Source organism: Rattus rattus, chromosome 2, assembly GCF_011064425.1.
Source record: "Rattus rattus isolate New Zealand chromosome 2, Rrattus_CSIRO_v1, whole genome shotgun sequence".
Lineage (NCBI taxonomy): Eukaryota > Metazoa > Chordata > Mammalia > Rodentia > Muridae > Rattus > Rattus rattus.
This window is the reverse complement of record NC_046155.1, coordinates 120741783-121028298: the sequence shown is the minus strand read 5'-3', so window position 1 is coordinate 121028298 and position 286516 is coordinate 120741783. Positions and strand designations below refer to the sequence as shown.

Sequence of the window (286516 nt, the reverse complement as noted above, 5' to 3'; positions counted from 1 at the left end):
CAGCACCTCCCCCAACTCTGCAGAAAGAACCCAAGAGTCTGCACTGAGTTGTCCTCATGCTTACAGACACCCAGGCCAGGCTTCCTCTGTGTCTTAGCAAGTTCTGTCCCCACGGGATGTAGGGAAGCCTTGAACAGATCAAAGAGTTTGCCCAGCTGGGACTAAGTAGCCATACACAGTGATCTAACAACCTTTCCTCCTTCCCCGCCTCTGCCTTCTGTCCTCCATATGTACCCCTGGGCTGCTTTCCCTCTTTAAGACCAGCTTTGACTATGACATGTCCAATCTGTACTCCCACCCCCCAAAGAGTTTATTATTTTGAACTAGGGTCTCATGCATCCTGCGCTGGACCCAAACTCACCCTGTACCAGCGATGACTTTGAACTGTTGAACCCGCTGTTGTAGGTACCTCCTGAATGCTGTAGTTAAAATGTACAACCGTGCCTCCTTGGATTCGAGGCTGGAGATCAGGCCCGGGACTTCATGCCAGAAAACACTCTACTGCCAGAGCTGCATCCCCGGCCCACACATTTATCAACCAAAGGCCTATTGGCAACCTTTTCTGTCTCAAGAGCTACCTGTCTCTTATCTTTCATTCTTTCCACCTCCTCTCCCTCCCCTCTCTCTCTTTCTCTCTCCTTCCTTTTCATTCACTTCTACCAAAGTGAGAGAGGCACAAAGACCCAGGGGATTGGTATGGGAGAGGATGTTGAAGAATGGGGCAGGAGTTCTGAAAAGTCCCTGTCATGGAACGTGGAGTGGAGTGTGAGTTTGGAAGGTGCCCAGAAACGTCCAGCCTTCTCGGGAGACTGCTGGGTGGGATGTCAGCTGCTGCCACAGGGACCAGAGGTAGGAGGAGAATGGAGATAGAAAGGGGTTTGTTTGGGACGAATGTTAAATGTGTCTTGTAGATCCGAGAGACGCTGAATCAGGCAGAGGAGGTGGAAATTGGAATTTGAAGATGAAGAAATTCTAAAGGAAAGTCATGGGGTTGAATTAGGCTTCAGAACACTGGGTAGGGAAAAGCTGGGATTTTAACCTGGTCTCCCAGGAAGATCTGAATGAAGAGAGGGTTGTGGGCAGGAGGTTGGGGAGTTCAGTACTCAGGGATGAGCCAAGCAAGAGGCACCTAAGAGAAGGACAAAATAGCTATGATGCGGGGTTGGGGATTTAGCTCAGTGGTAGAGCGCTTGCCTAGCATGCGCAAGGCCCTGAGTTCGGTCCCCAGCTCCGAAAAAAAGAAAAAACAAACAAAATAGCTATGATGCCTGATGCATTTACAAAGCCAAGACGCCTGATACTGATTGGCATTCACAAATCTAAGGTCGCTGCTACCCATTTACAAAGCCCTGCCCCAAACCGTGCACGGCAGACAATCAAGGCCAAGAACAACAGTGCGGTCTGTGCTGGAGGTTGCAGAGAAAGGAGCGAGGAGAGACACTAGGAAGTGATAGAAGAAAACATCCCAGGGTAGAGGGAATGTGTTCTGCCTTCCTTCAGAAGGGTCCCGTGCTAAGCCAGAGACACACAGAGAAAGGAAATCACAGAACTCTGCAGCACTCGCTGACACCATAACACTCTCTGGATGATTATTTTTTTTAAATGCCTTGAAGTGGACCAGGCAGGTATGTTTTGGGGGAAAAGAAATCCCTGAAAGTTTCTGTTTTTGTACAGAGAACAAAATGTCATTTGTCAGACTAGAAAATCCAAGGAACATTAACTTTCCAACAATATTGAATTCTAAAATAAATAAATAAATAGATAATAAAAAAATTGTCAAAGCCATGCCTTCTGGGTTCTGTCAGAGTCTGATGACAAAATCATGTGTCAACGTGCTGGTGTTGGTGGGGCAGAATTCAAAGACGTGCTCTAACAAAATTCAAAGGGCATTTAGGAAAAGGGAACAGTGAAATCAAGTGAACGGCACAATGAAGGGCCCATTGGAAATTGGAATTTTCAGCACTGTCGGCAGATCCACTGCTGGCGCTTCCCCTGCAGCAGGAGGAGGTCAGGAAGCTGTGTGGGAAGTGTCCAAGAAGAGAGCAGACTGTAATCAGTAGAAAATGACTATGAAAAAGGATGATCATTGGCTTAGAAAAACTGGTGGCAACCAAAAACTCTAGGAAAAGCAAAAGGCTATACAAGAAAGTTATATTCTATACATAAAGCAAGGAGTTTTGAAAAGCAGATATATATTTGAGTTATACCGTGATGATTTATGCTCTGCCCAGGGAGTGGCACTATTAGAAGGTGTGGCCCTGTTGGAGTAGGTGTGGCCCTGTTGGAGTAGGTGTGGCCCTGTTGGAGTAGGTGTGGCCTTGTTGGAGTAGGCGTGGCCTTGTTGGAGTAGGTGTGTCACTGTGGGTGTGGGCTTTCAGACCCTCATCCTAGCTGCCTGGAAGCCAGTGTTCTGCTAGCAGTCTTCAGATGAAGATGTAGAACTCTCAGCTCCTTCTGAACCATGCCTGCCTGGATGCTGCCATGCTCCTGCCTTGATGATGATGGACTGAAGCTCTGAACCTGTAAGCCATCTGTCCTTATAAGAGTTGCCTTGGTCATGGTGTCTCTTCATATCAGTAAAACCTTAGACATGTACATATAAAAAATAGATGTTAAGTGTACGGATAATTTTTCAGAAATGCATACTTGTTAAGCATGTATCACTATCAAGGCAAACAGAATTACTGCTGGGGGTTGTTCTTGTGCACCGTGTATGCAGATGCCCAGGCACACGTCTGTCTACCACCCTCAGCATGGCCAATGATCTCCAGTCTCAGTGTTACCCAAAAATTGTTTTCTGATTGGTCAATAAAGAGCTGATTCAACCTATGGCTGTCGAAGGAGATAGGAAGGCTGGAGTTCTGATCCTAGGGGGCCAGGTAGAGAGAAGTAAGAGGCAGACCATGAGGACAGAAGGAGAAACCACCAAGGGAGAACAGGAGGGTGCCCCTGAGGTCAGTGATGAGAGAACAGCCATGAGCCACACACAGACCAGAGAGAGCCCGGGCAAAGCCAGATGCCAGTTAATGGGGCATTGTCTGGGTGCTGCAGCCTAGTTGGGTTAGAATAGCTCAGAACCTGCCCAGCCTAGGCTTGTAACTTGTTAATAAAAATACCAGGTCTCAGTGTCTTTATTAGGGAGCTAAGATGGGCTATAATGGGTGTAGGAATGCCTAGCAATTATCTGAGAACAAGGGGGTAGGGTGTAGAAAACCCCTAGAAAATCACTTCTACAAATTACTTCTCTTCAGAAAGTTCCTTCATGTCCTTCCTAGCCAATCTCCCTTACCCAAAAGCAATCACTGCTCCAAAACAAGCTAAATTTGAGAAACAGATTGTGTGACACAAGTGAAAGTCTACTGTCTCTGTTTTTCTCTGGCGTGGAGTACTGAAATCAAGGCTTCTAGCATGCTGGGCAAGTGCTCTACCACTGAGCTACACATCCCCAGCCCCCAGCTGACTCCTTCAGTCATCCTGCAGATGAGCAAACGTAAATAATTATGTCTAGTTCTTTACAGACCTGACCACAATTGTTTTGTCTTTTTTGCTGCTTTATTTGGTGTGTGTGTGTGTGTGTGTGTGTGTGTGTGTGTGTGTGTGTGTGTGTGTGTGTTGCATGCATACATACCACAGAACATGTTGGGAGGTTAAAGGACAGCCTTTGCAAGTCAGTTCTCTCCTTCCCCACTCTGTGGGTCCTGGGGATCGAACTCAGGTTATCAGACTTAGCAGTAGGTATCTTTACCAACTGGGAAAACTCCTGGTTATATATTTTATTTTTTATCCGTATATATTAATTATATACAACCTTCTTTCATATGGCATTTGCATGCATGCCAACCATGTGTTTTGTCCATTCTCATGTCAGTTACCTTCCACTGCCGTACGTGTTCTGCCCCACCCCCATGCTCTTTCCAACTAGTCCCTGCCTAGGAGGTAGTGATAAAGAGGAATGGATGGACTCTCGCAGTGCCTAAAGAGAGTGGCCAGGAGGATTTAGTCGGATTCTAGGAATGCAAAGTTGGTTTAACACTAAAATTCTGTCAGCAGAGTAACACATCATGTTAATATGATTTTTAAAAAAAGCACCAATTGTCTCAACAGCTGTAGAACAGACATGACAAACTCATTTAAAGAAAAGGAAAAAAAAAAACAAGAAAAAATACCATAACAAAGAGAAATCAAACTTTCTTGGGCAGGTTTATAGGTCTTGTGCTTGCCTAGCATGCCCAGGGTCCGCTTCAAGGTCTACAATAAACAAACAAACAAACAAATGCCAAAACAAAGGAAAAGGGCGAGGGGCAGATACAAAACCAACAGCTGCCAAGGTATGAACTGGAAAAGACGCACTGCACTGCCCTGCGCTAAGTCCAGAACCTTAGTGCTTCTATGCACCAGATTGGAGGCTCCCACCAGCAAGAAAGTGAAAGCATCGGATTGCAAAGGAAAAAGAGGTAAAACTCCCTACTCCCTGTTGATGCTATCATATACAAAGAAAAGTCTAAGTCCCTTCCCACCTCCCCACAGCTATAAACAAATGAGCTGACGAAGCAAGCTCAGCTGAGTAACATGGTCCGAGACCAGCACGCCACTCTCCACGGTAACGCAGACGTGTAATGTGTAATACACACCTGTAATGCTAGTGCAGGGGAGACAGAGATGGGTGGGCATCAGCACAAGTTCAAGGCCAGCCTGATCTACATAGGAAATACCAGTCAGGGCAGGTAGCAAGACCATGACCCCTCAAACTTTTGAAGATATTTATTTGTTTATTTATTTATTTATTTTATTTATAATTATTTATATGTGTGCTTGCCTTTGTGAGTTTGTGTGCCACCAAACATGTACATACATGTGTAGGAACCCTCAAAGGTCAGAAGACGGTGCTTTTTTTTTTTATCATATTAACATAATAGGTGGTTGTGAGCCACAGTGTGAGTACTAGAACCAAACTCAAAGCCCTCTGCTAGAGCAGCAAGCACTCTCGCCCTCTGAGCCATCTCTCCAATCTCTCCCCACCACACCATTTTTTTTAATTGACTGTGACAATTGACAATAGAAATTGCATAGCCCAAAATGAAATTAAGAAAACAATTTCATTTAGGGTAGCATCCAAAAAAAAAAATAGATTTTTTTCATGTTTTCATTATTTTATCTTTTTTTTTTTTTTCCGGAGCTGAGGACCGAACCAAGGGCCTTGTGCTTGCTAGGCAAGCACTCTACCACTGAGCTAAATCCCCAACCCCTCATGTTTTTAGATAAGGTCTCACTTCGTAATCCTGACTGGCCTGAAATGAACTATGTAAGGTTTGGACTCACTGGGACTATCCTGCCTCTGCTGCCAAAGTGCTGGAACAAGGTGTGTGCCACCGCAGTCAGGAGTTACTTTTAACAACAAAATGTAAAATGCTCTTGGAGCCAGGGACAAGGCTCAGAGAGTCAACATGTCTGCTGCCAAGCTTAAGGACCCGGGTTCAAGCCTTGGAATGTACATAAAGAAAGCCTTTTTAAAATGTGCCTTAAAAGACCAAGTATATGCAAAGATATCTTCGGTTCACAGATTGGAAGACTTCTTTGGGGAGCCAGTTTTGTTTGAGTTTGCTGTGGTGGTGATGGTGATGGTGGTAGTGGTGATGGTGGTGTTAATGAGTTTGTTATTGCTGCTGTTTTGTTAAAGTCCAAGTCTACCATTGTCTGGACAGCTCTCTTGAGCTCAGTGTAAAATGGAGGACTCCCTTTACCAGTAGTAATTCTCCTTCTCTGACCTTGTCTGGGGAGCTCTAACCCCCCACACCCTCTACCTTCGGACCATCGTGTTGACTTGGTGAGATTACAGGTTCAGTTTCCTTCTCCCAACAAGAACCTGTCACCTGGAATTCCTGGAATGCCTCTCCATGCAGACAAGGCATCATTCTGAACCCCAAACTGCAGCTAGCTAATGATATGAACCCACCCATCTAGAAATCTCTACCCCTTTTCCCCAAAGCTATATAACCCTTGATTCACCCCAATTGGAATTGAGCTGCCTCTCTGAAGCTGATCCTGGGAGCAGTCCTTTCTGTCGTCCTCACAGGTCGTCTGAAACCCTGAGAGGCAACTCTGCTCCCTTTGTCTTCTTGGGCCGGTGGAGAAGGGAGAAGGGAGGACTAACAGTTTTGCTGTTTTTGTTTTGGAATTTAGTCTTGTATGGCCCAGGAGAGCCTTGAACTCTTTCCCTAGCTGAGGATGACCTTGAACTTGTGATCCTCTTGTCTCTACCTCTTGAGCACTGAAATCACAGAATGCGCTACCACGAACAGTTTTATATGGTGCTGGGTATTAAATCCAGGACTTTAAGCAATGTGAACAAGTAATCTCTAATACCTGAGCTATACCCAAGCCCAAAGGTTTGCAATGGTAAGGTGCTAATGCTACTCAAATTAATATTCAAATTTAATATAACATGCCTCAGTTTACTTTGTGTTGCTACAACAAAATACCCGAGTCTGAGTAGTTTATAAGTTAAGAAACTTATTTTTCTCATAATTCCAATGTTGAAATTTCTCAAGAGTCTGTCACTGGGACCCAGGTAAGTGAACCATGGTTGCATCACAAGATGAGTGTATTAAAGTTTTCCTGTTATGAACAGACACATGACCAAGGCAAGTCTCATAAAGGGCAACATTTAATTGGGGCTGGCTTACAGGTTCAGAGGTTCAGTCCATTATCACCAAGGCAGAAACATGGCAGCATACAAGCAGGCATGGTGTAAGAGAAGCTGAGAGTTCTACATCTTCATCTGAAGGCTGCTAGGAAAATACTGACGTCCAGGCAGCAAGTATGAGAGTCTAATAGCCCACATCCGCAGTGACGCACTTACTCCAACAGGGCCACTCCTTCTAACAGCGCCACTCTCTGGTCAGAGAATATTCAAACCACCACAATGGGGAAGAATGGAAGTTGACCATTCAAGAGGAGAACAACCACGCAAGGCGGTTTTGCTTTATGACAGCTTGAGCTTCAGAGAGTTGAAGCCTAGTTCACTCCACAAGACCAGTGTGAGTTCACCCCACAAGACCAGTGTGAGTTCACCCCACAAGACCAGTGTGAGTTCACCCCACAAGACCAGTGTGAGTTCACTCCACAAGACCAGTGTGAGTTCACTCCACGAGACCAGTGTGAATTCACTCCACGAGACCAGTGTGAATTCACCCATTCAGCTGAAGCCCCCGTGGTCTGATTACCGCCCAGGAGACCATGGCACCTCTAAAGTCCCCAGTAACCTCTGCTACACCCCTCGAGTCTAGCACATGGGCATCTGAAGGGTACAGGCAAACCTTACAGGATTCCAGCTGCCTGCTCTAAGGAACTTGACAAACAGACACAAATGTTCACATGCCCACGTAAAAATAAGATCTAAAATAGTTAAAACAATTTTGGAAAAGAAGACGAAAGTGGAAGGGTGCATATTTTCTGATTTTTAAAATATATTACAAATCTACAAACTGGCCCAATGGCTCAGCAGGTAAAGGCATTTGCCTCCAGATCTGATAACGTGAGTTCCACAGGGACATTCAAGGAAGAAGGAAAGAGCCAGCTCCTGTACATTGTCATGTGACCTAATAGGGCCACTGTGAAATGCATGTATCCACACCACTATATTATATACAGTATATTATATATAGTGCATAGTATATATACACTGTATTATAAAAGAATACATTTTGAAAGTGGTGTTCTAAGGAACTGAAAAGACAATCCACAGAATAGATGAAAAATATCTTTACACCATGTGTCTAAAAAGAATCTAAAATTGTATAAAGAACTCATCGCTCAACAACATCAAAATAACTCTGTGTAAAAATGGACAAAGTGGGGCTGGAGAGATGGCTCAGTGGGTAAGAACACTGGCTAGTCTTACAGAGAACTGGGGTTCAATTCCCAACGCCCACACGTGGCTCAAAACTGCTTGCAGTTCCAATTCCAGGAGCTCCACCACCTTCTTCTGGCCTCTGTGAGTAAACATACATGCATGCAGGCAAAAACACTTACCCAAAATAAAGCAGTATGTTGTGATTTTTAAAGTGGACCCTGCATTCGAAAAGTTATTTCTCACAGAACAGTATGAAAACAGCAATACACACGCACATAGAAAAGAAGTCCCACATCAACCGCAGAGGAGAGAGGAGTCAGCCACACCCTGTGGATGGCTCTAAGCACAGAGATAGATGTCTTATTAGGGTTTCTCTGGGTATGATAAGGCACCATAACCAAAAACACCTCAGACAGGAAAGGGTTTGTCTCAGTTTACAGTTCCACACCACAGTCCATCACAGAGGGAAGGCAGGGCAGGAACTCAAACAAGAGCTGATGCAGAGGCCATGGAGGAGCCCTGCTGATTGCCTTGGTCCTCATGGCTTGCTCAGCCTGCTTTCTTATACCACCCAGACCATGAACCAGGGACAGCACTGCTCACAGTGAACTGGGCCCTTTCTCATTGACCATCAATTAAGAAAATGACCCACAGGATTGGCCACAGGTCAGTCTTGTGAAGGAGGGCATTTTCTCAATTGAGGTCCCCCTCTTTCAAAATGACTCTAACCTGTGTCAAGCTGACATAAAAACTAGTCAGTACAGCAGCTTTAGGAGCCTAGTGGCAGATTGCCCGCTCAGCATGCCCAAGGCCCTGGGTTCAGGCTCTAGTACCACTGCCCCTCCCCCCACCCAGAGAAAAAAGTCAACGAGAATATGGGGGAAGGGGTGAAACTGTCATATGCTGCTGGAATGTAAAACGATTCAGCCGTGTCAGAGAACAGTGTGTCAGTTTCTCAACAGATGAAACATAGAATTACATACAACCTAGCAATTTCCCTCGAGCATGATTTCACCTGGTGTAAGACGCATAGTTGGGATAGAGACTGTTGTGTCCTTGGTCCCCAGCTGGTGACCCGTTGGGAGGTGGTAGAAAGTTCGTGAGAGGGGACATGGTTGGTGGAAGAAGGTCCCTGAGGAAGTGCCCTTCATGGTGATCCGTGGATCCCAGGTCCTTTCCTGACTCTGCTTCCTGTCCAACACTGAAGCAAGCTTCTTTTCTCTACCAACCACGTGCCCTTGCTATCTAACTGTTCAGCCCACAGCAATAGAGCAAGAAGACTGTGGTCTAAAACTGCCGATACCCACGAACCAAAATAAGGGGTCCCGCTTTTGATTTGCTTTTTCTGGTATCTGTCACGGCCACGGGAGAGCTGACACAATGACCGAGGGAAACAAAAATGTACAACGGCATAAAAAGTACAATGTAGCACAACAGTCACAAGGGGCACGGTCAAGCCTCGACTGATGCGCTGACTGAGAATGTGGCGAATCCGCGCGATGGAATGCTCTCCACACAAGAAGGAATGGAGCGCCTACAAGCTACAACTCAGAGCCTCGGAAACACAAAACTAAGAGATAAAAGTCAGTCATGAGGGGCTGGGGATTTAGCTCAGTGGTAGAGCGCTTACCTAGGAAGCGCAAGGCCCTGGGTTCGGTCCCCAGCTCCGAAAAAAAGAACCAAAAAAAAAAAAAAGTCAGCCATGAAATGTGTCCTTACTAAATGATTATATTATTATGAAACCTCCAGAATAAGGAACCCATAGAGATAAAATAGATTAGTCTCAAAAATGAAAGAGAAGGCAGGGGGTGGGGGTTTCAGGAGCTATGGGAAGGGAAAAGGGAAGGAATGGTATGGATATAGGATCTCTTTGGGGGTGATAAAAACGGGGTGGAATTAGGTGGTAGCTATTGTTGCAGAACTCTACATATATTTTAAAACCTACCGTATTGCACATTTTTAAATGATGGGTTCTACGATGTGTGAGAAGAGGAAGAAGAAGGGAAGAGAAAGAATATGGAAAGTCTGGAGGGTAAAAAAAGAAATTAAGGGGCTGGAGAGATAGCTCAGTGGTTAAGAGCACTGGCTGCTCTTCTGGAGGTCCTGAGTTCAATTCCCAGCGACCACATGGTGGCTCACGACCATCTGTAATGGGATTCAATACCCTTCTTCTGGTGTGTCTGAAGACAGCTACAATGTATCGTATACCTAAAATAAGCAAATAATTCTTTTTAAAAAGAAAAGAAATTAAGGACTTGACTGGACTTTTTGCTTTCTCAGTGAGACAATCATTCATTCGCTCCATAGACACAGAGCCCGTTACATAGGACCAGCAAATGCTTCTTGACCGAGCTGTAGGCCAACCGGAGCTTGTTCAGTACAGGGCAAAGGTTTCTTTAGATGGAGAAGGACTTAAAAGGGGGAAATCGGGTCCAGGTGAAATGTCTCAGTGGACGAGGGCACTTGCTACCAAGCCTCGTGATCTGAGTCTCCAGGCCCCACATGTTGGCAGGAGAAAAACTGGCTCCTGTGAGTTGTCCTCAGACCTTCACATGGACACTGTGGCATGCCCAAGCCCCACCCCCCTCCATAAATAAAGATGTATAAAAAATTTCAAATAAATGAATGTATTAAAAGGAAGTTTTCACCGGGCGTGGTGATGTACGCCTTGGATCTCAGCATTTGGGAGGCAGAGGCAGGAGGATCTCTGTGAGCTTGAGGCCAGCCTGGTCTACAAAAAGAGTTCCAGGACAGCTAGGGATATTACACTGAAAAACCCTGTCTCAAACAAACAAACAAACAAACAAACAAGAGGAAGAAGGAACAAAAGAAGAAAGAAAGGGGGAAGAAGGAAGCTTCCATCGGTCCTCTACATGTGCCATGAGCTCTTTGTATGTTGCCATCCTGGGCCATGATGTGCAGCACAAAGACCTTAGGAGCAGGACTCCTTTTCTTGGCTGCTAAAGCCCATCCCTTTGCCAGTGACGTGCTTTCAGTTCCTAGGTAAAACATCTCCATGGTCTTGGCAAGTGCGCTTTCTCAGTAAACAACTCATTCTCTCAGAAGCAACTCCATGGGCACTTCCTGGACACCCACTCATGGGCAAGCACTGAGGTTGCTCTTGTCCAAAGATGCATCCTGCTGTGGGCAGAGCAGACAAGCAGCCTTCAGAAATGCCACAAGCACGCACCTAGATGTGAGCTTAGACAGCAGGGTTCTCAGAAGCCAAAAAATGGTGTCTGCCAGGGGTTAGGGACAGAGAAAGATTAGGGTTCTGATGGGCAAAGGCACGACATTTCAGTTAGGCTCCTAAATTCAGACATCTCGTTTTGTGACATACAGTGTTACCAAACTTGGGCACAACCTGTGTTCCAACAAACCAGTTAGGCTAGCACCCCCGTCTCCAGGAGCCAATTAAAATAGTCAAATTAATCGTGGAAAGCAGGTTTATTTAATGAGGCCACATTGAGAAGAGGGACAAAGGAATCAGCAATGTCCCCATCAACCCCAGTCTATCTTTGGGGTCCTGAAGTGTGGTAAAAAATTAAATAGAGAGCAGACGTACATGTGTCTGAGCAGTCCAGATTAAAGTGTAGCCCTGCCCCCGCCATTGATCCGTCATTGTCTGTAACGCATAAGTGTCTTTACAGGAGACAAGTCCCCTTTCCTCTCAGCGTGAAAATCCCAGGGAAGTTCCATTTCTTTGACGGTCATTGGGTCTGATTGAGAGACAAAATTGTCTCCTTGGAATAACTTCATTTCTACCAAGCCAAGAACAAGTATGAAGAAAATCCATCTTGCACTTGGAAATTGCTGAGAGATTTTGAGACTTCCCAAGACAAATAAAACCATGGGGTAATATGCTCAACTACTAGCCCGATTTAGCCACTCCACAACATATAGTGCTGATGGAAGCCCATTACAAAGAGAAAAAGTGAATGAGTTCTGACACCTCTTGCCACAAGGATCCCTCCTTAGTCTCTCCCCTTCGAACTTTTGTCACTGACAGAGAGAGAAAACAGGGAGGACACCTGGAAGATTGCACCAGGATTCGACAGGCTAACTAGGCCACCTATCAACACCCCCAGGAAAACTTGTCAGAAATGCACTCTAGCTTAACCCAACAAAGTTGGACCAATGAGCTGATGCCACCAGCACTCCCACATTTGCTGTTGAAAATGTCAAATCACCATGATGTATGCCAACTTTATTTGTGAAATAATACAACACACACACACACATACACACACATACACACACACACACACACACACACACACACACACACACACACACGTTGGTTATTTTAAAGAAACAGCTGTCTTTTTCTCCTTTCCTGCCTTCACATTATGTCGGGAGACTCTTCCTCAATTCAGAAGAATACAGATCTATCTCAGTGGTTGGAGAACCAGCCAGGACAGCCGTCCAATTTGGAACAGTTATGAAGATGCGTGTCCCTTGGACTACCACAGATGAGGAACTTCCCTGGCTTTTCCCAGAAGCGGAAGTCATGGGATGCCCAGAGTACCACGCAGGGTGGTGCACTTTGGTTCCCACTTAAACAGCACTGGCCGCTTGCCTTGGTCTCTATCAGTAAAGAGGGATGACAATGAGTGGCGCGCGCCCAACCTTGAGATTTCCTGCTCCCAGGGGCCCTCTAGCGGTCAGATTCATCCAGGCTCTTTGACCTCTCGTGGTATCCCCCTTAACTGTAGGTATCAAAACAGCTTGGGTTGGGCAAAGGAACCATCCTGCCTTTGCCAAACTTGGCCCAGATTTAATCTGGGAGCTGGGGATTTTATTATCGGGAACCTCTGACTTTTATTGGAGTTTTACTAAGTGCCCCAAGTTGGGCTGCTAACGTTTTTTTTTTAGACCCTCACTCTGCTCTATGATATGAAGAACCTTTGGGGAAGTTACGGCACTGAGAATATCTTACCTTCACACATTTCTCCCCTTTTTCTCCTGAAACATTCCTGGTAGTAAATGTGCCGTTAATAGATGCAGCTTGAGAAAATCGTTTTGAATTGTTGCATAAAGAGATAAAACAGTCTTTGCAGTGGGCTGACAACACCCTTGGGCTCACGTGTATGCGAGTGTGTGTCTCCCTATATGCCTGACTTCTTCAAAAAAGCTTCAAGACTTCCCAAGGGCCTTCAGTGTGGGCTCCTCTGGCCCCAGGCCACCTGGGCTCTAATGTTGAGCAGACAATTCTGACTGAATCCATGCTCAGTGTCCAGAGCTCCGAGCATTACGGAAAGTCCCAGATGTGCTGTCCTAGACTCTGAGACTCACTGAAATCCCTAGGGTAAGGTTCACGAGGAGTCATATGTATCTCAGTTTTCTTGACGGACCCCCCCCCTTCCTGGCAGAAGGATTTGTCAATCTCTAATTGGTACCCTCGTCTACACCATGTATAAGAATGTCTCAGTGAGCCAGCCTGGTAGCATAGGCCTGTAGTCCTAGCGTTCAGGAGACTGAGACAGGAAAAATGGGAATTGTCCGAACCTATGGTCTGCTGGAAATTGCAAAGGGAACCATAGCCGTAGGATCTCCATGACTCTGGGCAGCCGCAGGTAACTAAAAATCCTGATGAGGATCCAGTAGTGGTGGTGTGGTAGAAGCCAGAGGCCTCGAATCAGACCAATCACTCAGTTGCAATGAACCTTCGCAAATAAAGCTGTTTGGGCAAAAGGGTGTACTGTGGGACACACTGCAGACCCTGGCGCAACTATGTATGGGTCATGGGGGGTGGAAAAGACACAGGAGCGGAGTGGTACAAGTACATGGAGAAAGTACAGATCAATAGCTGTGATTGGTATGGTACGGCTGCAATCGATAGAGGTGCAAGTCATGGCCAGAGGGTAGACAAGATGGGTTGGTTGATTTGTTTTATTTCAAGTTTTCTCTTGAGGGAAGGTCACAAGGTTGGAGGATGGATATGGAAGGCCTGGGATGTAAGTGGGACTGGGGTGCATGATGTGAAATCTTCAAAGAATCAATAAAAACAATGCTGAAAAAAAGCCTTAGAATATTGTGAGGACCCTAAGAAATGAGGACCAAGAAGGAGATCGTAGTAAAACATAAAGAACGAAGTATGGAGCTGAGAGGTGACTCTGTGGGTAAAAATTCACTGTGTGGGGGTTGGGGATTTAGCTCAGTGGTAGAGCGCTTGCCTAGCAAGTGCAAGGCCCTGGGTTTGGTCCCCAGCTCCGGAAAAAAAAAAATTCACTGTGTGAACTCAGCTAGAGTTTCTACTGCTATGAAGAAGCACCATGGCCAAAGCAACTTGAGGAGGAAGGGTTTATTTGACTTACACTTCCACATTACTGCTCATTATCAAAAGAAGTCAGGACGGGATCTCAAACAGGACTGGAACCTGGAGACAGTCGCTGAGGCAGAGGCCTGGGGGTGGGGGAGCTGCTTACTGGTTTGTAACTCATGGCTTGCTCAGCCTGTTTTCTTATAGAACCCAGGACTGCCAGCCCAGGGATGGCACCACCCACAATGGGCCAGGTCCTCCACATCAATCACTAATTAAGAAAATGTCTTACAGGCTTGACCACAACCTGATCTTTTGGAGGCATTTTCTCAGTTGAGGGTCCCTCCTCTCATATGACTCTAACTTGTGTCAAGTTGACATAAAACTTGCCAGCACAATGTTTTCGTTACTGTTCTATTGCTGTGAAGAGACACCATGGCCAAAGCAACTCTTATAAAAGAAAGCATTTGATTGGGGCTGGCTTGTAATTATCATCATGGTGAGGAGCTCGGCAGACATGGTGCTAGAGAAGTAGCTAAGAGATATATCCTAAACCATAGGCAGAGAGGGGGAGGGAGAAGGGGAGTGAGGAGAAAGAGAAAGAGGGAAAGGAAGAGGAAGAGGGGAAAGGGAAGGGAGAGAAAGGGAGGAGGGGGAGACAGAGAGGGAGACACAGGGCTTAGCATGGGCCTTCAAAACCTCAAAGCTCAAACCCAATGACACACTTCATCCAACATGGCCCCACCTGCTCCAACAAGGCCACACCTTCTAATCTTTGTTCAAAGAGTTCTACTCCCTGGTGACCAAGCATTCAAACGTTTAAGCTTATAGGACCATTCTATCCAAACCACCACCCTGAAAAAGTATGAGGACCAAGTTCTGATCCCCAGACCATGTAAAAAGCTGGGTGTGGCTTCAAGCATCTGCAACCCTAGGGTTAGGGAGTGTAGTCCATAAGCTCCACTTTCTTTGAGAGACATTGTCTCAAGACTAATAACAAATGATGGTGATGGTGATGGTAGTGGTGATAATGGTGGTGATGATGGTGGTGGTGATGGTGGTAGTGATGATGGTAGTGGTGGTGGTGGATGGTGATGATGGTGGTGGTGGTAAGGGTAGTGGTGATGGTGGTGGTGATGATGATGGTGGTGGTGATGATGGTGATGGTGGTGGTGGTGATGATTGATGATGGTGGTGGGTGGTGGGGTGGGTGGTGGTGGTGGTGGGGTGGTGGTGGTGGTGGTGACGGTGGTGGTGGTGGGGGTGGTGGTGATGATGATGGTGGTGGTGATGATGGTGGTGATGATGATGGTGATGGTGGTGGTGGTGATGATTGATGATGGTGGTGGGTGGTGATGGTGGTGGGTGGTGGTGGTGGTAGTGGTGGTAGTGGTGATGATTTGGAGAGAAATAGAGGACATGTAATGTCAATCTCTGACTTGTATATGCATGTACATGCACAAGTACACATATCCTCATGGATTTATCTCTTAGCTACATTTGACACATACACAACACATACTCAATCCAAGGTTTAAGATTATGCCTCTCGTCTTTGTGGAAATCAGAATGAGTATCATTCCAGTGGATACTTCAATTCACTTCAGCAAATAGCCAAAGGAGGATGGAAAGTAGGCCCTCCTGTGGTGATCCCTATTCCTCAAGAGGCTAAGGCAGGAACACACACTCAAGACAAGCCTGGGCTATATAGTATGTTCAAAAGCAGGCTGGGCAACTTAATGAGGCCTTGTCTCAAAATAAAGAATAAGAAGAAAGCTTGGTATATGGATCAGTGGTACAGCGCCTGCCTAGCATGTCCAGAGTCCTGGATTGAATCCCTAGAACAACATTCACCCCACCACACACACACACACACACACGCACGCACACACACACACACACGCACGCACGCACGCACACACACACACACACACACACACGCACGCACGCACACATACACAAACACATACACACACACACACACACACACACACACACACACAAACACAATTAGTCATTGGTCCAAAGAGTAGACAGTTAAAGAGGGCCGATTTGAGCTGAATTTGAGTCTGCTTCAGAGCCGCCTACCACCAGGACCACAGTGACAGGAAGAGTGTCTCTCCCCTGAGCCTCCACCCAGTCTCTGCTCTTCCTTTGCCTATGGCCTTCCTTCTCAGCTACACAGAAGGGCTTTCTCCGCAGGGAAGAAAACATGACCTCAGGCAGTCTGGGCTGAAATTTCGGGCCCCCTGCCAAAGAGGAAGAGACATCTTCCCCATTCCACTGAAAACAAAGCAGAAGTGGGTTTAAAGTGCGCCCTCACCCCCAACTCACCCCTGTTCCCAACCGAGCCAGTCGGGGTACTTTGATTTGTCATCTATCTGGAGCCATTAGTTGAGACTGGGGAGTAGTGTCCTCCAGAAGAAGAAGGCTGAGGGGCAAGATGGAGAGCTGGTTCCACAGTTCAAATCACTCGCTGCAGGGCAGGGGATAGCTGGGTTCCCAGAGCCCGCGTGGATGGCAGCTGGGTTCCCAGAGCCCACGTGGATGACAGCTGGGTTCCCAGAGCCCGCGTGGATGGCAGCTGGGTTCCCAGAGCCCACGTGGATGACAGCTGGGTTTCCAGAGCCCGCGTGGATGACAGCTGGGTTCCCAGAGCCCGCGTGGATGGCAGCTGGGTTCCCAGAGCCCGCGTGGATGACAGCTGGGTTCCCAGAGCCCGCGTGGATGACAGCTGGGTTCTCCATGACAGCTGGGTTCTCAGACCCCGCGTGGATGACAGCTGGGTTCCCAGAGCCCGCGTGGATGGCAGCTGGGTTCCCAGAGCCCGCGTGGATGGTGTATAACAAGCCAGGCAGCCACAGAATCACACATTCTCTAGATTCAGAGTCTACAGTTCCCAACAATTACCAAAGGGACACACCCAAAAGCCTCATCTTGGAAGACACCTTGGCAACGTTCAGTTCAAAGCTCTCATTTTCCTGCTGTGGATGCTGTGAGCAGACAGTTTACGAGGTTTTCCTAAGGCCCACGAGACCCGGGTGGGACTTTGTATACTTGGGTGTCTCTCAGGGGAAGGGTCACGACCTGACCTGTAGTTCAGGGAAAGATGAGATTGAGGGGCTGTGACTGTTCTTGACACCCACATCCTCAGTACACAAAGAGCCAGGGGTTGGCCAACCTGGGTTACATAAGTGAGTTGAAGGCCAGCCTGGGCTATACAAAATAAGGGAAATGGCTGAGGACAACAGCTGTGCTGTTGTTTCAAAGTCCCACAGGTGTACTGACTTGTGGAGGAATCTCAAAAACTGAGTCTGACTCCACGTGACTGGAAATGAACAAACGTTGACTTGAGTTTCAAAAAAGGGGACAGGGAGGGGCTGGAGAGATGGCTCAGAGAGTAAGAGCACTGACTGCTCTTCCAGAGGTCCTGAGTTCAAATCCCAGCAACCACATGGTGGCTCACAACCATCTGTAATGGGATCAGATGCCCTCTACCAGTGTGTCATCGATAGTGTGTTCATATACATAAAATAAATAAATAAATCTTTGAAAAAAGGGGGGGGCAGGGAGTTTCTGAGAACTTCAGCCTGGGAGCAGGACTAGGATTCGGGCCTCACTGAGGACAGATCCTGCCAGACAGGCATCATTTCTTCTTTAGATAAATTTCAGAACCCGGCAAGTTGTCTGGGGAACACTCTCTCAGACCCCAGGGTTTCTGTCTTGTCAAGTCAGAGCTGAAAGTCAGGGATGAGGAGATGTGGACTGAGCACAGAGGGCTGAGCTGGTAGACTATGTCCTTGGGGAGTGGGCTCATTATCTCCACCACCAAACCAAACTAAACCAAACCAAACCCCAAGGATAGTAAACTTGCAGCCCTCCGACGAATTCAACCTTTAGACATTTTAAATCAGTGAGGGAAAAGGTTCATAGCTTGGTGATAGAGCAAGTGCCTAGCATTCACAAGGCCCTGGGTTCAATCCCCAGTACAGTAAAGAATGGAATAAAACAGTGCTAATTGTTGCCTGGAGACCAGCCTAGGCTGTGAAAGACATTGTCTTTTAAAAAAAAAATGGTGGTTCATGTCTTTAAATCCAGCAGATGGGAAGCAGAAGCAGGTGGATCTCCAAATTCGAGGCTAGCCTGGTCTATAGAGTGAGTTCTAGTACAGCCAGGGCTACATACATGATATATGAGACCATATATCAAAAACAAGTAAATGAAGACATTCTCCACAAAATTGCCTTCCTGGATTTCTGATGGTCCTTGCCTTCCCTCTGCCCAGCATGGCTACCCCTGCCCTCTATGGTTGAAGCAAACATATGCTACTCTAATTTGCCCATGTCAGGACACTCCCTACCACCACTCACAAGTTCTGCTATCTGCTACCTGTCTGTAACTATACTTTTGGCTACTTTATTGGGTTCTTTTCCCTACTGCCATTATCCCTTCTGAACCCCCAACACAAGGTAGGAGAGAAAGAAGGTTAGGGGGAAAGGAGGCATTGATATCGTTAGATTACTTCCTGCTGATTAGGGTCACTGAATTCCTTGGAGAAAGTCCAATATTTCTCGTCAAGGTATCTCCAGCCAGCAATCAAGAAAACAGCAGCAAGAACAGCAGCAGCAGCAGGGGGAACAGTAGCCCTCTCTCAGGAGCTTTGGCCTTTTTATAGCCTCTCAGGAGTCCCCAGAGTTCCAAACATAAACTATGTTCAGCTGGCAAACTCATATCCCTATCAGAGCAATGGACAAATCAGCTGCTGTAGACAGTCTGAAGCAGCCCCATATCCCACACCTGAGCACCCTGGTTCCCCGGTTGAGGAGGTTTGAAAACCCGGTGACCCTGAGGAACAGTAGGCGTTATGCCTGACTCCCGGGTTTCACTAACCCGCAGCCCTCCATAGATTTGTGGCCATCAGTCACATAAGGGCAATGCCCCAAGCCCCTCCACAAGTAGAGAATGTGACCTCGTCCTTCCGTCCTTCCGTTCTTCCGTCTTTCCATAGGCTCTGAGACATATCTCCATTACAATGAGGTATCTAAAGGCCTGGAGGCTTAGCCAATGAATTTCCCTTTCCAGACACTCCTCCCTGCAAAAGGTATTTAATCTCAGGCCCACTCTGAGAAGTGGGGTACAGTTTTACTCATACACTTTCTGCCATGACAATAAACGTCTTGTAACCATGGACTGTCTCTTTTCATCAAGATCCTCCATGGGGAGCCACAGAGAAGGCCCTTGCTCCTACAGAGCCAACATCTAATCTCCCAAAGAAAGCCTCCCTGTGTTCCCAGCCACCACCACTACCAAACCAAGTACACAGCCTGTCAAGCCAAGAACTATCCCCATGGGACCAGCCGGAGTTCCCACTCCGCCAGCTGCATGCCTACATTTGAGACAAAGTAATAAATGAAAACACAAGAAATTAAAAATAAGAAAAGTGTTTCTTCTTTCTTTCAAACTTGAAAGAAAGTGTATATGTTATATTGTTACATATGTTATATATGTTTTAAAAAAAAGTACTTTCCAGTAACCAAAATGATCGGAACATTTAAAATTGACACACTGATTAAAGTGCATTGGACAACTTTCAGGACACTTAGGGCTGACTAGGGTTCTACTCTAGACGGCACTGTCACACCCTGTAGCCACTATCACCAATTTGGAGGTCTTTTTCTTTTCGTACAGGCAGATGGGAGAGGCAGGCCTGGTCCTCCTTGTCGGTGATTCTAGATTCTTGGATTTAAGATGGGCAGCACAGTGATTTAAACCTCACCAACCTCTTAGCATCTTATCAAGATAAACAAATAAAACAAGCTAGACTTGCAGAAGGCAGTGTCGCTGATTCGCAGCTCCCTGGGATGGCCTGCTTGTTCTGCTTGGTTGTTTTTTTTCTGAAAGCCATGTTTTCCTCGTGCATCCTCTGCAATTTCAATTCAGCGCATTGTGGCATCTCTTCACCTCAGTTGTCTGGGAATGGCTGGAGGTCGCAGGGGAAACGGAACCAGGTGTGAGCAGCAGTCTCTCCTCTGTAAAGGTGGGCACTGCCAATGGGATGTATTCCCTAGGCAACACTCTAAAGGATTCTCCACCGCCTAATAAGTGGATAGAGTCGATAACGTGCAATTACAGGTTTTGCCTCAGTGAACAGCATCATGGAGAGCATCATGAAGCATCATAGGTGACTGTAGAATCACAAATGGGATACAACAGACTAAAGGCAAGTCTCAAAGATATACAATTTCTTCTAATCTGGGAAAACTAACTTGTAGCAACTTGAAAGAGACAATGAACTGCTTTCTCTGAAGTTAAAACTATGCTAGCAAACATTTAAAGTCATGCTCAAATGGAGTAGACACTGGAGGAGTTCCTGTGAAAGTAATAATATTCATCACACACACACACACACACACACACACGCACGCACGCACGCACGCACGCACGCACACACACGCACACACACACACACCAGAGGAGACAATGAGATTGAAGATGGTGCAAATCTCTGATTCTAGGCTGAGGCAGGAGGATTGTGAGTTCTAGGACAGCCTGGGCTGTGTAGTGCGGCCTGAAGAAGGAGGAGTGGGAGGGGACAAAAGGAGGGGGACAGGGTAGGGGACGGGGAGAGGGCAGGTGCTAGGGGGTAGGAAGGGAGAGAGGAGAGGGGAGAAGGAAGGGGTGCGGGAAAGAAGTAATAGCTTGGTGTTTTGTTTTGTTTTTGTTTTAAGTCAGAACAAAATTTAGAACTCTGGGTGACGTACAGTTGGCAGGGATGTGGCAGGGAGAGGACCATGATTATCTGTTGGTAGGAGTGAAGGCTAACTTGGGAGATAGGGGGAGTGTATGAAAATTCTAGATTGAATACTATCTATTCATTAGTTTTTGGTCTGCTGTAACAAAATGCCTGATAGAAGCTACTTGGGGGAAGAAAGGTTGATTTGGCTTACAGTTCCAGAGTCAGTCTTTCCTGGTGAGGAAGGCAAAGTAGATCAACTCCAGGGCAGTGGGAGCATGGGCAGGGGGAGCACATGGTAGCAGCTTGCTCTCTGGTAGCAGACCAGAAGGCAGAGAGATCAGGCCTGAAGCAGAGCAGTGACAATCCCCAATGTCTGGTCCCTTAGTCACCTACTTCTGCGAGGTCACATTTCCTACAGGCTCCACAGCCTTTGAACTAGATCCACAGTCTGAGGACCAAGTGTCCATAACACTCTTTGTGGGACACATTTCAGAGTCAAACCATAGCCATGCCCCTTAACCCTGAAGTTCTAGCCCTGTACTTATTTTTCGGAAACTCTTTTATATTTCTGGTGCGTACATGTAGGAGAATGAACGATGTGTTGAAGAGAAACAATCTGCGCCCCATCACCGTGGAAGATGGTAAATAGAAGTGGTCCCTGAGACAGCCAGAAGTCACAGATTTGGTGCACACTTGGCAGCATGGATAGTTTCTAAAAGCACAGCATTGGGGGTGGGGGAGGCATTCGGTGAGGTCTAAAGCAGAATGCGTCCACAAAACTCAATAGCATGTGCCCATAAATCAGCATCACACACTGGGCAAGGACACATGCAAACACAAGGATACACACCACCCAGCTCAGGATGGCCATTTCAGAGAGGGAGAGAAGGAGCATGGGGTGAGGAAGGGAAATAAAAGCAAAGCCAGGAGTCTTCTGAGGCTCACTCACTGGCTAGTCTCCTTCTTAAACCCATGGTGGGGGTGGGGTGGGGTGGGGTAATACTTCTCTGACTTCTACTGCATTGGGACAGAACATGGAATTAGAGCTGTGGATGGAAGTCGCACTGTAGACTAATGCTTTTGGTAAGAAAGTGCTTATATCGCAGACCAGAGCATTTAATTTGTGGAAGGTGGGCATCCAAGGTTTGGCCTACTACTGCTGACAGTCATGAAGACAAGAGTTAAGGAGAAACTTGTACCAACGTGTACCCCTGAGTGGATACAACGACCCTCCCCCAGTCTCCTTCCTGCTAACCCTATATTAAGACATATAATTTTGGAGACAAAGTCTTGTTTTAATATCCTGGGGTTGGAGACTGTTTGTTACTGCAGCACATCACTAACCTGCTCTGATTGATATAGGGAATGACTGACTAAATAAACCAAGAGAGGGATCTTTGAGAAACCGGTGATGTTGGTAAATACGATTGACTCAAATTTATGTGTCTCCACTCCCTTTGTCCCGACACCAAGTGAAATGGAGGAGGGAGAGGCAATCAACGCTATTAATTGCTTAAGTCCCACAGCCTGACAACAGCCCTCAAAAGGATGCACCAAGTTAAATCCTGCGCCTGCCTAGACTTTGGCAAAACCTGCACAGCATTTGTTCCCTTTGGGAGACTCACAGCTTTAGGAGTCTGGCTGTCTTAGTTAAGTATGGCATCTAAGTTAAGCACCATAACTCTGGGGAGAAAAGGGCTTATTTCGGCTTCTGATTCTCAGGCCACACTCCATCACTAAGGAAAGTCAGGGCACGGACACAAACAAGACAGGATCCCAGACACAGGAGTGGATGAGAGGCTGTGGAGGAGCATTGCTTACTGCCTTGCTCCCTGGCTTGCTCAGCCTGTTTTCTTTTTTTTTTTCTTTTTCTTTTTTTTGGAGCTGGGGACCGAACCCAGGGCCTTGCGCTTGCTAGGCAAGCGCTCTACCGCTGAGCTAAATCCCCAACCCCTTGTTTTCTTGTACAACCCAGGACCATCAGCCCAGAGATAGCTCTACCCGCAATGGGCTGGACCCTCCCTCATCAATCACTAATTAAGAAAATTCCCGACACTCTTGCCTATTGCCCAATCATATGGAGCCATTTTCTCAAGTGAGGCTCCTTCCTCTCTGATGACTCTAGGTCAGTGGTTCTCAACCTATGGGTCACAACCCCTTTCATGGTTAACAAACCTTTCACAGGGTCACATATCATATCTCCTACATGTCAGATATTTACATTATGAATCATAATAGCAGCAAAATTATAGTTATGAAGCAGCAACAAAAATCGTTTTATGGTTGGGGGTCACCACGACACGAAGAATTATATTCAAGGTTGTAGCATTAGGAAGGTTGAGAAGCACTGCTGTATCTGTTGTATCAAATTGACATAAAAACTAGCCGGCACACTGGCTATCCGCGTTAGTGCTGATGGAAGCCCATTACAAAGAGAAAAAGTGAATGAGTTCTGACACCTCTTGCCACAAGGATCCCTCCTTAGTCTCTCCCCTTCGAACTTTTGTCACTGACAGAGAGAGAAAACAGGGAGGACACCTGGAAGATTGCACCAGGATTCGCACAGGCTAACTAGGCCACCTATCAACACCCCCAGGAAAACTTGTCAGAAATGCACTCTAGCTTAACCCAACAAAGTTGGACCAATGAGCTGATGCCACCAGCACTCCCACATTTGCTGTTGAAAATGTCTTTTAATAGACTATAACTATGGGCCGGGCAAGATTGCTCAATGGGGAAAAAAGCACTTGCGGCCAAAAGCCCAGCCTAGGGTCTGAGTTCAATCTCAGGAATCCACATGGTGAAGGAAGAGAACCACACTCACAGTAGATAGATAGGTAGATAGGTAAACAGACAGACAGATGATAGATTCTATGGATAGATGGATGGATGGATGGATAGATAGATAGATATAGATGGATAGATAAATAAAGGTAGAAAGATATAGATGATAGAAATAGATGATAGATTAGATAGATAGATAGATAGATAGATAGATAGATAGATAGATGTAGATAGATGATATAAGTAGATATAGATAGATGGATAGATAAAGGTAGATAGATATAGATGATAGAAATAGATGATAGATTAGGTAGATAGATAGATAGATAGATAGATAGATAGATAGATAGAGGTAGATAGATAGATAGATAGATAGAGGTAGATAGATGATATAAGTAGATATAGATATAGATAGATGGATAGATAAATAAAGGTAGATAGATATAGATGATAGAAATAGATGATAGATTAGATAGATAGATAGATATATAGATAGATAGATAGATAGAAGGTAGATATTTAATAAATATTGTGCATTGATGTGGAAGGATCCAAAGCACCACCCTCAGAAGCAGCAGTGAGGTGTAAAGTTGGCATCAGTGAGGTGGACTCCTGCATTGTTGATTAAATCATCTCAATGCATGCCTGCTTGCAGGGTACTGTCAAGTGTTGTCCCAGCAGCATGGCTTCTCCAGCTGTTGTGTGCACACAATTCTCTGGGAACTACATAAAACTTCAGGTTCTAGTTCACTAAGTCTAGCCTGGGTCTAAGACTCTGGAACCCTGAGAAGGCTGATGCTACTCGCCCAAGCTGGGCCCAATTTGAAGACCCAAGAACGATGATACCCTAAGCAGATGAAGAGATTTTAGATGGTTAAATTCATGGCTTGCCCTTATCACACCAGACTGTGGGGAAAAATGCTTCTTAAGGCAAGTTTACTATGTAGCTGAGGATGACCTTGATCTCCTGATCCTCTGCTTCTGCCTCCAGAGTGCTAGGACTGCAGGCCTGTGCCACCATGCCTGGTAATGAAACGTAAGCACGGTGAGATAGGCTTATCTCAGAGATTAGAAGTGAGAAACAGTGAAGGACTGGTGTATTTACATGGTGTGGGATTATCACCATGGCACACATAGCAGAGTTAATTGGTAGGTTTTAAAAATAGGTCCTAGTGGCCCATACCTCTCATTCCACCACTTAGACGTAATGAGGGGCGGAAGCAGATGGATCTCTGTGAGTTTGACACTATACAGTAAGACCCTGTCTCAACATTTAAAAAAAAAGTAGACTTTTATTATTTTGAGACAGAGTCTCAGGTCGAGATTCTCCTGCCTCAGCCTCCCCTGCTGTGATGACTGGTGCACATAGAACAAACCCCGACTATCTTCTGACACTGGCCATCCTGTCCTTAGAGTCTTCATGCTCTTCCTTGAGGTCTCTACGAACCCTGAGTCCATATCACACCCTGTGCAGCTCATCAAAATGCAGCCCTGCTTCCCTCAGATGCCCCAGGCAGTCTTCATTGGCCCCTCCATTACCTAGAGAAAACCGGGCCAGCTCTGAAGGGGGGTGGGCACCAGCCAGGAGAAGGTGTGTGATTATGAATGAGTTCCAGAGCATCACCGGCGTCATGAGCGTCTCAGGCTCATCTAGTGATCCTCTAGGGTCTACTGCCTGCCGTTGTGCTGACTGGATGCAGAGATGGATGCCCCCGCACACGTTCTAGACCACTCGGAAGACAGCCTTTGCCTGAAGACAGCATGGCATCCGCAGGATGGCCCAGGCTGAGGAGGTTGGCAGCCTCTGATTGCCTCAACTGTTGGGCTTTGCTCAAGTTTATTTTTAACGCCTGTGTCCTAAGACAGATTTTTATGAGTCTTTAAAAAGGAGATGAGCTTCTTGTAAACCAGATGTCTGCCCCCTGCTGGGAGCCCAGGGGAACTTTCCACATCAAGAAAAGTCACAGTTTTAATTTTTTTTTTCCGTTTTATTTCATTTCTTTCTCTATTTGTCTCTGGGGGCTGACTCCAGAGCCGTCCGTGTGCTGGGTGTGCTCTGTCGCTGAGCTACACTGCCCTGCCCTGTTGTTGATGTTCTGGGCTCTGCAGACAGAATCCTAGGCCCTGTTAAAGATTACGGTTTCCAAGTTTGTGTTTTTATGGGACTTCTACATGTGTGAATGTGTGTGTCTCTGCATCTGCACGTGTTCCTTACACGTTTTCGTTGGCTCCTTTTCTTTCATTAGCGCTTTTTTCCTATTCTGGTCTGTTTCTTTTTATTTTTATCTTATTAGTTTAGATGCCTGTTTGTTTTCTAACAAGAGAAAGACAGGAAAAGGGGTGGGTTTGGGTGGGAGGGAAAGGTGAGATGGAACTGGGAGGAAATGGGGGGAGGGGAACCATAATCAGAATATATTGTATTTAAAAAAATCTTATTTTTAATTTTAAAAGTAGGGGGAAATCTTTCTTGTTTTAACAAAACTACTAGGAGAGGCTCAAGCACACAGTTACACGTATTGTGGGTTTTTATATTCTCTACCAGGAGTTTATATCAAGCACTGCTAGAGCATAAACAATAGAACAATTATTCCTTCCTAGAGATGGGAGCCAGGGCAGAAGTAACGGGGTCTTACGCAGCCCGGGCTGTCGATGAACTGGCCTGTAACTCAAGATGATCTTGAAGTCCTGATCCTGATGCTCCTGCCTCCAACTCCCAAGTGTGGGGGAGGGGAATGGAGGGAAGGACAGGACTTGGGACAGTGCCACCACACTCAGATTAGGGCTCCGAAAAGATAAGAGAGGTGCGCCCCACAGACAGGACTGTTACAAACGCACAATAAATAGGGGATAAGGATGTAGCTCAGTTGGAAGAGTTCACAAAACTCTGGGTTCAAATCCCAGTGTTGCATAAACCAGGCATGGTAGTGCCTACCTATGATCCCAGCCTTCCAGTGGTGGAGGCAGGAGAACCAGGAGTTCAAGGTCATTGTTAGCTGCACAGAGTTTGAGACCAGCCTGCGGTACACACATAAAACCTATCTCAAGCAAGCAACCAGCCAACAAATAACTGTAGCAAAGCAGAATCCAAGTCAAAACTTAGAAGAAAACGTGGCCCTCTGTCCCATGCAGACCACCCCAAAATTTACTTTCTAGAAGTTGTAGCCTTGACATTTGCTCAGGATCCTGCAATAGGAATAGGGTTCAGCAGAGACAGCAAGCTAGATTCCATCGCCCTTGGCATCAGCTGGGACTGCGTGCGCCATTGTCAGTGGAGACCCAATGCCCAGATGGCACCCTCTGTACCTGGGTATTGATACCAGCTATTGTCTAGAGGCTTAGGGGTCCTCGGATGGGACATCTCTCTCTAGCAGTGTGGAACCTGTGTAACACAGTAGCTGAGTTCCCAACACACGGGGGAGTCGGGGGTTGTGGGGAGGAGAGAGAGAGAAGCCCCGAGAGCATCTTCTTTCTAATACCTCATTGGCCAAAGCTTGGTACCCGCTGAGGACAGAGCTAATGGAGTTAAGTCCACAAGAGGTGAGTGCTGAGTGCTGGCTTCTTACCTCTGTCGTCTGTCAAGTATTTCATTCTCTGTGCCTTTTGTGCACTTGACATTCTTCCTCCCAGAACAACTCCTTCTGCAGCCGGGCTCCTTCCAGGTTCCTGTCCAGTCACATTACCTCATTCTCACAGCTATCACGTAAAGCCCACTCGGGTACTATGGTTTCCATGCTGCATCTGAGGTAGGGAGGGTCAGGGAGGCTGGGACCTGCTGAGGGTCTTCCTGTGCTAAACAGAAGGAGCAGGAGTTCTGCCCTATCATTATGGCTTCTGGGTCTACACAGGACCACTCTGGTACTGAGGAGGTCAGACCGCCTCTTCCACGGCACTCTGTTTACACGGCTTCCTCAGACATCATCCCTAAGGCAATGCTTAAGCTGGAACCCAAAAAGCTGCAAGGACAGTGAACGTAGCTCACCGGTAGATGTCTCTCATGCCCAAGCTCCCCACATTCCATCCCCAGCCCTAGATAAAACAATTAAGAGTGACAAGCAGTGTCTGCCTTTGGAGCTCAGCTCCTGAAGGCATCCTCTCTGCTACCTACCTCCCTCCCCTGCCACTTACCTCCCTCCCCTGCCACTCAAGGATCTTAGCACCCAGCGCCACTTCCTTCTTAAAGACTCCCTGCTGCTCATCTCCTGCCAACGAAACCCTGCTAGCCAGCACTGTTACCAAGCACTTAAGTCTACTGAGATCACTGAGAAGCCCAGGGTGCACAATCAGTTACTCCCCAAACCGAGCTGTGTGAACAGGAAGACTTGGAACATGACCATTGAGACAACAGATGATATAGTAGTCACCTCGGAAGGTGGCAGCCCACCCTGGCCCAGCTCATCCTGGGACCCTGAACAGATGAGTTTGTGGTTGGCAAAGGGGCCAGAATTGAAGGCAGCCTGTGAGAGATGTCCACATAGGCTAAATATTTCATGTTCATCTATGAATCCCCCTCCTCGTCCTTGTATTTTTCTCTTTTCCATTCCTCCAAACAGGAAGTAGAGCCCAATGCTAGCTGTCTTTGGGCAGGGCTTGTGACTGAGAAGAAAGAGCTGCCCACGAAATGTTAGCCATCTTCCTGGGTTGTTTCCTTAGGTCTGGCTTGTGGTCTTGAGTTGGCAAAGGCTTCCTGAGAATACCAAGGGAATTAGAGAAGAGCAGATACTGAGCAGAGTGCCCACTCCTCTGGAGCTAGGAGCACAGAGAGGCCATGAGTCTAGAACAGACAGGTCCTAGCTCCCTCGGGGTCTCCAAGAGTCACGCATATGACCTGGTGGATAGACAGATGGCAGCAGACAGGCTGGGTCAGGGTGGGGCCATCACTGGAACTTGCAGAGGCTTTGGGTGAGGGGACTGTGGGGCAGGGATTATGAATCCTCAGCAGGAGCCGTGTGAACATGTGGGTCAAGATAAAACAACCTGACACAGCCAAGCTTCAACAACCAGCATGCAGTCACGAGGCTGGAGGGGAGGCCCGCAGAACACACCCCTAGGCATTGGGGTTAATGTCCCCTAGTCTTGTAGACTAGCAGGTTTGTAAGAGCAAAACTGAGCCCCATGACACCTGATTTTGTGGGTGGGGATGTCTACCAGCTGCTTGTGTTCTGACACGGTGAGTCCTGGGGATCCAATCTGTTCCCTTTCATGTTGGAGCAGGAGAGCCAGCAAATGCACTGAGTCCCATCTGCTAGGTGAGAGGTGCTGAGAAGGCTGGCTTTCTCTCAGATGTCAGATGACTGCCCTGTAAGGCTAGTAATCCTGTCACCTGCCCAGTTCCCTGAGCCCTAGAGGGAGACAAAAGCACCTTCAGTAATAATCATAGGTCCAGGAGCTTGGGAGAATACACACAAGTGATCAGGGAGCTGAGGGACAGCTACTGCGGGCCAGGTCCTGATGTAGGTACTAGGGGACCCATTTCTAGAAGGTAAGTGAGAAAACACTGTTTCAGAGGCTGGCACATAGTAGGTGGTTTGTAAGTGCTGCATGAAGCACTTACATATATGAAGAATGCTTCATATTCTTCCTGCACATGAGGACAGTGAGAGTTTTGCCTGTAAGGGTCTTAAGTTCCTATAAGAGGTTGAAAATGTCACTACACGGTCTTCTGAAACCCAGGTAAAGCAAGACAGGCTCTGTAATCCAGCCCCAACCACCCAGGGCCTCAAGAAGCAGGGAGAGGGCATAGTGGTTAATTTTGCTGACAAGCTAGCAAGACTGAGGATCACCCAAAGACAAACCCCTGGGTCTGCGGACAGTCTGTAGATTGGGTTAAGTGAAACAGGAAGACGCACTTAAAGGGGCAGCATTTCATGGAGAAAGTGAGCTTCTCACCTACTCCATCTCTCTCTGCTTCCCGGCTGAGGAGAGGCTGTGACCAGATGACTCACATGGGCACGTCCATGCCTGCACCACCAAGATGAAGATACCTTCAAACCAGGAATCAAAATGAGTCCACCTTCCTTCCTAGATCGCTTTCATCTAGGAAGAATCACCGTGGGTGACAAAGATGGAAGACTCCTGTCTCCAGAGTAGAAGCAGCAGGTAAAGGCATGGTGGGAATGCAGCCGAGGGCGGGGCAAGCCACCCTTCAAGGACCAGGACCGTGGGAAAGCATCTGAAGACCCAACGCTGAGAGAACACAGTCTCGCGGCCGCTAAAGTCTGGACGGAAAGTTATGTACAAATCTGTTGCTAGGAATCTGGAATTCGGGTTTCCTTGGGAGCAAGGCCATAAATGGAGGCCGATTTCTCAGGCCAGAGGATGGAAACAGATTTGCCCAACATTCCTCAGTCAGATTACTCATGGTCACACCCTACCTCCTAGAGAACTGAGAGCGCTGCAGCATGACTCCTCCTTGTGGGTCAGCTATGCCATAGGCTGAGATCTGAATCGGGACCCACACAAATCTGACAAGTCATAAGCCTGGTTTCCGTTGTATTTAATAATAATAATAATAATAATAATAATAGTAATAGTAATAATAATAATATAAAAAAACTGTCCACTGACACACACATTTGCAATTACACAGTTGCACATTCAGTTTGCAGAAGATTAAGTTCTCAGTTATTACCAAATCAGCAGGCAGGGGATTTCACAGTGACTGAAGCAGTAGTGTTTGATGGAAATGTCTCCTCAACCTCTAACTCGTCATGTCGACAGCAAAAGGGGGCACTTTGGATGCATACACTGGAAGAAGGCCATGTGAAGTAGTGGGTGGAGATGGGGACTGGGGATGATGCTTCTATAATCCAAGGAACTCTACTGATTGCCAGCAAACCAGCCAGAGCTGGGCGGGGCCAGGGGGCGGGGCTTAGCTTCTGTCTCACAGCCCTCAAAAGGATCAACCCCTTTGATACTAAGACTTCTGGTCTCCAGAACCACGAGCCCTTAGAGAGCTGTTGTTGAAGCTACCCTGTCAGTTTTGACAGCAGAATAATGAAGGTATTGGAGCAGCAGTCAAAGATAACTGGCAGGCAAAAAGAGTCCCAACCCTTCCCCCTCCCCCCAGGCAATGGTGCGCTGCAACAGGGATCTTAACCAGATTCAAAGGTAGCCATCTGCAGGCTGGTCAGTAGTCGCTGACGTAATCTGATATTATAGTTCTGCACAACTGCTGCTCCTGAGAGTGGGAGTCCAGTGTTTTTGTTTGTTTGCCTGTTTGTTTTTATCAGAGTTGGGGAGGAGATGAAGAGAGTGCGAGACCCTCAGAGAAGGGTCCACGGGTTATAGTCAGAGGCAGAAGCATGGCCAGATTCTTAGAAGAGGGTCAGACGGAAGGTGATAATCAGACGCATGCGCACAGTGTAAGCGGCAAGGAGGATACACAAGGCTTACCGCAGTAAGAGAAGGATTGCGTGGAGATACTCTGGGGCCGGTGCCTGTTAAAGCAGGCCTGTCCCCACTCTACCCTCCCTGGTGCTTGGCATCCTCCCCATCCCTGTCAGGGAGCGTGTTTGAGCAGTTGTTTGTTTCTGCAATCCCAGAGAGCCTAACATTTCTACACGAGCAGTTCATGACCCCGTAGAAAATACAGATGAGGCAAACATGAAAATAAAGTCGGGACAGTGAGATGACACAGTGGGTGAGAAGGTTTGCCAGGCAAACATGGCTGCCTGAGGCCAATCCCTGAGACCCACAGAGACCCACGCGGGAAAGCTGACCCCTGACTGAACAGAGAGAGAGAGAGAGAGAGAGAGAGAGAGAGAGAGAGAGAGAGAGAGAGAGAGAGAGAGAGGAAGAGAGAATAGATAAGATAAAATTTGGGGGAAATGAGTCACCTGTAACCCCATCAATCTGAAGCACTTGCTGCTACCATCCGAATGTTTACCCCATCTCTGTCTTTTATTCTACACTGATACCTTTATTTAAAAGGCAGAAACAATTCTGCTGTTTTAGAACATGGCTCTTTTCTGAACAGTTTCCAATACAGTAAGCATTTTTCCACGTCATTTTTGGACAGTGCCAGGATTTGTATTCAGAGTTCTGATAGTGTGGGGTGTCCTCAGTCACTCTGTGGCTGGCTGTTTGTGCCCAGGGCTAATACACACATCCTTCAGTCTACCAATCCTGCTTGTAGGAGTTCAACCACAAAAGTAAAGCACTGGTTTCTGATAACTTACTTTTAATTTTTTTTTCTGGGATACTATTAATAGCAAGAGGTTGGCCATGCAATTCAGTGATTAAGAGCACTGGCTGCTCTTCCAGAGGACCCCAGGTTGATTCTCACAGGGCTGCTTACAATCATCTGAACTCTAGTTCCAGGGGAGCTAACACACTCTTCTGACACACTTTTTGTCCCAGCATTTAAAGGCAGAAGCAGGTAGAGCTTGAGTGTGAGGCCAGCCTGGTCTACAGAGCGAGTTCCAGGACAGCCAGGGGCTACACAGAGAAAACCCTGTCTCAATAAACAAATCTTTGGCAGGAACTTGAATGCTTAATGGCCCCATCTCCCAAGACTAAACAGAGCTATGAGCCCAGCAGTATGCCTTACTGCTGAGCGACCCAGAGTAAGTTATTTCCGTCCCCGGGCCTCAGTTTCCTTGTCTGTAAAATGGGAGTGAGAACAATCCTCCCATCTGCCAGAATTAGTACGTGGACAATGCCAGGAAATAAAGTAGACATTAACTTTTTTTCTACTCTGTAAATCCTATATGTAAGAGATACAATTTAAATAATATTACATGTAAGGGGGGCTGGGGATTTAGCTCAGTGGTAGAGCGCTTGCCTAGCAAGCACAAGGTCCTGGGTTCGGTCCCCAGCTCCGAAAAAAAGAAAAAAAAAATATTACATGTAAGGAAAGCATGGTGACATACTCCTGTAGTGTCAGCACTTGGGAAGCGCAGGAAAGAGGGTCAGGAATTCAAATTCATTCTTATCCATACAGTAACTTTGTGGACAACCTGGAGAACACGATACCCTCTCTAATTAAGTACTTATTAGTTAAAAGTAAGATGGCAATAAAGTGAGTTCTACCCTAGAGCTGCCCCCACCCACTCATCCCCACCCTCCCCCAGGTTAGTTCTCCTTAGCTGCTCAGAGCTAATTCACGTCTCTATATTATTTGGAAGGCACAGATTCTGGGAGTGGGTCAAGATGGAGGCTGGTTACGCTGGGGCTGCTGGGATTGGGGGCTGGACTCTGAAGGGGCTCTGAGGATTGGTCATTACTGTCAGCTTAGCAGCTGACATTTTGATTGGGAGCATCTGTAACGAAAATATATTTTTTGCATGAAGACTAAAAAATAGACCTCTAAATGTAGCCGGGGCCATGTGATCGCGCAGCTGCTCGACCTAAGCAGCAGGCTTTCTTTCCTGCCGCCATTGCCTCCCTGGCCTCAGGGTGGCGCTGCTCCCTCTCCAACGTCTCTGCTGCTCTGCCTGGGAGAACTGGGAAGTTTCCCTTTAGACTATCCTAAAAGCCAAGTGATAGAACAACAAGAACAACAGCAGTCGTATATTCTGAAAGCACCATAAATATAAAACATTGTTTATACAGCCTGAGTTGTTCCCTGCGGCTCTCAGTCCTCTCTTCTATCCACCAGGAATCCCACATCATGGACTCTCTCCCTTCCAAGCGTTAGGACAATGGTCAAGCCCTGGAGGAAAACCCAAATACTCAAGGATTCTGTGTCTACAGGTGTTTGTTATCAGTCAAGACAATCGGCTGCTAGGCGAAGAGTGTCCATCCTTCCATTATGACATTCATATTCTGGTGACCTCTATAATATGTTGAGCTCAGTGGAGTGACATACCTATGATGCTGAGGCAGGAGGATCGTGAGTTTCAGTCAGCCTGGGCTGTACCTCGTGACTCACTGTATAAAGTGGAGATGTAGCTCAGTGGTAGAGAGCTTGCCTAGGAAATACGAGGGCCTGGGTTTGATCCCAAACCTCTCTCTCTCTCTCTCTCTCTCTCTCTCTCTCTCTCTCTCTCTCTCTCTCTCTCACACACACACACACACACACACACACACACACACACACACCCTACACACACAGAGTGTTGAGATCTAGGTCTAGAAGGGTTTTTGGTTTGTTTTGTTGGTTGGTTGGTTTGTTCTTATTTTTGTTTTTTCAGTCTTCTTGGAGATCCATGTCACTGACCCTTGACTTCCCATCCCTGCCCTGCTCTACTTGTCCCAGACTGTGAGGAACCCCAGATAACACAAGAATACTCACACCTGAACACCTGAGCTTCTTCCACCAATACCCTTTACATCCCAAAATAATCACCCCATGGACCCAGGTCCATCTTGAGAAGATAAGCCCAGGGAAGATGTCTTTGTAGGCCCAGGAAGGACCTATCATTGAGGCAGAAATTCTGAATCTGGATTTCAAGTGAGTTCACACTCCCCTCCCCTCCCCACCAGAGACACCTGGGGACTTCCCTCACTCTAGCTTGGGGAATGGGGTCATAGAGAAGAGACACTCATCCCTCAAAATTTCCCCTAGACATCTGAACTGGAATTCTGTGAGGAGGGAGGCCACACCTGATCAACCCCCCTTACTTCTTTGGAGCCCCCTTCACATCCAGTAATTGGCACCAGACACAAGTCAATGCTTTGGCCAAGACCACAGCTGCCCTGGAAGCCTTTGTCGCTCAGTCCTCAACAAAATGTCCTCAAAACCCAACAGCCTTACTTTCCGCAGAGGCCCACAGTAAAATGCGGGTGGAGGTGTCCTTCTAAGGGCATAGAGTGTCATTTCTCTCTCAGGGGATAGATAATTCTGGTCTTAATGCAAGCCTTCGTCTGCGGAGTCTCCAGCTGATGGGAGGGCAGGCTCCTGAAGCCGCCCCAGTGAAAGATAAGAGCTTTTTGCCTGAAATGAAACATTCATGAGGGAAGGCTAGTGCTGGGCACTTGGGTAGTCTCCGAGCTGCTGTGCTTGGGGGATGTGCTGAGGATCCTGAAAAGCCAAATGGAAATTTTCCCTCCTCTCCAGTATCTCTCCTCCTGCTTCCCGCCCATGTGGCCTCCTCTCTTCTGCCCTTAGCTACACCTCTTCAGATTCACCAATGTCCATGTGCCAAGGCAGTCAGGAAGTAGGGTGGCCTGGCCACCCAGAGCAACTACACGGTACCCATCCAACATCCTCAACAACATAATCTTTGTACTTAGACAAGCTGGCACGACCCTGGTCACCTGCCACCCCAGACCTGGAAGGAAACCAAATAGACTACTGCCTGTGCCCCTGGAAGACACCTACATGAAATATCAGGAAAATATCATCCTGAGTGAGGTAACCCAATTTCCTAACCAAGAAATCTGATCAAAAGTCATGGGATTGATCAGATGGTCAAAACTCACAAGTTAAGAAAGAGACAGGCTTTATGGTCACCGTGTTCGGGAGACAGGATTGGATAAAGGTAAGGGGGAACAAGTAAATGTTAGAGAGTTGGGGATGGAGAGATGGTTCAGGGGTTACAAGCATTGGCTTTTCATCTTGAGTTCAAATCCCAGCACCGACATGATGGCTCACAACCATCTTAAAACGGGATCTAATCCTTCCTTCCTGCATGCAATTGTTTATACAGACACAAACTCATATACATAAATAATATTTTTTTTTAAAAAATCGTCTTTTAAATGGGATCTCATAAAACTGCAAAGCTTCTGTAAGGCAAAGGACACTGTGGTTAGGACAAAAGCGGCAACCAACAGATTGGGAAAAGATCTTTACCAATCCTACAACAGATAGAGGCCTTATATCCAAAATATACAAAGAACTCAAGAAGTTAGACCGGGGAGACAAATAACCCTATTAAAAAATGGGGTTCAGAGCTAAACAAAGGAATTCACGGGTTGCTGAGGAATGCCGAATGGCTGAGAAACACCTAAAGAAATGTTCAACATCTTTAGTCATAAGGGAAATGCAAATCAAAACAACCCTGAGATTTCACCTCACACCAGTGAGAATGGCTAAGATCAAAAACTTAGGTGACAGCAAATGCTGGCGAGGATGCGGAGAAAGAGGAACATTCCTCCATTGTTGGTGGGATTGCAGACTGGTACAACCATTCTGGAAATCTGTCTGGAGGTTCCTCAGAAAATTGGACATTGAACTGCCTGAGGATCCAGCTATACCTCTCTTGGGCATATACCCAAAAGATGCCCCAACATATAAAAAAGACACGTGCTCCACTATGTTCATAGCAGCCTTATTTATAATAGCCAGAAGCTGGAAAGAACCCAGATGCCCTTCAACAGAGGAATGGATACAGAAAATGTGGTACATCTACACAATGGAATATTACTCAGCTATCAAAAACAATGACTTTATGAAATTCAGGCAAATGGTTGGAACTGGAAAATATCATCCTGAGTGAGGTAACCCAATCACAGAAAAACACACATGGTATGCATTCATTGATAAGTGGCTATTAGCCCAAATGCTTGAATTACCCTAGATGCCTAGAACAAATGAAACTCAAGACGGATGATCAAAATGTGAATGCTTCACTCCTTCTTTAAAAGGGGAACAAGAAAAAAAAAAGGGGGAACAAGAATACCCTTGGCAGGGAATAGAGAGGCAAAGATTAAAACAGACACAGAAGGAACACCCATTCAGAGCCTGCCCCACATGTGTGGCCCATACATATACAGCCATCCAATTAGACAAGATGGATGAAGCAAAGAAGTGCAGGCCGACAGGAGCCGGATGTAGATTGCTCCTGAGAGACACAGCCAGAATACAGCAAATACAGAGGCGAATGTCAGCAGCAAACCACTGAACTGAGAATAGGACCCCCGTTGAAGGAATCAGAGAAAGAACTGGAAGAGCTTGAAGGGGCTCGAGACCCCTTATGAACAACAATGCCAAGCAACCAGAGCTTCCAGGGACTAAGCCACTACCTAAAGATTATACATGGACTGACCCTGGACTCTGACCTCATAGGTAGCAATGAATATTCTAGTAAGATCACCAGTGGAAGGGGAAGCCCTTGGTCCTGCTAAGACTGAACCCCCAGTGAATGTGATTGTTTGGGGGAGGGCGGCAAGGGGGAGGGTGGGGAGGGGAACACCCATAAAGAAGGGGAGGGGGAGGGATTAGGGGGATGTTTGCCCGGAAACCGGGAAAGGGAATAACAATCGAAATGTAAATAAGAAATACTCAAGTTAATAAAAAAAAAAAATCGTCTTTTAAAAAAATGGAGAGTTGAACTCTCACAATAGATGAGCTTAAGAAACCTGCTAGTTGGTGACACAAAATGGTACCATGGTGGCAGGAGTCATTCAGAGACAGTGAGTGCTAGGGCAGGAGCCAAGCCTGCCACAGGGGAAGTTCTCCACTCAGGGTTGGGGAAGCCTTCTGTTCTCTGCTTTGTGCCTCAAGGCAGAGGCAAACTTACTTCCGAGACAGAGGAGGCATAATAGAGTACATCTGGAATTCCAGAACTTTGGAGGTGAAATGGATCAAGAGTTCAGCTATGTGGTGAGTTCAAGGCCAGCCTTGGAGTACAAGACTCTGTTGTAAGCAAACTTCCCTTCACTGTCCCTATCTTAGGTCAGCTGGTGCCTTCAAGGATCAGCATCCTCCATGAGCTCGGCACCTGCCAAGGCCTTGGCAATTAGCTCTCAACTCAACTAGGGATTCACACAGTCTTTTCCACACAGTGAAGAACCTGGGTTCAGATGGCAGCTTCTTATTGAAGAGCTTGTCTCCACAGGCACAGTTGAGTGTGCCTTTCATCCTAGCAATGGAGAGATCAAACCAGGCAGAACTCTGTGAATTTGAGGCCATCCTGGTCTTCACAGTGAGTTCTAGGCCCTTGGGGTAACGTAGTGAGACTGTCCCAAAAGAAAAAGAAGAAAGGCTGGCCTTCCATCCGCTCCCTTTGAACCAGTCAAGACCCTTTCCGAACGCTAACTCCCCAATACAAAAGGTTTGAGTACCATTGCCTCTATGGTAGGCCTCTACCAGGGAGAGCAGGGTGTCAGAGAGCAGAGGCCACGTCACTCTCCACCCCAGCAGACATGGGCCTCTCACACTGTGACCAAGATAGAGCAGCTGGGCTTGCAGAAGGCACCTCAGTGGGTGTGGAAGCCTTGTGGTTAAGCAGGGCCCATGGTCGACTCTCTCAACCCATTGCTTTCTCTGTTGTGTGTGTGTAGAGTCTTTTAAGTTTCTGCCTTCCAGATATACACTCAGAAGGAGCGTTCGAAAAGTGCAAAGACGACAAAGACAAAGCAGGGAGAACCTCTCTCATCTCACAACCCAGGCGCAGACTTAGAATTTAGTATACATCTATCCATCTATGCCCTCTACTATTTCAAATGGTATCACATTGGATATAAATTTCGATCAAGGGTATTTTCAGTAATACCTCAAGGGTTAGCAATGTACGTTTGTTACGGATAGCCCTGTGGATGGTTTAGAACACTTGCTTAGCGTGCCTGAGGTTGTGAGTTCTTCCCCCAGCACCGCCAAACAGTAACATATTCTAACTATATCCTATCCACACTATGTAGAGACTTTGGTCTGTCTGGTAAATCATCTGCTCTGCGACATCTAGATGGCCTCTGTTGCTCTGAATTTAAACTATGCAATTAATAAATCTGTGTAAGTTTTTTCCCATCGGTTGAAGAGACCTCCTAAGAAGAGAGTCCTGGAGGTGGAATAATGACGTCAGATGTTCAGGGGGACGGGGTTCAGACTGACGAGTGGCTACCCAGCAAGGCTGCAGAGCCAGCAGGGTGCAGAGCAGCAGTGGCTACAAGATTCACCTCGACGTCCCAATAGTTGTGAAGCCAAAGCCACCCTGACGGGAAGTAAGAGAGTTTTTGGTGGGAACAGGCAGAGGTTATGGGCTCCATGTTCAGAGACTGCTAGAGTCAGATCCAGGGGCAGGTTTTTCTTTGCTTAAGACAGGGTCTCACATATCCCAAGCTGGCCAAGGATGACCTTGAACTGCTGATCCTCCTCCTGAACCACAGTGTTACAGATATGCTCCATCATGCCGTTTTATGTAGTGAGCTCGGAGCATTGTACACGCTAGGCAAGCACGCTGTCAGCCGACGCACATCCCCAGTTCCCTACGGGACATTTTTAGAGCATGAGTCCAGAGGCCCGCATACAAATGGAAAGGGAGAAGTCTTCTAAGCATCAAAGCTAAACATGTCTGGCTGGAGTCCTGAAGTCGGAGCAGAAGCATATGTAGGGAGGTGGGTATGTGAAGCCTCAAGGTTACTGTCCATTCAGGCATTCGAAGGGTCTTTGGGCTTTTGGAAGGAACGTGTATGGGATAAGGCTGGAGGGAGTCTTACCATGGGCTTTTAGGAAGGAAGGAGTGATGTGGGTCTAAGACTTTGAATAGACAACAGTGGGGAGAAGGCTGAAACGTAGCCCAGTTGGTAAAGTATTTGCCTAGCATGCACAAGGCTTTGTGCTTGGTCCCCAGCATCACAGAAACTGGGGATGGTGATGCACACCATAATCCCAACTCTCAGGAGCTGGAGGCAGGAGGATCACAAGTTGGAGGTGATTCTTAACTACAAGTTCAAGACCAGCCTGGGCTACAAAAGACCTTGGACCGTAACTTAGACATGGTTTTAATGTAAAGGTGTTAAAGATAACCCATCATTGATTCTGGTACTTGCTGACTTTTCTGCTTTTAATGGTGACTGATTTCTTATTTTTCGTCTTGATCATTTGACAATGCCAAGGTTGTTCTTCAGTCTCCCCTGCTGATCTCAATAGAAACCAGCGTCCTTCTGATTGCACTGGGCTTCACACATCCAGAATCCAGGCCCTCAGGAGGCTGAATGAGGAGGACAGGGGCTTCACGGTCAGCCTGGGGAGGAGGAGTGAATGAGAGAAGCCTACAGGCTACAGCCTGACCACTGAAGACCACTGTTTACAAACTAACTAAACCCTGTCAGGCTTTTTGTTTTGAGACTGGGTCTTGGGGGGGCTTCCAACTCATGGCCATGCCCTACCTCAGCTTCACGAGTGCCAGATTACACTATGCCTTGCTCAGACGTTTTCTTACATATAAGCCCTCCAGCTCTCTGTCCCCTCAACCACACAGGCACACATGCACACATACACAGAGAGAAAGGCAATCATAGCATACACACACACACACACACACACAGATACATAGTTTGGGGTCGGCTTGGTTCGGGGACAGTGACTGGGAATCAAACACAGAACATACAGGTAGCTGTGGCTGTCTCTGAGTGGCAGTGAGCACCCACGCTATCGTATAGCATCCATCTGTCCAGGCATCTCTGGCTGAGACCCCACATCCATCAAACGCTGGCTCCCTATTCGCTCCCAGTCCCCACAGACATTATTCGACTTTGTGTCTCCACGAGTCAGACTGCTCTAAGAGCTTTGTGTAAGTGGCCTCAAGTAGTGGGTGCCCCCCTGCCATTGGTTCACTTGGCAGAAGGAAAAGTCACTTAGCAGAGTCAAAATGTCCTTCCTTTTAAGTGCTCAATAGTGCTCCATCACAGGCAGATACCTCATCCTATTAATCCTCTCTTCCACCGAAGGGCACTTAGCGAAAGTGGACTTCTCGCCTTTTTTTCTTCTATCCTGAAGTCATCACTTCATAGCAAAGTAAAAGTACATTTTAAAAAGTGTTTTATTAGCACTTTAATTATATATAATGGGTTTCATTATGACATTTTAGTACATTCATATAAAACTTAACATCATAATGTGGTTTGACAGAATTCACGCCCATTATCCTTCCTGTTCCTTTTTCACAGATTCTTTCCCTTCACAGCTATTTTCTCTTCCATTTTCATGACTCTTTTCCTTCCTTCCTTCCCTCCCTCCCTCCTTCCTTCCTTCCTTCCTTCTTTCCTTCCTTTCCTTTCCTTTTCTCATTAGGCTCATCTTCAGGGACACAATAAAAGATTATTTATGAGAGCACAGCACCTTACCACGGCTATGCCACCAAGTAAAATGGCTACATTATTATTTAGGGATTTAAAAATTTGTTTAAGATTTATTATTATGTATATAAGTACACTGTAGCTGTCTTCAGACACACCAGAAGAGGGCATCAGATCCCATTACAGATGGTTGTGAACCACCATGTGGTTGCTGGGAATTGAACTCAGGACCTCTAGAAGAGCAGCAGTGCTCTTAACCGCTGTGCCACCTCTCCAGCCCTTCGTTTTCTTCCTTTAAAGACATTAGTCTTTGAATTGAAGGCCTGTGATCCCAAGCCAACATGACTGTATCTTAATTTGACATCAATTGCAATGGTTTTATCCCCCAAATGATCAAGATACGAACCTATTTTCTTTCTTTTCTTTTTTCCAGAGCTGGGGACCGAACCCAGGGCCTTGCGCTTGCTAGGCAAGCGCTCTACCGCTGAGCTAAATCCCCAATCCCCGAACCTATTTTCTTAAGGGATACAATTCAATCATGGGCATCCTTCTCTCTTAGCCCTCCTCCTGCTCCATCTCCTGGGGACGAGCAGGAGGATTGTCCCCTGCTCACAAACACATGGCAGGCACTAGGCTCTTCCCTAGCCAGAGAGTAAAGGCACATTGCTCAGCACATGGGCCTTGGCAGCGAAAGGAGCCACATGGTGATGGAGCCAAGCCGTGGGCCACCAGGGTGGCAGAGGCAGCCTGGGCTGAGACAGTTTGCTTTGGTGTCCTCAGCTGAGCCCTGAGCACACTGATATGATGGCCAAACTATATTAGTCATTGCTCCTCCAGATGCCACACTATTTAAGAAACATGGCTATATTCTGAGGTCACCGTGTTTACAGCAATTAGAGGGGGAATAAACAAAGAAGCAAAAAGGTTAGAGGCTCGTGACTTTCCACTCCAACACCGGAAGGTGGAGAATGGACGATGGTATCTTCACAGGGCCCTAGAGCAGCTGAGCCTAACACTGCCCCTAAAAGCCGCATCATTTAACTGTCCGATCTTTCCTGTCTGACCTCTGGGAGGTGGCACATCAAGCTCCAAACTGTAGAATAGAGGGATCTCAGAGTTCGTCTCTCCACACACACTCAGCAATTGTGTGATGAATGGAAGAATTCAACAAATGGATGGATACGTAAATGAAAGAGACAATCCTGTGGGATTCTTCACCCACAAACTCTGTGTGTGTGTGTGTGTGTGTGTGTGTGTGTGTGTGTTTGTGTGTGTGTGCATGTGCACGTGTGCTTGCATGTACATAGGAAGTCCATGACTTCAGATGGTCACATGTTTCTTAGAGAGGGTCTCATCATATATCCTAGGCTGTCCTGGAGCTTATGATCCTCCTGCCTCCACCTCCCAAGAGCTGGGATCACGTAGCAGCCCACTCTACCAAAGACTCTAACTTGGACTAACCAGAGAGCCTAAATCTTCATGGTGGGCTTCTTAGAGAACCACATGCACTTTTGGCTTATCATGTTCTACACGACTGCGGTTTGTCAGGTCAGGGACTCATCTTTGCAAGTCTACCCATGTGTGCCTGGGCACAGTTCAAACTGCCTTGATAACAAATTACATCAAACGTTGGTCCCATGAAAACCATTTGATGTGCTGAAGGGCTCAGGTCAGGAAGTCAGACAGGAACTACAAGGGGTGGCTAGCCCCAAGCCAAGGCTAACTCGGCAGCAGGGGGCTGCAGCCATCCACAGGCATCTTCACCCACGTGTCTGCTGGTTTGGCTGAAGCCTCAGCTGGGCTGTCAGCCCAAACACCTACTCCTAGCCTCTGCATGTGGCCTCTCCACATGGGCTGGTTTGGGTTTCTTTAACCAGCTGGTAGCTAGGAGTCAAGAAAACGTTTCCCACAAGCGTTAAGTGCAAGCTCCCAGAATTGTTACGATTGTGCCTGGGAAATCCCAGAGCAGCACACTATACCACACTGGGTGCCTCAAGGCAACCACACAGAGTGCCAGGTTCAGGGACTTGGGGTCTGGGCAAGGACATGTGGACACGTGTGTCTATCCCACCACTGGAGAGGTGGCCCAGTGGTTAAGAGCTCTTGCTGCGCTTGTAGAGGACCCCATTCAGTTTCCAGCAGGAACATCAAGCTGCTCCCAGCTGCCCTTACCTCCAGTGCTAGGAGATCCAACACCCTCTTGTGGCCTCCATGGGCACTGCATGCATGTAATGCACATACAGATTGCAGGCACACATATGTACAGGAAAATAAAATTTAAAAAAATTAACTTTTATTCACACAAAAGCAGTATATATAAAACACGCAGCGCAAAACTTCCCAGTTGTGCCTCCCTGGTATAAACACTTTCTCCTGAGTTCCTAAATAATATAGTTTAGACTTTTTATAGACTTCATAAAGATGGCATCAAGCAAAACGGGGGGCATCAAATAAAGCTGTCCATGGTGATCTGTAACTCTAGTCCTTAAGAAGTTGAAGCAGGAAGACAGTGAGTTTGAGCTTAGCCTAGAATTTTGTGACCTCGTTCACTTACTTTTGTATCAGGCAGGGAAGGCTTGGTTACGCCTCGGTAACAAGCACACCCAAGATCTCAGTAGCTCACCGCTCCAGTTATCTTCAATTCACAGAACACTCCTGTTGTGAGTCAGCTGTAACTCTGCTCTGGGATCCAAACTGAGGAAGAGCTGTTACTGGAGACGCGCCAGTCCCCAGATAGAAGAAAAGGTTGATGAATCACATGCTGGGTCTTGAGAGTCCTGCTTGGAAATAACATGTGTCCATTCCATTCCTGTTCCCTTAGTCAAGCAAGTCACATGACTAAGTCTAAGGTCAGTGGAGTTGCAAAGGTAATCCTCAGGAAGAGATACCCCAAAAAGGGTGACCCTAGAGTAGTGAGGAATGTCTGAGATAATAATTCAAACTACCATGATGTTTCTTTTGGTCATAACAATTTGCTTCCTTAAAGCAACTTATCTCAACATTCCTCCTTGGTGACGAATGTTTGCTTTTCTCTTGCAAAACAGCTCACCTTCCCCACAGGAGAGAACAGACATTCCCACTCAGTCAGAGAAACAAGACTCCGAGTCCAGAGTCTCACAACAGGTACAAAGGGTGGAGGTGTGGTGCGTCTGACTGCAGAGCTGAAACTAAGAGGGCAAGTGATTATGCAGGGAGGAACAGGGAAGCAAGGTGACAAGAAAGAATGGCAGACAGGGCTGGCCACTGAGATCTGAAATGTCACAGGACTGACGTTACAAAGTGCCTCTTTAAAAGAGTGTATTGCCTTTGTGTGTATGTGTTTGTGTGTGTGTGTGTGTGTGTGTCTATGTGTGTGCGTGTGCGTGTGCATGTGTGTATGTATGTGTGTCTCTCTATGTGTGTGTGTGTGTATGTATGTGTGTCTGTGTGTGTGTGTGTGTGTGTGTGTGTGTGTGTGTGTGTACAGGCGCACACATGCCGTGGCACACTCATAGAGTTCAAAGGTCAACTTGAGTCTTTTCTTCCAGCATGTAGGTTTGAGGAATCCAACTTAGTTCATCAGACTTGGCAACGAGAGCCTTTATCCACAGAGCCATCTCAGAGGCCCATATGGAGCCTCTTGTCCTGGAAGTGGGGCTGCCTCTTGATCAGGCCTTAGTTCTGTTCCTCCTGGTGGTGAAGGAATCCTTCAGCCTTGGCTGAAAAGACTTAAATGCTGAGTCCTCTTGGCTCTGCCTCTCAGAAAGTCCAGATACATCGTCCTAAAATGAGCATATGCACTCCTGGGGACCCCAAGGTTGTCCTACTTGCTTTCTGTAATAAATTCTATTGCTATTCGAAATATCCATTGTCCCCCTCCCAAACCCCCTGTCTACGGGTAATTTACTACCACAGGAATGGTTGGAAATGCTTGCCCCATTCACTGAAGTGAGATTGGTCACATGATATGCTTATGGTCAGTGAAATATAAATACATGTATGATGCCACTATTCTAAGGCACACGATTTATTCATTTGTTCAGTCATCAGTCTATGGTCTATCTATCTTATTTATGGTCAATGAAATGTGAGCTCGAGTATGATGCCCCTGGTCCAAGGCCAGGTGTCTCACATTTTAAGGCATGTGTGAAACACCATAGGATCTTGCCAAAACACCCTTTCTGATTCAGCAACTCTGCATTTCTAGAACCTAAAATAGAGGCCATAGATTTGTGGTTCACGCTAAGTAATGAGACTCAGGGTAGTGGTCTCAAGCTCGGCCCACATGGAGGACTTGTTGAACCGGATTTATAGGCGATCTCAGGCTTTCTGATTCGAAAGCCCTAGAAGAATCCAGTATTTCTGCTGCTGCTGCTCTGGAGACCCAACTTGGAGAAACTCCGTGGAAACAAGCAGGTGTCTTCGTAAGTCTACCCTAGCTCAGTGCTGACTCTGACGAACTCTCCCTGTTAGACTTCCTCTGGGGAATTTACAACACTTAGGCCCCTGTGTTCTGGCCCAGTTCCAGTTAAATCAGAAAAGCTGGGAGGGGCCCCGGAACTGTTATTTCAACAACTTCCTGGGTGTTTTATACTGTTATAGCCAAGTGCCAACCACAGAATCACACTGGGCTTCTCCTCAGCAAACGGCCAGTGGATTTCAAACAGACGTCCAGAGGATAGGCATGAGGCAAACCCTCAGGCCTGCAGTCCACTTACCTGCTGTCAACTGTTTTGTTTGCTTTTGTTCTTAATTTCCACAGAAGTGAGAACATTAAAAACAAAACAAAACAATAACCAAACAACAGCAGCAAGCAGCCATTTTGACAGGGTAGTATATCTCAGGGTTGTCAAGTAGCCATTTTGACAGGGTAAGTATAACTCAAGGTTGTCAAGTAGCCATTTTCACAGGGTAAGTATATCTCAGGGTTGTCCCCAGGCCTGAACGAGGCTCGCCTACAGCCTGCCTCTGGAGTCCTGAGGTCTGTCATTTTGCTCCTGCACCACTGTGAACTCTCATCAGAACCTTAGTTCCATCTCCTGCTGATATGTCTCTGTATTAGGAAATACTTGGGTGTAGTTCAATGGCAGGACACAGGCCCTGGCGGGGCAGAATACAGAATAACTGAAAAGGAAAAACAGCATCAGTCCTGCCGAACTCTCATCCTGCTGCTGTCCCATATCCTGCCTCTGCTCACTGATGAGTTTCTCAACCAAGTGACCTAGAACTGTGCTGAAGCCCCAGCAGAAATGCCTTACTTCTCTGGTCTTTTCACCCGACACTGCCACAGAGACTCAAAAACAAAACAAAACAAAACAAAACAAACATCAAGGGTGTTTGACCAAAGTCATTTTCTCAGCAATTGCTCTCTTTCAACTCGATTAAGAAAACATGGTTTGGGGGTTGGGGATTTAGCTCAGTGGTAGAGCGCTTGCCTAGGAAGTGCAAGGCCCTGGGTTCGGTCCCCAGCTCCGAAAAAAAGAACCAAAAACAAAACAAAAAAAAAAAAAAACCATGGTTTGTTGCCTCCTATCACTGAAGTACAAATATGAGTAATTGACCATCCTTGACCCGCCAGGGTAGATATTACATAAATGAGTCAATATTAATGGTGAGATTGGAACCATGACGTAAGGTCTGAATTATGTAGGTGCTTGCCCTTGACGCTCTGTCTCAGGACAGGGCCTCACAGATAAACGGCTTTAACTGAACAAGTGAGTATTGAGTATAGATTGAATGAGCAAAGTCCACCGGAAGGTGGGGGAGCCATCGCATGGAGGGATTCGGCAGCAGCATACGGAAGGACGAATAGCTGTCTGGGTGGAGAAGTGTGTCTAGTTAGCCAGCTTGCTCCAGGGAGCCTGCTTGTCTTTGCTTCCTGTACAGTAGTGGCACAGGCTGGCCACCATACCCGGCTACCATTTACGGGAGTCCTGGGAATCCAAGCTTGAGTCCTTGTGCTGGGGTAGCAAGCCTTTTAGCCACTGAGCCATCTTCTCAGCCCTCAGCAGCCATTTTAAAATCTTAGCCGTAGGGGCAGTGCAAAGCACTAGGGAAAAAATGAACCCTTTGGGAAAGGGGACAGGGGAGGTGGAGAGGAGGGGGAAGAGCAGAAGGCTAAAGACAGAACTGGGTGTAGACGGAGAAGACCCTCAGTAGACACCAAAGGGTGGCATGAGAAAACTGGGGTGGATCCCAACAGGAAGGCCTGGCAGCCAGAAACCAGGTCAAGGGGGACAGCAACCCAACAGCTATCTGTGGCAGAAGTGGAAGTCATGGTGACGTCCACCGGGCCAATGCAGTGGAGACAAAGATCGACTGCAGCCACAGGCACCCAGAGGCTCCGGCTCCTGACACGCCCTCCTCCTCCAGGTGTGACTGTGTGCTCCCTGTCTAATGTCTCCTTTAGAGGAAATGCAAATTTAAACACCTGAGGCCAGCCAGTGCGGTGGTGGTGGTGGTGGTGGTGGTGGTGGTGGTGGTGGTGGTGGTGGTGGTGGTGGTGGTGGTGGTGGTGGTGGTGGTGGTGGTGGCGGTGGTGGTGGTGGTGCGCTCCTCTAATCCCAGCCTCAGGAGGCAGAGGCTGGCCCATCTCGGTGAGTTCAAGGCTTCCCTGGGCTACATAGTGAGACTTTTTTTTTTTAAAAGAAGAAGGGTGGGGGCGAGGAGGAGGGAAAGGAAGAGGAAGAGGAGCAAGTATGAAGTCACCGGAGTCTACTCCTTTGCCAGCATTCTGGATATTAGTTCTTTTCTTCCTCTCCTCCTTCCTCTACAAAATCTTTATCAAGACGTTCGATCTCTATGTAAGCACCATCACACCAAACTCCAAGTAACCACCACACACGTCAACAACGTCCAACCTGTGGCCAATCCTGTTCCGTCTCAACTGCACATCATCATGATTTTGAAGCAAATTACTACAGTTTGATTCATGTCACCCACAATTATGTCAGCACATACCTCTAAAAGAAATTTAGGGCTGGAGAGATGGCTCAGAGGTAAGAGCACAGACTGCTCTTCCAGAGGCCCTGAGTTCAATTCCCAGCAACCACATGGTGACTCACAACCATCTATCTGTAATGGGATCTGATGCCCTCTTTGGGTGAGTCTGAAGTGACAGGAACAGTGTACTCATAGAAATAAAATAAATAAATCTTAAAAAAAACATTTATTACAGTTATTGTAAATAAACACCTCCATGTCAACCAAAACGGCTGTTGAGGAAGTTCACTCTTCTGAGTTTGCTTTGGTGCGGGCCTGGGATCAAACCCAGGCCTCCTACACACTTGTCAGCATCACTGAGCAGCAGCCTCCGACAGTGCTGCTTCCAGCTTGATTTAATAAAAACGCTAAAAGACCCACACGTGGCTTTCAGTGGCCCTGCCTCTTAAACTCATGTGTGCGATGTCAGTGTCCCTTCCACACTTTCCTTGGCTGAAGAGACACCTGCTGTCTTGATAGTCTGGTGACTAAGACATGTTTTTGTGCTGTTAAACTTCTCACTGGGGCATCACCTGCACACCTAGTGAACCTGAACTGAAGGTAGGCACACAGCTTGATGAAACTCCACAAACACCATGAGTTAATCTCAGCAACCCTCTCTCCCAATGTCTCCTACCCCAGAGAGGTCACCTGACTGCTTCATATCAGGGGTTCTTTTTGCCTCTTCTGAGCCTTCTGGAAATCAAATCAAATGGGTCTCTTCTGTGACAATGTGACAAGTTCTTTTGCTCAGCATTCCATCCACGTTGTACTTCAAGCAAGGGTCTGTTCTTTTTCAGTGCTGTATAGTAATCCACTAATATGGATATACCATGACTTGCTTCTCCATTGTGGTACTGAAGGACCTTTGGGCTGTTTATACTTAGAAGTGAGATTTATATATGCTCTTTTTTTTTTTTTTTTTTTTTTGATTACATTGTCCCTCTCTTCAGACATACCAGAAGAGAGCATTGGATCTCATTACAGATGATTGTGAGCCACCATGTGGTTGCTGGGAATTAAACTCAGGTACTCTGGAAGAACAGTCAGTGTTCCTAACCACTGAGCTATCTCTTCAGCTCCCTTTATATGCTCTTGAAAGCTGAATTTTCACCTATTTTTTAAAATCTTGATCTCATTGCACAGCACTTGTGCAACCTTAAGCACACAACTTACATAACTTCCACCATCTGGACAGTTTCATCTGGAAGTGAGGATTATTACATCAGTTCCATGGAGTTATGAGGGTTATGTAAAGGTCTTAGAGCCACGTTGGATTCAGAAAGTGCTTTGTGAGTAGCATCTGGTACACCGCCTTTCTTGTGCTACCTTCTTGATCTTCTGCATTGCTCTCCGCCTGTTTCCTAAAAGCTCCATTCTTCCAGGTTCAAGGGAGTCTGACTATGTTTCTAAAACTGGCCTACTCCGGTGAGTTCTGCTTTCTCGTACATGGATGAACTTGCAAAGTATTATGTTAAAATATACCTGCAAATCTCTTTATCTACAACCCTTGGTCTCTCTCCTACTGGCCAAACCTGCCTTTCTAGTCAAGACTCTATATTTATTCTTTCTCTTCCCTCCCTTTCCTTGGCCCTGAAACTTACAAGATAGATCAGGCTAACCTTGAACTTGCCTCTGCCTCCTGCAAAGTTACAGGTGTGTAACCTCATGATAGCCTCCTTCTCCTTTGCATATGCATAATCTCAACAGCCCCGGATCAGCTTGGCCTTCCTCTTCCATGCAGTTACCTTTGGACAAGCTTGGAATCACCTCTGACCCTTCTTTTCTCTTTGTGTCTCAGCTTTAGTTTGTGAGGGACTGTAGTCACATCACTGTTTGTGCTGTGTGTGCACGTGCATGTACATGTGTGTGTGCCCTTGTATTGTGTGTGCATGTGTGTGCATGTGCGTGCACATGCGTGTGCATTTGAGTGTGTTTTATGTGCCTGTTTCTGGGAATGAAACGCATATTAGTGGCAAGCATTCTGTCACTATGCCACACCTCCAGCTTAACACATCCTTTTTATTTCATGCTCCTTTTTCTTTAAAGATCTATTTTATTTATTATATATAAGTACGCTGTAGCTGTCTTCAGACACACCAGAAGAGGGCATCAGATCTTATTACAGATGGTTGTGAGCCACCATGTGGTTGCTGGGATTTGAACTCAGGACCTCTGGAAGAGCAATCGGAGCTCTTAACCACTGAGCCATCTCTCCAGCCCTTCCTGCTCATTTTTATTCCCATTGTCTTACTCAATCCCTTGTCACTTCATACCTAAACTAGCGTCAATAGCTTACCATTTCTTCTACCTGGCTCCAGGCTGTCCACTCAGCCAAGGGCACTTACTGACGTAGCTAAAACAGCAGTATTTTCAGAACAGGCAATCAGATATCTGGCTTCCCGAATGGTGGCTCTTACCCGTTCCTTGAACTCTCCCCCACTGAAACACGCACAGCAGACAAAGACTGTTTAAAACTCAGAATCACACCCTCTGCAAATTGTCCTAAGGGCATTCAGGGCATTTATTAACTTTGATGCAAGGAAATCTGTTAAATCCCAGGAAGAGGGGTGAGAGTCAGTAAACCAGAGCCAAACCACTTCCCCCAAGTTCCCCTCCAGTTCCAGGGGTTGGGGATGGTGAGAACAAGAACACAAGTGACCTCTTTTTCCAGCTCACTGCCAAGAGTAGCTTCTGTATGACCGTGGGAAGAGCATGTTGCAACGGCTCTGATGTAGACAGTGTAGGCTGAGTGGCCTAAGGCTCACTTCCTACTCCTGCCACCATGCATATTGGAAGTCTACTTTGGCCATGGATGGTGGAAGATTAGCTGGGGCTTTGGCCACCCAGGTCCCAGCTTGCTTATAGGGAAGAGACTCTATCCTGGAAGAGGCAAGCCAAGAAAACCAAGGCTATCACCCTGTCCAATGTCCTGCCCATTAAGCAGGGTTGTCACAGAGATAGGGTAGTGCCATTGTCCCTGCCCAAGCTCCCTGGGCTCTAGAGCAGCCTCCTCCAGGATTTGCTGAAGAAGCGGCTACCACAGCAGTCTGGGGCTTTCACGGCTGCCAGGCCTTTAGTTGGGGATGCTCCCAGAAACTCTAAAGAGCATGTCAGCAAGCAATCAAGAGGAGCTAGGTACCCCTCTATTAGAACGAGTTAAAGTAGGGGAGAGGGCATAGCTTAGAGGTGTAGCACTTTGCTAGTATGTGTAAGGCCTTGGGTTCAGCCCTTAGTACCACATACACAGAAGTCCAACTGCAGACCAAGTACAAGAGCATCAGAGAGAATCATGGGGTGCATCAGTCAACTCCCCTACCCCCAACCCCTGTGGAGCTGGACCCCAAAAAATTATATCTGCAAAAGGGACTAAAGTTGACTGGGCAAGACTGGAGCAATTTCTATACCAGGGCAGGATCAAAACCAACAGAACACAAAGCTACAGTGAAGGCGAATGAATGGCCTGTGTGATCCCACTGGCCAAGTTTAATAAAAAGGTAGAAAGACAAAAGAAGGCTTTTAAGACCTATGTGGGTGGGCCAGGCACCATGTTGTAGTCCTGTAGATCCAGGACTCAGGGAGACTGAAGCAGGAGGACAGTGAGTTCGAGGCCAGCTTATACATAGCAAGCTCCAACCAATAAGAACACACAATAAAATGTCAGGTGTGTGGGCACATGCTTGTAATCCCAGCACACAGGATGTTCAGGCTAAGGGTCCGTTGCTAATTTGAAGCTATCCTGAGCTAGATTCTGAATCAAAAACAAAAAGCGAAAGACCACTGTCATCCCAAAGTAACTGTACACATAGCCCACGTCTGCAGCCCCCCCCCCAAATGGCATCCAAATCCACCTGCTGTAAGAGAAAGAGACTTCGTTAGAATTATCCAGCTAAGTCACTCCACAGATAGAGTATGCAAACACAAGAGCAACAAGTCCAGCCAGGCTTGGTGGCCCATACATTTTATCCCTGCGACAGGATAAGGTGTGACAGGAGCAGGTGGATCTCTGAGAGTTCAAAGCCACCTTGGTCTACATAGGAAGTTCCGGGACAGCCAGGCTACATAGAAAGACTCTGTTTCAAAAACCAAAATGAAATAAAATCTAACGTTGTTATAATATATAACCTAAAATAATCTTCATGGGGTTCAGAGGAGGAGGAGGAGGAGGAGGAGGAGGAGGAGATAAATATCAGACTCGTTGAGTTTCCAGAGAACAGACTTACTAGCTAAAGACTCCAAGATAATGGTAAGATCAGACATCCTATCTCCTCCGCCAGGGCCTACTGTGTCTCCTTGACCTCCTTATCTTTCTCCTGACCGTCTGCAACCCACCAGATCTAGCCTGGGACCCACACAGTGCCCTGGCCTAGCCTGGCCTCCTCTGCCTGCATGGTGAAGGATCTCTAGACTTCTGCTAAGACCCTCTTTACCAATCCCCTAACCCACAACCCACTCCTACAACATAGTCAACCTTTCCACCCAGCCAGATCCATCCCTACACACAGACGTGTACCTAGAATATGCAAGGCTTCCCTCAACTCAACAGTGAAAACTATGTGCTACAATGTGAATAAACTTTGACAACGTGAAAGACAGCCACAAATGACAGACAGTATATTATTCCATTTATGTGAGCCTGTGAATACAGAGTGATTAATACGTGCAGGGATTGGGGGTAAGCATTCAGGAGAATGGGGAATAATCACTGACAAGCAAAGCTTTTCAAAAAATTGTTGTTGGTATTCATTTGTAATATGACAACTATTGATCTGTTTATCTATCTATCTATCTATCTATCTATCTACCTACCTACCTACCTACCTATCTAATCCATCCATCCATCCATCTATCTATGTAGTGGAGATTGGGGACAACTTGCAGGAGTCAGATCGCTCCTTTCACCATGTGGGCCTTGGGGCTTGAACTTACAATCTCAGGCTTAGCTGCAAGCACCTTTACCTGATGAGCCATTTCACCAGCCTGCAACAGGTTATTTTTAAAAGTAACTACAATGTTGTAGCATTGCTTGTAGTGCTGGTTGCACACTACGAATACTCTAAGAGCCACTGGACTGTATACATTAAGTAGGTGAATTGTATGCTATATGAATAAATAAAGCTGTTAAAAATAATCAGGAAAGGGGCTGGGGATAAAGCTCAGTCAGTAGAGTGCTTTCCCAAATCCGTGCCTAACATCATATAAAACAGAAGCGGTGGAAAATACCTCTGATTCCAGCACTCAGGAGACGGAGGCAGGCAGTCAGAAGGTCAAGATTGCCCTTGGCTTCCTAGGGAATCTGAGGCTAGATGAAACTCTGTCTCCAAAAAAGAAAAACAATCATAACAATAAAGGTTTCTCACCGACAGGCACTTACCCCACAGCAGGCACTATCCGCAGTATTTCATTGTCCTGTGTTATGACAGGGATCCTGTTTTGAGGAAGGAAGTGGGACTCACATGCTAACAGATACACACCATAGCCTAATGCTGATTTCAGATAGATCTTTCGCATATCAAGCTCGTGCTCTTCAACTGTGTCTTGTGTACTACAAGCTAAACCCGATTCCTTTTGGTTTTATTTAATACACATATTGACCACCTCATGTTCCTCACGCTGGTGACAGTGCTCGAGAGTCTCTTCAGTTAATATGTCACAGACCTCACCCTCATGCATTTTCCTAAGTGTACAGTTCACCGGTATTGAGAATATTTACCTCAGGAGCAACCATCTCCACCATGAAGCTGCAGAATGGTTTCAGTCTCCCGGGACTGAAACCCGGCATCCATTGATCCTAGCTCCTGCTACCTCTCCCCAATAGCTCTCCCCACTACCTCTCCTCCTGTCCTATAGGACTTCCTGTGTCTGAATCTGACACTGTGCCTCAGAGAAATAGAACGCTACAGTTTATTGCTATATTCTTATTGGTTTATTGCCCTTAACATAACAGCTTCAAGGATTGTAGTGTTGTAGGATGTGTCAGAATTTCACTTTTCTTACCTACTCCCCCACCCATAGACATTGTTTGTTTTTCATTTCAGGAGTTGTGAGCAATGCAGATACGAACATTGGCGTACACCACCTATGTGAATCAAGGTTAACTAAGGTAGCGTGTCTGCATTGAGGATGATACAACAGATGAGCTCAGGGTAGTACGTGGGAGAGTATCTCAAAATTTAATACTTCCATGGTTTTAATGAAACCGGAATAATTGTAACCAGCCATCAAGTCTGCAGGGTCACAGGTAATGCTTCTGTCCGCAGGGTTCCTCAGGCACAGCATTAACAACATTTGGGGCCAGGTAACCTCTGTGGTCAGGCGCTGATCTGGAAACTATAGCCACATCTCTGGTTCCTATCTACAGAATGCCAGCAGCGGCCTTCTAGATATGACAATCCAAAGTGTCTTTGGGAACAACACTGTTGACAGTTAAGAGCTGCATGACTAGGCTGAACGTGTGGCTTAGTGGTCTGGTGTTTGCCTAGGGTGTAAGAGATCCTGGATTCAATCCACAGTACCACCAGAGCAAACCAAAATGCTGACTTAGAGTGAGTCTAAGAAAACATTCCAGTTGAAAAGCAAAGGCAAGGCTGGGCATAGTGACATGCTCCTGTTATTCTATCACTTGAGAGGTAAAGGCAGGAGGGCCAGGAGTTCAAGGCCAACCTCTGCTACATAGCAAGTTTGAGACCCTGTTAAATGTGTGTGTGTGTGTGTGTGTGTGTGTGTGTGTGGAGAGAGAGAGAGAGAGAGAGAGAGAGAGAGAGAGAGAGAGAGAGAGAGAGAGAGAAAGTCAAAGCCAAAGCCAGGAATGATGGCGCACGCCTGTTATCCCCACACGTAGGTCACTGCAAGGAGGATCATGAGTTCAAGGCCAGCCTCTATTACCTAAAAATACCCTGTCTGAAAAGAGATTTTAAAAACTGAATCCACATAATGCATTCGTAAGTTACAAAGAAGAATACAGAGATAAGGACAGAACCATGAAGGAGACACGTGGATGCCTGGAGATGGGGGCAGCATACCCTGCAGGGTGTTAGGTAAAGCCATTAACTCAGGTGAAGGCCTTCACAGGCCTCCACACTGGCCCATCTGCTCATCGCTCCTGCCAATTCCCCACTCGGATTCCACCCGGACAAGCTGTCTTGAGTTCTCCCACCTAGAAGCCTCTGTAGCTGCTGCCTTTACCACGTGGAATGCCACCCACTGCCCATCCAAATCCGCCCTGGGGGACTCTGAGCACCAGCTCAAATCTCCATAAATCCAAACCAGAAGCAACTGTTCCCTCTCATGAATAGAGATTTTCAGCACAGACTGTACAGTGCTGCTTCCTGCTTGGTCTTTGGCGGTGTCTCTAGGACTCCCCCTTGTCCAATGTCTCCACCCGCACGGGGACAGGGCTTTACCTTATCACTCAGTCCGTCTCTCTAGCACTGAAAATAAGCTGTTCAGTAAAACTGTTTACTGTCTGGTTAACTAAAAATATGATAAAAAACAATATATGGGTCTCTAAAGGGATTTGAAGTAGCTTTAATGTGGCTTGATCGCGTGGATTTTGGTAGGAAAGGATTTGCAGTGTACTTATTTAATGCACGTTTTACTGACTTCTTTGGAATTAATAGTGGGAAGCAGTCGATTTTTATTACTGTAATTAAGGATGATGTCAAGAGAAATGTTTGGTGACTGAGACATCACCTATACCTGTCTGACACTTTTTTTTAATGTATCTGATAGTAAGTCTGGAACACCTTCAAGGGTGTGTGTGTGTGTGTACATGTGTGTGCATATGTGCATGTGTATGCACGTGTGTATACATGTGTGTGTAGTTGTGTGTATACATGTGTGTGTGGGTTTCATGAGTGTTTTCAATACCTGGTCTTATGTGTGAGTATCGCTGCAATATTTATCATCTAATTTGAGTCACCTCAACAAAAGTCACTATTACATTTTTCCCCAAAACTATCTATATCAAGAATTTTTATCATTTTTAGGAAATTCTTTTAAAATTTAATTTTTAGAAAGAGAGAGAGAGCGCGAGAGCAGAACATGTACATGATGGGGGGCACCATGTGGACGTCAGAAGACAATCTTGTGGTATCAGTTCTCTGCTCCACTTGACACAGGATCACACACTCAGGTTCACACAGTGGGTGCTTTACCCACTGAGCATGTCACCGCCAGGCCCCCACTTCAAAATCTCCTTAGAGACAACTTTACATGGGGATCAAGGAAACAGCACAAACCAAATCGTTTATTTTCCCACCACCACTTCCGGCCGGCTGGAAGCTGCTTCTAACATCAAAAGGAACCAGGTCCTTGAATTGCATCCTCTGCTCACTGGGCTTCATTGACTATTGACACTCTATGCCCGAGAGCTACTCAGCCAAGGTAATCAGTCCGATCAAGGAGAAGCAGGCCAGAAGGCACAGTGCATTCTGAACCTAAACCACCCATACACAGCACAGGCGGTGACAATAACTCAACAACCTTGCATTCCTTGGTCTGACTCACGTCGGACTGTCAGGAGAACCTAGAGTCAACATCCACACTGCAGCCTCATGCTCTCAGCCCCTCCCACTCCGCTCCCCCACTGCCCTCTCGGTGATTAAACTGATGAGGTCTAATCCTCTGACTTCAGATAATCCCCAGCAAAAGAGGGTGGGTGTGGCAGTGCTCTGGGAAGGCTGAGGGGGGGGGCACACGTTGGAGACCATTCTGGGTTCTACGAGGCCTTGTTTGTAAAAACCTGAATAGAATAAAGTTACATACACATGTTTGTTCATGCTTATGTGTATGCTGAAAATCGTTTGACCGCCAGGGAGACAACAGAAAATAGGTTAGACTTCGGAGAAAAGTTCTTCTGCAGCTCCTCTTATAACTATTACAAGTTTTCTTCAGGGCTTGGCATTTGCCAGGTCTGCTTGAAACACTGTCCATTACAAACTCATCTGCTTAGTCATAGGGCCCCAGGAGGGAAGCACATTACACTTGGCTCCATGTGATAAAGGAAAGGACAGCACGCAAAGCCACTGTGCCTGCCCAGGGCCACATAAGGAAGACAGAACCAGGGTTCAAGTGCCCACAGCAGAGATTCCAAAGCCAGTTAATCTCTGTCACTCCCTGAGACCCGAGAATGATTGACAAGGCTAGGAAACTGGTGGGCAGAGCCGAGTGTATATTACAGCTTCCTCCTCGTCCAGGGTGCCTTTTAGATTCTCTCAGTTCAAATCCTGTTGAGAGGTTCTGACTGAGGTTAGACCCAGTTCCACACGAGTGAAGTCCTGGAGCAACAGTCACCATAGAAAGTGAGCAGGGTCACCATGGAACACGAGTTGGGTCACGCTGTCACTATGTAATCTTGAACTTCCGATCCTACCTCCACCCCGAGTCCTGGAATTACAAATGTGCATGCATGACTACGTCATGTCTATCTTGTGCTGAGGATGGAGCCCAGGGCTCTGCGATCTGTAGGCAAGCACTGCCAGCTGAGCCACATCTCCCGTTCTCCTGCGTTCTCAAATCAGCTTTACAGACAGACATGTTCTGGCACCTGAGTATCTCAGGCCAAGGCTCACCAAGTCCTCAATCCTTGGAGGCTGCTAAACTTGAAGGCGGAAATGAGGCCATTACTTTTGTCCCCCAAATGACCTCCCACAGGGACGCTTTGTAAAGTGAAATAATATGATTAAACAGAATATGGCAGGAGCCCTGGAAGAGGGGCGGAAATAGAAACCGGAGACACACCAGGAAACAGTGCTTGGAGCTTATGATAATGAGTCCTTCTTGGAGCCTCCCAGTCACAAAGAAGAGACACCTGTCCTCCCAGTTCCCGCCTCTGCCTAGGATTTGCCTGCTCACTTTTTGAGCTTCAGTGACTCATTGTTTGAGACCTCCTAAGTGGACAGATGTCTTTTGCTAGCACTCTTGGCCGATCCTTGGTTCCTGCCACAAGGAGGGAAAAATCCCCACTTTTACCATGGTGAGCCATCGGCAATTCACTGCAATGGTCACCTTGGTGGCTGGGATTCAAACTAAGGAACTCATGTGAGATTCCCAGGAGTCACAGCAGATATCCCGAGGCCTGAGATGGTGTCTCAGCACTCACAGGCAGGGAGGAGGCCTGTTATCAGACTGAGTCGGCTTCTTCAGCACGTGTGCAGCCCTGTGTATAGCCACCAACCAGCTCTATTTAAAGGGAAGAATCAGAGAGCTGTAGCTCAGAACCAAGTGTGCGCTCCCACACACAAACGCCTGCACCCACAGCCATAAAGACAACTCTCTCGACTGGCAGCAAATCTATTTATACGCTCCCCACTTTTAAGACTTTTCTTTTAAACTGGCAGTTGTGCATACTTACACCACGCCCACCACGTGATGCTTTGGTACCTGTGTTATCAGTGAGGTGACCGCAGCAAGCTGGTTAACATCCTTATCTGGTGACAAATCCAGAGCTCATCTCTCAAGCTCTAAACCGTTTTGGCAGGAGAGAACTCGGGACCATGGGGGAGGTTGTTCCTCAGTAAAACCCTTAGCTACCAAAGCCTGGCCCCCTCTTTGTCAAGAGAGAACAGATTACAGAGGAATAAATAAATGTGGAGAAGAAACTTTACTGAGGTAACGGGACAACTGGGGGAAAACCGAAGAGCAATGGAATCTTCCCTCCTTCTCTCTGCTGTCCCACGGTTATGGGTGTTTTGAAAGGTCTGGGGTTCAATGCAGTTCCAAGAGTCTCTATTTCTGTCCACACTCTGGGGGCGTCCCATGGGAATGAGAAATAGGGGAGTCTGAAGGCTATTTTACAGAGGGATTTCTGGATCAGCACTGAGCAGCCTTCAAAGGGTGCTATTTGATCACGTTGTTTTGTTTGTTTGTGACAAGACCTCACTTCTGACCAGGCCTCATTTTGTAGCTTTGATTTACAGCAATCTCCCTGCCTCAGCTTCCTGCTGGAATAACAAACAAGAGAGGCGAGCTCGCTCCTACTCCTTGAGTTGGCTCATAATTTCCTTGTCACCGTCCTGAAATGTGTTGGAGAAAATTTAGCATTGCTACAAATCTGAATTCTTTCCTCTGGCTAGGTGGTTCTTCCACATCTCTGCCTCCTCTCTTGCAGCCATGCTACGTGCCTTGGCAGTGTGTCTGGGCTCCTTGGAGCTCTGTTTCCAGCCGTCAGTATTCTAACCTTAATGAAGCACATGCCTTTGCACGCGCAGTCTCAGGCTCACAGAATTGTAGAACCTGGCCTGGTAGCATGGATGGAGAGGGTGAGTGGTGAATAGTGAGTCTTCCATAAATGCCCGTGAAACACCACGCACTGTACTTATCTTCTATCAGCTACCATCACTCACCAAATGAAGTCAGAGAGAACTCTGAAAGGCTAAAAGGCACGGCCAAAGCCGAAGTCTGACTCCAAAGGTCACATTTTTCTAAGTGGCCTCCAACCACAAGGGTTGCTTAAAGGCTGAAAGAACAGAGGGACAGTAACAGGTCCATAAAGCCCCGCATGTTCCCGCCCACTTCCCTAGCTAAAAGAGGTCAAAGGCCGCTGCCTCCACCTCTTCATCGCCTCCACCTCTTCGTCGCGCTTTCTGGCTTGGTGACTCACCACCTCTGCTCTTCAAAGTTAGGACTCCACATTTCAATCATCTGAGTCCTGAGCTACAGGTTCGTCCTCCTGGGCACACCAGAGCTGAGAACCCCACAGCTGAGCTATCTCTTTCCCCAGTTCATCTCTATAAGACTCGAGATCTTTCCGACTCAGAACTCAGAAAGCCATCCCAGTAGGCCCTCTCCTCTACCCGATATCACCAACCATCAAACATAACCCATCCTTTAGCCGGTTCCCCTTATCCTGCCCCTCGGGGCGGGCCTTACCCAATAGCATCTAGGCCCACTGGCCAAAGACATAAAAAGTAACCAATTATAGAAGAATTGTCTGCTAAGAATCTCCGCCTCCACCCTGAGGAGCAGACGTACTGACCAATGGGCTACCAAGCAAACGCAACAACCGCGCTGAGCAAATAGAGTGGCGGCTGGGATATCCAATGAACACTGAGATAGCCTTGCTTGGGGGCGTAGCAGAGGCGGTCGTCAGGGGCGTGGCGGCAGTTGCCTGGGCGGGGCCGGTAGCGGCGGGAGCTGCGCTGGCCAGGGGTTCCGGCTGTATTTCTATGAGCGCAGCCGGCAGCTGCGGAGCTGCGGGAACCGGACTCCGGGCGGGCTGGACCGCGGGAGTCAACGAGCAAAGGTAAGACGTCGGCTGGGAGAGCTCCACCAAGCAGGGATCGCTCCCTGGAGGCGTAGGGCCAGAACCCGGAGTCCCGCGGTCCCCAGCGTGGCTTGGCCCATGGCACCGGAGCCCGAGTGCTCCGGATCCTTGGGGACTGTTCGGGGACTGTCACCTGGCACTGCGGGGATCCAGAGGGCTAGCTTGTCTAATGACGGGGCAGCCCAAACCACTGGTGGGATACGCCTTCCTAAAGGTCCTTTGTCCTCTCCTGCTCGAAGAACCGAGGTTGGGGACATGGCCGACGGAGGCCTCCTGGCTGCCATCCCCTGTTCTCATCAATGCTCAGTCTTGGTCCTGGGGAGGTATCTGCCCGGCCAGACTCAGGGTAGAGAGTGCAGGATGCTGGAAACCTGAAAGGGCCTGATTACAAGCCCGGATATTCGATGGGCCAATGCATTTTGGAATCCCGGGGCTCACCCACGACCGATGGGTTCAAGTTCTAGGGAAGCAATTTTTGACCTACTTGGAGGCGCACTTTATTGAGCTTGTGGGGCAACTGTTCTAGGTGCTTCGTGGGCTTTCCCCATAGCAAGATCTGTCCAACAGCGCCCTGGGCTACCTGCCAGGCCGAGCAGCCAGAGCGTCGACCTTGGAAGTGCCTAGCCAGAGGCCAGATGACAGCCACCTGTCTAGGATGCTTAGGAAGGGGAAGATTGTATGATCCATCTGTGAGGCCCTTCTCCATCCACCCATGCACTCTGGACAACATTTAATTACTATATCGAGGGTGGTACTTACCGGAGTCCACTAGATTCCAAGGGAGGTGTTGAATTCACCCATCATAATTTTTGAGGTCTTAGCTCTCAAGTGCACGTGTGCATGCCTGCATGCAAACGGAATAGGTTATATTGAATGACGAACTTAATCAAGTGGTTCGTCTTAAGTGCGCAGTTGGGGCCACTCTTTCTGGTTCCTCTTTTATGGCGCCTCCACCAGCTGGTGGAGTTTTACCTGGCCCAGAGGCAGGTTCCAAGAGCAGGCTTGGGAGAGATTGCAGGGTTGGCAGAGTCGACATGATCTGTGCCCAGAGCTTTTCAAGGACCATCGGGTTACAACCACATTAGGCAGAATGCGTCTCCCCCTCCTCATTGCCTCCCCTCATTTGCCTGGCTAGAAAGGACATAATCTTCTGAAGGTCAGGAAGCAGTAGAAATAATCGTAACCTGCCTTACCCATGCAAAGATAAATGAAGCTTCGGGTAGACAGGCGGAAAGCAGACCAGTGAGTGCGTGCTGCTGATGGTCAGCGTGAGCTTAGGCTATTTCGAAGCTAAAGTGCTGAAGCTCATCTAATTCGTCCTCCTTATTGTATGGATGAAGAAACTTAAGGCCTGGGATGGTCACAAGCTGGCTGGTCATCACAGGGTCACGAGTAAGAGTTGTCCGATCCCTCGAACCCTAGGTCTAGGCAGGGCATGACTTGAATTCTTCTCCCTGCCGAGTTTTTCATTCTTATTTAAGTTCTAGAGGAGCCCTGAGAGGGTAGAAGCACAGACTTTGGCATCTAAGTGCCTGGGTTTGAATCTTAGTCCTGCTTCTTCCTAGCTGTGTAACTTGGGGCAAGTTAGCCAACCTCTCTGTGCTGGTTCCCTGGCTGGAAAGGCAAGGAATGATGCTGGTGCTTAGGTTAAAAGGTTGGAGAAATATGAGCTATCATAGGGACCACTGGGTCAGTGCCTGGCAACATGGTTGCCATAGCAGATTGGCTCAATAGCATGTCGCTGCCTTTCCACGTGTCTTCCCTTCATCTCTGCCACCCAGGAGTTTTCACCCTTAAACATCGTCTAGATTCTCACACGTAGTACTTCTTAGGCACGTCACTTTCTTTTTTCTATTTTCCTTGTCTCCAATCGGATAATGTGGTCCCCCCCCCACACCTCCCCATTAGTTCCCACCTTGTACCACACCGCCCTGAGACACCAGTATTTCCCGGCATCCAAGGGATTAAAAGTGAGTCTCTCAAAGTGGTAGACCAAAGTGCCTACATGGCTTCTGCCTTTCCGACTTGAGTTCTTCCCACCCCACCTCCCTCCCCAGTTGTCAGTGTGATTCAAATGGATGAACTTTTTTTTTTTAGATTAAGATTTCATGAGCCACCGTATTAAGTGCTTTTCGGAAGTTAGGGGATCATGTGTCAGAGTGCATTTAAAGCAGGTCCCTTAGTCATTTGAGTAGGGGGCACGGCGGCGGCAGCCTGGGGTAAGACAGGAGCACAGGACAGATCGTTGCTTGCCTGTCTACTTGTCCGATCTTCTGTCTGCACCCCCCCCTCCTCCTCCCTCTTTTTACAGAGCTTGAAATAAAACAGATGGCCGTGCAGTGTGAGTCCTTTCTCCTCTCTAGCAGAAGTTCATTCAGCCCCTTTACTTTCTCTTTCATTTACACTACCTCTTTGAGGCCCTTTGATGCCACTAGGTCCCGAGGATATGTTGAATTCACCTGTCCTGCAGTGCGCACGGGGGTGGGGAGCAGCTTTCTGTAAATGAAAGCTTTCTGCCACCTTTGTTTCTGTATTGTTTTGAATTTAGCAGAAACCCAGTCCCCTGTGGTTTTCCCTTCTCTGGGTGTCACCAAAGGTGACTACTCTTCATTGATGGGCACCTAGGACTATGACCCTGTGTCTGGGGCGCTTGCCTGGGATCGTCAGCGCCCAGCCATTTTAGAAAAACATTGTCTTCTTCTTTGCTGTGTTCTTTGCCACACTCACCTCCAAGCACCCCAGCTGAATTCCAACAGAAGGATGGCTCCTTGTCAGTCATTCCCTCCTTCCTGAATTCACACCTTTCCCCTGGTCCTTTCTGACAGAGCCTATACTGTACTCTTGACCCACAGCTCCTGCCCTAGAGCCTGGCACAACCTCTGGCCCTGTCGTAGACAGGGGAAGAACTCTTCCCCCTAACCCCCTAAAATCTGGTTATGTGAAAACCCCGGCAGATGGACATTTCCAACATAATGGGATCCCATCTGGCAGAATTTCTGCCAGGGCCATAGCCTACAGTACCTGGATTTTTATTGGATGTAGGATTTGAACCACCATTGACCAGTTGAGTTAATGAGCCCAGGGTTGAGGTGTTGTAAGCCTTTCTGTTTCATCTTGCCTATCCCAGGAACAGATGCTGGAAGGGGTGGGAAACCTTTTAATGTGGTCAAGTGTTAGGATTATACCACAGCCTTTCGTGGCCCAGTATTTTGGCCAGTGCATCACTAAGATCTCTCTCCCCTCTGACCCCACTCTTCAGGGGTGGTGTTTGAGACAGAGTCCGTGTGCAATCTAGGCTTGACTTCTCAATGGACCTCCTAAGTCCTGGGATTTCAGGCAGCAGCCATGATGCCCAGTGATTACAGCCATGTTAAGTCCCTGTGCTTCTTTTCAGCACTGATAATATACATGCCCTTATTTTGCATGAGGACTGGTTTTTGTTTTGAGACAGTCTCCTGTATCCCAGACAGGCCTCAAATTCACTGAACATCCAAAGATGAGCTTGATCTCTCAATCGTCCTGCCTCTACCTCCCAAGTGCTGGGATTACAGGCATCATCAGCCACCACCCCATCTTCTTTTGAGGATCGTGCTTCTACCTACAGATTAAGTTTTACTGTCTTGGTTCCAGGGCATCATGTATGGGAATTAAACATTTTCAGTTTATAGAATGGCTGAGGTAGACTGATGAAGAACCTCACTATTACCAAAAAAGGTGTGTGTTCTGGACCAATCGGGCAAAACATATTACTCACAGAACCATTCTCTGATCTTTCATAGTCCTTAGGCAACAGTGAGATAAAGAATAGTCTAGAGTCTGAACATTGGTAGCACAGGTTTGCCCAGGTTCTGACTTTTTGTATGTAAGTGGAACCTGGATCACCTCACCTCTGAGGCTGGAGAGTGCTGGGCTCCAGGGTCTTTCCATTAGTATGTGGTGTATTGCATGGCAAGGATTCTGTCACCCAAGCCGCATCCCCAGCCAAAGGGAGGTTTGTTAGTCCAACAAATTCCCCACCTGATGTATGTCAGGAACACCACTAATCAGACCAACAAGTGAGTCTGCTCTGTTACTAAAAGCTATTTTGTTTTTAAAATTGGTTCTATTTACATTTTTAAAATATAATGTTCTTAATTCAAATTTTGGTGTTTTCTGAGACCGAGTCTCTCTTGGTCACTCTTGCTGGCCTAAAACTTGATGGGCAAACCAGGCTGGCCTCAAACATACAGACCTGTCTGCTTCTGCCTGGAATGCTGGGATTGAAAGTGTGAGCCGCCACGCCTGGCTTGCTTTTTGTTGCTATTGTCCTTTTTTTTTTTTTAATTTGCACATTTATTTCCTGTGTTTGTATTTATGCATGTGAGTGTGTTCATACCATCACGTGTGCATGTTACGATTAGATAACGTTGGGACTTTGTTCTCTTTCTCTTCTACCGTGTGGGTTCCTAGGACCCAACATAGATGGTCAGACCTATTGGTAGCTATTTATCTGCTGAGCCATGTTCCTGGCCATTGCAAACTCACTTGAAGCAAATACATATGTTGAAAGGTACGGGGGTTGGGGATTTAGCTCAGTGGTAGAGCGCTTGCCTAGCAAGCGCAAGGCCCTGGGTTCGGTCCTCAGCTCCGAAAAAAAGAAAAGAAAAAAAAATATTGAATCCGTATGAGAAACACCACTCGTGGAATGTGCAATTCTGGCTAGTTTTGGATTTTTTTTTGATGGGTAATAAATAACAAAGCCAAGTGTGGTAGCTGGCATTAACAATCTCAGCGTATGGGGCGCTGGGGCGGGAGGATTGCCGTTGAGTCCAATATCAGCCTGGGCTACATAGTGAATTCCAGGCCAGCCCTGGAATAGTGTGAGACTATATCTTGGTGTAGGGGCGGGGCACAGGGGGGTGATTCCACATTTATTGATGACTTTATTCGATATTGAAAAGTGCAAAGATTAGGAAGTAGACGCACCTCTGTCCCGATGCCTCCACCTAGCCTTACTCCTTAGAGACAGCCAACCAGTGTCAGTCATTTCTTCACCCTCCAGAGGTAAGCCCTCAACTCAGCATCTGCCATAGGCGGCACACCTCACCCTTTCTACAAAACTGCTCGCAACCTTGGTTTCCCTCATTTTTTCTTTCTTGGCAAGATGAAAAAAGTTTCCACGTCACCCTTTATGAAGGCCATCCTTTCTCGACCCCGATTTCTGCCCTAGAGGACGCTGAGAAGCCCTCTTGTTTAGGGTGGCAGCTTTGCATGGGCATCCTAAAGCATTTTGTGGCAGTTTGGAGACAGATGTTTTTCTTCTTTGTCCTACTCCACTGCCTAAGGGTCTTGATCTGGCTCATTTTCTCTACCAATTAAAGCATTAAAAAGCAGGGGGGAAACCTTAAGACACAGCCGGTAGCAACAGGCAGCAAACTTTATTAAAAGTGAATTAGCAGACACACATCACGAAGCGCACAGCAAGGCTCCTCACAAAATGGAGAGGGGGCATTCGGAAACCCAAACACACCCAGGGCTGGGAGCTGTGTCTCTGGGCCTGGGATGGGTCCCCTTCCCCTTATTTTGGACTGGTCCACTTAAACAAAGAAAGGGTAGCTGATACGGACCACCGCTTCAGATAAACATGTTCAGGACCAGCCTTGAATGCCTGACAGCCTGGACAGACAGATCAGTCAGAAGGGTAGCTACCCTTCTGGTGGCACAGAAAACCTGCCAGGCTTTTGTGTCGAGTTAGGAGGGCGAGGAAGAAGCCAGAAGTTTTCCCTGTGTGTCTACTCGTCAGGGGTCTGTCTGTCCTTTGTCCCTCACTAGGAAGGATTCCAAGCCTGAGAAAATGCCTGGAGAGGTAGAAGGCTTCTTCTCCTGGTTAGTGTGTGTAGTAGAGTGGGGGCAATGGAGAATAAGGACCACTTAGACCCTTGGGTTCCAACTGTGCCCTGCCCTCTGGGCGGAACACGCAGGCAATGCCAGATGCAGTTCCCTGTGTTCTCTGGTGTCTAGAGACTTTCATCTCCAGCTCCAGTTGTCTAGCCCTGTGTCTGCCCAGCAGCTTTCCCTGTGTTCTCACCTTTGAACCGCCTGCCCTTCCCCTCTGCACTTCCTGTTTGGGGAGCATTAATAAGGGCCGCACCCCTTTTCTCTTGCCTCAGAAGAACCCAGTCTTCCCACTTCCATTGTCCCCAAATCTATGCATGACCTTTGTGGATCCAGCTGGAAGGGCTTCCCAGGCCATCCGTCCATACTCCACTGAGCCAGCTTTGCCTGCTAAACCTTTCCCTGGGGCTAAGCAGAGGGTCTCCTGGTTCCTCGAATTTGAGTTTCTGTGTTTACCACACTGATCTAAACGCAGTCTTCTGGTCTTCTGTGGTTCCTGGATTTTGCCTATGGGTTTTGGGTTTTATCTGAATCTTCCTCAGCCTCTTTCTTGCTGTTATTTGCCCCTGATTATCTCTTGAGTCTGCCTTAGAGTCACCTTGGAAGTGACTGAACGTCCAAGATGTTAGTCAGTGCGGCCAGTCTTGAGTCATCACTTCCTGGTCTTTGCTCTCTGCTGGGCAGCATGGCATCCCTCCATTTGTGCCATGGGTACCTTGTGAGTTCAAGGAGAGGGGATATGGTTGTCAGTTATTCTTTTCTCCAATAAAAAAGGCAGAAACTCCCAACAAGTGTCCCCCCAGTTGTTCACCATCATGCTGGACAATTATTTACGTACTGAGTCATGCCAGTGAGGGCAGTGGAAAAAAGAAAAACAGGAAGTCCAGCACAGGCTCACCCAAATTCAAATTTTTTCAAATAAGGAAAACAAACCTAACATCGCTTACCACCTTCGTTTTATTTATGAATATGTCGACAAATATGTTAGCATCTGAGGAAGTCAATGTCTTAGAATACAGATTCCAGCCAGGCGGTGAGGGCGCACAGTTTTAGTCCCAGCATTCTGGAAGCAGAGGCAGGTAGAACTCTATGAGTTCAAGGCCAACCTGGCTTATAGAACTAGTTCCAGGACAGTCAGGGCTACCTTGTCTGGAAAAGAGGAGGAGGAGGAGGAGGAGGAGGAAGAGGAAGAAGATGATGATGATAATAATAATAATGAGACTCTTCTACGCAGGTCAAAAACCTGCCCAGATAGTTACTGGATCACGGCATTTGGAAGGGCCTAGATTTCCTGCAGAAGGTTCTAGTCATGATTTGCTCTCATGGTTTCCAGTGTCTTTGGCACAGACCCCGAGTTTCTAGCATGTTACTGAAGGATAAAACCGACAGAGGCTGTTGTCCTCCACCGACACCTTGGGGTCTGGATTCGTTCGTGTGTGAAGCGCCTCATTGGATTCCTTAAGCAGTGAAGGTGGGAAGGGGCTGAGGCATGGGCTTAGCAGCCTTAGGTAAGGGTTAGGATTAGGGAAGGCCCTCTGGCAATGTTTACCTGTGTGCTTTTCTGAAGCATGTGTGTAAGCCCATTAAGTTCCTGATGTAGCAGGTGAAGGGGTGACTTCTCGTCAGGTCTCGGGTCCCGCTTGCTCACTCTCGCAGCACCAGCTCTCTGACCTTGTGCTAAGGTTTCCCAGTCTGGGACCCAGGCTTTTTGTGATGTTTCCTTAGTTCTCATTAGATGAACCCACAGCACTCAGACTTCTTTGTTTATGTGAATGATGCTAGGAAACACTTGAAATGCCCACCCTGAAATGCTGGGATCACCAATAATGTTAGCTACCACACATAGAGCCTTGGCTACCCCTCATTTGTGTGTGTGAAGTCCTTATGAGTTGGAGCCAGGAAACCCTATTGTAGAGGAATACAGAGATGGACTTAGCACAGAAAAGAGACAGGAACTTTTCAAGTGAAGAAGTAATACGATAAACAATAACTGGATACAATAAATCATTTGCATCATCTAAACACTCAGTCCAAATGGCAGCATCCAGCATCCAGCTCATATGTCATGGCCACACATGAGCCCAGGAGCCTGAAGTTGACTGGAGCTGAAAGCTGGGGGTGAATGTGGAGCTCATTGGCTACCAAGGCTCGTGCTCGGTTCCTAAATAACCACTCCTTCATTTGTTAGCCTTTTACCGTGGATAGTTTAAGGATGCGCCAGAGATAGAATCCCGTATTGAGCCCCCATGGCCCTAGGGTCCACCACCCAGCTTATGAGGAATGGAGTTTCCTTTAGTCTTCTAGCTACTTTCCCCAAGCCACATTTATTCTAAAGACAATCCCACACATCATGTCTCATATGTAAATATTTCCGTGATAACTCCTCAAAATAGTCTTATTATACATCGTTAACATTTTTAAAAATTAGCAGTAATACTTTTAACTTTGCGTATGTAATCATTCACGAATGCAGTCAGCCTACAGCTATGCCACCCTGAAACTTGCCCGAGGTTGGCTGAGCCCCTGACTAGCTTCATTCTAGTTTGTTGTTCTCCCAATTATGACCCCGTTCCTTTGTGTCCTTGACTCTACGAGGTTGTTCTTTGGAACAAGGTCTCACTGTGTAGCCCAGGCTAGCCCAAAATGCACACAATGTTCCTGTCTTAGCTTCTCCAGTGCCAGAATTACATGTGCACCACCATGCCTGGCTTCTTTCCACATACTATGCTAGCATCTTACTTCTAAGCTTCATAGGTCCCCCTATCTTTTCTCCTTATCCCAGTCTGATAGAGAAACAAGGTATGTTGTGGTGTAGAAAGTTTTATCTGCTTTTGAATAGGCAATGCATTAACACAGTGCACATGGGCAGGTACATCGCAGTAAAGACTGAACTATGTTCTCGGAAGTAATGACCGTTATTAGTTCATATGTAGTTCAGATGTGTGTTATGTGTAGCCCAGCAGATGTGCTACATTAATATCCCTTTTCTTCCTTTTTGATATAGTCTATAACATATTGTCCGTGGTTCTCTTTTCCTTGCTTATGTTCAGGTAACATGGAATGACATATGTCACATATCATCAGGCAACCTATTGCTTTTCTCGTGTAACCATTTGTGAGATGGTTTATCCCTGGAAGTGGAGGGGAACTCAACCTTTCTAGGAGTTTGTGATATGACTGGAACCTTTGATGAAGGGGGGTGTTCACCGACTTCATGGGTTCAGCAAATGCTTGTGGAGCTTTTCCTCTTCTGAAGATGATACTGGGGGCCCTAGCACCTTTCCAGGGGACCCGGGCACCATGCGCCTCCCCAGTGGTTATAGCCTAATGTCGGAGATTCCTGTCCACACTCCGAGGGGCCTGAACTGTATTCATACCATAAACACCAGCTTCCTAGTGCTCTGGCTGCAGTTCCCTCTGTGTCTGAAATGTACATAGTGTTCACTCATTCCTGTCAATGCCATTGAAAAACTGTGGCCTGTACAGCAAGACCACGGAAAATGCCAAGGAAAGGCAGCCGGGGATATTTTTCCCATTTAGATAATAGTCTCTTCCCGCTGGCCTGTCATTAATACCACCCACTACAGGTCAGCCCCGCCCCCAGAGGAAGGTGGGTGTGGCACTGACATCATCACCATAGAGCTCCTAGGAGGAACGCAAATGTCTCCGTGTCCATCTTTGAATGGGAAAAGGCCTTCGAGAGCTCCTGTCAAGGGGACCAAAGGTGGGCTCCATCCAGCTCCAACATGGTGATTGTTCCCCCTCCTATATTCCTAGAGCCTTTTCCAGGGCCCAGCGCAAGGACGGTCCCTGGGCCTCAGTGTCCTTGCTAATATTCTAACACTGAAAGCTGTTGCAAGTACCAAATGAGGTAATGTCTGAGTGTACACTTTGTAAGTGGTAAATTATGAAGCTGGCCTCCATTGTCAACCCAAATGCATCTTGTGCCTCCTTTGAGAAGTAATCAAGGTCGTGCATGAACATTGCAAATGCTTACTAAATGGTGAGCTACCCAAGTAGAATACTTCCTATCACCAGTCTGTTCCTTCATTCACGGTAAGGATAATGATGTCAGAGCCAAAGGCGGTATTAGATCCCAGGACAAGCTGGAATTGGAATTGGGTGATGGAGAAGCTGGTTGTCTGCAGTGGTGGTGCATTGTGTACTGGAGTGTGTGTGTGTGTGTGTGTGTGTGTGTGTGTGTGTGTGTGTGTGTGTGTGGGGATGGGTGTATTTGTGTGTGGTGAGTGTGGGTTATGGGTGGTTTGGATGTTTGTATATGGGTGTATGTATGGTGTGTGTGTGTGTGTGTGTGTGTGTGTGTGTGTGTGTGAGAGAGAGAGAGAGAGAGAGAGAGAGAGAGAGAGAGAGAGAGAGATGGCTCACATGCAGATCAAACAGTAGACCAACCAAGCTGAAAAAGTTACCATTTGTTTCTGGTTGAGGTCCTCAGTCTTGGTGGATATACCAAGTCCCTTTTGGCCTTCTGTAGTGCCTAATTAGCATAATGTTTGTATCTTTAAACTCATACTAACAGGACGTTTGACCCTGGCTACCTCATTTAAGCATCTCAGTGACTCTTCAAGGAAGGTTCTATTATTCTTGTTTAATGAGGTGCCAAAAGGTTAAGAAACCTGCCCAAAGTCACACAAGTAGTGTGTAGCACAGCTACAATTCAGGCCAAGTTTGTCTTGGCCTGTGAGCAGCCCCTCTCCCCAGCCAGCACTATAGATCAGAGGAAGTCTCTCAGTAAGTGGAAACCTTGCAGACATCAATTGTTCTAAAGGATGCAGTCCTGTTTCCCTCAGATGCTAAAAAGGAAGCTTATTTTATAATCCAAATGGCCTCTTGGTCTAGATTAACACAGGATTAGTGCTATTCAAATGAGCTTATGTCCACTAGAAAAACTCGAGAGAATGTTGTGGCATTGACAATCTCAGCAGAGCTGCAGAAGGCTGTGCCTTATAAAGGTCTGCAGCATGTGTCGGCCCCTTCCAGTCCGTGGGATGGAGGTGGGGGGTTCCAGATCCATTCCCTTCCAGGCAACTGCTTGTCCCCACTGTGGCTTATCTATATTTTCGAGGCAGCCATATCTGAAGTAGATTTCTTAACTTTTTGGCTTACTGAGATATTCTTTAGTCATTGAAAATCTTCATCTTGGATGGAAAAATGGTTTTCTGGATCTTCAAGATAGTTTTTAAAATACCTAAAAGCTGCTGAGGTCACATTGAGCCCAGGTCACATTGAGCCCGGGTCACATTGAGCCCAGGTCACATTGAGCGTTCTCTCTCAGTGCACAGCGGTAAGGCAGCTGCCTACCTCTCAGCCTGATGGAATAATCTGGGAAGAAAAGATGATTAAAGGAATCACAGTGGTGGTGCTTAATCCTAATTGAGTCTGATGCCCACTGTGTGCTCAAAAGCATGGGTTTCCAAATGTGTAGAATGTCAAGTAGGAAGAGTTAATTCGAAAGGCATTGGCTGGAATCCCCAGCATGGAGAGTAAGGAGAGGTGGCGCGTCATTCTTATGACGAGATGGCACTAGCAAACTTCCTAGTCACGATTGGCATTTTCATGTGAAGGTAGGCCACTGCAGTCTTAGAATCTAGAGGAGCTAGGCCCGAGATACAGAAGTTCCTACAAGATGAGTTAGATGCCATCGAGGACTGTGGCTCCAGTGGTGAGTGACGATGCATGTCCCAACAGAGCTGATAGCATCCGTGTGGCACCAGCTTCCAGACTGACTCCTGGAATTCCCCTTGTGGAGGCATCATTCCACAGTGACTCATGGTTCTGCTCCAAACCTATCCCTCCGGTTCTATCTGCCTCACACTGCTCGGCTGTGACCTTGATGTCTGTGCACACCCCATTTCTGACTCTCTTCTGTTCCATCATTCCTCCAGGATCCCCAACTGCCACGCCAGATCCCTTTCCCTCTGCTTCCTGTTTGAATTCCTCCAGGGTTTGTTGTCAGCCCTGAAGGAGTCCGTTTTTACTCCAGTGGGTCGCCCAGCCTCCCACTTTACGGATATTGTGCATTCCACTTCTTGCACAGTGCCCACTGAAGACAGACTGAAGCTGAGGCCTTGGATACAGTGGGCTTTTGGTGAAATGGCAGAACAGGGTGTGGTCTGTAAAGCACCCCCTCCCTCACAGTTGGCATGACCGCCTCTCACAGTTGATACGAATGCCCCTCCAGGAGTCTCTGTCCTTTTCATTTGCAAAGCACTGCCTTGGCCACTTCAAGCAGGTGGATTCATTTTCGGTAAATGCTTCTGTCCTCTTCCTAGTTGTAGAGAAGGATTTATTCTACTTCTGTTGAAATCCCCTCCCTTGCTGGCAGCTTCTTACTTCCCGGGACACTCCTCCCAGGACACTGATGAAGTGGTGATTCTAACGTTTGAGGAAGGTGCTGCAGAGCGCCTGCTGCAGGGGCCTGCCTACCAGTTGTCAGTGCATCACCACCGAAGGCTGGGTAGGAACCTGGAGCAGGTGCTGCTGCTATGGACAAAACTGGATTTGAACAAAAGTCAAAAAAGGAAAGTCGCCAGCAGACTAAGGGTGGCGGTTGGGACTCACACTCAGACTTTAACAAGGCTGAGGAATTTTACTTCTAGAGTGGGAGGAGAGAGAGAGAGAGAGAGAGAGAGAGAGAGAGAGAGAGAGAGAGAGAGAGAGAGAGAGCCAGAACAACAAACAGTAGGGTGTTTGTATTGGAGGGATGGGGAGATGGGAACATTCGAGGGTGTGAACTTCTATTTCTTTATTTGGCAAAGCAATCCATTTAGCTCAAACCCCAAAATATACCAGCCCAGTGTGCTTCCTTTTGAATTTGTATTTTTCTAGATTGTTCATGCAAAGATCTGATAAAGCCAAGCTCAGGGCTGCCTGGAGACAGATGCCTGGCCACGTGTGTTAAAAGTCCCTTACTGTCACTTTCAAACTAACAGTTCTCTGACCCTGAATCATTAAGGTAGCTCTCCTTTAAGGAGTTCAGATATTTTGTGAGCCTTTCATGTCTGTAGATACTTTGTGATTCTAAAGCGACTTTAACCCACACAGTTTAACACACCAGCTTTTTCCCCTCTTTAACGTGTAAAGGAACTTATTCTCTCTCATTTTTAGAAGTACAGATTAACATGAATTGTTTTTAAAGATTTATTTTTTTTTTCTATGAGTACACTGCAGCTGTCTTCAGACACTAGAAGAGGGCATCAGATCTCATTACAGATGGTTGAGAGCCACCATGCGGTTGCTGGGAATTGAACTCAGGCCCTTCGGAAGAACAGTCAGTGCTCTTAACTGCTGAGCCGCCTCTCCAGCCCCCTAACATGAAGTTTATATGCTCTACCTAAGATTCCTTGGCAGAATCGGGGCTCAAACTCAGGGCCTCTGATTCTAAAACCTGTGTTTGGATAGCTCACTGTGCTCTCGAGCAGGAGACCTACCCAAAGCTGCACAGCACCGCATGCGCAAGGGAGAACAAATCTAGATGTCATTGGTAGAACTGTAGAGCGTGTAAATGAGGTTCTTTCCCCTCTGATATCCGGACTCCAGACCTTCTGGGTCTCACCACCTAGGTTGTACCCTCGACCTGTCAGTTCTCTGAATCCACGTGACTGTAGCAGAGGCTGACCCACACTAGTATCCAACCCACACTACCCTTCCTTCACTTTAGCCCAGGGACCTCAGTGTCAGTCAGTGGTTCATACTTATCCCTGTTGGCTGCTCACGCCTGTTGTCTGAGACGTGGACTCCATGGAGCCGCGTGACCTCCAGGCTGCTGCTGTGGCCTGGCAGAGGCTCTGGTTTCTACTCATAGCTTCCAAGGCACTTTTACAACGTGAAGAAAAGCGTGCCTTCCAATGCTGTGCACACCGCGTTCTCTTGCCCCGGGAGCTTCCGTCAGTCTTGGGAAAGATCTGGGAGCCGTCATTTCTGTCTATCCTTGTATCAAAGGGCCCAGTGGTATAGCCTTGAGGAGAGCTATTGCGCTCACAGCTGAAAGCCACAGAGCTGAGGGGGCAGGAGAAAATAAGCTCAGCTCTGACAGGCCTGGAGAAATGGGACGAGTCAGCTTTCCCTGTGGCCAGGTGAAGGGCTTGGCAAACTGGTCAGATCTCCATACAAATCTGCTGTTTGGTGCTTACCATGGTGAGATGCAAGGCTGTCCGCTTCCTAACCATGCTGACTCCCACCTGCACACACAGCCCCTGTTCCCTCCTTTCTAAAAGCTTCTCTGCAGGTCCGTGTGAAACATGCCCTGGGTTTCTTTTTGCTGTAGATCCAGACCTGTTCTCTTCACTTGTACCCGTCTCTGAAAATAAAAAAAAATCTAGTAGATGGGTCTGGGGAGTGAAGTTGAGTTGGTGGAATGTTTGCCTAGCATGCGTGAAGCTCTGAGTTTGGTCCCTACAATGTTCAACTGGGCAGGATGACTCATGCCTGGAATCGCAGCACCCAAGAGGTGGGGGCCAGGGGATCAGGAATTCAAGGTCTCCCTGGCTGCTCTGTAAGTTCTGGATCAGCCTGGAATGCATGAGACTCTGTCAAGAAAAAAAAGAGGAAAAGAAGGGAGGTGGGTGTAGGATATAGGAGTGGGGGTGGGGATGGAGGTGGGGGTGGGGAGTGGGGGGGTGAGGATGGAGGTGGGGGGAGGAAGTGGGGTGAGGATAGAGGTGGGGGAGGGAGTGGGGGTGAGGATGGAGGTGGGGGGGTGGGGAGTAGGGGGTGAGGGATGGAGGTGGGGGAGGAAGTGGGGGGTGAGGATGGAGGTGGGGGTGGGAGTAGGGGTGAGGATGGAGGTGGGGGGAGGAAGTGGGGGGTGAGGATGGAGGTGGGGTGGGAGTGGGGGTGAGGATGGATGTAGAGGTAGGGAGTGGGGGTGGTCTGTCCATGAAGCAAATGAGAAAGTGGAGTTTGTCCGGTTCTGGTAAAATGAGCATTTGCTTTGAGATTAGAGTTTAGTTTTGCATAGGTTTTTAAAAGGACAGTATTTGGAGCTATTACATCTCCTATTAAACTGTTTTCCTAGAAGTGTCCTAGAGGAACCTGCCAGCCTTTTGTTTTGTTTGTTGGTTCCATCTCAGCACGGGTTGGTTTCTCTGTGGTGGAGAATGTTTCTGGTTTGGGGATAGGCGCTTCTCCACCCTTCTCTGGGGCGCTGCATATTCTACTCCCAAGCGTTTTTGTTTTTTTTTTTTGCAAGGGAGAGGCCAGCTTCTCTTTAGCAGTTCCCTAAACGCACAAAGCCCAATTAAAAGCTCAGGGTGACTCAGCTGTCAGGTATTTTTAGTTCGTTTGGCGAGCCTTTTTTGTGAAAGCTGGTGGGTTACTCGCCATTCCTGACATTTCAATGTGAAGTCAGCATGTTCTTGCTTTTCTTTAAAAATTCCCTTTGAGCCATGCAGTGGTGGCGCACGACATTGATCCCAGCAGTAGGGAGGCAGAGGCAGGCAGATCTCTGAGTTGGAAGCCATTCTGGTCTACAGAATGAGTTCTAGGGCAGCCAAGGCTACACAGAGAAACTTTGTCTCTTGGGGAAAAAAATCCTTGAGGTTTATCTTATTTTCTGTGTGTGTTTGCCTGCATGTATGTGTGTGTACTTCGTGTATGCCCAGTACCCACCGAAGTGAGGAAGGCATCAGATGCCTTAGAACTGGATATTTGTGAGCCTCCATGTGGTTCTCGGAACTGAGCACCTCTTTTTTTTTTTTTTGAGCTGGGGACCGAACCCAGGGCCTTGCGCTTGCTAGGCAAGTGCTCTACCACTGAGCTAAATCCCCAACCCGGGGAACTGAGCATCTCTCCAGCCCCCGTTCTTGTTTGTGATTGGAAGCTCAGAAACTACCCTTGAAAACGTGAGCAGTTTATGACCTTATGACTTTGTAGAAGAATGTAGTTAAATAAAACTATTATCAGCTGTGCTAGTTTGCACACACGCACACACAACTACACACCCACACAAAGGATTTCAAGATCTGAATTTTTTTTTCTTTTTTTTTTTTTCGGGGCTGGGGACCGAACCCAGGACCTTGCGCTTCCTAGGCAAGCGCTCTACCACTGAGCCAAATCCCCAACCCCAAGATCTGAATTTTTAATGAAATGGATGCAACATCAACATAAATATATTCAATTATCTACCATTTTACTTAATCAAATTATATATGACCTTGTACAGTCCTTCATCTTGCAAGATCTAATTTGTAAGAGATGTCAGTCTGAGTAAGTGTGTGTGTCTGTGTCTGTGTGTGTCTGTGTGTGTGTGTGCCTGTGTGTGTATGTGTGTGTGCGTGTCTCTGTGTGTGTGTATGTGTGTGTGTCTCTGTGTGTGTGTCTCTGTGTGTGTGTCTGTGTGTGTGTGTCTGTATGTGTGTGTCTGTGTGTCTTTGTGTGTGTGTCTGTGTGTGTGTGTCTGTGTGTGCGTCTCTGTGTGTGTGCGTCTCTGTGTGTGTGTGTGTCTGTGTGTCTATGTCTGTGTCTCTGTGTGTGTGTGTCTGTGTGTGTGTGTGTGTGTGTGTGTGTCTGTGTCTGTGTGTCTGTGTGTGTGTGTGTGTGTGTGTGTGTCTGTGTGTCTGTGTCTGTGTGTGTGTGTGTGTGTCTGTGTCTGTGTGTGTCTGTGTGTGTCTGTGTCTGTGTCTGTGTGTGTCTCTGTGTGTGCGTGTGTGTGTGTCTGTGTCTGTGTGTCTGTGTCTGTGTGTGTGTGTCTGGGTCTGTGTGTGTGTGTTCTGGGCTTGCACGTGTGTCTCTGTGGCTGGCTAGTGAGGGATCTTCTTAGTTGAAGCTTTCAGCCTCTCTGCTCCAGCAATGTCAGCATGGGAAACCTGCGCTGATCTGCCTGGGTGGCCCCAGAGTCAGCAGCAGCAGCAGCAGCAGCAGCAGTTACCAGAGGAAAACAGCCAGTTACTCAGTGCTAAAGCAGGAAAATAAACGCCTCTTGGCATCTTGTGAAATCAGAATTGGCACAGTTGCCAGGGCTTCTCACGTAGGAATCTGTAGTAGCAGTGGTCCAGAAGGAGGGTGTTTCTCAGCCCTGAGCACACAAGTGACCACTCTATCCTCCAAACTCTGAGGGAGAAGATGTAGGTCATGTGGACCTGTTCTGTGAGCTGCTGGCTCAGATGTGTAACCACCAGGGGTATTAGAGCTCGCAGGAGTAGGGCCCAGGTTATCAGGGGTTGCCCAGTTCTCAGTAGATGAGGCCAAATCTTAGAACCTCTTGGACATTCCTCTGAACATCTCCCATCTATGGGAGTGTGATGGTTTGGATAGAAATATACCCCTACCCCCACAGGCTCAAATGTTTGAATATTTGGCTCAGTTAATGGCACTGTTTGGGAAGGTTTAGGAGGTGTGGCGTTGCTGGAGGAAAAGTGTCATTAGGAGTGGGCACTGAGGTTTTAAAGCCTGGAGCCAATCTCATTCTGTCTCTGCTTCCTGCTTGCTGTTCAAGATGTGAGTCCTCAGCTTCCTATTCCTTCCCCCCAACCCCCACATACACCTTTGCTCTACCATCATCGACACTAGCTTTCTAGAACAACGAACCCAAACTCCTTGCCCATGGCATTTTATCACAGTAATAGAGAAGTAACATATACAAGTAATGAATACCTCCAGGTACAAAGACATGTCTCAGAAGTGGACACTAGGCTTTCTCCTGGCCATCTCCTTCTGGACTTAGCACTTATTTCCTGTGGTGAATGGTAGCCCAGACTTCTCAGTGAAATGGCAGAAACTGGCTCTTTTCCTTCTCACTTTCTCTTCAAAGGTGTTGTGGTGCCCACAGTAGGGCTGATGAAATGGAGTGGACTTAGGCCATATTGTTGTGACAGAGTGTTGTTTGTTGACACCATAACACCTTCAGTTGCCAGAGGCCTTCTGTGTGCTAGCCTGGAGTTATGGGTCTGGTTGGGGAGACATAGGCTTTCCTGCAAGGGGAGGTGAGTATAGGGCGGGTTTGACTTCAGCGGAAGGGACCCTTTGCAGGACGTGGTAGGATATTGGAAAGAGGTTACCATAACACGAGGAGCATCGTAACTCGAAGCATCTCATTGTGTTCCAAACCAAGCTGGCCTGGTGTGTCCCCTTGTCCTGCTTCCATATCCTGAGTCATGGGACTCCGGGTATGTATCAGCATGCCCTGCTTCTTGGAACCCTTTGGGGAACTTTATGGTCACTGTCTATCATGGAGTGATAGCATTCCTCGGTGGAGGACTCGGGAAGAGAATGCCCTGGGATTGGTTTTAATCTTGTTAGAGGGAGTCCACGCAGGTAATCAGCTGTTTCACTGTTTGATGGGGCCCTTGTGCTCCTTGTCCTCTGTGTGATTTCTATGTGTCAGAGTACGTTTCCAGAGATGAAAGGGGAGAGAATTGAGCAGCGATGATGGTAATAGCAGATATTTTGAGACACTTACTGGAGTAAAATAATGGAGTTATTGGTATAAATGACACAGCTGAAAGTGTATAATTGATCTGAGGAATAAGCAGAGGCCTCAAGGTCTGAGGATTTTATTGTGTGTGGTCTGAGGCAGGAAGGCAGGGGCTGCTTTCTGTTACAAAGCACAGAGAGATTCCCCCCTTCCCCCGTGTGTTCTAACCAAGGACTGCAATCGTGTCGCCTGAGTCTCAAACTCAGAAGAGACCTTCAGTGTTTCCTACTTCTAATCCAAGCTTCTTGTTTTACAACTGAGACCCTTAGGGCCCCCCGAAAAGCTAAGTGACTTTTCCAAGGTGACCTGGCAGAACAGGTTCTAGGTCCCAGGGCTCAGGACCTCTGCCAGTGCAGGAGCCTCCACCCTAAGTGACCATGGAGAGCAGCGGGAAGCGTGGGTGGAAAGACCAGCCAAGCACGTCTTAGAGTCCAGCAGCAGGCAGCGAGCTCCCTTAATGACCGGATGCTGGGCATTTAGCAGCTCCTGCACTTGTTTTCTTTGGTGATTTGTAGATGACAAATGGGATCTAGTTACAGGACCTATATCTACTCATAAAATAGCAGGACTGGGCTATAGTAACCACAGAGGAAAGATCAACACGGGCATTCCAGCTTCCCGGAAGCAGGAGACGGAGACAGGCGGAGGTGGGAAAGGCCAGCTCACGTGCTTCACAGAGCCAGCCCACCGGCCCTTCTGGGGACATCCCCCACCTAAGACTGCTTAGGGCTTATTTCAGCTGGATTTCGTCTGCCCAGAGAAGGGAAGTGGGAGCCTTCCAAGTAGTTCAAGGCATTGAGTTTGGTCTGTCCTTCATCTGAGTAATGGCCAGGCATGACCTTGCTTCACTTCCAAGATCAGATGAAATCCAGCCCATTCAAGGTGGTATGGTAGATTCTAAGCTTGATATGTCCAGACAAAGTTCAGAATCTTTAATATTAAGTGGCAGGTCAGATTTGTAAAAAAGAAAAATGGAGAGAGTAATCACCATAAATAATATGTAAGATGAGTTAAAGGGGGTATGAAGAGCTTTCTGTTTTGAGATTGTCTGATAATTCCTAGTTCAATGCCTAAATAGAGTAGTGGCTAGGTAGGTCAGTAGATGTTTACTATACACACACTTCTGAAATGCTGGACTTGATGCTTTGAGGCCCAGTTCTGGATATAGTGGTCCCAGGTTCCTTGCTTAATGGTTCTCATCTCCAAGGCCCTAAGCTACATAGAACCTTAGCTTCTCTTCCCCCAGGTTTTTTGCAAATGGTACTTAACATGGTTCTGGTCATGCTAGGCACTCACTGAGTGGCTCACTACTTAAGCCTGCTAGGATTTAAGGGTGCACTCCCTAGGAACATGCAGAACTGGCTCAATGCCTAAGACCCTCAGATGCAAGCCTTGGGCCCAGGCTGTAAATTTAGGCCATAGTAATCATAAACTATCCATGGAATTGCCTGCCCTGGATTGAATTTTAAAACCCTGTCATTTTCCAAGGATTGAAGAAATTCATTCTTTGCTGCACATGCTATTTTTTTTAAAGTTGTAGGAGGACAGTCTGTCAATCTACGTCCCCTCTAGAAAGTCCTGCAACTCTTTAAAATAACTCTGTCAGAAAAGCCCTCCTTTCACTGAGTGTGTGTCAAGCATCTAAGGGATAAGACTGCTGCTCTGTTAGTAACTCTTTCCACTCTGAACCCCTGATCTGACTGGGTTTCTCCTTCTCCTCTGGTGGGCAGAAAACTCAGAGTCAATCTAGCTAGACCACACACATAACTGTTGTGTTTGTTGGTGTGTTTATTTTCCTTGTACTAGGTTTTAACTTTTTTTGTGTTTTGTTAGTTGCTGTCTTAAAGCCAGCCAGCCAGCCAGTTGCCTTCCTCCCTCTTCCCTCCCTCCCTCCTTCCTTCCCTCCTTCCCTCCCTCCCTCCCTCTCTCCTTCCTTCCTTCCTTCCTTCCTTCCATGTGGTACCAAGCATTGAATCCAATACCTTGCACTCTTTAGAAGTGTTCTACCACTGAGTTCTACCCCTAGCTCTTAAAGCTTTTTCTCTAGCAACAAAATGAGTTAAGTTGTTGTGAACTTCGAGAATACATTAAAACGCTCTGATAAGTAGCAATCGAAGCATCTTGCACCTAGCGGTTGACGCTTCTAGCCTCACAGAGATATAGGTGTACAGTATTCCCATATGTGTCATTGGACGTTGCACAGTAAAACATCTATAAACAACAGTGGTGTAAACTATTCTTTCACATAAAAGAATCCGGAGATAGGTGACCTAGGTCTCACCACCACCACCAAAGCCAGGGAAAGCTAACACCAGCTGTGGGCCGGCAGCTCAGATCGTGAGTCTGGGCTGAGCCCTTGTTTTCATTGTGCAGCTGAGCCTTTGGGGCTGGTGGGCTCAGGTGGCCTGTGATGTGGCTGGGGACACACTGCTCTGCAGTTCCCACCTCACTGTGCCCTGGCCCCTGGGGCTCATTCGGACTATGGCGAGGTCATACAGATTCGAGGTAGAGCAGGAGCTCCGTGAGGTTAGTTGAGCCTCTCTTTTACCAGCCTTTCATTTTCTTAAGTCACTGAAGTGTGATGAATCAGAAACAAATGGAGCTTGAACCCGGATCCGCCGGTACACCCGTCGCTCGGGACCAGCATCTGGAGTCTTCTGTTTGTCCTTCATACTTCATGTCTGTGTTTGCTCTTCTCTGTGTCTCTCTGGCTTTCAAGTCACACCGTATTGTGGCTAGGGAAGTCACTGGAGTCAGACATGAGCATTGGCCTTTTCTCCCTCCAGCCTTATGATGTTGGGATAACTTAATCTTTGTAGGCATCAGTTTCCCTACCTGTAAAATGGGCGATTGTGGTGTCTTTCTCCCGGGGCCTAGGAAGGAGTAAATGGATTAGTCTTTGTGAAGAGCGGAACTTCGTGCGTACTTGCTTGCAGTTCTTTCGTGATTTTGGAGCCTTGTTTTTGTGCTTCCTACTTTCCTTGGTTCCCGTGTTCCTGGCCATGGCTCTGTGTCTGGAAGAAAGGTCATGACCATTTGCTGTGCTGTCTCGCTCTAAAGCCTTCTCAGTTAGGTCATTGGTCATAGCAGTGACACCTGTCCTGTCAGCACTGCCCAAGAGCGTGTTGTGGGATAAAGGGTAAAAGCAACTTGAGTTGGCTGTAGTCAGAAGAAACCTGTCGTCGGTGCCAGTGAGAGCCCCGGGTCTGTGCCTCCCCACAGCCAGTTTGTGAGAACATCCAAGACCACGGATCATGGCAGACATGTTAATTAAAAAAATTGCCCTTTTCCCTAAAGACTTTAAGTGCAGAGAAGGAAAGCTGGACTGTTTTATGTTTCCATTAAAATAGATTCTTGTCCAGGCATGGCGGCACATGCCCTACTGCCAGCGCTTGGGAGGGTGCAGGTAAGAGGAGTGTTGTGAGTTCAACACCCGTCAGGGCTGCTGTGGAGACCCTGTCTCCAAACCACAAGAAGAAGGGGTTCTTTCTCCTCCTTTAAAACCTCACCTAAGTCCAATTCTTTTCAGCTTTTAGGTTACTTTGAATACAAGATCAGATCTGATTGGCCCACCTGTACACCTCTTCAAGGAAAGCCGGTCTTCTCCGTGAGAGGAGTCAGCGACATAGGTATGCACCACAGAGACTTATCTTGGCTTTGCCTCACTCCCAAGTATTAAAGCAAACAAGGCCTGGTCGCTGGGAGGGAAGGTGCTTTTGATGAGTTGCTAGACTTGAGCAGCAAGGAGACTGGGAAAACCAGCATGGCCAGCCTCGGTTCTCCCTCCCACAAGGACAGAGGAACAGTTTAAGGTTTCTTCCATTTCCCCAGCACAAAGCTAGTGAAGCTGTGGGTTCACTTCTGCCTTTTTTTTTTAAGACACGGTTTCAGGGACGGGCATGGTGACGCACACCATTAATCCCAGGCAGAGGCAGGTGGATCTCTGAGTCATCTTGGACTACAACGGGAGTTTTAGGACAGCAGGGACCATGCCTCAAAACAACAATAAAACCAAAAGAAACCCAAATTAGATCAGAGACGTCTTTTAAATCTATTATTATTATCATTATCATTATTATTATAGAGACTCATGTGTTCCAAGCTGGCCTTGAATGTGGGTGTCGTGGAGGAACAAACTTAACTTTTTAAGCTCGTTTAGAGCATTTCTTCTATGTGTGGCTGTGCTCATGGCATCTCATGAGTGAGAGCCAGGGGCCACTTTGCTGGTATTGGTCATTTTTTTTTTCCTTCCACCATGCGTGGAAGGATCAAACTCAGGTCATCAGACTTAGCAGCAAGCACCTTACCCACTGAACTATCTTGCTGGCCCTCTGAGAAGTTTACAGAAGGCCATGTAAGAGGCTGTGACCTTTGTTCTATTTCTCACCAAACTGGAGACCTTACCAGAGATTTCCCAAAATGTGTCTGGTCCTGTGTCTGTGTCAGTCAGAGGAGTCTCCAGGGCCCCTCTGGTTCCTTTAGGGCTCAGGAGGCTCCAGTCTATTATACACATTTTGGAGATTTTTTTTTTCACCCTACCCATTTTGTCTTCGTAATTGGCTACCAGGGTTCTCGTAACTGCTTTTAGCAGCGGCTACTTGAAATCATTCCAGAGAAAGCAGTTACCATAGTTACTGGAGCTATGAGAATTGCATTTTCTCTTTTTGTTAGTTTTGTGCTCACCTTCCCCCATTTCACTGTGAGACAGGGAGGGCATCATATGCCTCAGTGTGGCCTCGAACTCCTGATCCAGGCATATCACCATGCCTGGCTAGTTAGCCTAATTCTTAAGGCCACCGCTGATGTTCTGCTGTTGTGTAGAGCAGCAAAGAAAATACTAGATAATGTTGATGATGTTTGGTTTTATGTGTCTGAAGTGAATGCTTTGTATACAAGAGAATGCTTACCTCAAAATGTGAAATATGAAGACAGTTTGAGGGAAATTAGATATATGTATATATTTTCTGTAAAATGTTGGCCCAGTGGTTGAATTTGGTCTGTCCTTGGCCCAATTTCTGACCGATAGCTGCATTCTGGTACCTCCTGGAAGGAAGATAAAAGGTTGTTTTAATTGATTAGCTCCATTTCACATTGCCTCAAAGCCTTGGGAGCCAGGGCTGCTATGACCCGAGCCAAGGCTGAGAGGAACCTCAGAGCCTTGGACTCCGTGGAACAAACGGATGAGTGCGGCCAAGGCAGCTTTCTCTCGCCCCACTCCGAAAATAGAGATGTGGGCCCAGCACGCAGTACAGCTTTACTGATGGCCCCCATGGTCCCACGTGGCTGTCCAAGGCTGGAAACAACACTTAACACACCTGGTGCTCCAGGTGCCATTAAGTCTACAGGGACTTAAGTGGCTTGTTCAGAGGCATCAGAGCACTACACCCAGCCCTCCCTAACTTCCTTGCTTTCCCCCACTCTCAAAAAGACTCTCTTATTGCACATGTTCCGGTTTGTTCTGAACTGCTCATGGGATTACAGGAAGAACATAGTACCTCCTGAGTCAGCACTTTAGGACCGGTTTCCTAGTGATGGGTACTGGCTGTGCGAAAGTGCCGGTCGCCGGTGGTGGGAGTCTGTGGAGTCTGTAGGTGTGTGGGGGGCCTTGCAGAGTGGGTCATGCCTGTGCAGTGAGATGGGCCCCGCCCTTCGTGCCCCAGCCTTGTTTGTGAACCCAGGCCTGTGCCCTTGCTTCCTAGAATCAAGATGAATGCCATGTTGGAGACCCCCGAGCTCCCCGCCGTGTTTGACGGGGTGAAGCTGGCTGCCGTAGCTGCCGTTCTCTACGTCATCGTGCGGTGTTTGAACCTGAAGAGCCCTACTGCCCCTCCTGACCTCTACTTCCAGGACTCCGGGCTCTCACGTTTCCTGCTCAAATCCTGTCCTCTTCTGACCAAAGAGTGAGTTCACTGCTCTGCCTGTCCCCACCTGCTGTTTGACAGTGGCTTTGTGTGGCATTCAAAGAACCTTCTCGGCCTAGGGTTATCGCTGAGGGGGGGAGGGGTCGCTTGGCATCCATGGTTCTAGTCTCAGCAGTGCAGAACGAGCAAGCAAGCAAGCAAACAAAATGGATCTCATATTGTATCTGTAAGGCATAGATGAGAAATGGCCACTTTGGTGTTAAAAACAGTCTGGGTAGCCGGCTAGTGTTTAAATAATGAACGGTGGAAGAAAGAATCATATCCTTGTAGCTTGGAAACATTCTGTTCTTCACAGCATGGTGTCATCATCATCATCATCCATGACAAGGACTTTGCAGAAAACAGTAGACATTTTTAGGTAGATACAAAACCTTGGAGGATATTTTAACTCTTATCACTCTGAGGACAGATGCCATCCTCATCCAGAGCTATTAGTGAGAACCACAAAGGCTTTGTCATGGGGTCTTGTTTATCCCCTAAAAAGTGTCTAGAGTACTAACCAAAAGAACACATTTGAAGGGGGTGCCCCCTCTGATCCGTGGGCCACACCTGCATTTTGGAGGCGGGTGGCATGCCTCTGAGAGGAGAAAGCAGGAGACGTAGAAAAACTGTGATCGATCCATCAGGACTCATAGCCTGTCTCCAGGAGAGGCAGTGTTAAATTTCCTACCCACTCAGGTTAACTGGGTCTTCCTTTGGGAAGCATTCCATGCCCTCTTTTTAGTCGATCAACTCCCGGTATCCCTTTGTGTGTCTCAGAACTTGCTCCATTCACCCCACTGAGCCCCAAGGGCTATGACTGTGCAGGGAGGTGTCCTCCTTAAACTGTCTCCCGAGCATGTGTCTAGCAAGTCTCTAGCACTTGGTTGGGAAGAGCAGAAACCTCCCGGTCCACTCTCTTTTGGGAAGTCAGTGACTTTGAGCACATGATTGTCTCCTAGAGCAGACAGAGCAGAAGAGGGGTCTGAGAGTCGAGTGTTTGATTTGTTCATTCCGGTCATTTGGTTAATTTTTCAGAGGCCAGTAGCCAAGGCAGAGGACCTTCCACGTGGTCCTTGGGTGTTAGGGGTGGTCCAGCACAGGGTCTTATAGCCATGGTTATGATGGTGTGGCTTTAGATCTAGAGGGATGCTGCTTAATAGTCATTCAGAGGTGTGCATAACATAAATGTCATCCTATTTGTGTTTAAAACTACCCTGTCCATCACACCAGGTACCATCACTAAGGATATGGTGTTCTTATTACACGATCTTTGCGGTTGAAGTCTACTCTGTAAAGGGAATGCACAGGAACTGTGTTCTGAAAATTGTCCAACATTTCATGTGCTTTGAATCTTTCTCCTAGGTTTCATTTGAGTAACTCACTAGTTTAGACTAGCTGGTGACATTTACACATACTTTCAGACACAGCGCCTCAATCATCTCATTTGTGGAGAGCTTTTGAAAACCAAATTTATGCTGGCAGGTAGTGGCCCATGCCTTTGATCCCCAAGGTCAGCCTGGTCTACAGAGTAAGTTCCAAGGACAGCCAGGGCTACACAGAGAAACTCTTGTCTTAAGGGGTGAGGTGGGGAAGGAAGGAAGGAAGGAAGGAAGGAAGGAAGGAAGGAAGGAAGGAAGGAAGGCAGGCAGGCAGGCAGGCAGGCAGGCAGGCAGTCCGGCCAAATTTATTAGTTAAATTTCTGATCACCAATACTTGACTGGAAGGAACTTAGGGAAGGAGTTTACTTGGCCCTACAGTTGAGAGGGTCCAGTCCATCCTGGTGAGGACGGCCCTGGGGGTGGGAACAGCTTAAGGCTGGAGCAGTAGTTTGAGGTGCCTGGTGTCTGCAGTCAGGAAGCCAGAGCCAGGACCCAGACTGCCCCAGCAGCCCTATGTCTGCTATCTAGACCTCATGTCCAGAAGGTTCCACACCCAGCCAGAAGAGCACCACTCCCGACTGTCTAAATAAATGAGTCTGGGAGGGGGAGTCTCTTCTCTTTCAAAACCATAACACCAAAGTATTTAAAACCCTATCAATTTATATGAGTACAAATATGTGTTTGTGCTCAGCACTGATGCCTGAGGAGTTAGACCCGTGGCTCTCAACCTTTCCAGTGCTGTGGGCCTTTGATACAGTTCACCATGTTGTGGTGACCCCAACCATAAAATTATTTCATTTGTACTTCAAAACTGTGATTTTGCTACTGTTACGAATCATAGTGTAAATATTTTTAGAGATTGAGGCTTACCAAAGGGGTTGTGACCACAGGTTGGGAATGGTTAGATTAGCGGGAAGAGCCATGGGAGCTTTGCCCTTCCTTGCTCAGGCTCCAGAAAGATACTACCAAGGATTGATTTTGTCCTGTTTGTGCAAGGCATAAATAAAGCTGCTTCTGACAGGTCTTACCTCCTTATCTTACTTTTCTTTTAAAATTAACCCAAGCGATTGAGGTCCTTCCATCTCCCTTGACTTCCTTCATTTCCTGGTTCACATCCCTGCAGGAGCCTGCGGTGTTGACCTTGGGACTGCAGGAGCCTGTGGTGTTGACCTTGGGACAGCTGTTGAGGGATTGCCTCCTGGTGTGGTAGAAGGGGCCCTGGTCTGTTCTTACGGGGCATCAGCCTGAGCTCATGGCATCAGCACAGAGCTCCCTATTACTGACCAGTGTCCAGACCGTCTGCCAGCACAGACTGCTTTAGGAGGGTGCAGGATGCCTAGGTTAAAGGCAGGGCCGATATTTGTCTAGGAGTTAGCCTTGACTTGAAAAGGTAGACGGGAAAGACAAGTTCTCCAGGAAGCACCTACGTCCAAGACCTTTCTCTTGGTTACAGAAGCATCCCCTTCCAGAGTAGGTTGGAACATTGTTTAAGGAGTGTAATTCTGAACACACAAACTCCCTCTAACTTGAATGTGACAAATGATTTGGGACCAAGGAATTCAGTTCCCCTTAGGTTTTGGGTTTTTGTTGTTGTTGTTTTGTTTTGTTTTTTAACCAGTGTCTTCCTTCTGATTGCATTCTGGTCTGTGTTCATGCCATTTTAGCCAACTGATCTCACACAGATTTGTCCATGTGTGGCATTCAGCACCTCTCAGATGTGTCCTGCCATCAGACCCTCTCAATGACATGGAGGACAAACTCATTTTTCCTGTCATCTTTAAGGACTGGGAAGCTGGGCATGAGACTAAGCCAGGCTAACAGTTGAGAGTGGGTCCCTTCTTGTCCCTGGGGAGAAGTGGAGAAGGAGTGTTCTCAGGGTAAAGGGGAGAGCAGAACAGCAGGAGGCTAGCCCAGGGGAGGGTTGGGGTTGTTAGCAGAGTCCCCCCACCAGTGGCCTTCAGTTCCTGCGTGTCTATTTCTAATCTTTCTGGTGGAAGCTGCCATCCTCTGATGATCTTTCCCTGAGGCACATTTCCGGAATGGCTTCACTTGTGTTTGAAGCCGAGGGTGGGTAGGAAATGGCTATTGTGGGTAAAAAACTTCTCCTGGGACTTTGAAGATTTTTTTCATAGGAGGAAGCCATCCCCAGGCTCCACAAACAGTCGCCTCTGCTGGAAGGTGCAGGTAGCTCGTTCACAGTGCCAGCATCGCCCAGTAGCCGACTCTGGCAGCTGCTTAGGACTATCCCGCACATCCAAACAGAGCCTCTTACCCAGATAGGCAAGGAGCAGATGAAAGGCGGGCATTCAAAGTAAAGAGTCAGAGGGTTTCTCCTCCTCTTAGCATTAGAGTCAGCTTCTAAGTCTGATTTAAATAATTGACCTGAAGGTACATCACAGAGGCTCCTGTGATGTTTGGAGGAGGGCTGCTAGCCGGGATGATGCATCTCCTATTCACTTAGCAACGTGTGGTCAATATTTACCTAGCAATTCAAGTAGTGTTTGCTTTTAGTGAAACAAGCAGGCCAAAGCTCAGTGAGGAGCAATGAGAAGACTCTGGAGGGTGATGGAGATCTCCATTTTCCTCAGAATAAAAAATTCAGAGAACAAAGCACACAAAAACATCCATAATTCTTCTAATCTAATTGCTGTTTGAATGAGCGTCTCTGGGCTCTTGTGTATATTTGCCCTCAACTAAATCAGGATGATATAATTTCTCTGTCAGTCTGTCCATCTGTTTCTCCCTTCCTCGCCCACCCACAGTGTGTGTGTGTGTGTGTGTGTGTGTGTGTGTGTGTGTGTGTGTGTGCACATGTGTGTGTGTGCGCGCACGTGCGCGGGCATGTTGCGGTGGAATTGACCTCTATGTGCTAGGCAAGTCCTTTACCACTGAGCCAGAGACATACATCGTGGTCCCAAATGGTAACTTGTTTAAACTGTGGCACTGCCATGCTGTTACCTACCCTCTGGCTTGTGGGTAAGTTTTCTTGTCTATCATTAAGCTAAATCCTTGGTTTATGAGCCTGGGTCTGATACTACCAGCTCACGCTGGCCTTGAACCTAACGTGTACCCCCGTGTTCACTATCTCGCACCATCCTTCCAAGTGCTCAGATTATAAGGATATAAAGAAATGTAAACTAGGGTTCAAGCCTCGGTCCAGGGACCCCAGACAAAGTGTAGCCCCTCTCAGCGTACTTCCTTCTACTCCCAGGGACCAGGCAGACCTCCTCTCTCTCTCACTCCTTAGCATGAACCTCCTGTGGTCCTGGCACCCCTGCTCTCAGTCCCCAGAAAACAGAATATGCCGGAGACAGAGGACAGCCCTGTGTCCAAGGGGAATAGGGAAGCTAGGCAAAGTTTCTTAGACTCTGGTGCAGTTTAAGATTTTGTTATGAGTTATTTTAGTGGGCTGGGGAGAATGTAGCACAAGGAAATATGCTAAGCAGGGGGAGGAGGAGGCTTCATCTGTCTGTCTGTCCTCTCTGACCCCTGCTGTGGAGCAAGCAGACACTGTTTCTCCTTTTAGTACTTTAGGGGTAACCGTTTGCATGTAGTAAAGTATACAGACCCTGAGTCTACAGCGCAGTACCCTCGTGTTCGGCTTATAAGCACCACTCCCTTGAGCTTTTATGAGAGTGTCCCACATTGCCTCCCTGCCTCTGACCCACCCAGTTGTCATAATAGTACTCGGGTTGGCTTCCTCAAGCCGGTCATCACTCAAGCCCAAACTTACTTGTCCATCCTCATCTCTCACAACACTCTCGCAACACTCTCGTAGCCCAGGAAGGGCCTGCCCACAAGACTGTCATCCACCATCTTGGGATGAGTGTGTGTGAAAGGTGTGTGTGTCTGTGGGTGTGTGTGTGTCTGTGTGTCTGTGTGTGTGTCTGTGGGTGTGTGTGTGTCTGTGTGTGTGTATGTGTGTGTGTGTGTGCACGTGTGTGCGCACGAACGTGCTTATACTCTTGCTTCTCTGTGCATATGGAGGCCAAATGTCAATATCCAGTGTCTTCCTTGGTCACTCTCCACCTTTATTTTTTGAGACTGATGTCTTGCTGAATCTGGAGTTTTATCAATTTAGCTAGGCTGCTTGACCAACAATCACTAGAATCAACTGGTCCTGGTCCCTCACTGCATGCCCCACCCCAACCCCAACCCCACCCCTACCCCTAATGGGTTATGGCCGCTTCCATGATTTGGCTTTTATGTGGATGTAGGGAATCCAAACTGAAGTCCTTAGGCTTGTACGACAGGCTCTTTACCCACTGAGTCGCCTCCCTATTATATATTATAACTATATAATATATTAACTAAATAACTATTATTATAACTATTTATAACTAAATAAACCAAAATAACTCTTATAACAAAATCATAAACTGTATCAGAGTCCAAAAAAGAAAGCCCGTTCTTATCTTACCCACTCCCTTTTTAGCCAGAATGAGCCCTTCCCCTGTCCAGCAGACAGCTTCTGTCTCCATTGGGTGCCTCTCATCTGCTTTGTGAGAATTTGCAGAGCCTTCATCTCTCTGCTGGAGGCTATGCACCCCAGATAGAGTGCTACATGCCTGACAAGACAGAGCCGGACTCCTGGGGTTTCTCAGCCTTAAGTCTGGTTCATTCTGTCTTTCATTTTACCCATAAGCAAGTGTAGGTGAGAGATGTTTAGATTTTGGCAAATGCCATCTGTGTTAGCCAAGAGAAGCCAACAAACTTCATTAGCTCCAGTCGGTTCAGCGACCCCCGGTGGGGTCAGTTGTCCCTTTAGCACTGACAAAGCTGTTTGTCAAGAACGCCCTGACCTGTCTCTGGAAGATGTGTTTTGTTAAATGAGTTCTCTGGTCTTAAATTAGTCGGGGAAACCCCAGATGCCTAATTGTTCCCAGGCTCTCCCTGGGGCCCTGGCTGGTCTCTGCTGGCAGGTGCTGTTGGAAAGTGAACAGGGGCAGCAGGTGGCACTTATTGTTACAATGTGTACCTTTCCCTGTGGGAAGCCAGGCTGTGCCTTCTCACTTACTGGCGGGCATGTCTGTGCGTGCGTGTTCTAGCTGAAGATGAAGGGATTTAGGGGAAGCATGCCAGACAGACAGACAAGCGTGCAATAGAGCTGCTCTCTCCACTGGATGTAAGAGACAGCGAGGTTCCCCTTTCAGATCTAGTAAGGGAAGGCAATGTGACCAAGTCCTAGCCATGTGTATGGCTTCCTCAGAGACAAAAATAGAATGGCTTTCTCCTGCCACCAGCTGTCACCTGTGCTACCTAGAACTGAGTGTTATTATTCACAGTGGGTTTGAGAAATGCCCAAAACTTGACGTGATGTTCACACCCATTCTAACACCATGCCAAGCACAACAGTTGGCTGTCCTGCACCCTCATGTCCTCTCGGAACACTGCTTCGGGGAAGCCACATCACAGTCACAAGCCGACAGCCGAGGCCTGGTGGTTCTTCAGGAGATCACCTTGGGTCACCACTGGTTTTCCCCATTGCTCTCCCTCAGCAGAGCTCAGGCCCTGAGCAGCCAGGCTCCCACTGAATCATTCTCAGCCCTAGTTAGCCTGTGGTTTTAGTTCCTTGCCATGGTCATCTCGTTGCTGACTCTAAACATTAGAGGATCTCCTTCTTCGGACTTAGCTGTTGGCTGGGGATAGGGGGTGGGGGGCTCTTAAGTCAGTAAAGATGTTTACATTGTAGACATTTTGTAGAGGCACTTTTGAAAATTGATTTCATTGTCACTAGGACTGTGGCTACTCTCCTCCTACACACTCTCTTCATCAATATTCCTGATGAGGCAGAGAAAAACTGCTTTTCATTTTTCTCTCAAACAATATTGATTCTTAGTGGAGATTTCATTATCTGTGTCTGTCTGTCTGTCTGTCTACGTGAAGGTATGGTGGTCATGTACAAGTACCCAACAGAGGCCAAAAGAGGCCACCAGAGCCGTTAGAGCTGAAGTTACAGGCGCCTGAAAGCCTCCTCGGGGATGGTGCTGGGAACTGGACCTATGGAAGAACAGCGGGTGTTTACCACTCCAGCACCCTCGAGCCCTCAACCCCCTTTCTGTATTGTCATTTACATCTCCTCCTAAAAGAAAACAGCTCTTTTCCTTTACCCACCACAAAAAAAACCCTAGTTCTATATTATATATTTACTGTGTTTGATAGAAATATGCAAGATAAAGGCATTTTTGCCCTAGTGTGCCAAGGAACTTTTAAATAACTAGAAATACCTTACCAGAGCCCTGCACACACACACTGATTCAGATGTTCCTGATAGAGCACATGAAGTTCTTGTCTCTATCAAAAGAATGGAGGACTCTACTCTCTTGCAGTTTTCCTCCTGCCTGTTTTATAAGACCCTTTCTTTGCATTGCCAGTGCCAAAGCCAGGGCTAGCCTGCCGTCCCCTGTGCCAGCCTGCTACCCCTGGACTAGCCTGCCACCCCTATGCCAGCCTGTAAACCCTGGGCTAGTTACTCCTAGGTAAAGTTCTGCCACCAGCATAACTCATTTATGGGGTGTTAAAGCTGGAAAGAATTTCATTATCTTGGGCTTAAATTCCACTTAGTTCCCTCTTGTTCACCCACATTCCAGATCAGATTTAAATCCTTCCATCCTCTACTGAACACTAAAGCTTTGTCCTTTTCAGGGGATAAACTAATTGCCAGGAGTCTTTATTTCGTTGACCTGATTTTATCCATTCTAAGAGCTGTACAAATATTTCCATAGATGCTCTAAGAGGCTCTTCGGCGTCCCGATGTGCTTATTACTTAGCCCTTCAGAGCATTGTACCTAGAAAACTTGAAGATGAGACACTCAAGCCGTCTTTCTTGGCATTGAATGCTGATGGGCAGCCTTAGTTGAGGCTGCTTCACCTGAACATTGCTTCTACTCGCAGTTCAAAGAATTGTTATCACAACCATACTGTCAAGGCAAACAAAACAAACAAACAAACAAATTGACCCTGGCATATAGGCCATTGTTACAAGGCCAACCAGATGTCCTAGCTTGCCCAGGGTTGGCAGGTGTATAGCAGACATGGGCCTTTTATTTGAGATAGACTCACACTATGTAGCTTTGGTTGGCCTAGAACTTACTATGTAGACCAGGCTCGTCTTGACCTCACAGAGATCTACCTGCCTCTGGTTCCTTAGTGCTGGGACTAAAGGTGTGCACCAGAATGCCCAGTGACATGGGACTTCCTATGCTAATACTGAGGGAGTCTCAGACAAGCAGGATGTGTTGACCACACCATTTCTCACCGTCTGCGTCTGCCATATAGCGAGGCTGTTTGTTTTCTGAGTGAGTGAGTGAGTGAGTGAGTGAGTGAGTATGCATTTGAAGTTGATAATTACTTTGCCAGTAACTAGCTCATATTTTACTCTTGGATATTCATCCTCCTTCTCTATGTGTACCCTAATGTAGATATTTACCCCAGGAACAGGCTGGCCATGACAGGAAGGAGAGCACCACTATCCTTGAAGCATCTTACCTTGCTTGAGTCAATGAAGGAGCCTGCTGCAGAATTCACCTGTGTTCTCTACCTGAGATCCAGATCATAGCTTCTTGTAAAGATTCTATTCCTCCTTTCAGAAATTGCTGAAGCACAAAATATATAAAAAGGTTCAGAACTCAGAATTGGTCCCTCCATTTTATTTAAATAGGGGCCATGTCATTCATGCCAAAGCAACCAATGCCAGCTTTCCAAATGCATCCCTCTCCTACTTAATCCCTCCTCCTGATACCCTGTTCATCAAGCCTGAGTATGTATGTCAGGACTCCTCATACCTGAATGTGCACTTGGGAGGTAGAGGCAAGAGGATCAGGAGCTCAGGGTCAGCCACAGCCACATGAGCTCCTGCCTCAAAAGGGGGGAAATCAAAAGAAACATCTGCTACAGTGGATGCCTTTACTCTGTCAAACCCAATGCCAGGATGGGCCGGAGGGTCCTGCTCCTGCTGTAGGTTCCATTGCTAGGTTACCCTTCTCTCCCAGTCTTCCCAAGTGCTAGCCTCTATCTTGGATTCCTGGTCGTCCTTAACTCTCCTTTATTTACAGTGCTTTCTTTAAGCTTCATTTACAAGTCTTGCCTAGGACCACATCTACTTTTCTGGTCCTTTTCAATATGCATTTGCCTGAAAATTGCTCTGGTATCCAGAAGCAGACACAGGCCAGCTTTCTAGGAAGCCCTAAATTGCTAAACATAGACCTCTTCCACCAGCGACTTGTGTTCGATTGATGCCATGAATTTAGTAGTTACCAATTTTTATCTCCGTCTGTTCTCAGCGTCTCTCTCCTCGCTACAGTGGGTACTCTACTTCATACCACAAACTGCGTATAAGCAAGACAGACATCAACTCTGATAACATGTCCTAGAGGGTAAATAAGTATGATTTCCATATCTCCTGCCAGCATGTCATCGGTGATGATGAGGCTGAGCGTGCTCCCTTCAGTGTTTGCATTTTGAAGCCACAGAGAATGAAGTGGCCGGCATGGACCCCCGTGTCTTCTGCGATGGAAACCGCTTTCCTGTACACAGAGCCTTGGGGCAGGGATGGCTTTGAAATCTAAAGGTGGTGTAGTAACCACTCAGGGGATCTGTTCTCTATGGTTTGCAGGGAAATCCGTCCCTCCTCTAAACTCTGTCAAGTTTCTACTCACGTAGAGCATTTATACTCTCCAGGTTTGGATGAGGTATACCTAGGGACAGGTTACTGCTGGGTTAAGAAGGTTTTGTTCTTGTTTGTTTGTTTGTTTGTTTGTTGTTGTTGTTGTGGCCACTGAGTCTCCTCAGAGCTCTTCAGTTACCTATGGTGGCACCCTGCTGTGTCACAATTAAGTCATGGAGATGGGAGAGTCAGGCTTGTGAAACACCCTCACTCTCCACCCTGGCGAAGGGCTCTGGCTACTTAACTCCTGGGGATACCCATTCTGAAAGGTCGTGATCTGAAACATTTGGGGAACCTCTCCCAAGGTCGTGGCTGATGGGGAACCATCTATGGCTCCCCAGGAAGGAAGAGATTTCCTAACCACCTTGACTTCCTGTGACAAGCAACACTAAAATGACGTTCCAGCAGGCCCCTGGACTACTGTGCTCAGTTGAATCATACAAATTTGCTCGATGATTTCATACTATATGAAATGAAAGACTTCTAGTAAGCCTTTTATTTATATGTTCATTGAGTTTGTGTGTGTGTGTATGCACGCGTGTATGTATACATGTATGCACACATGCAAGTGCACACATACCATAGCACTCTTGTAAAGGTCAGAAGACAACTTACAGAAATCAGCTCTCTTATTCCACCGTGTCAGTTCCAGGGATTGAACTCGGGCTGCCAGGCTTGGCAGCAAGCACCTTTACCTCCTGAGCCATTTTGGTAGCCCCAAGTCTTTATTTTGTTTTTATTTGAAATTATCAGGCCATAATAGTGTGGGCTTTTCCTTCCTTGGTATCTATCCGGTAATCTACTCTTATGATCTGTCCACTCCACCTACACACCTCTGTTACATAATTCACTGAGGATGTTCCTTAGATCTACCTTCACAGTCCATCAGAGGTCCCTGCATCCCCTGAATCCCCTGCATTCCCTGCATTCCCTGCATCCCCTGCTTCCCCTGCATCCCCTGCATCCCCTGCTTCCCCTGCTTGCCCTGCATCCCCTGCATCCCCTGCTTGCCCTGCATCCCCTGCATCCCCTGCATTCCCTGCATCCCCTGCTTCCCTGGATCATCCCCTGGGATGATAGCCTCTATAGCCTCTGCGCTCTCTTTCGTCACCCCCACTCCCACTTCCTCTATATCTGACTCTTCTTTCCCCTGCTCCCTGCTACTGCTCTTATCTCTGGCCCTTCTCTAAGGGAAGGATGTAACAATACCTCTCTGAATGTGTCTTTTTCATCTCCAACTGTATTCTTTTTCTTCTGTTTGAAACAGTGTTTCACTATGGAGCCCAGACTGCCCTAGGACTCACTATGTGGCACAAACTGCCCTTGAACTTGGGGCAATCCTCCTGCCCCAGGCTCCGGAGCAGCTGGGATTGAGCCACTCTTTTTTTCAGAGATTTGAGAACAAAGACCGTCTTAGGGAGTCTGTGTTCCACACAGCTGTTCCTTTGCACAGAATCAATTCATGCTGATGTTCGTAGATTTTGGAAGGAACACAAACTATCAGCATGAGTAATTTCAGGCCAGGGATAAAGGATTCAAGGGGGAGGAGGGACCTCGGTACCATGGCGTCTTGGATGAAGGGCTTTGAGTGATCTGCAGGCTAGCTCTGCTTCAGATAGACAGGAAGGTATTGGAGCATGCACGGGGGTCAGTGAGGACAGGAACCAGTGTAAACAGTACTCTTGCAATAACTGGCTTTGTCTTCCAGCCATGCATTTCACCTATCCAGATTTGTCCTGTGCCTCCAGCCAGCATCCAGGCTAAGAAAGGTGACTGCCCTGCTGCGACCTCACAGGCCCTCATGCCCCTGTTTCCCAGCGCCGTGGCTGGTCTTTGACCATTCCTGTAATTCTCAAAGATGAACTTCACACTGTTTATATAGCGTTTGCACCTGCCACATAGTCTGCCCCTTGTCCGTTGTGCCCCTTGGTTTTGTTTGTTAATGAGCTTCTAATCCCAGTGCTCTGATCTCCACCATTGCTTGCTGGCCAGCTTCTGGCCAGGTCGGTCACATGCATGGACTGGTGACAACAGCTGTCTGATGACACCCACAAGTCCCATGTCTGTAGGGGAAGAAAAGGAGGTCAGATGACATGAATTGCTGCTCTCCCAGAAAGGACATTGAGCCCATTCCTCCTGGTGGTGAGGAAGGGAAGCATGGACCTTGACTCTAGAAGGAACGGTATCTGTGGACACTGGAATAGCCTGGGCACTAGAGGGAAAAGCCAGTGTCAAGAGCCTAGAACAGTTGAGAAAGAAAGGCAGAGTTGTTGGCCATTGGTGGCAGTGTTTTCCTCTGCTTTGGGAGAGGGCTGAGCGGCAGCCATCCTCCACAGTGGCCTCTTTCAACTGCACTGAAAGCCCCAGCTGCAGCTTTTCCACCTCCGATTGGCGACTCACCCTGCACTGAGAGCAGCGACTGTTCTCTCAGTCTCCTCTGTATGTCTCGCTTCCCATGGGCTTTTTCGTTCATCTTTTCACCTTTAAAAACAAGACAAGGGGTTGGGGATTTAGCTCAGTGGTAGAGCTAAAGGCCCTGGGTTCGGTCCCCAGCTCCGGGGAAAAAAAAAAAAGGGAAGAAAGACAAAAAAAAAAAAAAAAAAAAAACCAAAAAAAAAAACAAGACAAAACAGGGTCCCAATACTGGCCTGGCATCTGCAGTCCTCCTGCCTCAGCCTCCCAAGCACTGGGACCACACAGACCTGCCCCCATCCCTCGCCCCTCCCCCCGCCACACACACGCCCAGCTCGTTCCATTCTCTCTTCCCAGGTTTAAAGGAGTTTTCTCTAGGACTGTGTTAGCTGCTAAGCAGTCCTCAAACAGTTCGCCCATCGTCTCCTTACAAATGTTGCCCTTCTTCTGCTTTGCCAGTGCTGCAGTGCATCACTTAGTATTTACACATGCTGGTGTCAGATAAACTAGAAACGGACTTGTGGGGTCGAAAGGGACTTCTCTGGGAAAATTTACCAGTGGCTGCCTCCCACCAGCACCATGTGAGGAGGCCAGCTATGCCCAAACACAGAGCACTGAGGACTCTGGGTCTTGTATTTGCCAAGGGAGCGGGTGAAACATATTCTCTCTCTGTGGTTTTCATTTGTACTCTTTGGAAGGAGCATTTTAATAATGCATTTAAGAGCTTCTTTCTGCATCCCTTCCTGCTGGTAGCCTCCGGCCAAGGCCTTAATGGTCATTGGCCAGTTCTGATCATTTACAAGAGCTCCAGATAGATCAGGGAAATTAGGCCTGTGCATGGGAGTTGCAAATATTTGTTCCTGGTTTGTCCTTTGCCTTTAGACTTTACATGTGGCATTTGCCATGCAGAATTTTGTAATGTGTGCATAGTCAAATTTTTCAATAGCTTCTTTTGCACCTTGTAGACTTTCTGTTTTTCCTAGAAGGGTAATCCTTCCTAAGAAAGAAATCCTGTGCTGCAGATTATTTTTTTTTAATTTGAATTTCTTTTAGAACATGCATGGTTTTATTTTACTTTAAAATGCTTGGTCCTTCTGATTTCCTCTTGCCGTGAGGTGCGACTCCAGCTTATGTTGTTCTAGGTGGCTGTCCTCCTTCACCCAGCAGCGTTTAGTGAACAGCCGGCCTTTATCTCATTTATTCAGGACTGTCTTTCTCTCCCCTAGACTTCCTGTACTTAGGAGCAGTCGGTGATCCTGAGCCCACAGTGTCTGTAGGCTGGAGTTTAACTGTGTTTTCCTGTGGGGATGGGGGCAGTGCCAGAATGACCTCTCTGTTACACTTCTTTTGCCTAATTTTACTGGCTCCTCGGTGGGGCATTTCCTCAAATGAGCATACAAATACAAAAATCCTATTGTTTTGCTCGTGCATCTGTTCAGTGTGCAGATGATTTGGTGAGGAACAGCACGCTTGTGGTGCAGATGTCTCCAGTGCAGACTCCTTTGCCCAGGCCCCTTGAGCCCTAGAGAGTATTCAGAGTCTGCCTTCCTAATCTCCGTCTCATGATGTGAACTCCCTAGGAGCAAGAAGAGAGTCAGGTTCTGCATGGCTTCTTAATAATGATCTATATAATTACTGACAAAAGCATGATTTTTTTTATTCAATACTGTAAGAGCATGTCTTTTGTCTAACTAACATGTCATTCTTTCAGGTTTTATTTTTCTGTACACTGAAGGAAGGCACCATGCAGCACCAAGTACTGATGGCAACTATTAAAATTTAATTCTTGCAAGCATCTTTTAACTCCCCCCCCTTGTTTCTATTTTATGTGTAAAATAGAAATATCTTGTCTGCCTGTGTATCAGTATGTGTATGTGCACCTTACATGTGCAGTACCCCAAAATGCCAGAATGGGGTGCCAGATTACTGGGACTGGAGCTACATTCCATTGTGAGCCACTGAGTGCATGCTAGGAATCGAACCTGGGTCATCTGGAAGAGCAGCCAGTGCTTTTAGCTGCTGAGCCATCTCTCCAGCCCCATCTCAAAGTCATCTTATAATTGAAGTGCTGGTAAAAAGAGCAGTCTGTAGATAACCCAGCAGTTTCACGTGTAGGTGTCCCAGTTGACCCAACTCAGAATAATGGCAGAGGGGATGGGACTGTCCACTTCCTATTTCCTTCTCTTCAAAGCCTGGCACAGACGTGGTATTGGGCTGGGAAGCAGCCAAAGGCAACACTGAATTGCACAGAGACTAAGCCATGCCACTTTGTGTGTGTCCTCCAGAAAGGAAGTCATCGGAGAACATGAGGACACAGCAAAGGTGTGCTGTGTCAGCATGTGCCCTGTTTGGCCAGGACAGGCAGGTTAACTTTTTGTTTTGTTTTGTTTTTTTCCAGAGCTGGGGACCGAACCCAGGGCCTTGCACTTGCTAGGCAAGCGCTCTACCACTGAGCTAAATCCCCAACCCCTTTTGTTTTGTTTTTAATCCATAATTTTTCAGTGAAAAGGTTTGCCATGGTGGTGATGTTTTCCATGTGAAGACTGAGCACACTGAATCTGGGGGCCTGTTCTTGGCACTTGGGCTGCTGTGTACCTGGAGCTGCAAGGCTCTGCCCAAGGTTAGGCCAGCATCTGTGACTCCCGTTCACAGGCCTGGTTCCTTAGGGGATGGAAGCCTTTTGTCCAACCCTGGAGCCTGTTAGCAACACCCCCTCTGCTGCCACCCTTAACGGTCAAAAACCAAAGAGACACATCCAAGAGACACACAGGATTGTGGGGCTCTGGAGCGAGCCAGGAAATGCATCTTGTGGGATCAGATACATTTAACACGTGAATACAATCCCAAGGGTTTGAAAGCTTTTTTTCTTTGAACTTAGTGCAGAAAAATGCAGATGGTTTCATTTTAAGTGGTTTAACTGTCGTTCGTGGGTCTGTTCTCCCCAACATTCCTGCTTTAAAGCTTGCCTGTGGCACACAAGGGATCCACAGATGTGCCAGCTCTGCCCGGTGGCCCCTTGCTGGGCTTAGAAGCCAGTTGCAAGGACAGATGATGATGTCTATCTTCCCCTCTCTAGCTCCTCCTCTTTTCAGGCGGAATCGTTTCTGGGTTGGAATTTTCCTGTGCTGAATCCAGCAAATCCGGAATAGAACATTTAGCAAAGTCTGGGGAGAGGGTAATGAGCAGCAGCTGCCAAGGTCTGCCTTAAGTGGAGCCATGCTGCACCGGGATCACACTCTGAAGTCCTGGAGATAAGTGTGAGCCATGCTGTACCAGGAGCACTCTCTGAGGTCCCGGGGATGAGTGTGAGCCATGCTGCACTGGGAGCACTCTCTGAGGTCCCGGGGATGAGTGTGAACCATGCTGCACTGGGAGCACACTCTGAGGTCCTGGGGAGGAGTGTTTGGAAAGCTCCTCAGAGGTAGAGGGCCAAGACTTTGTTCTAAAACTCAGGACAGACTGTGTCCTCATACCAGCTGCTCTGCCCTGGAGGCCTGGAGAGATGTGCCCCCAGGGCCTCCTGAAAAGGAAGGGCTTCTGGCGGCCTGTCTGTGACTCTAAAGACCTAATATTGACCTGATCAAGCTGGGAAAGAGAAGCCCAGAGAAGGAATCTGGATTTAGATTCAACCAGAGTCCTGGGTTTCAGACTTGGGTAACTAGAAAGGGGAGACTCTGGTCTGGTAAAAATCCCTAAGTGTGTGTGTGCCACATACACAGAGACAGACAGACAGACAGACAGACAGTTCAGCTTTGCCACCTCAACCAAGCATTGTTACTGTGTGCCCCACCCCAGCCAGCAATAAAATAGTGCTTCCCCAAAGCAGACACCTGCCACTTTTCTGGAAGTGCCTCTGTCTGTCTCTCCCATTACTTTCTGAGGTCTCATTATCTTTGGAGAGAGATCCAGTATGATTTTATTAACATTCTGCCCTCATTTCAAATATCACCAAATGTGAATATTGAAATAATTACCATGCCAACTACACTGCCATTCAAAAGACAATTTTAGTGTAGAAAACATGAGACCAAAGAAATGACTTTCTGTTGACTGCACGGGCAAACACCAAAGAGAGCCCCAGCAAACTCAATTAGCACTTTGGAGACACATGGTTTCAAAATGCATCTTGACAGTTGATTAATGGCTTGTTGCTAATTTAACTTCCAGTTGGGGGTGGGGGTGGGGTTAGTGAGTCTTAAAGGTGTAAAGTAACAGGAAGAGCTGTAGCTTAAGTCACCTGCCCGTACTCCCTCCCCATCTATAAAACTGGACGATATCGCCGTTCATAATTGTGGGGAAGCCTAAATGCTGAGCATGCTTTGTCCAGGCTGTGGCAGGATGCTCAGGTGTCCTGACTCCAGACTCCATCTTGAACTGGTGACTCCTTACCCACAAGGCCACACGCTACAAGGCTACATGCCGTCATGCCTGCCTCTGGGACCCTAGTGCCCACCGTTCTTTCTCTATGACAGCAGCTTCTTGGCACTCCTTGAGTGCCGAGCTCCGTCTCAGGCCCCACAGGGTAGGCACTGTACCTCGCTTTCTCTGTGGGCTTTGTAGAGCCCACATTTGTTAAGCTTTATTGGGCTAACACAGTCAATAATCCTGGCTTTGACTTAGTCCCAGCTGCCGACAGTGCATTCTTAGATAAGGATCCCACGTGTCACTGACCTTTAGTCAGAATATTTACCTCCTCTGGGGTCACCTGGTTTTTTTTTCCCCCAGAGGCGGAAAATTTGGTTTTCTTCACCTGAATGTGTACACAGAGCAGAGTGGACGCCTGCTGAGGCAACATTCTCTTTGGAAACCAAGTGGACATTAGAGCTTGTTTACCCTGACAGTCCCAACCAACCCCTGACTGGAACCCTCCCTGTCTGGTGTCCCCGCTTCCAGCCAGGGAGAAATGTTGGCATCCCTGGAGAATTAGATTGTCAGGAGAGGAATGAAAAAGCCATGTGAGGGCTGAAGAGGACTCTGCTTGAGAGAGTTTGCTGCTCTTGCTTAGGGCCCCATGGTCGACATGGTGGCTCACAACCATCCATAACTCCAGCTGGATCCAACGGCCTCTGAGGGAACTAGGTATGCATGGTACCCAGACATACACGTAGGCCAAATATACACATAAAGTAAAAATAAATACATCTTAAATGAATAAACAACAAAGCAATAGATACAATGGAGAGATCCTTTTTCATGATCTCCCCTGCTCTGTGAGTCATGTGGACTTGAGCTCTGTGGGAGAAGGAAGCCCGTGGGCCAGTGTAGAGTGACAGAGATGTGTTTGTGGAACTGAACAAAGTCAGGGCCTGTGGTCTCTGGACACTTCCTGGGAGGGGCTGTGGTTACAGACACTTCCTCTCAGGACCTGCCCAGAGACGCGAGGTGCTGGCACTGGTGCTGACAGTCTCCTAAAGAAGATAGCCATCCATTTTGCATGCTGACCTTTCAAATCAACCTCAAGGATGAATTCCAGAGGCAGCTCTGGGTGCCTGACGGTCCTGCAGACGCTCAATGATGGGTGTCCCTCCTTCCACCCTTAGGCCTTTGAGATACAGCAGGGGGTAAATTAAAGATGAATTTCTTACTTCTGAGGAAAATCACAGTATTTAGCTGTTCCTCGATGTGCTTTATAGTACACAGTGTGTGTGTGTGTGTGTGTGTGTGTGTGTGTGTGTGTGTGTGTGGGGGGGTGTTTCATGTACATGTGACTTAAGCAAATTCAATTCCATCATGAAAGAGAAGGTTGGGGCTATCGCTCGGTGCTAGAGCGCTTCCTTCCCTGCCACCTCGGGTCCTAGGTTGTATCCCAGGCTCTGCAAAACCAGAAAAATGAGAGACTGCACGCCGACGGCTTCATTCTGGGCCCTTCTGCTGGCTTCTCCGTGTAGAGGAGTGTGTGTCTACATTGCATGTGCGTTCCAAACCTCTGGCAGTGCCGGGCCCATGTCCTCCCCACAGAACATCTTGTAGCTCCCTCCGATTTAAAGACTGGTTTCTGTGTTTTCATTTGTTGCACAACATGATCCCGACCTGAAGCCATAAAGCCATCTGTGCTTAGCTCCAGATACAGCCATCTGCCCAGCACTGGAGAACGGTCTGGGCTGCACTTGGAGAAAGAGTGAGTCTGGTTGTGGTAGCACATGCCTATAACCCTAACGCTAGGGAGGCTGAGGCAGGAGGATCGAGATGCTATCAGAGAGGAGATCTCAGGATGTTGCTGGGTTATGGCTGATAGTTCACCTTCCAATTGGATCCCCACGCTGCAACTGAGTGGTGAACCCTTCTTAAATGCAGAGGGAACACAGGCAGAGAAAACTGAAGTGAAAGTGGGAGGGAGTCACTCTGCAGTGAGTCCCCTGTCTGGGGACTTGCTGAAGACCAGAACTTGAGTGGAGCACATCCTTTCTCCATGACATGGCCAGTTCTGGCTTACATAGCCTCTTTTACCAGGTCCTCATTAGCTGATGTCTTGGGGAGGAAGTAACTGCTCTGATCATCTTGTGTTTCTGAGAAGGAGATAGCTTTAAAAAGTCTAGGAAATGCATGCGCTGGTTTGTTTGTTTGGGTTTTTGGTGGTGGTTGTTCTTTGTGGGGTGCTGCTGCTGTTGCTGCTGCAATGCTGGGGTGTATACCCAGAGCCTTGCGTACGATAGGGAAGGCCTCTGAATTATAGCCCAGTCTCACAGGCCACTTTACAGAGGTTTTAAACTAGAGGCTGCTGACCGCGCTGACTATGACAAACCACATTTACACCGGTGTTTACCGCTACTGTTGTTACAGGACGATTAGTGGACTCTCTGAAGAGAAAGTATCCCCCCACCCCAATACCAAGTCGCCATCCACATAAGCACTGCACAGTGCCAGGGCCTCAGGTGAACTCTCCGTTCTACTGTTGCCGTGCAGTCTGGCTGTCCAGGCATTTAACTCTCAGCCTCAGGGTCCCCATGGGAAAGCAGGCAGTCCATTTCACAAAAGTGACATCAAAACCAAATGAGATCATGCTCAAAGGGACTTTGAAAACCTGCAAGGAGCTATAGAAAAACAAACAGCTTTACTTACATGTTCTCTGTTCAGAGAGGAAGGCAAATAAACTCGGGGTTACAGAGCCATAAATAGCATCTCAGACATCTCTGGCTTCCTTTGTTAAGAGGCTCTTTGTTGAGAAAAATCCTTAATGTGTTTTAAGTCACTAAGAGAGAGAGACCCCAGGTCTTGGTCCAGTGACACCATTTCTTTGATGTAAGATTCTGGTGGCTTTTTCTTGGCGTGAGTCTTGTTCTTGCAGGTGACTAGAGTGTGATCAGTATTTTCCTTTATGTGTTTCAGACTGACCTCAAACTCACAGCAATCCTCCTGTCCCAGCCTTCCAGGTACTGGGTTTACATGTGCCCTGCTCAATGATCTTTTTTTTTTTTTTGATCCATCACACATATTAGGACCGTAACTCCTAGTGTAGTAAGTTCTCCTGTGGCTGTTAGTCCCCCACATCTAATTCCTATGTTCAACTGTGGAAGTCAAAATGTTCCTGTGAACACTAAGATTCTTATACCAATTTTTAGACAACACTAAATCGTGCCACATGCAGTCTTAATTGATTCCGTCGCGGTGGTTCTTTTTTTCCCCAGTCATAGCCGCTATGAGATGAATAAGGGACTGATATTTATCCACTATTCATTTTTTAAAAATAGAGACAGAGACTGAGGGTAGGAAAGAGTCAGAATGGTAGGGCGTTTGACATCAATAGCCGCAAAGGAAAGTACATCAAGACGGGAATGAGAGTCACTTCACACCCGTTAGGAAGGCTCAATCTTGTTGCTTCCAATATTGGAGTGGAGTCCAAAACCTCACACGGCTAGACAAGGGATCCACTACACAGTTATACGCCCCCAGCCCTTTTATCCCACAAAACTGCTCAGACTGGTCTTGAACTTAGATTTTATTCTAAGGTGTGTGTGTGTGTGTGTGTGTGTGTGTGTGTGTGTGTGTGTGTGTGTACATGAGTGTAGGAGGCTACACAGACCAGAGCTGTCAGATCCCCCTAGCCACCCAGGAATCATACTCAAGTCCTCTGAAAGAATGGTGCATGCTCTTAACCACTGAGCCGTATCTCCAGCCCCTACAAGGTGATGTTTTTAATGGAACTCGACAAATGCTGGTGAGAAGGCAGAGACATTGAAGCCCTTGAACGTTGCTGCTAGCAATAGAAAATGGTGTAGCTGCTATGGAGAACGGCTTGGTTCTCAGGCAGTTAAGCAGCGATTCCATTTCCAGGTACAGGCCTCAAAGAACTAAAAAGAGGCCTTCAAACAGAAGCTTGTCCACAAATGCTTACAGCAACGCAACTCAGAGCGGTCAAAAGGCATGAATTACCCGTGCCAGTGAATGACGGATGTGCAAATAAACGTGATATAGCCAGACATCCCTCCTTGGGTTTCTTTCCCTGTCTCCCTTCCTTCCTTCTATCCTTCCTTCCTTCCTTCCTTGGCAGAGTCTCAAGGCAGATGTCTTGCACTGCCCCTGGCATGCATTCCTTTCTTGATGTAGCTTACTCAGAGCCAGGTTCCAGAGACTGGAAAAATGACTTCTCTCCCAGAGGACCTGAGTTTGGTTCCCAACCCCATGTGAGTGGCTCGTACCTACCTGTAACTCCAGCTTCAGGGGGTCTCTTTCTGACCTCCACAGGGACTTGAATACACGTGGTATACACTCTCTCTCTCTCTCTCTCTCTCTCTCTCTCTCTCTCTCTCTCTCTCTCACACACACACACACACACACACGTATATGTAAACAAAAATTAGTAAAAAATGCCCTATATGATGTGCATCTACAATACCCAGGGGTACCTGCTAATGAGCTTTTGGTTCCCTGGAAAGGACTAGCCAGGGCTTAGGGATTGGGGGACTCAGTGTCGGGTGGTCGGGTGGTATATCCAGAACACATGAGTACATCAGTGCAGTACACGTACTGCACATCAAATCCTGATCATTAGAGGTACAAGAGAGTCAAAGGAAATGACAAGTACACAGTGGAATAGTTTACAACCAACAGACCCAGGTGCCAGGGAAAAAATTGGTTACACCCTGGGTTAAGGCAAACATAAGCAATCAGTCAACTTTATTTTTCTCAACTCTTTCTTTAAAAGTTGTAACTATTTGCTTGCTCAAACTGCCTAAAGACTGTGTGCGTGTGCATGGGTGCGGGTGGGTGCGTGTGCGTGAGTGCAGTGTGCATGCCTGGGGGCATGAGGGCTGGCGGGAAGATTCAGGTTTTTCCCTCGAAGTCCGTCCCGTTGGGCAGTTTTGTTAGGAAAGCCAGATGTTGATCTGATAAGGACAGGCTGGCCTCTATTTGGTGGTTTGTTTCTTAGTAACGAGCCTTTATTAAGCACAGGCCTCAGCAGGACAGTGGACAGAGCAGCGAGTAGATTAGAAAAGGAGGAGGAAACATTATTCCTGCTTTGTTAGAGATAAACATGACCATATGCTCCAGTTCTTGAGCACATGCAAAGCAGCGTAATCAAACTGCACGCTCTAAACCAGGGAGAAAGCGGCAAGGCTTCATTGTGGGCTGTAGAGGAGATGCGCCATGTTCTAGATGGGACAAGTCGGTGCAAAGGTGTCTGTTAACACCGAGGTGATACATGCCTGATGTTTTCAATCAAATCTTCTCAAAGTTTCCCAGGAACTAAACGAGCCCATCATATTATTTACCTGGAAAGAAAGAAAGAATCTGCTGGGGAAATTTTGCAAAAGAATAGTGAAGGTAACCAGAACTTTTATCTCTCAAAGTATCCCATAAGCTGTATTGATTAAAACAGCCATACTGGCAAATGACTAGACAGACAGACGAACCCAAATAGAGATGGAGAAGCATATGTAACCGGGATATGTAACCGGGACCGTGGTGTATATTACAGGTAATGGTGGAAGTCAGTCAGATGAATGGAGCATTTATTATTGTCCAAGAATAACGACCTCATCTGTTAGGAGGAGATGAGCTGCGTCTTCGTACCACTTAGAGAAATAAGTGCATTTAAGGGGAATACGGTTCTTTAAAAACTAACTGTAGGAATAAGAGGGAATAGCTGGTATAAAAAATATGTAAAAGTCAAATTAAACTTTCCTGAGCATCACGGTACATACCTGCTGTCCTAGCACTCAAGAGACTGAGGAAGGAGGATTGCCAGTTCGGGGCCAGCCTGGGCTATGTATTGAGTCCCTGTCTCAAAAACCAATGAAAAATGTGAAATTAAACATACAATAATATAATTAATAAGAAAACAATTCCAACATACAAATGATAATGTTTAATAATATAGCGCTAATAAAAATACAAATTAACAGGGAAAAGTAAAAATATAATAGAAAATAAACAGCATAAACAGAATTCACAGAAGAAAATAAATGCAAATAGTAGGAAACATGAGTCAGGAAAACACAAATTGAAATGAGAAACACTTTTATGCACCTCCATGCACACCTGTGGGGGTCAGAGGGCAACTTGGAGTAGCCATGTATGTCCTGGGGATTGAAGTGGGGTCATCAGGCTTGGCCAAAAAAAAAAGCCTTTAACCTCCAAGGCCACTTGGCATCCCGATGAACATTTTTTAAAAGCATAAATGGATCAGCCTTAAACATATTGAAATAAGGTGCCCATTAAAGTGGCCAGAATGTAAAAGATTAATGCCAACTATTGATGAGGGTAAAGAAGCCAAACAAGTGCTCTCATGTATTAGTGGTAGGGATATAAATTGATCCATCGTCTTCGGAAGGCAATTTGGCTTTATCCATAGAATTGAAACTGCATTTATCCTCAAGGTGTGCCTCGTACTTCTCACCTGCTGGGCAGTCGGGCTTCCAGGGACCAACACACAGCCTACGCAGGCTCAAGAGACAGGCTAGGGCTGTCCTCCACTACACTCTGCCCACCCAACCTGTCCCGGACTGGCCTAGGTCTGAGAATGACCTTCAGACACAGGGTCAAGTGAGCTGATGATTACTATTTTTTCAGACAACCAGTGATGGGTGATGGAATAATCATCTTCTCACAGACCGTGTCAGCAGCGTTTGTGTGCGTTGTCTAGATAAACTCCAAAGTATTTTATCCTTCGGGTCTGTATTTCTCCCCTAACCTGGACCATTCTGAACACTGTTTTTGATTTTTTTTCCTTGTAGTTTTTTGATAAGTTATATAAATATTTTTTAATGCAGTTAGAAATCCACTACACTAAACTTACTTCAAAATCACATCGTTGTAAGTCCTGCTGCGTGTTATTGTGAAGTTAATTAAAAATGGTGTTTTATCAGTAGGTGGCATTGTCATACAATTAAAGATTGTGAGACTTATGCTGTGCACAGTTGACCTCGCACTGTGAGTCTAAGACAGTTGAGCACGCGCGTGTGAGTGTGCGCGCGCACACACACACACACACACACACACACACACACACACACACACACTTTGAAGATTTTATTCTGCCGGCTCTAAGAATGTCTGTCTCCAAATGCCAGTCAGATGAGAGCTAGACTCCTGTTGTCATGATGCATACTATCTTTTTTTTTTTTTTTTTCTTTTTTTCTTTTTTTCAGAGCTGGGAACCGAACCCAGGGCCTTGCACTTGCTAGGCAAGCGCTCTACCACTGAGCTAAATCCCCAACCCCACTATCTTTTAAAGATATTTTAAAACCTAAGATTTACTAAGTGGGTTGTTTCTGCCGTTTCAGCAAATTCTCTCTTGGTGCTTTATGTGGGTGCCAGGGCATAGACCTTCAGGTAAATGTGGTAGATGTGCCTAGATAGAACCTCCTAACCCATGTAGCTCTCTGGGTGCTAGGACAGAGCAATGCACTGGAATGGGACAGTGCCCCAGTAGCCAACCTGATAGGGAGCGACTCCCAAAGACAAGAAAGGCCCAGAGACCGGGAGGGACTAGTATGCAAGCTAGACATCTGGAATAGACACTGTCCCCCAGAGTATCCATTTGAGATGAAGCTGAGATACTGGGTTAGTTCTGGAGTTTATGCAGAGTTAGGGAAGCACAGGGTGTAACCACCATAGGCCAAGCTGCAGACCTGTGCATTGGAGAGCTGTAGACCTGTGCATTGGAGAGCTGCAGACCTGTGCATTGGAGAGCTGCAGACCTGTGCATTGGAGAGCTGCAGACCTGTGCATTGGAGAGCTGCAGACCTGTGCATTGGAGAGCTGCAACCAGATTTGTGTGTTGAGATTCTCTCTCCATTGGCAAGGCGGACAACTGAACAGTGCAGCGGGTGGGGAACAGGACAAGCAGTTAGGAGGCCACCAGGGTAGGGGAGCTAAGATTCAGAGGAGACCATGTGTCATGGGATGGGAGATGTGTGTGTGTGTGTGTGTGTGTGTGTGTGTGTGTGTGTGTGTGTGTGATCATTAAACATCTACTAGGACAATTCTGATATGCAAAATCTGCAAGTAGCCAAAAGGAGATTTGGCTGTAATTTTTTTGTCATACGTTCTAAGATTAAATCATATTCTAAGCAAAATTTAAAAGTAGCATAGGAAATATACTTGTTTTGGCTTTGGTTGGTTTTTTGTTTTGTTTTTGAGACAAGGCTTTTCTGTGTAGCCCTGGCTGTCCTAGAACTCAGTCTGTAGACCAGGCTAGCCTTGAATTCGGAGATCCACCTGCCTTCTGTTCCTATATTCTTAACCCCAGTATATTTATCTTTTTTATTATTATTCATATTGTAAGGAAAATGCCCCCCTAATTTTCCTGAGGAGTTTGGTTTCCTGGTTCTCCCTTCTCTCTCTACACAGCCCAGCGGCAGTCTGAGGGATTCTGTCAACTATGTGGCCGAGTCTTACATGGTATTCAGTTGTCCAGGTGACATTACTTTTATAAGGCTGCTTTCCATAAACGTACCCTACTGTGCTTTCCAAATCCAGCCGTTTATTTCTAGGGGATTTTTGTACCTGCTAGCAAGGGTCCCATGTCCTGTCACTTAAACACCCTTCTCCCATCTCTCCAGCCCCAAAGAAGCAGTCTGCCTGGGGACACACTCAGGGTGGGGCTTTACTTCTTTACTTCATGTGTATTTAATAGCACACACACAGGGAATAAGTAGAAAAGGAGCTTCTAGAACCATCTGGTGCTGAGGAAAATGATAGCTGAATGAACAAATAGGTTGAGATAAGTCACTAATAAAACACCCCAGGACGTTATACAGAGCTGCAAGATTGACGCCACCGCTGTGTTCCACTAGGACATTCTAGTTCAAGTAAAACACACTTCATGCCTAGCCACTGAGCTTAGATAAAAAGCTGCAAGATAAACCGGTATCATTTTCAGTAAATGGGATCATCTTATACCAGGGCCACGAACCATCCTCAGTTCTTAATTGGAGCAATCTCTTTCCCAGGAATTAATGAGTTTTTAGTTCTTGCATTTTGTTCCAAGGCCACTGTTGTCTTTGCAGAGGACAGTTGTAAGGGAGGCGTCATGTCTTGCTTAGGCAAAGAAGCTGTTAGTCTTCATTAATCCATCGAAAATACTGCTCGACCTTCTAGCACATTCTCTGAGGCTCATTGTAGTGCTCTCTCTATATCCCTAGGCACTTGGAGGCTCTGAGGAGAGTCTGCAACTCTTGACGGTGCAGCCAGGAGCAGAATTCTTGTTAATGGCGGAACTGCAGCAGCTCTGTCAGAAGTGACCACTTACTGAGCAGAGGTGCTGTGTAAGCCGCTCTATACATCGGCTCATTTGGCAATAATGAGGCCAATCTTGTCACACAGGATGTATTTAAAGGATATTATTTGCTTTCTTTTCCCTCAATTATAGAAATAGCCCACGTTGAATTGCTTGATGCTCTAAATTTGAAACCAGGGCTGGTGTAGGAGGCACTAATGAACGGAGCATGGGTCTGGGGTGGTTAAAAATGTTCAGCTCGTGGTGCAATGCTCGGTATGCATGTGGCCCTGCATCACAAAAAAGAACCCATTGTGTTTATGGTTAGTATACAGAATAATGTGTTAAGAAAAGCTTTAAGAACTAGGGTACCTTTGTTCAAGAAATACGGAGGAAACTGACTGCTCCTATTTTTCTTCCTCTCCTTTCTCAGATACATTCCACCACTAATCTGGGGAAAGAGCGGACATATCCAGACAGCCTTGTATGGGAAGATGGGGAGGGTGAGGTCGCCACACCCTTACGGGCACCGCAAGTTCATCACCATGTCAGATGGTGCCACTTCTACATTCGACCTCTTCGAGCCCCTGGCTGAGCACTGTGTTGGAGGTGAGCTACTTCAGGTCCTGGTGTTGGGCCGCCTAGAGAGAGGAGCAGACGTCAGTGGGGAGCAGTGTGTAAAACGCCTACGTTATCTCACTGCACTCAGAGGCCAGGTCATCAGGATTAACTCCAGCCTATGCATGTTAGCTCCTATGAGCCGCAATCAGTAGGGAATTAGGATCCCCTTGTGAAGTACAGAAGCCAGTTTTAAAGGAAGAACGTGGAGCCCAGAGCCCCTGGGACCCAGTCAGTGTCAGCAACAATTCCTAAGTGCCTACTGTTATCTCCCCACGCCCTGTGAGGTGGGCGATGCTATCTCCCTTGACCGTGGGAAGCTGGTGCTTGGAAAAGCAATCTAGGATGGGTTTATTTGCTGGGCAGCAGGGTGTAAAGGCTCTTGGGTGCCTGGTGTATAAATCTCCTTGGACAAAAGGACACATTAAAGCCACACTTCCTTTTCATGAGTCAGGGACACCTCATCCAAGAAATAACTCCAATTTCCGTTGCCGCTAGGGTTTGGCAGTGTGCTTCCCCAGGTACCCAATAAACAGCGATTACAGAGGCTTCATAATGAAGCCTTCAGAGGAAGTGCAGTGGGATGCCAGTGTCCTTTTGAATGCAGTCCCTACCGGAAGAAAACACGGTTTTTGTTTATTCACCCAGACACCTAGTTCGATACAGGAGCGTAGTCATCATTTATGGGTAAATCGAGGCAAATGTGCACCAACTCTTTTATCCCAAGTAACTGGATCTCTGAGTAGCTTTTCTCCCCAGACCCTCACGTCACCCTCCTTGTCATTCAGGTCTCAGATGTCACCTCACCGAGGCTACAGTTCCTTTCTCTTGACCCATGGTGCCTCCCTGCCTTAGTCCCTCATGGCACCTGCCAATCCAGCTACTTCTGTAGCGGTTTAGGGCCCTTCTGCTCCAGTGCAGGAATCCCCGGAGCCCAGGAGAGAGTGCTCTCAGCAAACGGTCACAAAAGGAATGAGTACATGGCCAGGGAAGGAGCTCCTGCTATGTTTGCAAGTATTGTAGGACCCTCTACCTCTCTCTACCTCTACCACAGTTAGTTAAATGCTTTCTTTCTCCTATTTCTAATCATTGGACTTCTGGCAGTTAAACATAACAGTTTAAGCTAAGTGTGATGGCTCATACCTGAAATCCAAACATTCAAGAGATGGACACTTGAGGATCAGAAATTCAAGGCCAGCGTAGGCTACGTGAGACCACGACAGGAATGGGAACAAAGTAGCATGAGATTTAGCTTGAGCAGTCAGTTCCTGGTGGTGCTCAGTGTGAGGGTTGGAAAGGGAAAACCAACTCTCAGTTTCTTATCCACGACTTCCCATCAGCCCAGCTCCCTGCAAAGATCATTGCTTGTATCTGCACCCAAGAATACTCTTAGGAAATGAACTGTGTTATTTCTTTCATGATTTATTTTCCTGCCTGTGGGAGAAATAAATCTTCCTTTTGGCAAACAGATAAACAGAAGCATTTAAAAATTAAAAATAGACCAGATTGAAAATGAAAAAGAACAGACTAGGTATGGTGGCGAAGACCTTTCGTTCCAGCACTAGAGAGACAGTGGCAGGTAGATCTATGTGAGTTCCAGCCAGGGCTACTAGGAGAGACTCTCAAGAAAGAGAGGAAGAAAGGAAGGAAGGAGGGAGAGAGGGAGGGAGAGAGAATTATCCAGAATCCCACCATCCCAGCATCTGTTAATGTCAGTGTTTATGTCTTAAGTGGATACATAAGGATCTCTTTCTCCACCCTGTAGATGACGTCACCATGGTCATCTGTCCTGGAATTGCCAATCACAGCGAGAAGCAGTATATCCGAACCTTCGTTGACTATGCCCAGAAAAATGGCTACCGGTGTGCAGTGCTAAACCACCTGGGGGCCCTCCCCAACATTGAGCTGACCTCCCCACGCATGTTCACCTATGGTAAGCTTGGGGCGTGGCCAAATGGAACCTCCCTCTCACCCCTTTTTCTATTCTCATGGGAAGTGTGCAGCCCCCCCAGCCTTCTGCCGTGTGTCTAAGCGTAGAATTTGTGAACATCCACAAGAGCTGATGGGGCTCACCTCGTACAGCCGCCAGCTCACACTGGCATTTGTCATGCTGTGCCTGAGCACCACCCATCCCAGCTCCTCGAGGCTCATAGGGGAAGGTCTTGCTCATGGGCTGGACTGGTCAGAGCGTGCCACTGGATCTAGGGAGATCATATTCATAGCTGGACTTAGAGCATTCACTATGCTATCCCGACATCTGTTCCTCCAGGTTCTACCAGACAAGTAGAGGTGCAGTGGGGTATATTAGTGTCAGTGGGAAGGCATCTGCACACCAGCAGCTTGCTGGATTCTCAAGTTCCTTGAAGACGGGAATACGCAGGCTGTCAACTTTACATGGATGCTTCTTAACTTTAAAGGAAGCCCTGCCACCCGGAGTTCTCACTTCTGAACTGTCTCTTCTTATTTTTGTTTGTGTTTTTGTTTTTGAGACAAGGTCCTACTTGGTAGCACAGGCAATTCTAGAATTCACGGTATCATCCAGGCTGGCATTGAACCTGCAGTGATCTTCCTGCCTCTGCCTCCTAAATACTGGGAATATAGGTGTGCACCACCGTGCCCCAGCCCTGAACTGTTCACTCTTGACTCCCGTTGGCACCCCTTCTGATTATATATGCACACATAAATAATAAACACATAAAAGATGCATCTATGTGAGCAAACAAATTATATCTGTAATGGGAAACAGCCAGAATTATATCTATAATCCCACCATATAGCAGTTTATGATTCTTTACTCTCCCCTTCCTTCCTTATTCATATTTACATTTTCTTATTTAGTGAAGATGTAGTTATATTCTAATAGTTTATATACAACCATAACTTTATAGTCACATTAAAGCGATGTGGTCATTATATTGAATCTTTGAGAGCCTCCTCGCTGTTCAGTTATAGTCATAAGGCATACATTTTTTTCAGTATTTTAAAAAATACTGCTATAAATACCTTGTTCATGGATTTGTTTCTTCTCTCTTAAGTACGGGAGACTTAAGGCTGAACCGACAGTCTCTTCCAAGATACGCAAGCAAATGTCACCGAACTATGACTGTAGCCCTTCAGATTTTTATTTTGAGACAGGGCTCACCAAGTTACCCTTGATCAGTAGCCAAGTGACTTGGCCTTGAATGTGTGTGTGTCATTCCCATTAATGACATCTTCAAAGTAGATTTACAGCAGAATTATGCAGTTGGCATTCCTACATATTTGTACATGTTGTCAGATCTTCTATGGGGTCATATATGTTGCCATTGGTAACCGGTAAGAGTCCACTCTCACTCCTGCAGCTCAGACGCCCCTTTCACAGACGCTTCTGGTCAGTCTGGTCAGTGGCTTGAGAAATAGATGAAAATCCAGGTGCATGAGGACGTGTGATGGGTGGAGGAAGACTTGGCTCTGAATAACCGAACCAGACAACATCGAACACAGATGAAAACAAAAGGAAGGGACTCTAAGGTCCTGGATTAGACAGAAAGCCATCTGGACACGTAGAAGATAATGACATGTGCCTTGGCTGCAAGGCCCAGCAGAGGCTTTAGAAGCTCCATCTAATAGCGAGTGCACCACACAAATTAGAAATGCCGGTGAGGGGCCTGGGAGCACAGCTCACTTAGAACAGTGTTTACCTTGCAGGCCCAAAGCACTGGGCTCAACCCTCAACTGTGCATAAACCAGTATGGCCGTACATGACTATCTGGAGATAAAGGCGGGTGGATCAGACGTGCAAGGTCATCCTTGACTATATAGAGGTTGAGACAGTCAAGAAGAGTTGAAGCCCCTGCCACTGCCACTAGTGATGTCACCTTCACCTAGGATATGAGCTAGCCTCAAGCACAGCAAACCTTCAGACAAAGTTCAGATGAAGAAACTGAAGCTCAGGGAGGAGCCGTGTCTTCAGGGGTATCAGCCAGTAAGCAGAAGAGCTGACACAGGAGCCCAGATCCCGCTGTTCCAACCTTCAGAGTCATCGCACAGCTGGTTGGAGCTTCTGAGTCTCTAAGAACCAGGCACCTCATCCCACGAGGGTCCTGGGCAGCAGACAGGGGAGACAGAAGGCATTACAGACTGGGGAGCAAGGTAGGAAGGTGGAGTGGAGGCTCCGGGTGGACTGCGCTCTCAGAGCAGAGCCAGGCAGGAGAAGGACTCTGGGTTTCTGGACACTGCAGCCCACCCGCAGCTGGCAAAGTGGCCATGCTGAGTCTCAGTTCCAGGTTCTTCTGCAGCAGCAGACTTGTTAGACTGCAGTCATTTTCCAGAAGGACAGGTGGGCTAGAGGGACACGGACGGCTTCTGTGACTACGCTGTTGTTCTGCTCTGCGCCGGCACATTGGTTAGCAGCTGCTGTGCATGTTAGTAGGATGAAGTCAAACAAACTTGACTTTCAAAAGCTATAAAAGTCTGGAATTTAGAGAGCTTACTGGAGTCTAACACGTCAGTGGTAACTTACAAGATGCTAGAGAGAGAGCCTTTCTCGGCTGCTGTTTTAGCTAAAATTAATTGATTTTTAACGAGTGGCTCCCTGGACTGGTGAGCAAGGAGCACTCTTTTAATAAAAGTGGGCTGATACATTAGAGCAAAGCCTAGGCTTGTTACTCTCAGCAGGTAAACTGAGGCAACCTAACGGTTAATCACACGTTAAATTCCTCCATTCATTAGCTACCTCTCATGGCTCTGCCCAAATACGTCTGTGGGGTTTCATATCTGTCGTCAGCCATCTGCTGTTTATGTTCAATCACTGTTGCCCTTGACATAGCCTGGTACCTGGTGTCGCTAACCCAGACTTGCCGGCCCCTCAGGGTGTGTGTTTGCGTTTCTCATCCACGCTTTGCTGTCTCTCAGCTGGACTCGAGAATCACTTGGTTAAATTCTGTGTTGAATTTCTGTATCAGACAAGACAGACCAGCTGGTGCATGTCCCCAAAGCCCAGCAGTTCAAAGGCAGGGATGTATTTCTGCTCGATCCTCATGTTCACAGCATAGCCTGGGGCCCTGGGGCTCCGTCCTTACTTACTGTCTCCATGAAAAGGCCCAGGTTTGAAGAGCAGCCATCAGCTGGAACATGGCCAGTCTCGCTCACAGTGGGTAAAGAGAGCCTGGTTCTAGAAGCTACTACCCAGAAATGATAGAGATCACTCCAGGCCATAATTTATGGCCAAAGTACAGCGTGCTACCCAGCTTAACTTAAGAAGAGTGGGTACTGCCAGCTCTCTCTTAGCACAGCTTATCACAACTTTTAATTGGATTGTAATTTATAAATTAACGTGGAAGGCTTTGTATTGACAGTTTAGACTTTTCCAGGAACGGTGCTTTCTAAGTCTTTATAGAGAACATCTAGTTCCCTGTAGAGGTCAATGGTCATTAGCAACTGATTCCTTGGGAGAATTCCCCTGGGAAATTTTTGAAGACTCCAGGGCTTGGGGGCCAGAACCTTGGGAGCCCATGCTATGGCCAGGGTTTTCAGAGCCACAAACCTAAGTCTCATTTCCTTTTGCCTCCTCAGTCTGTTGTCATTGTTACTGTGTTGTGTTGTGTTGTGTTGTGTTCTTAGATCTTGTTTTGCTTTTTATTGTAGAAAATGTCAGGGAGAGAAAAGAATAGTAGAATGAACCTAGGAGAAAGCCCAGTATACCAGCATCTGCTTCTAACTCATGCAGCTTATACCAGTCTTAACCGGTCCTGTTCCTTCCAGGTAGTCCACCCCTTCCCTCATCTTCTCTCAAAGGTTATTTCAAAGCAAGTCCCAACCAGCCAGTCATTTCTGTGACTATTTCAGTGTGTTGTGCCAAGATACACTCTGTAAACTGTTTTAACTTGCTTGGGCCAACAGCAATGCTCATCTAGGGCTTATCCAGCAGAAACTTAATTTCCCAAAACTACGGAACCATGAGTCTAGATACAACGGTCTCTCTGCATGGCTTGTAGATGGCCGCCATCTTGCTGGGTGTCTTCATGGTCTTTTTCCTGTGCTTCTTTTGGGTACACCCTGATGAGCTGTGTTGTATTAGGGCCTGCCTGAACCACTCCACCTCAACATAGTTGTACGCTGAGGCACTGGATGTTAGAGCTTCAATATGTGAATCTGAGGAAAACCAAATATTCACATAACTGCAATATGAGCACAGTGTATCATCTCAATTAGAGTGCCCTGCTCGTGTCCACACAGCAGTTCACTCCTCACAGCCGTCTCCTGTCCTTTCCCCCTTCACAGGTTGGTCAGTTCAGAACCCACGTCAAGTCCATACTATTGCAATTAGCTGGCGTGTTTCACATATCTCTTAAATCACCTTCCCTCACTTTTACCAAATTCCTAACGAGCTGTTGTCTTGTGTGAGCGATGTGATATTCCGGGTGGGAAGCTCTCTGGGTCCCCAGGATATGCCACAAGCTCGTGAATTAGACTTCCTGGAGCCACCATGAGTATATGTTAGCACCAGGCGTGGACCCCAGCAGTCTCTGAGAGCCAGAGGGACTCTGTCCTGTGCATCTCCAGGATGCCCAAGTTCTCTGGGAATCCCTTTCATGCCTCACTTGGCTCCTCCTCCGTCATCAGAGTCTCTCCAGATGTCGGCTTTCTATGAGAACCCTCCACGGACTCCTCTACATGCAAGTAACATGACCCCCATCCACACCACCACACAGTCTATTATCCAGCACCCCTAAACGTCCTCCATGAATATATATATATATATATACTTGGTTTTTCTAGACAGGGTTTCTCTGCATACCTCTGGCTGCCCTGGAACTTCCCTGTAGACCAGGCTGTCCCCAGACTCAGAGATCCACCTGCCTCTGCCTCCCGAGTGCCGGGATTAAAAGTGCGCACCACCACCGCCCAGCTGTTTTTCATAATTTTCAAGATGATGGATTTATCAATGTTTATCTCTTTTCTCTCTGTCCCAAAAGTCTGCTCCACTACAGCCAGTCTTTGTAACCTCTTCTGTGACTTCCAGTGCCCAGAGTCCTGCTTGGCCTTAGGAAGTGCTCTCCCTGAGACAGGAAGGGCTGGCTCAGGACTCTGCTGGTACACGGGAAAGATGGTGTGTGGGTGTGAAGCGGCACTGCAGGTGAGAATGTGCAGGTGAGAATATGCAGGTGAGAATGTGCAGGTGAGAATATGCAGGTGAGAATGTGCAGGTGAGAATGTGCAGGTGAGAATATGCAGGTGAGAATGTGCAGGTGAGAATGTGCAGGTGAGAATATGCAGGTGAGAATGTGCAGGTGAGAATGTGCAGGTGAGAATATGCAGGTGAGAATAACCTGGAGCAAATGTGCCTGGTAGCTGTGAATTCTCCCTGGTGAAAAGCTTACCTCTCTAGACCTGAGGCCAGGCTTTCCCCTCACTGTCTTTCTCATTTGTCTTTCTGAAGACTGAGGAGAAAAATGGAAGAAGGCATTGACAGGAGCCACCCACTCTGCCGTACCCTAGCCAAATAACAAAAGACCTTTCCCTATTTTTCAGTTTGGAACTCAGAGGTTCAAACCGCAGAAGCACTTGCCCCTCTTCATTAACAGAAGAATTTCCTAGGTGGCTGACTACACACTCTTAGGCTCTTTGGTGCTGCCTGCGTGGGAAAGACAATTCATTAAGGAAAGCTGTGCATGACAGCTCCCTTTGATCTCGTGCTAATGAGGGGCAGACGGTGCAGAATTCTGTGCATTTCTTCATTTGATTCTCACTGCCTCTGAGATAGCTATTAATTAGAGTCCCGACTTCACAGGCTTAGGGAGGTTAAGCACCTTGCCATGGGTCATGTGGCCAGAGGAGCAGATCCAGCGTACACTTCTTAATCCCAACTTCATACCACTTCCGGTCTATTACCCCTAATCATAAGAATAGTAGAGTACGGAGAAACAAAGGTGTTTGAGCATTTAAAAGTATCTCTCACCTTGGTGGTGGTGGACATTTTTATTAGCAACTGTATAGATTTCCTGGCATGTACCATGTGCTGGGAACTGTCCTGAGTTCTTTATATACCGAGTTAAGTCGATTGTCCTCTTCAACTGACAGCTAGGGAAACTGAGGCCCACACAAGGCTGAATGACTAGCTGTAAATGGCAACCTAGGTTTCAAACCTAGGCAACCTAGCCTTCTGCTGGAGTCCCCGCCCCTGAGCAGCAGGCTACTGCACCTCTCCATGCATGAGCATCCACTAAGCAGAAATGGCTTTCGGTCAGATGCATTTTAGCCTGGAGACCAAAGGACATTCAAGAGCTTCTCAGAGGCACACAAGAGGGCCTGGTGTTCTTGGAGTCTGTCTTTTATTTGTCCACCACCCTCCAGTATGTGGAGTGGAACACAGCCAAGACTCCCTGTTTCAGGACCCTATAAAGAACAGCTCGCTCCTTTGGGCAGACCAAAGAACACGTAGCCACAGTCCATCTAAGTTTATTTGCCAGAGTTAGCCAAAAGACAGTGTTCACTATTGGCAAGCTTCTTAGGTACAGGGGCCAGGTCTTAGTTTTCAATAGGTGTAGATAGTGTTTCTTCTCCTGCCTCTGCTGTATGACTTACATCTGCTAAGGGACAGCTAAGGAACAGTCACACAGGGCAAGAGCCTGGGCATCTCAGAGGCTAACAGATGGGGTTTACATATGTAGTGAAGAGAGCTGAGAAGACTGAATATCAGTAATATTGCAGTACTGGATACAACACAACAGTAATATCGCGTGTAGGGCATAGAGGCCACTTCTTTTATAGGGCTGGTTCTGCAGATGCATGACCTGCAGGACTAACCTAGTCAGGTCTGTGTGGGTCAGGACTAACCTAGCCAGTTCAAAGCTACTATGACTTCAGTATTCAGCCCCTCTCCCTCTCTCCCTCTGTGTGTGTGTGTGTGTGTGTGTGTGTGTGTGTGTGTGTGTGTGTGTGTGCGCGTGTCTGTGTCTGTGTCTGTGTCTGTGTGTCTGTGTACCCAAACCCAGGGTCTTATCTACATTTACTAACTTTTCTACACCACCGAGCACCATCCCCAGTCCTGTAATCAATTTCTAATTTCTAAGATGAGTACAGGCATAATATTTTATTGTACTACATGCTATATTCAATACACTTTAGCCTTTTAAGAAGATTTATTTTATTTTTATTTTATATGCCCAAGTGTTTTAGCTACATGTATGTAAGTGTGCCACATGCATGTCTGGTGCTTACAGAGGCCAGAAGAGAGTCAGATCCCTTAGAACTGGGGTTACTAGATTGCTGTGAGTCACCATGTAGCTGCTGGGAACCTAACTGGGTCTTCTTGGAGAAAAGTGCTCCTAGCTGCTAGGCTGGGTGTATGGCTCAGTGGTAGGGCATTTGCTTAGCATGCATAAAGGTTCTGAGTTCAATTCCCCAGCTAACAGGGTCAAAAAGTTCTACTTAATTTCAATGAGCACCATAGGTTTTTAATGTGGGTGAGAGGCAGTACTGTGGGTTGAACTTGGGCTCTTGTACCTGCCTGGCAAATGGCCTACCACTGAGCTATATCCCCAACTTTCTCTTTGGTTTTCTGTATTCTGAGTCAGGGTCTCACCAAGTTGCCCAGGCTGGCCTTAAACAAAGTTTGTAGCAGCAAGCAGACCTCCAGCCTGTCTCCCTCTGTCTTACCCTCCTCAATAGCTGGGCTCATAGGCCAGGGCCAGCAGACCTGACTCCATAGAGTTATTATAAAAGAAAGAAAAAGATGTTCCCTTATAAACTTCTGTCTCTGGAAGTGCTTCAGGTTCACGGAGAAATAGCAGAACCGTTACAGAGAATTCCCACAAGTCCTCTAATGTCAACATTTAACCATAATCTAATCATGGAGAGACATCAAGTTCCCACCGGCAGCTTTCTTAGCTAATCTTCAGACTGTCTGAACCTGTCGCACTCCATCCTCCCAGCAGCCCATGTGACCTTTACTTGTGGTGTGGCCTTAGGTCCTCCCATTGGGGACAGTGCCTCGGTCTCCCTCCCTGTCCAACCTTGAGACTCGTGATGAGTATTTGCAATTTGCTTTTAGGTTGCCATGCAGGAGTACTTGTTTGCTTGTTTTTAGAAACAGAGTCCTGGCTGTCCTGGAGTTCACTCTGTAGACCAGGATGGCCTGGAATTCACACTGTAGACTAGGCTGGTCTGGAATTCAGAGGTCCACCTGCCTCTGCCTCCCGAGTGCTGGGATTAAAGGCATGCACTGGCACCACTACAAGGTACTTGGTGTTTTGTAGATGTTTTTAGCTATGAAATATTAAGTATCTCTCATGATAAATTAAAATGAATGACGTTAGCTGATCAGACCAAAAGTAAAACATGAACCTGTTCGGGTAACTAGTGCTACCTACAAGGGTTGAAGGTGCCAATGCCTTCTTTTTTCAAGACTTAATTTATGATTTGCGTGTGCATGCACGCATGTGTGCAAGTGTGCAAAAAGTGAGGCAGGGAGAGACAAAGACAGATTGAGTTTGTGCGTACCGCATTCGTGCTGGAGCCCTTGAAGACCAGATCTGGTCTGGAGTTAGTTACATGCAGATGAGAACCATCATGTGGTTGCTCGGAACCAAACCCAGGTCTGCTGCAAAAGAGCTAAGCACCCTCAACCCCCGAGTCATCTCTTCAGCCACCGAGTGTCTCCTTGAGAAGGACACTACACTGGAACAGGTTGGGCCTCCGCACTGCCGTGTGTAAGCAGTCAGTGACACTGAGGAGAAAGAGAAGATGGTAGAAGTTCGTGATGTTTTTAATGTATTGTTAGCATAAAGAGCCTCATCTAACACTGTAACGCTGCAGGGGTAGACAAGTTGGCCAAGTCTTTCTTGACACAATTGATTTTCTAATGGAGACCATGTTTGGAATATGATGTCTCCGCCTGTGATACTATAAGGCCAGTAAATCAGGAAGCGCTGTGTTCCCTCTGGCTGCCTCTGGCTGAGAACATTAGACCCCAGTTATTGATGTTCAGAGCAGATCATGATTGGATCAAGCCCACAACCCAGGGGTGAGCTGAGCTGGGGAGTGTCCTCCGAGCTGGAGGTCCTTCTGGTCCCCGTATTTTATCCTCATGTTTAGAAACTTTATGGCCAGAAAGTCAAGAGCCAGTGATCTTGAGTCAAAGACAGAAACAATACAGGATTTTTTTTTTAAGTCTCTTCTAAATCACACAAAGGTAACAAAAGTAACCTGGCTTTAGCCCTTATAGGGTGACTGGATCCATGGGACTATGAGTCTCCAAAGAACGTAGCGCCCTTCGTCCCCTGAAACACCGCACTGTGTTCTTTGACATGGAAGATGGGCTCAACCTCAACCGATTCACATGGCCTTCTTCCCTGTCAGTTTAAATAGCAGAGTGGCTTTCTCTTGTTTTCTAAATGCTGGGCCTTGAGGTATTGCCCTGAGGAAGGTCCCTGAGGTGGCAGCCTTACACTGCCATTCTCTGCCTTGGAAAAGAAGCACTTCAGTGTCCTGTTGAGTCTAACATGGAATTATGCATTTGGTTGCTTGTTTGTTCTTAATGTAGTTTGGTGCCTTAGAGGTAAAACCAGAAACCCTAAAGGGCGGTGCCAGTCTTGGAAATGAGAAAGGCCTCTGTCCCCAGAGTAACCATGTATAACTTAGGGACCTAACTGAGATGCTTTGGAAAGTTAAGGGAGCTCTTACTGATATCCATATCTGAACAGCAGATGTTTCAGGACTCTGAGAGTGGGGCTCTGGGCCACTTGTCATGTGACATCCAAGGAGAATGTGTGTGAGTGTTTGCCTGCATCTATGTTTGTGTGCCACATGTGTGCTTAGTGCCTGTGAGGCTCAGAAAAGGACATTGGATCCCCTGGAACTGGATGGCTGTGAACCACCATGTGGATGTGGGAATTGAACCAGGGACCTCTGGAAGAGCAACACATTCTTTAGCTACTGAGCTATCCAGCCCTTTTCATTTTCTTTTTATAGTACTGGGACTCAAACTCTGGGCTTTGCACATACTATGTAAATGTCCTGCCTCTGAACTATACCCTTGTCCCAGACAATAAATTTTGTTTCCATTGTTCAGTCCATCCCATAATAATTGATTAGATCATCAACCTAGATGCTTCTGTAAACTTGTCATAGCTGCCATTTTTGATGACGTAGGCCCAGTTAGGGATGGTGTTGATTCCAGAATAACAATGTGAATTGTCTTGCCTCTGCTTAAAAGTCAAGCAGTGGACACTGTGAAGAGGGACAGACAAGAGAAGGGGACAGAAAGAAGGTGGAAGTGAAGATGCCCAAGCACATTAGAGGACATTTTCTGAGGTGCAGGGCCCAGCTTCAGGACCGGCAGCAAAGCACTGTGAGCTGCTGGCAAGGTGTGTGAGCCTGCAGCTGTAAGAAGCCTTTGGTACCTAGACCGACAAAGCTTGCAGTATTCCTTTTCTTTCTGAGATAAGGACAAGGCAAGCTATCTTCATTTCTGCAGCTATTTTCTTCCTTGGTGACTCATCTTGGGTGGCTTCCACTTGGCTGTAAGGAATGAGTCAAGTACCTTTACTCTGAAAATGACAGGGGCTGCTGCGCCCCAGCCACCCGCTGGCAGCGAGCCATGTTGTTAAACCCAGTGGGACAGATACTCAAGTGCTTATTTCCGGCCCGCAGCCCAGTGGTGCTGACCAGTGCGTGTGCTTTCACTGCGCATGATTCAAACTTTGCTCTTACTCACGTCACATCCTGAGGTGTACCTACCAAATGCCAGGTCCATGCCTGGCACGGAGCACACAGACATGACTCAACTGCTCCACGCACAGGAACACCATGTCTCTGAGTTCGTATATTTTAGCATGCTTAGTCATGTCCATGTCACTTAAGGATATGGCTTTTGGTTTCTGATTGGTTTTTTGAGAGAGTCTCATGTAGTCCAGGCTGGCCTTGAACACACTTCGTTGCCAAGGGAAACCTTGAACTTCTGACCCTTCCGCCCCCACCTCCCAAGTGCTACAGTTAGAGTTGTGTACCACCTTACCTGATTTGTGTGGTGCTGTGATTGAACCCAGAGCTTCCTGCATGGTAGGCTAGCATTCTACCGACCGAGTTATGGCCCTGGCCCAGGAGTAGCTTTTGAAATAGCAGCTTTCAGAAAGTCTTTACGTTGTCTTTCTGTAGAGAACGGGGCTTGAAGAAAAGGCAACAGCTCTTTCCCATTCTCTTCCCAATACTGTCCTGCTTTCTTGTGTGGTTCGTCTCTCTAAAGCCTGGCTGCTGGCTCATATTTCATCTCGCCCTTGAAAGCTGCAGTGAGATTGGATGTCTAATCTTATTATTGGTGCTAATCCCAGAAGGATCAAATACATAGAACCCCATTAAAATCCCCCACTCTGGACATACAGATTACTGTTGTGCTTAGCCCAAGAAGCCAGGTGGGCCTAAGAGCATTAGTATCTGGCTTCGCGTGGAGGTCAGGAGTTCCCAGCACCACCAGGAGACCAGTCCTGGCACGAGGCAGACGCACCATGACTACCCTTCCCTTGCCTGATCTAGGTGTCTGCTCTGCATAGACAATCAACAGCGTTTCCAGCACTGGACGGAGCTGGCCCTTTATCAAGATCAGATGTATTTTGATTTAATGAAATGAAGGTTCCCAAAGAGCCTACACCATTAGCTGTAATTGCTCCTCGGTTGTGTAGCAAATCCAAGTTTCGTGACTGCTCCAGGTGTCAAATAATTAGGTTCAAATCCAAGTACTACAAGAGGGATCAGACGGGAGACAGGAAGTCTTTAATAGCCGATCAGTACTGCCCTGCAGTACTAAGGCCTCTGTAGGTTTGTGATACAGGGCCGAAGACTTGGGTTGCAGACACAAGTCCCAAAGGCCGGCATCCCCACTCATTCACTGGAGGGGAGCACACATCGCTTCCGTTGACAGTTCTGTTTCTTTATCCGTGTGATCCAAACAGAAAGCCTGCAGCAGGGCATGTCTCCCTCCTCATCTCTTCACTCAGGCCATGCGATTAAGCCTCTGGCTCACAGATACAGCGGGGAGCAAGGTCAAGGACATCTTTCTGGAGTTTATAATCTAATCGCTCACTCAACATTAGAACACAGCATAGGGATATGAGTAATTAGCCAAGGATGATATTAGGCAGAAATCCAAAGGAATGGTTGAGAAGTAAGGGGGTTTGTTAACAGTTTAAATAAATCCCCATGGAACCATTCCTCATGGAAATAATGTCCCCAGCGTAAACTGCTGTCCTGGCATTACTGATGTGTGGGGTCTCTTTAGCATGGTCGAAACCGGCCTCGGGCATCTTCATTTGGCTCTATTTTTTTTTTTTTTTTTTTTGGTTCTTTTTTTCAGAGCTGGGGACCGAACCCAGGGCCTTGTGCTTCCTAGGCAAGCGCTCTACCACTGAGCTAAATCCCCAACCCCATTTGGCTCTATTTTTAAACTAGCTAGATTTTTTTATTATTATTATTAAATATGAAACCCACGACTCTCCCCTTGGTATCTTCCACAGTTTTGCACAAATGCTCCATTAGATATGTGCGCACTTATATTCCCCTTTTGAACGTAAGTGTGCACATGAGGTGGCAGGCACACTTTCCTGCAACCATGTTTTGGTACCTCTGAAAGATGGCTTGCTGATAGAAATGGGGTGGAGTGGGGGGCGTCCCAGGTTCTTCACTGCTACACACAGCAGTTGCCAAGAACATCCGTGTACATGTATCTTTGCACGCATAGATGATTGTATCTTCAGCATAAGGTTCCCAGAAATGGAATTGCTAGGCCAAAACACTGTATTTTTTTATTTTGTTCTTCTTTGAATCAGGGTTCTCAAGCTATGGTCTGAGATAGCCTGGAACATGCTATGTGGCCAGTGATAGCTCTGAACTCTTCCTCCTCCTACATCCACCTCCCAAGTCCTACAATTTCAGATGTGTGCCACCTGCCCTAAGGACTGTACTAGGAAAAATAGATTATGTGTGTATTTACTTCTCTGTCGCCGTGATAAAATGCTATGGCCAAGGCAACTTACAGCAGAGTTTATTTAGGCTTATGGTTCTACAGAGTTAGCATCCATAATGGTGGGACATTGGTAGCAGGCAGTCACAGCAGCTAGAGCAGGATGTTGAAAGCTCACATCCTGAACTGGAAGCCTGAAGCATGAGCCTTTAAACATTCAAAGCTTACTTTCAGTGACATGTGTCTTCCAACAAGACCACACGCCCTAAACATCAGCAAAGAGTGCCACCAATTGGGGCGGGGGGGTTGCTTATATGTTCAAATGACAAGACTATGGGGAACATTTCTTATTCAGATCTCTGTAGCATGCTTGGATGTTCTGCCTGCATGCATGTCTGTGCACTTCGTGCAGACCTGGTGCCCACAAAGGCCAAAAGATCCCCTGGCAATGGATTTATAGATGGTTGTGAGATGTCATTTGAGTGCTGGGAACTGAACCTGGGTCCTCTACAAGAGCAGCAAGTGCATTAACCACTGAGCCATCTCTTCAGCCCCAGGCTTGTACTTTTAATTAGCATTAATAATGCCACCACAGTGCATTCCAGGTCTCTGTTCCACTCTGCGCTGTCTTGCACTCATTCACAGGGAACCTGCAAGCCTGTTGTCTGCGACTTCCCTAGTCCTGGAGATTGGCAAACTTGATGGTCCTTCCTGATACAAACAAACAAACAAAAAACAATGCTAGTTATTTTAATTCAAATGTTCTTACCTATGAGTAGTACAGGCCATCTTTTCCACTAGCCTTTTAAAAACAAAAGAAACAGAATGGAGGCTTCCATCCACCTTCCCTATCAACTAAGATGGTCATTTTCAAAGTGAGTCCCTAGACCAACAATGTGACTGTCACCTGACATCATCACACTGGAAATGTAGACTCATGGCACACCCAGACCCTCTGAAGTGAGGACCCTGAGGCTGTCTGTGTGACCCCTGCCTCGGGAGCTCCTGAGTTGGTAGGCTTGGGGCAAGGCCCAGGACAAGCATTTGGAGCAAGTTCCCTCGCAGTGCACCACACAGTGCCCCGCTGCACCCCCCACACAGTGATTGATGTTTGTGCCTTTCTTCAGTGCTGAAGAATGAGGCCTAGAGCCACACACATGCAAGCAAGTGCTTCCACCAGGGAGCCCAACCCCGGCTTTCTGCTGTGACAATGACCTGCAAGCACGTTTTCAGTTCCCTCTTTGCGAAGGAACATTAGCACAAAGCAACTGTGCATATTTAAAGTTTGATTCCGAAGCTGGGTGTGGTTGCTCATACCTGTAATAGCCTCTGTTGGCAGAGGCAGGAGGATTATCATAAGTTAGAGGCAGCTAACTTGGGCTGTCTAGTGAATTCCAGACCTTCCTGGGCTAGGAAGGAGGGAAGTGGGAAGGAAACAGGAGAGGGAAGCTGTTTGTTCTTTAGGTGTTGGATGGACCTGCAGGGAATGGCGGGCTACTCTGGTTTGCTTTAGATGCTTCTAAAAGGCTGAGCAGCGCCCCCATCTGTGCAGATTGCCTACTGCATGTAGAAAGGGAAGGAACTCTGGAAAGAGAGCAGGTAACTTTGTTGTTATTGTTTGTTGTGTGAGACAAGGTCTTGCTATACAACCAGGCTAGCCTGGAAATCAGGCTGCCTTCTGTCCCATACAATCCTGCCTCAACGTACTACACACTCCTGCGTGCACCTGGAGTGGGTCACAAAGCTGGGCCACCAGGCCTGCTTCACCTTATTTATGTTTCCAGACAAGGTCTTACTATATTTCCCTGGCTGGCCTACAAACCCACTTCAGCCTCCAAATGCTAAGGCGACAGGAGTGAGCTATGACACACAGGCACAATCCTTCTTCTTTAGGGAAAGTAGTTCTTAGGCCTCATGGTACACATGAACAATCCAGGGGACCCTCATGGAGCATCTGAACCCTTTAGGTCCTACCCCCCCCCAGATATTCTGCCAACAGGGTAGGATACGTGAAAACCCCTCTATAGGGAAAGAGATGAAAACAATAGATGTGTCTTCGTTAGGTTCCCGTGGCTGTGACTAAACACCATGACCAAAAGCTACTTGGGGGAGGAAGGGGTTTATTTCACTTTTTAACTGCCAGGTCATAGTTCATCACTGAGAGAAACCAAGCCAAGGACTCAAACAGGATCCTAGATGCTGTTTGAACTGAAGCAGAGGCCAAAAGGCTCTGCTCTTCATAGCTCACTCAACTTGCTTTTTAAGCAACCCAAGGCCAACTGCCAGGGGCAGCACCACCCAGAGTGGACTGGACCCTCACACATCAGTCATTAATCAGAAAAGGGGAGGGGAGCAGGAGAGATAGCTGAGTGGTTAAACTCACTGACTGCTCTTCCAGAAGACCTGAGTTTAATTCCCAGCAACCACATGGTGGCTCACAACCATCTGTAATGGGATCCGATGCCCTCTTCTGTGTCTGAAGACATCGACAATGTTCTCATATAAATAAAAATAAATCTAAAAAAAGAAAAGAAAGAGCAAGCCCCTCAGACTTGCTACATCCCAGGCTGGTGGAGCCATCATCTCAGTTCAGGTTCCCTCTTCCCAAGTGACTCCAGTTCATATCAAACCAGCACAGAGAGAAGGGACTTGTTTTAGGCTCTAAAAGTGGTGTCCGACATGACTCCCCAATTCCGGCTGCTACTGATAGGCCGACCAGGGGTATCAGACTTGCGTGCCCATGGCAGAATAGCAGCTCCTATTCCCACTGTGAACCTGCACATTCCCCTGCTAGTGTGTATGGTGTGTGCGCCTACTGGTCCAGCAGTGTCTCTGCTGGGTTTCGCTCCTAATTTGGCTCCCTGATGTCTGGGCTTACTCTTAGACGAATGTGCTAACTCCTGCACCGCTGCACGCCCACCGGCATCTTTCTCTCGGCAAAGCTACAGAGGCATAGCTTGGCTCTGACAGCTTCCCAGGGACAGTGGCTGAGAGCATTTCCCCCTAGGCAGACCAGTAAACACCCTCTCCATTCACAAGGCCCCTCTGAGGGTTTCAAAATGAGTTGTCCTCCCTTGCCACCCTATCCCTATGTCACCAACAACAGGCTGAGCCCTGCAGAGCATCCCAGGTGTCCCTGTGGACTTGGGGTTTATCTCCTTTCTGTCCCCAGAGTTGACAAGAAGGTCCGGTAAATAACATCCTCTGGGTTCTTAACACCATGAATCACTGTACACATGGGTATAGCACCCCAATTTGTAGCTAAGAAGCAGATCAATCCTCAAGGGCTTAACTCTTGCTTGTATTTATATCTCTGTATGAACATAGCTGCTTAATGCTCGCCCCGAAAATCTATTTGGGTGCCCGTGAGCATCTGAACCAGTAAATCACCCGCCTTTAAAGGAGCATCATAAATGTATTTGATACATGTACATCTGCTCACAAACACTATTAACACCCAGTTTTCTCTACCACAAGAGAGCATTTCTAACATAGCTAAAAAACTATCTATCTGCCTACCTGCCTTTTCTCAACGCACATGCACACGTGCCTCATCCTTCCAGGCCATAGGAGGCCCCCAGGTAACAACATCCAGCTTGCGTTTTCTTCACTATTTGTTGCATTGGAAATAGTCGAGTGATCTCTCCCTTTGCCCACAGGCTGCACGTGGGAATTTGGAGCCATGGTGAACTACATCAAGAAGACATATCCCCAGACTCAGCTGGTCGTCGTGGGCTTCAGCCTGGGTGGTAACATCGTGTGCAAATACTTGGGGGAGACGCAGGCCAACCAGGAAAAGGTCCTATGCTGTGTCAGTGTGTGCCAGGGGTACAGCGCGCTGAGGTGAGCCATCTGTCACACACACACACACACACACACCACACACACACACACACACACACACACACACACACACACTTCAGTTGACAGTACTCGTTTATAGAGCTAGACCAGGTCCAGGGAGCACTTTGCAGACTGAGCAAAAGTCTCCAACTCTTAGACTCCATGAATTTGCTCCTATGTCACCCTAGCAGGCCTGCTATGGCTGAGATTCATAATAGTATTATAGGATCAGATCTGTGATTGGATCGCCAAAGCAACTGTAACTGCCACTGCTTCCCTAGCGAGTCTTAGATTGTGTCTGAGTTTCCAGAAGATGGCAGAACTATGGGTTAACAGGGGAACACAGCAAACAGCAGTATCTGACCCCTGGGCCTGGCGACCCCTAGATCCCTCCGTCCAAGAGCACTGAGTCTCAGAGAGTGTTGGAGGCTACTTGGAAGTCTCAGCAGGTCCTCAGCTGAAGGATTCTTCTCTCAGGCATCCTTGCCATCCTTCCAGAGAAGCTGGCCTAGGGAGCAGACACTTCCTCAGCCCTTCGCCCTGCCAGCAGACACTCTACAGGATGAGGTTGTGAGTGAAGTTCTCACAACAGCACCAGCTAAGGATGTAATTGTTCACAGCGTCATTACCGTTCAGTGGAAAATGAAGAGGGTGGGTTAGATCAGGGGATCACAGAGACCAGTCCGGTGAGCCATTGGCTGTCTTGGTTCATTGAGAATTGCTGGGGTGGCTGGCAGAATGGCTCAGTGGATGAAGTGCTTGCTGGGTAAGTCTTAACCAGTCATTAACCCAGGTTTAATCACCAAAACACAGTTGCTGTCCTCTGACCTCCATTGTGTGCCATGCACGCTCACCCACACACAACATCCTGCACACATGATAATAACAAGGAAGGTTTAAAACAAAAGAATCACTTGCGGGGATCATGTTAGAAAGAAGCTCAGCCTGGCAGAGCCTTACATCTGGAAACTCTCATTAGGTAAAGCATGGGCATCTGCCTTGGACCCATTTTCACAGATGATTCCACATTAAGCAGTCATTGGGTTTGGTGACCTGAGCAGTCTCTAAGCTCTGGCATTCTAGGACTACGTTAACCTCTTGGCCTGTGGGAGCCTTCCCTAACTACATACTCCCTGTATCTTGGCCCAGTGAGAAATATCCAACTCCCAGCTCATGCCCCATGAAGCAGAGCTAGCTAGAATCCATCCTGCCCGGCCACTTGGATAAGAAAAGGATAATCAGGAGGACAGACAGCCTTCCACCAGGCCTGTGGGAGCAGGGCCTAGAGGTGTGGGGTCCTCCCTGCTTTCACCCAACAGCAGGTGTGATGGGCAGCTTCCTGTCTAATGTTAGAAACCACTAGATTCCCTTCCTGACTTCAGCACAGGGAGCTTGCTGTAAATGCTAACCTAGTGTGCACAGAGCACTGGGCTTTATAAATAGGAAGCTTGTGACAAATTTGTCCTCTCCTCCCTTCCTCTCCTCTCCTTCTCCTGTCTGCTCAGTGCCCCAATCTTCCCAAGCTTCCTCATATTTTGCAGCAATAGCGCCATCTGCTGGTAGTAAATGATCAGCACAGGTAGCAAAGTAAGCTGTTCTAAGGGAGAAAGGATTGAATGCAAGTAGGAACCTAGGATCTGCGAAGGGCTTCTTTTTCGATCCTTCCCTGATATCCCTAAGAGTTACATACACACAATTGCCTATTGTCACATAGACCCATACAGTAAGGAGGGAGGTAAACTGATTCTCTAGTACGTGGTTGACATTTGGCTGAAGCCTGCCATCAACCACGTGGGATGTAGCAGCTCAGAGAGGTGCCATGGACTCTCACCTGGATCAGGTGACAACAGGGGTCAAAGGTCAAGAGAGTAGGAACCAAGTGGAACAGCAACAGGTTGTGACTTGATGGATAGGAAGAAAGGCATTGGGCGAGTGTTCATAGTGGCCCACCCGTGATGACCTGGCTTGCCTTTCTGTGCCTGCAGAGTGCAGAGGTCCCATACAAGATCGTGGCTTCTGACCTCAGAAGGTGTGTTGCTCGCCACTGGAAGCTTCAGCTTTTCATTTTTGAACACATCACACACACCTTTATTCTCCCACTTTTAAAAAAATCAACTGGAGTAGGTTCTCAGCAAGCCAGGAGGGTGCCGGGTGTGCTTCTAACAACCAACTGTGCCTTTCTGACCTTGGAGGCTTCCTGCAGGGTCATCTTCAGAGAGATCTGCGGCTTCTCACTTCTCCCCAGATATCTGAATGCTACACATCAAAGCTGTTATCCAACACGAGAGCCAAAGCCAGCCTGCACTCCCCACAGAGCCCCTCGTGACCATCATAGAGTCTAACTTTCTGTGGTTCCTGCAGGGCCCAGGAGACCTTCATGCAGTGGGACCAGTGTCGTCGGTTCTACAACTTCCTCATGGCTGACAACATGAAGAAGATCATCCTGTCTCACAGGTAAGGACCCTCTCTTCTGTCTCAGGGGATACCTTGGTACCTCCCACTAAGATGAGACAAGACACCCCTTCCCATACCATCTTCACCCAGTTGGAGCAGTGCTGAGGTGGCCTGTCACTGTTTAGGTGGCCTTCCTCCTGGACGCTTCTGTCCACGGCTCCAGGACTGGGTCTTTGCAGGAGGTTCAGGGCAGAGCATCATGCCTGCTCAAGACTCAAGCCCTTGGAGCAGTGGGGAAGCAACGGGAGTCTGCCAGGGATGTCTGTGATGGTTTTGTTACCACTACTCCCGTTGTATTCTCTCGCCCCCCTCCCTGGCACTTTCCCTCCCCTCTAGCTAGACTGGAGCATGTGGGCCTGCTCCCTTTGCCTCTCCAAGCCTCTGTCCTTGCCAGCAGCTGCTCACTAGGCCCAGCCCATTCCTTAAGACCCACCTCAGGTCTCCCTTCTCCCACCAGGCTGCCTTTCTGAGGCTTCTCCCAGGTCTGTCCTGTGCCTCAGGTGTGCTGGACATGTTTCCACCCCTCCTAGAGCCTGGTACCCAAGGAGCACTCAAGAAACAGACTTTGGAGGGGGCTTTTGGCATCACCCTAAGAAAAAGGCATTCTAAATGGTTAATTTCTCAGTCCTTTTTATCCATTAGTCGTTTTGGGGCATAGGGGTTGTTTTTTTGGGCAAAGGTGTTTGTTTTAGATGTGAGCTCACTGTGTTGATTAAGTTGAGCTCAAGCAATCCTCCTGCTGAACCTTCTGCATGCCAGGCCCACAGGTGGGCAGCCCTGTGCCCACTTCTTACTCTCCTCCCTCTACCCTAGTGCTTAAAGCAACACTGTCTAGCCTGGTCTAGCCACATACTGCAGGCCAAGCTGAGCTTCCTGTAGATGGGCTCCCATGGTCCCTAAGCAAGGCCAGTCCTTGCAGACCCTCAAACCACAAGTCGCCAGGCATATCCTTGGGTCCTTGTCAGATGGGTTGAGAAAAAAGAGACTTCTGTCCCCTGTGCTATGGCAGAGTCAACGATCCCATTCAGCTCTTGTGATTTGAACATCAGTCACATGCTGGACACTTAGCTCTCTAGCAAGACAGGGTGAAGTTAGATTGCCGACGCCAAGTTTGAGTCCTTATGTCTGTATTTCTAAAATGGACAGGGAGTCCTCCTAGGGAAGATCTGTTTTGCTGGAAGGGTGAGTGTTGCTGAAAAGTCATGAGGGTTCATTATGCAATTGTTAACAAATTAGGAAGGCATGTTGGTGTGTTTACCAGAGAAAGCAGACTAACTGAAATCCTAGGGAAGCTGTAAGTTACGAACTCCATCCCTTGCCACCTTATTTGGGAAAAAGTAAGTCCTAAGGAAGGATGTTGATCTCCTTTTAGAGAGGTTATAAATGGATACCAGAACACTGCATTTCTGGTGTGAATGTTTCCTACTATCGAGCCAAACCTCAAAGCAAACTCAGTCCTCCCCCTGCTGCGTGACTGAGAGAGCCAGCTTGGAAGGGAAGTCCCCACCCGTTGTCCTCCCTGCCTTTATTGTCCTGCCCTGCATGGACAATCCCCACTGTAGAAATGATCGCCATACTGAACCCACTCCTGTCTCCACAGACACACAGGTTCAAACCACAGCAGAATCTCAGTCAGCCCCGCAAAGGTCTTGTCTGTGCCGAACAGATGCAAGTTTATTTCTTTTTCTTTTTTTTTTTTTTTTTTTTCAGAGCTGGGGACCGAACCCAGGGCCTTGCGCTTGCTAGGCAAGTGCTCTACCACTGAGCTAAATCCCCAACCCCAAGTTTATTTCTTGAGCAGCTTGTTTAGAGGTTCCTGCAGGGGAGCATAGCTGCTTATATACCCTTGACTGAACCATCCTCTATTTAGGGAAGGTCATTCTCTTTGACCAAGCATGAAGCCTCCACAGAGACAGACGCATGGAGCAGTGAGGGTTGGAGGTCACTGGCCTAGCCAGCCTGATCATGCTCGCATCTAAAAGTTGGTTTCTTTGTTCTTTTTTTTTTTTTTTTCTTTTCTTTTTTTTCTGGGCTGGGGACCGAACCTAAAAGTTGGTTTCTTACTCATTCCCTAAACAGTTTAGTCTAGTCTAGTCTAGTCTAGCAACTTTTTCCATTCCATTCACAGTGTCTTAGGTGTCACAAGTAACTTAGAGATGATTAAACATACAGGAGATGGCATAGTTACAAACATATCCCAAAGCTGGGAATGGTGGCACGTGTTCTTGTCATCCAAGCTACTCAAAGAGTTGAGGCAGGAAGGCTGCTTAAGCCCAGGAGTTTGAGAACAGGTTAGGCAACACAAAGAGATCCCATTCCATCATGCCACCACCCTCCAAGAATACCAATCCTAGAGTATCCATGGTTTTGGATCTCTGAAGAATATTCTAGAACTAGTTGAAATGTGACACTGTATGGCTTTTCAGCTGACACTGTGGAGAGCTGCTGACTTATCCAGATGATGATACAGTTGCTAGACCCTGTTTGGTCCGCTGCCCATCACTCTTCCAAAAGGCCCTTCCTGGGCTTCCTCCCCTGTGCCAACTTGAAACCTAGTCTCAGTTTCCAGGTCTTGGTACCCTGAAAGGGAAATAAGGCTTTGATGTTTATTTTCCTGTACACTCCCATCCTTGTGGATGTTCTACAGGCTCAAAGGAACCAGTCATATTAGCACATGCTTGTAATTCCAGAGTGTGCGAGGTAAAGGCAGGAGAATCAGGAGTCCAAGCTCATCCTTGCCTCTGTGAGGAATTTGAAATTAGCCTGTGCTTCAGGAGACCATGTGTAAATAAACAAACAAACAAATAAGAGCTGGGGCTAACGTAGAGTGCTTGCCTAGCATGCATAAGACTCTAGGTTCAATCCCCAGTAGCACAGGAAAACAAAAACCAAAATAAATAAAAACCTGGAGGGCTGATTTACTATAGTGCTTGGTCCCATGACAGCTAGCACTCCTAGTCTGCCTGTGGACGGGAAAGCAGGCTCCGTGGCGGTTTCTCCTTTACATTGCTTTATTCATGTCTGTGCCTTGTTTTAGACAAGCTCTCTTTGGAGACCATGTTAAGAAACCCCAGAGCCTGGAGGACACGGACTTGAGCCGGCTCTACACAGCGACATCCCTGATGCAGATCGATGATAATGTGATGAGGTGGGTCCCCAGGGAGTGCTGTGGGGCAAGTGTCAGACCAGAGGCTGCCGTCCGCTCTGCCCAGCGCCATGGCCTGGTCCCACCTGCTTCAGAGGCTTCTTTTCATTGTAATAAGTATCTAATGCTTAAAGGAAGTCATAGGAAAATTCTCATCTCTTGGAAGTGGGAAAAAAATATGACCATCCCATGTAGCACAGGCAGCTTGAACTGGGTGGTGACGAGTGCACACCTAGTGGTCCCCATCTGTACACTGTAGGCCCTGCCCCAGTACAGGACAAGATCAGTGCCACCCAGCTCTGCCTTTACAGTGAAGGGAAATATTTCTTGTACATGATAAGCATGTTTACCCAGACTTCAATGGCTGAGTCTCTATCAAAAGAGATGGCCAAAGGTAGAGCAAGAGACCTATAGGTTTCAATGACACACAGAACCACTTTCTGTGGGTGTCGATGGGGTGGAAGACACAACCCCGCCCCCTTCTCACATCCCTTCAGTTCCTGCCCGGACCCCTGGCACCTATGGCCTCACCTTTGCTGGTACTGGCACCTTCTAATTGAGGTTAGAAAACTTCACTTGTACAGTTGGTCTTAGACCTTGTCTTTCACATTTTACAATCCCTTGACACCTTTAAACGTAGCCTAAAGCAAGCAGGTCCTCTCAGACAGGCTGGAGGCCAGGAGACCTCTGCTTCCCTTCTTCATGAGAATCCCTTGCCTTTCACACCAGGGAAACCTGAAGGTATCAGTTACTGTTTTTGCAAAGCAAATAGAGAAATGGAATTGCTAGTGTATGTAAAAAACTAAAAAGTGCCTAGCCCTCGTATGATGCAGTATGTGACTTACTGTACTGCCTATTGGGGGGAAAAGAGTACTTTAATTTAATATAAATTTCCCATCCATCTTCTTAGTTTAAGGTCAAAAGAAAACATCCCTCAGTTCTTGTTTCTTAATCTATTAATGTCTTCGTCATTAGTTGTATCGAATGGTAATGGTCCCATAATCAAACCAGCCCAGAGCATCCTCAGAGTAAGGCTGGAGGGATGGAATGCCTTGGGCAGAGTGCAGAGGACAGTGTCACACGCCCTGTAATCTCTGCACTCAGCCTCCTTCCTACCAGAGGTCCCTAATGGTCTAGCCTGAGCCTCCCTGGTCATTTCCAGAAGTATCTAAGAAGGCTGGAGGTGAAAGAGGTCCACAGCTCTGGGGGAGGCAGGACATCTCAGAGACCTGAACTGAAAGAGAAGGTCACCTTCGGAGACTAGAGGCCCCACCCTGGAAGAAACGGGGGTTCAGAGGTCTTCCGGCCAACAGTAGAATTTGGGCCCTAGAGCCCGCTAGCTGAACTCTCTAGGCCTTGGTGTTGTTAAATTTCAGTTTGTCAGGGACAAGTTCTCCTCCTTGTCTCATCTTACTCTCCAGAACATGTTTGATTTCACTTTCACTCTGGGGTAACCTGGCTGAAAAGAAAGTTCTAGTGCATGCGTGCCTGCGAACCTGAGTTTCTGTCAAAGGGATAAAGGCTTTGTACTGCCTCAAAAGACGTCACAGCCATGATGATTATTACAGTTAACATTGACTGAGATTTCTCCAGTCCCTGTCAGAAGCCTCATAGCACCATTAAGGAAGGTCCTGTCTTTGATCCACTTTACAGTGAAACAGCCAATGCCCAGGAAACCCGAGCATTTGCCTGAGATTACCCAACCAGAAAGTGGCTGAGCCAAAATTTGAATCCAGTTCCTAAGCCCACATTTCCGACTCCAACCAAACTCTGGAGTCAGCTCTGTCCATTTTAGTGCGGGAGCTTCACCACAGTGAAGTCACGGCCTGTGTGGCTCCTGCCACTGCAGAGAGTTAGTGTGGAAACCGGAGGCTCTTCAGCTCCGTCTTGTAACTGATGTTGTTTTGCCTTTGCGTGTGCTTGTGTTCCAGAAAGTTCCATGGCTATAACTCCCTGAAGGAATATTATGAGGAAGAGAGCTGCATGAGGTACCTGCACAGGGTGAGTGGCGGCCCCTCTCGGAATCACTGTCACTGCAGCCACTGTTACCTTTCCTAAGTCTCGGGGCAGAAGCAGAGCCAGGACCCACTGAGCCCCACTCTAGCATAATGGCAGCTGAACTGTCACTTAGCTAGCTGTCCTCTCTGTGACTGGCACAGTCTAAATCCCAGAGCTGTGCTCAGAGCAGGCTTCTCTCAAGTCTGTGAATGGCTTGCAGCAACCAGTTCACCCTTAGACATCCTTTCGCAGTACAGTATTGCCTGTTTTCTGGTGTGGTTTCACGGGAGGTCCTTCTGGGTGTCTTTCCGCCCTAGACCCTTTCTTGTGGCCACATGTATTTTATTAACATGCCGCCCAGGGCTGAACTCCCACATTTCTTGCCATGATCCGGCAAGCACAGAACGAAACAGATGGAGCTGTGCATCAAAGAGATAAGGGGTGTGCCTTCTAGACATGTAGTAGACATGGAGTTCACACCTGGAGTAACTAACCCCAGCATGCTGAGGCAGGAGGATTGCTGTGAGCTTGAGTCCAGCATGGAATACATCGCAAGCACCCAGCCAGAGAGAGCTATGTAGCTAGATCACACCTCAAAAAAAGAAAAAGGAGGCCAGCAAGATAGCTTCAGCAGGTGGGGGTGCTTGCCACCAAGTCTGGTGTTCTAAGTTCAAAACCATGGTAGATACAGAGAATTAACTTCACAGTTTGTCTTCTGACCTTGCATGCGTGAGCACATGTGTGCACACAGACACACAAATAAATATAATTTCTTTTAGCAGCTACAGTAAACCTTGTGTTTACTAAGTTTTTTTTTTTTTTAAGATTTATTTCATATATATGAGCACACTGTAGCTGTCTTCAGACACACCAAAAGAGGGCATCAGATCTCATTACAGATGGCTGTGAGCCACCATGTGGTTGCTGGGAATTGAACTCAGGACCTCTGGAAGAATAGTCAGTGCTCTTAACCGCTGAGCCATATCTCTCTCTCTCTCTCTCTCTCTCTCTCTCTCTCTCTCTCTCTCTCTCTCTCTCTCTCTCTCCCTGCACCCACACACACACCCCCTGCAGCTCATTTCCAGTGTCTACCTGTTGTCCTCAGCTCACGGGGATGGTTGTGAATTACTGTTCTGTGGCTGTCTTACAGGTCCATCATCATTCACCCATGCTCTTGACACACCAGTTCTAGGAGAGCACAGCTATTCACTATGTCAGGATGACACTTGAGGACAGTCTGTGTGCCCCGTCAGCACTACCTACACCCTCACCAACAGGAGGCGCTGTTCTCTGTTTTTCTCATGTGCATATTGAACACAGGCCTGCCCAGAGCTCCCTAATCCACCAGCCACTATTATTTATTTGTGTAGTTTGGCTGAAACAGGTATTGAACCTAGGGCCCTTCATTTTCCAGGTAAGGGCTCTGCCACTGAGCCACATCTCTAACGCTTGGTGGTGGGTTTTTTCTGTGTGTTTTTTAAATAGGATATATATATATATATATATCTCCATCCACCCCAGGCTGGCCTTGAGCACACAATTCTTTTGCCTCCACCTCCCAAGTGCTAAGATAATAAATGTTCATATCTCGTTCCCACAGTGTTTGCGTTGTTAAGATTCTTCTAGCTCTTTCTCTTCTTTCTCTTGTCTTTCCCCTTTGTCTCGTTCTCCCATTAAACCTCTCCACATGGAAAAAAAGATTCTTCTAGAAGGTCTCCTTTCTCTCTGATGGAATGCACTACACTTCTCTTTTTTACAATGTAAGCTGAGAGAGAGAGAGAGAGAGAAAGAGAGAGAGAGAGAGACCTTGATGCTATCATTTTCTGAAGGGCGTGGCTAATCTGAAGCACGAAAGATTATCAGAAAAGCTGAGTGTCATTGAGTTCTGCCCTGTCTTCTCTGAGCACGCAAGTCTCCTGGGACACTGGCAGCTTTGCTCCTGTGCTTGGTGCCCAGCAGTGATCAATGTAGACCTGTCACTCATCTCACTGCCAATGACAATGGGACATCCCTAAGGTTCTAACCCAGCAAGCTGAGCTGTGAGCATTTCCCTCACTTCGAGGGCACATCTGGCAGGGGGCGGGTGTTTAACTCCAGTCTACCTTCTTCCTGCAGATATACGTGCCTCTCATGCTGGTCAATGCTGCTGACGACCCCTTGGTGCACGAAAGCCTTCTAACCATTCCAAAGTCTCTCTCAGGTGAGTTTCTTCTCACTTTCCCCAGCCGTGCAACAGATTACTACTGTAAATTCTGTCACTTTCAGTGACTGTCAGCATATGGAGACAAGCCTCTTGAGAGAGGCGCGGCTCATGCACGACACAGTCCTAGGTTGCAAAAGGCCCTGGGTACACCTTCTAGGCTTCCTTCCTGGTGCAGGAGACAGGACCCTTGATGTCCATCACCAGGAGAGTATTCGGTAGCAGCGTTGTCTCGGGGCTCGAGAGAATTAAAGAGATATTTAGAACTAAAATTTGTCCTAAACAGCAAAACCAAACAAAGCCAATTCTGCTGCCTCTGATGGCAGCCTCTCCATCTGCTGGAAGAATGGCAGTGAACACTGCTCATGGAAACGCTGTGCAGGCTCAGTCCATCCTGTGGTCACCACTACAGGGAAGGCAGAGAGGGAAGGCTGGAGGTTCAGTCACTGTGTTATTTGCATTGCTGATCTCAGGATGCCATCTCCACAGTCCTGTGACTACATTTCCTCTGGAAATACAGCAGCCTAAAAGGAAGAACTGTTTCCTCTCCCTGGCCCCCAGCTGCAGGAGTAGATAAGAGAGCAGAGGAAGGGCTTCCACCTGACAGCGCTCATGCGCTGCTCAGGAGAAAGGCCTCGTGGGGGAGCCCGTTACTTGATAGAAGCGATCTCCTGTCAACCCCCAGCCACCCACAGACTCCCAGCACACCACAGAATGGCCCACTCAGCCATGTGCAACAGCACCTATCTCCTTCTGGACCCAAAATAACATCCACAGGACAAATGCTAACCCACAGAAATGTCCAAAATAGCAACTAGGCGGGAAGAATAGAGGGAGGGAACAAGAAAAGAGCCGAGTCCACTGCCCCCCACCCCTCCCCTGCATCTTCTAGACACCTCTCCAGTAGCCATGGAGACCACCTTACATAAGGACCCAAGGTCCAGCTTCCTGCCCTCAGCTCCCATCCATTAGCACATGGCCCAGGAGCCTGGGCATCTTTTAACGCACCTTGCAGCTTGAGCCTCAGTCCTGAAGATCGCTGCTGGGCCTGAGAAAACTCTGCCTTGAGTTCTCCTTCTTCTCTTTGGTGCTGTGACTCCTCCATCCTCTGAGCCTTCCCTCCCTTGCAGTTAACTATCCAGAATCTGCATTTCAGCAAAATATCCTGAGTAATCCAGGCACACAGAGTTGGGTAGCGTGGCCAGTCAGATGGGGCATTTCAGCATCACCGACAAGGTGTTGGTTCCCTTCTTCTCAGCCCTAAGATTTTAACTTAATCAGTCATTTGGGGGTCAGGATGCAGCTCAGGTTTGTAGAGCTTAAGTGCGTGTTCTAAGGATCTCTGAAGCTGATACCCATTCTATGAACCGGGTTTCATTTCCTTGTGTTGGCAGTGCTGGAGACTGAACTCTGGGGGTTTTCACATGCTGGGCACTGTTCTACGGTTGAGCTGTGCCCCCAACCCCTTTGCCCATTCTACACCAAACTTGTGAGTCCCTGCTGACTTGCCTGCCCACTTGAGAGAGACAGCACAATACACAGGGGCTGGATACCCACTTAGGTACCTCTGAGTAATGCTCAGGCCTCCAGCTTGGAGTTATAGGATGTTGTAATTCTGCTGCCTTTCCCCCTACAGAGAAACGGGAAAATGTCATGTTTGTGCTGCCCCTGCATGGGGGCCACCTGGGCTTCTTCGAGGGCTCCGTGCTGTTCCCAGAGCCGCTGACGTGGATGGATAAGCTGGTGGTGGAGTACGCCAATGCCATTTGCCAGTGGGAAAGGAATAAGTCCCAGTGCTCAGACACGGAGCAGATGGAGGCCGAGTTAGAATGAGGCCTCCGGACTCTGGCGTGCTCCAGCGGCCCTCCTCTGGAACCCACGTCTCTTTGACGGCTGTTTCAGGTCTCCCAGTGACCTGGATCTGACCTCATACCATCAGTGGGGGGTTACCCATCATGCAACCTGTCTAAAGTAGGCGGCTCTCCCTGGGAGCTCCAGGCTATTTTTGTGCTTAGTTACGGGTTTTCTCCATTGCATTGTTAGCCATGGTGACAAGCTACAAGATTCTCACCCTTCTGTCGAGTTTCAGTGTCTGATTGCTTTCACAGCCAGTAACATCTAGTTTTCCTACGAAGGAGCTAGTCTGAACTACAGTTTTGCTTTGCCAGTCAAAGGCCTTTCCCTGAGAACAGTGAAGGATGTACGTCACTTTGTGATGGTTGTAGGCGCCCTACCAGAGTCCCCACCAGGAAGTCACATCTCTAGTGCTGAGGACATCACTCAGCTTGGGAGTCCGAGAACCTGGGGCTTCCTGCGCCTGAGCTTTGCCTGTGAAGCAAAGGAAGTTCTCTGAATCAAAAGCCAAGTTTTCCTTCCCACTGTCTCCCGAGACACCTCTGTCTTCGTCTTGCTGCTGCTGAGAGTTGCATGGGGCACTTGTCTAAAAATTCAGCCTCCCAGATCCCTCCCCTTAGAGAGGCTGACTCAGTGGGTTCGGGAAGGGCTCTGGGGATTTTAATTTTTGACAAGTGCCCCAGGGAATTCTCATCATCCAGCAAACTGAGGGAAACACCATACTCCTACGCCTTTAAGTTAGAAAGATCTCGGTGGCTCCTTTAATTGCCACTCATAAGCCACAGTGTCTCTTTGCTCCCAGAGACCTCCAAAGCAGCCTATTGTATGGCTGCCCTTGTGTTGTGATCTCCCTAAAGGGGAGAAGACGTCGGAGCTGAGCCCTGGCTCTGCTTCTCCCGGCTGTATGACCCTGGCTAAGTCCCTTCGGACTTGACTCTCTTCCCCTAGTAAGTGGGGGATTGGACCAGGTAGATTGCCGCGATGACCACCAGTTCATCCTTCCAGGGACGCCCGGGTTCCACCTCCAGGCTGATCATGTAAATGCCATTCACTGCATTTCCCCCTCCCCGTTTCATAGAGAGAGATTTGAGAGTCTTAATCACTCTCTTGTAATTTTTAGTTTTTTATCCCAGTTCTACCCAAGGTTTCTTTTCTTTTTTTTTTTTTTTTTTTTTTTGGTTTGGGGCCCGAACCCAGGGCCTTTTGCTTCCTGGGCAACCACTCTACCCCTGGGCTAAATCCCCAACCCCCTCCCCAAGGTTTAATTGATACAAAAAAACCCAAAAGTTGGATGTGAGTTTGAAGAAGTGTATTTCCGGCTAAGAGAAAGGGGTGTTCTTTTGAAGATTGGTTTATACTTAAATAGACTCTGTGTGTTGTCTGTTGGGTAGATCTTTCTAAAATGCCTTCTCAAGCAGACTTCTCACCCTAGGGTTCAAGTGCCCTTCTGGAACCCTGTGGTACTTGAGTCCCTAAGAACCTGCACTTTGGAAAGTCCATTGCTCTGGGGAATTGAATCCGACTATGGGTGAATGGCCTGGATGCATCACTGTTTGTTCTGCTTCGTCTCCATTGGCACCAGGACAGACTGAGATGTAGGTGTGGGTTTGTGTGGCTGCTAAAGGAACCAGCTGAACACCTCGGGGCTGGGATGGAATAGAGCATGGGCACTGGCCCGAGAGACTGATAGGAAGCCTGTACATGGAGCACTGTTTTCTGACAATCACTAGATCACCCCAGTCATCAGTAGTCATTCTCTCCGGACACTGAGATATCTGTGGCCTCCTGTCTGCTCTTGGCTGTTATTTCTCAAACCCACCAAATCCTGTCACTATGCCCCTCTAATGGTGGCCATTTCTCTGTTGCATTTCTCTTAGCACAGATTGGCACTTTATCATTCATCCCTCAATTTGGAAGCGAATCCTCCTCTGTCGATTTTCCCTCCACCCTACCACAGCTATACTCTAGAAGACTCACACATAGTTCCTGCTTACTGCCTTCGTCCCTGAAGACTTGTAATGAGAGCAATAAGGCCATAGAGCTGAGTCGCTGTGCCCGGAAGTGAGGGGCTCCCTCCGCTTGCCCGAGGTCATCTCTTCCCAAGTCCTGGCAAAGCAGCGGCTTGGGTGCCACCTGCTTCAGAGAAAGTCAGCCCTGTAGTCACTTTAGGAGCAGGTGGGAGGCTGTACTGGGAGCCTGGTCCGTGCACAGCCCTGGAGGCCTGCTGGGGAGAGGCAGTGCTGCCACACTCCTGGAGACCCAGCCCTGGGACTGGGGGAAGGGACCTGTGCCAGCTGAGGCCTCCTTAGTGCGTCACTCTGAATGGCACTGGCGTTCCATTTTGCTTCACATGAAATCAACTGAAGCTCTTTATTCAAGCTTTGGGCTCTCAGACATGGAAATGAGACCGTGACCATGGCAGTCGGACAGGGAAATTCTTGTTTGACCCAGATTGAGAGGACAGAGGCATGGCTGTGGAGGTGCCAGCTTGACTAATGAATGAGGAAACGGCCCTCTATGTGGGTCAGCCACTTTCCTTCCTCTGGGCTTCCTTGTTTTCTTCCCAGAGTCATCCATTCCTGATAATGATGTGACCTGTCTGCTGGCTACCAAGTACTTACTTGGACCAAAGCCTTAATTTTTAGAGAGCATTTATTCTGTTTTTTAAATCAAGGTATAAATTACATAGATGTAGACAGTTCTGTGGCAGGAATAACATTCAGACTCAAGTGGGGAGTGCACCTATATTACTCCAGTTATATTCCCAACCTCGCAAATAATTGGAAAACATGAACTTCAGTCAAATTAGGATTACCTAGCTTGGAAAAAAATCTCAAAACTGCACAGTTAGCAGGGAGGCTTGCAGACTGAAAACCCGTCCTTTCCTGCCAGAGCCGAGTGAAGGTGGAAAGCCTGTCAGTGTGTTCCTCTTATTTCTGTGACATCTTATACTCACAGAACCGTAGGATCTACTGTAAGGGTGTCTTCCTTTATTCACGTGGTGTTACAGAGCCAGGGTCAGGAGACCCAGTTTCTCATCCCCGCTGACTCTGACTCAGGTCACTTCGCCTCTCTGAACCCGTTACCTCATTCTACATCGTCTCTAAGGCTGTTTCACCTTGTGAATCATTCCCTCTGTCATCTCTAAGTGTGTCTGAGGTTGACCTAGAAGGGGCGAATCCCAACCCCTAAGTTCATCTTGAGAGAGAAGGAGCGTGTGCATTCAGCCTCTCCGAGTTAGGACCCAAGACAGCATCCAGGGCCCTGTCTTTGACCTCTCTTCCTAGTCTTCACCGTTATGACCGTTTCCTTGCTATTCTGAGGGTAGTCCTGTGACTGGAGCAGGCGAGGGCCACCAGTCATGAGGAGAGCGTCTCCAGCCTTCATTGTGACCAGGCAAAATGTGCATGGTTGCCAAGACAGAAGTCCCTCCTGTGCAGGCTGTTTCTGAACTCAGCTGAAGCGTCTGGGTAGCGGATTTTATCTGGCTGCATCCGGATAAGAGCTCTCTTTGTAAGCAACTGACTTGAGATAGAGTTTGCCAGCTCCGGAGGTACAGAACATGTGTTTATGTTTGCCCCGGAAGCAGGTGTTAGAGATGTGAGAGGCTTTTCTTTTCCTGTGGCCTTGATCCTGACTTGAGTGACAGTTTTAAAAGAAGAAGGGGGGATGGAGGGTGGGGACAGGACTTGTGGAGTTGAAGGAACTGCCTGCATTTTCTTCCTTTAGGCACACGGGAGAGTTCTTAGGAAGCATGTCACTTCAGCATCCTGTCTCAGTATCATCTGGAATTGTTTTCTTTACCCAGAAAGCCTTAACTTGCCTCTAGAAAATCCCCTGGTATGACAATATTGTGGCATAAGAATTCAAACACTTCTGCTATGAAAGTCTGAAGTAAAGCCACAGCCAAACCAGAGAATTTCCTCAGGTGGCCTGGAGGCTCCTATGACATCACCCCACCTCTCACCCCAACAACACGAGTGATCGAGAACAAGCCCCTCCACCCGTCTTCTTGGCCTTACTCTCTTTCAAAGCCACATTAGATCACTCAAATGCTTCCAAAAGGGGCCTGCTTGGCATTAAGAGGCCAAGCCATTGAGGACTCAGGTTTCTTCTACCTGTTTTCTAAGCAAAGGACTGTATCTGTCTGGGGTCAATTGTCCTAAACTATATTTACAGCTAAGGACACAGGAGCAGGCCCCTGCTGGCTAAGGAACCAGAACGGCATCCAGAGCAAAGGCTGCTCTGACAGCCCTGCTGCCTCCAGGTGCTACAGCCCAGCATCCGCCTGAAGTGGTCCTTAGAAACAGGCCACTGAGTACAGCTTGCCAACAGTCCCCAGACACCAGAGCATAGACAGCTGTCTCTTTTGGAAGAGTCCATCTGCCATGTTTTCCAGCTGTTTTTCCTAGCATATATGTAGGTAGAGCTTTCAATGCCTAATGAAGAAGCTGAAATCCCTTTCTAATTGGTAGATTAAGACTGACATGGCAAGTTTCAGAAAGTTCACAACTTTTTACCAGACTCCTGTCAATTAGCGAAATCCATAACTGGTCCCCATTAGCCAAGAAACCTTCTGTTGCCATAAATTGGGGGCAGTCCACTTCTAGCGCTGTAGAAGTACCCTTAGTCTCAGTGGGCATTGTGCCCCCAGACCACACACAGAGCAGTCAACATCACCTAAAATCATTGCTGACCTCCTTGGTCCCCAGGGCCAACCACCGCTCTCCCAGGGCTGCTCTCATATAGTTCCTGGCTATAGGAGCTAAACTCACGTTGGTCTTCATTTTGGCCTCTTTAGTTTTCCTAAAGCACAAATCCGTGTAGACTCCTGTTACCTCTCCACACCCGTTCCGGGTGACCTGGCTCTCTCCCGCAGCCTCAGGCAGACCTTCACTGTACCTGAGCGTGCAACTCTTCCCCCACTGCCGCTGCCTTAGTGACCAGGGCTGGGGCGGGGGAGGGGCCGGTTCGCCTCCCTCCTTTTCCCAGGTAGACTCCCACTGACCACAGTCTTACGGTGGCAGGTCTGCTTCCAGATTGATTTTTTTTTTCTTTTTTTTTTTGAGAACCATCACTTTCACATTCCTGATTCTAATGCGTTTTGTTTTGTTCTCTCTGGGTTTCACGGAACTCCAGATGCTGCCCTGGAAATACTGTATTTTGGAGTTCATGCTCCGTAAGCCCCTGTGCTGCTGGGTCCTTTGACTCCTCCAGCAGCAGGTGTTTCGGACTTGCAATTAGCAATGCAACTTTTTCTAAATATGAGGATATCTACCTTTATTAAGAAGTTATACTAAGCAATGGCGTCCTTGTTTATTTTATGTTTTCACATTACTTCTGAATCTGTGGTGGTGAGCAAAGATCATTACAAACAAAAACTGTAATTTTGTTATCTTCGATTCAATGGAATTTCTTTACTTAAAAAAAATAAATAAAGACAAAAAAATGTAGAGTGCTTGGGTGTGCTCTGACTAGTGAGGGTTGTCTGCATAAAAAGGGGGGTGCATCTGGGGCCCCCCGGGGATAAAGTGCTTGCTGCACAAGCTTGGGGGCCTCAGTTCAGATCAAGCGGGGGGGGGGGGGGGGTAGCTCATGCAGCTTGAAGACAAAGATGGGAGGACCCCTGGGGTCTACTGTCTGGCTGCTCTTCCCATCTGAAGAGAACTGCACTTTCTTGTCTCAAAAACAAGGGAGAGCTCAGTAGAGGAAAACATCCATCCAGTGTCCTCTAGCTTCCACATGAGTGTACACACAGACACACACACAGAGACACAGACACACACGCACACGCGCACACACACACACACACATACACACACGTAGATCCTGTGTCTCCATCAAAGCATGGGGCTTGGTGGCAACATGCAGAACAGTAATCTCCTCTCCCGAGTGATGTTAAGCCAACCTTGCAAATAAATACCGGATATGGCCAGTTCACACAAACCCATGCTCTCCAGGGAAGCAAGCCAAGAATCGGAAGTAAGGTAGCAACATTTTTCCCGTCACTTCCTAATCTGAGCCATGCAGAGAGATGCGGGGCAAGGTGGAGATGGTGGTCGTGTGCAGCTCGTGGGCCTGTCCAGTCAGGTGCTTACACACGGCCGAGCGAGCATCACGGGAGTCCGTGTCAGGCTGGGTGGGTTGCTCAGGAGTCGTGGCTCCTTCTCTGCTTCCTTTTGCTTTCTTGAGACAAGGGTCTCACAGGCTCCTCTCGCCCCTAAATTCCTGACCTTCCTCCTCTGCCCTCAGGCACTGGTTTAGAGGCCTGACTAGCACTCCCAGCTTGGTGGTCATGGTTGTCTCTCCCTCAGATCTGTCTTAACCTGAGCAAAGGGCCAAGCGCTGGCTCAGCAGGGAGAGTCGTATCACCTTACGCTTGAGCCTTCCTCCAAACCCTTTTTCTGCAAATCCTTTGACAAATGGGGATGAGTGGAGAGAGTGTAGGCTTTGGAAGGTGTAGGCCACTAAGACCCAAGATGCCCAGTATCGCATTTCAGAATTCTCAAATCTCCTGTCACTTACAAAACATACGCTATTTTTTTTTTAATTATGGACCTTGATTTTATACAGATAAAGTCATGGCAGACACTCAGTTTTGACCTAAGAAAGCAACTTGTAAAGGATATTCCTAAAGGATTCAGGGTTTACTCAGCGATCAAGTACTTGCCTAGCAAGTACAATGGCTTGGCCCAGCCTCCAGCACTAAAACCATAAAATAATAAAATAAAATATGGGATTAAAAAAAATACTGCCAGGTTAGAGATGTGGCTCAGCAGTTAAGAGCACTGACTGCTCTCTCACAGGACCCAGGTTCAATTCCCAGCACCCATGTGGCAGTTACTGTAACTCCAGCTCCAGGGGATCTGACACTCAACTGTATGCGGGTGGTGCACAGACGCACCGTCAGGTGAAACACTCGTACATGTAAAAGAGCCAAGTTAAAAAAAATTAAAACGGAAAAAGATTTCAGGTCTGGGTTGTTAGGAGACTCGGTCCCCAACAGCTTGTCATTTGCCACACCTCTGCTGGGCAACCTCCTCGCATTTGTGGCCAGTGACTCTTCTTTCTCCAACAGAATGAATGCATTTTTAAATTGTACTTTTCATAAGCAGGCTCCTCAGTGCTCCTACTGAGGGGAGACGGGAGGGACAGACGGTGGCATTTGTATGTCCGAGAGTGTAAAGACACATTTGTATTCTCTTTTGTAGAAAGGAGTCCTCAAATTTAGCTTAACACAAACTGTTAATAGTTTGTTCTGCATCAACCATACACAGCCCAGGTGCCCCTGGGGGATTCCGAGGTTGATAGCAGAAAGCAGTAATTAGACTTGTGTTTCAAGAAACTGCCAAAGTCCCAGATAGCCAGAGAGTGGGGAAAGAGAACAAGAGCTAATGACAAGAAAGGCACAGACGTCAAGAACCTCAGAAATGTGGGACACCTTACCAGAGAGGCAGGGCTGAGCTCTGCAAAGACCGTCTGCATACTTCCTTCCCACTCATAACACCCGCTGGTTAGAGAGGAACGTCAGGCAGCTTTGTAAAGATGCTAAATCCACTGCCTTGTCAGATCTTCCACTCTCTGAATAAAGCACAATTTAAAAATTGGATTCCTGGGCCTGGAGAGATGACTCAGTGGTCAAGAGTACTGACTGCTTTTGCACAGGACTCAGGCTCAGTTCCCGGTACCCACATCAGACAAGCAGCTCACGACAGCCTGAAAGGCCAGCTGAACAGGATCCAACACCCTTTTTCACCTACACACACACACACACACACACACACACACACACACACACACACACTCACCATACATACACACACACACACACACACACGTACACACACATACTTTAAAAAGTAAAATCATCTTTTCTAGTATTCATGTTACACTATACTTAACATTTCCCATGGATGTGGCTGGGGCCATGACAGAATAACTTTAAACCTTCCTACTCCCCGAAGGATCCTGGTGGGCAGAGGTTACGAGCTTCTCTATTAGAAGCTTTAATAGGTTCTTGAATGGGCAGTGCCCTGGAAGTCTTGCTTAAAAATGCAGTTCTGATTTGGTAAATCTGGGTGGAGCCTCAGATTCTGCCCTCCTGACAGTCTCCCAAACGGGGCAATGCTCACTTCCTGGGAGGGAAGCACCCCCTTGAATGGAGATTCTGCAAGTGTCAGGGACGCCTGCAAGCTTCCAGATCTAACTTACTGATTTTTCTTCAGCATCAGACCTGTGCTCTCCCCACCCTGAGAAACAGGAGCAGAGATGGTCCAGTGCCCTCCTCTGGGTTGTCTCCATCTCTTCTCCCGGCTGGCTTGATGTAAGGAGCCCTCCCCACCCAGGCAGCACCAGCCTACTCCAGAGTCACCCAGTGAACTCTGGGCTCTCAGCAATGGCCAACACGGTTCACGGTCTCGCTGAAGCAAGGAGTATCTTTCCACCCGTGCCTGGGCAGTTGGCTTCCTGAGTCTGCTATCCACATTCTCTGAAGGCTCACACAAGGAGTGCAGAAATCCATAACTGCAGTCTGCCAACTCATATCCTGCTCCCGTTTGGGGCCAGATTCCTGGCCAGATGTTTCCATAAGGATGTCATTATATGGGCCAAATGTTTGTCATAAAACCCATGGCTCTTTGTTCCCGTCCCTGTGTCTTTCAAGATATTTTATTGTCCTTCCTCTATCGCATTAGCGCAGGAAGGTGAGACCCTTGTCGAATCACAGATAAAGGAAGGCTCAGATCTTATGGGGCCAAACAAGTCAGATTTTAACATTTACAGTCTCCCCACACCTTCTAATGGAGCAGCACCACTTTCCCAGAGAGGGCTAACGGCAGCTCCATTGTACATCACCTCCACCTTTCCTGTCCACATCCTCTGGCTGTGCCAAAGCAAGGCCAGCAGGGGGCAGTGTGAACAAATAGAGCAGACTCAATGGGTCCCAAGTTCCGTGGATTCTCCTTCACAAAGCCATTGGGTTCTCTTGTTATGATGTCCTCTGAGCTAAGACCTTGCCTTGCAGACTACAGATGAACTCCGACATCCTCTTGGAGCTTGAGTAGGAACCAAGGCTGCCCTAAAAACTTCCTGGCCAGAATCTGCCTGCAATGTTCTCCCTATCCCCCGTTTATGAAGTTGGAGTTGCTACAAATCAGGAAGCCTGGGCTGCACTGTGGAGGGCTTCTGGAAATGAGGGATCCAGGAGAGAGATGGGAGTCAGGCAAAACTATCAACCACTATTCTCTCAGGTTTGACATCTAATGCTAGCAAAACAATTAGAAGTGTACGTGTGTGTGTGTGTGTGTGTGTGTGTGTGTGTGTGTGTGTGTGTGTTTTGATGGTGTGCCTGTGGAAGTTAAAGGATTCTCTCCTTCTACCATGTGCTCTGGGGATTGAACCCAGATTGTCATATTCTATGGCAAACATCTTTATCATACCACCCATCTCACCAAACCTGGACCAATTTCCTCCCTCCCTCCCTCCCTCCCTCTCTTTCTTTCCCTTCTTTTCTTTCTTTCTTTTTTTTCTTTCTTTTTTGAATTTTGTTCTTTTTTCTTGAGACAGTTTCTCTGTGTAGCCTTGGCTGTCCTGGAACTCACTCTGTAGACAAAGCTGGCCTTGAACTCACAGAGCTCTGCTTGCCTCTGCCTCCTGAGTGCCAGGATGAAAGGCGTGAGCCATCACTGCCAGGGTCTTACATCGTTCTATCCCAAGGTTTGCAGTTAGTGTTCTTTACCCAAGGAGCTTCCTTCTTCATGCCTCTCACAGTCAACAGTCCTCAGTGGTCTTTACACAGAACTTCTCTGCTGGAGGAAGAATCATAGCAAATTACTACTACTGTGGCCGGAGGGTAGAAGCTGGCTAGTGAGGACTCACTCACGCGCTCACGCACGCACGCACGCACACAAAAAATATAGTGAATTTATGTAGTGGTACATTCTATAACCTCAATAATTAAGAAGATGAGACAAGATGATTACCACAGGTAAAAGGCCAACCTAGAGAGTGGGACCATGTCCTTTTTTTTTAAAAAGGTGTATATTCTTAAAAGTGTACATTCATTTAGACATATATTTATACAGCCTCACTGGAATATAAGAAAGAGAACTCATGTGGGTCAGAGGAATTCTCGACGCTGTGAAAGCCGATGGGATTGGACTGACCTCAGGATTCAGGAAATAGCTGAAATTGTCCACAGTAGGTGTATAGCACCCCGAGTACTTCATGTACCTAAGAACGCAGTGACCCCACAGGAAGAACTGGTGAGTCTCACCTTGGTATGCAGGGAATCAACCAGGCCCATCAACCCTCACCTCCAGCCACCACCACTGGCCAGATAACAGGAGGAGGCCCACTGCTAGGTAGGAAAGAAAGAGTAGCACCTTGGGGGAAGTAGCGATCAGTGCTTAAGAACCCCATGCCCAATGAGGCAGTACCTGCCTCCGAGGAAATCACACGCCCAGCCAGCATATTCTGACAGCAAGTCTCACTTACAAAAATCGAGCACCCGAAAATCGCTGTGCACTTGTGGAAGCCAGCTCCATAGGAGAAAAAGAATGTTTGTATTTGTCGAAAACATGCAGATTTGGGGAACATGAGCTGTGTCAACTTGTTTTATGTCAGCTTGACACAAACTAGAGTCCTTTTGTCAGAGGAAACCTCAGCTGGAAAAATACCCCACCAGATTGGCCTACAGGCTTGATTGATGGTAGATGTAGGAGGGGCCAGCTCTCTGTGGGTGGGACCACACTTGTCCCGGGTGCTATAAGAAGCAGGCTGAACAAGTCCTGAGGAGCAAACCATGACTTTCTCCTCCATGCCTCTCACTCCACTTCCTGGCTCCAGTTCCTGTCCTCATTCTCTGGATGAGGAGCTACAAACTGTGAGATGAAATAAACCTCCTCCTCCCCAAGTTGCTTTTGCTCAGCGTTTTATCACGGAATAGAAACTCGAAATAAGACATAAGTTCATCATGAAAGAGCGTGACACAAGACAAAGAATGGTTTTATTTGTCTAATAAGGACTAAGAGTGTCTGGGGACGATGTCAAAGGTGCATTTAAGTAAGACCATCCAACAAAGCAAACAGCATCTAGTGAATGGGAGCCCCAGCCCCAAGGATCACACCTACAGTGGATGGAGAGGAAGGGACGTGACCTCCACCCTGGACAGAGTCCAGAGCTCTTAGCTACTAGGACATTCATCTGCAGGGCGTTCATCCACAGGGCGTTCATCCGCCAAGTCAGCCCCAAATACAACTGTACTAAGGCTGCTACTCCCTCCCTGGAATCCTAGGTGGGAAACCCCTTATCTGCCTACTGCTGCTAAGATCATTAGAGCTTTAAGCCCCTCTCTTTCTTCCTTTTACTGAATTGCAAGTAAGCTTCTCACTCGCCTTCCACACCCTAAGTATCAAAGCGATTACAAAGACAATCACGGAGAAGCCTAATTAGTCTGTGAAATCCTAACTTCTCTCAAAGTCACGGCCCTGTAACCGCAAAGGCTGATGGGAATTTAGCTGCCCCACAAGTCTCCTACTAAAGACATGCCCGTGCCTCACTGCCCTCTAGGTCGGTTTGGGATGAGATGCCACTAGAGCGGTCCTAAACCTAGGGAAGGCTGGGGAAACCAGTCACCTCAGGCGTTCCCGTTCCCAATTTTTGGTTCAGGAAAGCTGAGGAAGGGCCGGGATGCTAATGAGGATCACATGGTAGGGCATCTCCTCACAAGGCTGTGTTCTCAACCTCAACCCGGGGACCGAAGAGCTGCTCAGCGACAACTTTGCCGTCATACTTGGGCAGTGTACCCCCAAAGTCAGCAGGCAAGATATTCTCATCAATCTCCTGGAAGAAGCCGTCCAGGTCATCTCCATGAACGAAGACCTGCAGGGAAGTGAGCAGGGCAACTGAGCAGAAGGGTAGGGGAAGGGAAACACAGAGTGCTGTCTTTGTCTGATGATGTCTTTCTCTACAGCCTCATGTGGTGCCTTCCGGGGGTTGTTCACCCAACTTGGGACCAGTCTGTGGAAGGGTCGGGAGGCAGCCACACACTCACCCTCTGTAGCAACTTGTTCTTCAAGAAGGGCTTGACCACATTGTAAGTGGTGGTGAAGTACCATGGTTGGTGGATGAAGTGGATAGCTTTGAACCTGGCTGGGAATGAATCCTGCAGTGACAGAGAGATCCCCCAGCCCCGTTGCTCCAATGGTCTCAAAGCGTCCTACTTACCCTCACACATATGTGTGCACTCGCGCGCGCATGCGCACGTACACACACACATACATGTACACACAGGCACACACAAGCACGCATACACACATGCACGCACACACATACAGGCATGCACACGCATTCACACACAGCCTCTCCCCATGGAGCGAGGGCTGACTTGTCGGGCACCACATGTAGCCCATCCCAGGGCCAGTCACCAGAGAACCTTAGCTTCATTTTTGACCCCAAGGTACAGGGAAGATACCCTGCAAGTTACACAACCTAAAGCTATTCCTTGATGAAAAACAAAAACAAAAATGAAATCCTAGAATTATTTTTTTAATGGTACCCTTCCTTTGGTTATTTGGTGACTACGTGTTTGGTGTATGTATACATGTCTGTGTACCAGTGTGTGTGTTAAGGGGGTATTGTTTGTTTTTTGAGACAGGGTCTCATGTGTATTCAAAGCTGGCCTTATGACGTGACTGACTTATGACTTGGAACTTCCAATCCTCCTGCCTCTTCTGTCTTTGGAGTGCTAGGATTGCAGGCTGTGCCGCACTGGCCAGTGCTGGGAATGAAACTCAGAGCTCTGTGGATGTTAGGGAAGCACTCTGCCAACTGAGCAGTGTCCTCAGCCTGGGGATTGAGTTGTTTTCAAACCACTTGTCCGTTGGGTGGACTGCCAATCATTGTAGACTATAAGGACATCATGGTCACCCTCCGTGTCACACACCCCCATTCCCACCCTGTGTTCCCCAGTGCACATAGGGCACATAGAAGGTAGCTCGAAGGAGCCACTGTGGGATACCAGCATATAAAGGAATCAGAGTGGGCGATGAGAGTCCTTCCTCAGGATAAATACTCAAGCAAAAAGAGGCGGCGGGATCCACGTGGCCAGACAGCCTGAGGTTCCAGGACAACTCTGCCACTTTATCTGTGTGTGAACTTAATCTGTGACCTCCATCTCCGAGCTTGAAAGATGAAGCAGAAGATATGGGCTAGACAGTGAGATTAGGCTCCATCGTCCAGCAAGTGTTTGTGGCTGAGATGAGCGCTGTCACTGCTCTGGATGACGCTAGATTGTCAACCCCTCCGGTCCCTTCCTGCATCGTGAAATGGGAAACTAGAGCAAGCCTCCCCACCTGTGAGAGGTTCCAAGGTCTCACCTGGAGCATGTCCACCATCTTCTTGAGATCGGAGGGGCGGAGTCCCGCGGCCTGCTGCATGGTGAAGCCCTTGAAGTTCTCAACAATACAGAAGCCATTGATTTGGGTTTCCTCGTTCTCCAGCAGTTTCTCCAGAATGAAACAATATGCCTGTAAGATCTAGAAGCACAGAGGCTTAGGTACATGGCTCGGTCATAAGGCATCCCCAGCATCTGAGAGCCTGAAGCACAGCAAGCAGGTTTAACATCCAACCCATGGAGATGATTAAAACTCAGGGTCCTGAGTGGAGAGCCAGCTCGCTGCAGGGATTTACCAGAGGTATCCATCTAGGTCTTCCCCCTCACTGAATACATGCCAATAAAATCACCCTGGACGTCACATTCATGTGGGATAACCACACCTTGAGCCCAGCATCCTGTGAGAGAGGAGGGAAATGCCGGAAGCTTTAAGCTGTGGAATACTGGGAGCACTGAGAGTGATGTCAAACATTAACAGTATGGGGAGCTCACTCCCACAGAAGGACCCCTTGCTGGGTTTTGGTTTTGTTTGTTGGTGCAGGAAATCAACAGGAGACTCTTGGACAAGTGCTAGGCAAGCGCTTACCGATGAGCTCCACCTCCAGCCTTGGTTTTGTTTTTTTTAAAGAGGGTCTTATTTTGTAGCTCAGACTGGCCTTGAAAACTGCTTAGCCCAGGCTAGCCTTGAACAAGAGCTCATTCTAACACCAGCTCTGCTGGAATTGTAGATCTACCATTAACTACCCTGCCTGCTGTGATCTACCTTTCCTAGACCCACAGACCCTCCCTTCCTCCCTCCCTCCCTCCCTCCCTCTCTCCTTTCTTCCCTTCTCTTTTCTGTACAGGGCATTGAACCCAAGGTACTGCAAACTACCAAATGACATCACCAGCCCTGTTTTTCACTTTGCATTTTTAGACAGTGTCTTACTAAGTTACTTAGGTTGGCCTTGAACTCACTCCACAGCCCTCTTGTAATCAGTCCTCTTGCTTTAGCCTTCCTAGTAGATGGGTTTACAGGCCTATGCCACCAAGAATGACTAATTCCACTGTTATAAGAAAACTGTGAGTGGCCTTTTGTTTTGTTTTTTGGTGTGTGTGTGTGTGTGTGTGTGTGTGTGTGTGTGTGTGTGTGTGAAATTGGAAGGATACAATAATTAAAAATTATCGGGGTTGGGGATTTAGCTCAGTGGTAGAGCGCTTGCCTAGGAAGCGCAAGGCCCTGGATTCGGTCCCCAGCTCCGAAAAAAAAGAAAAGAAAAAAAAAATATCTAGGTACCAGAATTATAGATGAGTTTAAGTTAATAATTTTTTGTATATTCTAAAAGGAATTCATACTATCTACATTACGAAAATTCATGTTTTTAAATTTTTTTCTAAAAAAAGAAAAAGAAAAAATACCTTCAGTTGGAGCTGGAGAGAGAGAGAGAGCTCTGTGATTAAGAGAGCTTGCCGTTCTTACAGAGAACCTGAGTTTGGTTCTCAGCACCCACAGGTAGCTGACTTGTAACTCCAGCTCCAGGGAATCTGATGCCTCTGGCCTCTGCAGGAACCAGCGCTCATGGACACACAGACACACACATATACAGGTGACTAAAAATAATATAAAACTCGAAAGTCATGGTGGTGCATGCCTTTAAACCTAGCATTTGGGAGGCAGAGGCAAGCAGATCTCTGTGAGTTCGAGGTCAGCCGAGTTTACATAGAGATTTCCAGGCCAGCCAGAGCTATGTACAGGGACCTTGTCTTAAAAAACTAAATATATGTAAATCGTTATAAGAGATTTTATTTATTTATATATTTTTTATTTATTGGTTTGTTTGTTTTTTGAGAAAGGGTTTCTCTGCAAAGTTGGGATTAAATGCGTGCCTCCACCACCGGCTTGCTTTTATTTTTGTTATCATTTATTTATGAGAAAGATGTTGACTCCTCTGGAGTCTGACAGGAGACTGTGAGACTGTGTGAGCTCCCTGACATGAGTGCTGGGAACAGGGCACGGGTCCTCTGCAAGAGCAGCAAGAGCTCTTAACTGCTGAGCCATCTCCCTGACCCTCCTCCCCAAAACAATGTCTTTTTTTAAAAAGGCGTAAATTCTCACGTTAATATCTTGTTTACTGAGAAGGCCTAGTAACATCTTTAATTAGACTAGGCACGAGGTGGGGGTGTTTGCTGTTTCCATCACCATTTTAACTAGAGCGAAGGACTGGCAGGTGCAATCTAATTCCTTCTTAAAGTCTGGGCTCTAAAGACTAGAAAATGTGAAGAAAACAGTCTCATTTATTTACAGATAACTACTCAGAAACACAGGTGAAGGCCAGGGATGAGGCTCACGTGTCAGCACGCTTGGCTAGCATGACTGTAATCCTGGGTTTGATTCCCCGGCATACATAAAATGACATACGGTAGCACACACCTGAAACCCTGCACAGCAAGAGGTCAGAAATTCGAAGGCCACCCTTAACTTCATAGTGAATTTAAGCCCAGCCTGAGATACCTGAGACGGTGTTTCAAAACAAAACAAGGAAGGAAGGAAGGAAGGAAGGAAGGAAGGAAGGAAGGAAGGAAGAGCCCTTAATTCTTCTCCTTAATCAACTATCTTGAGTGCTTAAACAGAGAAGCATACAGAAAGCAGATGGTTAGGTAGGACAGAACCTGTACTTTCCAGAATCTTCCAGCCCATCGTCCTCTGGTCCCCATTCTCTCTATTGCTCTCAGTATTTGGCAAGGTTTCCTTCAGCTCACAGCCCTCAGCTGCTGTCTCCACTTGGCGGTGCTGGGGATACCCAGGCCAGTGGGTTCTTCTTGCAAAACTGCTGGGCTTTCCAGCCACCCTGGAGCATCCTAGGAACTCCCTCCCTGCTTGGAAGATGCTCACTACCTGGCTTCCTCCCTCCGCCAGACCTTGCCTCCCCGGGATTCCAACAACAGTTAGGAGAGAGAGCCCAGCTGACCTCATCAAAGGTGACTTCTTCACAGTGCCAGTTTTCAATGTTGAAGAGCATAACCACTCGGCCATACTTGTCCCGACTGGAAAGGACACCAGGGTAACCGGCCTCGATAGTGCAGCGGAGAGCCTCCATGGATAGGCTATCGAAGAGTTCAGGGTACTGGAGCCGGAAGTTCACATAGCCTGGAAGAGGAAGAGTGAGGGAGCCATTCCAGCCTCACTCACCCAGCTTCTTAGGTGGCACATGACAAGAATCAAGGGTCTGGTTGCTGTCTGTGTGTAACAGAACATTCAACTCTTTGTGTCCTGTGTCCTCTCCTTTCCACAGGATAAGTATGATGGTTTGTATATGCTCCGCCCAGGGAGTGGCACTATTAGAAGGTATGGCCTTGTTGGAGTGGGTGTGGCCTTGTTGGAGTGGGTGTGGCCTTGTTGGAGTGGGTGTGGCCTTGTTGGAGTGGGTGTGGCCTTGTTGGAGTGGGTGTGGCCTTGTTGGAGTAGGTTTGTCACTGTGGGTGTGGGCTTTAAGACTCCCCACCTATGGCCTCATTGAGCACCAGTGGGAGGAGAAGCCCTTGGTCGGGCCAAGGTTTGACCACCCCAGTATAAGGGAATGTTAGGGCAGGGAGGTGGGAAAGGGTGGGTGGTTGGGGAGAAAGAACTTCATAGAAGAAGAGGGAAGGGGATGGGATATGGGGGTTGGTTATACATGGGAAACCAGGAAAAGGGATAACATTTGAAATATAAATAAAAAATATTCAATTAAAAAAAGATCCCCGTCCTAGCTTCCTGGAAGCCAGTCTTCTCCTAGCAGCCTTCAGATGAAGACGTAGAACTCTCAGCTCCTGAACCATGCCTACCCGGATGCTGCCATGCTCTTGCCTTGATGATAATGGACTGAACCTCTGAACCTGTAAGCCAGCCCCAGTTAAATATTGTCCTTCTAAGAGTTACCTTGGTCATGTGTCTGTTCGCAGCAGTAAAACCCTAACTAAGACAGGAAGATTGGCCTGTCTCCCCTAACTCCTGTGGCAATTATACAGGGTTCGCAAGTGAGCATCGAGAGCCATGCAGACGTGAGGTAAAGTCTGGACTCAGAAGGCTTTCCTTATTCCAGCAGTGCCTGCACGGTCCACAAATGCCATTCTTACCAACCCTGAACAGGTCTCTGCCTTCACATAGCCATATGTAGCCCCAGCCTCGGGCCCAGAGGAGGAGTTTAGGGAGCGATTGCTAAGAAGCTGCTAAAAGCTTCTCTGCTGTTCTAGAACACCCGGTCTGACCTCGCCTCCCCTCTGCCTTCTCATTCCCTCTGTCTGATGACTCCATGTCTAATGTCCTCGGGGTCTTATTTTCAGACGTCCCTTTGCAGTAGGAGCCTTTCTAGACACTTCACTCACAGCTCCGACCTTCTGTCCTTTATACCCAACAGCTTATTTTCTCCTTACCACCTGTCACTCAAACTCTGCCTATGTATCCTACTTCTCAGGGCTATTGTCCCCACCTACAGAATGGAAGGTCTACAATGGCAGGGGATGCTTGAGCTCCTTCACCTGGAACAGTGGTGGGTCCAGGGTGACGCTGAGGTGACACTTGGGGATAGCGGGGGGAACTTTAAAGGGAAAGCTGTTAGCTGCAGACCACCTACTTCAACCCTCCCCCCTACAGACACCAAAGACTCGATTTCTTCAGGAAATGTTTTCCTTCATCCAGCAGAGCTGTCCCAGCTCCCTGGTCCCAAGGCAAGCACCATCTTTGGTTCCACTGAGGTTGGGGTTTAGTGTCAGGTAAGAGCTGAAGGAGGCTTCTTCACCTGTAACATTCCAGGGCCCAAGGTGGTCCTGAGGGGAAGAGAAGGGTCTACAAAGGAAACACCTTCCTTCGTCATCTAAATGTGGTTCCTGAATTTTACTCACTGCGTCCTAAGACTGACAGAGAGGAGAGCCATCCATCCATCCACAAACTGCCCAAGTGATGTTGGAGGCTGCTCAGTTCGGGCACGCATGCGCACGTGCACACACACACACACACACACACACACACACACACACACACGAAGGGTTTGGAGGCAGTGACTACCTCGTGGTATAAGGGAAGTATCTTAGTGTGGAGAGGTAGACGACCTCCGACCTCCTCGCCCCACCCACCCCACCCCCACCAGGGCCAGCCCTTCAGTGCAGGCCTTACCTTTGAGCAGCTCATAAGCCCGGCCCACATCAAACTTGCGGGCACGGATGAAGCGCAGGAGGAAGGCGCTGTCTCTTGCCTGCACCCTCTCAGCCACTGCCACGGCCAACTCTTCCCCAGAAGCTGCCTGTGCCTGGACCAGCTCCTGTAGCTCCCTCACCGCCTCGTCCCGGGTCTCCTCCCTTTCATTCAGCTCATCCTTGGCCTGGAACGGGGTGGGATGGGGCAGAAGTTACCAATGGGCGCTGCTGAGGAACAGGGAATGTGAGAAAAGGCTCAAATCTAAGCGAGCTGGCTGGGAGTGCCCAGAGCACTGCAAATGTGGTCTTACTTTGTGCAGCTCTGTTCTAAACGGTCAAGGAGTGGCACGCTGCTCTCTCATAGACATTTGCGTTTGGAGAAAGTCAAACTGCTCAGCCTGAATTTGTTTGCAAGATACTGACAACAATAAAGTGTTTCTAACAAGTGCCATGTGTACTGTGCTCTTACCAAACAGCCTGCTAGGTCCTCTAAAAATAGTGTGTATTTTTTAAAATTTTATTGAATTTATTCACTGCATGTGCGAGAGTTTTGCTTGCATGTATGCATGCGCGTCATATGCATGCTTGGTGCCTGTGAAGGTCAGGAGAGGGCATCAAGTCCGCTGGAACTGGAGTTATGAATAGTTACGAACTACACTGTGGGAGATTGAGCCCTGGGAGAACAACAAATGCTGTCAACCACTGAGCCATCATCTCTCCGTTCCTACATTATGTTTGTAAAAAAAGATTTATTTATTTTATTTATATAAGTACACTGTTGCTGTCTTCAGACACAACAGAAGAGGGCATCAGATCCATTACAGATGGTTGCGAGCCACCATGTGGTTGCTGGGAATTGAACTCAGGACCTCTGGAAGAGCAGTCCGTGCTCTTAACCGCTGAGCCATCTCTCCAGCCCTACATTATGTTTTTAATCTTTGTCACAACTCTTTGTAGAAATGCGGTTGGGTTTTTTGGTTTTTGTTTTGTGATTTTAGTCGCAGTTTGCATTTATTTGTTCTCTCTCTCTCTCTCTCTTTCTCTCTCTCTGTGTGTGTGTGTGTGTGTGTGTGTGTGTGTGTGTGTGTGTGTGTGATGGTGTGACATTCATGTGGAGGTCAGAGGACCACCCACAGAGTTGGTTCTCCCTCTACTGTGTGGGATCCTTCGGATCAGACTCATTTGGCCAAGCTCCATGGCAAGTGCTCTGTAGTCAATGAGCCACCTTGCTAAGCTCTGGCTTTTGTTGTGGATGTTTTAGTCCGAGTCTCTAGCCCAGCTGACTTCAACTTTGATATACAGCCAAGGTAGCCCTGGAGCTTCTGATCCTGCCTGCACCTCCCACGCGCTGGGGTTACATCTCAGTGATGCTGGAGACCTAATACAGAACCTCGTGACTAGAATTTTAGACTACTCTGCCAATCAAGCCACACCCCCAAACCTATTTTTGTTTCTTTTGAGACAAGATCTCTATATGTAACCCAGGCTGAACTTAAAATTATAATTCTCCACCCTATGCCTTCTAAGTGCTGGGATTAAAGACATGAGTCACTACACTCAGTTAGTGGTCTGATCCCCATCTCCCAGAGGAGCAGGTTAAGGGGACTAGAGGTGAGTGTTCTTGCCCTAGTGTCCCCAATGAGGAGGAGGCACTTCTGGGGCTTTTTCTTTCACTTGGTGGCCTCCCCGACTTGATCCAGCAGAGGGCAGCCTGCCTCAGCCCCAGAGCTTCACAGCCGTGTTTTGTTTTTTGTTTTTTGTTTTGGTTTTTTTGGCTGGGCCAGAAGTTCTGTAAGAATGGCTGGGTTAACTCTTCCTTTGGGCAGCATGAAGGGCAAGGGAGAAGGATTTAGGTGTGGACCACCTGAGAACACGGGTCAGTGGATACAGTGGTATGTGCAGAGATGAGAGCCTGAAGCTGAACTCACCCACTTCCCATTTTGCCCCCGCAACCCTAAGAACCCTGCCAGCTCCAGGAGAGCGCACGGTGATCACACTGAGCTGGACTAACAGCCATGGTTCATAGGCACAGAAAGAGGCCGGACCCAGAGAAGGAAAGCTGTTTGCTCAAGGTCACACAGCTGGTTTATGTGTGGCCCCAGAACTTGAGCCCGATGCTTTTCTACTGGGGACAATGTACCCTTGTTTACTCGGGCCACTTCTTTTTTTTTTGGTTCTTTTTTTTTTTCGGAGCTGGGGACCGAACCCAGGGCCTTGCGCTTCCTAGGCAAACGCTCTACCACTGAGCTAAGTCCCCAACCCCTACTCGGGCCACTTCTGAAGCAGTGTTCTTTATATCTGAGTCTAGGATGGTTTCCGGCCCATAAGCTCCAGGCTGGAGTCTTAGACTAAGGTGGTCTGAGTACTGATAAGCCCATGTGTTGTAATAGCTCTGACTCCAGGATAGTTTCTAGAACAGGCTAGTCTCTCAGATCTAGGATAGCCTAGAGAGTGGGACAGAACTTTTCTAAAGGACAGAAGCCCATTCGTCCCACCCTTGCTGGTTGCTTCCCAGGCTGTCCCAGCCACGCCACTGCTCCCTCCCACTCTGGCACCTCACCTTCTGCAAAGTGTGGCGGGGCAGCTGGCTGCATAGGCCAAAGACAGGACCATGATCCTTGGTTGTGAGCTGTTCCAGCTGTGCCCGGAGCTCCTGCTCCTCTTCAGGGATCATTCGGAATGTGCCCACCTGGGCAGAAAGGAGGCAAGTAGAAGGTGGGACAGCTCTGCCCACAGCAGCAAGAACCACTGGCAAACGGGTTTGCACAGTGCCTTTGGCCAAGATATGTGCTAAGCCTCCTCCCTTCAGTGGGTTAGGGCCCCAAAGAGATTGTTGGGTTGTGGGGAGGAAGGAAACGAGGGACGAAGAGTCTGGGAAACTCACCCCCTCTGACATACTGCCTCTTGAAGACACTGAGGAGAAAGAAAGAACCTGTTTGCTCTGCCCTGGCCTCTCCAGGTGGCCTGTCCCCAGCAGCCAAGGAAGTCAGGTCTGCAGTGATATTAGAAAAACCATTTTGTGTTTGTCTCAGAACAGTGGGGTCTCGAGCATTCAAGTCCTTCCCAACAGCCAGCTGATTGGCCAGAAATATAGATGGGTCTTGGTCCCTGTGGTTCTAACTAGAGAACTAAAATTAGAGCCCGTGTTCCCTACCTGGCTCTGAAGGACATTTTCCTGGGCTACACTTGGGGGAACACTGCATTTGGAGGGATCACACATCAAGTACAGTCTTCAGCTGTGGTTAGCCAGGAAGAAACCAGAGGGCCCTATCCTCAGCCACAGAGCCAGATCACTGCAGTGTAAGGCAATCTCCCTTCCTCTCAGTAGCCTTCCTTCCTCAGTGCAAATGCACACTCAGCCTAGTGGATGGCTCCATTCCCAGGGCATTCATGGTTAGGAGCCACAGTGGGCAGCTATACAGTCAGTCCTGGGTGTGTGTTCAGAGCTTTGTGACACGCTAAGGCTTCTAAATGCATCGTTCAGAGACTGGCATGGCAGCTCACTCCTGTTTTATCTAAGGGGAAAACAGTGACTGGTTCAAGGTCACAGAGCCCAAGGATACATACCTAAGCTGTGACTTCTGTAGGCACCAAGAAGCGGCAAAGGAACAGGATATGGGACTTGGATTCCAATCCTGTCTTGCAAGCTGTGTGATTTCACCTGAGCCTTGACTGTCCCTTGTTGGGATGGAAGGGTTAACATGTAATTAAATAGCATACACCAGCACAGATTTCTGGGCCACCAGAACAGTTATCCGTCGTGACCCATGTTTCGAGATTTTCTCCTCCCAGACCCAAGTGTTCCCAGTGACTGTGCGGATCTTTACATTCTGTTTCCACCCGTGACCAGGTTCCGTTGGTCAGCTTGGTCATCTACTCATAGTTGGTGGGTGGCTGGGGCTTGAGCCTGTGTCTACCTGACACCCAGTCTTTTCCATGCTTCAAGCCAAGTCATCTCTGTGCAAAGTCCCTGGGGGAGCTGGCCCAGAATTAGCAAATAAGGTACAATTAATTACCAATAGTAGGGCATAAAAAGTATTTGATCATCTGTAGGTTGGAGAGAGCTGGATTTGAACCTGGCTTTTACCACCCGCGTGACCATGGGCAAGGTATTGAATCCTTCTGAGACTGAGGGCAAATTGAGGATAAAGTATCTGCCAAAGTGACTGCCGTGAAGACCACAGGGTTCTGTGACATAACCGAGAGTGGAGTCCTGCTCTACCACGGAGTCTTTTCTCCCTTTCTTAACACGGAGATTAACCCAATTTGTACACCAAAACTTGAGGTTCTCCGAGAATATCTGAGGGCCTGTTCCTTTCCTACCACAGCCCTGGAAAGGACAAGGGAATTCTTGGGGCTGGAATCTACCCATAAGAACCAAGTACAGGGGTTGGGGATTTAGCTCAGTGGTAAAGCACTTGCCTAGCAAGCGCAAGGCCCTGGGTTCGGTCCCCAGCTCTGGGAAAAAAAACAAAACAAAACCAAGTACAAGCCATCTCTTTGGAGAGCAGACAGACATCCAAATATTTCACAGACAGACATCCAAATATGTGGGCATAAAGACCAAGAGCTGACTATTGTGGTTCACATCTACATTCCCAGCACTTGCAGGACAGAGGCGAGAGAATCAGAAGTTAAGGTTTTCCTTGGCTGCATAGTTAGTTCAGAGTCAGCCTGTGAATACATGAGACTCTACCTCAAAAACAAAAAGCAAAAGCTGAGTATAGTTCTGCCATCTTTAATCCCAGCGGTCAAGGAATCTCTGACTTCAAAGCCAGCCTGCTTTACATAGTGAGTTCCAGGACAGCGAGGGCTATATAAGGAACCCCTGTCTCAAGCAAACAAAGCGAGGGAAGACTAGGAAGAACTCGAGAGGAATTAGAGGCAACCCCTAGTCAGATGTGCAGATCACCAGCCCGAGTCTTAGAAACGCAAGGTTAAAGTCAGCACAGAGAGGCGCTTATCTCTTATTTTTAAATCCAGTAGCTGTAGGCATGTATGTAATAAAAATATGCTACCCCTAGCTCCACATAGATGCTCTTGGGCATTTAGAATTAGCAAATAAAGTACAATTAATTACCAATACTAGGGCATAAAAGGTATTTGATCATCTGCATCTCTAACTGAATCAGGCGCTCCCCATGTGCATGTGCTGCATCTGCCTCTGGCTCGGCCTGCAGAATGGCAGACCACTTTACAGGCAGTCCAAGCAATCCCTGACCACTCACCCCCTCCCACACACACACTCTTTCTTATGCTCGCTGGCCCAGTCAGACCTGGTCACTGACTTACCTGATAGCTCTTTCTTGGGGCTACTGGGTGCCTGAATTGTTCTGGAGCTCGGGAGGCTGCTTCCTTTGGGGGTGTGGTCAGGTCAGCAAGCTGGGATTAGCTTGTCACAAGGAACTTCTCAGGCCCACCGTTTCCCATTCAATCAGGCTCACGGGAGGCCCAGAATGAACCAAGCGAAGCACCCTGAGGGAGAGGGGAGAGGCCCGGCCTGCAGGGCCACCATCAAAGCCCTGCTTTGTGAGCTCCTGCTTGGAGCTCTGTTCGGCCATGTGGAAGCTACTTCACTGGGATCTGGGCCAGCCCCGTCTCATTTTCCTGCCCTCTCTCTTCTCAAACTGGGAGGCAGGGGAGCCTGGGAGAATACTCCCTCTCCACAAAGGGCAGGACATATAGAGAAGTGAAGAGAAATTGTAAATGTGACCAATGCTGCAACCCAGGCCTGTGGTCCACCGTCCCACATGCAGAGGAAAACGGAGCCCGCAGGGCTGAGCGGGGGAGGACCCGCTAGGTATCCCAGGCTGGCCTCAAAACACACTGCCTACTTTTTTGTATGTGTTTCTAGGATGCTGAAGATTGAACCTAGGGCCTGACACATAGAAGAACTCTATTACACCCTCAGTCTCTGCCTCCTTTTGTGTAGCTAAGGCAAGGAAGCAGGGGTGTGGCGCGGGCAGATTTGCCTTGTCCGCGTTTCAATCCTTGCTCCAGCACCTTTCTCACTGTGAGGTAACTTCCCCACGATGTGACTCAGTCCCCTCTGAGAACTGGGATGACTAGAGATCCAGCTGGGGCTGTGGGGGAAGTCTTGAGATGAACGCAAAGTACCCACTTCAGGGGCTTAGCTGCCTGATCCCCGGCAAGTGTTCCGCGGAGGAGCTCTCGTAGTTGTGCACAGTGCAGAACCAGTGGGTACCTAGGTGAAGGGAATGCATCTAACCAGCCAGAAACCCCTGATTAGCCCCTCAGCAGGGTGCCACGGCCTCTGACTAGGTATATCACTGGGGTATGAGGGATGCAAGTCCTTTAGATCATTCCCTGCGTGGGATTCCAGAGTCAGGGAGCTCCCTACTTCCACCAGAGACTGTAAGTAAACACATCTTCAGTCTGGGCCCAAGCAGCCCACCTTTGATTCTGGTTCTCTCTCCTCGAAGTGCTCAGGGTAGGGTTGAGTTCGTCCAGCCACGGAAATGTTCTGATCTCACCACAGTTCGGGACTTACATATCCTAAGGAGGTGGCATCAAAGGATACTACCTTGATCTTAGACCTCCAACTTCCGGGATTCCGATAGAATGAATTTCTATTGGTTAATTCACCTAGGCTGTGGCTTGTTGTTTTGCCCGAGGAACCTCACTGGCTATGATAAGAATTAGAGTCCCAGTTGCCCCCTAAGCTGCTAAGATGTTCCGTAAGGACCAATGAAAGCCATTCATCACAAAGCACCCCTGTGTACCAAGAGGATTATATATTCCATGACATGGCCTAGTCGGAGAGGGCTGCCTAGATCCAACCTGTGGGTCATGACCCCTTGCGGGGGTTGATGGACCCTTTCATAAGGGTTGCGTATCAGATATCCTGCAAATCAGTTATTTACATTGTGATTCATAAAGGTGGCAAAATTACAATTATGAAGGAGCAACAAAAATCATTTTATGGTTGGGGGTCATCACAACATGAGGAAGTGTATTAAAGGATCGCAGCATTAGGAAGGTTGAGAAGCACTGGGCCAGAGCATCTCAGGACAGGAGCAGGCAGGAGGCCCTCAGGGGTAGAAGAGCTCCCTGTGGCACAACTTTCTGCTCACAGCCCTTCTCCTGCCTCCTCCTACCCTCCCCTCCCATCCCCAGAGTCCTGTTCATCTCTAGCTCCTCTGGCTAGAACAATGGTGCCACTGTCCTCATTGGCCCACAAACTTACACTGCTGCCCAGGCAGACACCCTTGGGTTCCCTGGCCTCCCCGGCCCCAGCTGACTGAGGAGATGGGAGGAGGGGCTTGCATTTGCAGGGTCAGCATATCAGTGCAAACGCCGTTCAACTTTGTTTCTGTCGTGAGCTGAAACGGATGGATGGTATTCGTATCACAATTTATTGAATTAAATAAAAAATATAACAGCTTTCTTGGATGCAATTTCCCAAGTAATGTTAATTTTGCTTGAAAAGTTGGCTATCAACAATCATCAGAATTTCATTCCAATCGTATTTGCCAATATTAACTTTTAGATCACAGGCATATGTGTGTACACATATATATTCAAACATATATGTCTATATACACACATGTATATATATGTATACATATATATGTGCATATACATATATCTATCAGAATGGGCGTGAAAGGGTTAAAGAGGCTGCACCATTCAGAAAGGTGTTCAGTAAGTCTTAGAAACTCAAGGGCAGAGCTGTTCTGGTACAGAAGCATTAGACCCAAGTTTAGGAAGCGTGCAAAGACATGCACACTTGTGTTATTTTTTTTTTAATGTGTGTACGTGAACACACATGTTTGTATCAGCAGCTGGGTATGCATGTGAAATGCAGGTCAGAGGACAACTGTTGGTGCCATGTCTTGGGTTCTGTCCCTTTTTTTTTTTTTTGGGGGGGGGGGAGACAAGTTCTCTCACTGGTCTGGAACTTTCCAGAGCTATGTGGCACAACTTTCTGCTCACAGCCTTTCCAAGTGACTTGCTAGCGAGTCCCCAAACCAGCCTGTCTGAGTCTCCCCAGTAAGTACCTACATAGTGGCTCACATAGGGAATCTAACTGGTGAACTGAATGGGAAAAGATTAGCTGCTTGTTAAGGAAGCCTGCACCTGAGTGGAAAAGCTGACGCTAATCCAAATCTATTCTTTATCTTCCTAACACTGTTAATGCTGGCCAGCCACGTGTGCTGTCGCATTTTCAACCCCAGGCACTTGGGAAATAGAAGCAGAAGGATTAGGAGTTCAAGGCCTGTCAGCACCTTAGCATTGCTTCTAGGCTCCGCCCAGCAGTTACCTAGCAACAGCCAGGTAGGCCTGGCTTGCTATAAAAGAGATTGTTTGGCCTCTCTTTGCTCTCTCTCTGTCCTTTCTCTCTCTCTCTCTCTCTCTCTCTCTCTCTGACTCCCTTTGTTCTCTCTGACCCCATTCTCCCTCTCCTCCTGCACCCCCCCAACCCCTGCTGTGTTCCTGGCTGGCCTTCTCTTTCTCTCTTCATGCCAGCTCCATATCTTCCTCTCTCCCCTCTTTCTCTGCCTCTACTCCTTTCTCAGCCCCTCTTCCCATGCTCCCAATTCTATTCTATACTAGACCCATCATATGGCTGGTACCTCAGGGGGGAGGGATGCCTTAATATGGGCTACCTGAGGTACCCTCACCCACTGCACCATACCGTGCTCTATAAAACATATCCTTGACTTTACAAAACTTTACATCCAGGCCAGTCACAGTTATGTGGCAAGTTAAAAGTCATCCTGGACTATGTGAGATTCTGTCTCAAAGAAACATAAGCACATAGTTAATGGTAACAAAAAACATAGGTACTATATCATTCATGTAACAGGATAGACATTCATACAGACAATTCAATAAGTGCTATGAGAGGCACACATGGAAACTCGGGGGTGCTAGTGAGTTTAGTCCATATAGACCTATTTAATCCATATAGACTGTCAACAGATTTACAGCTGAATGGTGCGGTCCCAGAAGGAGTTTGGAAAGAAGGTTTTGTGAGGAGATGGGATGAAGTTGTCTGATTCTTTTTTTTTTTTTTTTTTTTTTGGTTCTTTTTTTCAGAGCTGGGGACCGAACCCAGGGCCTTGCACTTCCTAGGCAAGCGCTCTACCACTGAGCTAAATCCCCAACCCCTGTCTGATTCTTTAGTGAAAGGATTCCTCTCAGGAATTGCCCTCCACCTCAGCTGTTGGGTTTTAGCTACTTCTCACAGTTCAATGTAGAGACAGAAAGGTAGAAGAGTCCTAGCAAGGAGCACGGGAAGACAGTTGTCGAGGTTTTGAATATGCTTGGCCTAGGGAGTGGCATTATTAGAAGTTATAGCCTTGTTGGAATAGATGTCACTGTGGCATGGGCTTTAAGACCCTCATCCTAGCCACCTGGAAATCAGTCTTCCACTAGCAGCCTTCAGGTGAAGATGTAGAACTCTCAGCTCCTCCAGCACCTTGCCTGCCTGGATGCTGCCGTGCTCCTGCCTTGATGATAATGGACCGAACCTCTGAACCTGTAAGCCAACCCCAATTAAATGTTGTCCTTATAAGAGTTGCCTTGGTAATGGTGTCTGTTCACAGAAGTAAAACCCTAACTAAGACAACAGCTGTTTCTTCCAGATCTGGTTACATAGACCCATTACCCTGATGTCCTTACCTACCCCTTCGTTCCCACTGCCACAGTCTAGACTAATACCACAGACAACTTACAGCCTCATCCGAGGGGCCCTACTTCACGTCTTCACACTCAGCTCACCATCAAACAAGCTCTGGGGCACTCATCTGACAAGGACATAGTTAGACAATATATCCATGCCCTCCCCCTCCCCACCATCCCTAACATTAAGGCAACTACAGGCCTCTGCTTCTTCTCTACCCTAAGCACCTTCACATGCTTAGTTAGCCAGGAGCTTGTTGATTCTGAGCACTGTGCACAGCTGCACCCTCAAACTAAAGTAGAATTTCGGTCCACTGCTTCATTGATCTTGATGGTGCACTCAGGTGTCTATTAACTGCTTCTGGAAAGGTAACAACTAAACGTTGAGGGTAGAGGTTAGCTTACACACACACACACACACACACACACCTGAACACACACACACACACACACACACACACACACACACACACACACACACACACACACACGCCTTCGGGTGCTTCCAATGCAAAAGACCTGAACTGCACACACACACACACACACACACACACAATGCAAAAGACACACACACACACACACACACACACACACACACACACACACACACACACACACACACACACGCCTTCGGGTGCTTCCAATGCAAAAGACCTGCCATCAATTGATTCACTCCCTTCTACACTGACTTCAAATACAGAGCTCTAAGAACGCTTAATCGGTCATCCGGAACGCGCATGCTCACTCTGAGGTCTCCCGTCCCATCCCACTCCTCCACCCTGAAAGCGGGTGAGCAGGTTGCATCCCCTTCTCCCGCGAATTTGGGCCATGATCTCCGCAAAGGTTCCCCTCCCCCTGTCATCTAAAATGGTACGCTCCATCAAATTAGGAAGTCGGAAGTGCGCCTTGGGGGCGGGACTTGTTGCTCTGGGAAACGGAAGTGCGGCTACGTGGAGTTGAGCGGGAATTTTGGAAGGATCCTGCGCTGAGGTTGAGGTGACTGTCTAGGGCCTGTGCTTACCGGGAGGGAAGAAGTGGGACGGTGAGGACAGGAGGGCTCCCCTTGCGACGTGGCGTCCCGCCGTACCTGGTTCCTGCGCATGGGTCGGGGACATCAGCTTTGGCGGGTTTCTCCGAGGCACGCCCCGCTCAGTCCTCCTTAATGGTCCTGCCCTGCAGGGTCAGCACCTACTTCTGGTGGGTCCCCCAGCCCGGTTTTGCGCGTGGAGCTCATGGGAAGACAGGCCATTGGCTTCACGTTGGATAGGCAGGATACTCAAAACGTGCACTCTGGAGCAGAACGGAACTCCAAAAGCTAACGACCCCACCGGATGTTTTATTTCGATTTTCGTTTACATAGCGTTTATTATAACATACAAAGCAATCACCTAGTCATCACTAAACGCTTACTTTTTTTTTTTTTCGGCACTGTATATAGAAGTTAGGATAGCAAAATCTACATTAGCTGCCCTGTTTTATAGTTTTTCCTTTTTGTTTTGTTTTTGAGCCAGTGTCTGAGATTGGCTACAAACTGTGTAGCTGAGGATGACCTTCTGATGCTGAGTACTGGAATTACAGGAGTGCATCACCATGCCGGGTTTACACAGTTCTAGGGTTACGACGTCATTAAACCCAGGGCGTCAGGCCTGCTGGGCAGTTCTACCAGCAGTTTAACCCTTTGGTCCACATCAGATATTTGTTAGTGCCTTAATATAAGCTTGTTACTGTGCTCAAGATAACAACGATAAACAAAACTGGAAACACTCATAGAACTGTAGACACCAGTGGGAGACCTAACCATAAATTTAAAATGTATTATTAAAAGGGGGAGGTGTGGCTGGTGAGATGGCTCAGCTGTTAAGAGCATTGGCTGCTCTTCCAAAGGCCCTGAGTTTAATTCCCAGCAACCACATGGTGGCTCACAACCATCTACAGGGTTCTACATCAACCATCTGATGCCCTCTTCAGACAGGCGGGTGTATATGGAGCACAGCACTCATACATTAAATAAACAAAATTTTTTTAAAAAGGTGGTAACTTTGTGGAAGGAATTTCACTGGTGTTTGTAGAGGATGTGAGGAAGAGCATTTAACCCGAGCATCTGAGGGGGAGTGGGTTGAGCCGAGGTCTGAAGATTTTGTGGAAATTGAGAGCAAGGATGGAAGGGTGGGTATTTTGTTTCAGATGAGAAATTGTTTATAAGGACGTCTTGGATTTGAAGGACAGGAAACAATTCATTGTTTTTAGAAGAGTGCTAAAATTAGAAACACAATTAGCTCTATGTCCCTTTTTGTGACTTAAATGCTCATTACCTACAACTGCTCCTTTATCACAAAGTCTGAACCGTAATTTACTGGTTTGGGGATGGGTAAGTGTGTAAGAGCGTACTTGATACAGAAGGTGTAAAACCCAGTGTGAAGATCCACGGCTTCAGAATGGGAGTTCTAACTGTGTTCACTGACGCGTGTAGACTTTGGGTCTGCTTAATTCCATAATGCGATTTTTTTTCTAATTCTTTATTTAACATAATAACAAAAAGAATAGAGTGATAAAGGAAGTTAGGCATGGGCTTAGGCCGTACAGGACATGTGTATGGAGCTGCTCTCTGAGGCTAGAAGAGAGTTCCAAGCAGTTGTGAGCCACCTGATGTGGGTGCTAGGAATGGAATTCAGTACTTCTGCAAGAGCAGTGGAGGCTCCAGCACTGAGCCATCTCCAGTCCCAGGACTCGTGTGTGTGTGTGTGTGTGTGTGTGTGTGTGTGTGTGTGTGTGTGTGTGTGTGTGACATGAGGTCTTTTTGGGTGACCCTGGCTGTCCTGGAGTTCACTGTGTAGACCAGGCTTGCCTAGAGCCCACAGATATCCATGTGCCTCTGCCTCCCATGTACTGGGATTAAAGGAATGTGCCACTGCCACCTGGCTTCCTTCCTTTTTCCTTCCTTCCCCCCTCCTTTCTCTTTTTCCTCCTCTCTTCCTCTTCCCCTTTCTCCTCCTTTTGGATTTTTTTCTAATAAGAAAGCAATGGAAAATTACTTCTAAGATAAGGATAGGTTGAAAGAGGGGAATAAGTGAAGAGACTATTTTTGTAGTGGTTCTGTGCTGGGCGATGGTGGCTTTGAAGTAATGTCCAAGTAGAGGTGGGAGGTAGTCAGAGCCAGCTTTGGGGATGGTTGGATAGGACTTGGTAGTGGACCTGGAGGGTGAGAGAGGTTCCTGAGGGTTGGCCCAGGTTTCTGGGTGGAGCTGCTGAGTGGATGTTGTTGGGAGCAGGAGGAGAGGAGAGGGTGGGTTCTCCCTGCAGCCTGCATTTGCCTCTTCACTTCTGCACTACTCCGTCCTGTGTCCAATGTGCCCCGTGCATCTCTTCCACTGCTCAGGTCGTGTCGTTGTCCCCCCACCCCCATCTCCACTGACACAGCTCAAGGGCACCTCTAAGTTTCTTCTTTCTCCACGTTCCCTTCCCACTTTGATTTGCATATTAATCTGATGTTCAGTTTGCCTGCAAGACTGTTTTCCATCTCCTCAGACTCTCTTACTCGCAAACGTTTTGATGGTTGTCATTAATCTAAGTTCCTTCTCCGACACTTGAGATCTTGTTTCGTCCCAGACCCTCTCTCGAGCCTTCTTACTGCTCCACTCCCTTCACAGCCAGTCTCCCTCTGTCCCCCACACAGTGCTCAGTTCCGACCGCCATGCCTTTGTTCACGAGGCCCTCCTTCCCAGTACTGTACATCAGCTGGTCGTCTTGGCTACCTAAATTTAGTCTCTTAATTTCCAGCTCAGACTTTCCTCCTGACAACATTTTGAGTGTCACTAGCGCCTCACTGGTTTTGGTTTTGTTCTTCAGTTTGTTGAGACAGAGTCTCTTGTAGCCTAGGCTGGGCTCTAACTCACCGTGTAGCTGAGTGCTGGTCTTGAACTCCTAAGCCTGCCTTTCCTTTTCTTGGTATGAGCGAAACAGCTAGTGCATGTGATCATCTCCCCCACCCTCTACAAGTCGCCCCCATTTCCCTGCTCTCACTCTCTTGTTTGTTTGTTTGTTTTTTTCTTTTGGAAGGCCTAGGAATTGAACCCAGGGCCTTGTGCATACTAAGCAAGCCCCATACCACTGAGCCACATCTTCAGCCTCACTCGTTTTTATTATACCATCCAAGTGGCTCTTACCATTTACGATGCCATTGGTTAACTTGTTGAACAATATTTTAGGGTATGTTTATATAGTCCTAGTTATTTGCAATATATTTGATATAGAGCTAACTGTTCTTTTGGCTTTAAGTATTATGTTGAATGGATGGGGAAAATGTGTACAAAGGCTATGAAATCACGTACAGAATTGTGGGGAATTCTTAAGACTTGACCAGGGTGAGCATCATCTCCTTATGCTCGGCTCTGTCTGCTGAGCGTGCCCGTGTTGTCTGTAACAGGCATGACTTACTCAGGTTTACTTCTAGAAGCTTCCAACTGTGACTGGTTTTTTGTTTGTTTGTTTGTTTTTGTTTTAACTCACAGTTCTCTGATATGAGCAAGCATGGATCTGAAAATTTTATCTCTAGCAACAGATAAAACTACAGACAAACTGCAGGAATTTCTTCAAACCCTGAAAGCTGATGACGTGAGTACGGTCAAAGGCTGTGTGGTGTGGGCGGGAAAGAGCACAGCAGCCACTGAGCCATGGGGATGCTCTGGCGGGCTCTCTCGCCAGTGTTAGGAGACGAGGGTTTACTTGGTAAACATGGACAGACACCGAGCTGTAAGCTGCAATCCTGCTATCAGGGAAACCTACAAGATTGTAAGTTCTGTCTGAACTAAAAGGAAAGTACAGAGAGGGTGAGGTGCAGTTCAGGGGCAGAAGACTCTCTTGGTGCCCACAGGCCCCCAGATGCAGTCCCCAATGCTATAAAACCCCAAACAAGCAATCAAACAAAAACGGCGTGCTGAGATTAAATGGGACAATGAAAGCCATTTGTAATTAGCTTTAAATCAGAAATAACCTTAGACCGCCTTTGCAGTGAGTGTTTACAAAGCCTTATATTTTTGGTTTTTCATTTTTTTATTCTGTGTGTGTTTTGCCTGCATGTGCATTGTGTACATATGGTGCCCATGGAAGCCAGGAGGCCATCAGGTCCCTTAGACTTGACGTTACTAACAGATGGTTGTGAACCACCATATAGGTGCTGGGAGTCAAGCCTGTGTCCTCTGGAAGCACAGCAGGCACTGTTAACTGATGAACCATCTCCAGCCCGAGTCGGTATACTCGTGTGGTCCTCAGGGCCGTCGCATCTGAAGCTACGTAGAGGCTGCAGCTTGGGTGCGAAGCACTAGTTCACTTGCTGATGTGTCCTCGTTTACGTTCTTCTGTAAAGAGAATAGGTTCATAGGCAAAAAAAAATTTTTTTCTTAATTACTGGTAAAATAAAACCAATGCCTGAATCTCCACTGTGAATCCATGATTTTAAAAATGAATAGTGATGTGGTTAGCTACTTGGCATGTTGCCCTTTTGTCTCAGAACAGAGAGTGTAAGCTCTGACAGAACCCGGGTAGACATGAGCAGTGTGCTCTGGTAAGCCCTCTGGGTAATTTAGGCGCTTACTAAAACCAAAATCTCACCGTTGTCGGTACGTGCTGCCACCTTCCAGGTGGTTCCTTACATCTGAAATTAAGAATTGTTGACTGACTTCCTTCTCGGCAGGCATCACTCTGCCTTCCTTTACCATTAGACCATCTGTCTCCTAAAGGACCTCAGACACGATGGCTCAAGTAATAACAGTTTGTTTCCTGTGTCTGGGCAGTAGGGTCCAGATCAAGGCGCTGGCTCCTTCCAAAACTGTGGTGATGTGTTCTGGGTCCATGCCTTAATTTCTCATCATTTTGCAGTGACCTGCATAGCTTGATTCTGGAACCCTGACTCGGAGTAGCAAGGGAATGAAGAAACGAACTGATTTACTAGTAAAATCACAGAGATAAACACAAAAAAAGCTGGCCAACTGCTCGCCGCAGCAACCCGGGACCTCAGCACGTTTCTTGTGCACAACACCAGGGGTTGGAATTAGCTAGTCTCCATAGGTGTCTACAGGCCAGCAGTCTCAGCTGAAAAGCACTGAGGAGGAAGCTGCCGCGGCCTGTTTTTGCATACACTAATAAATCATTCGTAACACTTGTGCTTAGACTAGGGGAAGGCTCTGCCTTTCTGAGACTAACCTGGGGGAAAGGCTTTGCTGATTTCCAGCGTGGATCCAAGCCTTGGCCCTCAACATGGCTGTGCTATGTCCTCAGGACGTCATCTGCTCTTCACATATCCAGGCAGTCTCCCGGCAGGCGTCTCTTGTGCCTGGTCGTCGCCACCACCCATCTACCTTCCTAAGAAGTGGCTCTCGATTCCAGTCAGCAGCTTCTCATGCACATAGATGAAGCCCAGGCTTCTTAATCCGGCCCTCGCCTGTCGCCCCAACCCTTTCCTTCCTTACCGCTCACCTGACGTGGGTCTTCTCTCGGTCCGAGCACTTGCTCTGTCGGGGCCTCCTTCTCTGTGTACACAGCCAGCCCTTTCTTACCTGCCCAGTCTCTGCTTAGGTCTCTGACCTGGGAGGTTTGCTGGCTCCACCTGCTCTTGGCTTCCCTCTCCTCCAGCTACTGTCTCAGCTAGGTTTTCGTCATCTGTACGACATTTCTTGGTCTTTCTCATAAACTCTGAGTCAAATTGCCCTGTCCATTTTGTTCACCCTTAGACTGGTCTCTGAAGAAGTGTGTGCATTAGAAGTATCACAGACGAGTGGGTGGGCCTCTCTGAATCATGCCACGGCACCCGGCGCTAACGAAAGAGTTAATAAATATTTGTGGAATGAAACCCCGTATCCCACCTTTGGGAGTTTGAAATAAAGTCTTACTGTGTAATGTACACAGACCTTGAGCCCCCACCTCAGCCTCTCAAATACTGGGGTGAAAGACATGAACTGCTATATCTGGCTTTATAAATTTCTGAATAGCTATTAGGGTTTGGTTTTGTTTTGTTTTGTTTTTGAAACAGGGTCTCTAGCCCAAGCTGCTATTAAACTGCTCAGCCAAGGATAACCTTGGACTTCTGATACCCCTGCCTACATCTGGGGATCACTGGTGTTACAGGTGTGTGGCCACTGCACCCAGGTTTTGGAGTGCAAGAGTTCGAACCCAGAGTGTTGTGCGTACTGGGCAAGTACATTACCAGCTGAGCTGCGGCCCAGCCTGGCCCAGCTCTTGTCTATATTTTTGATTTTTTTTTGTTTGTTTTTTGTTTTTTTGAGAAGCTTCACTTTGTGGCTCTTGCTGGACTTGTAGTTGCTGTGTATCCTAGGCTGGCCTAGAACTCATGAACATCCTCCTGCTTCATCCTGAAGTGCTGGGATTTCAGGTCTGCATCGCTGTGCCTGGCTTTAATCTTGGCTGCCCGGGATTCTCCTGGGCTCTCCCTGCTCTATGGAAAAGGAGTACTTGTGTGCTTCAGTCTGGCCTGAAGCCAGCAGAACCTGCTCCATTCTGCAGACCGAGGTCCTTCAGGGAGAGACGTGTGATTGTTTTCTCCTCTGCTTGCAGTTGGCCAGTCTCCTTCAGAGCCAAGCAGTGAAAGGAAGAGCTGTTGGAACGTTCCTGAGAGCCATCCTCAAAGGTGATTGGCGCCCCTTGCAGTGTACCTGTTGGGAGATTGGTTCTCTTTGGGTGTCATTGCTGTTTGAAGCCCCACTGGGACATTCTCTGTTCAGGGTTCTATAGACTCGACTGAAGCAGTGCTCTCCTCAGGGGGATGTTCAGGTACCTTACTGAAGGGAATCAGAATGCCAACCAGATTGGTGTTGCCGGTTTGGGGGCCTGTAAAGAGTCCCTAAACTCTGCTTTGGTTCCTCAGCCTTTTCGGACTGTGGAGACGAGAATAAGATGTGTCTAGCACTCACCGAGGACCTAGGGAGCTATGGATTTGAGTGAAATGGAGTATCTTTATGCCTCATACAGAGCCTCAATGCCCAGTGTAACACATTTGTTTCATTTTCTTGAGCAATGGCTCCATGTTTAGATTGTGACCCAGAGTGGATTCATAAATTAATTAATTATAGACAGGATCTCACTATGTAGCCCCAGCTGGTCTGGAACTTGCTTTATAGACCAGGCTGGCCTTGAACTCACAGAAATTCACCTGCCTCCGAGTGCTGGGATTAAAACTGTGCACCAGTATGCTTAGCCCTAAATATTTTTCTTTTCGTGTGTGTGTGTGTGTGTGTGTGTGTGTGTGTGTGTATGTATGTGTATGTGGGCGCACGTGCGCCCATAGAGGTTAAAGGAGGGTGTTGGACCCCCTGGCACTAGAGTTACAGGTGGTTTGTAAGCCGCCTGATGTGGCTGGTAGGAACTGAATGAACTCAGGATCTTTGTAAGAGCAGAACGTACTCTTAACTGTTGAGCCATTTCTCCGAGCCCATCCTCAGCCCCTCTTTTGGCATAGGTCTCTGTAGTGTAGGTGGGCTCAGTCTCACATAGTCCTCCTGCTTTAGCTTCCTGGGTGCAGGGATCACAGCTGCGCACTGCTGTGCCTGTCTCCAGGTTCTTGGTTTGTTTTTAGGTTTTGAGACAGGATCTCACTACACTTAGGCCTTGAAACTGTGATCCTTCTGCCTCAACCTCCCACCTACTAAGATATAGATAGAATCTACAAGCCCAGGTGTGGTACAAGAAAATTCTACAAGTCAAAAACTAAAAGTGGCTTTAGTCCACTCATGAGGCAGAGGCAGGAGGATGGCTGTGAGTTCAAGCTCAACCTGGTTTACATAAGTGAGTTCCAGGAAAGCCAGGGCTACACAGAGAGACTCTGTCTCAGGAAAAAAAAAATGGCCTTAGTCTTGACAGTTATTTTTAGTTGGCTTATTTCTATTTCTCCACAGAAATGTAATTTCAACTGCAAGGGCACAAAAACACCCCACAGTTCATTTAGCTGAGTCGGCCTTTATGGAAACTCGTTCTGCGTTTTCTGGATATATGAGGGAGAAAGAAATGATGAAACAGTAATGGCAAATGCCTGTTTGTATTTCAAGAAGAAATATGGACAGCTCCTTCCTTAGCCAGATAAACCCAGGCGGATTATTGTGGCTCCACTTTTGCGACTAGCTTGTATTTAAAAACATGGACAGCCTACATGACCGTGTCGTAAATTATCACAGATTCATAGAAACCAATTTGCAGTCATTGCTGTCCTGGTAAGTTGGCCAGATGTGCAATCTGCAGTTACACGATGACATTTTAAATATAGATATAGATATAATCCACATACCAAGATAAGTCATCCTTTTAAAGTGATTACTCAGTGTGACCCGACTATCCTAGACTCTGCAGACCAGGCCGGCCTCAAACTCAAGAGATCTGCCTGCCTCTGCCTCTTGAGTGCTGGGATCAATGGAGTGCAGCACCAGGCCTAGCTAAAATATATGTTTTGTTTTGTTTTGTTTTGTTTTAACTGAGATAGTTGTCATTAATAGCTTATCTCCTTAAACTATTAATTCAGTGGCGTTTAGTATTTTAGAGTTGTGTATCTATCACCACAGTGAATTTGTTGTTTTGAGAGGGGTCTTGGTATGTCTTAGTTAGGATTTCTATTGCTGTAAGGAGACACTATGACCAGTATGTCTTAATTAGTGTTCTGTTGCTGTGAAGAGACACTTTGTCTTGTAAAAGAAAGCATTTAATCAGAGGTTTAGTCTGTTATCGTCACTAAGGAGTACACAGGCACACTTGGTGCTGGAGAGCTAGCTGAGAGTTCTACCTCTGGGTCAGCAGTCAGCAGGAAGAGGGAATAAGCCCCTGGGCCTGGCTTGAGCATCTGAAACCTGAAAGCACATAGCCAGAGACGCACCAACTCCAGCAAGGCCTGTCCCTATTGTGCCACTCCCCATGAGCACACAGTGTGCAGCCTTGGCTGGTCTGAAGCTCACTATGTAAATTAGACTGGCATCAAACCTACGGATCCTCCTGAGTGCTGAGATCAAACTTGTGCAACATCACAATGAATTTTACTTTTCTCAAATGAAAATCTACACTAATAGTTGTCATCTCTGCAAACCCCAAGCCATCCCTGTCCAAAGACACCTAATCTGCCTTCGATCTCCATAATTCTGCTCCTCAGGACACTGTATATCAAATCTTTACCCGCACAGTGCTCGCATGCACAGGTCTGTGTATGTGTGTGTGTGTGTGTGTGTAAATGCAGGTGTGCACATGTCATGAAGCACATGTAAAAGTCCGAGGACAGCCTTAGGTGTCCATCTCTGCCTCTCATTGTCTTTGGGACAGGATCTCTGCTTTCCCACTGCATCTTTGAGGCTGGCTGGCCCAGAAGCTTCCAGGACTCTCCTTTTTCCACCTCCCATCTCCCTGTTGGATCACAGAGGCTCACGCTATACATACAGTTGTTTGTTTTTTTTTAATGGGCCCTGGGATTTGAACTCCGGTCCTCACACTTGCATGGAAAGCACTTTGACCCACTGATCCAAGTCCCTAGCCTAATATCCCCTCCTTTCCCCTCCCTCCTCTGCCTCCCAAATGCTGGGTTAAAGGAGTGCTCTACTGTGTCCAGGTGGTTTTTCTTATATAGATGCTCCTCTGGCTTACTCTTTGGCTCATTCTGGAATTGAGTTTGTCTCCTTTTGTCCGTGTTCTTGTATCTTACTTATGGAAGAGACGGGATTTCCCTGTCCTTACTCTACTGACCAAACTTAGCGATAATGTTCTGACTTCAAGTGTTAAGCTTGGGTAAGCGAAAGCCCATTCCCAAATTGCTACACCGTTTGAATAATATAATGTGACAGAATGTGTTAGTGAAGCAGATGACACGACAGTCCGTTTGTTTTGGCTAACCACACACTTCATCAGAACCCCTCCATGTCACTGTTCCAGCACCGTTGTTCTGCTTCAGTGTTGCCTTAGAGACCTGTTCACGTTTCCTATTTATACCCTTGCTTGAGCTTCCCTTCTTTTTGTGTTTGTCCTGCTCTCCTGTTTAAAACATCGAGGCTCCCCCTGCTCTGAGGAAGATGGAGCCCTTAGGAGATACAAGATATATTCTTGCTGTATCCAGCTGGTCGAATCAGGAGATTTGCAGCAAGACGTTGCATCGGAGATCATAGGATTACTGATGCTGGAGGTAAGACGGAAGGGAAATGTCAAGGGCCAAACCTAATCTAGTTCCTGCACAGGAGTAAGAGCTTGGCTTACAGCATGCGCCAGTACGGTGTAAACCACGTAGAGCATGCTTATCTGGTGGTACCGTAGACGTAAATCTCCTTGTAGGTCTTGAAAGCATTAAGGGATTGACGGAGGTGATGGAGGAGCCTAACCTTTGAACTCCTTTACAGTTACAAACATGGAACAGAGCAGCACAATTCCGTGAGACCCTTCTAGTGCCTGTTGTGGGAGGTTGCGCCCTTCACTATTTCAGCAGTAGACTTATTTCACATGAAGTTTTCTTTTTTTTTTAAAAGAAACATTTATTTATTATATATGAGTACACTGTAGCTGTCTTCAGACACACCAGAAGAGGGCATCAGACCCCATTATAGATGGTTGTGAGCCATGTGGTTGCTGGGAATTGAACTCGGGACCTCTGGAAGAGCAGTCAGTGCCATCTCTCCAGCCCTCACATGAAGTTTTCAAACGTCGGATTCCTGTTTAACATTTTCTTCTTGAACTTTCAGGTTCACCATTTTCCAGGCCCGTTACTTGTTGACTTGGCCAATGACTTTGTGGGTGCTGTCAGAGAGGACCGCCTAGTGAATGGAAAATCTTTGGAGTTACTACCCATCATCCTTACTGCCTTGGCTACTAAGAAGGAAGGCCTGACTTGTGGGAAAGGTAATTCTCTTCAGGTTCTACTGACTTTTTCTTTATTATTTTTTCTCCATATCATGAATCCGTTTTTTCATCCATTTTTTGCCTTAGGTGATTTGAATGGGGAAGAATGTAAGAGGCAGTTGATTGACACCCTGTGTTCTGTCAGGTGAGTCTCATGAAAGTGTAGGAGCGTCTCAGAACTACACATGGCCAAAAGCCTAATACTGATTCCTTCCGGAATTGATATTTGTAAAGTTTTTTTGTTGTTGTTCTTATTGTTGTTGCTGTTGGGGAATTTTCTTTTGTTTACTTTTTTCTTGTTAATTATACAAATTAATGGGTTTCTCTCTCTCTTTTTTTTTTTTTTTTACTAATTTTTAAACACTAGGTTACAAAGTAATGAGTTTTATTATGGCATTTTCATCCGTGTGTCATTATAGATTAGTTAACTGTTCATTAATCCCTCTCCGTTGTACTCTTCATTTCCCCTTTCTCCCCTCTGCCCTCAGATCGTCCCTGCCTTCTGTCTGCCTGCCTGCCTGTCTGTCCCTCTCTCTCATACACACACATACACACACACACACACACACACACACACACACACACACACACACACACACACGGTAATTTTGTTTATTGTTTTGAGACTGGGTTTCACTGTGTTAACAGCTTAAGCTGTGTTAACTGTCCTGTTCAAATAATTTCTCTGGAAAAAAAAATTGCAGTGATGTGTTTGTTTACCTAAGTGACATTATGTAAGTATGTATGTGAACGGTGTCTCGAGTAGTAAATTGGGTGGTTTGTGAACGTGTGCTTTTTTAAAGTTATAACTTATGCACTCTGTGACATATATAAAGCGTATATAAAATGTATCTAGAGTATGCATGTGAACATGTATAAAGTGTGCATGTGTACATGTGTAAAGTGTGCTTGTGAACGTGTGTAAAGTGTGCATGTGAACGTGTGTAAAGTGTGCATGGGAACGTGTATAAAATGTGTTTGCTCCCCGTGATTTTACTGGCGTTGGCTATTATCAGGGTGGTTTGTTTGTTTGTTTGTTTGGCATGAACCTCACCATGTGTTTTGGTTTTCTAGTCTGGGGAATTAAAGACTAAGTATTCATCCTGTTTATTCATGTCTGCATATCTAAGCAGGCGGGGTCTCGTTAGCCCTCAGACCTGCTGCGTGGGGAGGAGACTTTGAACTTGAGCTTTGGGCTTCATGCTGCCTCTGAAGTGACAAGGTCCCAGGACCACCATGCCCGGCTGTTGTTTTAAATTATTTGTCTCACTTCCCAGTATTGAAAGCCAAACTTGAAATACTACACCTTTCTTTATAAGTTTTATAAATTGTGTATAAAAGAGTTGTACTGGCTGGTTTTGTGTGTGAACTTGACACAAGCTGGAGTTATTGCAGAAAAAGGATCTTCAGTTGTGGAAATGCCTACACGAGACCCAGCTGTAAGACATTTTCTCAATTAGTGATCAAGGAGGAGGACCCAGCCCATAGTGGGTGGTGCCGTCCCTGAGCTGGTGGTCTTGGGTTCTATAAGAGAGCAGGCTGAACAATCCAGGGGAAGCAAGCCAGTAAGAAACATCCCTCCATGGCCTCTGAAATCAGCTCTTGCTTCCTGACTTGCATGAGTTCCAGTCCTGCCTTCTTTTGGTGATGAACAGCAACATGGAAGTGTAAGCTGAATAAATCCTTTCCTCCCCAACTTGCTTCTTGGTCACAATGTTTGTGCAGGACTAGAAACCTGACTAAGACAGGAGTTAAAATGAAATAAACTCATTATTTTTCCAGATGGGCTCAACGATACGTGATCCAGCTCACTTCTATGTTCAAGTAAGCATTGTTTATGTGTCTTTGCATCAAGCTTGGTCTACAAACCTAGGAGGAGTTGAAGTGCATCGAGCTCACCCTCCCCTCTTTCTGAGTAGTGGCAGTGGTACCTCTGTTTTCTGCTTTGGAATTCCCTCCCCTCCCTCTCCTTTGGCTTAGTTTATTAAATGTATAAGTGCTTTTCTTTGAAATGACCTTATTTAGACAAATGTATTGGTCCCTTTAAAAGATTGTTCCTAAGAGAAAACCTAAAGAGGACTCCTATAGTCTAATATATACTTTTATTCTTTAACTCCAAATTGTATTTAAAGACTTGCTTTATTATTTCTTTATGTGTACACATGTATGTGAATGCCTGCAGAGGCCAAAAGTTGGGTGTGGGATCCCCTGGAGCTGTAGTTACAGGTGGTTTTGGGCTACTCATTGTGGGTGTTGAGAACCAAACTTCAGTCCCCTGAGAGAGCAAGTGTTCTTAACCACTGGGCAATCTTTTCAGCCATTCATTCATTCATTCATTCATTTTGTGTGGGGATGTGTGTGTGCACACATGTATATGTCTTTGCTACTTTGCAGGTACATATGTTTTGAGTATTGGTCTATGCAGGGAACAGAGGTTAACCTTGGGTGTCTTCCTTGACCATCCTCTGCCTTAGGTATTGACACATAGTCTCTTACCTGAACCCATAGCCTGCTGATTCGGTTATCCTAGCTAGTCAGCTTATCCAGAAATCCTGTCTTGGCTGAAATTATAGGTCCTAGGACTCCAGCCCTAGTCTTCATTCTTGCATAATAAATGTTTACCCCACCACTATATCTCCCTAGTCCCTAAATTTTCTTTCTTTCTTTCTTTTTCTTTTAAATTACAGAATGCCTGTATAGCTCTTTTTCTAAGATTTATTTATTTATTATATGTAAGTATACGTCGCTGTCTTCAGACACATCAGAAGAGGGCATCAGATCCCATTACAGATGGTTGTGAGCCACCATGTGGTTGCTGAGATTTGAACTCAGGACCTCTGGAAGAGCAGTCAGTGCTCTTAACCACTGAGCCATCTCTCCAGCCCAAACTTTATTTCTGTTTTTTTTTTTGTTTTGTTTTTTTTTTCTTTTTCTTTTTTTTTGGAGCTGGGAACCGAACCCAGGGTCTTGCGCTTGCTAGGCAAGCGCTCTACCACTGAGCTAAGTCCCCAACCCAAACTTTATTTCTTAAAAAGTGTTTGATAGAGTTTTGATTATTATAAAGCCCTGAATTTAACAAAGCACTAACGCTCTGGTGAGGCTTTCAAACCTCTGCTCCACAGGGATGTCCGTCTAATGCCAGAAGAGATGAAACTTGTGGTGGCCAAAGTGTTGACGATGTTTTCAAGGTTGAATCTTCAAGAAATTCCACCGCTGGTCTATCAGCTTCTGGTTCTCTCTTCCAAGGTACAAATAAAATAAGTTGCTTCTCCTTAATCTTGCGGCTTAAGCAGCTGTATCCATCTATCCTTTTCAGACTGTTGGTTTCCATACTACGACATACGTGTTTATGATCTGGGATGATTTGGTCGTGCTTTTCAGCCAAGGAGAAAGTATTGTTATGTTGTTATGTAATGAAGACCTCAGGGGGTGTGCTCTAAGCCACACTGACACTACAGTACCTGCCGTGTGACACAATTCCTGGAGACATGGGAGCCAACATCTACTCAAACCAGATAGGGAGCCAACAGCAGATCCAAGTCAGGGTACCCCCAAAGGCTGCCGTGGTGAACCAATAGGGTTTATCAGGGTCGCTCCGAGGAGTGTTACTTGCATGGGCAGAGATGACACAAAGACTACATTATCAAAAGCCCACCCCCTCAGGGTTGACAGTTCACAAACATTAGAACCCTGGGATGTCTGGCACACTTAGAGAGGCGGTGAAGCAGGGCGGAGGGAGCCTCTTCCAGGCAGCTCAGGCAGTCCCCACTGTTCCCAATCGGCTGGCAGTGTCTCTTGGCTGTGCTCCTGCTCGTATGTGCTGGAGGTGGATGGGGCCTGCTGTATCTCGTCAGGTTCAGGGACTTCCTGAAGCCTTTGCCCATCATTACTACCTAAGCTTAAGGAGGGTCCCTGCAGGACGGAATGATTTATCTAGGGGGAAATCATATCACAGCAGTGTTTCAAGTTACGGTTGGGCACCCGGGGCATATGTGCTACTGCCAAGCTGATTCCCTGGCACTGTGAAGTATTCCAAACCCTGCTGCACCTTCAAAATGTTCGGTATGTTATTACTGTCGGGCTAGGTTGCAACTTACTTATGTAAATTTGTACTAGATAATCCTTGGTTATTTTATCTTCAATTAGGTGATCATTCCTTTATCACAATAATAATTATTTTATTCACAGGGGAGCAGAAGGAGCGTTCTGGATGGAATAATAGCCTTCTTCAGGGAGCTAGACAAGCAGCACAGTGCGGAACAGAGTGGCGATGAGTGAGTACCACAGTTTAAAAGTGCAACACATCGTCACAGATTCACCTCCACCCTGAGCTCCATCGTTAGTGTGGCTTTGCCTTCACCCCTTCCTTCCCCTCAGTACAGAGCTGTAGTCCTCCCAAGCTACTCTGTCAGGAGGGTAGGATAACGCAGTCCCTTCCAGTCTTACTCACACGCTTCAAGGAAGGCACCAGTCACTGCTGTAAGATCCAGGTTTGACATCTGTTTATTAGAGGAGAACTAGGAAACACTTAAGTGCTCCGTGACTTAGTGTTTCTTAGTTCTCTTAGCTCTTAGTCCGTCTGGCCAGTCAGATGAGCCTCCCGCTACTATAGATAGAGCTTAAATTATGTTACACTGTGGCGAGAAGAGACTCTTAGGGTTCACATCGTGGGAAGATAAGTCAAAAGGATGGCATCCCAGCGACAGCACAACTGCTTCAGACTGGGATGGGGAAACGTCCTGTTTTCACCAGAGCCTGACTGATAAGAACTATCATATGCCAACAAGGAGAGCATTTTCAGCTATGGAATAGATTAAAGGCAGAGTAAAATTTTTGAGAAAAGGGGGTGTTTTATCTTCAAATACGAGTGTACAGAGTGTTTATTCTGTGCTAGGTGCGTATACTGTAAACCTTGCATGCTTCTTGTAGATGTGGAAACCATGAAACAGGAAGTAAGGTATAATGATAGCCAGAAAATAACAACCAGGATTTGAGTCCAAGCAGCTTGGCTGAGGAACTCGTCAGTCAGCTGCCTCCAGTCTGTAATGACCTCTGTTACTCAGCCCGCAGTGCTGATGAGAAGGTGGCTCTCTACGTTGACTTAGGCAAAGGTGACAGCAGGTTTCAGAGAGAGTAAGGAGCTCAGTTCTGATCACGTTAGATTCGCAACGCATATCAGCAGCCCATGTGGAGGGAGCACCGAGCAGGTAGGGGTTGTGTGTAGAGGAAAGTCTGAACCAAAAATAGAAATCGGTAGCCATTTAATTATCGAAAGTTAGGGACACATATACATGTAAATGGGAGGGCACCCCAGCCAAGGGACAGAATGGAATTATCTAGGGGAGACACGAAACGGATGGAGCGATGGGGGAGGACAAGAAAGGTCTGCAAGGAAACCAGGTATTAGGCACATTGCTTATAATCCCTGCATTTAAGGAGCTAAGGCAGATAGATCACGTGTTCTTCAAACTCAAGGCCAGTTGGGACTTTATTGGTTTTGGCCATGTGGGAGGTCATCTGTAACCCTTGTGACAATGTTGAGCAGTGGTGGTGCACACCCTTAATCCCAGCACTTGGGAGGCAGAGGTAGGAGGATCTCTGTGAGTTTGGTCTACAGAGTGAGTTCTAGAACAGCAAAGGCTACACAGAGAAACCCTGCCTACACCCCACTCCCCTCAAACAACAAAACAAGAAAGGACAGTGAGTCACTGGATGGGCAAGGGTAAGGAGAGGACAACGCCTGGTGGAATTGGGTTGGAGCTGGGGAGAGTGTAGGAGGTAAAGCATGGAGACACTGGCTAGAGACAAGGCTTCGTCAGTGTTCGTGAGAAGCGGGGTGGACTTGCCTCTTCTGCTTCCCGAGGTCCTGCAGCTTCAGCTGCTTGTCTGTCCTAGCAATTTTTCATTCCATAGCCCTAACCTAGACCTTGCTGTTGAACCTCCTAGGTTGTCAGAGCTTGTTACTGCCCCAGCAGACGAACTTCATCACGTGGAAGGCACTATTATTCTGCACATCGTGTTTGCCATCAAATTGGACTGTGAATTAGGCAGAGAACTTCTGAAACACTTGAAGGTCAGGGCAAACATTTTTTTTTTTCTTATGTCTTTTGCCTGCTTTCAGGACTCTTTTTCTCCTACTGGGTTGCATCATTCATCCTTGATAGAGGATTTGTGCCTACTCCTACGACATCTTGTTGTACCATGTTCAGTGATATCACTGGGAGGCCTGCTCTTTTCTGAAGAGAAACAGAGGATCAGCGGGTTATGGGGGAGAGGGAGGGAGAGGAACTGGGAGGAGTGGAAGGAGGGGAAACTCATCAGGATGTACTGTATGAGAGCAGAATAAATTAAAAAACAAAAATTTTTCTATGCAGTATCTTTCAAGTAACTTTGAGAACAAAAAGTCTTTAAGTTGAAGTTTATTTTTACAAAGACATAGTTAATAAAAGCATATTTTATATATACAGTAAATAGATATTATAAAGCATGTATGAGATTGGTCTGTATGAGATAGAGTGTTTGTACTGGACTCTCTCTCACGTCTGTTAGTGACCAGAAGCACTAATACAGAACATCTGGGAGTCTAGAAGATCATTTTTTTTTTGTCTTTGGAAGTAGACTATAGATGCTATTCTTGAACCCATAAGCCAACAAGCTCCATTTAAAAGCCTTCCCTTTGCTGGTCAGAGTCTAAGCTGCTTATTCTGGTGCCTCGGGCTTCCTTACTCTTTCTGTAAAGCCTCCCGCTCTGCCACATCTCTTTTGGCTGCTCGTGCTCTGTGTGTCAGGCATCAGACGGCCATTTGCTGGACTTTTGGTGTTTCTCTCTCTCCATTCTCCCATTCTAGGCAACTGGTGAGGATTACGGCTCCCCTGCCCTGGTACTTTTGCTTTTAAATTTTAATAAAATTGCCTTTGAACTCTAAAAGTAAATAAATTAATTCAAAAATGCAATATTTTTTAGAGGCCTGTCAATGGCTCAATGGGCAAAAGCAGTGGTCCCAGAGCCTGACTATCTGAGTTCAGTCCCTGGGTCCAGGATGGTGGAAGGAAAAACTGACTCTCGGAGGCCGTGCTGTGGCCTGTGGGTGTGTGCTCCGGCAAGCCTGCCGCGTGTGTGCACTTATGCACACAATTTTAAGGAACCTTCTATAGTGCAAAACAGCAAAAGGACGGTTATGTTTCTTCCTTCCTTTTTTAAAATTTATGTGAGTACACTATAGCTGTCTTCAGACACACTAGAAGAGGGCATCGGATCTCAATACGGATGGTTGTGAGCCACCATGTGGTTGCTGGGAATTGAACTCAGGACCTCTGGAAGAGCAGTCAGTGCTCTTAACCACGGAACCATCTCTCCAGCCCCCAGTGTTCACTTTTTAATGTGTTCAGAGTAGTAATTATGTTGCTGTTTTCACTCGATCTTAGCCAAAAGGCCAAGCAGTGATTGCTGCTATTTTCAAAGAATCAGTTTATACTCTTTTCTTTTTTTCTTGTTTAAAGATGTTGCTATTATGTAGCCCAGGTTGGTCTTGAACTCAACTATGTAGCCAACGCTGTCCTTAAACTCCTAGTCCTCCTGGCTCAACCTTCGCAGTGTTAGGATTACAGAAATGTATACCGTCGCCTGGCTGTGTGATGCATAAATTGTGACTATTAACTGTTTTCCAAAGTAGCTGATAGTTTACATTCCTGTCCTTTCCTCTCCTGGCTTCGTGACCTCTGTCTGTCTGTCTGTCTGTCTCACTGCTGCTCTTGCTATGACCCGTGTGCAGTGACATCTCTCCCTTTGACCTCTCACTTTGCATTTGGTTAATTGGTAGTAAGTGTTCTTTTTTTTTTTCTTTTCTTTTCTTTTCTTTTCTTTTTTCTGGAGCTGGGGACCAAACCCAGGGCCTTGCTCTTGCTAGGCAAGCGCTCTACCACTGAGCTAAATCCCCAACCCTGGTAATGAGTATTCTTTCATGTACTTATTAGTTCTCATTTTTTTGGTGAATTGTCTTCAAGTCTTTTGTTTTTTCTTAAATCAATTTAATTCTAAGTTGTGCTTTGGGTCTTCTATGTAAGAACCTTATTCCTAGTCATACAGATTTTCTCCATGTTCTGAGTGCTTCATAGTCTTACCCAGTCCGTGGCCGTTTCCGATCTACGGAGGAGCTTGTTTTCCAGCAGACTGCTGTGGGGTAATGACTGTTTCCTTCATTGTAGGCTGGACAGCAAGGGGATCCCAGTAAATGCCTGTGTCCCTTCAGCATCGCTCTTCTCCTCTCTCTCACGAGAATACAGAGATTTGAGGAACAGGTATGATTTTTGTAAGGCTACTGTGATGCTTTTAGAGCCGGCAGGAAAGAGTACAAGAACCCATTTTTGTTTGCTGCCGGAGAACTTGGGATTCCTGGCGTCTGCCTCTATTTCCTCTTAGAAAGCCAGGTTATGGTAGCGTGAACTAAGAGTTGTGTCACCTGCTCAGGTGGCAGGAGAGTCAGTCTGGTTGGCTGACCAGCAGCCGTCTCATGGTCGCATTCTAAGAACTGTCCCCGACAATCAGTGAAGAGAGCGGGAAGTCCTTGTCCCCCCTTTTCTTCATGAGTTCCAGGATCCGGAGTGCCGTTTTTTTGTTTTGTTTTTTCCTTCATCTTGCTGCTCTGTTTTGTGGTTCAGAACAGTGATGCCTACCCTTGGAAGCAAACGGTGGAATACTGAGTTACACAACCTGCCGTTGCTGACTTATTAGACAGTTTGAGACAAGGGTGCTGGTGAGAGGGCTCAGCAGCTGAAAATACTTAATTCTGAGCCTGACAACATTAGTTCAGGACCTAGGAACCACGTGGTGGAAGGAGAGAGCCAACTCCCGGAAGCGTCCTCTGACGCTCTGACCGTGGCATGCACTCCTCCCCACCCCCTTCCACCCCCAAACACACAGGATAAAGGTTTGAGACAGGGTCTAAGTTGCCTAAGATGGCAGCAGACTTGTAATTCTCCCGCCTCAGCCTTCAGAGTATCTGAGGGCATAGGCTATTCCACCAGACCCAGCGGGGAAGCGTGTACCCTGGTGTTTAGCCTTTCTCGGGAAGGCCTGTCTTGAACTCTTCTAAGTTCCCACTAACGCTCACAGCTTTTGTATCATCTTAATCTCTTTAAACAGTTGCCGTAGGGTTGTGTGTGATCTCAGGTCAGAAACTATAATTTTGGCTCATTTTCTTATTTCTTCAATTATATTAGGTGTTTGATTTTTTAAAGACTTCCGTTGTAAAAAGCTTTAAGGATCTTCAGCTCCTCCAAGGCTCAAAATTTCTTCAGACTCTCGTCCCTCAGAGAACTTGCGTTTCAACCATGATCCTAGAAGTGGTGAAGAATAGGTGAGCTGATGAACCATAGTCCAAAGGTGTTTGAGGGTCTGGGTTAGAGAAAGCGGTGGGGGGCTATGCTTAGGGCCACTCGGCAGTAGCTAATGGCTGTAGGATTGAAGCTTCAGCCCTTCACATCGGTAGGAGAAAATGTTCCTATATTGAAGGGAAAAAAACAGCTTTCCATCTCTGGGCTACTTTCCTAGACACCCACTATATAACAGAAATATAAAACATTGTTTTGGTTTTTTTTCCTTGATACTGCAACTCGGTTAGATGAAGTCTTTATATTCTTGTGTAAGTGAAAATACTGTTAGCAGAACCAGGTTGACAACCACGCTTTAATACCAGTACTGGGGAGGCAGAGGCAGGTCTGAGTTCGAGGCCAGCCAGGTCTACAGAGTAAGTTCCAGGACAGTCAAGGCTACACAGAGGAGACCCTGTCTACAAAAACAAAAACAGCAAAACAAAAATCAGCAAAAACACTAAACTGTATTTACTTTGACCATTGAAGTCTGTGGCTGGGAAGTTGGAAGTGAAGTATTTATTGACTTAACAATTGTAGGCAAATGATTTAAAACTACAAGGGAAACATCGGTAGCCGTCGTAGACTTTTGTTTGTTTTGTTTGTTTTTTTTTAATTTTAGGATAAATATTAGTTGTTGTAACAATCTTTATTATGGCATGCTTTTTTTTTTTTTTTTTTTTTTTGGTCAATGAACCCATAGAATAAATATAAAGTTTTATATTTTAAGCCCTAAAGGCCATCTTTTTCATGGACTGGAATTCTGATTCAGAGTCCGGTGTGACCTCGGCACATGAGGCCAATGGAGAGCCTGAGTCCTTGTTTCAGAGCAGTCTACCCATTAAACAGCTCTGAAACGTTTCTGTCCATTCTGTATCTGGATATACTTTGTTGGCTTGGATTGTCTGAGACAGAGGCTCATTACAGAGCCCTGGTTAGCCTTGAACTTCTGACAATTGCGTATGCCACTATATCCAGCTATTTCTAGTTTCTCTTTTATTTATTTAATTTTTAAAGTTAGTGGTATCTTTCTGGTATGCTCCCAACTGAATCTCTCCAAGTTAGATCAAAGACTCAGGCGGTGCATAGCCAGGAAATGGGAGCTCTGCCCATCTTCTAGAAGTTTCTACCAGCCATGGGAATCTAGCAACATCTTCAGCTATAATCTAGCAGAAAAAGGTTCTTGCTACCAGACTTTAGCAGGGAAAGTGAGGATGGCATCATTATAATCTCCCTAAATTATTTGCTGGTTAGTTATACATGGTTTCTCCAATCAGTTAATTAACCTCAAAATAACATTATATTTTATCACTGTTTTTTGGGTACCTCAACTTGTCATATTTTGGTAATATTTTATTTTATTTAAATATCTCTCTACTTATTCGTGTGGAGAGAGGCACTAGAGAGAGGCATTTCTGCTCTAACATGTTTCTTAAAAACCCTTTGTTCTAGAAAGCTGTGTACCCAGGGCAATAGGCCCTGTCGGGACAATAAGATGGGACAGAGCTCATATGTATTTGGCTTTGTGGGTTTATGTTCATCACATAAGAGATCCTGGACCTCACCTGAGCAGCAAGCTTACGTATCTTCAAAAGGGCATTTGTAAACTGCTGAATTATGGGAAAGGGGCAAAATGTGTAAACGCTGGCAAGAAGCATGTGCTTAATGCCTCAGGCGTACTGACTTGTGACCTAGGCTAGTGGGGGAACAGACAAGGGAGCAGACTCAAGTATTGTGTCCTTCTGTGGTTTGCCATGTTTAGTGGTTGGGTAGGCTGTGTTTCCCCATGTGTTTTGAAATGTAAAGCATTTCAATGTACTAGAAAAAAAATCTATAAGCCAGCAAAAATTTCAACTTATATTTGCCCGCTTGCTAATTGTAGGCACTCCTCTGAGCTATAACTGATGGGGGGACTGGAACCTGTCCTCCATGACGAGAAACTCAAGGAGCACTTGGTTCCCTTCCTTCCTCTTTTTCTTTGCTTCCTTTTGTGCAGAGCTGGAGATCAAACCCAGGGCTCTGTGCACACTCAGAGTGCTTTGCCACTGTTAACAGACTTACTTGGACTTCATTATAAGTTTACTGTCTCTTTGCTCACCTCTGTTGAATCACATACCTTTCTCCTGGGGGGAAAATGTCATAAATGTGTAATTCTTGCAGTAATTCTTTCGGATAGAATTTGTGGATGATAAACTTTGAGTTTTTTGATATCTGAAATTTTTATTTGGCTTTTCTACTTGAAGAAATGTTAATTCATGGTCATTTTTCATTGTCTTTTCCCCCTAGAATTGCTGGTGGAAAGTGACGATTTTCTGATTTTTGTGTTACTATAGATAACCTATTTCTTTTTTTTCTTCATAGAAACTTTTACAACTTTGTGTATTCTTATCTTTTCTGAAATTTAACAGTTGATGTTTATTTAACTTTCTTTTTCACACTGTTGAAAACTTAGGATCTTTCTGTGTAGTGAGTATCTTTCCTACACACTACGATACTCTGAGATGGCTCAGTTGGTAAAGTGTTTGCCATGCAAGCCTAAGGGCCTGAGTTGGGGTCTGGATGCCCAGTGTGAGCTTGTGAGCCCAGCGCGGGGAGGTGGAGATGGAGCTCCCTCTCGCCTGCTGGCCCGCCAGGGTAGCTGCATCCAAGAACTCCAGGTTGAGCGAGAGACCATCTTAATGAGTAAAGTGCTATAAAGAAAGTTTTAAATAAAATAATAAAACTATTAAGTGGAGGAGTAGGAGGTGAATATGATCGAAATACATTATACAAAATTCTCAAGGAACTAATAAACAAAAACACCCTGTCAACGTGTTTTTACACACACACACACACACACACAATCTGTTAACTATGGAAAAATAAGAGGTTTTTTGAACTGATCAGAAAACAAGCCTCATTTCTCACACGGTTTATACATTGCGTGTGTGTATCATTTGTGTAGTTATATATGTATATATGCCATTCATATATAGGCTACACTAGCCACACACACGTTATACATACATTTTGTGTGTGTGTGTGTGTGTGTGTGTGTGTGTGTGTGTGTGTGTGTGTGTAAAGAGAGAGAGAGAGACAGACAGACAGACAGACTGAGACTTTTGAGACAGGGTCTGATTTATCCCAGGTTGGCCGTGGAATTCCTTTTATAGCCAAGGATGACCTTGACCTTATGACCTCCAGCTTCTACCTCTCAAATGCTGGAATTGTGGGTGTATGTCACCAGGCCAGGTTTTATGCAGTGCTGGGAATTGAACCCAGGACTTCGTGCATGCTCAGCAAGCACTCTATCAACTGAGCTATACTCCCATGTGTGTATCTTTCTATATTTATACGTACTATTAGTGGAGAGAATAGAACATATACTAGATTTATCTTGATCCTTTCTCTCCAGAGTAAATATTGTTAAATCTGTCAAAATGCACAGCTGTCTCCTGTGTTCTTTAGTACTGCGTTATGCTTCTCCTGTGTTTTAACAGGTAGATATAATGATATAAAAACCTATTCAGGCTTATCCCTTCCACTATAAAGGGAGACATCGAGTGGTAATCACCAAGGTTCTATTGCTTACAAGGGTTTTTTTGTAGTTTAGCTTGTGCTGTTAAAACCACATCTATGCTATAAATACTTACTGAGTGCTGTGTCTAGCTATATGGCTGAAAATGTAACTATACATTGGTCTTAACCCTAGAAAATCTCAGTCTAGAGAGAGGGCCAGCTTTGTAAGCATGTGCACAGTGCTGCATAGAAGGGAGAATTAAAGAACAACTGACTGAAATCTTGAGTGGAAATTTCAAGTGATCACTATACTGAAAAACTATACACTTCTTTTTATGTGTTTTTTTGTTTCTATTTTTAAAAGGTATTTAAGGTAATTTAGGTACTTTGTTTTTGATTGAGGATTGAACTAGGGTCTTGTACATGCTAGATAAGCATTCTGCCACTGGCTTACCCCTCTAGCCCATAGTGTCAGGTTTCCCCTTAGTAGGTGGTCTACCTGCCTGTGGAAGCTTCTTGCCTATGTTTCCATGACTGCGTTAAAAATTCTGTCAATCAGGCTGGAGAGATGGCTGTCCACTGGCGTCCAGAGTTCAATTCCCAGCAACCATGGTGACTCACAACCACATATAATGAGATCTGGTGCCCTCCTTTGTCCTACATGCAGGACAAAATACTATATACATAAAATAAAAAAGAATAATTAAAGGAAAGAATTCCATCAGATATCAGTGCATGCAGAGAAAGAGGGTCTGAGTTAAGTGAGTAACGGCACTGCGTGTGCGGTGGGCATTCAGGAAGATGCTCTCAACTACACTTTGTTTTTTTGCAGTGTTCATAGTTGGGATCATGTAACTCAAGGTCTGATAGAATTTGGTTTCATCTTGATGGATTCCTATGGGCCAAAGAAGATTCTTGATGGAAAAGCTGTTGAAATTGGCTCCAGTCTTTCTAAAATGACAAACCAGCATGCGTGTAAGCTGGGAGCTAATATCTTGTTGGAAACCTTTAAAGTAAGTTTGTTGGCTAGTTATGTTAACTTGACCCAAACTAGAGTTATCAGAGAGGACGGAGCCTCAGTTGTGAAAATACCTCCATAATGTCAGGCCTTAGGCAAACCTATAAGGCATTTTCTTATTAGTGATTAATGGGGGACGGCCCAGCCTGTTGTGGATGGGGCTGCCCCTGGGCTGGTGGTCCTGGGTTCTATAAGAAGGCAGGCTGAGCAAGCCATGATGAGCAAGTCAAAAAGCAGCACCCCACCATGACCTCTGTATCAGTTCCTGCCTCCAGGTTCCTGCCCTGCTTGAGTTCCTGTCCTGACTGCCTTTGATGATGAACTGTGATATAGACACAGCAGCAGAACAAACCCTTTCCTCCCCAAGTTGCTTTGGTCGTGGTGTTTTGTCATAGCAGTAGTAACCCAAGTATAAATAGAGCAAGATGCTGCTTGGGAGTTTGGCAGATAAGGACGTTTGACAATGGCAGAGTGTGTGTGACAGCTTAGGATGGAGTCGAAATCGTACAGGTCCAGGTTGGTGAATACATTCTCAGCTTTCTTTTTATTTGTGTGGGAGAGGGAAAGGTATGTGCATGTGAGTGTGCAAATACACTTCCCCTGTGTGCACATGTGTACAGAGACCAGCACAGAATGTTGGGTGTCTTCCTCTAATAGTTTTCACTTTATTGCCTCGAGACAGGACTTTTCACTAAATCAGAACCTTAATTTTAAATGGGACATAGCTTTCTCACCCCCACAGCAAATAGTGCGTTAGCTTTTTGCCTCTGACAAAGGCCTGGGAATAACAAATTTAAAAGAGGAGTTATTTTGACTCAATTTCAGATGTTTGAGTCTGCTTGACTGGCTCAATGCCTTGGGCCTAGATGGATCAGAATATCATTCATGGCCGCAGGAGTAGGACAGAGGAGGCCACTCAGCTGACGGTGGCTGGAAAATGGAGAGACAGACACACAGAGAATGCACAAAGAGTCAAAGAAACAGGAGAGAGACAGACAGACAGACAGATACCAAGTCAAGCCTGTACTAGGTAGATTGTTCCTTCTTTTTCCATCCGTCCTGTACCTACTGCTAATTTCTGCCCATGTTCAGGGCAGTCTGTCTTTCCTCAAGTGCTGCCCATGTGCCAGCCGTGCTCGATGTGTTTCGGACTAATATAACAAAATCAGGTTGATGACCATGCCTTTAATCCCAGCACTCAGGAGGCAGAGGCAATCAGATCTCTATGAACTCTGTGAGTTAGAGGCCCAGCTCGGTCTACATAGCGAGTTCCAGGACAGTCAGAGCTACATAAAGAGACCTTGTCTTCAAACCAACATCAAGTTTTCCATCAAAAAGAACCATCATGGCCCTGGGGAGATGGCTCAGCATGTAAAAGCACTTGCTCTTGTGGAAGACCTGTTCTGTTCCCAACATCCTGTGGTGGCTGCAGCCCTCCGTATTCCAGTTCAAGGGTGTCCAGTGCCCTCTACTAGCCTCCCTAGGAACCAGGATGCATGCACATGATGCACATAAAAAGAATCTTTTAAAGAGAAACATGGCAAACAACATTCTTAGGATAAGATTTTGTTTTAAATCTTTTTTAAATCAAGACGCTCCATTTGATTTCAATAGTGTTAGCTATATCAAAATATCTGTAGAGCACATAACTGCTATTAAACCACTCGCAGTCTGAGTCTAAAATATTTTGCTATCAAAGTAATCAGATTCAAGCAAGAGTTTTGATAAAATGCACGTAAACTTTCATAAGTTTTTGAGCACACCTGCTGTGCTTCTTGGAGCTGAGAAGACGTTGGTTAAGGTTTGTTTCTAAAACTTTCCACGGGCTTTTAACATTGATGTTTTAAAAGAAAAGTTGTGTCAGAAATGTGGCCGTAGACTGCACTGGATACCTAAAGTCGGAATAGTCCTTGACGTCTGACCCCAGAGTTCACAAGTACTTTTGGGTTAATACAATAAATATTTCCTGTACCGAACAAATCATTTGGATGCAGATTGAGAGAGGTGTAATTCTGTTCTCTAGATGATTCCTGTCATATCCTGACTTGTCTGAAAAGTTGGATTTTGTACATATCGGAATATTCTTGTCCTGCCTAACATGCATTGATGCTGTAGCAAGCTGCGTTACCCAGGCATGCTTTGTTGATTCTGTTCTTTTTAGATCCACGAGATGATCAGACAAGAAATCCTGGAGCAAGTCCTCAATAGAGTTGTTACTCGAACGTCCTCTCCCATCAGTCATTTCTTAGGTACTGAACTTCAAGAAGATGAGTTCTTACGAATATTTCCTTTTAAATGTCATAATGATTCAGTCTGGGGGCATCTATGGGGTTGAAGAGATGGCTCAGTGGTTAACACTTGCCATGTTCTACTGGGGGTTGAGTTCAGGTCCTACGAACCCTTGTGAATGCGAGGTGGGCAGGGTGGCCTATTTGTAATTTCAGCCTCAAGAAGTGGGGACAGGGAATCAGAATCCCCAGAGCAAACTGGCTGGCATAACTAGTCATTTTGATGGGCTGCGGGTCTGACTGGGAGACCTTGCCTTGATGAACAAGGTGGAAGGGGATAGAGGAAGATTCCCAGTTTCAACCTTCAATCTCTATATGTGTGTGCAAAACACGTGTACCCACTCACATATGCAGCATGTGCGTATACACTCATGGACACCACACACACACACAAGAAATGGAAAAAAGGAAATAACAAAACTTGTCTAAATCTATTACCTTTTTCTTACCCCCAGCTTTGCTAAAAGCTCTGTTGTTTGACCTGTTTCAGCTTCTCTGAGTCTTCTGAAGTCCTCGGAACTAATTGTTTCTTACCACATCCATGACCAGATTTTTCCACCTTTTTTATTGGCAACTTTTCTTTAACCCTTAAATTTTAGGGTTCTGTAAAGTTCAATAATTAATATTTTATTATGCCTTTTAACCTTATGGTGTCTAATTGGTATAATCACCACATTTAAAGCATGACAACTTAATGACCTTTAGTGTGTGTGCGTGTGTGTGCTGTGAAGCTGTTAGCATAGTCAGTTTAGGCACGGGGGAAGCAGAGCTGAGCAGCGTAACTAGGTACCGCTGTACCCGTTAGAATGCATGAGATTAAAAAGAATGACCGTGGTCAGGAGTAATGGCACATGCCTTTCACCCCAGCACTAGGAGGCTGAGGCAGGAGCATCTCAGTGAGTTCAAGTAACAGGCTAACCAAAGCTACATAGACCGAGCCTGTTTCAAAAAAAAAACAACAACAACAAAAAAACCTACATCAAATGTTAGTGGCAGTATTGAATAACTAGAAACTGTTGGAGAAAGGTAGAGGGTATATTTAAAAAAAAAATGTAAAATTGGAAATATAAAAAAATTAGACTTCATCAAATTATAAAATTTCCTTTCTGTGTGACATTACTATAAAACTTGAAGTCAGTCCAAGGCTGGGTTCTGGTCCTGGCTCCGCATAGTATCTGTCAGCGGCTCCCCTGGCTCCTGGCAGTCATCATTTTACAGCTTCTTCTTCCTGACCACACTGGGGTTCCCACCCCAGGCTTCGTCCATTGTGTACTGCTTCACTGTAGGATTCTGATTTTGTTTTCTTTCCTGAGCTTGTCTTGCAAGTAGACTCTTCTTCCTTTGGTTAGAAACTCAGGTGATTAATTTCACACCTGTCTCTCTTCTCTCTGTTGAAAAGTACTAAGCTCTAAGTTTTCCTTTAAATGTCCCGGCATCTTGCCTATATTTCTGAAGTTTCCCTGTAGTCCAAAGCTCTTTAAATCTCCCTGTGGTTTGTCCTTTAATCCAGAATAGTAAAGTTGTGGGAAAGGTAATTGAGGACTAAGCACCAGGCCCGTGAAATATCTGAGACCAGGCTGGCTTCAAACCTGTAAGCCTCCTGCCTCAGCCAAGTGAGTCATTAGTGACCAGTAGGAGGGCGTTCATTTTCTTTTTTTCGTTTTATTTTATGTGTGAGTGATTTGTCTGCTTGTATGCTTGGTGCCCTCCAAGGTCAGAGGAGGGCATCAGATCTCCTGGAACTGGAGTCATAGATGGTTGTGAGCCTCCACATGGGTGCTGGGATTCGAACCCTAGTCCTGGAAGAACAGCAGAGCCATCTCTGTAGCCCAGTCTCGGTCATCTTTTTCCCCTTTCAAGACAGTGTTTCTCTGTGTAAGCCTGGCTGTCCTGGAATACTCTGTACACCAGACTGGCCTCAGACTCAAGAGATCCGCCTGCCTCTGCCTCCCAGTTACCGGGACTAAAGGAGTGCACCACTGCTACCTTGCTCAAGGTCATCTTTTAATTCCCTTTATCTTTTTAAGGTGTCATCTTGTTACTGGGTTTCTGACTTGTGACCAGAGAACACACTTTGTATGAGGTTAATTCTCATAAAGTTCTTTAGTCACAACGTCTGGTTGGTTTCTGAATTGATGTTGTACCTCTCCCTGTAGCACTCCGTGGTCTCTGGCCCTGAACACAGCAACCAGATTAGTGCTCTCAAAATACCAGTAACTCCGCCTCTGGAATCAGTATGTCCTTCTCCAAATTATCTTCTCTCACTAGATGTGGTAATGATACCCACTGCAGTCTGGACGTGGATGCAGGAGGATCGCAAGCTTGAAGCCAGCCTGACCTCAGATATATCTCAGGCCTGGCACTTAGTCCTAACCCACCTTTCCCACTGCCTTTCCTCTTCTGGATCCTTCCCCATCACTAACTCCCCTGGCCCTCTGACTCTGTGCTGGTCTATCTTAGACTTTTGCACAGAATCTGCCATCCTGAGTTTCTGTGCACTTAACTAGTACTAATCCCTCAGAGCCTCAAAGATTTCTTTCTCTTTCTCCTCTAAGATGCTTGCAAGGACCTTCCTTGTTGTACATTTCCTGTTTAAATTCTGTTTTTACTCTTTGTTAGATAAAACATGTTTGGAATTATCAGAGACTTGATACTCTGTTATTTTTTCTCTTTTGAGATATTTTTGCTTGTACAAAATATTTTACAAAATATTTCACACTTGTGCAATCAGTGTAATGAGCTGTTTTCTTCCTCTTAGACATTTTAATTTTGTTATTTTGTATTATCACAGAAATGATAAAATACCTGGTAACATTGGGGAAAAGTATGCATGGCCAGTAGAAAGATACATTTAAAAAACAAAAACAAGAACAAAAACCCATGGGGCTGGAGGAATGGCTCAGTGATTAAGAGCACTGGCTGCTCTTCCAGAGGTCCTGAGTTCAATTCCCAGCCACTACATGGTGGCTCACAACCATCTATAATGAGATCTGGTACCCTCTTCTGGCCTGTAGACATACGTGCAGGCAGAATGCTGTATACATAATAAACAAATAAATCTTCTATAAAAACCACCCTTGACATTTCTTTCCTCATATAGACTTTAGATACTTCCTTATCTTTATTTTATAGTTATATAAGGCAACTAATTATAGATTCTGTTTTCAGACTTGTTTTCAGATATCATCATGTATGCACCTTTAATTCTTCAGAGCTGTTCCAAAGTCACAGAGACTTTTGACTATTTGTCCTTTCTGCCCCTCCAGACTGTGCAAGGGCTGCTCAAGGCGGTGCAGGTAAGTCAGCTGACACGCAGATAGCTCCTGAAGCCGGGGCTTTAACTATCCAGTCGGGAAAGTCCGGTACAGCTTTTATAAAAATGGATGTCAGAGCTCCTGTTTTCCTTGAGTGTAACAGTTTGGTATTGAAAGGCTGAAGGCAGAGAGACAGATGTGTCCCAAGTCCCCCTTCTTTACAGCTCTGCTTTTCTTCCGCTCACTTTCAGGTTAGTCGAGTACTTGAAAGTCTCAGAGATTAGTGCGCACAGGGGGTTCATGAAGTCACTGGAAGTGCTTTGATTGATTGATTGATTGATTGATTGATTTTTGAAATAGGGTCTCACTCTATAGCCCAGGCTAGCCTGGAACAACCCATTATGTAGTCAAAGCTGGCCTCAAATTGGTCCAGTTCTCCTGCCCTAGTCTTTCGAGCAGCTGGGATCACAGGCCTGCCTCACCATGCCTGACAGTAACAACTTTCAACTGTGTCAAAGAGTACGGTTGTCTCTGTGGTCAGGAATAGTCAGCCTTGGCCGCACATGTAAGACAGACCCGAAAGACAGACGCACAGAGTCCTAATGGCATTCACGGCAAGGGGCTTTGCTAACGAGAGGTGACCTTCTCCATTCCCAGCCACTTCTCAAGATCAGCATGTCGATGAGAGACTCCTTGATCCTTGTCTTGAGGAAAGCTTTGTTTGCCAGGTATGTTGTAGATCCCTGAGACGGCAGGGAGCTAAGCCTTCCAAGTAAGTTGTCTCTGCTGCTTCTTGCGGTGCCCCTCCCCTCACACGGGATCCCTAATTCAACATAGCCCTCTCAGCAGGTGAGGAGGCATTCTGCTGAAGGTCGTCAGGCAACCTCAGGAGGTGCAAAACAGTACAGGTCGCATGTGTATAAGGACAGCTAGGCTTAGACTGATAAGTAACTAAAGGTCAGACAGCATGTGCGTGTGGCATGTGGCAGTGGGAATAGTCTACCAACCATGTTGGTAACCTTCAGTACCCTGCTGTTCCTCCGCTAGAGTAACCTTCATGGAAAGGCTTGCAGACATGAGCTGACCACCATGCCAAGGGGAAAGGAGGAAAGAATACGCTCAAGGATCTCACTTTAGTAGGCAGCAGAATCGTGGCTCAGTCACTCATGGACCAGAGTATTAACTTAGAGCTAATCCGGGGCCTCCTGGTCCCTCTTTATTGTTTAGTATTTCATTTAAGCTGGAGATTATTGCTACTGCCTCCTAAGAATGTAGTACCGTGTCGTGTAGAAGGCCTTTGATACTTAGAGGATAGGGTACTCAGATACCCAGCTAGCCGTGTCGTAACGCACACCAACACGTCTAGAGGAATGGCAAGCAAGTAGCCGTAGTCTCTGTACTAGAACTGACAGTTCTTTATACTCCTCACCCAAAGCATGCCTGCTACACAGGATTCTATAACATCTGTAACACGCGCTGGTCACTGAGATGCGGGCAGCAGCTGTTAGTTTTGGGATGGTGGGTTTATATGATATCGAATACTGTGATCCTGTGTAAGCAAAGGATTCGTGTGGAGCAGTACACGCATTCAGATACAGCAAAACTCAGCAGTTTACTCTGCTGCTCAGAATGCAGATTCCAGTTCCAGCTCACTTCGTATCTCAGGATCTTCTGATTGCCATGGAGTCTTGCAAGCAGAGAGAAGTGCAGCTAGTCCTGAGGTTAGGAAGATAAGGCAAACCGGTCAGCTGCTTCCCCATGCCGCTCATTGCTCTGAACGCCTGGTGCCTCACTTTGCGCTTGTAAATTCAGTTAGGCTTGGCTAGCACTTGCTTGCCGGTTTACCGTCTACATAGTCCTAGTGTGAGCTTAGATAGCTTAGTACTGTTTTGTTCTGAATTGCATATTCCTCTGGTGCTAACTTCTCTGTGTATTCCCCCGAGCTAGTCAGCTGGATGCCCGGAAATCTGCTGTTGCTGGGTTTTTGCTGCTCTTAAAGAACTTTAAAGTCCTAGGCAGCCTGCCGTCCTCACAGTGCACGCAGTCTATTGGTGTCACACAGGTAAGGGAGCCTCACAGTGACTGTCACTGAACATTCATGACCAGTCCAAACACAGAAGTCACCTTTTTCATTCCTCCTCCCGTAGCTCGGGCTGCCCTGGAGCTTGCACTGGTTGGTCCTCGTGCCTCTGGCTCCTGAGAGCTGGAACTGCAAGTGTGAGGGCTGTCTTCACCCCAGACTTAACAGTAGGAGTTTGCTCTGTGTTAGACTGCTGTCTAATGTGGTAGACAGTGGCTTTCACGATAGACACTTGACTGACATGTGACTAGTCCAAATTGAGTTGTGCTGCATACATAAAATTCATGTCTATTTTCAAGATTTAGAGTGAGATAAAAACATTTTCATTCATTTTTTATTGAATTACATACATGTTGATATTATTAACTTACCTGCTTTATTGTGCTTTTTAGCTATTTATATTTATATATTACAAAATTATACATTATATGCATATAATTACACATTAGCTATATATATTGTCTATTATGTATAGCTACGTAAATTTACTTTTTCAAGGTTTTATTTATATGTGTTTCTCTTGCCTGCTTGTGTGTGCACAACTCAACGAGACTGCCCACCTCTAGAGCTCTTTGGAGTTTTTAGATAGAAAGAGCTCGGCTTTTTTTTTTTTTAATGGAAGTCTTAGGTTTTTTAATAAAATCATGAAGATCGTAACGACAGGATTGTCTTGGGAAGGGGTAGTTTCCTTCCTGAGGAGCTAGCACTGTTCAAGTAAGCCTTAAGGAGCAGGAGAGAGTCAGTCTTGTCGGAACGGTTTAATCCTAGTCTGTTTTACCAGATCGAGTGACAGGGAATGCATGGTGATTGTGGTCGCATCGGCATCTACCCCTGCTTTTAGCTCAGGGAAAGCCAGGCCTAGTCTGCTTCCCCATGAAGAGCACAACCTCCTTAACAGACACTGCCTGAGAAGGCTGGACACAAGCTGCCACCTCCCTTTCAGGTGCACGTGGACGTTCACAGCCGATACAGCGCCGTCGCCAATGAGACCTTTTGCCTCGAGATCATGGACAGCTTGAAAAGATGCTTGGGGCAGCAGGCCGACGTCCGGCTCTTGCTTTATGAGGTAAGTAAGGCGAGGGCAAGGAACGGTCGGCCTTCCAGAGAGTAACCCTCCTTAGGACAGTAGATGTGTTCTTCTGCAGCTAGTCAGTGGGTAGTAACAGCGAATCCAGAAGTTAAGTTGTGAAGTTGTAAATGGTTGCTATACCGTAACCGTTTTTTTTTTTAATTTTTAGTATTTAGATATATTGCTAACTTACCAGTCTGAGTTTAACTCCAAACTTGTCTTTTGTGAGTTCTGTCTCTCACACTCCATGTACCCTTACTTTATTGTCCCATTTCAATTCTTTGTGTACCTGAACTAGCATTAAAACTCCCAAGAGTGGCAGGGTGGACATGGCTTCAGTCCCAGTACTGGTGAGGCAGAGTATCTTAGCTCCTTTTCTGTTGTATGCCAACACCGCCACTGAGGCAGCTTCCGGGAAGAAGTGTTTTCTTGGGGCTTACAGCTCTAGGGGAACAGCAGCAGCTGACCCTCAGATCACGAGGTGTAAGCAGCAGACAGAGTACTGTGAGAGCGGTGGGAGGCCATTGAATCCTTAAAGCCCACCTCTAGACGCACATTCCCATCCCTACCTTCAGTTCTGCCAACGGGGACCACATTACTCAAACATGAGCCCGAGGGGGTCATTCTCCTTCAAACCACCACACTGAGGCAGGCCGGTCTGTGGGTCCTGCCAGAGCTGCCTCGAAAAGAAAAAAAATGTTTAAGATACTTGAGTATAGATAGCACGGAGACAATTCAGGGCTCAGCCTTCCCCTTCACAATGGTCTTATCCAGTATCTGTCAGACATGTGAGAGTTGCCTTCCTTAAATCTCCCTCCCTCTCTCCCTCCTTCCTTCTTTTGTATTTGTATTTTAGGCTCTGTTAGATTCAGTCACGTAATGACAGAATAGTTAGCAAACAGCAGAAAACAGATGCATAGCTCGGCCAGTACACACAGTACCCAGTGGTTGAGGACAAACACTGCTATTTCCAGAATGCGAGGTATTCAGGATGCCTGTTTCAGGGTAGATATTTCCTGGAAGGAGTGGAGAGCATCTGGTCCTCTCAGCAGGGAGGATAGGTCAAAGTTCTTTCAGAGGCAGGCTTTTGCTTTTTCCTTTTTCTCTCCCCCAATAAGAACAACCTGTAGCCCAAGCTGGCCTCAAGCTCAGTGCAACTGATGCTTAGATCCTTATGTGCTTGTCTCTACCTCAAGCTGGAGGGCTACAGGGGACCCCTGCCACCCCTGAAGCTCATTTGACATCCTAGAACAATGTTTCGTGAGCAATAGAAGTTGGTAGATGCTGGAATTTTCAGGTTTGTTAAAATTGCTTTAAGTTGGGGCTGGAGAGATGGCTCAGGGGTTAAGAGCACTGACTGCTCTTCCAGAGGTCCTGAGTTCAATTTCTAGCAATCACATGGTGGTTCACAACCATCTGTAATGGGATCCGATGCCCTCTTCTGGTGTGTCTGAAGAGCTACATTGTACTCACATACATAAAATAAATAAATTCTTTTTTAAAACATTGCCTTAACTTAGGAAGGTGACTGAGAGAGGGAAATGCTGGTTGCCAGGAAGTGAAAATCCAAAGTGAAAATAGGACTCTGGGACTGGCTAGCCAGTCCAGGAGCCCTGAGCATTCTGTCTCAAACACTACTATGGTAGAGAGCGATCAAGGAGGGCACCCATTACTGACTTTTGGCTTACATTTGTACACACACGCACGCGCGCGCGCACACACACACACACAAATTCGTTTTGTGGTATTGCTGATTCTACTGTTCATATATACAAATCTATCTAAAATTTATATAGGTTTATCATCTAACTTTATGTTGTAATCGTTTTTTCATTTCACTAAATTTTCTCTGGCAGCATGATTTTTGAAGCCAGATGAAATATTTTGGATACATTGTGTAGCAATTGATATTCTTGCCATGTGTTTGCAAACACTGACTATCTCTGTCTGTCTGTCTGTCTCTCCCTCATCGCGTCTGTTACTCTTGATATTAGTTGTAATCTCACTCTTAAATATCAGATGAAGCCAAGATCTTCTGTCCCAGTGAGCCACTTCTCTAACCCTAAAGTTTTAAAATTTATTTTTAATTGTGTATGTGTTTGTATATGTCTGTCTGTGTGTGTGTGTCTGTCTGTCTGTTGGTTTGTGTATGTGAGAGGAGTGCCTCTGAAAGCCAAAGGTGTTGGATCCCCTTGGAGGTGGAGTTACAGGCAGTCGTGAACCTCCTGTTGGTACTGGGAATGGAACTTAGGTCCTCTGTGAGAGTAGTAAGTGCTAATAACCACGGAGCTGTTAATGGAGGGAGGTAGGAGTAACAACCACATCTATAACCCCAGCACTGGGGAGACCCAGGTAGACAGGTCATAAAAAAATCCAAGGTAGCCTGGGCGACACAGGCCTTGGCACAGATGCACACACGCACATGCAGACATATCCTCGTTCAACATTCCTTTATGCTAAAGTCCTTTAGAGACTCTCAGCAAACTAGTCAGGAAGGAACTTAGGAAAGGCATTTAGGAAGCTGAAGATAGCCACAGAAGGAGTGCTCTCTCTTGTGATGAGGAGCGAAGGTGTTCTCTGTGTTTCCTTCATCCTCGTAGTTGAGATGCTGTCCCCGACAATAGATCAGGAAAAAGAATTAAAGGCACAGGGATTTAAGAGGGGGAACTAAAGCTGCATCGATGTGCATAGTATTAATCTATTCGAAGTGTTAGGAAGAAAAAAGATCAACAGTGTGAAGGTTTATTATAATTACACATCCTAGCGCTGAATAGCCAGAAATTGAAATAAAGTAGTTAAAGCAGATTGAAAGGAAACACTTAAACCTCCAAATATCATGAGAGAATAAATAAAAGATATGACATGCTTGCAGATTGCTCAGTTTTGGTGGTATTTAAGTCTCAAATCTGCAGACGCAGCGCAGCTCTAGCGGAAACTCAGAATGCTGTTTGTAATGTCTGTGGGAAGAAAATCTAAGGGGCTGGCGAGTCGGCTCAGCAATGAAAGAGCTCTTGGCTCCTCCAGAGGACCTGAGGCTCCCAGCCCTGCTTCACGTGACTTCTAACAGCTCCTGGGAATTCAGTGCCTCCTATGGCCTCCACATACATGGCACAGCCTCCAGCCTTCATTCCCACACCCACACCCCGCACCCCAAGAAATTTAATAGGAACTGAGACTGGGTAAGAAAGAACGAGCTTGTCTCCGTGTTGCTCCTAGGGCTTCTACGATGTCCTTCGACGGAACTCGCAGCTGGCTAGTTCAATCATGCAGACTCTCTTCTCGCAGGTAAGATACATGTTTTGTGGGTCACGTAGGGAAATCAGATGAGGTATTGAGATGCTGTGGGGCTGTCGTGCCTTTGGGTTGTTTTGTGTGAATTGTCCCTTCCCAGCTGCCATACTGCTGTCCTCTAACTCTTCCTTGAGTTCTCAGTCTGCTCCTTAAGTCAGAAGGACACTCTGGAACCATTTCAGTTTTATTTCATGTATTTTTTTTTTTTTTTTCGGAGCTGGGGACCGAACCCAGGGCCTTGCGCTTCCAAGGCCAGCGCTCTACCACTGAGCTAAATCCCCAACCCCTCAAATGCATTTTTTTATAGTAGAAGCTGTCTTGAATTTCTGATTTTAACTCAGCCTCCAAAGTGTCAGGGTTTCAAGTACACACCACCACTTGAGGCTAGAGTTTCAAAGAAAAAATTTTGTTTGTTTGGTTCTTTTGGGGTAGGATCTCTATATATCCCTGAGTATCCTGGGACTCAGTATGTAGACCAGGCTGGCCTTGAACTTAGAGACATCCTTGAGTCTCTGTCTCCAAAGTGCAGGGGTTAAAGGTATGTGCCACCAAACCCAACTCAAAAAATGTTTTAAATTAATGAAATACTTCAAAGGGCCATCAAGATGGGATGAATTCAGATAGAGACATAAGATACACATAAATATTTATCAAGTGTTATCAGAATCTTTTTTAACCAGCTATATAATGTTTATTCTCCACTGGGAGAATAGGCCCCCAGTCCATCATTTTCCTGCAAATGGATGTGAACTGATGCAGCCTCATCCTCCATTGCTTCCTGGTGATTCTGGAAAAAAAAATCCGTTTGAAATCAAGGTCTTAGATATGTGGAAATTATTGGGAAATTCACTGGGTCTTGGTATGATCCTCTAAATTTTGTACCCCAATAGCTAAATTATATCTTTCAAGCATCTTCACACTTAAGAATTACAAGCCGTGTTTGAAGGCTTAGGACAGTACTTTCCCAATTCTCCTGACCCAGAGGTGAAGAGAACAGAGGTAAATGACGGCCAGCATCTTTCAAGCTCTGTTGTGTGCCAAGTCATGCCTGAAGTTCCTTCGGTGTGTTCTGATAGTTAATCCTCATACAGCTTTAAGTTTACCAGTAGACTCGTTTTTCAAGTGAGGGCCCAAGGTTTGGAGAACTATCAAAATCAGAAGTAAATGGTAGTAAGTTTTAGACTCATCAGGCAGTCAGACTCAGAAGTCTAGACTCTTTAAAATCTTTTATTTGTTAATGGCTTTATATGTGTATATAATATCTTGATCACCCAGGTCCCCCAGCACCCCCAACCCGTTCCCCGCCCACTTTCTTGTCTTCTCCTCTTTTCGAGTTGTAACCCACTGAGTCCAATGCATCCTGCAGCCTATATCCCTCATCGGACTTCCCTGAGAATGCTAACCACCTTTGCAGGCGAGGGACTGATGTGAATGGAGCAAAAGTAAAGTAAGAACGTTACCCTGACAGTGCCGTGAGTGCATGCAGGCAGGCCAGACGATAAGATGTGTTAGGTCATCTTCAGGCAGTTGGGAAAGGTGCCTTAGGAAGGCTAAGGTGCCGTCAGCTTCAACAGTTAAAACCGCGAGTATTCACGAGTCGTGCCTTTTCTGTCTGTACACAGTTGAAACAGTTCTATGAGCCAGAGCCTGATCTGCTCCCTCCTCTGAAACTGGGAGCTTGCGTTCTGACCCAAGGAAGTCAGACCTTTCTCCAAGAGCCGCTGGTAAGACTCGTCGGCCCCTGCAGCCACTGTCCCCTTGTCAGTGGTAAGGTTGATCTACAGCTGGTCCCATTCTCCCTGAAGTTTCTCCAGTTCTTTCCAGGAGTTTTTACTTTTCCGTGTCAGTTATTTGTGACCTATCATAAGATTGATTTATTGTACTTGTGTGTATGAGTCTTTGCCTGCAAGGATGTACGTGTGCTATAGATGTGCCTGGTGCCCAGAGGCATTAGATTCCTTGAAACTGGAGTTGTGAACCGCAGCATGGTTACTGAAACTGGAACCCAGATCCTCTAGGAGCAACAAGTGCCACTGCTGACCCATCTCTCCAGCCCCTACTTTGGATCTCTTGGTCAAGTAGGACTTCAACTAATCCTGACAAGGACCTCTTCCTAAGAGCGTCCTCTCTGTCACTTACAGACCCTTGGTTATACACCGTTGGGAGTAGATATGCATGGGGAGTGAGCAGATCTGCTTCCCTAGTCTGTAGGGAGAGCATGGCTTCACTTGAGTTATTCTGTGCTCTCTGGGATGACCCTAGCTTCAGAAAGGTGGGAAGGGATGGCAAAAAATGACTTAGAACACAGGTCGGGGAACGGGGAGAGCCGAGTCTTCGTTAGCATAGCTTCAGTGCCACAAGATGTTCCAAGCAGCCTCCTAAGGTGCTGTGTTGGTGTCCCAAAAGCTCCCTCAGCATAAACCCCTGTCTTCAGAACAGCTTTCAGGGCTTGGGAACTGGAGGCCGTTTAACTTCGTATCGGGGCTCACACCAGGAAGGCATGCATGGAGTTTCATTTCTGAAGTGTGAACTCCTTATTGGACCAGCGCTCAGTGCTCGGAAGGCGGAAGGGTGCAAGAAACGCCTCTCAGTTCACTCACGCCTCTCCAGCTTTGTTAATTCAGATGGACCTGCTGTGTGGCCCAGCAAACAGCGTGAGCTTCACAACAGCTTCGCAGGCTGCCATGGTTTGTTTCCTTCTACAGGGTCATCTGCTGTCTTGCATTCAGCATTGCTTGGCCTGGTATAAGAGCAGAGTAGTCCCCCTGCAACAAGGAGATGAAGGGGAGGAGGAGGAGGAGGAGGAGGAGTTGTACCATGAGCTGGATGACATGTTGGAGTCCATTACTGTCAGAATGATCAAGAGTGAGCTAGAAGACTTTGAGCTGGTAATTGCTAAGTCCTCAGACGTACGGACCGATGGAGGCTTTGATACCATGGTGATTTGTATCTGTCTTTTAGGATAAATCAGCGGATTTCTCTCAGAACACTAATGTCGGCATCAAGAATAACATCTGTGCGACTCTTGTAATGGGAGTGTGTGAGGTTCTAATGGAATATAATTTCTCCATAAGTAATTTCAGGTAAGGATTACTGTGGCCCTTCTAGCAGTCTTTGTTCTAGCATTACGTTAGACACAAGAGGACCAAAGATGACAATCATATATGTCTTTTTCTCTTTCTTTTGGCTTTTTTAGACAGGGTCTCACTGCATATCCCACAATGGCCTAGAACTTTCATGTAGACCAGGCTGGCTTCATACTCACAGAGATCTGGCCGCCTCTGCCTCCCAAGTGCTGGGATTGAAGGCATGTGCTACCATGCCCAGTTAATGGTATATTTTAATAAATCCAAACTATATACTTTCCTCCAGGCCCATGAATTTTGTGTCCTTGCAAGCTTTCATTTATCCACAGTTCAAAGATCCTGGGTTCACGTACTGCTGACTTTCTGTCACCTTTTGTCCCTGCAAACATTTCTTTAGTGGTAGTACAAGGCTTTCATGGTCTTTGACTGGAATAAGGGGAAAGAAGAAAAGGCTGTCAGAGATTGCTGTGGCTTGGGAGTACCATGCTGATGAGGGTCCATTGCCTCAGTGCTGTGTCTATCTAAAGATACATTGTAGCCTCCTTACTGTCTGAAACCAAAGCGCCTGCCACTGATACTTGTCTCTGGTCTGTCTTCCTGTTACTCAGCAAGAGTAAGTCTGAGGAGATCCTGAGCCTCTTCATGTGTTACAAGAAGTTCTCTGACATCCTCAGTGAAAAAGCTGGTAAAGGCAAAGCCAAGATGGCCAGTAAGGCCAGCGATAGTCTTCTGTCCATGAAGTTTGTGTCTGATCTCCTCACTGCTCTCTTCAGGTAAGAGCCTGCTTGTGTGAGCCTGCTTCAGTAAGGAGAGCGTACACCCCGTCTTCTGTGTCGCCCAGTTCACATCCACAGTTCTTGCATACAATAGGAAATAAGTTAGTTTTTAATTTCCTAAACATCAAAGTTGTGTAACCCAAGGTGGGCATTCTACAGAGGGAGGGTGTCCCTCAAAATTGTTGTTGTTCTTCAAGACAGGATTTCTCTGGGTAGACCTGGCTATCCTAGAACTCACTTTGTAGACCAGGCTGGCCTCAAACTCAGAAATTCACCTGCCTCTGCCTCCCAAGTGCTGGGATTAATGGTGTATGCCACCACATCTGACTGGACCTCAGAATTATTAAAGCAAATGAAAAGCCAAGGAGTAATGACCAAGAAGGATGGATTTAGTGGTGTTATAATAAAATCTTAAGTAGTTCGTATACAAAGGCACAAAGGGGAAGAAAGGAGAAAACTGAACAAAGGGACAATCAGCACTCTAAAAGACCAAGACCATGCTAGAGTGAGGCAGAGCAGCCCTGGCAGTGACTCAGGCTGTGCTGTCTAGAGAGTCATCCATGCAGAGTTTGCTGAGTGCTGCTGTTCTGAAGTCTCTAGAAAGCCTGACTCCAGACCGAGCAGCAGTAGGCTTGATCATCCTCCTTGTATGAACACAGCCTGAGGACGTTAGGCAGGCACTCGCCATTCAGCTGGATCCTCAGCCCTTTTTCTGTGGACAGGATCGTGTCTAGTTGCCCAGTCAGCCCTTGAACTTGTAATCCTTCTGTTTCAACCTCAGGCGCTGGGTTACAGACTACACCACCAGGCTCAGCTCCTTCCTTCCTTTACTCTCTCTAGAGACAGCATCCAGAGTCATGAAGAGAGTCTGTCTGTCCTGCGGTCCAGCAGCGAGTTTATGCACTACGCAGTGAACGTCGCTCTGCAGAAGGTACAGCAGCTAACACGAACAGGGCGCGTAAGTGGTCCTGACGGCCAGAACCCAGACAGGATCTTTCAGCACCTCTGTGACATAACTCGGTAAGCCGTCTCACCCTCCAACGGTTTGCCGGCTGGTGTGTTGTGAGTTCTCTGAGAAGCTCGGGACAGGACCATTGCTTGTATTGGGAGTGAAGTGTAGTTTCCCATAGTGAGTCTTCTTGTTTGTTCTGTGAGGATTCTTTGTCCCATATAAAATCTTCCTGTGTTCGGGAAGGAAGAGGATATTATTACCTAGTGATTGAATTGTGCGTAAAGTAAGCATGATGAGCCTAAATGTACACACACCTGACAACAGATTAAAAATACTTAAAAGTAAATAAATATAATAGGCTTAGGGCCTAGGGAGGGAAAGACATGATCAGCGTTATCATCCATCTTGACCGAGTGGACGTCTGTTGACCACTCAGCACCGGCTTCCAAGTATATTCTTTTTGTGTGCACATAGTATTTTGAACAGAGTATACCACGAGAGCTGGAGGACGGCTCAAGAGTTAGGAACTGAACACTGCTATTGTGTGACACAATTTCTGAGGAGGATCTGTCTCTGCCTCAAAGGACAGAGAATGAGAGACAAAGACAAAGGAAATAGAGGATGAGGAAGAAGGGGGGAGGGGACGAGGGAGGAGGAGGAGGAGGAGGAAAGGAATTTGTCCCCAGGGACAAAGGACTGCCTCTGGATAGAGAGGTGGCCCATAAGAAAATGACAATTTATATATGTAAAGGGGGAAACCCATGTTAGGGTGAGGTTTTGATGGACATGTTAATTGGGTGAGCCATGGGAGGCTTTTGATTGCTGGACTTTTAATACCTGGATCTGGGCCTTGGCAGTCAGCCTCAGGAGGAGGAAGCAGCCAAATAAGGGAGCAGACCTTGGTGACGAGGTTTAGAGATGTAATCTAACGGATTTTAGCAAGGCAGAGGGACTGGGGGAGGACAGGGCCTGCCAGAGCCGTGTTTGTCGTGCTCCGGCTGGCTGGAGGCCCTTCAACAACAATAATAACCATTAATTTATACAATTAAAAACTGTAGGTGCTGGCAAGGTGGCACAGTGCGTAAAGTCACCAAACCCGATGACCTGAGTTTGATCCTTGAAACCAAAGTCCTTGTGTGACTTCTGATATCAGCACTCAAGTCATGTGTGTGCATACACACACACACAGAATGAAGGCAGTAATATGATTGCCAAGAATCCGAGGCCAACGGGGCTGTATAGTGGATTTCAGTACAGCCTGAACTATTGTGTGAGGTCATTGCTCAAAAAAAGAAAAGAATGGGCTGGAGAGAAAGCTGGCGTGCTGCTCTTGCAGAGGACTGAATTTCAGTTATGCCCATCCGCACAGTGGCTCACAGCCATCTGCAGTTCCAGGGGATCTGACTCCTCCTGGCCTGCACACACACGTGTAAAGAACAGTAAATGCATGAGGGGGAGAAGGGAAGTAAAAAGATGGACAGGGAAGGTGGCAGCTGTCATGAACACTGGCTGCTTCTGCACGGGACTGGGGTGTGGTTCCCAGCTGCCTGTTGACTCCAGTTTTGGGGGGCACAGTGCCCTTTCTGCCCTTCTTGGCATTCAACTAGTACACTAGTATATACTCCCTGTGCACACTTTGCATAGCTGGTGGTGTTGTTTAAAGAAAAGGGGGATGAACAGACTATTATGTCCCTACAGTAGATTGAATACTACTTAGCTATAGAAACGGAGTAGGGCTGAGGACGTAGCCAGTTAAGAAAGCTTACAGAGCAGCAGGAGGCCCTGGGTTTAATCTCCAGCAGCACATCAAGCCAGGCGTGTTGGCACAAGCCTGTAAGCCCAGCACTGGAGGGGTCAGAGGTTCAAACTTCTTCTCAGCCACACAGCAAACCTAAGACAAGCCTGGCTGGGGTTGGTGATGGCTCTGAGGTTAAGGCAGCTCTTCCAGACCACCCGTTTCTCTGCCCAGCACCCACACCGTGGCTCCACACTGACTGTAACTGAGTCACGGGGATCTGACACCTTCCTCTGCAGGCGCTGCACACATGGTCTACAGACATGCAAGCTAGCAAGGCGTTCATTCACATAAAACTTAAAAGGGAAGAAAGCTTTAAAGAGGCCGGCCTAATGAGACCCCGTTATGTTAAAGCAGTGGGGTACCCTTATAAAGCACGTGTTTGTGGGAGCAGATAGGAGACCAGGCATTGTTGACTCTCGAGGATGACCAAACAACTTTCCCACACTGCAGGGTCTTGTTTTGGAGATACACGTCAATTCCTACCTCTGTGGAGGAATCGGCAAAGAAAGAGAAGGGGAAGAGCATCTCGCTGCTGTGCTTGGAGGCTTTGCAGAAGACGTTCAGCGCCGTGCTGCAGTTCTATCAGCCAAAGGTCCAGCAGTTTCTCCAGGCTCTGGGTAGGCATTACAGTGTCATAAACGACTCGCTTTGCTCTGGGCTTCCCTGTCCCCAGACCCCTTGAATCTCTTTGTCCACCTAGCAGAGGACACCTGAGAGGAGCCCCTCACGCAGCTGAGGCGTGACATCTGGGGGGTTCCGGATTGGCGCTTACTGCATTGCATTTATGTTGACTGGAAGAGGGGTACAGCAGTAAGAACCTGATACCTAAAGCCAGACATAGTGACTGACGCACACCTTCATCCCAGCACTGGGGAGACAGTCAGGCAGATCTCTGTGAGTTTGAGGCCAGCCTGGTCTACATAGTGAGTTCTGGGACAGCCAGGGCTACAGAACAAGGAGACTCTCTCAACCTCTGCTAACCCCTCAAAAAAAGAAAGTGTGATTTAGAAACACATTTAAGTCAGCCCTCAGACCATTTTTTGGGGAGGCTTTCTAAAATTTTAGCTGTCCCCAGACATGGTGCCTCAGACCTGTAATCCCAAACTTGGGAAACTGAGTCAGGATTATAAGTTCGAGACCAGACTTGGCACACGGTGAGACCTTGTCTCAAGATGATATAATTTTAAGTATTGGTTGGGATTGGTACATGCACAGAAACCTGGCGTTCACGGGGGAAGGGTGGAAGAGCGCCATGAACTTGAGGCCAAACTGGTCTTCATAGCAGTTTCTACAGTGGTACAGGCTACAAAGTGAGAGCCTACCAAGACAATGAGTTTTTAATTCAAAGCAAAATGCCCGGGGCTGAGAGGTGGCTCAGCATTAAGAGCACTGGCTGCTCTTCCAGAGGACCTGGGTTTGATTCCCAGCACACACATGGCAGCTCACAGCCATTTGCAATTCCAGTTCCAAGGGGATCCGACATGGCAACCTCTACGATTATGTGGGCAGAGACATGCAAGCAGGCTAAAGACCCATACACATAAAAATAAAGAAAAAATGTTTAAGTAACAAGAGGGCTGAGACTCCAGCTTGGTGGTAGTGCTTGCTTAAGCACGCATAAGGACCTAGGTTCAGTCCCTAGTACCAATGTGTGTGTGTGCGTGCGTGCGTGCGTGTGTGTGTGTGTGTGTGTGTGTGTGTGTGTGTGTGTGTGTGTGTACACGCGTGTGTGGTGGGGGAAGTGCTGGACATCATGTTATAGGCCTGTTATCCCAGCATCCAGGAAGCTGAGACAGGAGAGTTGCAGGTTCAGGACTACACACACAGGAATTTCCAGGCTAAGTTGGGTTTGACCTTGTCTCAAAGAAAACAGAACAACAACAAAAACCAAGTTGGTTTGAAAGATGACAGGATTGCTTCCGTTTCCAGATGTCATGAGCACAGAAGAAGAAGAAGCAGGTGTCACCGTCACTCAGAGGGCCTCTTTCCAGATCCGGCAGTTTCAGGTGAGAGGCCTTGGGAGGCAGCTATGTTAGACGCTTTTGGATCCTTGGAGAACACAGAGAGGAGTCAGACAGGAAGTGAAAGGTGGTGTGTTTGGAAAGAGCCTAGTGAAGATCCAGCAGGCAGAACTTGTGGCCCACAAGGATCACTCATTGTTCAAGGTGACATAAAGAGGAAGCCAGCTCTCCCGAAGGCACTTCTGGCTTTGGTGTAATTTGGTAAATATGGTATAATTATGTATAATTTGGCCTTGTTTAATACAGGGGCTGGAAAAGTGATTCCGTTAAGTTTCTCACCAGTAATTGTCAGAGTATCGGTGTGTTCCATTTATAAGGTTTCTTTAACATATAATGGTTAACATTCCTAACGTACCAGGAATTGTTGCTGGAGCACATATAGCAGGAACAGAAAGGCAAAACATTCCTGTAGGGAGCTCCATTGTAGTCAGGAAGATTGCCAGATGGACACTCAATTCAAGATTGGGTCCCTCGTCAGGGCACAGGTGTCAGGGGAGCTGAGTTTGGGTCATGGCTAACCCTGAGATAACTGGTTAACCCTCAGATCACTGGTGCTAACTCTCAGATCACTGGTGCTAACTCTCAGATCACTGGCACTAACCCTCAGATCACTGGCACTAACCCTCAGATCACTGGCTAACCCTCAGATCACTGGCTAACCCTAAGATAACTGGCTAACCCTCAGATCACTGGCTAACCCTCAGATCACTGGCTAACCCTCAGATCACTGGCTAACCCTCAGATCACTGGCTAACCCTCAGATCACTGGCTAACCCTCAGATCACTGGCTAACCCTAACCCTAAGATAACTGGCTACCCTCAGATCACTGGCTAACCCTCAGATCACTGGCTAACCCTCAGATCACTGGCACTAACCCTCAGATCACTGGTTAACCCTCAGATCACTGGCTAAGCTCCAGCTCCAAGATGAGACCCACCAGAAACTGCAGTTTGCTCCTCGTGTGTATTGCAGGGAATAAGAGGAGAAGCCACCCTAGATTTTAAGAGAATTCTCCAGCTTATTGTTGAAAGAGAAAACTGCTGTTCAATGTAAGCTTTCTTTTCCTCAGATTTTATCCTCCTGAAATAACAGAGCTCTAAATTTGTTCTGTCCTAGCCATGAGGCTTTCTGGCTAGATGTCTCTTCCCTGAGACAAACATGTCTACCTGTCTGAACATCCATTCCTTCCACAGACCTGATACAAACATGTCTACCCATCTGTACATCCATTCCTTCTGCAGACCTGATACAAACATGTCTACCCGTCTGTTCATCATTCCTTCCACAGACCTGATACAAACATGTCTACCCGTCTGTACATCATTCTTTCCACAGACCTGATACAAACATGTCTACCCTTCTGTACATCATTCCTTCTGCAGACCTGATACAAACATGTCTACCCATCTGTATATCATTCCTTCTGCATTCCTGATACAAACAGGTCTACCCATCTATACATCCATTCCTTCCTCAGAGGTCCTTGTTGAATTTGCTTAGCAGCCAAGAGGAAGATTTTAACAGTAAAGAGGCCCTCCTGCTCATCACAGTTCTCTCCACCTTGTCCAAGCTGCTGGAGCCCACCTCACCTCAGGTAACAACAGAACCTGTTCAGTCCCATCCATGTGCCTCAGAGACAAGAATTGTTTCATCATAAAAGCATACATCCGGGCTGGGGGTGTAGCTAGTTGGTAGGACCCTTGCTTACCATGTACCAGGCCTGTGTGTGATCCCAGCACCACACGAATCTGTATGATTGCTGCCTCTAGTCCAAAGGAGGGTCTGAAGCTCGGAGTTGTGGTCAGCTATATAACAAGTTTGAGGCCAGCATTTTCAAAAATTCAAGCAAAAGGGTCTAAATAACCTATCCATTTTCCTATATAGACCATGCTGGCCTCGAACTCACAGAGATCTCACTGCTTCTGCTTCCTTAGTGCTGGGATTAGAGGCGGGCACCACTACTGCCTGGCCTACATAAGCGTTTCTGTCAGAGCATATGCAGCCCCGTAAGGTCAAGAGCTTACTGGTCTTGCTCATTAGATCAACTATAAACGCTGTTTCTATCAGACACGTCTTGCTTTGGTGCTCTCGGCCTCCTCAGCATGGTGGTCTTCCACTCCTTATGCTTCTTAATGTTTTTGCCCTTTCTGAAACGACAGCTTTAATTGTGAAGGTAGCTGAAGTTCACTAATTGGATGTCATAGGGAAAAATGAAGTTTGAAGAGAATTTAACACATGATAAGTCAGCGAATGTGAGCATGACCCTGAAGTAGAGATACCCGCAGAGATGTGCTCAGGGATGTGTGGGCACGTGTGCAGTGTGCATATTCTTAGATTACTGTATGAGCATTCACACAGAAAAAGAACCAGGGAAGGGCCATTCTGGTGGTCTGCTCAACAGTAGTGTCTCCATAGGACAGTAAAGGATACCTAGGAGCTAGCAATCCTTCTGTAGCTACCCATATTCTGTTGTAGCCCTGGGGAGGCAAGGCTCCTCATGTGGCCTCCAGGAATTACTACTACCTGAGAGACGTCACCAGTGGTGGTAGGGTGTTGGAGCATTGGAGGACAGATCCTAATGTCCTGAACCCAGGTTAGCCTGGGAGAGGCTGTGCTTCCATTCCACATCCCATCCCCGCTAAGGTTCGCCCATACTGAAGCAGCTCTATTCATTCACACGGATACTTTTGCTGGGAGGGCGGGGGGGGAGGGGGGAAGACAGAGAGAAAGACAGACAGACACAGACAGAGAACTGGGAAACAGGATTATATGGCTGGAGAGTTTGAGGGAAAAGAATAGATGGGTTTGCTATGTCCTTATGGCCAGGATCTTTCTCCACTTCTCTCTGTTAGCCAATGGCCTTTAAAATATCTGAAGTATCAGGACGTAGGATATGTAGACCACCATGGCGGCAGCGGAAGCTCAGAGAGGAGAACTCAGATCCAGCCCTGAGTAGTGGTCCTTAACGTGTAGTCCTTAATGACACAAACATTGGGCGTTCAGCCATGTGCTATGAGAAGTACCAATACTTCTCACCGTTTGGGCTCATTTTTATGCTATTCTTATAGAACCAGTTAAGTCTAGGCCCAGATTTTGGCAGGTGATTTGCTTAGGCCTAGAAAGGTCTAAGAATCTTCTGTTCTGACAAAACATTTTTCTTTTCTTTTTTTTTTTAAGTAGAGTCTGACTCTGTGGCCCTGGCTGGCTTAGAACCCACTATGTAGATCAGGGCAGCCTCCTACTCACGGAGCTCTGCCTATTTCTGCCTCCCAAGTGCCTCTATGCCCAGCACCTTTTTCTTTAATGACTGATAATCTTTTGTTTAGTTTGTGCAGATGTTATCCTGGACATCTAAGATTTGCAAGGAACACAGCCAGGGTGAGTTTCTTGCCTCTCCCCCTGAAGAATCGCCATCACCAGAATCTGTTAGTGGGGATCCCTTTACGCTGTCACTAGTGTGGCCAGTCTGCAAAACCCACCAACATTAAGTGTATCAAACTTTCCTTCACACTCCTAGAGGACGCCTCATTTTGCAAGAGTTTGATGAGCCTGTTCTTCAGCCTGCATGTCTTATATAAGAGTCCTGTCACCCTGCTTCGTGACTTGTCCCAGGATATCCATGGACAGCTGGGAGACATAGATGAAGTATAGTGTGGCATCCCATGTGAGGAGTGGGTTAAGGGAATGGCTTACCAATCTTAGGTCTGACCTCTCTTTTCTTCCCAGGATGTAGAGATCGAGAAGACGGACCACTTTGCTATAGTGAATTTGAGAACGGCTGCCCCCACTGTCTGTGTAAGTTCCCATGTAGTCCATGGGAAATAGCCTTTGCTTTGCCCTTCCTTCATGCCGAAGCCCGTTAGGGTGGCTTCCGTCCTCAGGCCTGTAAGGCCCCTGTGGAAGCGATGCTTGTTCCTGCTCCAGCAATGTGGGCCATCCCACACATTCTTCTCTTTTTACAGTTACTTGTTCTGAGTCAGGCTGAGAAAGTCCTAGAAGAAGTGGATTGGTTAATCACCAAGATCAAGGGCTCAGTGAACCAAGAGACTCTGTCAGACGAAATGAGTCCAGGTAGGGATTGTAAGGCCAGCAAAGCCCCACCTCCACCCCCAGCCCCTGCACACACACATCTCAGTGCAATCTGTTGCGTAAAGGCAGAGCCCTGAGCAGTTTTCCTGGGTGGTTTGCTTTCATTCTCTTACTGCTAACTACAGAACTAGACTGAAGAGCATCAATTTCATTTCTTTTCAGAAGATGCCTCTTCTCAAGCAGTTCCACCTACTGTCCACATTGAGAAAGCCATCACCATGCAACTGGGAACACTGGTTACATTCTTCCATGAGCTAGTGCAGACAGCCTTGCCATCGGGCAGCTGTGTAGACACTTTATTAAAGGACCTGTCCAAAATATACAGCACCCTGACAGCATTCGTCAAATACGTGAGTTTCTTGGGAGATGATCAGGTCCCGCCCCACCTTCTGTAACCACAGCCAGGTACGAAGTGCCTCTGAACGCAGCTCTCGGCTCGTCGTCATCAGGGTCGTTTTCATTTGATGGTACCTAGTGATGGTCTCCACAGGCCGGGGGAAATACTTGTTAGTACTGTCTAAGTGAGCTCTGCTCGGCTCTGACGGAGAACAAAAGACTCTTGTTGCACATACGCATTTCAGGAGCTCAGTGAATTCAGGAACTGGGTAATGTGTGCACATAAAGCTGCAATCACTTAGCCAGCACGGGCAGTGCGTGGTCACCTCTGGACCGTGCATCTCGCGTTGCCTGCTGTGGCTGCTGAGCTACTGTGGTGGAGATACCGGGAGCCTGTCCTCTTTACTGGCATCTTAAAAAGATAAATGGCACTTGAGAATAGACTTATCTCCTAGATACAAGGACCTGTCTGAAGGAGCCTTAGGCAGTGATCTGGTCAAGTCAGCCGCAAGCCTGTTGCTGCCTCTTGTCTGGGAAGCTGATGTGCTCAGAGAAGAGGGAAGGGGAGGCTTTGTTCTTGGCTTTGCTGTGAATGCACCTTTTCCTCTGTAGCAAGAGCACTGAGGCCTACTCCGTGGCTGATGGGTAAATCTAGGAATTTTCTGTTAGTATCTCCAGGTATGTCAGAGCTCCAGAAGAATTCCAAACACCGTGGAGAAGCTGGTGAGTTGAGATCGGCTTCCCTGAGGAGGGGGAGTGTTTGCTACAGTTACACTCATTTCTTTCTTTTTCACTCCAGGTGAAGCTGTCAGGCTCTCATCTGACCCCTGTGTGTTACTCTTTCATTTCTTATGTACAAGTAAGTGATTTGGAGACAGTACCAGTAATCTTGAAGAAAGGGATTAATGGAGGACTGAGTTAGTGGGATCTGAATTAGGTTTCCAGCGCCCACATCAGGTGGCTTACACTGCCTGTAACTCCAGCTCTGTGAGATCTCACACTTCTGATTCTGACTTCTTTGGGAGAAAGAATATGAGAATATTTAAAATAATAAAAACTAATCTAAAAAAGACTGGGAGGTGGTGGCATAGGCCTTTAATCTCAACACTTAAGAGGCAAAGGCAGAGGCGAATCTGTAAGTTTAAGGCTAGCCTGACCTACAGAGGTGAGTTCCAGGACAGCCGGGGCTACACAAAGAATGCACAAAACCAGTAAGAAGAAAGGGGCATGTCCCAGGAGCTGCTTGGGCACCTGATGTGTATAAAGTCTACATAAGCCAGAGGTGCCCATCTGAACAAACCAAGACGAGAGCTTTACAGATATACCAAGTGTCTTAGGATTTCTATGGCTACCACAAAACACCACGACCAAAAAGCAAATTGGGAAAGGGTTTATTTGCCTTACACTTCCAGATCATAATCCTTTATTGGAGGAAGTTGGGACAAGAACTCAAACAGGGCAGGAACCTGGAGGCAGGAGCTGATGCAGAGGCCCTGGACTGTGCTCACTAGCTCGCTTCCCATGGCTTACTCAGGCCTACTTTCTTATAGAACCCAGAACTACCAGCACAGGCGTAGCACCACCAATAGGCTGGACCCTCCATCAATAACTTAAGAAAATGCCCTACAGCTGTGTCTCATGGAAACATTTCTCAATGAGGTTCGTCCTTTCAGATAACTCTAGTTTGTCAAGTTGACTAAGACTAGCCAGCACAACAGTGAAACCACTTCTAGAGCTAGGAGGCATTTAGTATACTTGTATCTGGAGTACAGCAGGAACAAGGCAGCCTTGGCTCATTTCTGGGTGCCTGCAAGTCCATGCAGGGCTTCTTTAGTGTAACAGCATCCAATACGTGGGGGGTGGGGGTAGAGGGGGCAGGTGCGGGAGCTGTGAGTGAGCAGCACTTCAAAGGGTGGAGGGCAGGGGCTTGTTAGAATTGATACAAGTCTTTGTGTAGTGTTTGCCTGCATGTGTGGTGTGGCCCAGGCTAACACTGCTTCTATCTGCCTAAGGGCTATAGGAGTGCACTGTCACACCCAGCCTGATATGCAGGGCAAGCTCATTTACCCCTGGCCCTTCTCTCTGAAGTGCTTGCAGACATTTTGTACATTCCCCGTGGACCCCTCCTTTCAGTCTGCTGTTTCTGTAGGATATATCCCTCCGCTCCTGAGGTCTGGATTCCTTGCACCTTTTCATTTTTGATTTGAGCATTCTTCTGTGTGCTGCAGGCCAGTTTTGAATTTGAGATCCACCTGCCTCAAGTCAAATTCTGCAATTATAAGCATACTGTCATACCCAACGCACACACACACACACACACACACTTTCACACCCTTTAAGACAGGGGCTCGCTTTGTTGCTCTGGTTAGCCTAGAACTCACTATGCACTTGAGGCTCTCTGTACAAAGGGTGTGCGTCACCATGCTCAGCCTCTCCCTTTTGTATGTTTATATATCCACACTGACTTCATAAAGCATCCTGTAGAGACCCAGGACAGCCGAGTCTTGGTCCTGTTTTAGTCAGCAGTTACTGGCAGTACACAGGTTTACTTGTGGAGTTTCAACAGGGTGGCACCTTGGCTACAAACCTGAGAAGATAGGTCACATCCCACATGGTCAGGTGAAGTCCCTTCCTTCCTCATACAGGGTCTTAACCTCTACCCCAATTTTCCTAGGTTTTACTTCTTCATACCGGCACCTCCAGAATCTTTTAGAATGTAACATAGGATCTGCCTGCCTGTCTGCTGTATAGCCTCACCATACAGTCTCTCTGACTTAAGAACTGTTTTCTTGCCCCTGCTCCTTTGCTGGAAAGCTAAAAAGGAGGCCTCTCTTTTGAGATAGTTTCTTTTCCCCATCTCTCCTCACTTAGGGCTTGGCTTTCTCTTGCCCCGTTATTATTTGGTTGCTATTGTTTTAGACAGGGTTTTACCATGTAGCGGTCTCTGCCTGTCCTGGGCCACAGCCCTGCCGTGTGGACTGCCTAGAACCCAAGGAGACCCAGCTGCCTCTGCCTCTTCTGTGCTGGGATTAAAGGTGCCCAATACCAGTTCTTCCTTTCTGTCCAGGAGCTCCACACTAGTTACGACTCCAGGAAGTGTCCTGGTGACCCTTTACACTTCAAGTGTAGTGACTATACTGTGCATAGGATTACCTCTAATACTGGCTGTAGACCTCTGCATGGCCTTGGTCAGCTGCCCAGTAGGAAAATGCCTGTTCACGCTACCATCTTGACAGTGTCCATTTTAACTATCTGTATAGTAGCTCAATACAGTAATGGTTATAGTGATACGGTACTTCCAAGACATACACACCCAAGGAAGCAGACATCCAAGGGCTATATAATGTATCACAACTTTTGTGCCTCCCAGGTATAGCTTGAGGACTAGAGGAATGAGTCTTGAAGAATGAGATAATGTTTCTGTTTCTTTAGAATAAGAGCGGTAACAACCCAAAGTGCCCAGAAAAGGAGAAGGCTGCGGTTAGCAAATCCATGGTAAGCTTCCTACCTGGCCATTCAGATCCATCCATCTTGTTGGACATTAAAAAGCAAGAGTGTACAAAGTGTTCCATAAAGGATCTAAGAATTGCGAGTGCAGGTGGGGGGAAAGTTACTGTATTAGGGAATATGGCCTAAACAATTCCTTTTAGGATGCAGAAAGGCCTAGGCACAAGATGTTTCTTAAAAGAAATAAAGCTAATGTCCAAAAGATCAGCCGTGTGTGTGTATGTATGTATCATACAGGAAAACACCAGGCAGATGGTCTCAATTAGAAGTGGGGTGGTGGCACTTATCTGAAGCCAAGGAATGAAGAGCTAGTCTAAGTGACTTGGGGAAACAATACACAGTATCCGCATTTTAGGGGCTAATCTTAAATTCATTTGACTATCCGAAAAATGAAATACAGCATGTGCCAAAGTGGGTTTCTTCTAATAATGTAAGTGTGAGAGATGCTACAGAAAAAATCTTAAAGCCATTGAACCTGAAATGTCTTACCTTTTCCTCGTAGGCTAAAGTTCTTCGTGAAACCAAGCCAATCCCTAACCTTGTCTTTGCCATTGAACAGTATGAAAAATTTCTTATCCAGCTGTCTAAAAAGTCTAAGGTAAAAAATATTCTTTATTACCACTCCCATCTACTGTTGGAAGGAATCTAGCCAGCTGTGTGGCAGGCAGCACAGCTAGAGAAGGTCAAGGGTGAACTGATCTGATAGAACCAAAGGTCTTCCAGGTACACAGTACCTTAAGCTGTCCCCAGGAGAGTGCCTGTGCTTACAAGCCTGTCTACCCCAGGTCAACCTGATGCAGCACATGAAGCTAAGTACGTCTCGGGACTTCAAGATCAAAGGCAATGTCCTAGACATGGTTCTTCGAGAGGAGGGGGAAGACGAAAACGAAGAGGTTGGTGCCTACTTCTGCGTATGTTTTTTGGTATATATTGCTAGGAAAAGCAGCAGACAAAATACCCTGTCCTGGGGTCCGGTTTCTATAGCATTCTGGCTGGCTTTTACACCCTCCCCTGAGGTAGGCCCATTCTGACTCATTATCTGAGCCCACTGTTTCCTTGCCTTTGGCAGGATTCCATCTTAAGTTTGTTGAAGCTAGAAATAATATCAGTAGACAAGACACAGTCAAAATTAGAAATTTATATAAAGTAACTTGGATAGCTGGCTGAGCATGAATTCTTTAGATCCCTGTGCTGTAGGCCCTGTCTCCTTTGAAAGGCCACATGTAGCATTGTGACTGAGGTTGCTGTCACCATGTCCAAGTAGGAGTTAGGCACATTCTACTCAGGACTGGGGGTCTGAATCTCCGCCTGGGAGGCAGACAGGAAAAGCATGACTGATCCAGGAGTTTGGTGTTTGTTTTTATTCCCATCACCTTAGAGCAAGGTTGTCAAGGATTCTACTCTTCCTTCCAGGGCACTGCATCAGCACATACACAGCAGGACAGAGAACCAGCCAAGAAGAGAAGGAAGAAATGCCTGAGTTAATGTGACCTTGGGGCATCTGCTTCATTTGTGCCCAACAGTACCCCTTGTCATACAGCCTGCACTGATGTTGGTGTCCTGGTTCTGAACACACTGAACTGTGCCTTCAGTTAGAAGGACTCTTCTGGGCAGGTCCTGCTACAGAAAAATGGCTGCCTTTTGCAAAAAGCACATGGGAAAGCCTGAGTTAAGGAGCCTGCACCACGCCAATGAAGCTCCACAGGAGCAAATACAGAGCCTCCAGACAGAGCTAGGGTCCAGGCTGGCTTCGTTTTTCCAAGGAGCCTTTGGTGAGTTCAATTATCTGGTAAATATCCAGTGCTTCACCTGTAAGACAGTGGGAACTGGTTAGGATCCCTCCAGAACCATGACTGAGCTAGGGTCAAAAAGACAGTGGGTGAGAGGGAGTATTTGAGAGAGGCTGCCATGAGTGGCGGCTTGCCTTTGGCATTTTCAGCAGATACATTTTTTCCAAATAAGGATGCACTTTGGCTTATATAATCTTTAAACATTTCTGGGATAGTTTTGAAAATGGGTCAGTGTACATGGAACATTTGAAATTGACTATGAGCCACCCACCCTCTGCAACAGCCCCCCCTTTGTGATTTGAGTGTCATATTCACTGTAGAATGCAGCGTAAGGTAAAAGTGGGTCTCCTGCTACTTCCCACTCCATATGTATAAGGACAAAGACTTCTCACCCTGGGGAATCCCGTATTTCCTTTCCATCCCAGTTGGGTTAGAAGGAGTTTTACAGTCCATGGTCACTTCCTTCCTGAGGCACTGGTCAATGTCTACTGCACTGAAAAAGGCAACTGACTGGGGCAGGTCATTCAGACCCAGCTTGTAGGCAAACATGCACCTGAAAGAGAGACCAAGTCTTCTCACAGCCATCCCTGCTGTGATACAGGCTCCTTACTCCGGGAGGAAGAACAGTCGGTTCCTCCTACTTCAATCACCCACTCTTAGCAAAACCTCGAGACTGGAGGCTATACCCTCCACGTTCAGCATACCTCTGAAATATTCAACACACTTTTCTAATACTTTATCAATACTAAAAAAAGAAGGGCTAGAGAGATGGCTCAGCAGTTAAGAGCACTGACTGCTCTTCCAGAGGTCCTGAGTTCAATTCCTAGCAACCGCGTGGTGGCTCACAACCATCTGTAATGGCATCTGATGCCCTCTTCTGCTGTGTCTGAAGACAGCTACAGTGTACTCACACACATATTACTGGACCTGAATGTGAGAAATAAATGTGTACTCTCAACATAGCCATCCCCAAGCCCAGAAGCTAAGAAAGCATGGGAATGGTGTGGGGCTTTTTGCTTGTTATTTACCCATTCATCAAGATAGGTCACAGTACTCAGGTTGGTTCTGACTGGCACGTCAATAAGGAAAAATAACGTTTAACTCTATGAACTAGAATTTTTAGTATAAATACAATTCAACACACCTTTATTTAGTCCCACTGCTAGAGGAGACAGAGTGGTGAACCGAGTGAATTCAGGTGGATCTGAGTTCAAGGCCAGCCTGGTCTATATAGTGTTCTAGGACTACAAAAGAAATACCTGTCTCCCCCACAAAAAAAAAAAAAAAAAAAAAAAAAAAAAAGGCCAAACCAGAGAACCCAAAACAAAGGAAACTCAAAGTTGCATTTGCATTTCCTCTTGAAATGCCTCTGTCACTGACCCCAGGCACACCACTAGGGAACAATAACATACCAAATCCCTTGGTCCTGCCACCATGATGACTTACTTAGTACTGGGACGTGCCACTTTCAGACCTAACAAATCCTTTTGAGGTCCTTTTTAGGACTTCCATAAACTTTGAAAATAGAAAGCTGAACCTGTCAGTTCTGAGTTGACAACTCAGTTCTGCTCAGTGGCCCCAAGACCCAGCATACCTGGTCAGGAGATTGGTGATCTGCAGTGCCAGGGCAGCACGGTAGCGGTCCTCCTCACGTACCAGGTAGCGCACCTCATCATGGATGCTGATGCAGAAGCGCCCATCAATGGCAAATTCCTCAAACAGCCACTTCATGGCCACAAGCATGAGGTGTAAGTAGTCCACAGCAGAGCTCTGTACCACCCAATTCACACGACTGGTCATAAACTAGAGATAAAGGGACATCAGTGAGGGACTGTGCTGCTCACCATCTAACTCTAGTCCAGGAACCCTGCCTCCCCACCCTACCCCACTCTCCATGCTCCAAGGGTGGCACGATCCCTCACCTCTCCCTGGACAACCGAGGGCTCCAAGGCTCTGCTGATGCAGCAGCCCAGCACTGGGGTGCGTGGTGTGTCAGACATGGCAATGCTCTCCAGCTTATTAAACATTTCTGACTCCGTACCCCCTGTCCATGCTCGTTCAGTGACTACCTCCCACTTCTTCCATCGAGACCTGGGGGAACAGACCATGAGGTCAGGCTTTGCCTGATAGCATCTCAGTGCTTTAAAAAAAAAAAATCCAAGTCTATCAGCCCTTTGGGACCAGCCCACGAGTCCCTGCATCTTGAACACAAAAGGTTCTCACTTCCTTGAAGCTTCTCTTCGGATCTTTCGAAGATCTTGTAGGGAAACCCAGCCGTCTTCTGTCCTGTCCACAGGAACATTTAACTGTTTCACCAGCCATTCACCATCATCTGAGAGCCGATATCTGTGAGAAGTAGCAGCACCATGTCACTCCCATTAAATGGCCTCCTGGTGGCACACCCAGTTTCCTCACCAGCCCCTGGCCACGTCTCTCCGCTACAGCTAACTTCATAAGGGAGAGCAGGCCCTGGCAACCCACCAGGGATGGCAACTAGGAAGACTCTAACACAGAAACTCGTGCCTTTGTGTCCAAAGGCCTAGGCCGTATCATGTTAGCCCAGACTGTCCCAGTGCCACCTAACACTGAATGCCCAATGACCAAACAGCCTTTTATTAGTACAAGAGACAGCAAGGAGTCCAAGTACAGTGACCCCTGAAGGGAAGAAGAGACCTGGAGACAGGTCGGCCAAGCCTAACTTAACTCCTATTGTTCTGCATCCCCTGGTTCCTAAGGGGAACCTATCAGAAGGCATAGCAGGACATTCCCACAATTTAGGCCTTCAATTCAAATTCTTGTGATGTCTTTGCTTCTCTAACTAAGGCCCAACCTCCCTTCTCATTACTTTCTTACCTCCACCATTCATGAATCTAGGGAGACACTGCTCACCTGCTTAGAACACTGCTCCTGGTTCCAACAGACGCAGTCAGTACTCTACCTGCACCAGCTACTCTGTCAAAATGTGTATGCTGAAGAGCTTCTACCAAGCTGACAGAACACTAGGGTCATTTGGGAAGGAGGAATCTCAACTGAGAAAATGCCTCCTCACACTCACCTACAGGCAAATCGGTAGGGCTTTTGTGTATGTGATTATGAATGATGGGGGAGGGCCTGGCCTACTGTGGGTGGTTTCAGGCAGGTAATCCCAGAGTATGCCCGAAAGCAGGCTTAACAAGCCAGTATACAGTATTCCTCCATGGTCTCTACAGTTCAGTTTCTGCCTCCAGATTCCTGCCCTAATTTCTCTCATGATGTAGTGGAACCTAAGGGTTGTTAGGATTAAATAAACTTTCCTCCCAAAATTGCTTTTGGTCATGGTGTTACCTTCAGAAATAGAAACCTAAGGTTTCCACAGTTAATCAGCTATCTAAACGAGGTCACTACACAGTATACCTAAAAAAATAAAATAAAATAAAAGGCTGCCAACACAGTGCTACCTCCCCTCCCTGCACTCGACCCTACAAAGGCCCTGAACACAGCATGGACGGAGCATTGCTGGAGTAAACAGCCTGCACTCTGCTTTTACACATTTCTATGCTGTCCACTTGCTTGGTTCCTATGGCAATGAGCACAGGACCCCTAAACTCCTCGGGTGTTACATAAGGGAGGAAGAGGGTGAGCCCTTGTCATAAATGGCCACTGATGACAATATGCCCTAAGTACAGTTTTACCCTGTGAGGGGAAAACTAACACTAAACCATCCTGCAGCTAGGTTTAGAGGGACCGCACTCAAGTGATGGACAGGAGATGGAGAGAGCTGTAAAGCAGGCCTGTGGTTCTGGGATGCTAATGTGGGTGGGCAGAAAAGGGACCCTCACCGGCGCAGGCCTTTCGTGACAGCGTACATCTGCTGGGCCTTCTCAGCTGCCTCCTGTCTTGAGAGCCTGTGGTTGAACTGCATCAGCAGGCGCTCGGCAAAGGACTGCCCAGCCCCATAGATGCGGCCGTAGTTGAAGACTTTGGCATGCTCTCGACTGATGCCCACAGTGGCGGCTGTCTTACTGTGCAAATCAGTGCCTCTGCTCTTCCTGCCCTGTAGAGTCATCCAGCCAAAGGCCGTGCAGCCTGGAGAACAGATAACAGAGAGAAGCTCACATTTGGCTCCTTCTCCTTGGCCACCTCACCCCTGCCCAAGACAGGGGCCCTGCTTACCATGCATCCCAGCAAAGTGAGCATCTCCAAGAACGGCTGCGATCCACAGTTCCTGTGAGTCCACATCAGCACCCACAAGGACATAGCCAGGTGGAGCCTGCACCATGGCTTTCAACTCACTGCCTACCCGGTCAGGCTGCAGGAAGAGTGGGGTCAGGACCACCTAGAAGCCCAAGGCAACTGCTACCCTGGATTTCTAGGCCCAGTGCTGACAAAGTACTTGGTATCTTCCCTGAGGGAAGACTTTGTAGAATGCCACACAGCCCTGATCCAGCTGGAAAATGAAGAAACCCTACAAAACTGTATGCCAGGCCCCCACTGACCTGGCTCATCTAAACTATATGACAGCTGTGCCCACTATGCCTAGCACTGTCCAGTCAGCAGCAGATACCTAAATACATTTGCTAAAGGAGTGGATGACGTGAAGCCAGATTTGAGCCTTCTGTAGCCCACAGAAGTTTCTTTTTCATGTCCCTTGCCCAAAGGCTCTGAGATAGTTCCCGAGAACTGAGAGGAAGAGCAGGAGGCAGGAACAGAGAAGACATATACCCGAGCATTGCTGGCGGTGAGCCACGTGGGCTCCACAGCGCGACGGGTGATGGTGCCAGCAGTCACCACCTGGGGCAGGATGGCCCCATAGTGGCTTTCCTCATCGAAGCTGGGGTGCCTGGAACGGGGAGAACCAGAAGTGTCAGCAGGCTTGTTCTGGCCCTAGGACCCACATCACTCAGTCTATCCCACAACCACCCAGTATGCCGTACCTGGTCACAGTCCGGGGCAGAGCTGACCTGGGGAGCCATACCACCATCTGGGAGCTGTAGGACAAGAAGGTGCCAAAGCTCAGCCCAGCTGTGGCAAGCATAATGTGCTTCAATGCAGTCACCAGCAACTGCACCCGATCACTTTCAGGGATGCTGTGTAACCCTTGAAGCCGGGCACCAACACTTCTCACTAACCTTACTAGGGTGGGCTCTGGCTCAGCCAAAGTCTAGACCCTACAGGAGGATCTGGGCCCAAACAGAGGAATCAGGGTGAGCTTGGGATCACAACCATCATGGAAATGACCTTTGAGATCAATCCATTTGCCACTACAGAAAGATTCAGCTCCCAATGCCTAATATAGGTTTCAAGATAACCAGCCCTTAACAACCCATGGCTCCGGCAGTTAAATTAGGAGATTTAATTGGAGGTGGGGGAGTCCTCAAAGTCCTTCCACACCACTCTACATAAACAGAGAAACTAAGCCGACAGGGAGAGATAGGCCCAAAATCCATGTCACCAGGACAAGCACTGAGCCTCTACTCTGCAGCTAGTTACCCTCTGAAGTAGTGCAGGCAGATCGCAGCAGAACGGGAGGAAAGAAAGCTGGGAGCTGCAGATGCTTGACAGCAATACAGACAGGCTTTCTGTAACCCCACTTTGGCCTACCTGATGCGTTTATGAGCATTCCTCCAAAAAGAAATCATTTTATTTATTTCCAGGGCACGAGGTCCACTGGCACCCCCTGGGCCAGCCTGCAGAGTGCCATCTTCCATCTTGGGCAGGAAATCTTTGGCAAAGGGACTACCCACATTGTAGTTGTTACCATCCTGTAGAGGACAAAGAAAGGGGCTGGGACAGGTAGCACAGCACTGGGTAGGAAGCAGTCACAGACACTGGGCCTTCTCCCAACAGAACCTAAAACCTCCCACAGTTGGGGCAGCTCCCACTCAGATATCTTGCACATCTCTAAGTGCATGCACAAGAATGCTAAGATGATCAGACAAAGCTACTATCAACAGCCAACAGAAGCTACCAGAAGACAGACACAATGTTATACACTTGATATATGTCAGTTAACCCCACCAGGATCCTCTCACTTTTCAATTTTCAATAGAAAATCAAAAGCAGTAAGACATGAAAATTGCCCCAAATCTTACGGTGATTCTCTCAATCCCACAAAAGCAGTCCAGGTCTGAGCAAACACGAAGCCCTACTGTGGGCCATAATCACAGCAAGAACACGAGGCAGCCACAAACCATACCTTGTGAGGCAGCTTGAAAAACCAGCAACCGGGGATATCCACATCATTATAAGGTCCGTTGCCATGGTGATAAGTGGGCTGGCTGGTTTTGGGGGCACAAGCAGTAGGCTGTGGGGGCCACACACCCAGATCAGGCCCTGCTCCAGCACCTGCATTCAGCAAGGGCCAGCCGATAGGGGAGGTGGGGGTGGGAAAAGGGCCTGAAACTGAGCAGGCGAATTGGAAAGTGACAGGAGAGCATGCTCACAGGTTCCCTCCTTGGTCCCTACACTTAAGAACCACAGGGGAACAGGGCAGCATTCCCAAGACCTAGTGAACTCTGGTGGGAAGGAGCTTTGTGAGCAAGAGGAAGTCCCAGCCGCCCACTACCCACCCAGAGAGCCCATGCAGGTGTCTTGCTCACCGGAACTAGGGGCTGACTCAGCCCTGAACTCTCCACTGTGGCCTCAGCCTCCACATCTAAGCAGCCCAGTTCTTCTACCTGGATGGGCCCAGGAATCGGGTGTGAGAGGTAGGCAACTGTAGGCCTGAATCCACCAGCCCTTACCTCCAAAGAACTCAGGTTAGACCAATCTAGGATGAGCAACACAACTCCCATGCAAAGGTGCCTCACTTCCCTAGAAACAGACCCTCATGTTACAGGCTCATGTTCAGAGTGCAGCCTCACCGTCTGCCACATGGCACTGTCCGTGAGCAAGAACTCCTCAGCCAGGTCTGTCTCCCGGGTCTCCAGCTGCTGCTTGCCCTGGTCAAGACAGTGCTTCTTGTACAAGGACTCGATGGCTCTGTGCAGAGAAAATAACTGCTGACTACCGGCGGCCTGCTCGGGTCAGGCAGCTGGCGGGGGTTTTCTTCTGGTCCCTCCGGTTAGACCTCACATTAGCTCTGAGGGAGGAGACAGCAATTTCTACAGCATTTAAATTCTCTGGGTTGGGAAGACCAACCCAACTGACTTAGCACACTGGTGACAGGCTAGGTTTCCATAACTGATCTGACTCAAATCCAAGCTCCTCTATGCTTGAGGGCTCTGGAAGCAAAGCAGGAGACGTGAGCACTCAAGGCTGCCCTGCAGAGCTAGCTCCTGTCCGCTCACCCCGGTGTGGGCTCAGTGGAGCAAGGCCATGTCAGTCTTTCCTCTGAAAACCTGACAAGTGACTCCTGATGCCTGGGCCACCTTCACTACCTTGACCTCTGCATAACACCTGTTTGTCCATCAAACAGGTCAACTTGTCCGTTATAAATGTGTATACCAGGCCTGGTAAGGAGGCTTTGTCTCCTGTGTATGAGGACAGAGTTCAATCAATCTCTAGCACCATAAAGCTTAAAAATTCAAATAAAGCCAGGTGCAAAACTCTCACACCTATCATCTCAGTGGTTGAAAAGCTAAGGCAAGGGACTAGAGGGGTGGCTCAGTGGTTATGATCCCTGCTCCTCTTCCAGAGGACACAGGTTCAGTTCCCAGCACCTACAAGGTGGTTCACAACCATCCATAACTCTAGTTCCAAAGTTACACCCTCTTCTGACTTCCACCATATATCAGGCAAATAAGTGGTGCATATACATGCAGACATTAAACAAAAATGTAAAATAATAATAATAATAATGGAAAAGAAGAAAAAAACAAAGCTGAGGCAGTAAGATGCCCTTGAGATTGAGACCAGCAACATAGTGAACCCTGTGCTAGCCTAGGCTTCGGAATGAGACAGACCAACTCAACAACGAAAAAGCAAAATAAAAGATAAATAAAAGTAAAAACTTTTCTCATGGAGCTGCTTAGACACCAAGTGAGATTTTCACTACAAAATGCTCAGTAACACCGTAGCTGGCTTGTAACGAGCACTCAAATTCCATTCAAGAAAAGCTGCCCGCCTGCCCTTCCCCAGGTCACATCCAAAAACCTCCCCTCTGAACTACTGCAAAGGCAGCTGAGCTGCTGGGAAAAGAACTAGGACCCAGATACTGGGACTACAGCCCTTCCCACCAACCAGCGCTGACCTTGTTTACTCTAGAAGGAAAGGGATCCAGCCCTTCCTCCCTAAATCTTACCTGTAGGGGCAGGTCACTGCAGCTGACTCCTCAGTGGGGCTCACTGGCAGCTCAGTCAGATTATCCCGCCGCCCAGGCACCAGGTAGCCCCAACCATGAGAGTCTGAGTAGTGTAGAGGAAAACCATCCCAGGTCAGTGCCATGAGCTTAGGAGTGACCCGCATTTGCAGGCTGAGGAGGCTGGGGCCCGGAGTCCATGCAGGGTCATCTAGCCGAGGGCAGAGTTTCCGGTACCACCTATTCCCCCCAAAGGAGGTTTTAAAAAAAGTATTACCCTAGGGAGTAGGAAGGATCTCTCTTCCATGATATACCTCAACCCACCTCCAAACCTCCAAGCAATCTGGTGACTCAGGCCAGCAAGTGTCAGTCCTCTCTCTTGTGTGTGTGGGGGGGGGGGGCGGGGTGTTGAACCTATATGGTATGTCCTAGAATTACTTATGTCTTCTCAGATGGCAAACCCTATGTCAAGCTTCAGTGCAGCCTCTAAGCAGAAACAGATCTTCCTTCCTACCCCAGAACTCCCACTGCTGCAGAGACACTCAGCTGTCTCTCACAGGCTGCCCAGCAGAGCTGAGACCATGGCGAAGCTAGCACAGCAAGGCATTTACATCCAGGGTTGCATAAGTACACACTGGTCACCATGACTGCCCTTTTCCTCATCTGTCTCTAAGACATCAATGAGTGGTACCTCCTCAAAGACAGTGCCCCTTATTTCCACAGGCAGAACAGAAGTGCCTCAAAACTATACACACACACACACACACACACACACACACACACACACACACACTCTAAGTCTTATTACAGCCAGCTTCACTGTCTGGTCTGCACACCTGCTGCTCCTAGAACGGAGATCAGTTCCATTAGTGTCCCTGCTGCTGTCACAGGTGGCACACATACCACAGGGCTCAATGCTGTCCTGAATGTGTCCAGAAAGCCATTAGGGTCAGAGTAAACATAAGTGAGCAGAAATGGAAGGTGGGATGAACACACCACATTCCCAGGTCTAAGACCTTGCTGAAGCCCAAACAAGAAGGGCCTGAGGCTCATGTAAGACAGCCTGTGTGCTATTGAGAGCCAGTCTTACCCAGGGTGTCCAGGAAGGTGTTGGGGTCGCTTAGGCAGGAGGTCTGTGGTGCTCTTCAGCTGCTGTAAACGGGTGTGGGCCATTACATTTTGCTGAAGCTCCTCCTCCTCGCTGGGTGGTCCCGGATCTGTGCAGAGTTCAGGAGCTTAGGATCAGAAGGGACTCACAGGTCTGAAAAACTACAGCAACCCTTTGCAAAGGCCCCCTGGGTCCTAGGTCTGTCCCCAAGATCACCCTTGTCCCATCTCCCACCTAAGCTTCCCACCTTCCTGATCCATGGGATCCCCAAAGGGCCCAGCTCCCTCGATGGGCAACTTGCTGGCTGAGGCTGTCTTCTTCACCTTCTTTGCCTTTTTCTGCTTAAATTCCTGCAAGTCCCATTCTAGGTCCCAGAGCCAAGGGTCTTCTTTGTACCTGTAGAGCCAGTCCACCAGGCTAGAGTTAAGGCTGAGGTGAAATTGAGGCCTCCTACCTGCCTGTCCCCTGCTTTGACCCAGCCTACCCCAAGCCTGACTACCTCTCTCCTGAGAGCAACTGGCAGGCGTCATTAGCCAGCTCCATCAGCGACTTCTTCATCTCCCGCTGGAGTTCCTCATATGTGCTCTGTGCCTCTGTCAGGTACCGCTCCCAGTTCTGGTTGACAGGCAGGTAGGAGACACCCATCTCCAGCATGCCAGCCAGAGTCACTGGGTGGGGACACCTTAGAGACATACACCAAGGGCTGCCATAAATGACCACAGGAGATAACCACTGAATATAGGGGCTCCATTAGTGGCCAGCCTAAGGAAGAATCAGTCCCACCTGATTATCATGGGACTGGGTACCAGACCCTACCCACCCCCAGGGATTTCACCTGGGTCTCCTCACCTCTCCAAGAAGAGCGGCAGCTGCTGCTGGAAAACCTCAAAGGTGGCCCACACATCACGAGCACAGTACTCCATCAGATCCTAGCACAAGTGACAAGGAACTTGTTGGCGGAGACAATGGAGGAAGACAGGGACAACTACCTGCTACCTCCCCAAGTTCAGCTGCAAGTCAGTCACTGCCTGCGTATCAGCTGTGCCAGCACCATACCTGGAAATTCTCCCTGATGTCCCTCATGCTGCCTTTGACGAACAGTTCCCGAGGCTCCTTCTCTAAGCGAGGTCCCCCCACATAAAGGTTGTGCACGTCTGCAAGATTATTGGCACTGCTGATGTCCATCCAGTCCCAAGATGAAATCTGAGAAACCAAAGGGTGGTCAGCTTGGTCTCGAGCCTGGCAAGCAGAGCACTGACAGGATCTTAACCGTCCATCTCTGGGCAGACCCAAATGCACTCTCACCGCTGGACCATTCGATTTCTTCTGGGACTTCTGACCTCGCTTTGTAGGATGCTGGGTCTTGTGCTTGCCCTGCTTGGCTCCCATCCACAGACTGCGCTGGAAGCTGCTCAGCCCTGAGATAGCCATGTGCATGCTCATAGTGTCCAGAAAGCGCATGCGTGAGCCCTGAAGGAACGGGAGGGGAAGAAAGGCTGCAACAGAGGGGCTCACTGGCCACTGCTTCAGTGGTGTTGACCTCCAGCCCCATCTTTGCTCCTCGGCCTTTGCCCCCAGCACAACCACCTCCAAAGCAAAACACAGAAGTCTCATGCTTACCCTACCACCTGTAGGGGACCTGCCCAATGCCTGAATGTGCAGAACTGGCTCGAGCCCAGTGTACAAGTACTTCCCAGCTCCCAGCAACAGCCTGGGCAACTTCAGGTAGTAGAACTAAACAAGACCCTCAGAGCTATGCGGCAGACCCCCAGCTCTGGCTTCCCAAGCTGTGGCTAGTCAGCAAGGCCTTAGCACCTTAAATGCCAGGCTAAGGGTGCTACTAGGGGTACTCCCTTGTCCTGTCCCTTACCTTATCCTGCTGTGAAGACTCAGAGAAAAGGGGTTTTTATAATCTAAGGACTGTCACTACCACACACCAGGCAGTTGATTGTCTGACACATGTGCTATTAAAGCTCTCCTCAGAGTCCACTGAAGGAGCTTCTGTTATCTCTCTTTACAGAGACTGGGGTTTAGAGATGTTAAGGAAAGCATACAGCCCCGTCAATAGCGAGGCAGGATGTGGCCCAGGCTGTAACTCAGAGCCCTCAAAATCTCTAAAATTCCATTCAAAGATAAGAGCCATCTTATCCTGGACTAACTCCCAGTCCTGTGTCCACACAGCTGTGACCGAGCTCCCTGTACTCTTCAGGGAAGAGGGGAGTCATCTACCACAACAGTTGCAAACACCATGCTAGTTTGTTTTAAATCTGCTCTGGATATCCAGCAGCTGAGCAGAGACCAAGCAAGGCTGGTCAACAGATGTCCCACAATGCTGAAAAGGAGTGGAAACAGTGGCGGAGAAAGTGATGCTTTTCCTAGCAAAGGGGACGGGGCCTTTGGCCCATCTTACACAACAGCACGCCGTTCCCACAAACCTTACCTGAATCAGATACTGTTCCCTGATATGGGCTCGGTCAAAGGAAACATTGTGCCCCACCACTAACTGTTCCTGCCAATCCTGCTGGGTGGAGCTGCTGGCACCAGCAGAGACCCCCAAAGGGATTAGGTCAGCCGGCGACAGCTGGCTGGTCCAAGAGTAACGCTCTTCCACCAGCCGCCGGCTGCACCAGGAATACCTGAGAGAGGTGAAAATGGGCAGGTTACCATAAAGGACTAGACTTCTATTCCACACCACCCGCGCATGCCAGGTCCCCAAGGGCTGCTACACTTGACATTCACTCTCACAGAAGTCAGGGGATCATTGAGGAGAGAAATGACAAAGCTTCGTTACTATTCAGCTCCCACAGATTAACAGAGAGCTAAGTGCTATGACTGAGTGCAGTGCCGTGTACAGGAAGGTGTGCAGGCCCACTGAGTCTGCAGCTAGCTCTGAGGCCTTTATGGACATGACCAACCCCTTGTGTCTTTAAGCACAAAACAGCTAGTTTGCCAAGTGCTAATGAAGGAGATGGTTGGTGGTACAACCCCAAGTGGAGAATTTAAAGTGGGAAAAAAAAAGACAAATGCTGCACACACATACAGGGTGAATCGTCTGACGGCTGCGAAGATTCTGAAGGACAAAATAAATCATGCACCCTACAGGAGCAGCCACCTCGGTGAGATGCCACAGAGTGCACCAGGATGAGAGAATGTACGCACACGTGCCAGAGTGGGTGTGGAAGAAGACAGATGAGTAGTGCTATTTGCAAGGGACCTGATACTGACTCAGGAAAAGGCTAGACTGCTCAAGATCCCAAAGTGGGGCCACTGACTGAACCTGCTCCAAGCCACACACACTTCCAAAGGACTGAGGCCACACAGTGGCTAATACAGCTCTAACAGAGCTCCCTCCAACCTTTGGGAACACAGACGTGAACTGCCTCAGGTTTCCAACTGAAAAACTGGCTGCGTCAAATCTGGCAAACTCTAATGCATGCTCCACTGTGGAACCACGTAAGGCACTCAAGGTGGAATTCTTCCTTTTACCCCAGCCTGTCAAAGCCCTTTGTAACAACAGCAGCAAGGGCTCGAGTGCTAAATACTTGAAGCTATGAAGATGACAAGAACTTCAGTTAACAAAAGTCACACTGGTGTCTAGACACAAGCCTGCAACTGTGTATGAAGCCATCTTATTATAAACTTAGGTGTGATTTAAAAAAGAAAGAGAGAGAGAGAGTGAAAATTAAGATGAGCTGGAATCCGTGCTATCAATACTAAAGTTCTCTTTAGACCCCCAAATGCCAAGGGTCTATGGATATCCCTTCAGGCAAATGACTGATTACCAAAAGCCTTCTGGAAGCTACCTTGTGGGAGACTTGGCTGTCCAGGCATCTGCCCCACTCCTACAAGTTGTGTGCTGGTCAGGTTATAAAACTGTATGGCAGGTAAAATGTGGACTGCTACCAAGGCACCATCCACAACCATAATAGTCACGCTACGAAGAGAAAGGTCTTCGCATAAGCCCAGGCTTCCGTCACCAGGAAAACTCTGCAATGCCCCCAGGACCACTGGCAGAATGGAATGAGAATGGAGGCAGGGTGGGAAGGAGAGAGCAGAGTGAGGAAGGTGGAAAGGAGGAAAGGGGACTCGACCTGTCCAAAAGTGACCAACTGACCAAAAGCCTCATCGACACTGGTTTCCTCCAGCCACTCAAGCCTGCTTCCTCTTGTAAACGATGGCTGCTATTCCCCTGGACTCTGGTCACCACATCACATGAGAGCTGGCCTCTTATCGCAGCCTCAATCGAATCAACACGGAGTGGTCTACATGCTCGTTTCAGCCACGAGTGCCTACCTTAGCTAGCAAGCCATGCTTTCATCATTTTCAACTGCATATACAACATTTCGCAGCTTTCTTTACAAAGATGGAGCTCCCAATAGGAATAAAGAAACTACCAACTTTTTTTTTTTTTTTTTTTTTTTGCTGGCCATGCCTGAAAGCATTAAGGTTGTAAATAGTATTTTAATCCTGGAACGAAGAATAAAAAAAGGGGAGAAACAGGACTGCCATCACTGCTTGAAAAAGAAATGTGGGTAGCACTTAGAAAGTTATTTAAAAAGAAAAGGAAGAGACTGGATATACTTCTTTGGGACCAAAATGTCTACTCAGGAGGAAGTAATAGTTCTTGGCTGGGGGGTAGGCAAGACTAGGCCACCTTCAGGGGCAGTTGGAAAGGCACTTAAGGAAGACACTGGGGATGTGAGCATTTTAAACTGCCTAGAACAATCCCACCAAAGGAACATCTTCCTGTCCAAACTAACCATCAGCACTACCAAAACCAAACACTGGTCAAACATTTTTTTCAGACTAACTTCTCATGGAAGCTGCTTGGGTCGGGATTGAGGCACAAACTCACTGTCATCTTAAATGGTCTCTCGGTCTGTCGCAAACACAACACGGTATCCTCTGCATGGCCCCTGACATTCGCTTGGGTGTTGCCTAGAGCCTGTGTATCTTCCCACCAAAGTGAGTCCCACAGATGCAGGATTAAGCAAGTTGAGTAACCAGCACACCGCAGCAACTCAGAAAGTGTTCACTGAACCAAACCATTAAGCTGGGCCCCCTTACAAACGGTAGACCCCTGTTCCTAACCCCCACTTACCAGGCCGAGGGGGATATGGCCACCGCCAAAGTGGGGCAGGTTCCCTCTGCCAAGCAGACCTCCACGTCGAACACCAGGGCCCGCTCCTCGGGGATGGCCACGGGTTCGGCCTCCCCCTCGGGGCCGTACCGGGTCCAGCCCTGCGCGCAGACCCACTTCCTGGGCTGGGGGGGCAAATGGGCCTCCGATAACGAGGCGGCCGCCTCCAAGTACGGGAGGCTCTGCTTCTGGGCCAGGAGGCGGAAGTGCTGGTCCAGGTTGCCCCCGAAGAGCCCGGGCAGGCGCAGCTGCACGTCTGGCAAGGGCGTGGTCGGCTGCCCCCAGAGCCCGTGCTTCCGCAGGTGCTCGATGCTGCGCTGCACCGCGGCCTCGTCGGCCACGTCCCCTCCGCACCCGAAGATTTGCTCGTGCAGGCCTCTCGACAGCATCTGGATGTGCAGAGGGTTGAGCCGCAGCTGCCCATTCTCTGAGGAGGGCATTTGCGACTGCGGCTGCCCGTCGCTGGGGACGGGGTCGAGGACGGAGCTGGAGACCCAGCGTCCTGTTGCTGGTACTGGCCCTGAGGCGACTTTGGCGCCGGCCACCTTCTTCCAGAGCAGGCGGCTCATGATTGGTGCAGGGAGCCCCCCGCTGTGAGTCGGGGCACCTGGCTTTGGGCTCCAGCTTGACTGCTTTTTACTGGCCGAAAGACTCAGAGAGAGACTCGTCCCCTCTCTGTGTTCCTGCCAGTGAAATAGGTCTCACCATGCCTGCCTTCCTCACACAAATCCTAAAGGAGATAAATAAAGTGTTATTACATGTGTCACGTACTTGTACAAACAACTTATCCCTCATCAAATCTGCTGCGTGCCAAGCATTTCCTCCACTTGATCTTAGCCAAAAAGGCCACAGTGGTGTAGGGGCATTTTTCAGTTACGCCTCCAACAACCTTAAGAAATGGCACTGCCCCTCCCGACCGATGGGCCACACAGACTCATCAGTGAACTTGGAGAAGCCGCTGGAGATGCTGAAATTGGGAGACGCAGACCAGAGTTGTTCTGGCTCTCCAACTGCGTGACCTTGGCCAAGCTCCTTAGGCCCCGACCTCCTCCTCTGTAAAATGGGGTTAAGGACTCTAGAGCCACGGACTCTAGAGCTGTCTGAGTGACAGAGGGCGCGCTCGTCGCACGGCCCTGACCCCAGCAGGCGCTCAGCAGACGGCAGCTGCCAGTACCACCCCGCCGGCGGCCCGAGGGCCTAGCACCCCAACTTCGAACCTGCCAGTGAGCAACTGCTTCAGGGTCCGCACCCACACCCGGGCGGGCCCAGGACGCTCTACTCGGGAGATCGGCGGCGACCCCCGCGCACCCGGACACCGGGTCGTCGCCGCAACCGCCGCGATGCGCCCTGAGACCGGCCGCCGCCCTGCTCCCAGCCACGCTCCGGGACTGGAGAGGGAGCAGCCCCGCCGCCGCGCCCGGCCCTCCCCTTGCCGAACCCGCCGGAAACCTCGGTCTGCTCCGCGCTTCCCGTTCTGCGGCAGCCCACAGCCCTGGCAACGACGCGGCGTCCGCTGCGCGCGGCCCACGCAGCCTCCGGGTGGCGTGTGGTCCGGAGAGCAGCCGCAACTTCCCGTCTGCGCGAACTGGGTCCCGCGGCTACCCAGAGGCAGGCGGGAGACTCCCCGGAGCATCCAATAGGAGCGCCGCCAATGGAGCCGCCCGCCCGCGGGGGTGGCAGAGGGACTTCCGGGTGAGGCCCTCTGAAACTCCCCTCCCCATGGAGAGCGTGGACCAGTCTGAAGCTAGCCTGAAGGCGGCTTTACGCTTTAGGCTAAGTAGAGACAACCTTACGTTGACGGCCGCGTGGCCTAATGGATAAGGCGTCTGACTTCGGATCAGAAGATTGCAGGTTCGAGTCCTGCCGCGGTCGAGTAGTGGTTTCTTCCCTTTTTTCCGTCACCTCGTCATAATCCCTTCGGAAACGTAGCGAAGTAACTGTAGTAGGTAGAACCAAGTTCTATTCTAAACCAAATTCTTGGAACTCAAGGATCTGAGCAAACAACTGTCAGGATGAAACACTGCTGAAGATGTGACAGCGGTGGAGAGGCGTGTCCTGGTGCAGAGCGGAACAAACGGAGCACGTGCTGTCCGAAGTCTAAATCCGTCACCTACGGACAGCAAAGGCTTGGCTCGAAGTGAAGCCCTTCTTTCCCGGGCGATGATGGTGATGGTGATGATGTTGAGTCCGATTGATCGCGCCCACCGGTCGCAGCTGAAGCACGTCCTCCTTCAGAGATCTGTCAATCTCCGGGTCCACCGCCTGTTGTCCCGGGTGTTTCTGCTCCCGGCTCTCCATAGTGGGTCAGCTGCAAAGAGTCAGGCAATACGGGCCCGGGTGAATAACTGGGACCCAGGAATTCAAGTCGAGAGTCCCATACGAGGAAAGCAGTGATCGTGATCGGGGTTGTTACAGACAGACAGACAGACACACACACACACACACACACACACACAGCTAACTAGCTAAAAACTTCGGGCCTCGCTGAAAGGCAGCGCCCACCCTTCACCCCCCAACCAGTGCATCCAGCACGCTGAGAACTGTGAGAGAGGGTCTTCCGACTTTTTTCAAGTCAGTTTGGTGTGACTCTATCCGCTTTTACTGTCACCAGCAGGGAGGAGGGCTAGGCCAACCAACCTTTCTCCTTTCTGCTTTTCTTCTCAGTTTCTTCCCCTTCTTTATTCTGGTTTCTTTTTTTTTAAACGATGAAGTCTCACGTTGGAACTTGGTAGCCCTGGCTGCCCTTCTGCCTCAGTGCTGAGACTACAAATATCCACAATCTAGCTTTCTGACTGAGATATTCTTATACATTTTTCTAGATGTACTTAATAGACACAAAGTGATTTTTGTTTGTTATCGGTTTTAGATACACAAACCAGAGTCAGCCAGATAAGAGATTCCTTACGTGATTCTTCTTGCTTTTACATAACTTTGCTCAGTTGAATTTTTTTTTTTAACGTGACGAAGGACAGGCCCTGAGCAGGAAAAACAATTTCATTTTTATTTCATAGTCTCTTACTGAAATTCAGTGTTCTCTTCGTCTGTGAGCTTAGGCAAGCTGCCACGTGGCGCTAGCCGTACAGGCGCCCTGTTCTCAATGGTGTTCACAGACTTTTCATAGCACATTACACTTGCTGTAAATTTTTCAAAACTTTGCTTACAACCATTGGTGTTTCAAAGAGCGGTGGCTGCAAGGAGGTGGCTAGAAACTGCGATTTAATGGATTAACAAAGCCCACATTGGCGGGAAGCAGCGATACACATCTTCAACCCCAGAACTCTGTGAGTTTGAGCCCTCTGCCTGGACTGAGGGAATAGCTCAGTAGGGGAAGAGCTTGTCTTGCAAACTTGAGCACCTGAATAGAGCTCCAATGCCCACATAAAAAGCGGGAGTGGGAGGGTGGAGGGGTGTTGTGTGGACTGCTGGACCCACAGATCCACCACAGATCCACAGATCCCAGCTCACCTGATCTAATCAGCAAAACCTGGGTCCCCATGAAAGACCTGGTTTCAGAAGGCAAGATAAACAAATCCTGAGAAACAACACCCAAGGCCGACCTCTGGTCTCCACATGCACATGCCTGTGTTAAATTGACATCTGACCCACAAAGAAAGGAACATCCTATCAACTGATTTATCTCTCCCTCCCCCAGCATGCCTCAAATAATCCCTATCTCCGGTCTCTGGCTCCTGCTGAGTGTGCTTGTTTTGGGGGTGGGGGGAGAGGTTGCTTGAGGAGTTTTCCATTTGTTTATTTTCGAGGCAAGGTCTCACTATGCAGCCCTGGCTGGCCTGGAGCTTCTTATGTAGACCAGGTCAGCTCTCATTCAGAGATCTTCCTGCTAGGGCCTTTCAGTCTCTGTAAAACCCATAATAGTGCCAGCATGGGAGCTTAGCTGATAATTTCAGGGTCAGCCACTAAGTACTTTACAGAACTAAGTACCGCACAGTGATGTAGTGAGGCACCCTTCTCTCTGGGTTCAAGTACCAGACGGTTCTCTCACTGAGCCTAGAATTCACCAATCAGGCTGGCTGACCAAAATCCCCAGAGTTCAGAGCATAGATGAGCACCCCCATGCCTCCTGGTGTGCTAGGTGAGTGCTTCTCTTTCTCTCTCTCTCTCTCTCTCTCTCTCTCATTTATTTATTTTATTTATATGAATACATTCAGACACACCAGAAGAGAGCATTAGATCTCATTACAGATGGTTGTGAGCCACCACGTGGTTGCTGGGAATTGAACTCAGGACCTCTGGAAGGGCAGTCAGTGTTCCGAACTGGGGAGCCACCTCTCCAGCCTGTGAGGGCTATGTCTTTGAGCTCTCAGCTCTAGGACTTTTAGCAAACAGCCCTACCTTCCTATCACTCCTATCTCATCAGTGAAAGAGGGTAACAGTTGGGTCAGCGCTTCAGCAGGCACGGAGAGATAGCGAGATAGCGGCAGACAGACAATAGCCTTACAACAGGCGCCCACATGCCAGCGGTCAGCACCAATCAACACCACTGAGCGGAGGCCAAGCCCTGGGATGGAGCTCAGTGTGGGGCCTGAATTCAGTCGCGGAGAGGATGCACAGCAGAAGGGAGCAGGAAGGAAAATTCCTCAGATGTCTCAAACCAGATAGAGCAAGAATGTACTCCCAGCACTTGGGAGGCCAAGGAAAGCAGGAGGATCGGAAAGTCAAACTCATCCATGGCTCATAATGGATTCAAAGCAGACTGACCCTGCCTCAGGAAAAAAAAAAAAAAGGTATGCCTGATGAGTAAAAAGGAAAATTTATCAAATTCATTTTCAAAATGCTAGTCAAAGTAGATGGTATGCATGTATCAATACTGTTGTTTTATATAATTAATATGCATTGATTTTTTTTTTTTTAAAGAAAGATGCTTGTAACCATACACACCTCCAGCATCCCCGATTATCAGAGAGCCAAGGTAAATGATTAGGGGATCCCACTCTGCAACTGTGACAACGTCCAGCCCTCTCTCCTCTGAGCCCCAAGTACCTCAGTGACATTTAACTGATAACAGAAAGGGAAAGTAAAGTAAAATGAAATGAAGGAGCTTTCTATCACAGTAACAGAACCTGCAGCTCAACCAGGGTTACAAAAGACCCTGTCTCAAGTCCACTCCTCAGCTGGGAATCAACCCTGGCTTATGTAATGACTTCTAGGACAGTCAGAGCTACACAGTGAAACCCTGTCTCGAAAGAACAAGAACAAAAACAAACAACAGAGAACTGAAACTCCTCCTCTCCCCCACACCCCTACCCCAAAAAGCAAAAATAAATAAATAAAAATAAAATAAATCCGGGGGGCCAGCAATATGGCTCAGCAGATAAATGTGCTTATGGCCCATCCTGAAAATCTGAGTTTGATTCCCCAGGACTCGAAGTAGAGAGAAAGAGCTACCTCTTGGATGCTCTCCTCTGACTTCCATGGCATTGTGACACACATGTGGACACACAGAGAGACTTTTTTTTTAAGTTTAAAGAGAGAATGCACAGCTGGAGTGGCGACACCGCCTTCTAATCTCAGCGCTTAACAAATGAATTTCTGGGGTTGGGGATTTAGCTCAGTGGTAGAGCTTGCCTAGCAAGCACAAGGCCCTGGGTTGGTCCCCAGCTCCGAAAAAAAAAAAAAAAAAAAAAGAAAGAAAAAAAGGAAACCAAATGAATTTCTGTGAGTTCTAGGCCAACCAGGCCTACATAGTGAGGCCTTGTCTCAAAAAGAAAGAAAGAAAGAAGGAAAGAAAGAAAGAAAGAAAGAAAGAAAGAAAGAAAGAAAGAAAGAAAGAAAAGGAAGAGGAGTATGAGGACGAGGAGAAAGAGGAAGAAACTTCTGGCATGCAGGGGGATTTTGAAAGGACTCTGACGTGGCCAGTTTTAGTGTGGCTCTGGCAGGCCCTGTCCTTTTACCCCATTCTTTCTGCCTTGCTAAGAACCAGTCAATTACATTCCCAAAGCTAGCCCCCAAGGTCTGTTTCCTTATTGGCCACTTCCTCCTCAATCAAGTCTCCTTTGCAGGAAGGGGTTTTAAAAGTCTCCTTTGGCTCACCTAACTGAAATTAAACACCTCATCCTTCCTTCCTCGGGATAAACCACCACTTGCCTAAGGGCCACATCTCTCTCCTCTCTATCCAGAAGCACACCTGTGTCCTCTGGGGAAAACATTCCTTCCTCCTTCCTTCTCCCAGTCCCCTTCCTCTCTCCCTCATCCTCTATCTCCAGCCCTTTGTCCCTCTGGGGCAAATGAATCTCCTTTGTGCTGAGCACTGGTCGGAAAAGTTAGTCTTGGGGGTCCTGAGCTGAGACTTTTCCTTTTAGTTTCCATGACAACGAGCCACACTGATGACAGAAGGAAAACTGTTCACACAGAGTGTCCTAACCAGCTCAACTTAGTTCCCAAGTTCTGTCCCTAGTCCTGAGGACTGAGTCACCCTTAGTCATAACCAGAAACCAGGAAGAGACAATGGGTGATAAGAACAATGACGGTCACCTCTGTATACCAGTTCCATGGGAGGAAACACACAAATGGTCATGGGCCAGTCTCTCCTCCTCAGGAAGCTTCCTTGTCTCCAACAGTGACATACGCTTCCGTCGAAGGCTTTTCACCTGCCCTTACCTGCACTGGTGGGATGTAATTACCTGTATTACTTGTATGTAATAGAAAATCAATTTTGAAAATAGGTCTCTCGGGCTGGAGAGATGGCTCAGAGGTTAAGAGCACTGACTGCTTCTCCAGAGGCCCTGAGTTCAATTCCCAGCAACCACATGGTGGCTCACAACCATCTGTAATGAGATCTGATGCCCTCTTTAATAAATAAATAATTCTTAAAAAAAGAAAGAAAGAAAGAAAGAAAAAGAAAATAGGTCTCTCAGGCTGGAGAGATGGCTCAGTTAAGAGCACTGTCTGCTCTTCCAGAGGTCCTGAGTCCAGCTCCCAGCAGCCACATGGTGGCTCAGGGTCATCTAAATTGGGAACTGATGACCTCTTCTGGCATGCAGCTGTACATGTAGATAGAGCACTCATATATAAAAAATGAATGAATGAATGAATGAATGAATCTGTAAAAAAAAAAAAGAGAGAGAAAGGAATGTCCCAATGTCACATAGTATGTATGGCTGTGGGCATCTTCTTCCACTAAAGAGGAAGATTAAATGTGCAAATATAAGTTTCACCCTACCTTCTGGGACCTGAGGTAGGTCAGGGTTCCTGGAGCCTTCTGAAGACTGTCCCTGTGTGGGACAGTGGCCAAATAATGACTAGGTCAGCTTTATGCTTCCAAACCTTCTCTCTGCCTGGGAGGATTGCAAAAATGCCTGGTGGCTTTGTTAGGGACCACACAGTACTTGAGTCCAAGTCCAGTACTGACTGTCCTGGGGTACAAGGGGTAGCAGTGCAGCTCGGTTGGATAAATCCTTGCCTAGTGTATTAGTTGGCTCTCCAGAGAAGCAGAATTGATAGACTAAATGTTTTACAAACAGGATTTAGATTGCTTCTCACAATATGGGCTGAGTATTCTGACAGTGGTTGTCTGCTGAGAATTTAGTGGCTGTTCAGTTTATAAGACCTCAGTGTTCATAATCAGGCCCAGTCCATGTTGGAAGGCCAAAGAGGCTGGGGCATACGTGCATGTGGACATACGTGCATGTGGAAGGTGGTGTTTGGCTTGTGCTTGGTGATCTTGTCAACTTGATTGGACCTATGAGCAGCTAAGAAATGTGTCTCTGGGATGTCTGTGAGGTTACTTCCTGGGAGGATTACATGAGGGGAGACCCTCCCTAGAGTGCGAATCACCTTCTAGCTGAAGTGCGGAGAATAGGAGATCCTTTGGGAAAGCAGTTAGCCTGTCTGCCTTCATTTCTTGCTGTCAGTACATCTACACTGCTGCTGCCGCTGCCACCACCACCATCATTCACTGATCTTTCTTTTAAAGATAGAGACTACCAAACTGCTGTCCCTGATACAATTTTCTATACTCACAGAAACTGGTTATACTCAGCAAATACTGACTTTTAAAGGTGCCTTTTCTATCCATCACTAAGAATCCCCACAAAGATGGGCATGAAAAACAAGGATCGATCCTGGAAGTCAAGTCACCAGAAAGAAAGAACTCTCACTGCTGAAGTATCCTTGGGCTCAGAGCCATGGCCAGGGCCCCTCTAGCCTGTTTTGGTTGTTGTATTCGGTTTTTTTTTTGGAGCTGGGGACCGAACCCAGGGCCTTGCGCTTTCTAGGCAAGCGCTCTACCACTGAGCTAAATCCCCAACCCCCGTTGTATTCGTTTTTGAGACAAGGTTTTGTTACATAGACCAACCTGGCTTTGAACTCACAGATATCCACCTGCCTCTGCCTTCCAAGTGCTGGGATTTAGATGTCCACCACACACTGAGCAACCCTCCGGACAACGAAGTGCTCCTTCTGCAGGCGCCAGCCCAGTGAGCAGTGCCCTGTGTGGGATGAATCTAAACCTGAACAGTGAGGAAGCTGTGACCTCGGGGTATGACCTCCAGGGGCTACCTGGATCCCAGAGTGCTTGTTCTACCAGTCTGAGAACTAAATGGGTTTCTTGCCATTTCTATGCCACAGATTTTCCAATAAAACCGTCAGCCAGACCAAGTGTAAACAGCATAAAAGAAATATTTCTCTTACAGAAACATGGCTTTGAGGAGTAGCTAGGTCTAAACTCTCAGAGTCAAGAATATTTGTGGAGGGCTGGAGAGATGGCTCAGTGGTTAAAAGCACTGATTGCCCTTCCAGAGTTTCAGAGTTCAAATCCCAGCAACCACATGGTGGCTCACAACCATCCGAAATGAGGTCTGATGCCCTCTTCTGGTGTGTCTGGAGGCAGCTATAGTGTACTTATATATAATAAATCTTTTTTAAAAAGTATTTGTGGAAACGTTCTTGTTCTCCCGTTAGGAGGAAGCAAGTCCCCTTCACTCCATCTCAGAAACAGGATGCCTAAGATATTCATCCATTCATCCCTTCTTCAGGGACAAAAAAATGAGAGAAAGACAAGGGAGGGGATTAGTGTTTACCACCAGGAGAGTGACCCCTACATTCTATGTCTAGAAGCAAATGCGTGTAACTGTCAGGATTTAAAAAGGAGATTTGGGGGGCTGGAGAGATGGCTCAGTGGTTAAGAGCACTGACTGCTCTTCCTGAGGTCCTGAGTTCAAATCCCGGCAACCACATGGTGGCTCACAACCATCTGAAGTGAGATCTGATGCCCTCTTCTGGTGTGTCTGAAGACAGCGACAGTGTACTTATATACATAAAATAAATAAATCTTTTAAAAAAAAAAAAAGGAGATTTGGTGTCTAGTCCTTTAGGATCTATGCAGACCTCTTTAGCACTCTGGAAGGACCATTAGCTCAAGTTGTCTCGTGTTCCTGTTATCTCCACCACTTTATGGAAGAGTTTGAGGCTACAGTTAGCTGTGATCACTGTGGGAGACCAAAGCAAGGCTGCAGCTCAAATTGGCCAGCACTTTACTGACTGGCAGCCATTGAGTCCTGCCAAGAAGGTCACAAAAGTCAACCACTACTGTGGGTCTGACTCGCAAGGAAATGTCTGTATTCCCCTAGCCACAGCTGATTGGCTCCAAGGTAGCCACAGACCAGCCAGACGTGAAAGGCACCAACTTCAGCCAATGAAGAAAAGCTCACCCAGTAAAGTGGGTGGTGACTGTGTTTTGGTTTGGTTTGAGCTTTTGTCAACTTGACACAAGCTAGAGTCATTGGGTGGGGGTGGGGACTCTCAACTGTGAAATGCTTCCATAAGATTGGTCTCTGGGCAAGTCTTAATTAGTGATTGATGTAGGATTGCCCACTGTAAGTGGTAGCTCCTGGGCAGGTAGTCTCAGGTGACATAAGAAAACTGAGCAAGCCTTGGAGAGCAAGCCAGTAAGCAGCACTCCTCCATCGCCTCTGTACCAGCTCCTGTCTCCAGGTTTGCTGCCTTGAGTTTGTGCCTGACTTTCCATCACAGTGAGAGAAGTCCTGAACGGTGGCAACCCATCCCACAGATCCTCTGTACAGGTTCCTCTTTCAGGACGTGTGAGAAAGGACCACAGCCATTGTCTTCTGGAAGGCCGAGCTTGGGGCCACCAGGCTGCTGTTGCACTCTTGCATGGGGAGGTGGCTGGAGGCCACACCTGCCCGGGGAGCTCAGTCAGCTCTCCCACTGGACTTGGGAGATGTCAAGTCTTCAAGTCGAAAATTCCAGGAGCCCTTCTTTGCTTGAGAGCTGGTTCTGGGGCATTCTGAAAACATTTTAGAAAATTCCTGAGAGCACCCCACCACCACTTTTCATCACCCAATGCCCTCCCTGTCCTAAACACACACACACACACACACACACACACACACACACACACACACAGAGAGAGAGAGAGAGAGACAGTGTCTCTCACAAAACCTGAAACTGGCTGTTTGACTGTTTGGTTAGACTGTTTGGCTCACGAATTCCAGGAACACATCCAAATAGCCAGTGCTGGGGTTAAAGGCTGATTCCCCCACACCCAGCCTTTATGTGAGCACTGGGGTGCAAACTCAGTTCCTCATGCTTGCATAACAAGCACATCTCTCTGGCCTCCTAAGCAATTTTTTTTTCTTTCAGTTTTCTGTTTTGTTTTGTATTTGTTTGTTTGAGAAGAGATTTCTCTGTGTAGCCCTGGCTGTCCTGGAACTCACTCTGTAGACCAAGGCTGGTCTTGAACTCACAGAGGTTCACCTGCCTCTGCTTCTTGAACCTTGGGATTAAAGTTGCATGCTGCCACCACCAGGTTTTTTCCCCTTTCTTCTCTTCTCCTTCCCCCCGCCCCCTCTCATTTTTTTGAGACAGGGTCTTGCTGTGTAGCCCTGACTGGCCTGGAACCACTTTGGCAGCCTGTTCAGCCGCTTATGAATTAAAGTATCTAGACTAATTACCGATCCCAGCCTTCCTCTGGACTCCCACAGTGTCTATGCCTGGAGCACACAGACAGCAGTAATTTGCCTTGTCTGCTGTGGCTTGGACAATATTTACTTTTTTTTTTTTTTTTTTTTTTTTTTCCGGAGCTGGGGATCGAACCCAGGGCCTTGCGCTTGCTAGGCAAGCGCTCTACCACTGAGCCAAATCCCCAACCCCTGACAATATTTACCTAAGCAAAACAGGCTGACCTGGAGTTCCCTGTCTTCTACCTCGGCCTCCTTAGTACTGAGGCTGTAGGTGTAGTGTAGGTGTGAACAACTACACTCAGTTTTGGTCAGCTTTCTCCTGCACCGAAGTATGAGGTCTGGGAGTGGGCGTGAATCTGCAGTCTTTCTGTATCCATCATGGGGGTTTAGTTGGCTTACAGACAAGTCCGCTAGGCTCCGCCCAACAGCCACCTAGCAACAGCTTACATCATCACCTGCCGCCAGGTGTGAGCCAGGCATATAAAACGACTGGACTGTGGCTCGCTACTCCAACTCTTGTCTCTCTGTTCCCACATGTTCCCGGCCGGCCTCTCTTCCTCCCTTCCTCTCTTTCTGTTCTCTTTCCCGGCTTCTCTGCCCTCACAGCTCTGCTCCGCACTTCCCCAGGTCCTCGTTCCTGTCCTTTCCTCCATAAGAAATCTTCCTTATACTAGGCTTGTCACATGGTGTGATTCCTCAGGGGGACACCTTGGCATGGGCCTGCCACGTACATTCTTATTACCGCTGCCACCGCAATTACACCTCATTATACCGCGTTTTAAAACCTAACAGTTTATATGAGAAATAGCAATAGCCTTATGCATTATAATGCTTGGTCCTGCTCCCCTCCCCAACCCCCACTGTTTGGGGAAGGACTAAGAGGTGTGGCCCTGTTGGAATGAATGTGTGGTGCCTACTCTTGGTTGTCAACTTGATGACATCTGGAATTAACTGAAAACCCAAGCTGCTGGGGAGGGATTTTTAGTTAACTGAATCATGCGAGGTAGGAAAAACCACTTAAATCCAGACCACTCAAGGTCAGAAGACCACCCTATACTAACTGTGAGACGAACCTTCTGGTGGCCGCCTTAGACAGCATGAGGAAGAAGCAAGCCCTCACTCCCACGGAAAGTCCCTTCCTTTCCTGGCATTACAGCCTATTTCTCTGGGGTTCTGGCGTGATTGGAAGACCAGCTGAGACATCCAGCCCCATGGAATGCTGGATTCTTGGACCTTCTGTTGGTAGTCAGCCATTGTTGGACTAGGGGGACTACAGCCTGTAAGCCACTGGACCAAATCCCCTTTATGTACAGATAGATTCAGTCTACCAGTTCCGTTCCTCTAAAGAAGCCTGATTGACTCAGAGTGTGTCAGGTCCTTTCAGAGTTTAAAGACACAAGCCATTTCTAGTTTCTTCCATTTCACGCTCGCAGTTCAAGATGTGAACCCTTGTGCACACCTGTAATTCCAGCACATGGGAGGCAGGCGAATCTCTGAGTTCAAAGTCAGCCTGGTCTACAGAGTGAGTTCAGGACAGCCAGAGTTATACAAAGACACCATCTTGAAAAAATAACTGTAACCCTCAGCTTCCTGTTCCTGCCTCCATGCCTTCTCTCACCACAGACTTTAACCCTCTGAACCCAAATAAAGTGCCTGTTCTATAAGTCGCCTTGGTCTCGCTGTTTAAGCACAGCCACAGAAAAGTAACTAAAAAACCCCCGCTCCCTAAGGTATGACCTACACAAAGAGCCCAGTCACTATTTGTGGAATGACCTCATGACTCTCCCCAGTAAGAATACACTCCTTTTTGACCTATGTACTTTCTGCGCTATTCAGAGTTGTGAGCTGGAACCAGAAAGATTCTGGCTGTTTAAGCAAAGAGGTGTAATAGAGGGCTTTGTGTGCTGGGAGCTGGGAGCTAGGTGTCCCATAGACCCAAGATCACACCATCCCCATGACCAAGTTCAGAGGACAGAGCATCTCGCTGTCACCATAATATAGAGCCCGTGACTGAAGGGTGCTGTAAGGTGGGTCTACCCCAAAACCTTTTGAGCCAGGGCTCGCCGACCAGTGCTGGGCCACACCAGTGTTTATCTTTAAGCAGAATGTAAGTCACAGGCACAGCCTGGCTGCAAGGGCATCTGGGAAATGTAGTCTTAGCCTTCTGTGCTGGCCAACTTTATGCCAGTTTTACATAGGCTAGCGTCATCTGAGAGGAAAGACTTCAATCAAGAAATTGCCTCCATGGGGTTGGGGATTTAGCTCAGTGGTAGAGCGCTTGCCTAGGAAGCCCAAGGCCCTGGGTTCGGTCCCCAGCTCCAAAAAAAAAAAAAGAAAGAAAGAAATTGCCTCCATAAGAGCTGCAGGGAAGCCTGAGGAGAATTTTCTTTATCGATGATGGATGAGGGAGGGCTCAGCCGACTATGGGGGCGGCCACCCCTGGGCTGGTGGTATGAGGTTCTTTAAGAAAGCACAGAGACTGGGCCCATGGCGCAACCGATAACGCAACGGGTCTGACTGAGGATCAGAAGAAAGTACACTGAGCAAGCCACGAGGAGCAAGCCAGGAAGCGGTATCCCTCCATGGCCTCCGCCTCATCTCCTGCCTCCAGGTTCCCACCTTGTTTGAGTTCCTGCCCTGACTTCCTTCAGCGATGTGAAGAGATAAGCACTTTCTTCCCCAAGCTGCTTTGCTCATGGTGTTCCATCACAGCAACAGAAACCCGGACTAAGATGCCTTCTATCCTCTGTAGTCCCAGGGGGAGTAGAGTAGTGATACCTACCGGTAACTCCCGACAGGAGGGTGGAAACAGGCCCGTTCCAGTAGAGAATATGTAGCAGACACAGCTGTACAATTGCATTTGCTGGGATATGCAACATCTTCCTGGCCCAGGACAGGAGAGCATGCACGCTGGCTTCCAACACAGAAAGCAAGAACCCTTTCTTCCTCACTGTGGACTCTCCTATGCCAGTATGGTGTCCATCAGGGATCAAATGCCCATTGATTTCTCTGGCTGAGGGCTCATGTTTTCTGTGGATCCCCAGAGTCAGGGATCCAGAGAGTCACTGACTGACTAGCCACCCCCCAATCCCTAACCCTATTCCCAGGAGTTCAGTGGCCATGGGGAGGAGAGGCTAAGTGTTCGAGCTAGGGCTTGATCTACGTCTATTCCAAAGACGAAAGGCCTGGCTTCCAAAGTCACCAGACACACAGACACCAAGCAAGCCTTGTGGCTCCAGAGAAAAGATATGTTGAGGGGCTGGAGAGATGGCTCAGTGGTTAAGAGCCCTGACTGCTCTTCCAGAGGTACTGAGTTCAATTCCCAGCAACCACATGGTGGCTCACAACCATCTGTAATGGGATCCAATGCCCTCTTCTGGTGTCTGAAGATAGCGACAGTGTACTCACATGTAAAAATAAATACATCTTTAACAAAAAGATAAGTAGAGCTTGGATTGGAAGAGAGAGTAGGGGTCACCGATAACTCAGTGTCTCCCAAACTACAGCAAAGGCCTGTAGCTGAGAGGCTGGGACCTGGAGGTACAGTCGCCTGTGCTGGGAAGGTCCCATAGCAATCGAAGCTGCTCTGACTCTCAGCATGGGGGCCCCAAGCTCTCGGCCAGCAAGTGGACAGAGACTGGTTGCTCCCCTTCATCCTTACTGGGGGCCTTCTAAGTGGCCAGCGGCCCACACCCAGCCGAGAGCCATCTGAAGCCAGGCTGAGCCCAGTGAGATACTTATAGTCCTGAAGATGGGGGAACCATGACCAGGCTGGACCTGGGTGAGCCTGAGCTTCACCAGGTCAGCCCAAAGAGGGCACAGCATGGTGAAAGTCACAGTCACATTTCCAGCCCCTGTGTAAGTGACACGAGGGTCCCCAGGAAGCTGGCAACTCTAGGACTAGATCAGAGAAACACGTGCTGGCTCTCCCTGAAACATCTCCATGGCCTCTCCCTGAAACTTCTGAGTGGCATCCACAGGACACCAGGATATCATAACAATGTAGCCTTCTGCACAGTTGGGGGAACCCCTTCCATCTAGTCAGGCATGGTGGTTGGGATGGTTGTTCTTGGTTGTCATTTTGAATTAACTAAAATCCAAGTGGCTGGGCACACCTGTGAGGGATTATTTTTTCTCCCTGAATTAAGTCATTTGAAGTGGAACACCACACTTTTAATCTGAAAACAAAAATTTAAAGATGTATTTATTTATATATGTGAGTACACTGTAGCTGTCCTCAGACACACCAGAAGAGGGCATCAGATCCCATTACAGATGGTTGTGAGCCACCATGTGGTTGCTGGGAATTGAACTCAGGACCTCTGGAAGAGCAGCCAGTGCTCTTAACCACTGAGCCATCTCTCCAGTCCCTAATTTTTTTTTTTTTTTTTTTTTTTTTTTTGAGGAAGAAAAATTCACCTTTTGTCTGGCAGCCAATGTAGAGGACATGGAAGAAGGAGGCTTTTAGTCTCTCTCACTGCAAGTCTCTTCCTTCACTGCTATTTGAGCCTTCTTTTTCTTCGGGATTCTGATATATACCAAAAACCAACAGAGACATCCAGCCTTGTGGACCAAACAACTGCTGGATTCTTGAACTTTCTGTTGGAAAGACATGTTAGACTAGTTGGACCACACAGCCTGTAAGCCATATACATTCAGTCTATTGGTTCAGTTCTAGAGAACCCAGACTCACACAGATTTCGGTACCAGAAGTGGTTACAGAGCAGCAGAAGTATAAGGATGTGTTGGAGATTGGCTCTAATGCTTTGATTCAGTTGGGAATCTGTGTGTCCAAACTCTTCCTTGTCCCCAATTGGTTTTTGATCGATCAGTAAAGATGCCAATGGCCATTGGCTGAGGCAGGGCCTTAGAGTTGTGTGGGCTAGGACTCAGTGGAAGGAGACAGAGGATTGCCAGGATGTGGTAGGAGACGGAAGAGGAGAGCTGCAGGAGAGAGGACCAATGAGCCATGTGAGAACTCAGGTGGGTGGCCACTGACCACTTCCCTGATTGAGCCTGGGATAGCAGGGGAAGGCTTAGGAATGCCCAGCCTTTGAGGTAGCCAAGGCATTTTAAAAATAAGCTAGTGTGTGCGTGTGCGTGTGTGTGTTTCATTCAAGGATCCAAAGATAGCTACTGGGTGGGTGTGAGTGTTCGAGTGTTCGATCCACCAAAAGCCAAAGAAGTGTAGCCTAAACTCACTGCTACAGGATGACTTTCTTAAGTGTCTGGAATAGGCTTTCCATGTATCTAACACCTACAATCACCAGAGCCCCCACCTCAGTTACTGAAACTCTCCTAGAAGTTGGGAAAAGTCCTAAAAGCCCACGGTGTGAACTATTTTTACAAACAAAGGAGACAAATGCCTTTGGTTATCCTGATTGGCCAACTGTGAGAGGCAACAGATTTGGCAACTCTCTATATAAAACTTATGACAATTTTTGGAAAAATAAGGAAAACAGCGCTGCTGTTTGATTGCTCCTAGCATCCCTGGATAAATTAACAAAGGAAAACAATGTGCTCTGGGATAAAGTTAGCCAACCTCTATCATCTCAGAACACAGTGGACAGCAATGAACTCGGAAATAAAACTTACCAGCTCCAGAGGTGCATAAACCGTGTAGAGGGTTCTGAGTGTGCCATGAAAGAAAATCTTCTCTCCAGCAGCCACAGAGCTCAAGTTGTGGAAAATCAAACGGAAGCCCTGATTGTAAGATTAGCTGAGCGTGGTGCCTTTAATCTCAGCACTCGGAGGACAGAAGCAGGGAGATCTCTGAGTTCAAGGTCAGCCTGGTGGTCTACAGAGTAAATTTCAGGACAGCCAAGTCTACACAGAGAAACCCTGTCTTGAAAAACAAAACAAGGGGCTGGAGAGATGGCTCAGAGGTTAAGAGCACTGTCTGCTCTTCCAGAGGTCCTGAGTTCAATTCCCAGCAGGTTCACAACCATCTGTAATCAGGTCTGGTGCCCTCTTCTGGCCTGCAAGCATACATGCAGGCAGAAAGCTGTATGATGTATACATAATAAATAAATTAAAAAAAAAAAGCAAAACAAAACCAAAAAAAATGATTGGCTGAATTACAAAGAAAATGTTAAGTCCCAGCCTCCCACGATGTAAAGGCTGGTTAAAGATTGGGATGGAGGGCTGGAGAGATGGCTCAGCGGTTAAGAGCGCCTGACTGCTCTTCCAGAGGTCATGAGTTCAATTCCCAGCAACCACATGGTGGCTCACAACCATCTGTAAAGAGATCCGATGCCCTCTTCTGGTGTATCTGAAGACAGCTACAGTGTACTTATATATAATAAATAAATAAATCTTTAAAAAAAAAAAAAAAAAGATTGGGATGGAGATGTGTGGGAGGACCCCATTGGGACCCCATTGGGACCCCATTGGGGCTGAGAACCTGAACCTTCGGATTCACCTGAGGGAATAGTCTCTCCACCCACAGCAGAAGATTTACTGCCACCAGAAGCACTGAAATATTGCCTCTTCCACCGTTGCCTGGGGAAATCAATTCTTCATTGTCTGCTAAAGCAGCTGTGGCATTTCCTGAAGGAGAGGCCCAGAGTTGCCTCTAGACCTACAACCAGACTCAAGGCCCCTAGAGGGGAGGTAGAAAGTGTGGTCCATGAGGAGATGCGCTACACTACTAAGGAGCTTCATGAGTTTACTAATTGATCCAAGCAGAAGTCTGGGGAATTTGTGTGGAAACGGACTTTAAGGGTGTGGGATAATGGTGGAAGGAACATAAAATCGAATCAGGCTGAGTTTATTGAAATGGGCCCTCTGAGTGGAGATTCTAGATTTAATACGGGCGCTCCCACAATTATTATCAAAAGCTGGCCTACGGGAAGAGTTGGAGATGCTGACATCCCTTACCCATGCTGATGAAGGGATTTTAAGGTTCAGGGAAATTGCAATGCTTCGGTTTTGCTTCATAGTTTTCATGCGTGCTGTTCTGAAAAAGTTTTAATGGGAAACCCGACAATTCTCTTCTGTCAGAGAAGATTGCAGAGTTGACTATGCACTTAGAGAGCTTGTGGATAGAGGACAAAGTGCTCAGAAAACAGAAAAGGCCACTGGGAGGAGGACAAAGTTCAGGCTTGGTGAAGGAGAACCGGAACGTACTGCCTGATGAAAGCGGGAAGCAAGCTAACCCAGCCCTGCTTCTAGGGGCCTGAAAGAGCAGGAAATGGCACAGGTACAACAGGTTAAAGAGTAGCCCAAGTGCATCACTAGAGAATTTTCTCAGGTCCACACAGCCACCTTCAGCCTTCCCAGTCTTTGTGCAACATATGCCTGCTAACAATGGTGAACAGGCTTATATGTCAGATTTAAAGCATTTTAAGGAGGCTGTGGTTTTGCACGGCTTACATTCTTCCTTTGTCAAAGAAATGCTAAATAACTGGGCTGTACAGCACAGGGTTATCCCATAAGGTTGGAAGTGGGTGGTGTCAGCAGTTCTAGAAGCCAGTCAACAATTACAATGGTTGTCGTGGTAGAGGCACGAAGCCACAAAACTGGCACAATGTAATTTAGCAAGGGGTACAAATGTGACTAAAGACCAGCTGCTTGGTCAAGGGCGTGATGCTGACTTACAGGAACAAATCCAATTTGATGATGTAATGTCGTAGTGCAGCTTTTAGACCTTGGCTTGCTCGTGGAGTCAGTTGTGCCATGCCTGGGGGTCTAGCTCAAGTCTTTGCTGATCTTCCCTTCCCTGAGAGAGGCACAGCTGAGAACTTCTCCCAGCATTCCTCTTGGTCCCTCCTGCTGACTCAAGCCAAGGCTGAGACCTGGCTGTCTCTGCTAGGTAGTACCATGGCTGCTGATTCGTGTTTGCTAACCCGACTCTGCTGAACTTGAGAGTGGATCGAGCTGCTGCTGCTGACCTGTAAATGGAACTGCCGATTTCCAGACAACACAGATGGGACTTGCTCCAAAGAACCTTTCTAAACAGATCCACTTCCCCTATATCCTTTCTTTTTCCACTACCTTTGGTGGGTGGCAGGCTACAAGGGAGGTTAAAGAGTTTAAGAACCATCATTAAAAACAGGCATTGAAAAAATTAGAGTTTTTGTAATGTTAGAATGGATACTCTGTGTAAAACCTGATCCTCTACAGTGGGAAGGCCTAGAAGATGTGCCCGTCACTCATCCTATAAGACATAAAGTGGTGAGAGGGCCACCACCACACTTGGGGAGCTTTGCTGTCATCCTTTTCCTTATGCTAGACCATAGTGGGCAGACTGTATAGACAAAGTGGTTTCTATGGTGATATGACTCTTGGACCTTTGGTACTGGCTAATCAATCATGGTGTTTCCAGGCATGAAATAGACAAGAAGCCTTCAAAAATTCTCAAATGAAAGAAAGGCTACATTGAATTGTGGCAAAAAGGGAATCTTGACCTGTGAACCAATTTCTGGACTTGAGACATCTTGCATAGCCAGAACCTCTTGAATGAAGGGACAGGCAGATTCCTCTGAGAAAGGACCTTAAAAAACAAACAAACCGGGCTGGAGAGATGGCTCAGTGGTTAAGAGCACTGACTGCTCTTCCAGAGGTCCTGAGTTCAATTCCCAGCAACCACATGGTGGCTCACAACCATCTGTAATGGGATCTGATGCCCTCTTCTGGTGTGTCTGAAGACAGCTAGCTACACTGTGCTTGTATACATAAAATAAATAAATAAATATTTAAAACAAACAAACAAACAAAAAAAAACCCAAACAAACCTAAAAGCTTTACTGTCAGCCTTTCTCCAGTGCTTCCCCAAGGGACCTATGACAAGGGTGACTACATAATGTTAGTGACATTATAGAGAAATATGTGTGTTTGGTAAGTTTTGTTCAGGCGAGGGTTACAGAATTGCTAGTTGTGAACTGACATCAGTGAGTGCCTAGGAGACTGTAGGAACAGAGGTGTCTTTAAACAGAAACCCCAAACCAAACTCATACGTTGATTGGTTGAGACTATAGGATGAGGCTGGAGAGATAGTGAGGGGCTTGCTTTTCTCAGAACCCACATTTTTAAAAGGGAGGAGCTGGGAGGTGTGGCTCAGTGGTTAGGAGCAGTGTGGCTCTTGCAGAGGACCTGGGTTCAATTCCCATCACCCACACGGTTGCTCAGAACCATCTCTACCTCCAGTTCTAGAGGATATGATGCCTGTTCTGGCCTTCAGGGTCACCAAACACTCACATGCCACAGACTCATGCAACTCAAACAAAACATACATGCACATTAAATAAGATAAATCTAAAAAATATTTGTAAAAAGCCAAGTCGTGATCGTGTGTGTTTGAAATGCCAGCACTGGGGGAGGACAGACAACTGGATCCTCTCTAGTTGATCAGTGGTGGCACACACCTTTAATCCCAGCAATCTGGAGACAGAGGCAGGGACATTTCTGTGAGTTTGAGGCCAGTCTGGTCTACATAGGACAGCCAGGGATACACAGAGAAACCCTAGCCAGTCAGATTAGCCTACTTGTCCAGTGTAAGGACCCTGACTTGAGAAAGAAAAGAAAAAAATGGACCACTACCTGAGCTACGTGAGGAACAGCACTTGAGTATCTAGCCAACACATATACATACTTGCCCCTCTTGATTGAGGGCTCACAGGAACCGAATCCTGTTTCTACCTCAGGACCTATGGTTCCCTCATGTTTGTGGTGATTTTATAGCATATGCCTACGGCAGGTAACGAAAGTCGATCATTTGCAAGGGTGGCTCGTAACAGTCCATGAAGGAACATTGTAGAATGTTGAGTGTAGGTAGATGGGTCCGATATTTGGGAAGGTTAAAAAAAAAAAAGGAGTGTGGGGATGGGGATAGGGGTGGGAGGGGGAGTCCTCCATGTGCTTTTCCACATGTTGGAGAGTGGACACAGGAGAGGCTGGCGTTCTCCACCGTCCATCCCCAATATTAATAAAGGAGAGAACGAACGGGAACCTTCCCTAAGCCCATCACCCCAATGCTATCTGCTAGCAGTTTGGTGAGAATGCTCTTGAGAACACTCTGTGGTGTTGCTGTTTGTAACTCTCAGTCGGGTTCCGCACACCTCATCCCCATCTGCACTGGGCAGGGCATTTCTGTGGGAACACGGGGCCCTTTATGCAGCCATGCTTGCAACTGCCTGGACGTTCCACAGCTTCCTACCTGTGTCTAGGCGTCCACTGCCTCTCTCACCCTAGTAGTGTGGGGGTCCGTGTGCTCTCTGGAGGCGATGACTGACTGACCCCTGTGCAGAGCTGGCAGCTACCTCTGTGGCGCGGAAGAGTAGCATCACAGAGCCTTGATTTAGCTGAGACAGAACACCCACAGTGCCACCCTCGCAGGCTGCTGGGAACACGGTTCAGATTTGTCCCCAAGTCCTTCCTGATGTGGAACTGCCAGACTGCAGAACACAGGTGCCTACTCTTGGCTCTGACTGGCTGGAGAGAGAGAGAAAAAGACAGAGAGGGAGGGAGGAAAAGAGAGAGGAAGGGAGGGAGGGAGGGAGGGGGAGGGAGGAGGAGGAGAGAGAGAGAGAGAGAGAGAGAGAGAGAGAGAGAGAGAGAGAGAGAGAGAATGGACCTACCCTCTTTAGCCAAGCTGATGTGCAGGGTCAATGTCACCTCAAAACAGCCCAGATTTTCCAGATTCAGGAAGGATTTGATGGCCACCAGGAAATGGTTGCAGACTCTCAACTGTGCTCTGCAAATTGAAATGTAAGTTGTCGTTAGCCCGTACAAAAGACACGCAAGGGGCTGGAGGGATGGCTCAGCGGTTAGGAGCACTGACTGCTCTTCCAGAGGTGCTGAGTTCAATTCCCAGCAACCACATGGTGGCTCACAGCCATCTGTAAAGAGATCCGATGCCCTCTTCTGGTGCATCTGACAACAGCAACAGTGTACTCACATACATTAAATAAATAAATAAATAAATAAATATTTAAATAAATAAATAGACACGCAATCCAGATAACGTATTTACAAGCTGTAAGCCTAGACTGGGCAGGTTTTGAGCTATTCTCACCTATCCCAGCCAAATGTCTCTGGTTACTTGCTGTTTCTCCTGGCCATGTGCTCATGGACTGGCTTCCCTTCCTCCCTCCATCTCCTCTCTTCCCTTTTGTCCTCACTACCTGCAACCCGAAGCTTGGTAAATAAAAACCCCACCTACCGGCAAAGTTTGCACAACAAAAGCCTGTGTAGAGAGAATTCAGCCTTCTTGTGCCAAAGGTTCTTGAGATTCAGTATTTGAATTAGCATTTGAATACATAGCAGCAACAGCCTACAGTTGGGTCCAGAATGGATCTGAGAGAGGGTCCTGTAGGGGACGGGCAGAAAGTGCCAACGACCTGGTGACTCAGTGGAAATCAAGCCATGTGACCCTGGACTTATGCTTGTGCAAATAAGAGGACCACACACCACACATTGTGACACTTCCGTACCCCAAGCCCACACTGGTCCTGGCAGAGTAGAGTTCACCAGTCACTGCAGGAAACAGGCTTGGGTGCACCTCAGTTCTTACATGTTTATTTGTCCCCCAGGTCATATATTGAAGCCTAGTGCCCCAGTACCTCACTTGGACTGTGACTATTAGGAAATAGACGGTTGTTTGTCTGGAACTGAACCTCATTTTGCAACCCAGGCTGGCTTGGAGGTTACCATCCTTCTGTCTGACTCTCCTAAGCACGGGAACTGCAGGGGCGTGCCACCATTCTTGCCTTGGAGATAATTTCTTTTAAAGCAGTAAAGGACTGGAGAGATGATTCAATGGTTAGGAGCACTTGCTGCTCTTCAAGAATACCCATGTCCAATTCCCAGTGTAAAACCCAACCAACATCTTGTCGTTCTTTGAAGAAACTCCATTTTGTATGAGACCAGGAGCTAAACGAGTTCCAGGAAGAAAATCACACCTGAGCAAACATTCTATGACATGCTGTCCCGCCCCCACCCCTTTAGCAACAGCCCTACAATAGCAGGACCAAGGTACACAGAGATAACCTAGGACGGCCTGCAGAGAATAGATAACCTGGCCATCCTGTTCGTCAGGTGGGTTTGCCCTTGTGTTTGGTTCCTGCAGATTACACCAGAAATGCAGGTTTTAAAATATTAACTTGCTGACCGGTGTGGAAATTCCCCAAGTTCGCTGAAACCACAATAAAAAATCCTGAACCCCTAGACTTTAGGCTCTCACTCTGACCCAAGGCGACAGTGAGAATGTAAGAGACTTTGCTCGAGAGCTCGTAATAAAGACCCTTATGTATTTACACTGGAGTTGGCTTCTTGGTGATCTTTGGGTACCTGAAACTTGGGCATAACACCAGCACCTCCATGACAGTTTACAACTTTGTAACTCCAGTTCTAGGGGATCCTACACTCTCTTCTGGTCTCTGCCTGCGGGCATACACATGATTTGTAGACACACATGTAGGCACGATACCCATTCACATAAAATACAAACTCTTTTTAAAGGACCAGAGAGATGGCTTGGCAGGTAAGAGCACTTCCTGTTTTTGTAAAGGACTTGGGTTCAATTCCTGGCACCCATATGGCAGCTGACAACTTCCTGTAATACCAGTTCCAGGGTGACAAGTTATTTCTGTGTCGGTGAAATGAGCCAGTTTAGGCCAGTTTAATGTATACATAGGCAGGCTTATTGCCATGAGGAGAGAGAAAGAAGGGATGGGGAAGAGAAACAGAGAGAGAGCACACATTTAGAGGGAGGGAGAGAAGGAGAACAAAATGTCTGGATTATATAGGGAAGAGACTCTGGGGAAAGGCACCTCAGCTCCTGGGATGGAAAGTTGGCGGGGGGGGGGAATAGGGTATGCCAGGAAGACTAAGGGATGTTGGGAGAACCTGGAGGCCAGATCTGCTTCTCTATGTAAAATGTACACCTTAGTCCCTTGCCTGGGGTCTGAAACCAAACACCAAACACAGAGGATCTGACACCTGTTTTCTGTGGGTACCAGGCATGCGCATGGTACATATAAACTCATACAGGCACACACACAGAGACACACGTTCCCATAAGTAAAAATAACATATAAATCTATGGTGTGGCCCGACCACCTCCGTCTGAGAATCCATCCTGAGGCTGTGACCTAATGAGGACAGGCGATGTTTCTACGCCATTGTCCCAGCCCATACATACATGCAAGCAAAACACTCACACACACACACATAACATAAAATAAATTTTTAAAGAGCTCATTAAATTGAATTAGATCATGACCCAAAATGATCAGTATTCTCAGCAGAACTGGAGGTTAGGGCACAGCCAAACACCAAGGGATGAGCACGTAAGACACTGAGGGAAGGTGCTTTACCTGTAAGGTGAGACAAGAAGTCTCAGAAGATGCCGACCCTGCCATTGTTGCCTTGAGCATTGTGGGTAAATGAATTGCCTTTGCTTCAGCTGTCCAGTGTGACATTTGCCTGGGGCGCTATCTTTCCCAGAAAGGTGGGCTGCTGATGTGGGAGGCAGGTAGGCTACGGTCCTACTGATCAGTCTTACTGGTCCCACAGAACTTGTCCATTGCCCCTTGTATGCCAGGGATGTCCAAGGGCAGGATTATGATATGAATGACAGATAGTCCCTGGGGGTATGTTCTAATCACCAAAACCAGCAAAAGAGTGCTTGACCACCAGTTTTCTCTCTCAGGGTATGAATGAGTATGGTGATGAATAGGAAAACTATTGGAGTTCACAGGGGACCCAAGGCCACTTGTTAGCCTGACACTGCTGCACCAGTTACACTACTGTCTGGCCAAAGAAGAGGGTACCATAATTCAGCATAAAATTAACCCTTACAAGGCAGTTCTGGCTTCTGGTAGTTCCCAGGCTAGCCCAGCTCTTTTCTTCCCAAGGTCAAGCACCTTCCCCTGGCCTTTTCTACTCACATGGTCCAATGACCAAGGTCCTTGCCGGCCTGTTGTTCTCAATGCCCTTTGTAAACTATGAAGCCTGTGGAGGTCAGCTTCCCCAAAGGATTTAAGAGCTAAGTAAAAAATTGAAGCTCTCCATTGAAGTCCAAGAAAGGGGTGGAGGAAGTAGGATATTGAGAGCATGGAGTCTGGCAAAGAGAGATTTCCAACAAAACCCAGGTTCAAGCTAACAGAGTGCCAAGGGAATGAATCTCAGAGAAGAGAAAGCTGACCAGTTGGGGAGGAGAGCCCAAGCACAGGACATCTTCAAGGTTTCCGGCTTGGTACTGCTGAGTTTTTCTAGCAGCTGATGATGCCCTAGTCTGCTGCTTCTAGAAAGAAGTCTGGGATTGAGATCTTGGTGGAGAATCGACAGGGTCCTCAATGATACCCAACATGAAAACGCACTTTGGTATGGCCTGACCACTCCAGTCTGAGAGCCAAACATGAGGCTGTGGCCTCTTGAGAACAGGGGATATTTCCATGCCACTGTCCCAGCATGAGCCCCCCAGCACAATGCCTGACTTGTGTCAGACACTCAAGAAACATTTGAGAAGCAAACAAAGAAAGGAACAAAGGGGGCTGGAGAGATGGCTCAGTGGTTAAGAGCATTGACTGCTCTTCCAGAGGTCCTGAGTTCAAATCCCAACAACCACATGGTGGCTCACAACCATCTGTAATGGGATCCAATGCCCTCTTCTGGTGTGTCTGAAGATAGCGACAGTGTATTCACATAAACAGAAAGAAAGAAAGGAACAAAGTCATATTATCAATCAGGCATAGATGAACTGGAAGCAGAAACCATGAGCAGAAAGGAATCTGATATAATCCAATTGGAGATCAATTGAAGAAGCTGGCAATTACCAACTGAAGGAAGGCCTGCAGGATAGACTGGGGCATGGCGCCACTGTTTCTCTCTCCATCTGGGAGGCAGGAAACTCAGAGGCATCGCAAAGGTCTGCTGGGGTCAAGAGCACAGCCTTGAGTTGAGTGTGCACTCATGTGTAATCCCATCATTTGGGAGACAGAATCAATAGGATCAGGAGTTCTGGGTCATTCTCACCTACAGAGTAATTTTGAGACCAGACTGGTCTACCTGAGACCTTTTTAAAAATACTTTTTAAGCCAAGGGATGGTGGTGAATTCCTTTAATCAAAGCCCTTGGTGGGCAGAGGCAGGCAGATCTCTGTGAGTTCAAGGTCAGTTTGGCCTACAGAGTGAGTTCTGGGACAACCAAGGCTACACAGAGAAATCTTGTCGAGAGAGAGAGAAAGAGAGAGAGAGAGAGAGAGAGAGAGAGAGAGAGAGAGAGAGAGAGAGAGAGAGAGAGAGAGACTCTCAGGCAGTATAGGCTTTCTTCAGTCTTGCTGTTATTCAAGAATGACCGTGCTGGAGAGATGGCTCAGCAGTTAAGAGCACTGACTATTCTTCCATAGATTCTGAGTTCAATTCCCAGCAACCACATGGTGGCTCACAATCATCTGTAATGGGATCTGATGCCCTCTTCTGGTGTGTCTGAAGACAGCTAAAGTATAGTCATAAACATTAAACAAACAAATCTTAAAAACAAAAAAAGAATGACCTTGAACTTTAACTTCTGATTGCCCTGCCTACACCTCCTGAGTGCTAGGATTACAGGCCTATCCAAGTCATTAACTTTAAGAAAATTGTGAGGCAGTCCAGACAGCACAGAGGTGAAGAACAAGTATTGCTCATTCAGAGGACCAGGTTCAATTCCTAGAACCCATGTTGAGTGGTCCACAGCTGCCCGTGTCTTAATTAGGGTTACTAATGCTGATGGCCAAAGAAACATAGAGAGAAAAGGGTTAATTCAGCTCACACTTCCATATCACAGCTCATTATCAAAGGAAGTCAGGGCAAAATCTCCAGTGGGACAGGGCCCTGGAGGCAGGAGCTGATGCAGAAGCCATGGAGGGATGCTGCTTACTGGCTTGCTCCCAAGGATTGCTCAACCTGCTTTCTTTCTTTTTTTTTTTTCTTTTTAAAAAGATTTACTTATTTTATTTATATGAATACACTGCAGCTATTTTCATGCACACCAGAAGAGGGCATCGAATCCCACTACAGATGGTTGTGAGCCACTTGCTGGGAATTGAACTCAGGACCTATGGAAAAGCAGTCAGTGCTCTTAACCACTGAACCATCTCTTCAGCCCTCAACCTACTTTCTTATAGAACCCAGGACTACCCACCCCAGGGATGGCATCACCTGCCATGGACTTGGTCCTCCCACATCAATTGCTGAAAAGAAAACCCTTTACAGCCTTGCATCCAGCCTCTTAGACAACTCTAGCTTCTGTCAAGTTTTCATAAACTTTGGCAGCATAGCGTGTAACTCCAGGTCTAGAGATACAACCCCTTTGGCTTCTAAGGGAAGTTATCCTCATGTTGTGCTCTCTCTCTCTCTCTCTCTCTCTCTCTCTCTCTCTCTCTCTCTCTCTCACACACACACACACACAGAGCTTCCTTCCAACCAAGTATTCTAGTACACATCAGAGCCAAGGCGACAGATAACTTAGCTCAAGTTCCCAGTCCTTGGGCTACATAGTGAGACCCTAACTCAAAGAAAGAAAAGAAATAAACATTTACTCACACTGGGCCAGCCCCTGACTAACCAGGACTTCGTGTCTGGGATTGGGTTTGCCAGGACACTAGTAGCAGCATCCACTGTATCAAAACAGCTGATGGGTGGGCATAAGTAACAATGTGCTTACCTCAGTGTCTGGCACAACATACCCCCTCAGTGGTTAACTCTAATAGATCTCCTCCTGTGAACAAACCCAAAGGCAGACATCCTGAACCATTTTCAATGTTGATCAACCAGCCCAGGGCTCTGAGCAGGCATCCAAGTGTGTTGTAAATTATCACAGTTGCCACACGGTGGCGCACCTGCCCTGGCCTCCGAGGAAACTTGCAGGATGGGGGTTTTGACAGGTGTCAGGTCTTTTTTGAAAAGGCCAGTTTCCTTTCTGGAGCCCTGACTTGCTTGGAACTCGCTATATAGACTCAAACTTGCTGTGATGCCCTGCCTCACCTTCCGGAGGGATCAGATTCCCGGCTTGTGACACTATGCCAGCTTCGGTGCCTGGTCTTCAGGAGACCAGTCTCCGAAACACGTGCCCTTGACTGCACTGCAGTAAGTCCCCGATGCTGCCTGCCCGGAAAGGCACATGGAGCGTCTTCGAGCCAGAGAACTGGCAGTGGCTGGACATGATCTTGCTAACGCAGACCAAAGACAGGGACAAGAGTCAGCTACAAGGGAGAGTCATGGGCTAGCAGAGCCTCAGACACTCGCTCTCTTCCTTGAGCCTCTGGCCTTTCTTCTGACGGTCGTCTCATCCATCTGCTCCAATCTCCTCTGATTTTTTTTCCTCATCGATAACTCTTCCAGGCCACTGAGCTCCCCTGCAAGCCTCCAGACTGCTCCAGTGCTCAGAAGGGATGTGTTAGATCCAGGCCAGGCTAGGGATCAGTCTTCCTGAGCATGTGACCATGCCAATATCCACTCAGTTGGTTGTCAGGGAGAGGGGAGGGCTGCAAACAGGGTCACAGAAGCCCATCTGGTCTAACTGATGGGGGAGGTCAGAATGGACATCTCTGGGTCACAGAAATGACATTGACTTAGGCTCTTCTGTCTTAGCAAGAGCACACATTTACTTTTTAAATGTACTTTTCGTTAGTTTAAAACTGTGTGAGTTACAGCATGCATAATGTATCCAGTAGCCTTTGCAGGAATTTGCTTTGGAATTTGGTAGGAACCATGCCTTGTTTCCGTGGGCCCGAGTTACCTTTCCACAGATTACTCTGGTTTTGTTCTGTCTGTCTCCAGGAGACACTGTGTTGTTTTTGCTTCATACACATCAGCGCATCTCTTGCCTATGTAGAACTCTTTTGCTGGGAGGTGGTGGCACAAGCCTTCAGTCCCAGCACTCAGGAGGCAGAGGCAGGTGGGTTTCTGTGAGTTTGAGGCCAGCCTGGTCTGCATAATGAGTCCCAAGACAACCAGGGCTACACAGAGAAACCCTGTCTTGGAAAACAAAACAAGCAAACAAGACGACAACAACAACAACAAAAGAATTGATTTTTTTTTCATCTCAGGCATAAACATGTTCAATTTTAAGCAGAGCCATTTGCTCTCTTTGGATCCAGAGACTTGATTATAGCCTTTGGAAAGCAAATTACCTTTTCTGAGCTAAGCCTCTAGCAGTGTGGGCTCAGAACTCTTATTTGTTGGGTAAACGAATGTCAAGGATCCACCCACATTGTGGCCACTTGGAACGTCATATCTGAACCTTCAGAGATGTTCAAGACTGTAGCTTGTGAGCTGTGGGCTCTTAAGAAAGAGCCTCCAAATCCAGTCATTGACTGCACCTCCAAGCATTAGGTGCCCCCGACCCCACCCCAACCCAAAGAGAAATATATGGCTTTCGGGTTTTCATTTTCTGAAATCCGTAGAGGAGGACCCTGACCGAAAGGAAGCCACTAAGATGGAAAGGCAAAGCTGGGGAGGGACTGACACTTCGGTAAAGACAAGGGTACGAAAGGGGAAATGTCTGAAGTCCCCAGGCTTCCTTCCATCTGACTGTCCTGATGTCCCCAGCAACGTAAATGATGCCCTTGACCCGCGGCAGAGTTTGAAAGGTAAAGAGGAGCCAGGAGGAGAAACAGATGTCCAGGTCACCCCATACTGCATTGTCCCTAGCGTCGCAACAAATCCAGAAGCGAGCGTGTCACCGCCCACTCTTGTTAAGCGGAGCCTTTCCCGCCGCCCGGTCAGGCTTGGTGCGCACTTGCACCCGAGTAGAAGGCCCAGCAGAGGGCGCTGCTGGACAACGCGCGGAGCCGCGTCAGCACGCCAGAGCTGCTAGGTCAGGACAGCGGACCACAGGACCCCGGGTACGCCCGCCAGAACGAAAAGAAGAAAATGTGAATAGGAGTGTGGGAGACCCTTAGGAACATCAGTGTCTGCAAGAGCTCTCTTGTAGTCTGGCCAGATCTCGGAGCTCTGCAGGCCTCACCAAATGCAGTTCCGGAGCCAAGAGGAGTGGGAGGGATTCTTTGAGCTGCAGAGCTTGCAACCGCAAGGTTCTGATCCGGTACGGATTCGAATCCCGCGACCTCTCTCTCCTGCCTCTCAGGCCTGTCAGGAGAGACGTCCATTGTTCTGCGCACTCCATTTGCATCCTGAGCTCTACCCGCACCCTTTCTTGGGTCACAGTCCCCCATCCTTGCCCTCTCACCGGCTCCTCCGTGACTATACTTTGGGCGTCTGCTTCTGAGAAGTTAGATTAATAGTGGAGATGGCCAAAACAGGCAGACCAGAGGCTCGATCAACTTCTAGAAGTCCTGTACATCAGGGTTGTCCCTGGATTTGACGCCCTGATAACCCCGAGCAAGAAGGTCATGCTTCCGTGACCTTGCTCTGAGGAAAGTGATGGTCAGCCTTTCCTGGGCCACTGACTGACCTTCCGAACTTTCTTGTTGTTTCACGGCTTCAAGACTTAGAGACAGTGTCAGGCTCCGAGCCTGTCTAAGGGGTTTCTGGGACACAGGGCCTCTGAGCCTTTACTGAATGAATAGCATCCCTGGTCCCTATGGGAGGAGAATAGGGTCCTCCGTTGGCCGTACTCATGAATATGGGAAAGCAGAGCAAGACCACGTTTAGCCATTTCTCAGTGAGCCTGGGAAGTTGTCGTGCTGGGGAGGCAGTTTGAGCACAGGGCACAGCAGCGCTTCCTGGGGTAACTCCTACTAAAGCTTTCCCCTTTCCCTACTCTTTCGGCCCAGGGGCCGCTTTGAGACGCTGGAGAGTGCAAGAGCGAGGAAAGCGAAGAAGGGCAATGCCAGCTGTGAGTGTGCAAATGGAAGACTGGAGATGAGATGTGAGCTCTGTGCTGATTCCCCTTTCCCCGTCTCACGCCTAATCCAGTTCACTCAAGAAATCAACCACTGGGACCAAGCACCCAGCGTTCAGGCTGAGGTGAGTTGCTCCAACCTCTCTCTCTCTCTCTCTCTCTCTCTCTCTCTCTCTCTCTCTCTCTCTCTCTCTCTCGTGAGATCCACGTAACCTCAAAACGAACCTGCCCTTTTCAGTGACTTTACTTCATCCAAGAAAGGCAGCAGAGGGCGGGAGGGTAGGGGACGAGTATTGACGCCGGGGCTAGAGCCTCAGAGGCCTAATGGATTCAAGGCCTGCGCAGGCAGAGGCGCACCCGCCGGCCTGCCCGAGCTCTCAGTAGCGGACAATGGAGTCCCGGGGTGACCTGAACAAAGAATTTGGAAGTAGTTAAACTGCAGAACACGTTCTGGGCCTGGGTGCCTCCTTTCAAAAGGAGCGCTGGGAGAAGAAAAGAAAGCACTGGGGGGTGAAGGGGGCGAGAAAATGCCCAGGGGAAAAGTTGGTAGGTCGCCCTAGTTGCCGCCAGCTACCAGACGCCAGGAATTCAATAGGAAGTGGGGGAGGGGAGGAGTAGCCGAGCCTGCCAGACTGTAAGGAGTGGCTGAGAAAGTTAGGGGGATGCTGGGGGTCCAAAACAAGGGATGGTCTTTACCTCAGGCAACACACACACACACACACACACACACACACACACACACACACACACACACACACACGGTCCAGTCTTCAAGGGTAGGGTGATCAAAGAGACCAAGGGAAGATCATCGTCAACTTTAGAGACTACCGAAGAAGCCTGTGGATGGAGTGTGTGAAGAGAAATAGTTGGCTCTTCAAGTCTTCCCCACCAAGACCTACCACCCCACTCCTCTCTCTAAGTCTCTGTACTGGATCATCGTCTCTCAGGGTCTCTGAGGCTGCTCTGTCGGGTCTTTGGACGTGTTTCCCTCTCAGATCCTTTTCTGGAAGCTTTTTTCTGGTTTTCTGTCCCCATCTAGTTCCAAAAAGTCTGACTTATCACGTTCTCCTTGTTTCCTGCTTCTCTGCTTTTCCTTCCCCTCTTTCTCCTCTTGCCCTGTTCTGCACACTCAGCAATCTAGATTCTTCTACTCAGACCCCCACACACACACACACACACACACACACACACACACACTCACACACACACACACACACACACACACTTTCCCCCCTTTTAAGGTCAGGCCTCCAAGTGTAGAGATTAAGGCCAGTTGATATGCTATCTTATGTTTTTCTGGACTAAATTTTCCACCATGAACACCAGCACAACCTGGGAATAGAAGACGTCTAGAAAACCAGCTACACTGATCTCAAATTAATTTTAAGAGGAAGGATCTAGGAAGATCGTGGAGACCAAAACAGTAAAAAAAAAAAAAAAAAAAAAAATAACAGGAAGAAAAAAACGGAATGAGGCCAGGAAGAAGAAAGGAGCGGTGGCAGGCGCAGCTTCCGGGAGGTGGTGTCCTAGGAATCCGGGAGAACATTCCCTATTCAAACGGCTCGGCTCCCTCCTTTGGGAGGCGATCAGTTTGCAAGGGGTTAACTGCGTTGCTCATGAACTTGGCCTGTCTGTCTGGCTCAGGATGAATGATGAGACACGCTGACAAGTTCGGCCGGAGGGACCTCCCCTGCTGTGGTGGCGAGAGAAACACACACTGGCAGAAGGGACCCTGAGCGAACCACCGGGGCGCAAGAGGAAGAGGTGGTTCCGCAGGTCAGGCACTCGGGTCTGCCTGCCCTCTCTGTTCCCGCCTCCTCTTGACCTTTCGCCCCCTTCCTTGTAGCTTCCTAATATCTTGGAGCACTAGAATTTTCAGGGGCTTTGACTCTGAGTCCCAGAACCCCATATCCGCCCTGCGGACAATGCCGAGCGCGGTGCAGCCGGGCTCTGGAGCCGGCCCCGGGGAGGTCGGATTCAGCATTTGGACAGCGGCTCGGGGCGGTCTGCGGCCCAAAGAGTTTGCAAGTGCACCGCCCCCGCGTGAGGCGAGGTAGGGCGGCTCTGGGTCTCGGAGGAGCGTGATCCAGGCTGGAACACAACCCAGGCTGTCAACGAAACACGTTCCTGCGAGCTAAAGGGTCCCTTTCGAGCTCGCATTGGGATCCCAAAACTAGCCAATCCCCTCGTGGGTTCCCTCAGCCAACACTTGTGTGTGTGAAAAGATCAAATGCCCCCTTTGCACCCACAGCGCAGACGTCCCTCAAGCCCTAGGCTTTCCATTCTTCCCCGAGCATCCTGGATCCCCCGGCTTGGAGCTGCCTGTGAGGCTTCCAGCCCTCTGTTTGTCACCACTTCCCAGGTGGTTGGTGGCTCTGGGTGAGCCCGGTGGTGAGGGCCGTTTGCGGGGAGGGTTGTTCGGACGCAAGCTGGGCGCCGGCAGGCAGGGTCGGGTCGTAGGGCAGGGCGCCCCTCGCCTCCTGCCTCCGCCTCTCGGTTCCGCACTGGCCCGAGCGAAGCCAGGGGGGCGGGGGGAGCCGCGCTGACGTCACTGCGGGCCGTGCCCGCCCGAGAAGGCGGCGCTGAGCCGCTCAGAGCCGAGAGAAGCGGCGCGCCGCCAGGAACCCCAGCGCCAACGCCGCCGCGCCTGCTTCCAGCAGCTCTCGGCCACGCGACCGTGCGGGCAGCGGCGCCTGGAGGGCGGCCGGAGCTGGGCCTGAGCCTGGGGACTCGCCTGATCCTGGGCGGCCGAACCACCGTCACCACAGCCGCCCCACCCCCGCCGTCGCCTCGTGGGGCCCCGGCCCCCTCCCGGGTCCGTAAGTGCCACTGCCTTCTGCGTCTTGGCCAGGCTAGGAGAGAGGGGCTAGGGCGTCAGGGCGGTAGTCTTCACTAAAACAGTGTCAGGGAGCCAGCTGGACTGGTTAAGGGGCCTGGGGTGTCTCTGTGGGTCCCTCTTGAACATCTCAAGGGCTCAGGGCTTTTCTGGACTACGGGAGGGTTGGGGGTTACGCTCTAATTGTGAATCAGAGCTCAGGGATCTCCCGCAAATCGTCAAGACCAAGGTCAAGGGTCTTGGGATAGCGAGACGCACCTGCGGTGTTCAGAAAAGGACAGGGTGAGAGGTCTGATGGAAGTTGTGGGGAGGTAGAGAGGCTTGAGAGGAAGAATGTTTCTGAGAGAGGTTCCAGGGAGTTCCCCCTCCCTAACTCCTACCCGAGACTCTCCTCTGCCTTCTTATCCCTCATCCCCCACCAACACACAAATAACAAAGTGGCTTCCTGGAAAAAAATTTTTTTTGAGAAAGATGCAACACACAACACCCACTCTAAACAAGATTTATGACGTCTTCTTTCCCCTTCTGAAATGGGAAGTTAGGGACGCCTTTCTTTTCAGTACCCCACTCTATGCTTTGGGGCAGGCCTTTTGGAGCTGTCTGTGGGTGTCTCTGAAGCTTCCTCCAGTCTATCCTCCTCTGAGCTGAGAAGAGCAAGGGAACCACGGATGCCATGGATGGAGCTTGAGGCTGTTTAGAGTCTTCTCTGGGAAAAGCTGAGGTGGTACAGGGTATCAGAGGAAGGTGGCAGCCGGCTCTAGCAAGGAGTGGCTCCAGGCCAGATCTTTGGAGCAGCAAAAACATCCAAAAAATACAATCTCTTGAGCCATTGTGGCAGAGAGGCCAGATGATCTTGATACTGAGCCTCAAAGGGAGAGAGAGAGACCCTCTTTGAATCTTCTTTATATTCGGGAGGTGATAGGATCTTAAGGCGCTGGAGTTTGAGGGTCCAGCTTTCAGTGAAGGGAGGTCAGAGGTAGGCTAAGTGGGCGCAGAGGTAGGGTGTACCTCGGGAGCCTCCAGGAGCAATACTGGCTGGTTACAAGGGAAGGCTTGGCCATTTGAAGAAGATATTTTGAGGTCCCTGTTTAGAAGAGCCCACACCCTGCTGCCTGCCTTCACCTCAGCTGTTGAGGAAATGGGCAGGTTAAAAGATAGAAAGGGAGCTACAGCCCATTGGACATGTGTCTTTGAGGGTAGGTGTGGAGTCCTCTGTACCCTCTGGGTACAAGGAACTGGCTCCATCTGAGGTATCCCATAGCTGGATCTCCCAGTGAACAGCCCTTTAAGCCTCCAGACAATAGGAAGATCAGCTTAGTCAAAGCTTGAGCCTGACAAGGGATGGGAGAGAAAAGAAGCCATGGAGAAGAGGCACCTGGAATTGGCCTGGGTTGTGGCTAGAGATTCTATGTCCTAATTACAGCCCAGAGGGTATCAAAAGGAGTGCTCATTCCAGACCGAACAGCAGGCCAAGTGGCTGCATCTGTTGTATTCCATCAGCCTCAGGCTCCCAGCCTTAGGATCTGGGCAAGTCTGGTCACAGGACTAGAGTGTCCACACCCTACTGTGAGTGAGGGCATGACTTGTTCCTGGTCCTTCTCAGAACCCCTTAATTCATAAACTGAATAACTACCAATAGGGAATAGAAGCACGGGGACAGAGGCAAGTGGAGTGGATGCCTGCCAGCAGGTGCAACAGATCTGCGTGCAGATATGCACGCACAAGTAACATGCCAGCCTTAGGGTCCACCTCATAAACTGATTGTGGGAGAAAATGCAATGTCCATTTCGATGGGCTCTAGGGCAGGTATAGTTTCTGTAGATTCAGATATGGGAACTCAGTCAAAGACTTTTGTCTCTGTGTGGTAATTTGAATATGAAAAATGGAGTCTCCAACCTTTGGAGGAGATGTCGAAGTGCTGGCCATCCCCCTGGGTGTTTGCTTTTCTAAGTTGCTGTAGGCACCCGTAGAGCTCACATTTCAAACCACAGCTAGGAGACCAAGGAAGTTCTGAGTTAGTGGAACTGCTGAAGGAAAAGAAAAACGAAAAACAAAACAAAACCAAACAAAAATGCCGGGTGGGCAGTTCTCAGCACCATGGCCAGGGCCTGTCAGCAGCCGCCAGTTTTCTAGCTGGGCCATCTCTAGATCCAGCGCCAGCTCTTTCTTGGGACTTAGGGACAGTAGGCTAGAGGCAAGGGATTGATATAGGAGGAAGTGCATCGAACTTAGAGCCAGCCCAGGGTACAGTGTGAAGATGAGAAGACAATCAGAGCCAAGGTCAGCAGGGTCCTCCTTGGGTAGGCTCAGCCCCAAACAATGTGTCCCTGCTGGGTATGACCTGAAGGCTTCCCATCCTGTTCATGGGTGTGGCTGCTAGCCCAAGAGACGACCTACTGCCCTGTCCCACCAGAACAGCTTCCAAGTGGCAAGCAGTGATGGTTCAAGGCCCACACTCACTGTGGCCTCCTTCCTGAGAGTGAGCTGATAGTGTCTTCGTACCCCTTGACACTGGAAAACAGAGGTCTTACTCCAGCATGGTGCAGCAGACCCTCTGCCTGGCTGACCTCACCTGCTTTAGCAAGGGACTTGGTTTCCTAAAAGACAACAGAATGTGGCTTTGGTGGCAGTGGCCTGCTGCACCTGAACAGAATGCAAAATCAAGCTTTTTAATCTTTCTCCCAGAGCCCTAACCAGTCCTAGGCTTTCAGGCCAGGGCTCCAGTGTGCTGTAACCATGATCCTCGCTGAGGAGCCATTTTGTGCAGCGTCCTGCTTAAATCACACTCTGAGAGTCCTCCTTCTCTTTCTCTTTCCCCTCTCTCCTGCTCCCCGCTCTGCTCTCCCTCTTTCTTTTCCCTCCCCCTCTCAGGTGAATCGTGCTTGCACAGTTCTCTCTGCCTCTTCAATTCCACCCATCCCAGCTCAGGGTGGCCCGGAAAGACTAGAGCGCAGGAGGCCGCCCACACTGACAGACACACAGCTCAATGGAAGAGGGTGTAGATTCCAGAGGCTGTAGGAGGAGAAGAAAGGGGCACCTCCTAATTATGAAAAATCCTTTAGGATTAACCAGGGAGGCCCAAATTCGAGGTTCCTTCCTGGCCCTTGCTGTCAGTAGGTCAGCCTCTCTGTTTCTCTGATGCTTCATTTCGGTCTAGCCTGTGTCCTTTTTCTGAGACAAGGATTTGTCTGTGAGGTGGCAGTTGGAAAGAGGTGCGTAAATGCTAGCTGGCTTGCTCACTGGCTGACAGAAATGGCAGTGGGACTGCAGCCCACCTTGGATTTTGGGTCAAGATGAAAATAGGACAAATCTAAAACAAGCACAGGGTAAAGAGGTGCATGCCAAAACCTGATACTTAACAACAATCCAGATGTGTCATTTTAAGGGAGAGTGCATTAGATGCCTTTAGGAAAATCCGAGAACCTTCCGAATCACCCACTTTGGGCCTATTCTTTGAACCCGACCTTATGAGATTTGCTGATGGAGTGTGTGTGTTGTGGGGGAGGGGCTGCCCCAGCCTCACCAAAGCAGATCTGAATGAGTACCCCCACCTAAGCCTGGGCTGGTTCGGGATGCCTTTGCACAGAGGGAGAATCTTAGGGACTTCCGAATAGTCACTGCTGGAATCCTGGATTCTGTTACCCTACTCTATTGTTGAATCGGTCCCTAGCTCTTGAATTTAAGATCTTTCTAAGGACGTCTGGGGAAAAGATATCTAATTTTTTTTATGTTTAATCCTTTGCCTCCCAGGAATGGGTGACGGAGGTGAATCAGAGGGCTCAGAGTGGGACGGTGGGCACAGGAGCAAGGAAGAAGGGATTGGTTTCAGGTGAGCACCTCTGAGTCACTCATATTTGGGAGACCCTGACGGGACCATCAGTTTGGTGACCAGGCTCAATTCTACCGTGGCTCTGAGAAACCCCAAAATATCTATTCCTTTGCCCTGTGAAGTCACTTGGAGCAAGTGGGCCGGAGTGTGCTGTGAGCAGAAAGATGGCAGGAGCTGATTATTTTTATGGGAGGGGAATGGGAGTCCAATTCTGGTGTTGGATATCTTCAAGGCGCTGAGGCACAATTGAGGGCAATCCTTGGCTCTACCTAGGAATGGTCAGAGGGAAAGGGCTAGCAGTCCGGTGCCGACATCTAGGACCTGGTTTGAGTGTATCATGCCACAGAAATTCTTATAAGTCAGGAAATGTGTATGGGATACACTGATCTAGAAACCCACTCCCTCCCTTAATCCCCGGTCTCTACCGCGTAGTCTGCACAGTGCTGGGCAAGAAAAAAAAGGAAGAGAGACCTTAAGAATGAAGTGATCGGTTCGCAGCCTCTCCTGCGCTCACTTGGTTGCCCTGGCGAGACCTCGACCTTAAACCTCTTCCCTTAAACTGTAACTCTGGGGGTCTGCGGTGGCTGCTACGCACCCAGGACCTTGGGGGGGTAGGTCAAAGAGGTTCGCGAGAAAGACCAGACTGTGTGCATCCAGGAAAGCAGGCCTAAAGCTTCTGAGGGCAGAAGAGGCGCTTCCCTGTCCTCGCGGCGCAGAAGCCGTGAACGCCGAGGCCATTGTAAGGCTGGGTGGTGCCGAGCGCGGGAAGGGGGCTGGGATTTGAATGTGAGCCCCTGATAGGCCGATCCCCTGACTGACGTCACTTCCCCGCGGGGCGATTAGCCTGCGAGAGGAGGGCTGACGGTCCAGTGCGCTGGGGGCCGCCGGGGCGCCCGAGGCTTCCCAAGCTCAGAGCGCCGGTTCCCCGAGTGCGCCCCGGGACGGCGTCGAAGCGGGCCGCGCACGCACTGAACAGGGAACTGGGGATGGAGAAACTGGGGAGGGCGAAGGAGGAAGGGAACTGGGCGATCCGGGTAGCAGGAGTCCGTGTGTCTGTGTGTCTGTCGGTCCCCTCTGGCTCTCCGCCCGCGCCCGGGGCTGCGGGAGCGGAGTCCGCTCAGGCCCCCGCGCCGGGTCGGCGGCAGCACGTGGGGCCCACAGCGCGGCAGCGGTGCCGGCGAATGGGAGGCCCGTTTCTCTCTTTGGTTATCTAGCTGTATGAGTGCCACAGAGCCGTCATAAAGCTAGATAACCGAAAGTAGAAATGACTCTAACAACTTCTGCGTGCGATGGCCCGGCCGGCCACCCTGGCCACAGGAGCCAGAGGAGCCCAGAGAAGCCCACGCCACCCAGGGACTCCAGCTCGACGGAGCGGCCACGCCGGGACCAGGTATCCGACCTCGGCTCTCCTGTGGACACTCGCCGTGTCCTGGAGGCATTCCCTTCACCTCCTCCTTGGTCCCTGCATCTCCATCACCATTTCCCAGCGCCCAGGCTGGAACCCCGCAAGTGGAGTGGGCTGGGGGCAGGGAACGGGCTGGGGTTGCAGAAGGGTCGCTGGCGGGGAAGGCGCCAGCCTTTGGCTTCACCCCATAAATCAGGCTAGAACAATCCACGCCCGGAGCTGCAGACTAGGATTTTGGGATGCAAATGCGATGAGAAAGAGAACCCAGAGAGGAAGGAGGAGAGGGGAGGGAGGAGGAGGGAGGGAGGGAGGGAGGGAGGGAGGGAGAGGAGAGAGAGAGAGAGAGAGAGAGAGAGAGAGAGAGAGAGACCGGTGAGGCGGTGGGGGGTAAAAAGGGTGGGCAGGGGGCTGCCCTGCCGCTAACAATGCAGCCTTTATCGAATTATTCGACGAGTCAGCCCCTGAGCACCATTAGCATACGGCTGGGGGGTTGCTGGAGCTTCGCCCCTCGGTGAGGTCAAGTTCTTGATAATTTGATCACTTTTCACCGGCTCTGGCAGCTGCCTTTGTGTGCAGTTGGGGGGTCTGTGTGCAGCGTGAAGCGGAGCAGAACTGGCGGGGAGTGTGCTCAATGGCAAGGGGCCTAGGCGGGGGCTTCCCGCCCCGACCGACCGGCCCTGCCCTGCATACAAACCAAGAGCAGGCTGCTGGGCGGGAGAGACGTAGCCCAGATCCTCTAAACCTTTATAGTTCTGGTCGGACGACTGGGGCCAGCGCCTCCCCAACTTCCCCAACTGGTTAAGGGGCAACCAGGCTCTCTGGAGCTCCTCTCCTTCCCGCCCCAATAAGTGGCAACATAAGATGTATTACAATGTCTAGCAAATAAAAAAGCAATTGGGAAAAAAATCTGAATTCCGTTCCCATGGCAACCCAATGCTGCACACCGGCCACTCAAGCTCCAGGTCCCTCTTAGCTGGGCACAGCGAGTGGGGCGTGCCACTGTTCTGTGTCTGTGGTTCTTAGCCCCACAAGGCGCAGAAGGTCCTCCTTTGAGGTTTATCTGCCTTCATGTTCCTCTCCTTCCTGGCATTCCCTTTACTCTCTTTCCTTATCTCGAAGTTTGGGGGGCCCCTGCAACTTGGGAAACCATTAGGGCTCCCCGTGGTGATTGTAGACCCAGCTATGGACCCTATCAAGTGTAGGGAAGAAAGGATCCAAAGTCAGTTCCCATTCCTTAAGGCCCGGGGTTCTTTGGGGTTCTTTAAAGCACATATCGTGTATATGTGCTTTAGCAGATTGCCTGGGAAGGGCGGGAACGCCATCCTGACTTGACCCGTTTTCTTTTCCTTGACCGTATTAAGAAAGCAGATCTGGGGGTGAGGGCCTGCCCTTCAGGGAGTAGCAAACACAGCTCAGAAGTGCAGAGGTGGGCACTACCTAGGTCACCTTACTTCCATCTTGGCCCAGTTCAATCCCAAGAGCCTCTTGCCTTAGTTATTTATAAGATTGGTCTCTCAGCCTCTATCCGGAACCTGCCCAGCCCCCTTGTGATAATAGAAATCTTTTTCCAGTTTTGCACCTACCAGACGTTTTCTCCCCTTTGCTTAGCAAAATTATCTTAACAACAAAAAGGTTACATGTGTAAACGTAGAAATATTCAGTGATACAAAAAGAGAACCTGCTGGGTCTGGGGAGGGGCGAGGTGTGGCTTCCATATGGTAGGTGGAGAGTTTCACTGCATTGCCTCTGGAACCTTAGCTATGGACAAAATTAAACCCAGTGGCAGGAAAGAAGGTGTCTCTTTGCCTCCTTCTCAGGGATGGATCATTGGGTGGAAGGAAGGATTCATGATCCTGTTATCTTCCTGTTTTGAAAGGCCAGACTTCTTTCTTAGGCCTGTGAAGGGTCACTCACATGTTTGGGGACCCAAGAGCCTCCCTCCCCCCAACTGCATCTACTGGGTTTGCTCCCCCTTCCCGGTGCACCTGGGAGCCTGTGTGCGGTGGTGACCTCATTTCAGAGGAAACCAGAGCAGCTCTCTCAGCCTGCTTGCCCAGCACTCCCTGCCTCCTCGGCTCACTGCTGGGCTGGGGCTTCCCCAGAGCCTGCCCCAGGACTTCTTCTCGCCCCTACTCCTTTGCTATTTTTTTGAGAACAGGGCCTTCCTAAGCCAAGGTGGCCATGTGGCTTCACAGTTGTGTCTGCAGAGCAATACGAATGAGTGTTGCTTTCAGTTCTCTTGCTGTCCGGGCAGGCTGGAGTCCCTGTTAGAAGTCCCACGGAGGAAGAGTCACAGACTGAGAAAGTGCAGGCCTTTTACCGCTTTCTATGAAGGGAAAAATCTCCTGAAACAAACCTTGCACTTTAGGGAAAGGATGGGGGTGCAAGGGAGGTAGTGGTGGTGGTGATGGAATGGGTATACTGATTCTAATTCACAGAATTTATCTCACACCCATCACAAAAGGTTTTCAGGAGTGTCAATCCATCCATTTCATCCTAACAGAGAGATGTTCAAATCCCACCCAGGACCCTTGGAGCCCAAGACACAGGCTCAAAATTGGGTTCTTTATCAACCTCCCTAGCTAGCCTAAGGACTTCCTTAGGAAGCTAAGAGGCCCTGGGGCCCCCCCTCAGCCTTCGCTCCCCACCCTTCCTGTCCCATTGGTTTCCCAAGTGTCCTCTGGCCTGACTGCCCAAGTTTGGGCTACACTGCTCCAACTTGCACTAACTAGTCTCTTTCTATAAGAAAAGGCTTGTGGGTCCTGGAAACGCGGCTGAAAGTACAGTTGGAAGCATGAATTGGTTGAGATCTCAAAGATGTCAACACCTTTCATTTTACAACTAGAAACACGGAACATTTCGCAGAAGGTTGCACGGTAGGCCACTTGGCAGGGCAGAGTTGAGAACGGCCCTCGTTGAGAAGGAAGCTTCGAAGGCTTCTTCCTCCGTTGTCCAAAGAATTTCAACACTGAACTATACCAGCCATATGGGCCTCAACCCGACTAATGAAAAGCTGGCATCAGCAGGCATCACAGAAACGCACGGTACAGCGAGGTCAGAGGCTGGCTCTAGACTGGTTCGGGAGTTCTCGACCGCTGTCGGACCTCCCGGGAAATGGGAACAGAGCACGAAGCAGCCGGGCCAGGAGGCCTCCCAGGACCCAGTGCGATGCTGAAAAGCATGAAGGGTCGGAATTAGGCGCTCATTTAGCGAGCGTTACTAATCCGAAGTTACAGCGCTAATTCCCTGATCCCGCCGCTCCCACACGCAGCGCCGGGATTAGAAGCGCGGCCGCCGCCCGCCCCGCCCTCGTCCCAACGCGCAGTCCCGCGCCCCGGGGTCCGCGGATCCCGCTAAGCGGTCGCCGATGCGCCTGGCCGACCGGGGCGTGCAAACCGGCCTGCGTAGCCGAGCGGGGAGCGCTCAGCCGGGAGCCCCAGGACAGTTTTGCCCGGACTGATGCGCCCTCAAGGGCCCCGGAAGGTGGCGCGGCCCGGAGAACTGCTGGGTTTTCTCCCACCGGGGTATCTACAACCAGAACAGCCGCCCTTTGGAGGCCGCGGCGCCATTTTAATCGCCTTCTCTTCCTCTTCGGCTTCTCACACGCGTGGGGAGGGATGTCCTTGTCCCCTGTTCCACCCAGACTCGAGCCCGGCCTACCTTCCTCCACCCTGGATTAAATGGCCAATCAGCTTTAGCCTAGGGTGGGATGCGTGTTACCATGGCGACAGTTAGAGCCCCCTAGCAGTGGTACCCATCACCGAGGGTATCTTTACTGCACCTGAAGAATGTGAAAGGAAATTGGGGACAAGCTAGAGGTAAGGGGCTAAAGGAAGGTTCTGACAGTTTATCCTCACACTCTCTCCATTCTGGACCCTATGTAGATGTGAATGGTGTGGACCCCACCTTGATAACTATCTGGGCTTGTTCGGCTTTTTAATGAACTGAAGATGAGCACTCCACAATCTTTCTCATCTTGGTCTGAAGGCCCTTCTCTCTCTTCCAAATTCGGGAGTCTAAAAAAACTTTTCCCAAACTGCCCTGAGGTTAAGTCCTGTGATTTCAGGCAAGTCCATTTTCTCATCCGGAGGGTGGGCAACATTCAAGGACAACATCAAGCGTACAGTGCTCTGTTAATGCCTTCGAGGACAGGACTTGTGGGGTAAGACCCAAAAGCTTGGATGTCCTCTCTAGTGCTAGGGTAAGCCAAGTTTGGGTGTCTCACGGATTCCTGGAGCTAGCTTTTGATTTCTCCTCCAAACAGCTGGAAAGTGGAGAGACGGGAAGGTCGTTAACAGAGGAGCCGGGGTGGGGGCTGTGACTGGAACAAAACCTTGGTCAGTGGCTCTGAGAATGGGCGGCCACAGCTCCTATAGCGCTGGCTCCTTCCTTCCATCCCGGTCCGGCTTAAGCGCCACTTTAAGTGGTCCCGGCATTCACTGGCCATCCCCTCACCGCAATTGAGCCGCAGGGGTTTGAAAAGAGGGCCAGGGCCTCAATGACAGGACCTTGGGCCAGGCTAATTGGTTTTGGTTCAAGGGGATAGTGGATTTGTGAAAAGCTCCAAACCGCCTTTCCCACGCCAGAGCCGGGTCACAGCTTTAAGGAGAAAGGTTGGAAGAGTTTGGGGAGAAATCCGGGAGCCGGGTGCCTAGAGCTGATCCTAGGGCTGTGCGGTCCAAAACGCCCCTCTGCTTGAAGAGTAGGGGATTTGAGGGACCTCACTGAGCACCTGTGTTTTAGGGACAGGCAAGTTGGAGACCCTGCATGCCTGGACTGTGCTAAGAGAAGTCTCCCACCTCTGATACTTTGACTAACCCTCCTCGTTGAAAAGGGCCCACTTTCCCTGCTGGGATCATTCAGAAAACAAAACAAAAACAAACAGACACAACAGAGATGGCTGAGGGACTTGATAATTCTTATCCCAAGAGCTAGACCTGGTCTTTGTCCTGAGACAAAGTTGCTCTCAAGAAAACCTATCTGTCCCTTGATGAGTCTTTAAACCACTTTGGGCAATAGTAGACACATCAGAAATAAAGGACAGCAAGTTCTCAGTTCTTGAGAGATAAAAGGAGGGTCCAAAGTTTTCTTTACAGCCTCCCAAATCAACCATCAACTGTACTCTGCCTTAAATATTACAAATTGTAAATGCTTTACTGCGCTCATCTCAAAATACCAATGTGTTAGCACCAAATGGTGTATAATATATCCATCTTATGAGTGCATATATACATTTTGTTGACATGTAGAATCCTACCCTTATATTAACAGTCATGGTGGGGTGAAATCAGATCAATGCTAGGCAGTGCTCCACCACTGAGCTACATCCCTAGTCCAGCCATATTTAAAGGGACACTGCATCCATAAAGACCTGCATATCATCTCCATTGTGTGTTGAATGGAACATTCCAATGTGATCACAAGCTGAAGAAATTCCTCCCCAGTCTCCCAAAATTTGCCCTATGTTTGCCTTCTTGACGCATACGATAAGTGGAAGAAAGGTACTTTAGAGAGATAGAGAACTCTATGTATTACATTTTCTATTTTTATTTCTATTTTTAATTGGCTAGAGGCTAATTTCTCTGGGCCTCTGTTAATTCGCACATTGGAGATTCATGTGTAAATATGCATGTGGCATGTGTGCACGCCTGGGCCTTCTTATCACCAGGCATGTGTTCGAGGTGTTTAAATACACACAATTCACATCTACACCTGATTATGGGCTTACTATTTGCCTCTTCTCTAGAATCGGGTTAATTTCCCCTTGGCTAATCCTCAAACCCATTTAGTTCTCCTCTCCCCACCCCCACAAAAAAAAATGCAAACCCCACTACAGACCAATGGTCTCACCCTGCTTCTCCGGCAGGCAGCTCTCCAGGCAGGGTGCTGGAGTGAAGGTCCCCGTTAGGCAGACTTCATTAATGTTACCAAATATACCCCGGCACATTTACTCGTCTACTATGAAGTATTATTATCATAAATAATTAAAATTAAACTGCACTTGTCAAAATAAATGAACAAAGTAGGGTTAGTGATGTCTTTGCTTGGATTCGCTTGCTAGGGGCTTGCTTACTCGCTGATTTGAAGAAAAGAAGAAAGAGAAGGAGGAAAGAAAGAGCGACTGCCAGGAGAAGGGCAGAGCTGTGGGGAGGAGAGGGAAACCCCTCAGTCGTCCGCCATTGGGCTTCCAGTCATTAGGGCACTCTGGGAGTCTGGAATGCAGCCTCAGATGTCAGCTCATAATGAATATTGAGGTGTGGATGTGGAAGGGGGGATTTCTTTGTTTACTGAGGAATGGCCATGGGAGTGGGGGAGAGGATTGCCTTTGGGGATTAAGGAGTGGGCTTTGTTTTTATGAAGGGCCTCACTTCTTTTCTGAAGTTTTCTGCAGCTAATTGATTCAATTCAGACATTCCACTTCCCCACTTGGCCAGCGAGGCCCCGTGCTTGTAAGATGTGCATAGCCCCGTTTCCCCATCTGCTCTGGGCCCTTTCTCCACTGTGACCCTTGAAAAAGGGTGTGAACCTGCACACCAACCAGACTGCAAGCTCTGGAGAGATCAGTCAGGGGCTGACACCTTTGGGTGGATATGTGAGATGTGCGGGGGAGACACACACACACACACACACCCCACGAATGTTCCTAGAGGCATGATTTTCACCTGTAAATAGATTGTAGGTATACAGTTCTATGAATTCTGACAAATTTACACCTAAGATAGCAGTTCCCCCTTTCCAGAAACTTCTCTCTTGCTTCTTTCCAGCCTGTCTGCTCCTGCCCCCCTTTTGAGGTCCCTGTCAGTTTTATCTATCTAGGGTTTCATATAAATGGAATGTATGCCAGCACTTTTAAAGAAAGAATTTATTTCAAGTCTGGAGGGAGCACACTCCTTGGAGGCCTGGCTGAGCATGTGTTCAAGAATATCAGACTTGGTTAAGCACTCTCCCCCTCAGATGGACCCAGAAATCAACCTGTAATTAGATAGGAACGGGGGTTGGTTTGGGCTGGTCCTTCCACAGGAGAGCCCTATTCTCACCCTAGGTCTGTTAATGAGCTGGGGACAGGTGAGCCTCACACATTCCAACTTGCCTGCCTTCAGCGGCATCCAGGAGCTGGTGGTGAGCTATTAATGGAAGGTGCGGGCTTTGTGCTAATTAGAACTCTTCAGCTTCCATCTGTGCAGGCACTGGAGCCCCCTCACTGGTCAGCCTCACCACCCCCACCCCAGCTTGCAACCTAGTTTCTGCTTCCCCCATGAATTAGGGGATACTGTGAGCAGAATTGCTTCTCACTGGCTCAGGTCAAATCTCTAGTCTTAATGTGTTTTAGAAATGTGCAGGGTGGCATTTCTCAGACCTCCCTCTTGTTAGGGTACAATTGCATCACAAGTTCAATGCAAGTTGGGGAGCCATGGTCACTCTTCAGGGTAGGCCAGTGTTACAATGTCTGTTGGAGAGTGTTTTGTAAAGAACTTCTGGAAAGTGTGGCTCCAGTCCCTTGCCCCTTGTTATTACTTGAATTCTGGATGTCTCTGGAATCTAGTCTGGTTGTTCCCACCCACTTCACCTCACCTCATCCTACGGCTGCGGCTGCCCTATCGGGCTGCCCTATCTTTGCTGCCCCAGACAGCCTAGGCTATGAGCTATGTCCCTTAACCCCTTATCTGAAAAAACAAAAAACTTTTAAAATATAGCATGCCACCTCAAGCCCAATGGATATAGTTTTTGACTCTTATAAAGGTTTCATTGGAACAAAACTGCATTAATGTCATGTCATGTCATTTAAAGAAAACACAGCTCTCAGAATGGAGATGAAGAGAAAAGAGGGGTGACTCCATGAATGC

The 286516-nt window shown here is 47.7% G+C and overlaps 4 protein-coding genes and 1 non-coding gene across 5 annotated transcripts; 3 read left to right on the top strand and 2 right to left on the bottom strand.

Annotated features, from left to right (window-relative positions):
- Positions 1–83734: 83734 nt before the first annotated feature.
- On the top strand, positions 83735–141357 carry Abhd2 (abhydrolase domain containing 2, acylglycerol lipase). Its single transcript, XM_032893386.1, has 9 exons — positions 83735–83965; positions 110518–110693; positions 112468–112635; positions 129297–129480; positions 131842–131934; positions 134972–135082; positions 137011–137080; positions 139193–139277; positions 140914–141357. The coding sequence occupies exons 1-9, from the start codon at positions 83772–83774 to the stop codon at positions 141108–141110; spliced, it is 1278 nt and encodes a 425-aa protein (XP_032749277.1). The 5' UTR covers positions 83735–83771; the 3' UTR covers positions 141111–141357.
- An 11317-nt stretch (positions 141358–152674) lies between these two features.
- Rlbp1 (retinaldehyde binding protein 1) lies at positions 152675–163349 on the bottom strand. Its single transcript, XM_032893385.1, has 8 exons — positions 163243–163349; positions 162560–162588; positions 162236–162364; positions 159656–159860; positions 157473–157651; positions 154508–154666; positions 153184–153294; positions 152675–153011 (listed from the first exon to the last, which is right to left on the bottom strand). The coding sequence occupies exons 2-8, from the start codon at positions 162569–162571 to the stop codon at positions 152853–152855; spliced, it is 954 nt and encodes a 317-aa protein (XP_032749276.1). The 5' UTR covers positions 162572–162588; positions 163243–163349; the 3' UTR covers positions 152675–152852.
- Positions 163350–170251: 6902 nt separating this feature from the next.
- On the top strand, positions 170252–225615 carry Fanci (FA complementation group I). The gene is made up of 38 exons (XM_032893383.1): positions 170252–170319; positions 173832–173934; positions 176890–176962; positions 180348–180478; positions 181029–181185; positions 181273–181330; positions 182968–183009; positions 184308–184431; positions 185374–185459; positions 187132–187258; positions 189391–189483; positions 190405–190541; positions 194885–195065; positions 197232–197319; positions 200527–200654; positions 201270–201340; positions 202560–202674; positions 203636–203758; positions 206978–207046; positions 208675–208776; positions 209758–209940; positions 210014–210135; positions 210747–210911; positions 211755–211934; positions 214115–214281; positions 215594–215670; positions 217164–217280; positions 219013–219064; positions 219204–219331; positions 219413–219481; positions 219649–219757; positions 219938–220125; positions 220781–220834; positions 220911–220970; positions 223544–223606; positions 224121–224216; positions 224404–224511; positions 225032–225615. The coding sequence occupies exons 2-38, from the start codon at positions 173851–173853 to the stop codon at positions 225101–225103; spliced, it is 3999 nt and encodes a 1332-aa protein (XP_032749274.1). The 5' UTR covers positions 170252–170319; positions 173832–173850; the 3' UTR covers positions 225104–225615.
- Positions 224535–241467, bottom strand: Polg (DNA polymerase gamma, catalytic subunit). Its single transcript, XM_032893384.1, has 23 exons — positions 241324–241467; positions 239836–240604; positions 237175–237370; positions 236040–236204; positions 235791–235937; positions 235584–235663; positions 235234–235416; positions 234982–235130; positions 234717–234843; positions 233630–233866; positions 232251–232368; positions 231987–232064; positions 231584–231691; positions 230989–231149; positions 230322–230375; positions 230110–230227; positions 229561–229696; positions 229227–229473; positions 227632–227754; positions 227331–227499; positions 227003–227211; positions 225801–225961; positions 224535–225427 (listed from the first exon to the last, which is right to left on the bottom strand). Exons 2-23 carry the CDS (start codon positions 240441–240443, stop codon positions 225351–225353), a joined length of 3651 nt encoding a protein of 1216 aa, XP_032749275.1. The 5' UTR covers positions 240444–240604; positions 241324–241467; the 3' UTR covers positions 224535–225350.
- Positions 241468–241673: 206 nt separating this feature from the next.
- Trnar-ucg lies at positions 241674–241746 on the top strand. The gene has a single exon. It is a non-coding gene; the product is annotated as a tRNA-Arg (tRNA).
- Positions 241747–286516: the final 44770 nt, after the last annotated feature.

Bases quoted from the DNA above. Each gene is read 5' to 3' on its own strand.
- Abhd2 (XM_032893386.1), top strand. From the start codon at position 83,772: ATGAATGCCATGTTGGAGACCCCCGAGCTCCCCGCCGTGTTTGACGGG. The intron at 110,694-112,467 runs GTGAGCTACTTC...TCCACCCTGTAG, and splicing joins GGCTGAGCACTGTGTTGGAG to ATGACGTCACCATGGTCATC. The intron at 129,481-131,841 runs GTGAGCCATCTG...TGGTTCCTGCAG, and splicing joins CAGGGGTACAGCGCGCTGAG to GGCCCAGGAGACCTTCATGC.
- Rlbp1 (XM_032893385.1), bottom strand. The intron at 159,861-162,235 runs GTGAGGTGCCAG...ACCCCGTTCCAG, and splicing joins CCCGCCACACTTTGCAGAAG to GCCAAGGATGAGCTGAATGA. The intron at 153,295-154,507 runs GTGAGACCTTGG...CTGTCACTGCAG, and splicing joins AGATGGTGGACATGCTCCAG to GATTCATTCCCAGCCAGGTT.
- Fanci (XM_032893383.1), top strand. From the start codon at position 173,851: ATGGATCTGAAAATTTTATCTCTAGCAACAGATAAAACTACAGACAAA. The intron at 184,432-185,373 runs GTACAAATAAAA...TTTTATTCACAG, and splicing joins TTCTGGTTCTCTCTTCCAAG to GGGAGCAGAAGGAGCGTTCT. The intron at 197,320-200,526 runs GTACTGAACTTC...TTCTGTTTTCAG, and splicing joins TCCCATCAGTCATTTCTTAG to ACTTGTTTTCAGATATCATC.
- Polg (XM_032893384.1), bottom strand. From the start codon at position 240,443: ATGAGCCGCCTGCTCTGGAAGAAGGTGGCCGGCGCCAAAGTCGCCTCA. The intron at 231,150-231,583 runs GTATGGTTTGTG...TGTCCTCTACAG, and splicing joins TTTTCAAGCTGCCTCACAAG to GATGGTAACAACTACAATGT. The intron at 227,212-227,330 runs GTGAGGGATCGT...CTTTATCTCTAG, and splicing joins CCTCGGTTGTCCAGGGAGAG to TTTATGACCAGTCGTGTGAA.